Raw genomic sequence first — 243,793 nt, forward strand, 5'->3', positions numbered from 1 at the left:
ACACATTTAGTTTATGGTATTTACCACTCCATGCAGTCTCCTGTACACTGGGGGGAGGCTGGCAGCAATTCTCACCTTGTGCACGCACTCCTGCCCTTGTACTGTTGCAGTGTTCCCGATAGTTTAATTAAGCAAGCTCAAGGAACAACAACTTCTGATTAGGCCTCAGGGCTCCACATGAGTTCAATTTCAGACCTTTATTGGTTTTTGACATGTGGTTTCTGCTTTTGGGCAGAGCTGATCACAAGTGCCTTTCTTCACCTGTTATCCATGGCATCTTTATCATTTAAATGCTGCTGCCTGCCCAGATCTTGCTTTTGTTCTGCCTCCTCATTTGAACCCGCATAACCCATTTGTGTTTTTTTGACCAAAGGTTTCTCCATGGATGTGGGTGTTGCCAGACTGCATATTTCCAGCATTGTTTATGGTTTTACATATTTTTGGGGCCACTGAAGTACCTTTTTTTTTTAAAAAAGGGAGACTATCATGAAATGATGTGTAAATTTACAACTTTTACAGGGGAAAACTACAGTCGTCCCAAAGGTGGAACCAGTGGAGAAGCTCAACAAACCAATTGTTCCACAAACCGAAAAATATGAAGATGTACCAAAGGTAAGTTATAGGCTAAAAAGGGTGATGCATGAGGCACCATATTTGTACAGTAACTAAGACTCTCCTTATTAGCATTCTCTAAGTAAGGGAAAACCTCTACCACTGAATAGCTTACGCTGGTCTGTCCTGTGAATAGCTTAACCTGGTCTGTCCTCTGAGCCTATATTCAGCAGGGTCTGAGGAAAAAAATAAAATATATGCGCATCCCAAGATTGGATTAAGTCCGTTCCCAGAGCTATTAGCAGATTTTCGCAGAAAAGGCTCTTCGGCCCATTGCGTCTGCACTGCTGCATGAAAGGCAACTGATCTTCCAATCCCATTTGCCAGCACTTGGCCCATAGCCTGGAATGTTAATACTTGGCAGGTGCTTTTTGAGGCAACCTGCTTCTAGCACCCTCCCAGGCAGTGTTTCAGACTGTCACCACCCTCTGATAAATGCTTTCCCTTGCATCCCCAACCTCCCATCCCTTGCGTTGAACTTGTGTCCCCATGTAACTGACCCATCAACTGAGGAAAGCAGCTGTTCCCTGTCCATCCCCCTATAATCTTGTACACCTTGATCAGGTTGCCCCACAGTCTTTTCTCCAATGAAAACAACCCAAGCCTATCCAACCCCTCTTCATAACTAAAATGTTCCACCCCAGGCAACATCTGGTGAAATGCCTCTGCACCCACTCCAGTGCAATCACATTCTTTCTATAATGTGATGACCAGAACTGCACGCAATACTCCAGCTATGGCCTCACCAATGCTCTATATAACTCCAGCATGACTACCTTGCTTTTGTAATCTACCACGATTAATAAGACTAGTTTACCATATGCCTTTTTTCACCTCCGTATTAACCTATCCCCCCTCCCTTCAGATCTATTTACAAACCACTGTCTTTTTCCTCCGGACATCCCAGTGTGGTGCCATTCACTGAATATTTCCTTGTCAAACTGCTCCTTCCAAAGTGTAACATCTCACTTTTCAGGATTAAATTCCATCTGCCCATTTGACCATCCCATCTGTAACGTCCTAAACCCAAGACTCTTCAACCTCTGTTAACCACCTAGCTTATCTTTGTGTCATCTGCAAACTTGTCGAACCAACCCCAATGTAGTCATCCAAGTCATTTTATATAAATGACAAATAGCCCAGCACATATATATATATATATATATATGCCTTCCATGTGGGACCTTGTCGAACATCAACTGCACATAGGGCAGCACGGTGGTTAGCCCTGCTGCCTCAAGGCGCCAAGGTCCCAGGTTTGATCCCGGCTCTGGGTCACTGTCCGTGTGGAGTTTACACATTCTCCCCATGTTTGCATGGGTTTTGCCCCCACAACCGAATGTGCAGGGTAGGTGGATTGGCCACGCTAAATTGCCCCTTAGTTGGAAAAAATGAATTGGTTACTCTAAATTTATAAAGAAACATCAACTGCACTGCCCTCGGCTACACGTGTCAAAATTCAATTTGTTAGACATTACCTTCCTCTGACAACCAAGCTGACTATTCCTAATCAAACATTGCCTTTCCAAGTGGAGATAGATTCTTTCCTTCAGAATTTTCTCCATTGGTTTCCCCACCACTGACCTGAGACTCACTAGCCTGTAGTTCCTATAGCCTTTTCTTGAATAGTGGGACCACATTCAGTTCTCCAGTCCACTGGCTCCTCTCTTGTGGCCAGAGAAGAATTAAAACTTTTGAATCGGGCCCCCCTGCAATCTCCTCCCTCCTCCCAAAACAACTTGGGATGCAATTTGTCTGGACCTGGAGATTTCTCCACTTTTAAGCCTGCCAACACCTCCAATACCTTGTCCCTTTGTATGACAACTTTCTTAATAACCTCCGTCTCTCTCATCGAGTTCCATATCTGCCCCCTCATTCTCTTGAGTGAAGACCGATGTGAAATATTCATTTAACACCCTACCAATGTTTTCTGGCTCCATCCACCGATTTCCCCCTTTGGTTCATAATGGACTTCTTCTCATTGTATCCTGAATATGTCTGGTCATCCATGGTTCTCTGAACTTATTACTCCTTCCTATTACCTGAGAGGGAACATATTAGGCCTGCACCCTCACTATTTCCTCTTTGAACCCCCCCACTGATCTTCTGTAGATCTCCCTACCAATAACTTGTTCCAATCTACCTTGGCCAGATCCTGCCTTATTTTACAAGTTTGCTCTCCCTAATCCAAGACCTTTTTCTGCAAATCTGTTTATTTCTTTGTCCATAGCTAACTGACAATGCACCATGTTGTGGTCACTATCACTAAAATGCTCCCCACCAACTCATCAACCAGCTGTCTGGCTTCACTTCCCAGAATTGGGTGCAGCACTGAACCATCCCTTGTTGGACTCCCATGTTGAGCTTCAAGTTTTTGTGAACTCTGCTTCCACCTAAGCCCTTAACACAATGGCTATCCCAGTTAATGTTGGAAAAGTTGAAATCACACACTATAATTACCCTATTATTTTTTTACACTGCAAATTGCGCACATTTGCGCCTCCCACTGACACTCTGGGGGTCTATAATAAACACAACACCTAGCAATGTGACTGTTCCTTTTTTATTCCTAAACTCTACCCACAACTTCATTTAACACCACTCCAAAGATATTATCACTCCTTATTGCAGTATTTTACTCCTTAGCTAATAGTGCAATGCCTCCCCCCCTCTTTTGCCCCCTGTCCCTCCTGAAGATTCTGTATCCCAGGATATTACACTGCCAATCCTGCCCCTCCCTCAGCCACGTCTCATGGCCACTACATTGTCATTCCACATGTCAACCCGCTCCCTTAACTCATCCGTTTTACCTGTAATACTGGCATTGGAGGCCATTCAGCCTTCTCTTACTCTTGAAACTTACTATCGCCAAACTCTGACTTGATTAATTTTCTGTGATACTGTCCCTATTCTGTAACCGTCTGCGTCCTCCCCCTGTCTTGCATTTGATTTTCATGTGTAACACTTACAATTGATCTTGGAGCATAATATTGTGTAGATGGCTCTTCTGGTAACATGAAATACCAGTTCAGCCTTGTATGTAAACCATCTTGCTTAATTGGCATAGCTTCAAACACCATATATTGTAAATATTGTGTGCTTATGTTAAACTGTCATACTGTTAAAATTGGGAAAATGGCAATAAGAATATATTGGCATGGCTTCATGGCAAACTTTGCAGCTTGGCTAAATTTGAATTGCTGGCCCAAGGCCTATGGGGGTAGGCTATATGGCCTGTCAAGCCTGCCCTGCCATTCAATGCTATCATGGATGATCTTTGGCTACAACTCCAGTCATGTCGCTCTCTGTACCCTTATTCCCGGAGACCAAAACAGTCTACCAATCATCAATTGAGCATCCATAATCCTTTGGGGTAGAGATTCTCAACCCAGAGGCCCCCAGACTAATGCTCTTGAGACAGGGGTTCAGATCTCACCACAGCAGCTGATGGAGTTTAAATTTGATGAAGTCTAGCCTACAATGTGGTTGACTCTTAACTGTCTGCTGAAATGGCCTAGCAAGCCACTCTCTTTTAGAGGCAACTGGGGGTGGACAGCAAGGCCCACATCCCATTAAATAAACACTTTTTATTAAGAAGAATTTCTCTTTTTCTCTCTCTCTCTCTCTCTCTCTCTCTCTCTCCTCAAAATTCATAGACAGGATGTGGGTGTTGTCAGTTAGGCCAGTGTTTATTGCCATCCCTTATTGCTCCTTGAGGAGGTGGTGGTGAGCTGCTGCCTTCAACCATTGGGGTCCCTGAGGTGTAGGTATGCTGCAGTTAGGGAGGGAATTACAGCACGTTGATCCAGTGACCGTGCAGGATATATTTCCCAAGTCTGGATGGTAAGTGACTTGGAGAACTTCAGTTGCTGGTGGGTGTTCAATATCCTGAGACTGCGCATCCCTGGTTCTCTGTATCCTAACCACCAGAAACAACCCATTACCCTGTTGATCCCCTCGATCTTCAATTTATACCTATTTTGATTGTGGTAACAAATCTAGCAGTAAGCAGCATTTAGTCTTGGCAAAACTTTAAACAAATGAGTTGAGCTAAAGATGCTGGGCTGCCTCTGCTTCAACATGGTGCAATACAAGACCCCCATTGAGCAATTGTGGGTGTAACAACTTGTATTGGTTTATTGCTAGTGGCATTTAAATCTTGATATGGGCACAAAATCTGAAATCGTTGCTAATTGCCAATGGCTCCCAATTGAAATTTAATGGCGTGAATGGCAGCCTTTGCTATAATTCTGTATTTGGAAAGGAGACCTGTTCAAGTTTTGTACTCTTCAGTTACAGGTCCCAGCATCACCATCCCTGATGGAAACATCGGGCTGTATTGCTGAAGACCTGTGCCAAGCCTTCTCTGATGTGTTGCTGCCTGTTAAAGATGTTGACGCAGATGATGGTGACAACCCAATGCTATGCAGTGAATATGTTAAAGATATCTACAAATATTTGAGGCAACTAGAGGTCAGCTTTTGTTTTAAAATAGCTTATTGTCACAAGTAGGCTTCAATTAAGTTACTGTGAAAAAAGCCCCTCGTCTCCACATTCCAGCGCCTGTTCGTGGAGGCTGGAACGGGAATTGAACCCACGCTGCTGGTCTTGTTCTGCATTACAAGTCAGCTGTCTTAGCCCATTGCTAAACCAGCCCCTTATAATAATTTAGTTGAATAATCTGGTTAATCCTATTCTAGTCCCCCTTCACCCTCATCCAAACCTCTGCTACTTGCACCAAACCCAGCACCTCAGCTGACCTATACTAGCTCTTTGGTCTGGTATGGTCATCCTTGTTTTAAAACACTCAATGGCTTCACCCCCTCCCTCATATTTGATTCCTTCAAGATCTCTGCACATTAATTTCCAATCTCCTGCATGTTCCTGATTTTAATCGGTCTTCAACTACCTAAATTTTGAATAAGCTGGGTTAAGGATATTTTTATTCCAAAGTTCTGCTGTGATACATCTATTGTGACCGTGCTTGAAAGGTCGTGTCCCCTAAATGATGACCATTTAGCATGTTGCCAGGGCCTTGTGTGGAGCTATACCCCAGTGAGGAGTCGGGAGGCTTGCAAGTGAACATTAAGATACAAACTTTCCCTCTTATTTGATGGTTGAATGTCACAAATAAAATGTATTTTTGAGCAATACCTAAACCAAAATTTATTTTCTGAGGAGGTGGAACAATCGGTGAGGCCAAAGTACTTGGAAGGAAGGGAGGTAACTGGGAATATGCGTGCTATCCTAATAGACTGGCTTGTACAGGTTCAGAGAAAATTTCAGCTGCTCCAAGAAACATTGTACATGACTGTGTCCATCATTGATCGATTCCTGCAGGTAAAAAGTTTTCATTAAACAAATGATAGTCGAAGTTACTGCTTTTCTGTAAACAGGACATGAGTCAGTGAAATATAGGAGGAAAGCTAGTGGGATGGACCAATAGCTGATCAAACCAAGCAGACTAGGCAATATTTTCCAAATAAACCGGTTCAATAGTTGAATTGTTTAAGAGCACCCATTCCATTGAAAGTTGGTCTTTGTACAAAGACCTGACATTTCAGTTTTGAGCTTCATTTTGAGCTGAGAAATGAGGCTGCATTTGGGGGCTAATGTTTGAATATGATGCTGACACTGAGGAAGCCATTTTCCTTCAAAATAGTTCTGTGGTGCGAGGCTTTATAGTATCTAGTTTGAATAATTAAATTCTGGCATTGGAGCAACCATTATTTCTATGCAGCAGATGCCTTGGGGGTTACTTTATTTTTGATTAGTGGGCAAGTGGTGTCTGAAAGGAAAGTGGAGGGAATTGAAGTGCATGGGGCCTAGGCAGCTGGGGACTACTGGCTGCTAATGTTTTCCATTGCTCATCCCCAGAATCAAATTGAGGGTGAGGTCATGAAGGAAGGATGAGTTTAACATCACCATTTTAAAAATAAGTTATCCTTTTTGGATAGATGAGGAGAAATCTTGAGGGTTGAGTCTTCAACAGGCATGGAAGTAGATTTTAGGTGAGCAGGGAATGATGGTTATTGGGGTTCGGCAGGAATGTGGAGCAGGAAGTTAAAATCCATGCATGATCGTATTGAATGTCGCAGGGTCCAAAGGGGCTGAGTAGCCTATTTCTGCTCTTAATGTTTGTATGAAGGTCAGCACTGTGTAGGTAATGAGTGAACTAGATGGTTTTTGCTTGTTGGGGTACAGGCAGGAGATTGTAGACATTCGGCATTCCTTGTTTGGTTTGGGATGGCCATGCAACATTCCTTAAAATGATTTGTGTTTTCAGGATAATCCAGTAACCAAGAGCCGTCTACAACTTGTTGGTGTGACAGCAATGCTAGTGGCATCCAAATATGAAGAAATGTATCCCCCTGAAATTGGAGACTTTGTCTATGTTACAGACAACACTTACACTACAGCTACAATACGTGAGATGGAAAGGCAGATTCTTCAGAAACTTAACTTTTCCCTAGGCAGGCCTCTTCCCCTGCACTTTCTGAGGCGGTCTTCAAAAATTGCAGAAGTAAGTCTAGCTTTAAATCTGGCTTTGACAATCATCCAGACTCAACATTAGTTGCCTTCTCTCCTCAGACCCATCAGACCTGCTGAGATTGTTCAGTATTTTGTTTCAATTGTGTTCAGCAAAGATTCTACTGAAATATAGTTCTTTGCAATTTAACAAGTTGTACAAAAGAACCATGTGTAACTCCTTGTGTCCTTATCCAGTATGTTGAAACTAATGGCTTTTACCTAGACCATGGCACCAGAGGCAGCCTCTCATGTCATCTGAAAGATGGTGCCTCTTGTGGCTCAATGATCTGGCACATTTTGCCTGAGTGGGTTATTGGTTCAAATCTCAACCTGTCCTGGTCTATATTTCATCTCCATCTTTATCTCCTCACTGGGGATCTTGCTGTCCAAAATTAGTTGCCATATTTCCTAAACTTCAGTGGCTTTAAAAATGCTTTATTGGACTATAATCACTTGAAGTATTTAAGCTAGATGATGATCTTGCACATTGCAATGTTTTCCTTTTTTGCTTATTTGAACCCCTCTTGAGCAAGTATGCAATTTTAATGTCCAGTGTGAATTGTAACTGAGTCAGACGAGATTTAATTTCTGAACACATGACTGAGCACTCAGTAATAAATCCTGTTTAAGCAATTTAAGAATCGGCTTCAATGGATCTGGCCACATGTGCCAAAAAAACAAATCACTTGCTTTTAAAAGGTGACTAATAACGTGCGTTTTCTCTTTGCTAGGTAAGTTCTGAACACCACACTCTAGCTAAATATCTGATGGAACTGACTATTGTTGACTACGAGATGATTCATTATCTTCCATCCCAGATAGCTGCAGCTGCTTTTTGTCTTGCTCAGAAAGTCTTGAATAATGGTGAATGGGTAAGTATTGACTTCAGTTAAAAGATGAGCACCATTTAGCTGACGGCGGCTTCCATTATAAGCACTAACTATTTCAACCCAATTATTTCAGACGCCACTTCTACAGCACTACATGACCTATAAAGAAGATGATCTTATTCCAGTGATAGAGCACATTGCCAAGAATGTTGTGAAAGTCAATCAAAGTCTCACAAAGCATGTGGTAAGCTTTTATCCTGTCACTGAATGAATGTAGGCTCCAGACTGAAATGATGCCATGGGCAGGATTCTCAGTTAGCCAAAATCAGGAAATACGATTTGATGGAGAATAGCTGGAGGTGCTGATTTGACATCCAATCGTGATTCTGTCCCCTCAAATGCCATCCATGTGTTTCACTCCGCCTGATCCAGGGCCTCCTGCAATTCTCTGCCTTCGATGGACCAAGTTCCTGATGGCGCAGTTCCCTTGTGCGTTTAAAAATCGTGGAACTGGCATGGCTTCTCGAGGGGGAGAGCGGTTATGGAAATGGCCATAGTGTGCTGACAGTTGTGCTGCTGGTGGGGGCTTCTGTCAGGGCTTGGGTAGTGGGAGGTGGGGTCAGGGTGTGAGCACCATTGCTGCAGCTGTGCACACCAGTAACAGCCCACTTTGAAGCTGGTGCCACTGGTCATTATGGGTGTAATGTGCAGCAGCAGCTGGTCAGTGTCGATCACAGATCCGGCGTATCCCGCACCATTTTTCAGTGGAATAATCTGTTCCACGAAGCACCAGTGCTAACCCCTCCATGGTAGCAGCATTGTCACAGCACTGCTTTTTCTGTTGTAAATGTCCATTAATTCTCCGTTGGCACTTGATCTCGACCATTCTAGCTTCTGTTAACTTATTTCCTCCTTCATTCCAGACTGTTAAGAACAAGTATGCCAGCAGCAAGCAAATGAAGATCAGCACCATTCCACAACTAAAATCTGATGTGATTCTCAACTTTTCAAAGCATTTAGTCTCTCTGAAATAATTTCATAAACTTTCACTAAAAGCAGCATGTTCTTGTATAGTCTGATGTCTTGATGCTTTTCAGCACCATGTGCTACTGTAAATAAGAAATGTAATTTCCATTTTTATCTACCTGACTTTCAATTCACTAATAAACTTGATTTTAAACTTTTTATGATTTTGTTGCTGTCCAGTGGTTTAACCAGCTCTGATGGGATTTGACTTTTAAATTGGAATCGTCCCAAAAGTACACTTCACTTCTATACGTGTAGGTGTTTTCATTTTTGGAACTTGTGAATCCATACTTCACCTTTGGATTTGAACCAGTAGTCTCAGGATGGCATGTGAAGTTGGTAACCAAACCCACCTGCAAGTGCCCTTTGTTCCTGTTGCTCCAGATGGGAGAAGTTATTTCATAGAATTTCCAGTGCAGAAGGAGGCCATTTGGCCCATCGAGTCTGCACCAGCCCTTGGAAAGAGCGCCTTACCCACAACCCAGTAACCTACACCTTTGGACTGAGGAAACCGGAGCGCCCAGAGGAAACCCACGCAGACATGGGGAAAACGTGCAGACTCCTCCGCACAGACTGTGACCCAAGCTGGGAATCAAACCTGGGGTCCTGGAGCTGTGAATTAACTGTGCTAACCACTATGGTACTATGCTGCCCACTTGTGGGTTTGGGTGCTATTGGAACCAGTGAATTGCTTCACTAGCCACAGTGCACTCTTAGTGGAGGAAGGAAATCAAGATGGGTTTTAGAAGTGGGCAGTATGGTGGCAGTGGTTAGCACTGCTGCCTCTGCTGAGGACCCAGGTTCAGTCCTGGCCTTGGGTCACTGTCTATGTGGAGTTTCCACATTCTCCCCATGTCAGTGTGGGTCTCACCCCCCCCCCCCCCCCCCCCCCCCCGCCCCCCCTTCCCACAGCCCAAAAAGATGTGCAAGGGTAAGTGAATTGGCCATGTTAAATTGCCCCTTAATTAGATAAAAATAATTGGGTACTCTAATGGGTTTCCGTGTTTAGAAAGCCTAACTTAAGTAAGAATTTGGTTTCTGTTTTTCCCATATTACTGTGCCATTGATCCCTTATATTTATAACACTGAGGAGCTCTGCCTTGGTCTATTTCTAGTATAGCCTGGGGCATATGGGGTTTAAATCCACTTTAAAGACAATTGATTGGCAAATAAATTTGACTACAATAGCTGCAGTCTTTCCATTACTACAAGGATACATGTTCAATGATACAATTCCTATGAATTTTATAGTCGTACAGCACAGAAACGGGGCCCTTTGGCTCACCATGTTGAAACTAATCCCAGCACTAAGTCCATACCCACAGCCTACTATGGCGAGGTCAGTCCATTATACTTGCTGCTTGTGCCCCCACCCCCCCTTGGTCACATTGCCTTTGTTCTTCCTAGTCAGCCCTAGCTCGTCTTGCTCAGCGTGTTGTTGCTCCCTCTGCCTTTTCCTCCTTGCCTTCGGGCTCATGTCCTGCACCATGTCACTTGTGTCCTGCAATGGGCTCTTGTCTCTTTCTTCCACCACCCCCCTTTCCTTTTGTAAGCCATGGCTTGTCTGCCTTCCTTTCTCTCTCCTCCCCTTCTGCTCTAATGATTGCTGGCTATGAACAGGTCTTGGCAAATGGCTTCCATGTCTTGAGGAAGCCCTCTTGCTAACCACAGGTGGCAAATTCTGACAGGTTGGCCAACTAGTCCTGCAGCTTGGGTGGTGTTGGCAAGTGTCAGCATCTGCCTTTGACAGCAGTGGCGCAGTGGTTCACACAGTGCCTTGCAGCACCAGGGACGCAATTCTGGCCTCATGACTGGGAGTTGCACGTTCTCCCTCTGTGTAGGTTTCTTTTGGGTGCTCTGGTTTCCTCTCACTCCAAAGATGTACAGGTCAGGTGGATTGGCCATGCTAAATTGCCCCTTGGTATCCAAAAGTTGGGTTACGAGAATCAGGTGGGCCTGGGTAGGGTGCTTTTTCAGAGGGTTGGTGCAGGCTCGATGGGCTGAATGGCATCCTGTGCTGTAGGGATTCTATAAAGACACTGATTTCGCCTCCAGTGCCTTCTATGAGTTTGATAGATTCTCCACCCTTGGCTGAAGAAATTACTCCTCTCCGTTTTAAACAATTGTCCCTTCAGTCTGAGGTTGTGCCCTTGGGTTCTAGTTTTTCCAACTAGTGGAAACCTCTTCCACATCCACTCTACATTGGCATCTTGGTATTCTAAGTGTACAGACCAGAGTCCTCTGCTGCTCTTCGTATGACAAGCCTCTCATTCCCAGGGCTAGTCTTGAGAACCTCCTCTAGACACCCTCCAGGGCCAACATATAATCTTTATTGTCACAAGTAGGCTTACATTAAAACTGCAATGAAGTTACTGTGAAAAGCCCCTAATTGCCACATTCCAACACCTGTTTGGTACACAGAGGGAGAATTCAGCATGTCCAAATTACCTAACAGCATGTCATTCTGGACTTGTGGGAGGAAACCGGAGCACCCGGAAGAAACCCATGCAGAGTGACAAAGATTATTAACTCTTGACAGCTTGTGCTTCTCCAGCCACTCCTCAAAACGAGTGAACGTACCACATACAAACAAGTCACCAAACTGCTCTAACCCCTCCGAGCCCCAAAGGACAAATCCAAAACCGCAGGCACAAAACGATGGTTTCCACAAATTGGAGCAGGCACTGAGATAGCACCCAGTTTAAAGTGCCGTCTAAACTGACCACATATTTTCAAGATAGCTACCATCACTGGACTGGCACTTCATCAGGGAAAACGGAAGGAAGCGCTATGACTGGTGCCTTTAGACTTGTTCCTCTCCGTTCACCCCCACATGAACTCTGTCCCTCTATACCACCCTTGCACCTTTTCAATGTTTGCTGCCCAATATTCTAGGTTGGGCAATGGGCCTCTGACTGCCTATCCCTTTGTAAAATACCCCTACAGAACCATGGGGTCCTGCCCGCCCAAATGAAAGTCGAGACTATCTTGTTGACTCCTGCAAAGGAAGATTTTGAAAGGAAATCTGGAAGGCACTGAAACAAAAATTGAAATCTTGGGAGGATATTCATTTTGACCGATTGAACCCTCCCATCCAAAGTTGGCGGGAGCTTATCCCGTCTCTTTGTCATTTCTCGCCGCTTTAACTAGGTCCCCAAAATGTAACTTCTGTAGCGAGCCCCAGTCAGGGGCCATCTGGACTCTCAGATAATGAAAACTGGACCTGGCCAAGTGAAAAGACAACTTCTCCAGATTGGCCCCCCTTCCCTGGGAGATTCACCGGAAACCATTCGCTTTTACCCACGTTCAATACTCTGGAAATGTGCCACACCTTTCAAGCAGCTTCATTATCTTCCCTGCACTGGAGACAGCAACGGATCATCCACACATACAGATACCCTATGCTCCCCCCTCCTCTCTCTATCCCCCTCCATTTCATGGATGACCCCAATGCTATGGGCAGTGACTCAATTTCCAGTGCAAACAATAGCGGGGACAGTAGACACTCCAACCTTGTGCCTCTCCTCCGTTGGAAGTATTTAGATTTTTTTTAAATTTAGAGTACTCAATTTCTTTTTCTAATTAGGGGCAATTTAGCATGTCCAATCCACCTACCCTGCACATCTGTGGGTTGTGGAGATGAGACCCACACAAACACGGAGAATGTGCAAACTCCACACAAGCAGTGACCCAGGGCCAAGATCGAACCCGGATCCTCCGCCGTGAGGCTGCAGTGTGAACCAGTACGCCATCATGCTGCCGAGTATTTTGAATTTAAAGCGTTCGTATGGATGCTCGCGGTGGGAGCCCTATACAGAGCCAAATCCAAAATATAAATCTAAGCCCAAAGCCAAACCACCCCAAGGCCTCAAACAAATTGCCCCACTCCACCCTATCAAACGGCTTCTCCGCATCTCATGAGTTACTCACTTCCATTTCAAGGGATGGAGAGAGGGATAAAACCACACTAAGCAACCTCCGAACATTGACTGATGACTGTCTTCCCTTAACAAACCTGTGGTGAAATTATCGCCTTTAAAGTGCGAAGGGATAGAAAGGAGAGAGCGGCTAGGCAGCAGCTGGTCAACTCCGTACTGGAGGTAGGCCGTAAATACTCCAAGGCCCCAACTGTAGAGCTCTTGGCGGAGAGGAAAAAGCTACAAATGAACTTTGACCTGCTCTCCACAAGGAAAGCAATGCACCAACTCCGCCAGGCACGGGGGACCCTATACGAACACAGCCAAAGCCAGCCGCCTGCTGGCACACCAGCTGAGAAAGCAGGCAGCCACCAGAGAGATTACACAAATTAGGGACAACAGAGGCATGCTAGAAACGGTCCCAGACAAGGTTAACAAGACCTTGGAAGACTTTTACCGGGGACTGTATACCTCCAAGCCCCCACCAGAGGACTCGGGAAGGAAACAGTTCCTCATAGTCTGGACATGCCAGCCGCGGGGGAAGGCAGGAAACGGGGCCTGGAAGAACTGCTAGAGCTGGGAGAGATCATGGAGAGTATTAGCTCCATGCAGGCGGGGAAGGTGCCGGGACCAGACGGGTTCCTAGTGGACTTCTACAAAACATTCGCGACAGCACCTGCGGGAGATGTTCACAGACTCGCTGGTGAGGGACACACTGCCACCCACGCTAGCACAAGCCTCAATCTCATTAATACCTAAGAAAGACAAAGACCCGTCTGAATGTGGTTCATACAGACTCATCTCACTACTGAATGTAGACGACAAAATATTGGCCAGGATCCTAGCCAAAAGGCTGGAAGACTGCGTACCAGAGGTGGTCGCAGAGGATCAAACGGGCTAACATCGAACATCAGGCACCTGCTGAACGTGATCATGACCCCATCCGGGGACAGAGCACCTGAGGCGATCGTCTCCCTGGACGCAGAAAAGGCCTTCGACCGAGTTGAGTGGAAGTACCTTTATTGAGGTGCTGGAGCGGTTCAGGCTTGGAAAAGGATGAAGCTCCAGTACAATGCTCCCATGGCTAGCGTACGGACAAACACCACCAGCTCCCGGTACTTCCAGCTGCACAGAGGCACCAGGCAGGGATGCCCGCTGTCCTTGCTGCTGTTCACCCTAGTGATCGAACCATTAGCGATCGCTCTCAGAACAGCAAAGAACTGGAGGGGGATCCAAAGAGGAGGCAGAGAGAATAAAGTCTCGTTCTATGGGGCTGACCTGCTCCCCATCTCGGACCCACAAAGCAGCATGGAAGGAATAATCACGCTCCTGAAAGAGTTTGGTGCCTTCTCGGGCTACAAACATGGAGATCTACCAGAATGTTGCCTGGTATTGAGGGAAGATCTTATGAGGAAAGGCTGAGGGACTTGAGGTTGTTTTCATTGGAGAGAAGAAGGTTAAGAGGTGACTTAATTGAGGCATACAAGATGACCAGAGGATTGGATAGGGTGGACAGTGAGAGCCTTTTTCCTCGGATGGTGATATCTAGCACAAGGGGACATAGCTTTAAATTGAGGGGAGATATAGGACAGATGTCAGAGGTAGGTTCTTTACTCAGAGAGTAGTAAGGGTGTGGAATGCCCTGCCTGCAACAGTAGTGGACTCGCCAACACTAAGGGCATTCAAATGGTCATTGGATAGACATATGGATGGTAAGGGAATAGTGTAGATGGGCTTTAGAGTGGTTTCACAGGTCGGCGCAACATCAAGGGCCGAAGGGCCTGTACTGCGCAGTAGTGTTCTATGTTCTAAACTCAACATGAGAAAAAGTGAGATTTTCCCGGTGAACCCGCAAGGGAGAGAGGCAGTACTGGTGGGACTGCCGTTTAAACAAATCCAACACAAATTCCACTATCTGGGGATCCAAATCGCTCATGACTGGACTGGGATCCACAAATGGAATCTGACCAGTCTGACAGAGGAAGTCAAAAAGGACCAGCAGAGGTGGAACACACTCCCACTCTCCCTGGCAGGGAGTATATAGACAATCAAAATTAACGTACTGCCTAGATACCTCTTCCTACTAAGATCTATCCCGATCCATATCTCCAAGGCCTTTTTCAATGCTCTGGACAAATTAATCATGGTGTTTGTATGGGGGGAAAGAATGCAAGGATACCAAAGAAGGCCCTGCAGAAAACAAAATCCAGGGGAGGGCTAGCCACGACGGCACTCCCATCCCCGCCCAAGAAACGCTCCAGTAGCCCAGTGGTGATAGCCACACTCCAGATGTGGAACCAACTACGGCAGCAATTCGGACTGACCGAAATGTCCAACAAAATCCCCATCTGCAATAACCACAGATTCGCACCAGCACTCACTGATGCCACCTTCAAAAGGTGGGGACAGGACAGGGAAACATTGACAGTCAAGGACGGTAGGGTCACAACACTGGAAGAACTGACGCAGAGATTCCATCTAACTAAAGGCAACAAACTCAGATACCTGCAGCTTAAAAACTTCCTACGGAAGGAGACAAGGACATACCCACGACGACCACAACAGACACTACTAGAGGAGTTACTAGACCCAGACATCCTAGGCAGAGGGAACATGTACGAACCACTGCTAGAGAGGCCCGACACCGAACTGGACACGACAAGGAGGAAATGGGAGGAAGACTTGGGGTTCAAAATAGGGTGGGGACTCTGAAGCGAAGCACTGCACAGGGTCAACTCTACCTCCACATGTGCGAGGCTCAACCTAACACAGCTAAAAGTGGTACACAGAGCCCATTTGATCAGAACCCGAATGAGCAGGTTCTTCCCGGAGGTGGAGGATAGATGCGAATGGTGCCAAGGAGGCCCGGTCAACCACGCCCACATGTTCTGGCCTTGCCCCAAACATGCTGGGTACTGGACAGCTTTCTTCGAGGCAATGTCCAAAGGGGTGGGGATGAGGGTGGAGCCATGCCCGAAAGTGGCGGTCTTCGGGGTATCAGACCAGCCAGATCTCTTCATGGGGAGGAAGGTGGATGCCTTTGCCTTTGCCTCCCTGATCGCCCGCCGTAGACTCCTGCTCGGCTGGCGGTCAGCAGCACCACCCAACGCTGCAGACTGGCTGTCCGACATGTCAGAATTCCTTGGAGAAAATTAAATTCACCATCCGTGGGTCGGAAGAGGGCTTCCACAAAACATGTGAGCCATTCACCCGACTGTTTTGAGACCAGTTTGTGGCCAATACATAAATAAATAAATAGCCAGGACCAGATAGCAAGAGGAAAGCAAGGGAGGACCGGGGCTTGGCGGCGGGGGAGCAAGGCGAGGTGGCAAAACACAGCAAGAAAAAATGGGAAACAGAAGTGAAAAAGAGGGTAAGGGAGGGGCGGTCAAGGAGAGAGGAGCTGGAGGGGGGTGGGGTGGGGGGAGGGAGGTTAGGGAGGATTGTAGGCTGAGCCAGCCAGACGGCAACAGACTGTAAATAGAGAAACCTAAGAAGGAACCTTTGTGACTGTCCAATAAATGAAAACAAACAGCAATGTGTATAATTTTGAAAATGCCAATAAAAAGATTTTTTTTAAAACAAACAAACTTGTGGTGATATGCCTATGGGACATATCATAGTAGGATAGTGTGAGATCTCCAACCAGTAGGTGGCAGTACAGAAACACCATGCGGTCTCAAGACCAAGGTCATGTGACCAGAAACCTGTATATAAAGAGCGGCTCATCCAGCCATCTCCAGAAAAACACTAGGTAGAGGGTAATAAGATGTGCATGTAACAGGTCAGCAGAAATTGTAAGTTCCAGAGGAGTAGCCAGACTCCATGATAACATGCTCTGTATCAGATTGCCATCCTACTGCACAAGACATAATAAAAGGATCTTGGTTGGACAGATCAAAGTGTTTGGTGAGTTCACCTTAAAGGTACAAGGGACTAAACACAACAAAACCCTGTCTACTCTTCCAATATGACCTCTGGGAAGCAGGGACCCTTGCGCCTAGACAAGACCTTAGCCAACAGCTTTGAATCCGCATTCAGTAATGAAATGGGGCGGTATGACCCAAACTCCATCAGATCCTTATCCCTCTTTAATATTGAGGAGATCGCCACCTGTGCCAATGAAGCTGGCAAAATCCCCCAAGTCATGGAATCCTCAATCATCTCAGGCAGCACTGGGGTAATCAACACGGCAAAATTTTATAAAATTCAATTGGGAACATTCCAACCCCGGTGCCTTCCCCAGCTGCATCAACTCCATTCCAACCTCCAAAGTCAGAGGAGCCTCCAATTCTTCCCTCTTCTCCTGCTCCACCACCTGAATAGCCGGACCATCCAAAAACGCTAACATTGAGGATCCATCCTCCGGGGACTCCGACTCGTAAAGGTTCCAATAAAATGCCTCAAACACCTCATTAACCTTGGCCGAGGCAGAGACCAGTCCACCCCCCATGATCCTAACCTGTACAATTTCCCAAGAGGACACCTGCCGCCTCACAAGTAACTAGCCTTTCCTCCATGCTAAAAAGCCCCACCCCATCCGTTGACAGCAGCCAAACTCCAACTGTAGCTCCTTCCTACTAGCCAACAATTCCGGTCTGATTGATCGAGTATTGATGGTCCACCTCCAAGGTGACATCCGCTAACCTCTGCCTCTCTGCACTTTCACTCTTCTCCTTAAAAGAAATAATCTGTCCTCTAACAACCACCTTCAACGTCTCCCACAACGTGGAAGGGGTAATCTCCTCACTCCTATTAAATCTCAAATACTCCTCAATGGCAGAAGAGACCCTTTTCCAAAAGCTCTTATCAGCCAACAGCGATGCATCAAACCTCCAGGGGGGGCCGACCCAGCCATCATGTTCACATAATGTGGAGTATGATCAGAAATCACTATCATCGGGTATCCTGATTCCACCACCCTTAGCAGCAGGAACCTATCAACTACAAAAAAGTAAATCCTGGAATACACCTGGTGGACCTGCGAGAAGAACGAAAAGTCCCTCTCCCCTGGTTGTAGAAATCTCCAAAGGGCAGCTCCCCCATCGGCTCCATGAAGGTCAACAGTGCCTCCGCCATCCCAGAAGGCCTCAACTCCTGAGGCCGCGACTTATCCAATCGAAGATCTGATATGCAATTAAAGTTCCCACCCATAATTAGCTGGTGTGAATCCAAATCCGGGATCAAAGACAACAACTTATTAATAAAAGCTGCGGGGTCCCAATTTGGGACATACATTAACCAGCAACACTGGTGCACCCACTAACCATAACCCCTAAGCTCATATTTAATAAACCCCCATCATACAAGCCACAGTTAACCCATCCCTTCACTTCCATTGACTAACTACTCTAGCTATTGTGTAGCACCACAGAGGAAACCCATTATAAACACAAAATTCCAAAACACCAAACCTACCTCCTGCCCAAAACCAACTTTATTAGTTCCAAAAAGAACAACATTAACCGTAAACAATACCCATCCCACCAATCTCCACAATACAATTAATAATAATAATCTTTATTGTCACAAGTAGGCTTACATCAACACTGCAATGAAGCTACTGTGAATATCCCCTAGTCACCACATTCCGGCGCCTGTTCCGGTACAGAGAGGAAGAATTCAGAATGTCACCTAACGAGCACGTCTTTTGGCACTTGTGGGAGGAAACCGAAGCAGCCGGAGGAAACCCATGCAGACACAGGGAGAACGTGCAGACTCCACATAGAGAGTGACCCAAGCCGGGAATCGAACCTGGGACCCTATGAAGCAACAGTGCTAACCACTGTGCTCCCATGCCACCCCCATCCTACATGTAAAGTTACAAACCGCCCCATCTACACCTCTTGAACCATTGATAAGAAAAGACAGATAAGCACATTCTCCCCGTGTCTGCATGGGTCTCACCCCTACAACCCAAAGAAGTGCAGGTTAGGTGGATTGGCCATACTAAATTGCCCCTTAATTGGAAAAAAAGAAAGAATTGGGTACTCTAAAACCCTAGAAAACCCAAACAACCCCACCCACCTCCAAACAAACATCTCTCAACCCGGAAAAAATACAATAAGGGGCGTTTCACAGTAACTTCATTTGAAGCCTACTTGTGAGAATAAGCGATTTTCATTTCATTTCATTTCACAATTTCAACCCCAGTCCATTTCTTTGGATGGACGTCTCAGCTTCCACTGGAGTCTCGAAGTAGTGGTCCTTATTGTAAAAGGTCACCCAAAGACACATGGGATAAACCATGCCAAACTGAACTTTATTAATTGAGGCATACAAGGTGATCAGAGGATTAGATAGGGTGGACAGTGAGAGCCTTTTTCCTCGGATGGTGATGTCTAGCACAAGGGGACATAGCTTTAAATTGAGGGGAGATAGATATAGGACAGATGTCAGAGGTAGGTTCTTTACTCAGAGAGTAGTAAGGGCGTGGAACGCCCTGCCTGCAACAGTAGTGGACTCGCCAACACTAAGGGTATTCAAATGGTCATTGGATAGACATATGGATGATAAGGGAATAGTGTAGATGGGCTTCAGAGTGGTTTCACAGGTCGGTGCAACATCGAGGGCCGAAGAGCCTGTACTGCGCTGTAATGTTTTATGGTCTATGTTCTATTATTCTGAAATAGTGCTGCTTTGACCTTGTTAAAAGCTGCATCTCATACAACTGAAGGTGATGCATCCGGCACACTTAACGAGGGCAAGGATGAATCGGGTGTTTGAGGGGGTAGAAGATAAGTGAGAGAGGTGTGGGAGGGTCCCAGCAAATCATGTACTTATGTCCTGCTGACTTCTGCCCATAATCCCTGACCCCCTTATTAATCAAGGACACCAAAGTTGTGCTTGAGGTGCTGTTACCTACAGGGCTAGAGGCCAAGAGCTGGAAGTTGGAATTAGGCAGAATAGTTATTTCTCAGAACACATGAACTAAGATCAGGACCGGGATTCTCCGCCGGTGGGATTCTCCGTTATGCCGGTGCCCGGGGGTTTCCCGACGGCTTGGGGCTGCCCCACAATGGGAAACCCCATTGACCGGCTGGCAAAACGGAGAACCCCGCTGGCCGGTCGGGGCAGAAATGTGGCGCGGCGGGGCGGAGAATCCCGGCCCAGGAGTCGGCAATTTAGCCTCTTGAGCCTGCTCCACTGTTCAATACAATCATGGCTGATCTCATCATGGCCTCAGCTTCACCGTCCTGCCCGTTCTCTGTAATCCTTCAACCCATTACTGATTAAAAATCGTGATGTGGAGATGCCGGCGCTGAACTGGGATGAGCACAGTAAGAAGTGTTACAACACCAGGTTGACGTCCAACAGGTTTGTTTCAAATCACTAGCTTTCGGAGCGCTGCTCCTTCCTCAGGTGAATGAAGAGGTAGGTTCCAGAAGCATATATATAGAGTCAAAGATGCAAGACGATACTTTGAATGCGAGCATTTGTAGGTAATTAAGTCTTTAGAGGTCCAGAGAGAGGGGTAACCCCAGGTTAAAGAGGTGTGAATTGTCTCAAACCAGGACAGTTGGTAGGATTTTGCAAGCCCAGGCCAGATGGTGGGGGATGAATGTAATGCGACATGAATCCAAGGTCCCGGTTGAGGCCGCACTCATGTGTGCGGAACTTGGCTATAAGTTTCTGCTCGGCGAGTCTGCGTTGTCGCGCGTCCTGAAGGCCGCCTTGGAGAACGTTTACCCGAAGATCAGAGGCTGAATGCCCTTGATTGCTGAAGTGTTCCCCGACTGGAAGGGAACATTCCTGCCTGGCGATTGTTGCGCGATGTCCGTTCATCCGTTGTCACAGCGTCTGCATGGTCTCGCCAATGTATCACGCTTTCCTGCAGCGTATGAGGTAGACAACGTTGGCCAAGTCGCACGAGTATGTACCGCGTACCTGGTGGGTGGTGTTCTCACGTGTAATGGTGGTCCTATGTCGATGTTCTGGCACGTCTTGCAGAGATTGCCACGGCAGGGTTGTGTGGTGTTGTGGTCGCTGTTCTGAAGGCTGGGTAGTTTGCTGCAAACAATGGTCAAACAACTGCGCAACCTCAAACAAACCAATCTTTGACTTTGTCTATATATATGCTTCTGGAACCTACCTCTTCATTCACCTGAGGAAGGAGCAGCGCTCCAAAAGCTAGTGATTTGAAAGAAACCAGTTGGACTTTAACCTGGTGTTGTAAGACTTCTTACTAATTAAAAATCTGCCTTGGACATGCTGATCCATGGCCAAAACCTTTGCCCCCAAGGACCCCACCATGGACACCACCCGTGCGGTGTTGGCCTAGGTGGCACACAATCCCGGCACCACCTCCTGCTCCTGCATGTGGTTGGACTCTTCACCTGCGCCTGCAGGTGTTAGATGCTCGCCGACATCCCCTTATGTAGTCCCTGGCCCTGTGACTGCATCTCCATGATCGATGGGACTGTCCATTCCAGAAGCCCGAAAATCATCTTGACAGCAGCTAATCCCTGGGATCGGTCCGCCCTCCTACCGTCCGCCCCCTCAGGAGTTCCTACTTCCACCTTATATACCGATAAATTTGTGTGGTGAGCATCAGATAGTGACCCAGGAGCCTCTTCACTAAAGTGTTCAAGCGAGGTGGGTGTCTCTGGGATGGTGGATGGTGTTGGAGACAGCTGTGACGGGAAATCTGTGTCATCATCGGACGCGAGCTCTGGGGTGTCCTGGGTCTCGGATACCTGGGTCCCCTCCATGTCAATACCCTCGTCGCTGCTCAGCACCCAGGGCTCTGGCTGTGGTTGTGGCTGGGGGCGGGGGACACCAGAAGGGCCCGCTCCATCACCAGCAGGTCCTGCAAGACACAAGACAGGACGCATGATTAGGCTACGGGCTGGGGGGTAGTGTGTGTGTGTGGGCGTGGTGTGAGGGGGTGGTATAGGTGTGGGGGCACCACCATCTGGACCCTACCAACCAACAACAAAGGCAACACATCCCACCTCCTAAAGTCCTCCTTCATTCCCTCCACCAGTTTTGACTAGTTTTGCCAGATTCAACTTGTGCAGCTGGTCCCATCTCTGTGCCACATAGATCCCAAGATACCGAAAGCCCACCCCTACCAACTGAAACGGCATCCTCCTTAAGCTCTTTCTCTTCTTCCCCCAATCCCCCCTCCCCTCCCCCCAACCCCGGTCCCAGAGCATTGATCGTGAATACCTCACTTTTCACAATGTTGAGCTTATACCCTGAATAAAAACCCAAGATCCCCATAATCCTGGGAAAACTTTCAACTGGGTTTGCAACATATAATAAGAGGTCAATTTTCTATAAAGAGACTCGGTGCTCCTCCGCATCCCCTCCCCACCCACCCCCACCCCAATGCCCCACCACCTGCTTGAAGCCCTAAGTGCCATTGCCAATGGTTCAATTGCTAGGGTAAAGAGCAAAGGGGAGAGAGGCACCCCTGCCTCGTCCCCCAATACAACCCAAAATACTCCGAATTGACACTATTGGTCCGCACACTCGCCTGGGGAGCCCTATATAACAATCTTACCCAGTCGACAAACCTCACCCAAACCCAAGCCGCCCCAACACTTCGAATAGGTATGGCCTCTCCACACAGTCAAATGACTTCTCCACGTCCCGAGACAAAACCATCTCCACCTCCTGGCCCGTCGAGGGCATCATTATCATATCCAATAACCTCCAAATATTGGCTGATAGCGTCCGCTCCTTCACTTACCCCGTCTGGTCCTCTCCTATCACCCCCGGCACACAATTCTCCATCCGCACCGCCAGCACCTTTGCCAATAGCTTTGCATTCACATTTAACAACGATATTGGGCGATACGACCCACACTGCTCCGGGTCTTTCTTTAAAATGAGCCAGATAAACAAAACATGGGGGGGACGCTCACCCCTCCCCACCAACTCATTGTACATCTCCACTACAGGGGCCCCAGCACTGACCCAAACCTCTTATAAACCTCTGCAGGGAATCCATCAGGGCCCGGGGCCTACCCCGACTGAATGGCCCCCACACGATCCATCGACCAATCGGGGCACCCTCAAAAACTATCTCATTTCTTCATCCCCCCGCTGGGTGCTCCGAACTGTACAACTTCCGATAAAATTCCTCAAACACCCCATTTACCTCCTCCGGCCCTGATACTTTCCCCCCTGTTGTGTTGGGTGTTCTGATGCACAAATGATCCAACACGGCTGTAGATGGTACAACTCTGTTTTATTGTCTAAACAATGGTAACAACTAACTGCTGGCTTGGGTACGTGCTTCACCAGCTAACCTGTGGACCCAGCCCTATCACTATCTTAGTGAGGCTCTCAGCACATGGTCTATGTCTGAGTGGCGCGCTGTGAGCTCTGTGCTCTGAGCTATCTCCTGGTAGAATGAGCGGGAACTGTGGTGTTCCCTGTTTTATAGTGCGTGTACTCTCACTGGTGATTGGCTGCGATGTTATGTGTGTGCTGGTTGGTCCAACTGCCTGTCCATCAGTGTGTGTGTGATTGCACCATGATATGCTGATGTGGATATCATGACATCCCCTCCTTTCACAAGGATATGTGCCTACATGATAATAAATAGAAATGTGTACTGAGTGCATCTGAGTATGTGTGTGCAATATTTACAACATGTACATGAGGCTAAACTATATACAGAGGAAGGTGTCAGGTGCAACAGAGCAACGACGTTGTACCAATAACAGAACAAATACAATCAACAAAGGACGAGAGAAAACTTCTGGAACAATGAACGACAAGAAAAGAAACTCGTTAACAGTACTGTAAAACAATTCAGTGAGTCCAATGAGCTAACAGGCTCATAAGTCAAGTCTCTCAGGTGGGCGACGAATTCGGGTTGACTGTTAGGGTGGCACACCACTCATCGCCCGGATCAATGCTGTGCACTGGCAGCGGCTGGTGGTTCCGACTTGGGAACATCCGGTTCTTGTGGATTACCGCAACGCGGAGGGCTCCCTGTCTTCGGTGTCGCTGGTCTGCATACTATCTGGATATTGTCAGTGTAGGGGGGCTGTAGTTGGCAGGTTGAGCTGCTCGACAGCAGGCAGCATAGTGGCCCATCCTGCCACAGCGGAGGCATTGTCTCGCTTTGGCCGGACATTGCTGCTTTAAGTGGGTGGAGCCACAGTTGCCACACGTCATGACGTCATGGCGTTCATTGTGCCACTGCGCATTCGTGGTTCTGCGCAGAGCGCACCTGCGCATCACGTCCCTCTGCGTCAACGTCCCCTCTTTTGGCGCGTACAAGCGCGGGAGGCCTCGGAAAGTGAGCGAAATGGCCGCCCTCGTCTGGGCCGCAGGCCGGGAGGAACTCGATCGACTGGACCCGCTCCGCCTCGTAGGACCCATGCTGTGCCATTTCAGCCGCCTGGATTTGGGAGTACCGGCTGGTCGCGTTCTCATGGAGGACACAGGTCTCGATGGCTGTCGCTAGGGTGAGGCGCTTTATTTTAAGGAGCTGCTGGCGTAGGGTGTCCGAGATGACCCCAAAAACTATCTGATCCCGTATCATGGAGTCGGAGGTGGCCTCATAGCCGCAGGACTGCGTGAGGATACGGAGATGTGTCAAGTAAGATTGGAAAGGCTCATCCTTACCCTGCAGGCGCTGCTGGAATAGGTACCTCTCAAAGTTCTCATTGACTTCCACGCTGAAGTGTTCCTCGAACTTCTGAAGCACCGTCTTATATTTTGTTTTGTCCTCGCCTTCCGCGAATGCCAGGGAGTTATAGGTGTGGATGGTGTGTTGCCCCGCGTGGAGAGGAGGAGGGCGATCTTCCTGGTGTCCGATGCATTCTCCCTGTCTGTGGCTTCTAGGAAGAGCTGGAAGCGCTGTTTAAACAGCTTCCAGTTTAAGCCAAGATTACCAGCGATTCGGAGTGGCTGCGTCGGGCTGATGTTTTCCATGGAGCAGGATGGTGGCTTTGTGAAAGGATGCAGGTAGGTCTCACAGTCGCTGGTTAGCGTCCACTACTGGTATCATGTTGTGTTGGGTGTTCTGATGCACAAATGATCCAACACGGCTGTAGATGGTACAACTTTGTTTTATAGTCTAAACAACTATAACAACTAACTGCTGGCTTGGGTACGTGCTTCACCAGCTAACCAATGGACCCAGCCCTATCACTATCTTAGTGAGGCACTCCACACATGGTCTATGTCTGAGTGGCGCGCTGTGAGCTCTGTGCTCTGAGCTATCTCCTGGTAGAATGAGCGGGAACTGTGGTGTTCCCTGTTTTATAGTGCGTGTGCTCTCACTGGTGATTGGCTGCGATGTTATGTGTGTGCTGGTTGGTCCAACTGCCTGTCCATCAGTGTGTGTGTGATTGCACCATGATATGCTGATGTGGATATCATGACACCCCCCCCCCCCCCCCCCCCCCCCCGTCTGTCATCCGCTCAATCTCCCTCGCCACCTCAGCTGATACACAAGCATCCTGCTTGCCTTCTCCCCATAGTCGTACTGCCCCCCCAGGCCCTGCGCAGTTTTCTCACCAACTCCCTCATCAACACTATCTGATAGAATCTACCTTTTTAGTATATAACAAGTTTAAAGGAATAAATGATGCAAGATTTAAAATGGCTTCTTAAAAACCCACATTTCAAGTATGACAGTAAAAAACTGCTGAATCCCATGAGAAACATCAAGATAATGAAGCCAGGCAGACCAAGGACACATTTTGCTAATTTAAAGTTTATGGGCTATATTCCCAGAACTGTTTTCATGACAACGGATAAGGCTCAGGAGAAAGACATATTTCAATCACCCCATATTAAAATTTGGTGGACAGACATCTCAATCGAATTGAATGAACTGTAATAATTTCAACCCAATCACAGCCAGAAAGGGGAAAGGCATTGGTGATGACAATAATCTTTAAAAGTATGTGCCGGTTTTAAACAATTCATTCCAGAATCATCTTACTTAATTTCTGAAGATATTTCTGCACTTTCGCTTTGAACCGCCATTTTGTTTATTTTCAATTTTTCTGTATCGTGTATTCAATTAGAAGAAATTATCAAGAGCTGTAATTTGCATTGAATTTAACTCAGTCATCTGTACTTGCTTGGACAAAACAAACTTTTACAAACTCTGCATTTGCAAGAAAACTGACTTGATAAGAAACACCTGCAAAACTAACTGAAGAAAAAATAATTTACTTCACGCATGAAGCTCAGTTCCAAGATCTGTTGAGTGATATATGAGTGCGGTGACACATAAGATATATTAACAAAAGTACAGACCTATCGCTATCCCAAACTCCATTTGGAGGTGGTGGTGTAGCGATATTGTCACTGGACTAGTAATCCAGAGACCCAGGTTAATGAAAAAAAGGGGTGGCACAGTGGCATAGTGGTTAGCACTGCTGCCTCACAGCTCCAGGGACCTGGGTTCAATTCCAGCCCCGGATGACTGTCTATGTGGAGTTTGCACTTTCTCCCTGTGTCTGCGTGGGTTTCCTCTGGGTTCTCTGGTTTCCTCCCACAGTCCAAAGATGTGCAGGTTAGTTGGATTGGCCACGATCAATTGCCCCTTAGTATCCAAAAGGTTAGAGATTAGGTGGGGCTACTGGGTTAAGGGGATAGGATGGGGACCTGACCCTAGGTAGGGTACCCTTTCAGAGGGTCGGTGTAGACTCAATGGGCCAAATGGCCTCTTTCTGCACTGTAGGGATTCTCTATGATTCTAAATATGAGATTGAGTTTTTGATGCAAATCCTTTAAATCTACATCTTAATTCTTATTCAGCTTGCACGATGCCAGCTGCATGATTTAATTACCAAAAAAAAGCATTCAAATCCCATCTGCACCGAAGGAAGATTTTACACAGCGGCCCACAGAAGAGGGTAGTACACAGACCCCCCCATGGGATGTGATCAGGGCCGTACACAGACCCCCCATGGGATATGATCAGGGCTGTACACAGACCCCCCATGGGATGTGATCAGGGCCGTGCACAGACCCCCCATGGGATGTGATCAGGGCCGTACACAGACCCCCCATGGGATGTGATCAGGGCAGTACACAGACCCCCCCCCCCCCCCCATGGGATGTGATCAGGGCCGTGCACAGACCCCCCATGGGATGTGATCAGGGCCGTGCACAGACCCCCCATGGGATGTGATCAGGGCCGTACACAGACCCCCCATGGGATGTGATCAGGGCCGTACACAGACCCCCCATGGGATGTGATCAGGGCCGTACACAGACCCCCCATGGGATGTGATCAGGGCAGTACACAGACCCCCCATGGGATGTGATCAGGGTTGTACACAGACCCCCCCATGGGATGTGATCAGGGCCGTACACAGACCCCCCATGGGATGTGATCAGGGCCGTACACAGGCCCCCCATGGGATGTGATCAGGGCAGTACACAGACCCCCCATGGGATGTGATCAGGGTTGTACACAGACCCCCCCATGGGATGTGATCAGGGCCGTACACAGGCCCCCCATGGGATGTGATCAGGGCCGTACACAGGCCCCCCATGGGATGTGATCAGGGCCGTACACAGGCCCCCCATGGGATGTGATCAGGGCCGTACACAGGCCCCCCATGGGATGTGATCAGGGTTGTACACAGACCCCCCCATGGGATGTGATCAAGGCTGTACACAGACCCCCCATGGGATGTGATCAGGGCCGTACACAGACCCCCCATGGGATGTGATCAGGGCCGTACACAGACCCCCCCCATGGGATGTGATCAAGGCTGTACACAGACCCCCCATGGGATGTGATCAGGGCCGTACACAGGCCCCCCATGGGATGTGATCAGGGCCGTACACAGACCCCCCATGGGATGTGATCAAGGCTGTACACAGACCCCCCCCCCCCCCCCCATGGGATGTGATCAAGGCTGTACACAGACCTCCATGGGATGTTATCAAGGCTGTACACAGGACCGTCCCCGCCCCCCCCCCCCCCCCCACCACGGGATGTGGATGTGATCAGGGTTGCACACATTCCCCCTGATCTGCATCATGATAAAATAAGATGGCCATCGAAAACATCATGAGATCGTCATGTTTTAATGTAACTTAAATATTGGTGGGATTCCTTTATTCGTGCCATTTTGCTCTTTCCAATCTTAATTCTTACTGATGGCTGGAAAGTGGTCTGACTGCAAAGTGTTTGTGATTCTTGGGTCGAATGTGTTCTCAACCAATAAGGGCTTGTATTAGTGTTTCCTGGTCTGTTCCAATGGGAATTTGTGCCGACAGATTTAAAGGGCTGGGGAGGAGCGGGGGGATTCGAGTGGGGAAGGCAGTGAGTGGTTTGATAGCAAATCAAGAGGGCGGGGAAAAAAAAAAAAAAAAAAAACCCCACAATGGCTGTCCGCATACGAAAGGTAAGGTTGCTGGAATTTTAGTGCGACTTTTATAAAACGAAGCTCATTTTCTAATTTTAAGGGTTTTTTTTTTGTCAATTGCATGTGGGACCTGATCGAAACCGCTCTGCTTTCTGGACGCAACGCATTGTTTGAAACTGCACTGTTTTCAGCTTTGCCAATTGGTGTTTTATTTTTATCCAGGCTTAACAATTATTGATTTGCATCAGATATAATGTAGAGGGTAAATGTCACTTACGAATGAGACACTGGGTGTCACACACCTTTCAGACTAATGCTTGTTTTTGTGTTTCTAGTGTGGCTTCCTGCTATCCTATCTGCATTCTTCCCTGTGGGTTTGTATGTTGTTCACACTCTTGGCCCTGAAATTAATTAGTTATGTTAATTACAATAGCTTTTACTCCGCCTACCTTAAATTGCCATGGGTTCAGCACTTGCATTGTTGAAAGCAGGCTGTCCCCGACCTAACACCAGGGCAATGGGCCAATCCACCGAACTGCACATCTTTGGACTGTGGGAGGAAGCCGGAGCACCCGAGGAAACCCACGCGGACACTCGGGGATACATGGTGCTCATTAATGTACATGATGGCACCATAATAACCGTTCCCCTTGTTATTAAGAGGCTTATTTTTCTATGAGCAAGTAGGCTCTTTTTTTTTTTTTTCTTGCTTTATAAATGTTTCCAATTTTGGAACAATATTCTTATCAAGAATTCGGTACTCTGCTGGACTACCTGTGAATTGGTGGCATTGCATGGTACTAGACTCTAGGGACTTTCTCAGGGTTAAACATGACTTCCTCCAGGAAGCAAGTTCTTTTTAATAGCAACTTCACCACTATACTGCAATATAATGTGTGGGGACTATCTGACTGGTGTAACCATTTTTTAACTAATTGACTTCCCCCCCCCCCCTAGTCCACACTAAACTGTTCAAGTAACTGCAGTATTCTCCTTCTAGGCTACTCGAGCTGCTGCTACTGAAACAGAAGTCCAATCAAAAAATTGTCCAACAATGACTGTCTTGGAGCATAGAGTTGCTTTGGTGAATATCATCAATAAGCCATGTGCAACTCTGGGTCTGAAAAAGGTGCTGGCTCTGAAAAAGGTAATGGATTGTGAATTCCTAATTGGGAACTCTCATTTGTTCTCTTATTGTCCTGTGCAATGGCTGTTTTGAGATTTGATATGTTAAAACCATTTGTATGACATCAGTGGTGGTATGTAGAGATCCTGCCAGTGTACTGTATTTTTTTTGCCCAGTTTCTGGGGGTATGCTGGCTTACAAAGTCTCTCTGATCAATGGTATAAGGTGCCCAGAAATAAAGTTTTTGACTGAATTAGAGGCTTTGCTGTGATTCCATCCACTACTAAATGGCTGAGATGCATACCTGCATCTTGGTGGCAGAGTTAAGGGCAATTTAGCACAGTCAATTTTCCTACCTTGCACATCTTTTGGGTTGTGGGGGTGAAACTTGTGCAAACTCCATACAGACAGTGACCCAAGGCTGGGATTGAACCTGGGACCTTAGTGATGCAGCAGTGCTAACCACTGCACAATCGTGCTGCCCACTTGGTGGCAGAATTCAAGAAGCAAAGGCAGGTGGTGTCAGTGGGACCTTCAGGTTGGTGTAAGCCCTGGCTCCCAATTCAGTTGGTGTTGGAGAAGACCAATCCGTTAGTAAAAGCACATAGTGCTGCAATAAAGGGTGTGGGGGTGGCTCTCGAGGCTTAGTGACCAGATAGCCCTACTGGCAGTGTTGCAGATGGCTGGTGTGCCAGAAATGGATGATCTGGAGGATCATTCCAGGAGGCAGAATCATGTGATTTTAAAAAATTTTTTTTGGGGTGGGGGGGAAAGGAGGAGGAGAGAGAAAGGAAGAAAATGAGGGTGGAGCAGTAGAGACTGGTGGACTCTCTCCCAAGGTGAATCATCAATAATCACTAACCCCCCCCCAGAGTTACTTGCAAGTAGTGGAGCAGTAGAGACTGGTGGACTCTCTTCCAAGGTGAACCATCAATAATCACTAACCCCCCCCCCCCCCCCACCCCAGAGTTACTTGCAAGTAAAATGAGCCAACTGTGACCAAGGGTTTATGAAGATTGGGGGAAAGGCCAGTAAAATATTGTTCCGTGTGCAGCTTAAAAGAAAATACAAAAGGCAAACTTAAAATATATGGACATAGACACTAGGTGAAGCATACGGAGTATAGTGCTAATCTGCAGAGAAGATGTGTGGAGGGATTGGTTCAGTCCATAAGAGGGTCATTTAGGAGTCTGGTAATAGCGGGGGAAGAAGCTGGTTTTGAATCGGTGTGCGTGTTCTCAGACGTTGCATCTCCTGTTGGGTGGGAGGGATCTCTGATTATGCTGCCTGTTTTCCCAAGGCAGTGGGAGGTGTAGATAGCCAATGTATGGGAGGGGGGTTTGTGTGATGGGCTGGCTGTGTTCACGACTCTGTAGTTTCTTGCTGTCTTGGGCCGAGTCAGTCGGTGGCATGACGAATTTCCTGCTGACCATCTCCACCTCGACCCTGTTGATGCAGACAGCGGTGTGGACAGTACGAAGTCAATGCCCAGCTCTTTAGTCTTGCTTCCATTGAGGTAGCGATTGTTGATGTTACACCACTCGGTTCTCTATCTCCCTCCTGTATTCTGACTCATCGTTCATGATCCAACCCACTCAGTCACGTTGTCAGCAAACTTGTAGATGGAGTTGGGGCCAATTCTGCCATGCAGTCGTGTGTGTGTATATGGAATATAGTAGCGGACTAGTACGCAGCCTTGCGGGGCCCCGGTATTGAGGCCTATCATGGAGGAGGTGCTGCTTATCCTTACTGATTTGTGATCTATGGGTCAGGCAGTTGAGCAACCAGTTGCAGAGGGAGGAGCAGAGTCCTAGGTTTTGGAGGTTTGATATGAGCGTGGCTGAGATTGGTGTTGAAGGTGTCAATAAATAGGAGTTTGATGTAGGAGTCCTTGTTGTTGAGATGCTCCAGGGACTGGTTGCAATGGTATGTGAATTGCAGTGGATCAAGCATTCTGGGAATATGGAGTTGATATGTCTATGACCAACCTCTTGCAGCACTTGATTACAGCAATCGGTGTCAAGGCCACTGGACAGTAGTCGTTGAGGCACATTGCCTGGTTCTTCTTTGGCACTGGTATGACGGTGGTCTTCTTGGCCTCTGAATAGAGTAGGGAGAGGTTGCAGATGTCCATGAACACATCTGCCAGCTGGTCTGTGCAGAATCTGAGTGTATGACCAGGGACCCTGTCTCCTTCTGCGGGTTCACTTTCCAGAACTCCAATCTGACTTTGGAAGCTATGACTGTGGGTATGGGTGTGTCCTGAGCTGCTGGGGCAGTTGACAGTGTGATTTCCTGCCGAACCAAGCATGGGATGCATTGAGTTCATCGGGAAAGGATGCGCTGCTGCTGTCGGCTTTGATGTTTAAGCCTTGCCACAATGCGACAAAAGTCTGATTCTCTCTTGGCATCCCTGATGATTTTGTGGAGGTCGTACTTGGTTTTCTTGCATAGGTCAGGGTCGCCTGACTTGAACGCCTCAAACCTGGCCTCCAGTGGGGAGTAATCCTCAAGCCTGGCCTTCCGTGGGGAGTAATCTCCCGAAAGCCATTCTTTGACCTTGTAGTAACTGGATTCTCCCGCTTGAAGTTCTGCTTGTATGCCGGGAGAAGGAACACTGTCTTATGGTCTTATTTGGGTGTGGTTGGGGGATGGATGGCTAGGCACCCGTTGTTGTTGCCCTGGCGGGACAGATGTGCTGGTGGAATTTTGGTAGTGCACTGCAGAGGGAAGGGCAGGAGGAGTTGGAATCCCCATTGGGCCCAGAGGAAATGAACTGGGCTAATGCAGACAGTGGCACTGATGGTTTCCCCATTACAAAGGTTTGAGGGTCAGTTGATCCTGCAATGACTCCTTGTCTCGGGATTCATTGTTCATTCTACTTGTGCAGGCCTCCCATTTCCCTAATCCTGAAGGTCAAGGACCCTATGGAATGTGGGTCATTGCAACCCAATTTGCTTCTGAATGCAGATGCTAAATTGTTCACGATGTCGGTGAGGTGATCGTGGAGGCACAGACAGGATTTGGCAATTGTCTGCGAATATACATCTGCTTTTCTTCCCTTCCTCCACCTCCTGTGCCCAAACTGTGATCTACAGATATTGGAAAAGCATTTGATAGGATGAAGTGGGGATCTTTATCTTGGGAGGTTAGTTTTGGGAAGTTTCATGTCCTGGATTCTGTTTTTGTACAGGGCCCTAGTGTTCACATAAATGCCTTAACCCAGTTATTTTCCATTTCTGGGTATAAGGTGGGGATGTCCATTGTCTCAGCTTCTATTTGGCAGCAATTGAACCACTGGCTATTGTGTTAGGTTTTCTAGTAGTGGAAGGGGATTAAATCCTTGAGGGAGCATAGGGTGTCCTTGTATGCAGATGATATTTACATTATGGATCAAGTTTCCACTATGGGTGAGGGCCTCACTTTAAATTATGCCAGTCTGGTGAATGGGGCCAAATGGGCAGGGTTCACCCCAAACAGGTGCCGGAATGTGGCGACTAGGGGCTTTTCACAGTAACTTCATTGAAGCCTACTTGTGACAATAAGCGATTTTCTTTCATTTCATCCATGGTTTTTTCTTTTTCCATGTCCCCATTTTTCTTTATTTGGGTGGGTAAAACCAAGGATCTGTAGGGCATTTGTCCAGCGGGACCAATCCAAATTCCATATGGGGACAAATGGAGGTAAGATCTTGCTCTAGATTAAAGCAATAATCGCCTTGCATCTGTTGTCTCCTACAAGATATTTTTCAAATCTGGTGGTGTCCAACCTTTGGAAGCAATTCAAACAGCACTTTTGACCACTTGACGTTTAGGTCATGAGTAGAAGGTTTGGAGAAATGGCAGATGGTGTTTAATCTGGATAAATGAGGTAATGCATTTTGGAAGGTCTAATACAGGAAATGGCAGAACCCTTGGGAGTATTGACAGGAAGAGAGATTTGGGCATACAGGTGAACAGTAGTCTGGCATACAGCATGCGTGCCTTCATTAGTCAGGGCATGAGTATAAAAATTGGCAAGTCATTGATAGCTGTGCAGATCTTGTTGGGGCCACATTTGGAATATTATGTACAATTCTGGTTGCTGAACACAGATGGATGCTTTGGAGAGAGTACAAAAGAGGTTTACTAGGATGTTATTAGCTATGAGATTTGAGATTTTTCACTAGAATGATGGTGGTGAGCGCCTGGAATGCACTGCTGGAGGATGTGGTGAAAGCAGACACAATAGTGGCATCTTGGACTAACATGGGAATAGAGGGATACGGATGCTAAGGAGGAAGGTTTTAAGTTAGACTGGTATGATCAGCACCGGCTTGGAGTGTCTGTTGAATGTGGTTAATGAAATGGGAGGGTGAATTGGGTCCTATTTTTGTGTGGGGTGAGCCTAACCATTGGTCTTGTCCCAAGTTGCTGAGCTTTTGGGTCTTTTCTTTGACACTAAAAATCTCTGACATGGTGTTAAACAGGAGCCTTTCCCATTGGTGGCAATATGGTTTGCCTTTGCAGTAGACCTGGGTGAAGGTAGATGTCCTTTTTGCCACCAATGAGGGAAATGATGCTTGGGTGGTGGGGAGGTCTTCTACTCTGTCCAATACTTCGGAGCTCCTATATTTGTTTTTTTATTTAGAGTACCCAATTCATATTTTTCCAATTAAGGGGCAATTTAGCATGGCCAATCCACCAACTTGCACATTTTTGGGTTGTGGGGGCGAAACCCACGCAAGCACTGGAAGAATGTGCAAACTTCACACGGACGGTGACCCAGAGCCGGGATCAAACCTGGGACCTCAGCACCATGAGGCCGCAGTGCTAACCCACTGTGCCACGTGCTGCCCCAGGGAGCTCCTATATTGAAAAGGTCAAGTACACCATTCTGGGTTTTGTAGAGGGATTCTACTAAAGATGGTAGCCATTAATTTCCTTTTGGTTAAGAGTTAGTTACTGTCAGCTGTTGAGGGAGTTCAGTTTCTTGTTTGGAGGGGGTGGGGTAGGATTGAATGTCATCTTGATTTGTTTGTGCTTTTTATTATTGTAACTTCAAGAACCTATTTGTTGCTCCAAATGGTTTTCAACAAAATATAATTTTCAAATTGACTTTATTGCTTTTGTATAGTAGCTACTTCTTGCAAATCTTTGCCTCAATCCTTTGTGCATTGTTTCAGGAACCATTGCATTTGAATGGCTCATCGAGCAAGTCAATACAAGAAAGCGGGTTTATAAGATGTGCTATTGTCAAGGGTTAAGTGAATGTGGCTATTTCATTCCCTGGGAATTGGGAAGGATGCTCAGAAATGTCTCTAACAAGTCCTAAGGTTTGAACAAGTTGCAGCTGGTGTTCTCTTGATTTTTGCTGGGTGGTTTGGTTAGATATAAATTACATTATATTTGACTATTTTATCTTTTTTTGGAATACCCAATCCTTTAAGGGGCAATTTAGCATGGCCAATCCACCTCTGCACATCTCTTTGGGTTGTGGGGATGAGACCCATGCAGACATGGAATGTGCAGACTCGGACAGTGGCCCAGGATCAAACCCAGGTCCTTGGTGATGTGAGGCAGCAGTGTTGACTAGTTATCTTGACCATAAGTTTCTCGCTGGGCAGTTTGGTTGGTGCAGATATGAATGACTCGTTATATTTGAACTTGCAGGAATATTTGAACTTGCAAGAACAAACTGTGATTGCTTCAAAAATGGAAAAGACTGTGGCCCCAAAAATGGAACCAGTGGAGAGGTGCAAACAGCCAGAAACTCCTCCACCAAAAGAATACTGCACTGAAGAAGTGGTAAAACCAGAGGTTTGGGTGCTAATGAATATATTTATCCTGGCTTGGTAATGTGTGAATTCCTGTCACGATACTTTATATAAAAAAAAAAAAATCATTTCAACTTTGACAAAATAAACTAGTTGTTAATGCAATGTTCCAATTGATATTTTAATGAACTAGTTTCTACATAGGAGTTCTTGAGGTTTTGACATTTTATAATGTAAAGGCAAGTAAAGAGACAATACATTATCCACAAAGGAATCAAAATATTTGTTTCTCTTTTCACTTTACAAAGAGCTTAAGGGAATATGATGAAGTGCCCTCATATTTTCTATAAGATGGCTAACTGTGCAATAAGTAGTCAGTTGACTTTGCATGCAATTATCTAGGCTGTCCATTCATCTGGTTAACTTGTGTATCCATTGTAGCAGGTGCCACCATGCCCATCCCCAATGGACATTTCAGCATGCCCATCTGAAGAGCCAAGTGAAGCCTTTTCTAATGAAATCTTGCCTGTTGAAGATGTTGATCTAAAGGATGGCAACAATCCAATGCTGTGCAGTGAATATGTTAAAGATGTCTACAAATATTTAAGAGAACTTGAGGTCCGTTTTCCTATTTAAGAGTGGTTGGAACTTCAGATCAGAGTAACTGGATAAATTAACTGGGATGTGTGTGATTAATGCCATGGAAGGGATGGACCTGATTTTTATTTTTTTTATTTTTAAAATTTTTTTTTTTTGCTCACTGAATCTTGGTGTATAGAGCACTTTCTCAAAAGCAAAAATCACTGCTCCTGGATTTTACCAGAATTTCTTTATGTGGAACTTATTAGTGTGCCCGACATATAGGTAATACTGCTGTTGTGTGGCAGCTCGGGTACTTAAAACTGTCCTGTCTTCTCTTGATCTAAATATTGAAATTCTGTTAAAACGTGTATGTTGCAGCAATTATTTACTATCTGAAATTAGATCAAACAGGCAGTGAGACCGAACTACTTGAGGGAACGAAAGATAACTGGAAGCATGCGTGCTATCCTAATTGACTGGCTTGTGCAGGTTCAGATGCAATTTAGGTTACTTCAAGAAACTATGTACTTGACAGTGTTTATCTTGGATAGATTTATTCAGGTAAGATCCTTTTTTTTTTAAATGGGAGGAACACTACCTGTTTAGTCCCCTGTGCAAACTGGGCCACCCAACTATTCTGTTCCTGTTGCAAGACCTTCAAAAAGAAATGTTGACTCTATTAACCTGATCCAATACTAATTTAATCACCAAAATGAGACTGTTCCTTCTATACTACTTTGCAGTTGACATGATGTAAAGTTTTGTTTTTTTTGTGCAGTCCCATAAGGTTGTAACCCTAATTAATTGTGCCTGATGATTCTAAACTGGTAAAGCTTGGTGTTAAATTCTAACAACTGACTGTTTTCTAGGATAACCCAGTAACCAAGCAGAATCTACAACTTGTTGGTGTAACAGCAATGCTTGTCGCTTCCAAATATGAAGAGATTTATCCTCCGGCAGTAAGGGACTTTGTTGTCATCACTGATGATGCTTACTCTTGTGCTCAAATACAACAAATGGAGAGATTGATCTTAAAGAAACTTGACTTTTCTCTGGGCAAACCGCTTCCACTGCACTTCCTCAGAAGAGCATCAAAAATTGCAGAAGTAAGCTTTGTCTTATGAGACGAACTTTGTTAACCTGTTGCTTTTTTATCCAAATACCCAATGGAGAAATCCCCAACACGTGTTCAAAATTCCCCCCCCCACCAACTCTGATCTTCAGCAATTTTGTTATATTGCTTCTTCAATAGTTGGTCACTTGCGCATCTGGAAAATATTCACAAAATTCCTACAGTGCAGAAGGAGGCCAGTCAGCCCATCAAGTCTGGCTGACCCTCTGAGCACTGTACACTAGCTCACTCCTATCCCAATAACCCCTTAACCTAATCTACACTTCTTGGACGCTAAGACAACGTAGCATGACCAATCCACCTAACCTGCATGTTTGGACATGCACACTGGGCAGAACGTGCAAACTTAATGATCATTAAAGACTTGAATTGAAACCAAGTCCATGATTCTGTGTAGCAGCAGTGCTGACCACTGCCACTGTGCTGCTGTTTTTTGAATAAATGTTCTCTTTTGGTCAGATTGACACTGTACAACACACTCTCTGCAAATACCTGATGGAATTAACAATGGGGGATTATGAGATGGTGCATTATCCTCCATCCCTAATTGCTGCATCTGCCTTTCACCTTTCTCAGAAGGTCTTTCATTGTGGCGAATGGGTAAGTGCATTTTTTTATCTTAAAAATGAATGGCAATTTTTTTTTTCTTTGGGATGATGACACATCGCTTTTTTTTTTTTTTTTGCTGCATACATTGAATCCTGACTTATTACTTTACCCCAGACTCCCCTCTTGCAGTACTACTTGGGCTATAGAGAAGATGAACTACTTCCTGTTATGCAACACCTAGCTAAGAATGTTGTGCAGGTCAATAACTCCCTCACAAAGCACATGGTAAGTTTGTGAGGACGGGATCTATTCCACGGGCTGCATTTAGTTTCTCCATTTTTGGAAGTACCTTAATGAGCTCTCTAGGGGCATTGTCACTAGATTGTGCAAGTGAAATACTACTTCTGCAGACAGTAATGTTGACCTACTGTGAAATTTTACTAGCATCTATATATAACTATTCCACAGGCCCTAGACTTTAATGCTAACATGAGGGCCTGCTAGATAAATTTTCATGACATATGACTCCTTTTTTTTTTTTTTCTTTTTGCAGACTATTAAGAACAAGTATGCTAGAAACAGCCAAATGAGGATCAGCACCATCTTGCAGCTGAGATCTGTGTTTATTTTAGATTTGTCAAAACCACTAATGCCATCCTGAAGCTGAACCATTGCTGGCACTTTTTTTAAATTATGATTCTGTCTTTTATCTTTCCCTTCCCTTTTTTATTCTCAAAGTCAATAAAGTAGTATTTAAAACAATTCTAAGTCTATGCTTGTTGTAATTGTAATTCCACCAGAAGTAAGGTCTATCTGCACTTGATCTTGCAGGGCCTAGCCAGACGGGGGTTCAACAGCCCGACCCCCATCTCTAGAAGCTAGATGGATGCCCAGATTCCATGGAATGTGATGCTCTAATTTGCACCAGTCCCTAAAGGTATTTGTTGTTGGTTGCAGTTCAATAGGTCTCTCATATACATGGGTTAACCTGTCTTTTGACTCCGTATTTACAAAGTTGTCTTCATGCTTGCTGGTAAACTGCTCTGGTCAACACTGACCTGGGTGTGGGCAATATACTTTATTAAATCACTGGGTTGTACTGTACTCAGTCCCACATTTTAAGAGGGCCCCTTATACATCACATCCCAAGTAATTATAGTTTTCCTTGTGTTGCATATTATCACTGCTCATCCCCCTGAAGTCTTTGCTGAACTGATTCATTGTCTGAAGAGTGGTGGGTTCTGTTGCTTCTGGTATCTGGATGGGATGTTTTCATACTATTACACTTCACCAGCACAGTAGCTGAACTGATCAGTGGTTCCTACCTAACAGTCACCATGTGGCTATTGACAATTCAAAAAAAATGGAATATGAATTCCCACTTTATTTTGAGTACTATCGGAGTGATCTTTCGGCTCTGCAATTACTGTAGCTTGTTTCCACAATCTGTGGAACTGAAGTTTGACAACTTCACCTGGGCATTTGGTTCTACCATGGTCACTGCTCCTTGGACTCTTCACTTCATCTTTTCAGATAGTAGAATTTAACTTTCAACATAGTTCATTAGTCAATTCTGCTTTCCAACAGTAGTTGTTTTTTTTTTCCTTTAGCAGAGCATATTTTTTCCCAAGCTGGTTGAGGATTCATTAATGTCTTGCATTAGAATTGAGTAGAATCACCAAGCCTGCCTTTAGAAGTTACTTTGGCACATTTCCCAAAACAGTGAGCTCTTGATTCCAGTGCAAATTGGGAACCTGGCCGTCTGTGACCCATCGCAAATTGGCTGAAGACTGGAAACTTCTGGCCAGGAATCTGGCTCAGTGGGGTGGTGCAGTGGTTAGCACTGGGACTACAGCACTGAGGACCCAGGTTTGAATCCTGGCCCTGAGTCACTCTGGAGTTTGCACATTCTCCCAGTGTCTGTGGGTTTCACCCCCACAACCCAAAGATGTGCAGGTTAGCTGGATTGGCCACACTAAATTGGCCCTTAATTGTACTTAAATTTATATCTGGCTAAGCCCCTGCAAGGTCCTAAAGAGTACCCAATTCATTTTGGATAATTTAGTGTGGTCAATCCACCTACCCTGCACATTGTGTTATGGGGACGAAAACACTGGAGGGACCTCAGTGGCATGAGGCAGCAGTGCTTGCCACTGTGCTGCCCAAACCCTGCTAGGTCCTTTGCCTTCATTGGTATGACTCTGCAATCCATGGGTACTCTGCCCTCTTCCAATTCTGCTATGGAGCTTCTCTTGGGTGATCACCCTTGATGAAGCACTTGGTTAGGTCAGAATACTGCTCTACTTTCTGTAATGTGTTATGGGCCAGGGTTTCGAGAATCCCAAAGTGTATCATGGAGTTCACCTGACCCACAACTTTTCATAGATTGTGGTATGGGGAGGACTCGGCCCATTCAACAGGTGTGGTACAGTAGAAATGGAAAAATGTTTCTTAAGCAAAAATGTTTATGAATTCAAGTTAACCTTTTTTAAAACAAACAGTGAACATCTTAGCAAGCATTAATTCAATACAACCCCCAAAGAATACAACACGTTCTTTTTAACATCCAGAAGACCTTTAACCGTTTTTTTTTTTTTAATTATATAAAGTCACTACTGCGAGCAGTTATTAGTTTTAAATTGCCAAAGGATCGATTTACATTCTTTAGATTACAGAGCGAGACTCTAATACACCTCCTGGCTGTGACTGCAGCTATCCAGCTCTGAAAACTAAACTAAAACACACATTGCAGCAAACAGCCTAAAATGAAGTAAAAAGCTGACACAGCCCAGCTCCACCCCCTCACTGCAGTAATAAACACCCACTTCTTAAAGGTACACTCACTACAGATATTTATATACACACCCATTTTTAAACATTCCTTAAAGGTACACTCACATGACAAAGGTCCTTGGTTTTTCTACAGCTGCCACCATGGTGTAGGATGTTGAGTAGGTCTGACATTGTAGTAGTGAGCCCTCTTCGTTCTTGTAGTGCCCTCTTAGTTCTTGTAGTACCCAATCTTTTTCCCAAATACGGGGCAATTTAGTGTGGCCGATCCATCTACCCTGCACATCTTTGGGTTGTGGGGGTGTGACCCACACAGACACTGCGAACTCCACATGGATAGGGGCCAGGATCAAACCTGGATCCTCAGCACTGATTCTGCAGTGCATACCATTGTGCCTCCACGCCTGCCCTTTATGCCTCCACTCCTGCCCTTAAGTCCTCTTCGTTCTAAGACCTCCCCTTTCCTTGTGGCTTTAAACAAATAGCCATGAGGCTATAGATACCCAATGAGACTGGACCTTCTAACGGTTGGAACTATGCTTGTCTGTGACCCTGGAGCTACCATGGCAGTAGCAATTTAAGATTTTTTTTTTTTCTCTTTTTCTTTTCTATACACAGGAGGCCAGTTTGTGTCCTTATCTGGCAGCAAAGGTTTACCAGGCTGATTCCTGGGATGACTGGACTAAGTTATTGGGATTATACTCCTTTGGAGTTTAGGGTGAGGGGAGTTTCTAAAAGGGTACGTTCAAAAAGCATGTTCCGAATTGGGGGGGGTGGGGGAAGCCAAAATATTGTGTATGACTGAATTAGATATAGCTCTTGGGGCTAAAGAAGTCGAGGGATAAGAGTTTTTAGGGTGGAAGAGGAATAGGATATTGAACTTTATGATCAGCCATGGTATTAATCAATGGCACAGCAGGCTCAAATACCCAAATTGCCTCTTTCTGCTTCCATGTTCTATATATCTGCTTCCATGATCTATATATAAGGGATGAGCAGAGGTAGGTCATTGGGCGTGTCCAGTCTGCTCTGGCATTCAATGAGAATGTGATCAACTCCCACTTTCCCATTGTATTCCCATAACCCTTGATTCCTTTGCTGAAGGCATGGTGACCATGGTTTGTATGCAAATAAACAAACCCATTTGAGTTCTTCATCGCTCAGGTTTGCTATGGCGCTAGTCATAGAAAATTGCACTATACCAAAACTGAGGGGTTTGGGGAACTACACCACTGGCTTGGGAAATACTGGAGGAGAAATCCATAACCCCAACATACAATAAGGGTGCACCCTCCCTCATGATGTGGGAATGTTGACCCTCAATGTGGCCATAAATCAAGATCCTCCCTTGTGCACCCACTGCGCACTTGACATGATTCAATGAATCAAGCAGCAGTTTATTTAGTAAATTATGCAATAGGAGAGAGCACCCTTAATTACTGTCGGGCAATAAAATTACACCGTGTTTTTGTCATTTTGCAACGACCTTCGATTTTCTCCTAAAATGGCCAACTTTCTGAATTAGTTCTGGACTGATTGTTGCTCATAAATTTGAGACATATTTGTGGATAATGAGGCCCATACAGATCATGATTCAGTGACACAATGCATTTATTAAGCATTGAACTATGCAGTACTTAATGTGCAGCACTGTACAGGCGTTTTTTGCCTCCTGGACAGCTGAGCACTGTCTTGTCAAGTGTTCTGTTGACTGGGATTTAATGATGTGGCAGAATTGTCAGGCTGCCTAAATCCCAAGGTAAACATGGGACAAATCTCAACAATTTACCTTCTCATTACAATCATTACACCATTACAAAATACAAAGTGCCTGGAGCAATTTCAAATCACTTATGGAGGGATTTTAACATTTATTTAAAAACAAGATTATGCTTCTGTTCAACATTTCCCAAAGTTAAATGTACAGGAATGAGGTTAATTTTCCCAACTATCCACTGCTGCGACAGGCAGGCTTTTCATTCGATACTGACAGCCACAGCTTGTATCAAAACCTTGCAGACACAACACTCTGGGATAGCTTCAAGCTGCTGACTTCACAGGCCTGTTTGAACACGCATGCTCTCATGACCACCTCCACCTATACAGCATTCAATCTCTTTTAAATATATTCTCCTTTGTCTTTAAATCTGTCTGCCTCAGTGGTGCAGAGGTGGAGATGGTTGACGTGTTCATATTCCTAGATGTGCACCTCATCAACAATCTGTCCTGGTCCACCCATGTCAACTCTTATAACCAAGTAAGCACAACCGTGTCTATACTTCCTCAGGAAACTAAGGAAATTCAGCATGTCCACTTGACTTACAATTTGTTTACAGATGCACCATAGAAAGCATCCTATCTGGCTGCACCACAGCCTGGTATGGCAACTGCTCAGCCGAAGACCATAAACTATAGAGTCATGAACACAGCCCAGTCCATCACATGAACCGCCTCCCATCCACTGACTCTGTCTGCATCTCCCACTGCCTTGGAAGACGGGCAGCACAATCAAAGACCTCTCCCACCTGGGTTATTCTCTCTCCCAACAACTTCTCTAGGGCAAGAGATACAAAATTATGAGAACACGCATGAACAGATTCAAAAACGGCTTCTTCCCCGCTGTTACCAGACTCCTGAATGGCCCTCATGGATTGAGTATACTTCAACGCAAGAAGCATCAGGAATAAGGTGGGTGAACTTAAGGTATGGATCGGTACTTGGGACTACGATGTGGTGGCCATCACGGAAACTTGGATAGAAGAGGGGCAGAAATGGTTGTTGGAGGTCCCTGGTTATAGATGTTTCAATAAGATTAGGGAGGGTGGTAAAAGAGGTGGGGGGTGGCATCGTTAATTAGAGATAGTATAACAGCTGCAGAAAGGCAGTTCGAGGAGTATCTCCCTAATGAGGTAGTATGGGTTGAAGTCAGAAATAGGAAAGGAGCAGTCACCTTGTTAGGAGTTTTCTATAGGCCCCCCAATAGTAGCAGAGATGTGGGGAAACAGATTTTGGAAAGGTGCAGAAGTCACAGGGTAGTAGTCATGGGTGACTTTAACTTCCCAAATATTGAGTGGAAACTCTTTAGATCAAATAGTTTGGATGGGGTGGTGTTTGTGCAGTGTGTCCAGGAAGCTTTTCTAACACCGTATGTAGATTGTCCGACCAGAGGAGGGGCAATATTGGATTTAGTCTTGGTAATGAACCAGGGCAAGTGATAGTTTTGTTAGTGGGGGAGCATTTTGGAGATAGTGACCACAATTCTGTGACTTTCACTTTAGTAATGGAGAGAGATAGGTGCGTGCAACAGGGCAAGGTTTACAATTGGGGGAAGGGTAAATACGATGTTGCCAGACAAGAATTGAAGTGCATAAGTTGGGAACATAGGCTGTCAGGGAAGGACACAAGTGAAATGTGGAACTTGTTCAAGGAACAGGTACTACGTGTCCTTGATATGTATGTCCCTGTCAGGCAGGGAAGAGATGGTCGAGTGAGGGAACCATGGTTGACAAGGGAGGTTGAATGTCTTAAGAGGAAAAAGGAGACTTGTGTAAGGCTGAGGAAACAAGGTTCAGACAGGGCGTTGGAGGGATACAAGATAGCCAGGAGGGAACTGAAGAAAGGGATTAGGAGAGCTAAGAGAGGGCATGAACAATCTTTGGCGGGTAGGATCAAGGAAAACCCCAAGGCCTTTTACACATATGTGAGAAATACGAGAATGACTAGAGCGAGGGTAGGTCCGATCAAGGACAGTAGCGGGAGATTGTTTATTGAGTCTGAAGAGATAGGAGAGGTCTTGAACGAGTACTTTTCTTCTGTATTTACAAATGAGAGGGGCGATATTGTTGGAGAGGACAGTGTGAAACAGACTGGTAAGCTCGAGGAAATACTTGTTCGGAAGGAAGATGTGTTGGGCATTTTGAAAAACTTGAGGATAGACAAGTCCCCCGGGCCTGACTGGATATATCCAAGGATTCTATGGGAAGCAAGAGATGAAATTGCAGAGCCGTTGGCAATGATCTTTTCGTCCTCGCTGGTGGTACCAGGGGATTGGAGAGTGGCGAAGGTCGTGCCCCTTTTCAAAAAAGGGACTAGGGATAACCCTGGGAATTACAGGCCAGTTAGTCTTACTTAGGTGGTAGGCAAAGTAATGGAAAGGGTACTGAAGGATAGGATTTCTGAGCATCTGGAAAGACACTGCTTGATCAGGGATAGTCAGCACGGATTTGTGAGGGGTAGGTCTTGCCTTACAAATCTTATTGAATTCTTTGAGGAGGTGACCAACCATGTGGATGAAGGTAAAGCAGTGGATGTAGTGTACATGGATTTTAGTAAGGCATTTGATAAGATTCCCCATGGTAGGCTTCTGCAGAAAGTAAGGAGGCATGGGATAGTGGGAAATTTGGCCAGTTGGATAACGAACTGGCTAACCGATAGAAGTCAGAGAGTGGTGGTGGTTGGCAAATATTCAGCCTGGATCCCAGTTACCAGTGGCAGGGATCAGTTCTGGGTCCTCTGCTGTTTGTGATTTTCATTAATGACTTGGATGAGGGAGTTGAAGGGTGGGTCAGTAAATTTGCAGACGATATGAAGATTGGTGGAGTTGTGGATAGTAAGGAGGGCTGTTGTCGGCTGCAAAGAGACATAGATAGGATGCAGAGCTGGGCTGAGAAGTGGCAGATGGAGTTTAACCCTGAAAAGTGTGAGGTTGTCCATTTTTGAAGTACAAATATGAATGCGGAATACAGGGTTAACGGTAGAGTTCTTGGCAATGTGGAGGAGCAGAGAGATCTTGGGGTCTATGTTCATACATCTTTGAAAGTTGCCACTCGAGTGGATAGAGCTGTGAAGAAGGCCTATGGTGTGCTCGCGTTCATTAACAGAGGGATTGAATTTAAGAGCCGTGAGGTGATGATGCAGCTGTACAAAACTTTGGTAAGGCCACATTTGGAGTACTGTGTACAGTTCTGGTCGCCTCATTTTAGGAAGGATGTGGAAGCTTTGGAAAAGGTGCAAAGAAGATTTACCAGGATGTTACCTGGAATGGAGAGTAGGTCTTACGAGGAAAGGTTGAGGGTGCTGGGCCTTTTCTCATTAGAACGGAGAAGGATGAGGGGCGACTTGATGAGGTTTATAAGATGATCAGGGGAATAGATAGAGTAGACAGTCAGACTTTTTCCCCGGGTGGAACAAACCATTACAAGGGGACATAAATTTAAGGTGGAAGATATAGGAGGGATATCAGAGGTAGGTTCTTTACCCAGAGAGTAGTGGGGGCATGGAATGCACTGCCTGTGGAAGTAGTTGAGTCGGAAACATTAGGGACCTTCAAGCAGCTATTGGATAGGTACATGGATTACGGTAAAATGATATAGTGTAGATTTATTTGTTTTTAAGGGCAGCACGGTAGCATTGTGGCTAGCACAATTGCTTCACAGCTCCAGGGTCCCAGGTTCGATTCCGGCTTGGGTCACTGTCTGTGCGGAGTCTGCATGTCCTCCCCATGTCTGCGTGGGTTTCCTCCGGGTGCTCCGGTTTCCTCCCACAGTCCAAAGATGTGCAGGGTAGGTGGACTGGCCATGATAAATTGCCCTTAGTGTCCAAAATTGCCCTTGGTGTTGGGTGGGGGTGTTGAGTTTGGGTAGGGTGCTCTTTCCAAGAGCCGGTGCAGACTCGGGGCCGAATGGCCTCCCTCTGCATTGTAAATTCAATGATAATCTATGATTAATCTAGGACAAAGGTTCGGCACAACACCGTGGGCCGAAGGGCCTGTTCTGTGCTGTATTTTCTATGTTATATGTTCTATGAACTGATCTCTCCGCGCATCATCTGTACTGAATAGCACTATACTCCGCAAGCTTCACCTGATGTCTATGTATTTACATTATGTATTTATCGCATGTCCTATGTTTCATGTATGGAACGATCTGCCTGGACTATACACAGTACAATACTTTTCACTGTACCTCGGTACATGTGACAAATCCACATCTATTGTTTTTACATAGATCTTTGGCTACTACTTTTGGCTAAAAAAAAAACTAATTTTGCTTTTATGCATTTACAATTTTGCCAACAGTACATTTTCCTTTTGAAATACAACAATTAAATCTCACATCATCCTATTTACCAGGGCACCATGGTGGTGCAGTGGTTAGCACTGCTGCATCACAGTGCCAAGGACATGTTTGATCCTGGCCCTGGGTCACTGTCTGTATGGAGTTTGCACATTCTCCCTGTGTCTGCGTGGGTCTCACCCCTGCAATGTACAGGGTATGTAAATTGGCCCTTAATTGGAGAAAAATAATTGGGTACTCTAAATCTTTATTTAAAATCATCCTCCTTACCTTCCTAATGCAAATTTCTGCTCATTGTTCCCATCTTAGACCTGCTGAACTTTGCTTCAAAACACTTGCTTTCACACACGACCTCTTTTGATGTTTTGTTAACCTTGCATTCTAACTTTTGAGTCTAATTAAATTAGCCGCCCTTGCACACAAGTCTGTTTCGCAGTATACCAGTCTTTTGAAAAATATATTCTTCACACTTTGATCCTTCTATTGGGATGCACACTGTCTCAAAGCACCTCACCTCTTTCTGTCTTCCCTCCCCACCAAGCTGGTGAAGTTAAACTTCTGAAGCCCTGCCCAATCCTGGGCCACTTGCACTCCCAAATACCTAAAATGAGTCGCTATCAGGCAAAAAGGCAGCCATCCCATTCCCGAAGGGGAGATCACAAAATACTCACTATTCCTTAAATTCAATTTGTACCCTGAAAATATCCCAAATCTTTGGAGCAACTCCATTATGTCCACTGAAGAGCTCGGATCCAAAATATACAGCAACATCTGCATGCAAGGAAATGACATGAAATAAAAATCGCTCATTGTTACGAGTAGGCTTCAATGAAGTTACTGTAAAGAGCCCCTAGTCGCCACATTCCGGCGCCTGTTCGGGAATTGAACCGTGCTGCTGGTCTGCTTGGTCTGCTTTAAAAGCCAGCGATTTAGCCCAGTGTGCTAAACCAGCCCCTACTATGTTCCACCCCCACCCCATTATCACCTTTCACAACCCCGAGCTCCTCCGCACAATACCAATAGCTCTATGGCCAGTGCAAACAGAAGGGGGGACATGGTACCACCCTGCCTTGTACCCCAATGTAAGGGGCTGGTTTAGCACAGTGGGCTAAACAGCTGGCTTGTAATGCAGAACAATGCCAGCAGCGTGGGTTCAATTCCCGTTCCGGCTTCCCCGAACAGGTGCCGGAATGTGGCGACTAGGGGCTTTTCACAGTAACTTCAGTGAAGCCTACTTGTGACATGCGATTATTATTATTAATGCACAGTACCCCGAGTTCATACTGTTCATATGCACGCTCGCCATCGGCTCCTTGTACAGCAAATGCGCCAATGCCTCAAACTTCGGTCCAATCCCAAATTTCTCCACTACCACCATCAAATAATTCCACTCCACCCGATAGATGCCATCTAACGCCACCACCACTTCTGTCTCCCTCTACTCTGCCAGAGAAAGCACCACATTCAGCAGCCTCCTCACATTCGAGGAAAACTATTTCCTTTACGAACTTCGTCTGGTCCTCCCCAATCATCTTTGGGAGACACCCTTCAAACCTTAACGCCAGCACCTTTGCCAATATTTTGGCATCTACATTCAGTCGAGCTATGGGCCTATACGACCCACACTCCACCGGATCCTTGCCCTTCTTTAAATACAGTGAGATGGAAGCCTGTCCCATTGTTTGCGGCAGGGCACCCCTACCTATCGTGTCCTCCAACATTCCCACCATCAACAGTGCCAGCCAATTCTTAAATCCTTTATAAATTTTGACCTGAAACCCATCAGGCCCCGCCACCTTCCCTGCCTCCATCCTCCCAATCACCACCTTCACCTCCTCCTCCCCCACTGGCTCCTCCAACCCTGCCCTCTCCGTCTCCCCCAACCTCGGACACTTCAGCCCACCCAGAAACTCCCTCATCTCCCGCTCCTCCTCTGGTGGCTCCGACTTATACAAGTCGCTACAAAACTCCTCAAACACCTTGTTAATCTGTTTGGGAGCTACCACCAACTTCCCCCGCATTATCCCGCACCTGAACTATCTTCCTCGCCGTAGCCTCCCTCCGGAGCTGACCTGCCAACGTCCGCTCTGCCTTCTTCCCATACTCAGACGCTCCCCTCGCCCTTCTCAACTGACGCACCGCTTTCCCCATGGACCATAGGTCAAACATCGCCTGCAACTCCTTCCTCTTTGCCAGAAGACCCGGGTCCAGGTCCCCCCCATACCTTCCTTCCACCTCCAAAATCTCTTCTATCAGTCATTGGTGTTCCTCCCTCTCTACCTTGGCCTTAAATAAGATCACCTCCCCCCTCACCACTGCATTCAGCAGCCTCCAAGACCACTGACTGTGAGTCCTCCCCGATGCAATTAAACCTCACATACTCCTCAATCACCTTCCCTATCCTGTCACCGAAGCTCTAGTCCGCCAGTAATCCCACATCCATTCACCACCCCGTTCTCTGGGCTTCCCCCTTCTCCAAAACAACATCTGTCCAATGCGAAGCATGATCCAATATCGCAATTACCGAATACTCCAACCTCTTAACCCCAGCCAACAGCGCCTTTCCCACACCAAAACAGTCAATCCTCGAATACACCTTATACACCGTGGAGAAAAACAAAGACTTCTGATCCCTTGGGTGTAAAAACCTCCAAGGGACCCCCCCCCCCATCTCCCTCATGAGCCCAGCCAACGCCTTTGCCCCGCCATGTGGCACTGCCATTCCTGGAGGCCCTTTGCTGTCTTGGGTAGGGTCTGCATGCTCTTGGCATGGAGCACAGGCAATGGACCACCTCTATCTGGGATTGCACCACATCACCCATTGACCGTGCCACCACCGCCTGGGTCTGTGCTACATCAGCCAGTGACTGTGCCATCTCCCTCTGGGAGTGGGCCACCTCCCTCTGAGTCAGTGCCATGTCGGCCAGTACCTGGGCAATGCCGCCAGTGCTCTCAGCCATATCCCGCTATGACTTGGCCATGATCGGGAGAGCCGCTGCAATGTCCAGTTGCCTCTGGCCCATGGCTGCCTGTGAGAGGGCAATCCTGTCCTGTGCCTCGGCCACTGCCTGCACAGATTGCCCCAGGCCTTGGACATGCTGATCCACAGCTGCAACCCTCACCCCCAAGGCCTGCACTGCTGGTGCCACCCATGCGGTGTTGGCCTGGGTGGCATGCATGGTCGGTACGACCTCCTGCTCCTGCATGCAGTTGGACCCCTCCACCTGCAGGTGCTGGATGTTCGCAGACAACCCCTCGTGTCATCCCTTCCTCTGACTGCATCTCCACAATCGATGGGACCATCTGTTCCACAAGCTCCAAACCCGTCTGGATGGCACCTAGTCCCTGGGGTTGGCCTGCCCTCCGACTGACTCCACGCCCTCAGGAGTTCCGACCTCCACCTGTTGTCCCGGGTCAACTATGTGGTGAGCACCAGAGTGTGTCCCAGGAGCCTCTTCAATAAAGTGTCCAACCGAGGTGAGTGCCTCTGTCTCTGGGATGGTGGGGGGTGTTGGACACAGCTGTGTCGAGAATTCGATGTCAACTTCGGACTCGGGCTCCGGGGTGTCCTGGGTTTCGGGCATATGTTTCACTTCCGTCCCGGTGTCGTCATCACTGTTCGGCTCCCAGGATTCTAGCTGGGGCTGTGGCAGAGGGTTGGGGACATCAGAAGGGCCCGCCCCATCACCAGTGGGTCCTGCAAGACACAAGACGCATGATTAGACCGTGGATGTGGGGTTGAGGGTGGGTGTGGGGTTGAGGGGGGTGTGAGGGGGTGAGGTTGCTGTGGGGTGAGGGAGGTGTGAGGGGGTGAGGTTGCTGTGGGGTGAGGGAGGTGTGAGGGGGTGAGGTTGCTGTGGGGTGAGGGAGGTGTGAGGGGGTGAGGTTGCTGTGGGGTGAGGGAGGTGTGAGGGGGTGAGGTTGCTGTGGGGTGAGGAAGGTGTGAGGGGGTGAGATTGCTGTGGGGTGAGGGAGGTGTGAGGGGGTGAGGTTGCTGTGGGGTGAGGGGGGTGAGGTTGCTGTGGGGTGAGGGAGGTGTGAGGGGGTGAGGTTGCTGTGGGGTGAGGTTGCTGTGGGGTGAGGGAGGTGTGAGGGGGTGAGGGAGGTGTGAGGGGGTGAGGTTGCTGTGGGGTGAGGGAGGTGTGAGGGGGTGAGGTTGCTGTGGGGTGAGGGAGGTGTGAGGGGGTGAGGTTGCTGTGGGGTGAGGGAGGTGTGAGGGGGTGAGGTTGCTGTGGGGTGAGGGAGGTGTGAGGGGGTGAGGTTGCTGTGTGTGTGAGGTGGGGGAGGGAGGTGTGAGGTTGCTGTGTGTGTGAGGGTGATATAGATGTGGGGTGATTTTGATGGTGGTGTGAGGGTATGGGGCAAGGGTGGTGTTGGGAGCCTTGACACACGAGAAAGCGTAACTTGGTGGGGTCTCACTTCCTCGCCCTAGGCCGATCTCCACCCCGGTGACCTTTCCTCAGGCCTGCCGACCACGGCCGGAGCCCACTGCTCCACCGCGGCGAGCGGCCACAGGTCCGTTTGTGTCCTTCCAGTCTTCACCTGCTCCCAGCGGTTATGGGCGGCCTTCTCCTGGGGGTGAGGGGAGTGAGGGGGGAAACAGAAAATGCACAGTGTTAGACAGTCTGATGCATGCAGCCCAGGGGTTGGGTAGCTGGTGGCTTCAGTGGCCAGGGCACCCAGCCATGGCGGTGCAGTTTGGGGGTTCGGCCACCCTCCACTGGTGGTGGTCGTTACGGGGGTTGGTGCCAGGGGAACAGTGCTGCCTACTTACCCTGGCCGACAGGAGGTTGTGCAGTATTTTTACGGCACTGGCTGGTGGTGCTTACTGCCTGTGCCCAGGCACGGTGAACCATATGGCTGGCAGCTTCCTTCCCGGGCTGCGGTACAGGGTGGCCCGCCTCTCCTCCACGGTGTCCAGGAGGTCTCAAGCCTGGCATCGATGAATCATGGGGCCGCTCTCCTTGCTGCCACCTTGTTGGCTGGGGTGGTATGTGTGGGGAGTGAGGTGTGTTTATGTGACTGCAGCTTGTTAGTCTCCTGAGTGTCAATTGCGAATCCAGCATAGTTTCTCATTGGAATCGATTGAGTTCCATGTTGTGCCTGATGCACGATCAATTGCACAAAGACTAAAGTTGGGTACAACTGTGGCTTTATTGCAGTCAGATGTGTGGCCTCCTGCTGCAGCTGGCGAAATGGCAGGTGTTGCTCTTTTTTTAACTTTAGTCTATTTGCTCTGTTTACGTCACCTTTGCTCATGAGTCGTTAGGTATCTTTATGATACCGCCACGGGGTTCAAGTTCATGTTATAATTAATAATACAGCACACCGCTTAGTAAGGATTAAAACAACGGTCATTTATTATATACAACAAGCAATATTAATACACTAATACTACTTTCTATATAATAAAACCTATCACTACTGGCCAATACTTAACTTAGGAAGAGCCCACCAGGTCAGGGAAACGAATGGCTTGTCCAATCAAATCTGGCCCGCGGGATTCAATAGGCTGCTACAGGTCGGTGGCTAGGTGTCTCTACCAGATAGCAATCATTGGATTCAAACTTACAGTTGCCGGTGGCTGGTCTTGCGACGGTCTCGAACAGGCGAAGAGGAGAGAGAGAGATCTGAACTTGGACCTTCACTTTTATAGGGCCCAGGGGCTTCCCGCCTCCCGGGGCGGCCCTTGACCCTGAGTCCCAAGTGATTGGATTCTGTCCCCAATCTCTGGGGTCGATGTGTCCAATGGTGAGGCGATTCCTCGATCGGGGGTGGTCGCTCACCTGTCTTTGTTTCGGCCACTGCAGGCGCCGACAGGTCTGGCCCGGTATTCAATTGCTAATATGTTGCAATTGTTCCCGGGGATAGCCGATTTAACTGTGGATGTCTGACTAGATTGGCTGCAAACAGTTCTGAATGAAACTGCGAATACCTGGGTTGATGGGCTGTTGATAGCCCTGAGTATCGATCTGGGCTACCTTCCCAGAGCCGAATATGCAAAACTGTCTGCAGCTGCCTGCTTGTGGCTTCTTGGCTGCTTTTCCCAGCAGTCTTTCGGGTTAGCCGTTTTAAACTGGGTTTTGGCCAGATTAATCGGACGCAGCCATTTTACATGGCTACATTCCCGCCTTGTGATCCTAACGCGAAGCGTGAAGGATCACATAAATTTTGTCCTCTTCGTTTCCCGACTGGGGGGGGGGGGGCACCTCCCACATGGCCACTACTCTGACCCTAGCTATGCACAAAAATTTACCTAAACAATTCTTGAGGGCGCTATGTCAGGCAGGGGCATGTATCTATAAAAAAATAAACTGGGAACCTCTAATTTTACCTAAACACTCTATATACTCCTAAACATTGCATTATCCTATCTTCCTAAAACATACAACAACAATCACAACATTTAATATACTCTTTCCTGGCTTGGCAGTCAAGCTCAGGATCATACATTTTGATGAAACGTTCCGTATATCTCTTTATTTACAGGAATAATGCACGTGAATACTCTTTATTCTTTATAGGTCGCTGGGGTCTGGGGTCTGGTCATAGCCGAATATCGGGGATCGGATCCGATATACCGGGGTTCGAGTGCGGTACGCCCTCCTTTTCCACTTGCGGAGGCGCATGGTCTGTACTGCACAACTGAGTATAGCCAATGCCAACAGTGCCTCAATGATGTACGATAGAGAGTACCAAGTTATGAACTTGGCACACCAGGATAATGCATCGTGGTTGGTGACTGGGCCCTCGATACTATGGGGCAGTGAAGCGTTAACACAGGGGGGTTTGGAGTAATGGGGTCCGCATTCCCGCGCAACCAAATGTCCACAAAGATGTTGAGCACGATGAAAGGAATCCTCATGGCTGTCCTCTTTCTTTTCTTTTCCTGTTTTTGCTGGTTTTCTCCGGACTTGGAGCTTCTGGAGTTCTGTAAGACAAGCGTAGTGTGTGTAAATACTTCGGTTTAATATCTGGTGTGTTGGTGTGTCTGACCTTCTTGGGGCCAATTAAACCCTTATAATTGGTTACAGTATGTGACACTCCCCCCATTTTTTTTTTCTCAAAACAAATGTTTGGACACTGCACACTTCCCAATGGTGGACCAGTGCTAACTTTATCATCCAGATGCTCTAGGATGTAAATAGCATGTGGCAGCAACCCAAAGGTTGCTTAAATAAAATAAAACGTTTTTTGAAAGTAAAGTTCGAATGAGGTGTGTGTGGGCTGCGACGGGTAAGATTTGGGTGGAGTCCCCGGGTAGGACGGCTACCAATACCGTATCTTCCCTATCCGAGCGTTTTTGACCAACTGGGGGGTCCCCAGGCAGGGCGGGTCTCACGCCGTTTCTCCACTGCCTGAGCGACCAAAGAACGGACAAAAATGTAGTCATCATGGTGGGGTTACTGTTCTGATTCTACCCTTCAAATCAGAAGAGTAGCTACGATCGGGCGTCTGGTCTGGTGACCACGTATCAGCTGAAAAGCTAGTTCCTCTGAATGGGCGTCTGGTCTGGTGACCAGGTATCTGTGGACAAGTTGGTACCGCTGAACAAGCGTCTGGCTTGTCCAATTGGAAAAGAGCTAAAAAATTCAGGTGAATGGGTGTGGGGCGGTGAGAACATTCTCCTGTAGGACGAACAACATTTAACAAATAGACAGACAACATAAAACATTCTGCAGGTTCCATCAGAAAGGACAACACTTTTCACCAAGTGTCTCGTTTAAATCATCATGTGGACACCTCCGTTCTCGGTCGCTACGGGCTCTGCCTTTTTCTTATCGAGAGCGCCGGTCTGTTGGGCACTCTGTGGTTTTTTAGGGCCATTGCATTCTCCAGCAAAATGTCCCAATTGTCCGCAATTGTAGCACTCTTGCGGTTTTGCTGGGGGGCTGCTCTTTCCCTCGTTTACCCAGGCGGGGTTGTGGAGAGTGGTTCTTACTGCCTGCACGTCTGCGGCGGCTTGGTTTTCCTCGGGGGTTCTTTTTTTTTTTTTTTTGAAATATATTTTATTGAAATTTTTTGATCACAATTTTTTCCCTTTACAAATCAAACCTAAAAACAAAAAGAAAAATTTAACAGTACATGTAACATGTTAACCACAGTCTAATAAAAGGTAACTAACCAACATGATAAACTAATCAATTAACATAAAATTAAACTTTCCCCTCTCCGCCCCCCCCCCCGGGTTGCTGCTGCTGGTCATCTATCTTCCCTCTAACGTTCCGCTAGGTAGTCGAGGAATGGCTGCCACCGCCTGGTGAACCTTTGAGCCGATCCTCTCAGCGCAAACCTCATCTGCTCCAGTTTTATGAACCCCGCCATATCATTTATCCAGGCCTCCAGTCCGGGGGGTTTCGCTTCCTTCCACATGAGTAAAATCCTACACCGGGCTACTAGGGACGCAAAGGCCATGACATCGGCCTCTTTCGCCTCCTGCACTCCCAGCTCATCCGCAACTCCAAATGAAGCTAACCCCCAGGCTGGTTTGACCTGGACCTTCACCACCTTCAAAATCACTCCCGTCACTCCCCTCCAATACCTCTCCAGTGCCGGGCACAACCAAAACATGTGTGTGGTTTGCCGGGCTTCCGCCGCACCTCCCACATTTGTCCTCCACTCCGAAGAACCTGCTCAACCTCGCTCCCGTTATGTGTGCTCTATGTAGCACCTTAAATTGAATCAGGCTAAGCCTGGCGCACGAGGAAGAGGAATTTACCCTGCTTAGGGCATCCGCCCACAGATCCTCCTCTATCTCCTCCCCGAGCTCTTCTTCCCACTTTCCTTTTAGTTCGCCCGCCAGCTCCTCCCCCTCTTCTCTCATCTCTCGGTATATCTCTGACACCTTGCCCTCCCCGACCCACACCCCCGAGAGCATTCTATCCTGGATCCCCTGTGTCGGGAGCAATGGAAATTCCCTCACCTGTTGTCTTGTGAACGCCCTCACCTGCATATACCTAAAGAAATTTCCCCGGGGCAGCTTATACTTTTCCTCCAACGCTCCCAAGCTCGCAAACGTCCCATCTATAAATAAATCTCCCACCCTCCTAATTCCCAACTGGTGCCAGCTCTGGAATCCTCCATCTATCCTCCCTGGGGCAAACCTATGGTTGTTCCTGATTGGGGACCCCACCAGGGCTCCCAGCACACCTCTCTGTCGCCTCCATTGTCCCCAGATATTTAATGTTGCCGCCACCACTGGGTTCGTGGTAAATCTTTTTGGTGAGAACGGTAGTGGCGCCGTCACCAGCGCCTCTAGACTCGTCCCATTACAGGACTTTCTCTCTAGTCTTTTCCACACCGCTCCCTCTCCCTCTATCATCCATTTACGGATCATCGCCACATTGGCGGCCCAATAGTAGCCGCCCAAATTCAGCAGCGCCAGTCCCCCTCTGTCTCTGCTACGTTGTAAGAACCCCCTCCTTACCCTCGGGACTTTCCCTGCCCACACAAAGCTCGTGATGCTCCTGTCTATTTTTTTAAAGAAGTCCTTAGTGATCAGTATAGGGAGACATTGGAATACAAATAGGAACCTCGGGAGCACCATCATCTTAATTGCCTGCAGTCTGCCCGCCAGTGACAGCGGCTGCATGTCCCACCTCTTGAAGTCCTCTTCCATTTGTTCTACCAGTCGTGTCAGATTAAGTCTGTGCAAGGTTCCCCAGCTCCTGGCTATCTGAATCCCCAGGTATCGGAAGTTTCTTTCCACTTTCCTTCGAGGCAGGCCATCTATCCCTCTACTCTGGTGCCCAGGGTGTATCACGAAAAGTTCACTCTTCCCCATGTTAAGCCTATATCCCGAGAAATCTCCGAACTCCCTCAATATCTGCATGACCTCTTGTCATCCCCCCACTGGGTCCGTCACATACAACAGTAGGTCATCCGCGTAGAGTGACACTCGGTGTTCTTCTCCCCCTCTAATCACCCCCCTCCATTTCCTGGAGTCTCTCAGCGCCATGGCCAGTGGTTCAATTGCCAACGCGAACAGTAATGGAGATAGCGGGCATCCCTGTCTTGTTCCCCTGTATAGTCGGAAATACTCCGATCTTTGCTGACCCGTGACCACACTTGCCGTTGGGGCCCCATAAAGGAGTTTGACCCAGCTAATAAACCCGTTTCCGAACCCGAACCTCCTTAGCACCTCCCATAGGTACTCCCACTCCACCCTGTCAAATGCCTTCTCTGCATCCATTGCCGCCACTATCTCTGCCTCCCCCTCTACTGGGGGCATCATTATCACCCCTAATAGCCGTCGCACGTTGACATTTAGTTGTCTCCCCTTTATGAATCCTGTCTGGTCTTCGTGCACCACCCCCGGGACACAGTCCTCTATCCTCGATGCCAGCACCTTTGCCAGCAACTTGGCGTCCACATTCAATAGTGAGATAGGCCTATAGGACCCGCACTGCAGCGGATCTATGTCTCTCTTCAAAATTAGCGATATCGTCGCCTCCGACATTGTCGGGGGTAGAGTCCCTCCTTCCCTGGCCTCCTTAAAAGTCCTCACCAACAGCGGGGCCAGCGGTCCACATATTTTCTATAAAATTCCACCGGGAACCCATCTGGTCCCGGAGCCTTCCCTGCCTGCATATTCCCCAGCCCCTTGTTTACCTCGTCCACCCCAATTGGTGCCCCCAGGCCTTCCGCCTCCTGCTCCTCCACCCTCGGGAACCTTAATTGGTCCAGGAACTGCCGCATCTCCTCTTTTCCCTCCAGGGGTTGGGACCTATAAAGTCTTTCGTAAAAGGTCTTAAACACCCCGTTTATCTTCCCTGCTCTCCGCACCGTAGCTCCCTTTTCGTCTCTAATTCCCCCTATCTCCCTCGCCGCTGTCCTCTTTCGCAGCTGATGGGCCAACAGGCGACTAGCCTTTTCCCCATACTCATACCTCACCCCCTGTGCCTTCCTCCACAGCACCTCCGCCCTCCTGGTGGTCAGAAGGTCGAACTCCGTCTGGAGTCGTCGTCTCTCCCTGTACAGTCCCTCCTCCGGGGTCTCCGCAAATTCCCTGTCCACCCTTAAGATCTCCCCCAGTAGTCTTTCCCTTTCCTTGGCCTCTGTTTTCCCTTTGTGGGCCCTGATGGAGATCAGCTCTCCTCTGACCACCGCCTTTAGTGCTTCCCATACCACTCCCACTCGGACCTCCCCGTCGTCATTGGCCTCCAGGTACCTCTCGATACATCCCCGCACTCTTCCACAGACTCCCTCATCCGCCAACAATCCCACATCTAATCGCCAGAGTGCTTGCTGCTCCCTCTCCTCTCCTAGTTCCAGGTCCACCCAATGTGGGACATGATCCGAGATAGCTATGGCTGAATACTCAGTTTCTTCCACCCTCGAGATCAACGACCTTCCCAAAACAAAAAAATCTATCCGGGAGTACACCTTATGAACATGGGAGAAGAAGGAGAACTCCCTGGCCCTTGGTCTAAGAAATCGCCATGGATCCACTCCCCCCATTTGGTCCATAAACCCCTTAAGCACCTTGGCCGCTGCCGGCCTTCTTCCGGTCTTAGATCTGGATCTATCTAACCCTGGGTCCAGCACGGTGTTGAAGTCTCCCCCCATTATCAAATTTCCTACCTCCAGGTCCGGTATACGTCCCAGCATCCGCCTCATAAATCCCGCATCGTCCCAATTCGGGGCATATACGTTAACCAACACAACCTCCATTCCCTCCAGCCTGCCACTCACCATTACATATCTGCCTCCGCTATCTGCTACAGTGCTCCTTGCTTCGAATGATACCCGTTTCCCCACCAGTATGGCCACCCCTCTATTCTTTGCATCCAGCCCCGAATGGAACACCTGTCCCACCCAACCTTTCCTTAACCTAACTTGGTCCGCCACCTTCAGGTGCGTCTCCTGGAGCATAGCCACGTCTGCCCTCAGTCCTTTCAAGTGCGTGAGCACTCGGGCCCTTTTAATCGGTCCATTTAGGCCTCTCACGTTCCACGTGATCAGCCTCACTAGGGGGCTACCTGCCCCCTTCCCGCGTCGACTAGCCATCACCCTCTCTAGGCCAGTCCCACGTCCCGATTCCGCGCTCCCACTCGTTCCTCAGGTGCCGCATTCCAGCCCCGACCACCCTTTCTTTAGCCAGTTCTTCTTTGATTTCTGCAGCAGCAACCCAGTTATCCTCCCCCCCCGCTAGATCCCCCTCTAGCGTGATTGCTCCCCCCATATTACTTCCGCAAGTCAGCTGACTTCAACTGACCCCGGCTTCTCCTGCTCACTCCTTGACCACCCCCGTGTGGGAAACTCCCATCTACCTTGCGCCTATCTTCCCGCCATTATCTTTCTGGCGCGGGAACATCTCTGTAGCTGACCCGCCTCTTGTGGCGCAGCTCCCTCTCCCACCCCACTCCCATTCCTCATCCTCCGCCTATGTCTCTTTCCCCCCCTCCACCGGCGCCCACATTTCTTAGTGTCTCCCCCCTTCCCAATTTACATCTCTATATACATCAACAGTGACATTTCCCTGTAATATCAGTCCCTCAGTTCCGATCCAATTTCTCATCTTTAATAAAGGTCCATGCTTCTTCCGCCGTTTCGAAGTAGTGATGTCTCTCCTGGTACGTGACCCATAGTCGCGCCGGCTGCAGCATCCCGAACTTCACCTTGTGTAACACCTCCTTGGCTCGATTAAAACTCGCCCTCCTTCTCGCCACCTCCGCACTCCAATCCTGGTACACCAGTACCACTGCATTCTCCCATCTACTACTCCGTACCTTTTTGGCCCATCTCAGAACCACTTCTCTATCATTTAAAGCGGTGGAATCGCACGATTGTCGCCCTAGGTGGTTCTCCCGCCTTTGGTCTCTTCGCCGGGACCCGATGAGCCCCCTCCACTTCTATGGGGCCCGCAGGGGCCTCAGCTCCCATCAGCGAGCTTAGCATCGTGCTCACGTAAGCCCCGCAGTCCGCTCCTTCCACTCCCTCAGGGAGACCCAGGATCCGAAGGTTCTTCCTTCGTGCTCTGTTTTCTAGGGCCTCAATCCTTTCAATGCACTTTTTGTGGAGCGCCTCGTGCGTCTGTGTTTTGACCGCCAGGCCCAGGATCTCGTCCTCATTATCCGTCACCTTCTGCTCCACCACGCGGAGTTCTGTCTCCTGGGTCCTTTGTGCCTCCTTAAGCCCCTCAATTGCCTGTAGCATCGGGATCAGCACCTCCTTCTTTAGTAGCTCCACACACCGTCTTAAAAATTCGTCTTGATCGGGCCCCCATGTCGCCTGGGCTTTCTCCGCCGCCATCTTCTTTTTCCTTTCTGTCCCTATCGTCGAGGATTCCTCGCGATGTAGCCGCCGCCGCCGATATTTTCCTCTTTCGTTGGGGGGGACTCCCTATTAACTCACCACACACCGGGTTTCGTCGTGCGAATATTTCCCGTTGGGGCTCTTAAAAGAGCCCGAAGGTCCGTTGGAGCTGGAGCCGCCGAAACGTGCGGCTTAGTTGGTCATCGCCGCAACCGGAAGTCCTCTTCCTCGGGGGTTCTAGCTGCTGATTTGCCGTGAGCCGCTTGTTCCCAAACGCGGGACAATCTTTTGACCACCCACTTCTCATTATGAGCCTCCTCCGAGGGGTCATAATTGCTACAGGCATTCAGTCCTGCTTCCGTGGCATGGGAGATAAGGGTGCGGGTCCATTTGGCCATATTGTCTGGGGACAAATGGGCACGGTCTACGTTGCCGAAAACGGCTTCAAAATGAATCCACAAGCGTCCTGCGAACGCTGTGGGGTGTTCAGACTTTTTCTGTCTGCATTTATTCAGACCGTCTACGGGGTCGCCCCGGTTGTACCCAATCACATCCAGGATCGCGGTATGCATTTCTGCAAGGGTGCCTCCTCCTACATTCTGTGGGTCGGGAAGGGCTGCTGCGACCGATGGGTCTAAGCTGAGGACCGTGAGCTTTACCTGCTCTTTCTCATCCAGGCCGTACATGGTCGCCTGGTGTTTGACGGTGGCAAAGAAATGGTGTGGGTCTGAAGCGGGGAGGAACGGTGTGATTTTGGCACTCGCGTCCTGTAATTGGGTCACTGTGAGGGGGGTGGAATATAAGACCTCTGCCTCGTCTGCTGTGGCGGTGCGGTGGGTTGTTACAGGGTTCATGGGAGCCTGTATTATCTGTTGTGTGGGGGGTGGGGGTGCTTTCCTCCTTCGGGGTTTTCCCTGCGCACATGCTCGCTGAACATATCTCTGCGCTGTCTCTTGCAATTCTTCCCAATCAGGGCCGTCTTCCTGTTCTAAACTTTCCCCAAAGGTTTCTTGAAATCCCTTTTGGACAGAAAGCAGTGCTTTCAAGTCTGCAATCTGCTTTCGGCACTTTGCATGGTCCAAAGTACTCTGCCTTTGTTCCGTGGTTGTGGCGTGGAGAGCTCTCAAGGCTGCCTTGAGATCACTGCATTGTTTCTGGAGCTTCTCTAACTGGTTTTCTGTTTCTTTCTTTACCAGGACTGCACGCAGCAGGTCCTGATAAGCCTTTTCATATTGTGACTGGAAACTACTCCAGTGCGCCAGACAAGATTGGTGATCCCATTTGGCGTCAGCCCCCTCTTGGTCCTTTGCTGCTAATTTCCCTTTTAACTCCAGGTTCTCTTTCTCAATTTCGCATACATCGATTTTACTCATCCGATGTATGCCTTCGATTTCCTTGCGGAGCGTCCTGACAGCCTCCTCTGTGCCTCGCAATTGTGCCAGACAGGACACAATTGCCATCGGCTTGCGCGCTTTTGCTAAACTCTTCTGTGGATCTCACTCAGGTTCTCCCACCAAGTATGCCCTATGCTTCCGGGACCTGAATCATCATTATTGCAGAAATCCTTCCACATGGGCCATCCTTTGCCCTGCAGAAATTTGCGGATTTCCACTTCCCAAACGGAACACTATCCCGCTCCCACGCTGCTGACTGGTGCGACAGCAAAATCTTCGGGGTTCATGAGGCGCTGCATCGCTTGCATTGCCTGCATGGCTCTCTCTTATCTGCTCGTTACGTTCGAATTTGGAACAGGGGGCTAAGGTGGTGTGGTAGATGCGGGTACGGCTTGCGCTAATTTTCGAAATACCAACTGCCGATAGTTTTGACGCAACAAAAAATCTACCAGTTTTGCCTTATAACCCTGTTAGTTACGCATGCATACACACACTTCCGAATTGTGAATTATTAACCAGAACCGCTTGAACACTTGTGGGGTTTTTTTTGTTTCCAATTGGATTCTAATTCAAAATGTTGGGGTTCTCCCAGAGTGGTTTTCCAGTCGGGTCCCACCAGAGTCGCCAATTATGTTGCTCTTTTTTAACCTTGGTCTATTTGCTCTGTTTACATCAGCTTTGCTCATGAGTCGCCAGGTATCTTTATGATACCGTCACGTGGTTCAAGTTCAGGTTATAATTAATAATACAGCACACCGCTTAGTAAGGATTAAAACAACGGTCATTTATTATATACAACAAGCAATATTAATACACTAATACTACTTTCTATATAATAAAACCTATCACTACTGGCCAATACTTAACTTAGGAAGAGCCGCGAACTTCCGGGTGCGGCGATGACCAGCTGAGTCGCACGTTTCGGCAGCTCCCAGTGGAACGGACTTTTGGGCTCTTAATAGGAGCCCCATCGGCAATTTTAACGGCAAATAACACTGTGCGGTAATCCAGAAGGGAATCCCCCTGGACACGGATGGAAAAAGGAGAGGAAAGTAGCCGGATTGCGGTGGATCCTCTAGAGCAGCGGCCAGGAAGGCAGGCACAAAGCAAGATGGCGTCGGAAGAAGGCAGTTTAATATGGGGCCCTGACCAACAAGAGTTCCTGCGGCGTTGCGTAGATGAACTCAAAAAGGAGATGAAGAAGGAGCTGTTGGCCCCGATATTACAAGTGATTGAGGGGCTAAAGGAGGAGCAAAAGACCCAGGAACAGGAGCTTCGGGTCGTGAAGGCAAAGGCTGCTGAGAATGAGGACGACATACAGGGCCTGGTGGTGAAAACGGAGATCCACGAGGCACAACGCAAAAGATGTGTGGAAAGGCTGGAGGTGCTGGAGAATAATGCGAGGAGGAAGAACCTAAGGATTCTTGGTCTTCCCGAAGGTGCAGAAGGGGCGGACGTCGGGGCATATGTGAGCACGATGCTGCACTCGTTAATGGGATCGGAGGCCCCGACAGGTCCGCTGGAGGTGGAGGGAGCCTATCGGGTTATGGCGCGAAGACCGAGGGCTGGAGAAATTCCTCGAGCAATAGTGGTGAGATTTCTCCGATATAAGGACAGAGAGATGGTCCTCAGATGGGCAAAGAAAACTCGGAGCAGTAGGTGGGAGAATGCGGTGATCCGCGTATATCAAGATTGGAGTGCGGAGGTGGCGAGAAGGAGGGCGAGCTTTAATCGGGCCAAGGCGGTGTTGCATAAAAGGAACGTCAAATTTGGAATACTGCAACCGGCAAGACTGTGGGTCACACATCTAGGGAAACACCACTACTTCGAAACGGCAGATGAGGCGTGGACATTTATTGTCGAGGAGAAGCTGGAGTGAGCGGGCCAGAAAAAGAACGTTTGGGACAAAAGTGGGGGGGGTGAATTTGTGGGATGAAGGGGGGAAAAGGGGGAAGAGAGGACTTCCCAAGTTGTTAAACCTGCGACCCTGTAACTTCTCTCTCTTCCCCATGTCGTGGGGGAGCGGGGGAGGGAGGATGAGGAGCTGGGGGCGCCGGCCATTGGGGGCGGGGCCAAATGGTAAGCACGGGCTTTGTTCCCGCGCTATGGTAATCATGGCGGGAACAGGGAAGCAGGAAGGAGGGGGCCTCGCACAGTGTGAGCCGAGGTCACGGGGGGAAGCCGAGGTCGGCCAGAGTTTGCTGACCTCTGGGAGCAACATGGGGAGTGCAATTACGCTAGCTTGGGATCTAGCGGGGGGGGGGGTTAACTGGGTTGCTGCTGCTGGGGAGAAGGGGGAGCTGGTATGGGGGGGGGGGGGTCGGGGCGGGGGTGCGCCGTCTGGGGGGGGATACAGCTACGTGGGAACCGGGTGAGGAGCTGGATTGAAAAAGGAAATGGCTAGTCGTCAAGGTGGGGGGGTAAAGAGCCCCCCAACCCGGTTGATCACGTGGAATGTGAGAGGGCTGAACGGGCCGATTAAGAGGGCACGGGTACTCGCACACCTAAAGAAACTTAAGGCAGATGTGGTTATGCTTCAGGAGACGCATCTGAAGCTGATAGACCAGGTTAGACTTCGCAAAGGATGGGTGGGGCAGGTGTTTCATTCAGGGCTAGATGCAAAAAACAGGGGGGTGGCCATACTAGTGGGGAAGCGGGTAATGTTTGAGGCAAAGACTATAGTGGCAGATAGTGGGGGCAGATACGTGATGGTGAGTGGCAAACTGCAAGGGGAGGCGGTGGTATTAGTGAACGTGTATGCCCCGAACTGGGATGATGCCAATTTTATGAGGCGTATGTTAGGACGAATCCCGGACCTAGAAGTGGGGAAGTTGGTAATGGGGGGAGACTTTAATACGGTGCTGGACCCAGGGCTGGACAGATCGAGGTCCAGGACCGGAAGGAGGCCGGCTGCAGCTAGGGTGCTTAAGGATTTTATGGAGCAGATGGGAGGAGTAGATCCCTGGAGATTTTGTAGACCTAAGAGTAAGGAGTTTTTGTTTTTCTCCTATGTACACAAAGTATTTTCACGAATAAATTTTTTTGTTTTGGGAAGGGCACTGATCCCAAAGGTGACGGGGATGGAGTACACAGCTATAGCCATCTCGGATCATGCTCCACACTGGGTGGACCTGGAGATAGGGGAAGAAAAACAACAGCTTCCACCCTGGAGAATGGACATGGGATTATTGGCAGATGAGGGTGTGTGTTTGAGGGTGAGGGGATGTATTGAAAGGTACTTGGAACTTAATGATAATGGGGAGGTGCAGGTGGGAGTGGTCTGGGAGGCACTGAAGGCAGTGGTTAGAGGGGAGCTGATATCTATTAGGGCACACAAAGGAAAGCAGGAGGGTAGGGAAAGGGAGCGGTTGTTGAAAGAACTTCTGAGAGTGGACAGACAATACGTGGAGGCACCGGAGGAGGAACTGTACAGGGAAAGGCAAAGGCTACATGTAGAATTTGACTTGTTGACTACGGGTAATGCAGAGGCACAATGGAGGAAGGCACGGTGTACAGTACGAATATGGGGAGAAGGCGAGTAGGTTGTTGGCCCACCAACTGAGGAAAAGGGGAGCAGCGAGGGAGATAGGGGGGTGAGAGATGAGGAGGGAGAGATGGAGCGGGGAGCGGAGAGAGTGAATGGAGTGTTCAAGGCATTTTATGAAAGATTATATGAAGCGCAGCCCCCGGACGGGACGGAGAGAATGATGTGCTTTCTGGATCAGCTGGAATTTCCTAAGGTGGAGGAGCAGGAGAGAGTGGGGCTGCGAGCACAGATTGAGACAGAGGAAGTAGTGAAAGGGATTGGGAGCATGCAGGCGGGGAAGGCCCCGGGACCAGACGGATTCCCAGTTGAATTCTATAAGAAATATTTGGACTTGCTGACCCCACTACTGATGAGAACCTTTAATGAGGCGAGGGAAAGGGGGCAGCTGCCCCCGACTATGTCAGAGGCAACGATATCGCTCCTCCTAAAGAAGGAAAAAGACCCGCTGCAATGCGGGTCATACAGGCCCATTTCCCTCCTGAATGTGGATGCTAAGATTCTGGCCAAGGTAATGGCAATGAGGATAGAGGATTGTGTCCCGGGGGTGGTCCATGAGGACCAAACTGGGTTTGTGAAGGGGAGACAGCTAAATACAAATATACGGAGGCTGCTAGGGGTAATGATGATGCCCCCACCAGAGGGGGAAGCGGAGATAGTGGTGGCGATGGATGCCGAGAAAGCATTTGATAGAGTGGAGTGGGATTATTTGTGGGAGGTGTTGAGGGGATTTGGCTTTGGGGACGGGTATATCAAGTGGGTACAGTTGCTGTATAGGGCCCCGATGGCGAGCGTGGTCACGAATGGACGGGGGTCTGACTATTTTCGGCTCCATAGAGGGACGCGGCAGGGATGTCCTCTGTCCCCGTTATTGTTTGCATTGGCGATTGAACCCCTGGCCATAGCACTGAGAGGTTCCAGGAAGTGGAGGGGAGTACTTGGGGGGGAGAAGAACACCGGGTATCTCTGTATGCGGATGATTTGTTGCTATATGTGGTGGACCCGGCGGAGGGGATGCCAGAGATAATGCGGATACTTGGGGAGTTTGGGGATTTTTGAGGGTATAAACTGAACATGGGGAAAAGTGAGTTATTTGTGGTGCATCCGGGGGAGCAGAGCAGAGAGATAGAGGATTTACCGTTGAGGAAGGTAACAAGGGACTTCCGGTACCTGGGGATCCAGATAGCCAAGAATTGGGGTACATTACATAGGCTTAATTTAACACGGTTGGTGGAACAGATGGAGGAGGATTTCAAGAGATGGGACATGGTGTCCCTGTCATTGGCAGGTAGGGTGCAGGCGGTTAAAATGGTGGTCCTCCCAAGATTTCTTTTTGTGTTCCAGTGCCTCCCGGTGGTGATCACGAAGGCTTTTTAAAAAAGAATTGAGACGAGCATTATGAGTTTTGTGTGGGCTGGGAAGACCCCGAGAGTGAGGCGGGGATTCTTGCAGCGTAGTAGGGACAGGGGGGGGCTGGCACTACCGAGCCTAAGTGAGTACTACTGGGCCACCAATGTTTCAATGGTGTGTAAGTGGATGGGAGAAGGGGAGGGAGCGGCATGGAAGAGATTGGAGAGGGCGTCCTGCAGGGGGACTAGCCTGCAAGCAATGGTGACGGCGCCGTTGCCGTTCTCACCAAAGAAATACACCACAAGCCCGGTGGTGGTGGCTACATTGAAAATTTGGGGGCAGTGGAGACGGCATAGGGGAGGGACGGGAGCTTCGGTGCGGTCCCCGATAAGAAACAATCATAGGTTCGTTCCGGGGAGAATGGATGGGGGATTTGGAGCATGGCAAAGAGCTGGGGTAGTACAACTAAGAGATCTATTTGTAGATGGGACGTTTGCGAGTCTGGGAGCGCTGACGGAGAAATATGGGTTGCCCCAAGGGAATGCATTTCGGTATATGCAATTGAGGGCTTTTGCGAGGCAACAGGTGAGGGAATTCCCGCAGCTCCCGACGCAGGAAGTGCAGGATAGAGTGATCTCAGAGACATGGGTGGGGGACGGTAAGGTGGCGGACATATACAGGGAGATGAGGGACGAGGGGGAGATCATGGTAGATGAGCTGAAAGGGAAATGGGAAGAAGAACTGGGGGAGGAGATTGAGGAGGGGCTGTGGGCGGATGCCCTACGTAGGGTAAACTCATCGTCCTCGTGTGCCAGGCTAAGCCTGATACAATTTAAGGTGCTACACAGGGCGCATATGACTGGAGCACGGCTTAGTAAATTTTTTTGGGTAGAGGATAGGTGTGCGAGATGCTCGAGAGGCCCAGCGAATCACACCCACATGTTCTGGTCATGCCCGGCACTACAGGGGTTTTGGATGGGGGTGACAAAGGTGCTTTCAAAAGTAGTAGGAGTCCGGGTCGAACCAAGCTGGGGGTTAGCTATATTTGGGGTTGCACAAGAGCCGGGAGTGCAGGAGGCGAGAGCGGCTGACGTGTTGGCCTTTGCGTCCCTTGTAGCCCGGCGCAGGATATTGTTAATGTGGAAGGAAGCCAAACCCCCGGGTGTGGAGACCTGGATAAACGATATGGCAGGGTTTATAAAGTTAGAACGGATTAAGTTCGTGTTAAGGGGTTCGGCTCAGGGGTTCACCAGGCGGTGGCAACAGTTCGTCGACTTCCTCACATAAAGATAGAGGGAATGGAAAAGAAGTAGACAACAGCAGCAACCCAAGGGGGAGGAGGGGGGAAGGGCGGGGGGGAGGAATCGGACGGACTCTCAGGGATGTTATTGTATATGTATAGGTATTTGGTATATGTAACTGTATATTGGATTGTTGGATTGTATTTTTGGAGAGTATTTATTTTGGACAAGGCAGTTGCCATTTAGTTTTGTTGTTTTTTGTTTTTGTTTATATATTACTTATTTATTTGTTTAAAACTGGCCACGGTTATTTATATTGCTTTATTGTTGTGTAAAAGAAACACTACGTATTGTTATGTTTGGCCAAAAAACTTGAATAATATATATATTTTTTTAAAAACTTAGGAAGAGCCCACAGGTCAGGGAAACGAATGGCTTGTCCAATCAAATCTGGCCCGCGGGATTCAATAGGCTGCTACAGGTCGGTGGCTAGGTGTCTCTACCGGCTGGCGATCGTTGGATTCAAACTTACAGTTGCCAGTGGCTGGTCTTGCGAAGGTCTCGAGCAGGCGAAGAGGAGAGAGAGAGAGATCTGAACTTGGACCTTCACTTTTATAGGGCCCAGGGGCTTCCCGCCTCCCGGGGCGGCCCTTGACCCTGAGTCCCAAGTGATTGGATTCTGTCCCCAATCTCTGGGGTCGATGTGTCCAATGGTGAGGCGATTCCTCGATCGGGGGGTGGTCGCTCACCTGTCTTTGTTTCAGCCACTGCAGGCGCCAACAGGTCTGGCCCGGTATTCAATTGCTAATATGTTGCAATTGTTCCCGGGGATAGCCGATTTAACTGTGGATGTCTGAATAGATTGGCTGCAAACAGTCCTGAATGCAACTGCGAATACCTGGGTTGATGGGCTGTTGATAGCCCTGAGTATCGATCTGGGCTACCTTCCCAGAGCCGAATATGCAAAACTGTCTGCAGCTGCCTGCTTGTGTCTTCTTGGCTGCTTTTCCCAGCAGTCTTTTGGGTTAGCCGTTTTAAACTGGGTTTTGGCCAGATTAATCGGAACGCAGCCATTTTACATGGCTACACCGGGCACTGGAGCTCATGCATATTTATATAATTCTCCCTGGGTGGAACCAGCCGGCAGGAGCTACCAGCGAACCTGTAGTGCAGGCCCTACCTTACATCTCCTAATACAGTGGATCACCACATTCACCCCCTGTTAAAAATGAGTCCGGCGGGGGTGACGTGAAACTATATACAATGAGTGCAATTATGTACAGTGGTAGGGAAAGAAAAGTCCATGTTGACGGTCCGGAGTCCGTCAAAGGTTCAGCCGGTCCGGTGCTTTGGTGCTTCGTTGGGAGTGGCGTAACGGTGGCGGCGAAGTCGGTGTTGGTGGAGGTGGGAGCGATGGCTGTGCTGATGCTGGCCAGTCATCGGGGAACTCTGGGAGCGTGCAGAAGCCCTCTTCGTCCTCTTGTATGGAAAAGGGGAGGGGGTGGTGGCCTGGTGGGGTCAATATTGGTGGCGGGTTGGGGGGGGGGCGTGCATTGGTGGGGGGGTGTTGGGGTGGAACCTGATGGTGCCAGGTCCCTGAGTGAGACAGTATCTTGGTGGCCGTCGGGGAACTCGACGTAGGCATATTGAGGGTTGGCGTGGAGCAGGTGAACCCTGTCCACCAAGGGGTCCACCTTGTGGAATCGGACGTGCCTACGGAGAAGGACCGGTCCTGGAGCAGCGAGCCAAGTCGGAAGCGACACCCCGGATGTGGACTTCCTGGAGAAGGTAAAAACACGTTCATGGGGTGTGTTATTAGTGGCGGTGCACAATAGTGATGGAGTGTAGAGCGTCAGGGCGGACTTCCTGCCAGCGAGAGGCTGGGAGGTTCCTGGGCCGTAGGGCCAGCTGGACGGCCCACCAAACCGTCCCATTCTCCCGTTCTACTTGACCGTTTCTCCGGGGTTTGTAGCTGGTCGTCCTGCTGGAGGCTGTACCCCTGCTGAGCAGGAACATAACTGATCATGAATGAAGATCCCCTGTCACTGTGGATGTAGGCGGGGAAACCGAACAGGGCGAGGGCCTTGATGACGGTGGCAGACGTCATAAGCATGGGATGGCGAAGGGAAATCTGGAGTACTCGTCGACCACACTGAGAATGTACGTGTTATGGTCAGTGGAGGGGAGGGGCCCTTTGAAATCCACACTGAGGCATTCAAAGGGGTGGGAAGCCTTCACCAGGCGCGCACGGTCCGGCTGGTAGAAGTGCGGCTTGCACTCCGCACAGACCTGGCAGTCCCTGGTGACTGTCCTTACTTCCTCGACGGAGTAGGGCAGATTGCAAGCTTTGACCAGATGGTACAATCGAGTGACCCCTGGGTGACAAAGGCTGTCGTGTCGGGCCCGGAGTTGGTCCACTTGTGCGCTGGCACATGTACCTTGGGAGAGGCCGTCTGGGGGCTCGTTGAGTTTACCAGGGCGATACAAGATCTCGTAATTATAGGTGGAGAGCTCGATTCTCCACCGCAAGATTTTATAATTTTTGATCTTGCCCCACTGTGTGTTATTGAACATTAAGGCTACCGACCGTTGGTCCGTAAGAAGAGTGAATCTCTTACCGGCCAGGTAATGCCTCCAATGCCGCACCGCTTCAACGATAGCCTGGGCCTCCTTTTCGACGACGAGTGTTGAATTTCAGAGGCATGAAGGGTGCGGGAAAAGAATGCCACGGGTCTGCCTGCCTGGTTTAGAGTGGCGGCAAGGGCGACGTCTGAAGCGTCGCTTTCTACTTGGAAAGCTTGGATTATATTCATTGGAGTTTAGGAGGTTGAGGGGAGATCTAATAGAAACTTACAAGATAATGAATGGCTTAGATAGGGTAGACGTAGGGAAGTCGTTTCCATTAGCAGGGGAGACTAGGACCCGGGGGCACAGCCTTAGAATAAAAGGGAGTCACTTTAGAACAGAGATGAGGAGAAATTTCTTCAGCCAGAGAGTGGTGGGTCTGTGGAATTCATTGCCACAGAGGGCGGTGGAGGCCGGGACGTTGAGTGTCTTTAAGACAGAAGTTGATAAATTCTTGCTTTCTCGAGGAATTAAGGGCTATGGAGAGAGAGCGGGTAAATGGAGTTGAAATCAGCCATGATTGAATGGTGGAGTGGACTCGATGGGCCGAATGGCCTTACTTCCACTCCTATATCTTATGGTCTTATGGAAAGGCAGTGACTCATCCACTGCGTGCATCCCGGCCTTGGCAATGTCTTCTCTGATGCAGGCGAAAGCGTGTTGTGCCTCGGCCGCGAGGGGGAATTGGGTGGACTGAAAGACTGGGCGGGCCTTGTCCGCATAGTTTGGGACCCACTGAGCGTAGTAGGAAAAGAGCCCCAGGCAGCGTTTGAGGGCCTTGGGGCAATGGGGGAGGGGAAGTTCCATGAGGGGGCGCATGCAGTCGGGGTCGGGCCCGAGACGTCCGTTTTGGACTATATAGCCGAGAATGGCTAACCGGGTCGTGCTGAACACTTACTTCTCTTTGTTGTAGGTCAGGTTGAGAAGAGTGGCAATGACTTCCGGGTGCGGCGATGACCAGCTGAGTCGCACGTTTCGGCAGCTCCCGGTGGAACGGACTTTTGGGCTCTTGATAGGAGCCCCAACGGCAATTTTAACGGCTGAAAACACCGTGCGGTAAACCAGAAGGGTGTTCCCCCTGGACACGGATGGAAAAAGGAGAGGAAAGTGGCCGGATTGCAGCGGATCCTCTGGAACAACGGCAAGGAAGGCAAGCAGAAACCAAGATGGCGTCGGAAGGTGGCAGTTTCATATGGGGCCCTGAACAACAAGAGTTCTTGAAACGCTGCGTGGAGGAGATAAAAAAGGAAATGAAGAAAGAGTTGTTGGCCCCGATATTACAGGCGATTGAAGGGCTGAAAGAGGAACAAAAGACCCAGGAGCAGGAGCTTCGGGTCGTGAAGGCGAAAGCAGCAGAGAATGAGAACGATATACAGGGCCTGGTGGTGAAGTCGGAGATACAGGAGGCACACCAGAAACGATCTGTGGAGAGGTTGGAGGCACTGGAAAACAACGCAAGGAGGAACAACTTGAGGATTCTTGGCCTTCCTGAAGGTGTGGAGGGGGCGGACGTCGGGGCATTTGTGAGCACGATGCTGCACTCGTTAATGGGAGCGGAGGCCCCGACGGGTCCGTTGGAGGTGGAGGGAGCATACCGAGTTATGGTGCGAGGATCGAGAGCAGGAGAAACTCCCAGAGCCATAGTGGTTTTAAGGATAGAGAAATGGTCCTTAGATGGGCGAAGAAAACTCGGTGTAGTAAATGTGAGAACGCGGTGATCCGCGTTTATCAAGATTGGAGTGCGGAGGTGGCGAGAAGGAGGGCGAGCTTTAATCGGGCCAAAGCGGTACTTCACAAAAAGAAGAGAAGAGTGGCAATGCGGAGGAATTTATCGAGGTTGGCATCGTGGTCCTGCTGGTCATGGCCGCAGATGGTGACATTATCTAAGTACGGAAAGGTGGCCCGCAAACCGTACTGGTCGACCATTCGGTCCATCTCTCTTTGGAAGACCGAGACCCCGTTTGTGACACTGAAAGGGACCCTAAGGAAGTGGTAGAGGCGACCGTCCGCCTCGAAGGCTGTGTATGGCCGGTCCGACTTCCGGATGGGGAGCTGGTGGTAGGCAGATTTCAGGTCAATTGTTGAGAAGACCCGGTACTGCGCAATCTGATTGACCATATCAGATATGCATGGGAGGGGTTACGCGTCGAGCTGCGTGTACCGATTGATGGTCCGGCTGTAGTCCACGACCATCCTGTGTTTCTTCCCAGTTTTAACCACTACCACTTGGGCTCTCCAGGGACTGTTGCTGGCCTCGATTATACCCTCCTTAAGCAGCCGCTGGACTTCGGACCTGATGAAGGTCTTGTCCTGGGTGCTTGCCCGTCTGCTCCTAGCGGCAACGGGCTTAGATTGCAGTTAGATTGGCAAAAAGGGTGGGGGGATCGACCTTGAGGGTCGCGAGGCGCAAACGGTAAGGGGGGGGGGTAAGGGCCTGCCGAATTTGAGGGTGAGGCTCTGGAGGTTGCACTGGAAGTCCAGGCCCAACAGGAGTGCAGCGCAGAGATTAGGAAGAACATAGAGGCGGAAGTTACTAAATTCTACGCCCTGGACCGTGAGGGTGACTGTACAAAAGCCTTGGGTCGGGACGGAGTGGGCTCGGGAGATGCTTTGATTGGCAGGGTGGACCGCGAGGGAGCAGCGCCTTACTGTATCTGGGTGAACGAAGCTTTCGGTGCTCCCGGAGTCCAGCAGGCACTAGGTCGCGTGGCCGTTGATTTTAACCGTCGTTGACGCGGTGGCCAGGTTGTGCAGGCGAGATTGGTCCAGGGTAATCGAAGTGAGCTGCGGGTAGCCATCGGATGCTTCGGGTGGCGAGCGTGTGCGGTTCCGATGTCGGGATGTCCGGGGACCCTCTAGGGAACAAGGTGGCGGCGCCCATGGTGCGCACATGGCGTGGTCGGGACAAGATGGCAACGCCCATGGTGCGCACATTGCGGGGTTGGGACAAGATGGCGGTGCACGTGGCCGAAGGGGGACAAGATGGCGGCGCCCATTGGTCGCACATGGACCCGGGAGAAGATGGCGGCTCCCATTGTGCGTCTGGCGTGGGGAGGGGGCGATAGCGGGCACGATCGCAGCCACTGCGTAGGCCTGGCACACAGCCATGAAGTGGCCCTTTTTACTGCAGGCTTTACAAACTGCAGTGCGGGCCGGGCTGTGTTGGCGGGGATGCTTCTGCTGACCGCAGAAGTAGCAGCGGGGACCCCCGGGGTGCGCGGATCGGCGTGCGGCGCAGGCGTATTGCGAAGGCAGGGCCCTGGCTGAGGAGGTCGTCAACGGGGTCCAGGAGGGGTAGGAATGGGTAGAAGGGTGGGCAGCGTGGAGGGAGAGGTACGATTGTACGTTACGGGATGCGACCGTCATGGAGAGCGCCAAGGTTTTTGTCTCCGCCAGTTCGAGTGTGGCCCCTTCCAGCAATCGTTCTCGGATGCAGTCCGACGCAATCCCCATCACGAAGGCATCGCGCATGAGATTCGCGTGTTCGGCGGCCGTGACGGCCTGACAGTCACAGTCCTGGACGACTGGAATTAGGGCCCGCCAGAAGTCTTCGATGGACTCACCTGGTAGTTGCGAGCGGGTGAGTACATGCCTGGCGAAGAGCGTGTTCGCCTTCTGCGCATAGTGTTCTTTGAGGAGTTCCATTGCTTTTGTGTAAGTCGTGGCGTCTTGGGTCAACGGGAACACGCTGGAGCTCAGTCTGGAGTACAGGACGTTGATCTTCTGAGCCTTCGTTGGCGCGGGGTTCGCTGCGTTGATGTAAGCCTCGAAACATGATAGCCAGTGAGCAAAGTCTTTCCTGGCGTCGGGCGAGTGCAGATCCAGCTGCAGGCGATCGGGCTTAATTCGGATATCCATTCTGTGGAAAATCTGACTAATAAATTGATGCACGATCAATTGTGCAAAGACTAAAGTTGGGTACAACTGTGGCTTTGTTACAGTCAGATGTGTGGCCTCCTGCTGCAGCTGGCGAAATGGCAGGGCACTGGAGGTCATGCATATTTATACAGTTCTCCCTGGGCGGAGCCAGCTGGCAGCTGCTACCAGCGAACCTGTAGTGCAGGTCCTACCTTACGTCTCCTACTACAGTGGTTCACCACAGTGCCCCTTAACGGTCGCTAAATCAGTCCAGGTGCGGTGGCAGTTTTGCTATCGTGGAGATCCATGAATCCTGCCCCAGCATCAACGCAGTCTCAGGAAAGGAGAATTCCGCTGCTTATCTGTTTTCTATTTATGCTTGTGTATTGTTATTGTATTTTCTCAATTTTTATGAGTTTCTTGGGAGTATTTTAAAAACCAACGAACGACCAACTACCAACTGAGTGTTGCGATCCAGTGAGAAGGGATCAAATGGCTCCACTCTATTCCCTTTCCTTCTTTGACTGCAACAGTATTTTTAAGACTATATTTGCCAATTTCATGAGTGTTTATCTGTTTGCAGACTGCCAACTGTTTCTGACAACACTGAAAACCTTGTTTAACCTAATACAGTCTTCAACCTCTCTAGTTTTGCTCTGTTTTGCCAGTTTTCAATAAATAATTCATAAATCTCAACAAAATGTTTGCTTTTGCTTATCTGCTGTCATATCATTGATTCCCATTTCCCAATCTACCTCAACCAAATCATTCCTCTATTTCTGCAATTGCCTTTGTTTAAATGTAAGACCTTAGTCTCAGATTCAACCGCATCACTGTGAAACCTAATCTGAAATGATTATATTATGATCATTGTTCCCCAGATGATCTCTTACTATAAGATTACTAATTAACCCAGTCTCATTACATCAGATGTAAGAGTTGCTTCCTTGAAAAATTGTCCTGGACAATGCACTCTATAAACTTGCCCTCCAAGCTACTTACAGAAATTAGATTTGTCCAGTCTATATGAAGATTAAAGTTCCCCAGCTTTATTGCATTACCCCTGTTACATACTCATCTAATGTTGCGATTTATGTTTTGTCTGACATAATGATTACTGTTAGGCCTATTGTAGGCCCTTCCTGTTGATTCCCTTTGTTCCCATTCCTTTTATTTTGCCTTAATCATTTTTGTTCCATGGATGGTTAATGGAGACATACCTAGTCCAGGTAGTACACTGTGCTATAAAGTTTTGTATTTTGGGCAGAAGAACCCAGACTTTATGGCAGCCAAGAGATTGGAGGGGTTTGTTTTGATTGGTTAACGTGGGACAGTATTCCGCCCAGCAACCGACAGCGATCGGTTCCTGTCAGGTGGTTTTTTTTTGGAGGGAACCACTGAGCCCTCAGGATGGAAACATCTCTCTCTGTTCTGCTGCCTCCTGTCTGAAGGCAGAAGCTTCTAGACCCTGAAAGAAGAAGCTGTCTCTCTCCCTCTCGCTCTTGCTAGTTCTGTGAGTCTACAGTGAAAACCATCACAAGCTGAAAGAAAAGCTGAAAAAGAAACTAACTGGAAAACAACCATCTGAAACAAAGACTCTCATCCCTTTACTTTCATCATTATTTTACATCCCTTTCCCCTCTGTGTTAATGTGTCTGTATGTCTGTGAATAGAGGGTGGGGGGAGTTAAAAAGGGGGGGTTTAGAGATTAGATGGTAGTTAATCTGTTGTATTTGTTGTCTATTTAATTATAGTCACTGCTAATAATCAGTTTTGTATTTTTATAATTTGTTTTTTATTTAGAGCACCCAATTATTTTTTTTCCAATTAAGGGACAATGGGCGGTACGGTAATAGTGGTTAGCACTGTTGCTACACAGCGCCAGGGTCCCAGGTTCAAGTATCGGCTTGGATCACTATCTATACGGAGTCTGCATGTTCTCCCTGTGTCTGCGTGGGTTTCCTCCGGATGCTCTGGTTTCGTCCCACAGGTCCAGAAAGTGTTGTTAGGTGAATTGGACATTCTGAATTCTCCTTCTGTGTACCCGAACAGGCGCCGGAATGTGGCGACTAGGGGCTTTCACAGTAACTTCATTGCAGTGTTAATGTAAGCCTACTTGTGACACAAAGATTATTATTAATTTAGTGTGGCCAATCCACCTACCCTGACTGCTAATAATAAAAGGTATTTGTGCTTAAATTTACGAACCTGGGGCTGGATTCTCTGCCGGTGGGTGCTCCGTTTTGCCAGCAGCCCGGGGGTTTCCCGATGGCGTGGGGCTGCCCCACAATGGGAAACCCCATTGACCAGCCGGCGAAACGGAGCATCCCACCAGTATGCTGAACCAGAAATCTGGCACGGCGGGGCGGAGAAACCAGCCCAAGGTTTCTGTAGTTATTGGACAGCTGAAGACCTCAGTTATTTTAAAAATATAAGCTAATTTTAACTGTGTTGCAACTCCAGGTCAACTGGGGCTGTAATTAACCATGCACTGGTCAACTATAACACTAACATTAGAGATTACTCCTACCAATGGTTTCTCTCCTTGCTATTTCTTGGCTCCACCCTATCAGTCCCTTCCTGACACAATCTGCTCCAATTTCCTCTGATTTCTACTCTGCTTTTCCTTTTCCCTTTGGACTTCTCTTCCTCCACATTACTAGTCCATAATGCCATAGTTATTTAATTCACCAGAACGTTGGTCCCAGCCTTGTTTTAAGTGGAACCTGTCCCAGGAGAGCAGCTTTCTGTTTGCCCCTGTGCTGGTGTCAATGTCCTGTGAAATGAAAGTCCTGGCTCCCATGCCATTCTCTCAGCCAAGTATTTAAACCTTTGTTCCTTTTGGCAATTTATATGTGGGCTCAGGTAGTAATCCATAGATAATTACTTTTGAAGTTCTGCGTTTTAAATTGTACCCAGCTCCTCAGACGTAAGGTTCTGCTGAATGAGTCTCAAGAACAGGATTCCCCCCCACCGCTCTGTCCAAATAGACATATTTTGAACAAGACCCACATTACAAGGGCTCGGTCTGCTCCCTCTTCACACTCTCCCTCGGACAATCCCTCCTTTCTGGGTTCCACCAAACAATATGTTGTTCTCTCAATTTCCATCCAACTGTGCATAAGATTAAACTCCAGCTCCCCCCACTCCATTTCTTAGCCCCAATCCACCACAATGCTCTGGGAGCTCCAGTTGCTCCTTATTTATTGTGAGGTTATCCCTCCACAGTTCTGCTAAGCAACTCTCACTTAAATCCTAATGCTACCTAGCAACTACATACAACAAACATAGAAGACATGCTTCACACTTTGTCTGGTTCCTGTGCTGGGTTCTGCGTGCAATGTTGATAAGTAACGACACTCGCCTGATTGAAACACCTATGAATGACCTTCCCTGAGATGGGGTTGCCAAGACTCTGGGACTTGAGACGGGAGCAAGCCCCTGGAGTTCTGGCTGCTGCAAAGGGTCTGCACTGCGGGATGATGCCAGCGTAGCTCCCTCACTTTTGTAACCTCACAAATGGAAGGCAATCTTGCAGCGATGTCCAGATCGGTCAGCAATCGAAAAAAGAAAGTAACGTTTAGAGAGCAGCTAAATCATTGTGAGTTACTGCACCGAATCCTTAATCCCTGGCACAGTTGCTGCTGAAGGAGTCATTTCAGTTCTGGTTGTTATGTCGTAATGCATATCCCACTTTGCACTTGGCTGTTTCCCGAATTGTGTGTTTAGTGGTGGGAAAATAGAATTGAAGTAAAATATCTGAATTTACAGCAGGACTTTCATAATCATTCTTGTATCTCTTTCAAATTAGGTGAAAAGACTGGCAGAAGAGGTAACTTCCATTCCAACGTAATTCGATCCTACTTCTCTTTCCTAGTCAAACAACTCAAGTTGTCTCCTCCTTTATATCGGAGTTTGAAGGAGAAAGGAGTCTTAACCACTGACCAAATAGGACAGATTGAGGTAGGATTCTTTTTTTTCCTCTATTGGAAATTTGAGCACCCATTCCCTCTATAATATGTCGGCATATTAAGGGTGGCACGATAGCACAGTGGCTAGCATTGTCGCTTCACAGCGCCAGGGTCCCAGGTTCGATTCCCGGCTTGGGTCACTGTCTGTGCGAGTCTGCACGTTCTCCTCGTGTCTGCGTGGATTTCCTCCGGGAGCTCCGGTTTCCTCCCACAGTCCAAAGACGTGCAGGTTAGGTGGATTGGCCATTCTAAATTGCCCTTAAGTGTCCAAAGGGGTTGCGTGGGGTTACTGGGGTTCGGGTAGGGGACGGAGTTGTGGGCTTAAGTGGGGTGCTCTTTCCAAGGGCAGGTGCAGACTCGATGGGCCGAATGGCCTCCTGCACTGTAAATTCTATATTCTATGTCTCTGAAATGGCTAGGAGATGCATGAGACTGGACACTGGGGAGGCTTCTGATGGGAGAAGTGCCTGGGCTGTCTTCGCTCGCCCTGAGGTCAGGTGTAATGTCTGTTCGCGTCAGTTTGAATTTAGTATGCCTTTTTTGTGGGGACCATGTATGGAGTTTGATTTGGATTTTGGAGCAGTCAAGGAGATGGATTAGGGATTGCCCTGTCCACCCTGCGCATTGGCTTTGTAACTCTGAGAAAGGAATAAAATTTAAAAGCCAAGCCTACCCCATGGTAAAAGCAAGTAACTGCGGATGCTGGAATCTGAAACAAAAACACAAAATACTGGACAATCTCAGCAGGTCTGACAGCATCTGTGGAGAGAGAAGGGAGCGAGCGTTTCGAGTCTGGATGACTCCTTGTCAAAGCCCGTGGTAATGTGGGCGGCATGGTAGCACAGTTGCTTCACAGCTCCAGGGTCCCAGGTTCGATTCCTGGCTGGGGTCACTCTCTGTGTGGCGTCTGCACGTTCTCCCCGTGTCTGCGTGGGTTTCCTCCCGGGTGCTCCGGTTTCCTCCCACAAGTCCTGAAAGATGTGTTGTTGGGTGAATTAGATATTCTGAATTCTCCCTCTGTGTACCCGAACAGGTGCCGGAATGTGGCGACTGGGGGCTTTTCACAATAACTTCATTGCAGTGTTAATGTAAGCCTACTTGTGACAATAAAGGTTATGATTATTATTATCATTATAACTTTGTGAGGAAGCAGAAGTTACTGGGACAATGTGGGGGGTGGGGGCCTACCTCGCTCCCAGAGTCTTCGAATGTTGAACCTGTTAAACTGTAAACTCTAATTGCTTTTCATACCTCTGCTAGCCACTTTTGACTAGAGATGTTTTGTTCCATTTATATTAAATCATAGAATGTTTACTGCACATGAGACCATTCAACCTGTCATATCTGTGCTGGCTCTCTACAAGACCAACTTTGCTAGTGCCACTACCCTGCTTTTTCCCTGTAACTCAGCAAAACTTGTCTTTTCAGAAGTAATCCAATCACCTTTTGAAAGGCAGCAGTGCATTGGCCTCCGCCACACTCTCAGACAATGCACTGAACATCCTATCCACTTCCTGCATTTAAAAAAAAGTTTACCTCTCCCTGTGTCTGCGTGGGTTTCACCCCCATAACCCAAAGATGTGCAGGTTAGATGGATTGGCTACTCTAAATTGCCCCTTAATTAGAAAAAATAATAATTGGGTACTGTAAATTTATTTTAAAAAAGTTTTTCCTTGTGTCATCATTGCTTCTTTCACCAGCTACTTAAATCTGTGCTCTCTGGTTGCCAATCAGTCCATCAGTGGGAACAATCTATCTCTATATACTCTATCCAGACCCCTCCTAGTTTTCACTGTAGCGTTGCTTCTATTTTTGTCATAAATTAGGATTCTATCTAAAAAAGCAAGCTAGAAATATTGTTACTGAAGTTAAATTAGGATTTTCTGAAGCTGATTCTTTTCCAGCAAGGATTAATGGAGCTGACAGCAGATTAAGATTCTGAGGTGCCCGCCATCTCTATAATTACCAATAATTGTTAGTCATTCTAGAGGCAGTCAGCAGTAATACCTGTGTTTTTGACTGGGGCCTTTGCTGAATCTCTGCCACAGTCTAATCCAATGGTTAATGCAGCTACTTCACAAGGTCTTTTTCACCTGGTTCTTAGTGCAGAATCTGTGAAAATCCAAGCGTTCAAAGTTTGAAGCACGAACAGAAAATGCTACAATTACACCGTGGGCCAGTCAGCATCTTTAAATAGAAAGAAAGGTTAATATTTGGGGTGTAACTGAACGGATGTTACCAAGGATGGACTTACTTTACTCTTATGGCTTTAAAAGTGCCAAGTTGGTCAGGATATAATCATAGAGCTTTGACAACACGGAAAGAGGCCCAGTCACAAAAACAACCTTCGAACATCACACTTGCCTCCTGCCACTGAGACAACTTTGGATCCAAGTTGCAAAATTGCCCTGGATCCTGTGGGACCTTCCCTTTTAGGCTAGTCTCCCATGCAATACTTTGTCAAAGGTCTTACTGAAGTCCATGTGGACCTCATTAACTGCACTGCCCTCAACTACGTACCTAATCAGCTCCCCCAAAAAATCAATCAAATTTGTAAGACATGATCACACTTTGACAAAGACATGCTGACTAGCCTTGACTAATTCTTGCCACCACAAGTGGAGATTCATTCTGACCCTCAGATATTTTTCCAATAGTCCACCCCCTGATTTCTAGACCAACATCATCCTTCTCCATAGTGAACACGGGAGGTTTTCCATCTCCATACACACGATTATCACATTGGTCCCTAATGTGTCCCACTCTTTCCCTGGTCATCCTCTTGCCCTTAATACCCTTCAAATTTTCTTTTATTTTACCTGCCAGTGATTTTTCATGCCCTCTTTCGCTCTCCTCGTTTCTTTTGCCCTGCACTCTCTGTACTCCTCTGGGGCTTTCGCTGTTTTGAGCCCGCGTGTATCTGCCATTAGCTTCCTGCTCTGATGTAGGTTTTCCTAAAATTTCAGTCAATTTTTGCCATATTTTTTTCTTTGTGGGCGTCGCTTGCTGAGTCAGCATTTATTGCCCATCCCTGAGGGCATTTAAGAGTCAACCACATTGCTGGGGTCTGGAGTCACCAGGTAAGGATGACGGACTTCCTTCCTGAAAGGACATTAGTGAACCACATGGGTTTTTGCGACAATCGACAATGGTTTCATAATTCCAGATTTTTATTGAATTAAAATTTCACTATCTGCCCTGGTGGGATTCGAACCCGGGTCCCCTGGGTCTCTGGATTATTAGTCCAGTGACAATACCACTACGCCACTGCCTCCCTCTAGATCCTGTCTATTCCTATTAAAATGGGCCTTCCCCCAATTCAGAACCTTTATTTCCGGTCCACCGTTGTCCCTTTCCATAACTACCTTAAATCCTACCGAGTTATGGTCACTGTCACCAAAATGCTCCCCATTGAAACTTCTACCGCTTGCCTGGCTTCATTCCCTAAAACTAGGTCCAGCACCGATCTTTGTAGGACTTTCTATGTACTGGTATAAAAAGCTCTCCTGGTTGCATTTTAAGAATTCCACCCCTCTAAGCCTTTTACATGTTGACTATCCCAGTTAATATTGGGGAAGTTGAAATCCCCTACTATTATTACCCTACATTCTTACATTTCTGAGAGATTTGCCTACATTCTGCCCTTCTATCTTTCCTTGACTGTTTGGGGGCCTATAAGTACGCTCCCAGCAATGTGATTGCCCGCTTTTTGTTTCTAAGTTCTATCCATATAGGCTCATTTGCGGAACCTTCTAAGGTATCATCCCTCCTTATTGCAGTAATTGACTCCTTGATCAATATTGTGATGCTATCTCCTCTTTTACGCACACCCCACCCATCTCGCCTGAAGATTCTATACCCCGGAATATTGAACTGCCCATTCTGCCCCTCCCTCAACCATGTCTCTGCAATAGCAATAATATCATATTCCCATGTGCTAACCAACACCCTAAACTCATCTGCCTTACTCAAGACTCCTTGCATCAAAATAAATGCCAAACAGGCTTGCCATACTACTCCCTTGTGCCACAACTTGTCTATAATCTCTCTGCCTTCCAGACTGACTTGTTTTTTCTTCTATATTTGGCTGTGCATCACCCCCTACTCTACTTCAACTCCATATCCCATCCCCATATCCTAGGTCCTACCCCCTCTTCTCCAAATTCCCAATTAATCCACTCTGTTCAAATGCCGCTCCATTTCAGAACCTCTTTGTTCAGGTATATTTCCAACATTTTCTGTGAAAATAATATTGCAATTTTAAATGATCTACTCTCAGTGGTTATCAGAACGCAAATATTACTGGCTGAATGAATCTCAAACTGTATATAGTTTCCTTTTACTTAACTAAAGCCTAATTTTATTTTGAAATATCCATGTTTTAAAAATAAAATTTTGAGTACTCAATTCTTCCAATTAAGGGGCACTTTAGCATGGCCAATTCACCTAACCTGCACATCTTTTTCTGGGTTGTGGGGGTAAGGCCCATGCAGGTACGGGGAGAATGTGCAAACTCCATGAATAGGAGGAAATAGAGGGATATGGACCCCGCAAATGTAGAAGATTTTAGTTTAGGCGGGCAGCATGATTGGCGCAGGCTTGGAGGGCCGAAGGGCCTGTTCCTGTGCTGTACATTTCTTTGTTCTTTGTCCACACGGACAGTGACCCAGGGCCAGAATTGAACCCAGGTCCTCAGTGCCGTGAGGCAGCAGTGCTACCCACTGCACCACCGTGCTGCCCCATGAAATATCCAATTTAGCGTCACTTCTGTAGTCTTTCATTGAAATCACATTATGGCCTATACTTTGTTAATTTAGTTGTCAATGTTTGAATGGTAACAGAACAGGATCTAGCCTAGAGGTTAGAGCAGGTTGATGTTCTACGTTCTTAATGGTATGGCTACTGAACAGTTTCATGCAACTGGGTGCACACCCTCACTGGGGTTACTACTGGTGGATACCAGCTGTGGCAATTCCACCATAAGTTTCAAGATTTGTGTCCCTTGAGGGGCTAGATTACAATGGGGAGAAAGTTATGCTTCAACTAAATAGAGCCAGATCGAGGTGTTTATAATGTTAAAAGGAGTTGATTAAAAAACAACTTCCTCTGGTGGGGAAATCAAAAGCAAAGGGACATAATATTAAAATTAGAGTTCGATTATCCAGGGACGAAATCAAGAAGCACTTTTTTCTTAGTAGAAATCCAGAACTCTTTTGTCCCCTGAATATTCTGGGTTCAGGGACAATTGAGACTTGCAAGACTGAAATTGATTGATTTTTGTTAGACACGGGCATCGATGGTTATGGAGAAAAGGGAGTTCTGGCTGCCGATTACCCACAATATATTTAAATGGTGGAGAAGGCTTGATCTTTGTCCTTTGCACCACATGTAAATTCAGGGCTAAATGTTTGATTCAATTTAAGCATGATGCCTAAAATTTCCACCGAGGTTCTCTGGCTGAAATTTGGTGGAACTCCTAGAGAAATGGTGTAAACAAATAAAACACATTTAAAATACCAAGGTTTCCCTCAATGTCACTGAAATTACAGCAGAAATTCTGATTCAGCGAATTTATGGATGTTCCCTCAATGTTCCTGTTAAATACAACTAATTACAACCATATTTGCCCAGATGGAATTTGTAAGTTTGCTGAATGTTGTCTGAAGATAATCACAATAAATTTAATTGTTGTTTTGTTATCTAATGCTGTATCATAGGAACCACATTGATTTAACATAAGAACACAAGAGTATTCATTGGCAAATGTGAAAATAGAAAAGTATTTGGATGTGATAACTGATGCAGTTTTCAGAAGTTCATTTCACGTAAATTGTGATTGTAAAACTAGAGAATAGGAAAAGTACATCACCAGGAACCCAAGGAAGGTTAGAAATGAGAATTTCTTTTTTAGAATAGCAATTGTGGAACAGGCTCCAAGTGCAGAAATGTTGGTCTCCAATGACTGGCGACCAATAAATAATAATTTTTATTGTCACAAGTAGGCTTACATTAACACTGCAATGAAGTTACTGTGAAAAGCCCCTAGTCGCCACATTCCGACATCTGTTCAGGTACACGGAGGGAGAATTCAGAATTCTTAGCTGGTACGGGAATTGAACCCACGCTGCTGGCTTTGTTCTGCATCACAAACCAGCTGTCTAGCCCACTGAGCTAAACTAGCCCCAAAAGAACTTTGAACAATAAGTTCATTGGCTACTCTGAGCAGTTCTTACATGCTGTGTCTGCCCACGCTCTGGGGAGAACTCGCTCACGACTGACATGTGACCCTCTTAATGTCCCCGTGTTACCACAGTGTCCATGTGACCACCTGGTCTACACCCAAGGAAATGTGTATCAATCACCTCTTCACCTCTTTCAGAACATCTGGTTCAGAGACTGGATTGAATGTTATGAAGATCAGCACAGGTGTTAAATTATTCGAAGGAACACCTACAATAGAATACAGCTGTCCAGGGGTTTAGTGGTGAGGATATACAATTTTAAAAACACCTTTTTAAAGAGAACAAACAAAACTAACACAGATAATTGGTAATCCATACAGTTAGAGGACTTGGCAGAGACTAAGGTGGCCAAACTTCTTGAGATTGTTCGAAATGCTGATGGCCACGTATTCAAGTCATTTTGCAGTGTTCTGCGTGAGATGGGATTTTGGTATCTTGCTCACACTCTTCAAACTGCTACAGAAGAAAAGGATTACACATCTTGTACAGGTAAAGAGAGAATTGAATGACAGTTTCTTCAATCATTGATAACTATTTTGTTCATTTTGGAAATATTAGGTCTCAGTAAAACCTTTTATATATTTCCAACCGCTTTTTCGAAAGTTAATTGAAATAACATATCAGGATCCAGATTCAAATTTATTTTGCATATGATTTGTTCTGTTTATCCAAGTACAAATCTCTGTTTTCTAATGAATGGATCAGACTGGCTAAAGGAGATATAGAGATTGTTAATTTTAAGTATGGAAAGCGGGCTTCAACCAGATTAGGTCGATCCTTTTTAAGAAAAATGTGAAGTTCAGACTGTTGTACCTGGCCCGTCGGGGGAAATGTTCTGCTGATGAGGGAGGGACTTGGGCCAAGGGACAGAGAGGAGGTTGGGGGCGGAGGCTGCCTGGCGGCGGGCCGGTGGAGGTGCGGTGCATGGGTTGGAGGCGGCCCAAAAAAAGGGAATGGCTGATCGGCGAAGGGGGAGGGCAATGAGCCCCCCAACTAGGCTGATCACCTGGAATGTTCAAGGGTTAAATGGGCCGATCAAGAGGGCACGTGTGTTCGCGTATCTTGGGGGACTGAAGGCGGATGTGGCAATGTTGCAGGAGGCGCATCTTAGAGTAACTGACCAGATTAGATTGAGGAAAGGCTGGGTCAGTCAGGTCTTTCACTCTGGACTGGATTCAAAGACTAGAGGGGTTGTGATCCTGATCAATAAGCGGGTGGAGTTTGAGGCGGGCAGAATAGTTTTGGATGTGGGAGGTCGGTACATAATAGTCAGTGGGAAACTGGAGGGGGTGCAGGTGGTATTAGTAAATGTGTATGCGCCAAATTGGGATGATGTGGAGTTTATAAAGAGGATGCTGGGAAAGATACCGGACCTGGACTTGCACAGGTTGGTCATGGGAGTGGACTTCAACACAGTTTTGACCCTGTCTTGGACTGGTCAAGCTCGAAAAAGGGCAGGGTGCCAGCAATGGCAAAGGAACTAAAAGGGTTCATGGAGCAGATGGGGGGGGGGGTTATATGGAGATGTGGGCATCTGAGGGTGAAGGAGTTCTCCTGGGGGGGGGGGGGGGGGGAGGGTGAACAGCCAGCTGTCGTGGTGCACATAGGCACCAACGATATAGGTAAAAAACGGGACGAGGTCCTACAAGCTGAATTTAGGGAGCTAGGAGTTAAACTAAAAAGTAGGACCTCAAAGATAGTAATCTCAGGATTGCTACCAGTGCCACGAGCTAGTCAGAGTAGGAATGTCAGGATAGAGAGGATGAATACGTGGCTCAAGAGATGGTGCAAGAGGGAGGGATTCAAATTCCTGGGACATTGGAACCGATTCTGGGGGAGGTGGGATCAGTACAAACCGGACGGTCTGCACCTGGGCAGGACTGGAACCGATGTCCTAGGGGGGGGTGTTTGCTAGAGCTGTTGGGGAGAGTTTAAACTAATGTGGCAGGGGGATGGGAACCGATGCAGGAAGTTGGAAGGTAGTAAAACAGGGACAGAAATAAAAGGCAGTAAGGGGGAAAGTGTAAGGCAGAGAAGCCATAGTCACAAATCAAAAAGGGCGACAGTACAAGGTACAGTGACTGAGGGGAGCTCAGTGAATAGGACCAGGAATACTAAAAGAAATAAAACGGGAAGTGAAAACATTAATGGTAAGCGATGCGGCAGGTTGTTACAGGAAGATGTGGGTTCGACGACAAGGAAAATTAGGAGAAAGGTTAAGAGGAAATATAACTTAGGAGAGGTTACTGATCGAGGTGTTAAGATTCAGAACAGAGGTAAAAAAGCCAACATAAGTGTACTTTACCTGAATGCTCGTAGTATTCGGAATAAGGTAAATGAGTTGATGGCGCAAATCATCGTGAATGACTATGATTTAGTGGCCATTACTGAAACGTGGTTAAAGGATGGTCACGACTGGGAGTTAAATATCCGAGGGTATCAAACTTTTCGGAGGGACAGAGTGGATGGTAAGGGAGGTGGTGTAGCTCTGTTATTTAAGGATGACATCCGGGCAACAGTAAGGGATGACATCGGTGCTATGGAGGATAAGGTTGAATCCATTTGGGTGGAAATCAGGAATAGTAAGGCGAAAAAGTCACTGATAGGAGTAATCTATAGGCCACCAAATAGTAACATTATGGTGGGGCAGGCAATAAACAAAGAAATAACAGATGCATGTAGAAATGGTACAGCAGTTATCATGGGGGATTTTAATCTACATGTTGATTGGTTTAACCAGGTCGGTCAAGGCAGCCTTGAGGAGGAGTTTATAGAATGTATCCGCGATAGTTTCCTCGAACAGTATGTAATGGAACCTACGAGGGAACAAGCGGTCCTAGATCTGGTCCTGTGTAATGAGACAGGATTGATTCAGGATCTCATAGTTAGGGATCCTCTCGGAAGGAGCGATCACAATATGGTGGAATTTAAAATACAGATGGAGGGTGAGAAGGTAAAATCAAGCACTAGTGTTTTGTGCTTAAACAAAGGAGATTACAATGGGATGAGAGAAGAACTAGCTAAGGTAGACTGGGAGCAAAGACTTTATGGTGGAACAGTGGAGAACCTTCCAAGTGATTTTTCACAGTGCCCAGCAAAGGTTTATACCAACAAAAAGGAAGGACGGTAAAAAGAGGGAAAATCGACCGTGGATATCTAAGGAAATAAGGGAGAGTATCAAATTGAAGGAAAAAACATACAAAGTAGCAAAGATCAGTGGGAGACTAGAGGACTGGGAAATCTTTAGGGGGCAACAGAAAGCTACTAAAAAAGCTATAAAGAAGAGTAAGATAGATTATGAGAGTAAACTTGCTCAGAATATAAAAACAGATAGTAAAAGTTTCTACAAATACATAAAACAAAAAAGAGTGGTTAAGGTAAATATTGGTCCTTTAGAGGATGAGAAGGGAGATTTAATAATGGGAGATGAGGAAATGGCTGAGGAACTGAACAGGTTTTTTGGGTCGGTTTTCACAGTGGAAGACACAAATAACATGCCAGTGACTGATGGAAATGAGGCTATGACAGGTGAGGACCTTGAGAGGATTGATATCACCAAGGAGGTAGTGATGGGCAAGCTAATGGGGCTAAAGGTAGACAAGTCTCTTGGCCCTGATGGAATGCATCCCAGAGTGCTAAAAGAGATGGCTAGGGAAATTGCAAATGCACTAGTGATAATTTACCAAAATTCACTAGACTCTGGGGTGGTCCCGGCGGATTGGAAATTAGCAAACGTGACACCACTGTTTAAAAAAGGAGGTAGGCAGAAAGTGGGTAATTATAGGCCTGTGAGCTTAACTTCGGTAGTAGGGAAGATGCTGGAATCTATCATCAAGGAAGAAATAGCGAGGCATCTGGATGGAAATTGTCCCATTGGACAGACGCAGCATGGGTTCATAAAGGGCAGGTCGTGCCTAACTAATTTAGTGGAATTTTTTGAGGACATTAACAGTGCGGTAGATAACGGGGAGCCAATGGATGTGGTATATCTGGATTTCCAGAAAGCCTTTGACAAGGTGCCACACAAAAGGTTGTTGCATAAGATAAAGATGCATGGCATTAAGGGGAAAGTAGGAGCATGGATAGAGGATTGGTTTGTTAATAGAAAGCAAAGAGTGGGGATTAATGGGTGTTTCTCTGGTTGGCAATCAGTAGCTAGTGGTGTCCCTCAGGGATCAGTGTTGGGCCCACAACTGTTCACAATTTACATAGATGATTTGGCGTTGGGGACCAAGGGCAATGTGTCCAAGTTTGCAGACGACACTAAGATAAGTGGTAAAGCAAAAAGTGCAGAGGATACTGGAAGTCTGCAGAGGGATTTGGACAGGCTAAGTGAATGGGCTAGGGTCTGGCAGATGGAATACAATGTTGACAAATGTGAGGTTATCCATTTTGGTAAGAATAACGGCAAAAGGGATTATTATTTAAATGATAAAAAATTAAAACATGCTGCTGTGCAGAGAGATCTGGGTGTGCTGGTGCATGAGTCGCAGAAAGTTGGTTTTCAGGTGCAACAGGTGATTAAGAAGGCAAATGGAATTTTGTCCTTCATTGCTAGAGGGATGGAGTTTAAGACGAGGGAGGTTATGCTGCAATTGTATAAGGTGTTAGTGAGGCCACACCTGGAGTATTGTGTTCAGTTTTGGTCTCCTTACTTGAGAAAGGACGTACTGGCACTGGAGGGTGTGCAGAGGAGATTCACTAGGTTAATCCCAGAGCTGAAGGGGTTGGATTACGAGGAGAGGTTGAGTAGACTGGGACTGTACTCGTTGGAATTTAGAAGGATGAGGGGGGATCTTATAGAAACATATAAGATTATGAAGGGAATAGATAGGATAGATGCGGGCAGGTTGTTTCCACTGGCAGGTGAAAGCAGAACTAGGGGGCATAGCCTCAAAATAAGGGGAAGTAGATTTAGGACTGAGTTTAGGAGGAACTTCTTCACCCAAAGGGTTGTGAATCTATGAAATTTCTTGCCCAGTGAAGCATTAGAGGCTCCTTCATTAAATGTTTTTAAGATAAAGATAGATAGTTTTTTGAAGAATAAAGGGATTAAGGGTTATGGTGTTCGGGCCGGAAAGTGGAGCTGAGTCCACAAAAGATCAGCCATGATCTCATTGAATGGCGGAGCAGGCTTGAGGGACCAGATGGCCTACTCCTGCTCCTAGTTCTTATGTTCTTATGTTCTACTCACACGTGCAAAAAGTGTACTCCCGGATCGATTTCTTAATTTTGAGCAGGGCCTTACTGGCAGGGGTGGTGGACACTGGGTACTTGGCGATCACAATCTCAGACCATGCTCCGCACTGGGTTGACTTGCAGGTTCGTAAAGACAGTAACCAGCGCTCGCACGGGAGGTTAGATGTGGGACTTTTGGCTGACGAAGGGGTGTGCGAGCGGCTGAGGAAATGTATTCAGAACTACCTGCAGGTCAACAACACGGGGGAAATTTCAGCAGCGATGGTCTGGGAAGCACTGAAGGCGGTGGTCAGAGGGGAGCTGATCTCAATACGGACCCGTAGGTAGAAGGTGGACAGGGCAGAGACGGACCGACTGGTTATGGAGATACTGCAGATCGATAGGAGGTATGCGGAGACCCCAGAGGCAGGGCTTTTAAGGGAATGGCGGAGGTTACAGGCGGAGTTTGGCTTGTTAACCACAGGGAGGGTAGTGGAGCAGCTGAGAAAGGCGAGGGGGGCGATCTATGAGCATGGAGAGAAGGCCAGCAGAATGCTTGCACAGCAGCTTAGAAAGAGGGAGGCAGCCAGGGAGATGGGGAAAGTAAATGACGGAGATGGGAACCTGATTGGAGATTCAGCAGGGGTGAATAAGGCGTTTAGAGATTTCTACAGTAGGCTGTATAGGTCGGAACCCCCTACGGGGCCGGAGGGGATGAGGCACTTCTTTTGGGGGGGGGGGTGAATTTCCCAAAGGTGGATGGGGAGCTGGTAGAAGGGGTGGGGGCTCCGATCGGGTTGGAAGAGATAGTGGAGGATCTGAGGGCCATGCAGGCGGGTAAAGCCCCGGGGCTGGATGGGTACCCAGTGGAGTTTGATTAAAAAGTTCTCTAGGATATTAGGGTCGGTGTTGATGAGGATGTTCAGTGAGACAAGGGAAAGAGGGGTGCTGCCCCCGACGTCACAGGCCACAATTTCACTGATTCTGAAGCGGGACAAGAACCCGGAGCTGTGTGGGTCGTACAGGCCGATATCCCTGTTGAATGTGGACGCCAAACTGCTGGCCAAAATTTTGTCAATGAGGATTGTGTTCCGGGAGGACCAGACGGGGTTTGTTAAGGGCAGGCAGTTGGTGGCCAATGTAAGAAGGTTGTTAAATGTCATGATGCCCCTGGAAGGTAGGGAGGTGGAGGTAGTGATCGCAATGGATGCAGAAAAGGCTTTTGATTGGGTAGAATGGGATTATCTGTGGGAGGTACTGGGACGGTAGAGCTTTATTGACTGGGTCTGGTTGCTGTGCAGACGACCTGCGTCTGTATGTATCAAACCCATTAGAGGGGATGGAAGAAATCATGAGGATTCATGGGGAATTTGACTAGTTTTCGGGGTATAAGCTAAATATGGGGAAAAGTGAGATGTTTGCGGTCCAGGAGAGGAGATTGGGGGAGCTGCCGTTTAGATTAGTAGGGGGAAGCTTTAGGTACCTAGGCATTCAAGTGGCGCGGGAATGGGACCGGCTGCATAAATTAAATCTGGCCCAGCTAGGAGACCAAATGAAGGACGATTTTCGGAGATGGGACGCGCTCCCGCTGTCTTTAGCTGGGAGGGTGCAGACGGTGAAGATGACGGTCCTCCCGAGATTCCTGTTCTTGTTTCAATGTCTCCCCATCTTTATTCCGCGGTCCTTTTTTAAACGGGTCAACAAAGTGATCTCTGGCTTTGTTTGGGCAGGCAAGACCCCGCGAGTAAGGAAGGTAATGCTTGAGCGGAGTCGGGGAGAGGGTGGGCTGGCGCTGCCAAATTTTAGTAACTATTATTGGGCGGCGAATATAGCCATGATCAGGAAGTGGGTGGTGGGGTAGGGGTTGGCATGGGAGCGTATGGAGGCGGCTTCATGCAAGGACACCAGTTTGGGGGCATTGGTAACTGCACCTCTGCCGTTCCCGCCGACACGGTATTCCACCAGTCCAGTGATGGTGGTGGCCCGGAGAGTCTGGGGGCAATGGAGGAGACGTGGGAGTAGAGGGAGCATTGGTCTGGTCCCCAATCTGTAATAATCACCGGTTTGCCCCGGGAAGGATGGACGGGGGTTTCCGGATATGGCGGAGAGCAGGGATTGAGAGGATGGGGGATATGTTTGTAGAGGGGAGCTTTCCGCGTATGAGGGTGCTGGAGGAGAGGTTTGGGTTGGCGAGGGGAAACAAATTCAGGTATCTGCAGGTGCGGGACTTCCTACATAAACAGGTGTCAACCTTCCCGCTCCTACCGCTAAGGGGGATTCAGGACAGGGTAGTTTCCAGAGGGTGGGTAGGAGAAGGGAGCGTCTCGGACATTTACAAGGAACTTATAGGGTCAGGGGAAACACAGACCGAGGAGCTGAAGCGCAAGTGGGAGGAGGAGCTGGGAGGAGAGATAGAGGATGGTCTATGGGCGGATGCGTTGAGTAGAGTCAACGCGTCTGCAACAGGTGCCAGGCTCAGCCTGATACAATTTAAGGTCGTTCACTGGGCTCACATGACAGTGGCCCGGATGAGCAGATTCTTTGGGGTGGAAGACAGGTGTGCAAAATGTGCGGGAGGATCAGCAAACCATTTCCACATGTTTCGGACATGTCCAAAGCTTAGGGGATTCTGGCAGGGGTTTGCAGATGTCATGTCCACGGTGTTAAAAACAAGAGTGGCACTGAGCCCAGAGGTGGCGATTTTTGGGATGTCGGAAGACCCAGGAATCCAGGAGGAGAAAGTGGCAGACGTTCTGGCCTTTGCTTCCCTGGTAGCCCGGAGACGGATACTATTAGCTTGGAGGGACTCAAAGCCCCCGAAGTCGGAGACCTGGCTATCGGACATGGCTAGCTTTCTCTGTTTGGAGAAAATCAAGTTCGCCTTCAGAGGGTCACTGTTAGGGTTCACCCGGAGGTGGCAACCATTCGTCGACTTCTTCGCGGAAAATTAATTGTCAGCAGAAGGGGGGGGGGGGGGTTAGTTTAGCTTAGAGGCGAGGGTTAATAAAGGTGGTACCTGTAAGGGAGGGAGACAGCTTTTGCACTATGTTTATAGTTTCATGTACATTGTTTATTGTGTTGTTGTTATACCAAAAAATACCTCCATAAAATGTTTATTTAAAAATATTTAAGTATGGAAGTTAAACCTCACATTCCATTGTGCCTTTTATCTTTTCCTAATCTATTGACTCATATTTCACAGTTTATTGGACAAGAATCATTTCCAGTGAAAAGATGGTTACATTATGCTGTTGGGATATATTTTACTGAAGATAAATTATTTTGTTTAGCTATCATTATAAACCAATCACAGTTCAATAAAGCATTTTCTCTACCCAACAAAAATATGCCCTTTTAGTGTATTTATGGCAAAACTCAATGTTACAATCCCCGTGGAGACAGTGAACATTTAAAAAAGAAATTTGAACATCCAGTAGTTATTCACGAAAATAATCAAGCCACAACATTCCAAGGTTTAATGCAAATAATTTTACTATATAAGAATCAGGTAAACAAACAGTACTAAATAAACATGGTCTGAAGTAGTTACTTATACTTTACATTTGAAATCACAATTAAACACAATCACAGATACTTTAGATTAAAACTCCAACCAAACCTCCCCATTTACACTTTGACTTGTTCCTAGAAAATCTTTGGCTACTTATCAGGTTCTTGAAGTTTATCCAATTTCTTGGGACTAATTCCAGACTATTCCATAACTGCCTTGTAAGGTCTGGGACATTTCGGCTCGTGGTGGAAAATCACTCGCAGTTCCTGCTCCGTGACTGCAACAGAAAATTAGAAACAATCCTGGTTTCTATCTTGGCTACAGCTCTTCTCACCCGACATCCTGCAAGGATTCCATCCCATTCTCCCAGTCCCTTGGCGTCTGCAGCCTGTTTCAATGCTGCCACTTTCCAAAATGGTGCTGCTGACATGTCTTCATTCTTTGTTAATTGTGGTTTCCCACCCACTGTGGGTGATAGAGTTCTCAACCGTGTCCGACCCATCTCCCGCACCTTTGCTCTCACCCCTTCCCCTCCCTCCCAGAACAGGGTCCCTCTTGACCTCACTTTTCACCCCACCAGCCTCCGCATTCAAAGAATCATCCTCTGCCAGTTCTGCCAACTCCAGCATGATGCCACCACCAAACACATCTTCCCCTCCGCCCCCTGTCAGTATTTCACCGGGACCATTTCCTCTGGGATACCTTGATCTACTCCTCCACCTCCCCCCCCCCCCCCCCTCCCCCCAATACCTCATCCTCTTCCTACATCACTTTCCCATGCAATCGCAGAAGGTATAACAACTGCCCTTTACCTCCTCCCTGCTCACCATCTCAGGGCCTAAATACTCAAGTGAGGCAGCGTTTCATGTGCACCTCCTTCAATCTGGTCTATTGATTTGCTGCTCCCAATGCCGTCTACTCTACATTGGAGACTAAACACAGACTGGGTGGCCGCTTTGCAGAACACCTTCGATCTGTCCGCAAGCAGGACCCAGACCTTCCTGTCATTTGCCATTTCAACTCACCATCCTGCTCTCACGTCCACATGTCTGTCCTTGGCCTGCTGCAATGTTCCAGTGAAGCCCAGCGCAAACTGGAGGAACAGCTTTTGATTCGGCCTTCTAGACTTAACATTGAATTCAACAACTTCAGACTGTGAGCTCTCTCATCGACCTTCACCCCATTTTTATTTCTATCAATCTATCTGCATTTCTTCCATAGATCTGTTTTTCCCTCACCATTGTCACCTCAGCCCCCCCCTCCCACCCCACTTGGGCCATGTTCCCTGTTCCCAGATGCCCTTTGACACACTGTTCACCATTATTTGCCATTCACACATTCTGATCTCTTTGTGCCACTGTCAGCACCCTTTTTAGTCTTAATCGCCCCATCTACTTTCCCTTTGTCTTTTTGTCCACAACATCTTTGTCAATCTCCACCTATCGCTGGCCCCATATCCAGCCCCACCGCTTCATGCTCTCCACAACAGTATAAATCTGACCCTATTTCCAGTTCTCTCCACCTTTGACAAAGAGTCATCCAGACTCAAAACCTTAGCTCCCTTCTCTCTCCATAGATGCTTTCAGACCTGCTGCAGTATTTTCTGTTTCTCGTTTCTAATAGCTCCATTCTCGTGGGCCACAGTTCCATAGCTCTGGGCAGATTTCCCCCTTACTGATTCAAAGCTGAATTGCTTGTTTTCATTGAGGGTTACTGTAGATTTCTTCCTCAAGCTAGGCAAATCTTTCAACCACTTTTTCCCCTCCGCATTCTGTCTCCACGATGACTGTGAGCTCCCACCCTCATTCCACACGGTGAATGATAAAATTAGTATTTTCTTTGCTTAAAGTGGCTAACATTTGGATTTCCTCTGGGTACTCAGGTTTCCTCCCAGAGTCCAAATTTATGCAGGTTGGGTGGATTGGCCATGCTAAATTGCCTCGTAGTGCCCAAAGATGTGTAGGTTAAGTAGGGTTACAGGGATGGGGCACTTAAGTGGGCATAGGTGGAGTGCTCTTTTGATGGGTCAGTGCAGACTTAATGGGCTGAATGACCTTCTTCTGCATAGTCGGGATTCCCTGGATCTATTCTATCTTTCTTTTGCTCCGTTTGATGCACAGTGAGCTGCAAACTACAGGAAACCAAAGCTGAACTGCTTCTGTGAGCACAAACACACACATAAATTAAAAACAAAGGAACCTCCTGAACCCACAGCTCATCTCCACGGCAATGTCACATACCTGGGATGTTCCAAACACAAATGTAAACTAATTATCTTTTACCTTCAAAACAACTCTTTCATTCTGGGACCTGTAAGAATAATTTCTCTCTAATGGACTTAATTGTGCTCTTTCCAGACTGTCTGGTTCTACCAAGAAATTCCTTGGTTTAGAAAGATGCTTTTAGTTTATTTGATCTGGGAACTACATGAATAATCCAAATCACTTATTGAAATAATTGTAGATCTCCTGTCCCTACTGAAAGCTCAAAGATGGGTCACCCATTGTTTACGTTTTCTCCAATCCAGTCCTTTAAACTGTAATTACTCTAGGTCTGTTTGAATAGCACTTACTTCAGACTTATCAGTTTCTCAATCAGATGTTTCTCTACATAAATGCAAGTTGCTTTTCTTGTACCTTTCAAGCTGTGCAGTTTTAGCTGGTTCAGCTTGAACAATACTCCTAAACTACATCTCTTCACAACCTTGACTTAAATATTCTGGGCTTAAGTAAGTTGTATTTTATGTTTGTATAATTGTAAACTAAACACTAAGAAATATCCAACTAAAGATTACAAAAATAAAAGCAACTTGATTTATGTTGGAGACTACTAAAGAAGAGTGAGCGAGGAGCAGAACTCACGGATTACTGAAAAAAGGAGTCATTCTGTCAAAAGTTTTCATATTCATTGGGACAATTTTCAAGAATACAAACGGAAAGGAAAACATTCCACCCAATTTGACTTTTATTCTCGGGTGCATTGCAGCAAGATGATCTATCCAATCTCAATGCGTCAAAATATATCTCAGATAAGGCAGCACGGTGGTGCAATTGCTAGCATTGCTGCCTCACGGCGCTGAGGTCCCAGGTTCGATCCCGGCCCTGGGTCACTGCCCGTGTGGAGTTTGCACATTCTCCGTGTCTGCGTGGGTTTCACCCCCACAACCCAAAGATGTGCAGGTTAGGTGGATTGGCCACGCTAAATTGCCCCTTAATTGGATAAAAATGAATTGGGTACTCTAAATTTAAATATATATATATATATATATATCTCAGATGCAGCTGACATAGCTCTCTCCCTCTGAGCTTAGTCAGAGCAAAGCTTTGTAAAAGACTAACATAAAAGGAAAAAAACAAACAAACTGGAAATCTGAAATGAAACCAAATACTGGAAACATGTAGCAAGTCAGTAAGAACATGTAAAGAAAGTTTCAGGTGTATACCTTCATCACACTCGTCTCTGTGATAAATAGTTGCACATCCAAATTACCATAGCCCTGCCTTGCTGCTTAAAGGCTGACTGAATTTCCAACATCTTCTACCTTTATCTTTGAAATTGGTATTGGTTTAAATGTTAAGAGCCGCCAGATGCTTCCATGAATAAAGTGGCATACTGTACAAACTGGTTACAGTGTACTCGTCGAGATAGTTGCACCTCTACAAGCCAAAGACTTTAATTTAAGGAGTTTCATTCTGTGCTTCATTCTTCCAAGCTGTTTGTGCTGCTTTTTATTATTTTTTTTAATAAGTTATGCCACCTACCCAACATTCTCTGATACGTTTTTATTTGGTGGGGTTGGGGAATCCAGGTAGTTCCAAGAAGGCACACATGGAGATGGACGATTGGAACTCAGTAAAACTCAGTAATCCAATGCCTGAGCCAGGTAGGTTATACAGTTCTTCTTTTTAAAAAAATATTTTAATTCAAGGCTTTTTACATATACACACGAAAATATCAGAAGATCAGAACAATTTGAACAAACAGCCACAAATCCCTGACCTCCCCGATAGCAACACCCCACCGCATCCTGCCTTCCCAACCCCGCCCGCCGACCCCTCAATCCTCCTTGAAGAAATCAATGAATGGTTTCCACCTTCAGGTGAACCCCTTTAATAATAATAATCTTTATTAGTGTCACAAGTAAACATTAACACTGCAAATGAAGTTACTGTGAAAATTCCCTAGTCGCCACATTCCGGCACCTGTTCGGGTACACTGAGAGAGAATTCAGAATGTCCAATTCACATAACAAGCACGTCTTTTGGGACTGGATCACCCAGAGGAAACCCACGCAGACATGGGGCGAACATGCAGGCTTTGCACCGCCAACTCCCGCAAAGCGAACTTGACCTTCAACCACAGGAATTCTGCCAGATCCCTCACCCATATCCCGGCCTTTGGCAGCTCCGAATCCCGGCAACACAACAAATTCCATCTCCGGGCTGTCAGGGAGGCAAATTCATCGGCCAAAACATGTGGACATGATTCGCGGGCACCCCCCCCCCCCCCCCCCCCCCCCCGCACCTGTCTTCCACTCCTGCAAAGAACCTGCTCATCCTCGCCACCGTCATGTGGGCCCTATGCACCACATTAAACTGGATGAGGCTCAGCCGTGCACACGACGAGGATGCGTTAATCCTGTGCAAAGCCTCTACCCACATCCCCTCCCAGCTCCTCCTCCCATTTGAGGGTTATACAGCACTGATGCTGCTTGGCGAGCCGTTGAACTCACTCATGGAATCTGGGTGAGTAGATCCTTGAGCGTTCGGTCAGCCTGAAGGTGAGGATAGGTCTGGTTCTTCCAAATGCAGTGTTAGGATAGGTTGGTTGAGGTAAAATGAGTTTGTGGTCTGACCGAGAATGGTCTGACCGAGAACAGAGTCAGGTCTGACTGAGAGGGTGGTCGGGTTATATCTGCCCAAGGGTAGTTTTGGGTCAACTTGCTTCCAGCTGAGCAGAGGCTCGTGTCAACTTTGTTTGAAAGTGAAGTAAGGTGTTACTGTTTACATTGAAAAGCTGTAAAAGCAATTGGTCAACTATGTATAAAAAGTAAATTCTACCTAAAGAGTTAATTGTAAGTAAACTAGGAAACACTATGATATTTAGCATATTGAATTTCATCTTTCTCACAGAATATCACAAAATAGCAAATAAGACAAGTTAGTGCAGCAATGATATTGGTAAACTTTGCAAACTATACATGTAAGTGTAAAGTACAATTACATTTGTAGAGGGAGAATTTAAAATATTGAGATTGAGGAGTAAACCATGGGTGGGATTCTCCGTCGGCTGATGCTGGAATCATGAAACGAGATTGGGCGGATAATTGTTTTTGATGTCGAAATCGGGCAGGCACCTGTTACACGTCAAATCACAATTCTCCGTCGCCTCGACAGCGGGGTCAATGCCTTCCAGAATGCACATACAGTAAACACCGTTGGTATAACATAGTGGGACCCACCTGGTATTCTCCGGGGCCTCCGCCATTCTCTGCCTCCAATGGGCTGAATTCCGGACGGCGAGGTTCACTTATGCTTTTAAAAATCATGAAATAGGCACCGTCGCTGCTGAGGGAGAGAGGGGGGGGGGGTGTGGAAAGCGTCCAACATCGCCATAGTTTGCTGGCAGTTGTGCCACTCGCTGGGGGGGTTCTGCCAGGACCGGGGGGGGGGGGTTGGCCAGGTGGTGGGCTGTGGGATCGGGTTGGACGGGCATGGAGCACCATTGCCGCATCCTGCAAGGTAGTCATGCAGCTGCGCATGCCGCTGACTGCCCACTGTGAACTTAAGGCCATGGGACATATAAGTGTCCTCACAGGCCACCCTCCTAGGTGCCCACTGACCCCAGCCAACCCTTCAGTGGTATGGGTGTGCTCCAGTGCAACTAGTGCCATCTTGTTGGCTGGGATGGTGTGTGTGGGGAGTGAAGCGTTTATATGCAGTTGTAGCTTGTCGGCCTCCTGAGTGTCAATCGGAATCCGGCACCGTTTCTCATTGGAATTGATTGTGTTCTACGTGGCGCCGGTGCTAGCCCCTTAACAGTCACTGAATTGGTCCAGGTGCAACACCAGTTTTGATGTCGTGGAAATCCACGAATCCTGCCCTGGCGTCACCCTTAGTCTCCAGAATGGAGAATCCCGCATCAAATATTTACATCTAATATATTTATGTAATTTGATAGGTTTATGTATTAGACCATAAGACAAAGGAGCGGAAGTAAGGCCATTCGGCCCATCGAGTCCACTCCACCATTCAATCATGGCTGATTTCAACTCCATTTACCCGCTCTCGCTCCATAGCCCTTAATTCCTCGAGAAATCAAGAATTTATTCTTGGATATGTTTGTGTAATTTTCTTCTTTTTTTTTTTTTTTAATATTTTAATTCAAATTTTTACATATTTTCTACAAACTTCCCCCCCCCTTACAGAAAAAAGAAAAACAAAGAACACATAAATAGACATCTTACAACTACACCGTGAATTCCCCCAATAAGCAATAATAAACACAGTAGTAAACACAAAGTACCCCCCCCCCTCTCTCCTGGGTTGCTGCTGCTGACCACCTCCTAACGTTCCGCTAGAAAGTCTAGGAACGGTTGCCACCGCCTGAAGAACCCTTGCACAGACCCCCTCAAGGCAAATTTTACCCTCTCCAATTTAATGAACCCTGCCATGTCGCTGACCCAGATTTCCACCCTTGGGGGGCCTCACATCTTTCCATCCTCCGCCGGGCTACCAAGGACGTAAAGGCCAGAATACCGGCCTCTTTCGCCTCCTGCACTCCCGGCTCGTCCGATACCCCAAATAGTGCTAACCCCCAGCTCGGCTTAACCCGGGTGTTCACCACCTTGGACACCGACCTCGTAACACCCCTCCAGAACCCATCCAGCGCCGGGCACGCCCAGAACATATGGGCGTGATTTGCTGGGCTCCCCGAGCAACTCACACACCTGTCTCCCACCCCAAAGAACCTGCTCAGCCTCACCCCTGTCATATGCGCTCTGTGAAGAACCTTAAATAGTATCAGGCTTCCTGGCGCAAGCGGAGGAAGAATTAACCCTACCCAGGGAATCCGCCCACGTACCCTCATCTTTCTCCTCCCCAAGCTGCTCCTCCCATTTACCCTTTAGCTCTTCCTCCTCCTGCATCTCCTGATAGATCCCCGAGACCTTGCCTTCTCCAACCACACCCTCCATCCATTCTCCCCGGGCCGAACCGATGGTTCTCTCGGATCGGGGACCAAACCGAAGACTCTACCTCACCACTGTGGCGTCTCCACTGCTCCCAAATTTTCAAAGTCGCCACCACCACCGGACTCGTGGTGTACCTTGTCGGCGGGAGTGGCAGCGGTGCTGTCACCAGCGCTTTCAGACTCATGCCCACACAGGCCGCGCCCTCCCCCTCCATTACCCACTTGCGTATCATCGCCACATTGGCAGCCCAGTAGAACCCACACAGATTAGGCAACGCTAACCCTCCTCTGTCCCTACTCCGTTCCAGAAACACCCTTCTCGCCCTCGGGGTCTGTTTCGCCCACACGAATCCCATGATGTTTGTGTCATTTTCTAATATTGTATTAGATAATTTTTATTTGTGCTCTATTTGTGGGGCAGATGAGATACAAATTTGTCAATATTCATAATTGCAATGTTAAGAGGCTTTATTGTTTTTTTACTTATGCGAATTTGGTTGGTAAGGGGATTTATAAAATGTACATTGTTCCAGTTTATTTTATTTTTGAGCTGATAGTCATGCAATCGTTTCACTTTATTTCTGTAGGACCTGCATCAAATGAAAAACAAACCTTGAAAGAAATATTGCTCTTTTCTCATGTAGCTTACAGAAATTTGAAAGAAGATAATATAGAATTAAGTCAAAAGGTGGAGCATACGAGGAAAGAATATTTGCAGAGGTAACATCAAAAGCATCAATTGTTTTCAAAAAGTGAACCGAAAAGTTAGCACAACAGTGCTGAATTGCCATGTTAACATTCCCATGAAGCTCTGGTCTTGAATTCATAAATATTATGAATTTACAATTTCTGTCAAAACGTAGCAGTAAGGTTTTTAAAAATTAAAGGACAATTTACCGCGGCCAATCCACCTACCCTGCACATCTTTGGGTTGTGGGGCGTGAAATCCATGCAATCACGGAAAGAATGTGCAAACTCCACACGACAGTGACCCAGGGCCAGGATCAAACCCGGGTCCTTGGCACCATGAGGCAGCAGTGCTAACCACTGCACCACACTGGACTGGCCCTAAACAGGAGGGTAGGCCATTTAGATTTTTTTTTTTAAATCCAGAGAGGAGGAAATGATTCATAAAATGAATGTGATCTAATATTCAGCACCATAAATGTTCTTTCTGAATCACAATTGGAATGTCTACGGTTGTATCTGTACAATAACGTGAAGACTTTATTATAACATTAATTAATTTCAACTTCAGAATTAAAGAGCTTGAAGAGGAATTGGCTTCTGTGAGTCGGGAAAGGGATACGATTGTGAGGGAACGTAATATCACAGTCATAGAAAATCAAGACCTACAAAATCTTAACCATGAACTCCAGGAACTTGTAATAAAGCTGGAAAATTCTAGACTTAATATGACACCGAGGTATCCTGGACACAGTGTGAATGTGCTTCCTGTGAAGCAGTTGGTCGATGGACGGACAAGCCTGTTGTTCACCTTTAATCAACATAGGCAAATGTTTGATTGATGAATTGATGATTAATGAATTGAACACCTGCCGAATGATTGGTGACAATCAACATGTAAGCTGGTATTTTAGAAATATTCAAGGTCAAAAAGATCAGGATGTAAATAGAACTACAGTGGCTGAGAATGTCCGATCTCCACTTGGTGGGGGGAGCGCAGCTGTTGTACTGGGAGGTACATGAAAAGTCCCCACGCAAGAACTGCACGCCCACTGCCCAATGGGCAACCTGCACTGGGAACCGATACTTAGATACAAATGGGAGACTTTGGATGTTTATGACTCACTTAGCAGAATAGTTATCCAGGGAAAGTAAAAGAATCAAAACCATTTCTACCTGGGTAACTATACTACTGACCAACATCTCTCTCTCTCTCTCCTCCCCCACCCCCCTTCCCCCCCCCTTCCCCCCCCCCCCCCCAAATGGGCTGCCCCACTCCCCACACACCTACCTCCCCTCCAGAACTCCAATTACTTGTGACCCAATCACACCCTACCCCCAACTATCCTCAAACCCCAAATGACCACCTGCCCCCTCCAATCCATCGTATTCACCCTCTTAACTACACCCTCACCTGACTTACTGCATATCCCACCAAGCCTGCCTAAGTTGGAAGGTCGGGTGAGAAATGTGCAGCTCCTGACTAAGTTAAGTGAAAAGGAGCAAAGTGGCAATCCATCGATGATTGCCGCTCTTTGGAAGTTCTGGTCCAATACGGTTTTCCCACTGTTTTTGTTGAATTCCTTGCAAGTACAGACATTTAGCATTCGTACATCCTGAGTCTTGTGTTTTAAAAAAAATCTTTCATCACACTCCTGACTTCTGCCTTGTTGATGGTGGACAGGTTTTGAGAGTTAGGAGGGGAGTTACTTGCCTCAACATTCCCAGCTCCTGACCTGTTCTAATAGCTACAGTATTTATATGGCTGGTTGAGTTCCAGGTCAATGATAATTCCCCAAATGGTTTTAGTGGGGGATTCAGTGATGGTAATGCCATTGAATGTCAAGGGGAGATGGTTAGAGCCTCTCTTGTTGGACATGGTCAGAGCCTGGTACTTATTTGACACAAATATTATGTGCAACTTCTCAGCCAAGCCTTAACTGAGTCCAGGTCTTGCTGCATATTGGCATGGACGGTTCCAGTATCTGAGGAGTTGTAAATGGTTTCATTTCAGGTCAAAAGCACAGCTCCCAATCATAAATATGTTAGAGGCATTTCAGAGGAGGTTTACTCGATTGATTGGGCAGCACGGTAGCATTGTGGATAGCACAATTGCTTCACAGCTCCAGAGTCCCAGGTTCGATTCCGGCTTGGGTCACTGTCTGTGCGGAGTCTACACATCCTCCCCGTGTGTGCGTGGGTTTCCGCCGGGTGCTCCGGTTTCCTCCCACAGTCCAAAGATGTGCAGGTTAGATGGATTGGCTATGCTAAATTGCCCTTAGTGTCCAAAATTGCCCTTAGTGTTGGGTGGGGTTACTGGGTTATGGAGATAAGGTGGAGGTGTTGACCTTGGGTAGGGTGCTCTTTCCAAGAGCCAGTGCAGACTCGATGGGCCGAATGGCCTCCTTCTGCACTGTAAATTCTATGAATTCTATGAACATTGAACAATCAACAGCAAACATCACCTTGGCTGACCTCATGATAGAAGGAAGGTCATTGATGAAGCAGCTGAAGAATGTTGGGCCTAAGACACTACCCTGTGGCACTCCTGCAGCGATGTCCTGAAACTGAGATTATCGGCCTTCAGCAAACACAACCATCTTCCTTTGTGCAACGCATCACTCCAACCAGGGAGAGTTAACAATGGGAAGGGAAGTGTTACAAGAGTATGCGCTCCACAAGGCCACTCACTGTAAGACCAGCCTGTAACCCAGTATTCTGGCCAGCTGGTTGCTTGCTTCTTCCAAGTAAGAAGTTGTCATTTCAAATGCATATCAATCTTTATTTTTAGTAGAACCTACTTCTACAAAGTGCAATAGCTGAGCTATCCAGATTATACTGGAAGCCTAAAGGACTGTCACCAGGGAGAAATTTTATTTTCAAAAAGCAAATGGGGTTGGGAAGCAGGCTGGGTGGTTAAAAGCACAGAAAATGACCGTGCCCAGAAACTGCCAGCAATCTGCTAATTTCCACATTTTGTCCCGCTCGGTGCAAGAAATCCAAAGGTTGCAAATTCAATGTGTCAAATGCCACCCATAATTCAATCTCCTAAGGTCAACATCAAAATCCTGCAAACAATAAAACATCCCTCTCCCTGACATCCATTGCTTAGCTTCAAGTCTGAGCTTACAATTTATCACAAGTGAGAAAGTCACTTGCCAGTCTTGGTACAGCTGCAAATCTTCACACTTCCTTTTTGTGTCGTTCAGTGCTGCTGTGAGTCTGGCAGGAGGGAAGATGGCAGGTGCTGGTTCATCAGGTGGAGCTAATCCCATTACGCTTGAAACGCTGACCGAGGTGGTATCAGGGGAGTTTGAAAGGCTGTTCACCAAACATTTAGAGGTGCAACGGAGTGGGTAGAGGAGACGCTTACCCTGATAAAAGCAGCTTTGACGAAGATGTCAATGGAGGTGCAGAGCAAGGAGAGAAGATGAAGGAGGTATTGTCACACCAGAGCGGCAGTTCACCTCGATGGATGAGGAGCTACGGAGGGTGGTGGAGGTCAGTAAAGGGCTCAGAGCCAAATTGGAGGACCTGGAGAACAAATTGCAGAGACAGAATTTAAGGATCGTGGGCTTGCCCGAGGGGGTGGAGGGCTGGAGGCTGACTGAGTACTTTATGGACATGTTCGCAAATTGATCGAGGAGGGGGAAGAGCCTCCCTCTATAAGTTGGACAGGTTCCATCGGTTGCTCCGGCCGAAGCCTAAAATATATGAGCCACCAAGAGCGGTTGTATTCTGCTTCCAGTTACCAGGTGAAGGAGAAGGTTTTGAGTTCGGAGAAGGTTTTGTGTTGGGCGAAGCAGAAGCGAGAGGTTAAGTGGGAAGGTGTTGGTATACCAAGATCTTATGGCTGAGTTGGCGAGAAGTTGGGCCTTTGGTCAGGTGACGGCAGCACGGTACAGCAGCAGTGTGAGGTTTGCAGTCCGATGAAGCTGAGAGTGACTCACAATTCGAAGGACTTCTATTTTGAGACGACGGAAACGTTGGAGAAGGCTGAAGGACTGGGATTGAGATGAGTTTGGATTTATTTCTGTGATTTTTTTCACTGGTTTTTGTTCATTTTGTCTTTTTTGTATTTTCTGTTGTAGTCTCCTCACTCTGGGTGTATGGTTTGGGGAGGGTCGATGTTCACTTTTGTTGGGAGTGTGGGTTGGGGGAGTTAGAGGGTTTTGGCCATGGGAGGTCGGGGTTGCTGAGTGTGTTTCTGAGAGGAGGAGAGAGCTCTGGCAGGGGTCATCTCGCTAGCAAATGAAGGTTGGCTAGTGAATGGGAGTGTGGCGGGGAGAGGGCTTGCGGTCGTTGGAACCTTTCTGGGCAGGTTTTGATGGCCCTGGGAGGTGAGAATGGTGGTGGGAAAGGATTGATACTCAGAATCACGGAAAAATACAGTGCAGAAAAGGCCCTTTGGCCCATCGAGTCTGCACCCCCGCATGAAAGGCAGCTGATCTGCCAATCCTAATCCCATTTGGCAGCACTTGGCCCATAGCCTCGAATGTTAAGACGTGCCAAGTGCTCATCCAGGTACTCGTTAAAGGATGTGAGGCGACCCACCCCTACCACCCTCCCAAGTAGAACATAGAACATTACAGCGCAGTACAGGCCCTTCGGCCCTCAATGTTGCGCCGACCTGTGAAACCACTCTAAAGCCCATCTACACTATTCCCTTATCGTCCATATGTTGATCCAATGACCATTTGAATGCCCTTAGTGTTGGCGAGTCCACTACTGTTGCAGGCAGTACAGCTGCAACATGACCTCATGGCTCCGAAACTCAATCCCACTACCAATAAAAGCTAACACACCGTACGCCTTCTTAACAACCCCCTCAACCTGGGTGGCAACTTTCAGGGATCTATGTACATGGACACCGAGATCTCTCTGCTCATCCACACTGCCAAGAATCTTACCATTAGCCCAGTATTCTGTCTTCCTGTTATTCCTTCCAAAATGAATCACCTCACATTTTTCTGCATTAAACTCCATTTGCCACCTCTCAGCCCAGCACTGCAGCTTATCCATGTCCCTCTGTAACTTGTAACATCCTTCCGCACTGTCCACAACTCCACCGACTTTAGTGTCATCTGCAAATTTACTCACCCATCCTTCTACGCCCTCCTCCAGGTCATTTATAAAAATGTCAAACAGCAGTGGCCCCAAAACAGATCCTTGTGGTACACCATTAGTAACTGGACTCCAGTCTGAATATTTCCCATCAACCACTACCCTTTGTCTTCTTCCAGCTAGCCAATTTCTGATCCAAACTGCTAAATCACCCTGAATCCCATGTCTCCGTATTTTCTGCAGTAGCCTACTGTGGGGAACCTTATCAAATGCTTTACTGAAATCCATATATACCACATCAACTGCTTTACCCTCATCCACCTGTTTGGTCACCTTCTCAAAGAACTCAATAAGGTTTGTGAGGCACGACCTACCCTTCACAAAACAGTGTGGACTATCTCTAATCAAATTATTCCTTTCCAGATGATTATGCATCCTATCTCTTATAAACCTTTCCAAGATTTTGCCCACAACAGAAGTAAGGCTCACTGGTCTATAGTTACCAGGGTTGTCTCTACTCCCCTTCTTGAACAAGGGGACAACATTTGCTATCCTCCAGTCTTCTGGCACTATTCCTGTAGACAAAGATGTCTTAAAGATCAAAGCCAAAGGCTCAACAATCTCCTCCCTAGCTTCCCAGAGAATCCTAGGATAAATTCCATCCGGCCCTGGGGACTTATCTATTTTCACACTTTCCAGAATTGCTAACACCTCCTCCTTATGAACCTCAAGCCCTTCTAGTCTTGTAGCCTGAATCTCAGTATTCTCCTCGACAACATTGTCTTTTTCCTGTGTGAATACTGACTAAAAATATTCATTTAGCACCTCTCCTATCTCCTCGGACTCCAAGCACAACTTCCCACTACTGTCCTTGACTGGCCCTACTCTTACCCTAGTCATTTGTTTATTCCTGACATATCTATAAAAAGCTTTAGGGTTATCCTTGATCCTACTTGCCAAAGACTTCTCATGTCCCCTCCTGGCTGCTCTTAGCTCTCTCTTTAGGTTCTTCCTAGCTAACTTGTAACTCTCGAGCGCCCTAACTGAACCTTCATGTCTCATCTTTACATAAGCCTCCTTCTTCCTCTTGACAAGTGTTTCGACTGCTTTAGTAAACCACGGTTCCCTTGCTCGACCACTTCTTCCCTGCCCGACAGGTACATACTTATCAAGGACACGCAGTAGCTGTTCCTTGAACAAACTCCACATTTCCATTGTGCCCATCCCCTGCAGTTTTCCTCTCCATCCGATGCATCCTAAGTCTTGCCTCATCGCATCATAATTGCCTTTTCCCCCAGATATAACTCTTGCCCTGCGGTATATACCTATCCCTTTCCATCACTAAAGTAAACTTAATCAAATTGTGGTCACTATCACCAAAGCGCTCACCTACCTCCAAATCTAACACCTGTCCTGGTTCATTACCCAGTACCAAATCCAATATGGCCTCGCCTCTCTTTGGCCTATCTACATACTGTATCAGGAAACCCTCCTGCACACATTGGACAAAAACAGACCCATCTAAAGTACTTGAACTATAGCGTTTCCAGTCAATATTTGGAAAATTAAAGTCCCCCATAACAACTACCCTGTTGCTTTCACTCCTATCCAGAATCATCTTTGCAATCCTTTCCTCTACATCTCTGGAACTTTTTGGAGGCCTATAGAAAACCCCTAACAGGGTGACCTCTCCTTTCCCGTTTCTAACCTCAGCCCATACTACTGCGTTCCAGACTGTCACCACCATCTGGGCAAACATACTTGACCTCAAATCCCCCCCCGAACCTCCCACTCTTCAACTTCAACCCCCTCATAACCGACCCTTTAACTACGGGGCACAGCTGTTCCCTATCCACCCTGTCCATACCCCTCATAATCTTGCATACCTCTATCAGGTCCCCACTCAGTCTTCTCTACTCCAAAGAAAACAACCCAAGCCTACTCAACCTCTCTTAATAACTAAAATGTTCCATCCCAGGCAACATCCTGGTGAAATGCCTCTGCACCCCCTCCAGTGCAATCACATGCTTCCTATAATGTGGCGACCAGAACTGCACAGAATTGGCTTCACCAATGTTCTATATAGCTCCAACATTACTTCCTTGCTTTTGTAATCTAGGCCTTGATTAATAAAGGCAAGTGTACCATATGCCTTTTTCACCACCCTATTAACCTGTCCTTCTGCCTTCAGAGATTGGAAGCTGTGAAACTTCACGATTACTGCTTGGGATGGTTTGCTGGGACAAGGCTCCAGTTGAAGAGTCCAGTGAGCACAGTCCAGCTCGGGAGGGGACGCGAGTCTAGCCTCTTCCGCCATCTTCCCAAAATACTCTATGGGAGTTGGGTCTTCCATCCCCTCTGGCAGCCCCACAATTTGGATATTTTGCCTCCTGGAATGATTCACATCGGCCATCAGAGACGTGTGCGTGTATATATATATATATATATATATATCTGAATTGCTACTAGCAAAGGACAGCACGAGTGATTATGTGTGCCGTGAATTGCTGGCGCGTTTGGATGAATTCTTTACCTGGGAGGCAGTGGCATAACGGTGTTTGGGGGGGGGTTGTTGGGAGGTGATGTGGAGAGGACCCCGGTCAAAGTGGTGATGAGGAACGGTGGAGGGAGAGAGTTTTCTCGCATTTGAAGAGTTTGAATGCTTAGACCCACTTGAGGGTGAAGGACCAGATGAGGCTTAATAAGGGATGGGTGAGCCAGGTGTTCCATTTGGGTTTTGATAGGGCCCAGAAGGTGGCGATTTTGGTGGTCAAGCAGGTGAGGTTCCAGATGGAGGTGGTGGTGGTGGATCAGGGGGGTAGATAGGTGTGTACAACGGGTGCGTTGGAGGGGAGATTGGTGGTGTTGGTTAGCGTATATGCCTCTAAATGAGATGATCATGGGATTCATCAAGAAAACATTGGGTGCCTTTCCAAAGGTGCATACCCAGAATTTGATTTGGGGGGGGGGGGGGGGGGGGCGGGGTAGTGGAAAGAGGCCTTGGCTGGATCTACTGGAGATGGTGGGGTGCTGACCGTGGAGGATTTTGCACCTGAGGGATCGAGAGTAATTCATTTTTCTGCTGGTGCATAAGGTCTTCTCTAGGTTTGATTTTTTTTGTGGTGGGAAAGACAGCTGGAGTTCAGAGTATTCGGCAATTGTGATTTCAGACCACGCTCCACATTGGATGGGCATGGGCCTGGGCCTGGCTCCAGGCTGGAGACTGGATGTGGGATTGTTGGCAGACCAGAGTTTCTGTATTAGAATGGGGAAGGTGATCGAGGAGTACGTGTGGTTTAACTGTACTGGGGAGGTCTCGCTGTTGGTGGCTCTGAAGGCAGTAGTGAGGGGGGAGGGGTTATTTTGTTTAAGGCTACGGTGGATAAGGTGGTGAGGGAGGAGCGCCAACGAGTGATAAAGAGATTCTGGAAGTGGACGGTAGGTATGGGGAGGACCCGGACCAAAAGCGTTTGGTGAAGAGGAAGGAGTTGCAGGCGAGGTTTGATCTGTTGTGGAGAAAGTGGTGTGTCAGCTGAGAAAGGCGAAGGGGGCCATCTGTGAGTCTGGCGAGAAGGTCGGCCGTATGTTGGCAGGTCAGCTCCGTAGACAAGCTGTGGTGAGGGAGATATTATTTTGGGTTAAGGAAAGGGTGTGTGAGCTGGTGGTGGCTCTGGAGCAGATTAACAAGGTGTTTGAGCAGCTTTATATTGACTTATATAAGTCGGAACCATCAGAGGATAAGCGGGAGATGAGCGAGTTTTTGGGGAGGTTAGAGTGATCAAAGGTGGGGAAGTGGAGAGAGTGGGGCTGAATAGGTGAAGGTGGCGATTGGGAAGATGCAGACGGGAAGGCGAAGAGGTTGTATGGTTTCATGGTAGAATTATATAAGAAATTTAAGGATAAACTGGCACCGTTTTGGTAGAAACATTCGAGGACGCGATGGTCAGGATTGCCGAAAATGATGGGACAGGCCTCCATCTCATTGCTGATAAAGAAGGATAAGCACCTGGTGGAGTATAGGTCATACAGACCCATATATCTACTGAATGTAGATGCTAAAATATTGGCAAAGGTGCTGCCGTTAAGGTTGGAGGTGTCTACTATGGGTGATTGGGGAAGATTAGACAGGGTTCATTAACGGCAGAAATCTGTCATTGAAATGTAGGGCGGCTGCTGAATGTGGGGCTTTCTCCGGCAGAGGGAAGGGAATTGGAGATGGTGGTGGTATTAGATTGGAGAAGATGCTCGATAGGGTGGAGTGGAGCTATCTGATTGCGGTGTTGGAGAAGTTTGGGATTGGGCCTAAGTTTGTGGGTTATGTTGTATAAGGATCCGATGGCATGTGCGTGCACGCATGATATGAACTCAGGGTATTTTATTGTTGCATTGGGGAACTAAGCAGTGATGCCCCACGCCCAGGTTTCTGTTTACGTTAGCGACAGAGCCCTTGGCCATTACGCTGAGGAGTTCAGAATTGTGGAAGGAGATAGTGAGGGGGGCGTGGAACATAGGTTGCCCTTGTGTGCAGATGATTTGTTATCAATGGGTTTGCTTAAACGATTTGGGTCGTTTTTGGGTACAAGTTGAACTTGCGGAAAAGTGAGTATTTTGTGGTATCCGCTCCAGGGAATGGTGTTGGAGTAGGGAAGGGGTGGTTGTCATTCCATGTGGCAGCTTCTCATTTTAGGTATCTGGGGATGAAGGTTGCTCAGGATTAGGGAGGTCTTCGGAAATTGAATTTGAATTCTTTGAGCTTGGTGGGGAGGGTGAAAGCGGATTTGAGGTGGGATAGTCTTCCTGTCGTTGGCAAGCTGGATGCAGGCGGTGAAGGTGAAAATTTTGCCGTAGTTTATGTTTTTATTTCAGTGCCTGGCAGTCTTCTTGCCCAAGGCGTTTTTCAAGGGGGGGGGAGATAGGCGGATTTCTGCGTTCAGTAGGTGGCCCGGATAAGGAAGTGGTACTGCAGATGGGGTTGTTGGGTCTCCCAAATCTGATGTATTATTACTGGGTGGCGAGTGCGGAGAAGGTACGGGGTTGGAATAGGAAGGCGGAAGCTTTGTAGGTAAGGATGGAGGTGGGTGTGTGTAGGGGGCTGGCGTTGCAGGCGCTGGCGGCATTCTCGTTGGCTCCAGGGAAGTATTCAGGTAATCCGGTGGTGGTGGCCTCGCTGAAGATTTGGAGGCAATTCCAGCAGCACGTTAGGTTGGGAGCGGGGTTGAGGGTGATGCCAATCACGGGGAATCACCAATTTGAGCCGGGAAGAATGGGTGTGAGGTTCCGGGGATGGGAGGAGAGGGGATCAGTCAGATGAAGGATGGGGATTTGCAAGCTTGGAGGAGTTTAATGAAAAGTTTGGACTGGCGCAGGAGGAGAGTTTTCGGGACATGCAGATGCGGGACTTTGCGCCAAAGGATTTTCCGACTTTTCCGCTAGCATCTGCCTCCTTGTTGTTGGAGGTGCTGCTGTCAATGGGGGGGCTAGAAAGGGGGGTCGTTTTGGTAATTTATAGGAGGATTCTGGAGGATAAGGTGTCCATGGAGGGGATTAACGCCAAATGGGAAGAGGAGTTAGGGTGGCATTAAAGGGGGGGGAATGTAGTGCACGGTGCTACGGAGGCTGTGGCTGGTACAGCTGGAGGTGGTGCACAGGACACAGCTGACGAAGTCAAGGATGAGCCAGCTGTTTCGGGAGGGGGGGGAAGAGAACAACATCTGTGAGCGGTGTGGGAGGAACCCTGCTAACAATATACATATGTTCTGCTCTTGCCTGAAGCTGGAAAGATTTTGGAGGTGTGAGTGATGGGTTCCATAAGATTTGGGGTTTGTTCATTTTGGAGAGCTGGTTACCGCCGACCGTTAGGGGAGGGGGGTGGCTTTTCGTGTCGGGGGTTTGATATGTTGGGTATTTTTTGCTGTTGTAAAATGTTGAAAATTGGAATAAAAATACTTTTTTAAAAAAATGCAATATCATGTGTCATAGATATAAAGTAGGTCATGCTTTTCATATTGTGCCTTGATTTAATCATTTGAGGACAGTTGTGTGAAGTTTTTCATCTGATCGATGTGCTTTCAGTTACAATTGAAAGCTTGAAGTTGAGAGTAATTGTGTATTAAAATCAATTATCTAATGCAGAATTTTTCATGATAAAATAGTTGGACAAAAGATTGATGATGAGTTAAATTGGCTTTATGTAATGCGTTGTTTTACATTCACCACAATTTCACACACGTGCATTACAGAAACAAGATAATTAGGGTTATCACTGTCTTATAACTGCTACAACATTTCCCAGTCTTATTTCTGCTCCTGAACTGTACAGTCTAGCTTCCTAATTTGCAGTGTGCATTAGCAGACTATTCAACTGCAGGGAATGTTACAAATGAACCAATCTTTCCTGCACCGGATATCTACTTATACATGACCAGCAAGGATCAATGAACAGCAATCGCGACTGGAAACCATGGCTGATGTGTCCACTCCTCAAGAGGCTGTAGTGAAGATCAGCTAACTTGGTACAGTCCAGGGATTGAAACTTTGGACCTCCCTGGTGTGCGTGGCTCAGGTGCGCATGCATAATATAAAATGGTGCAATTAGTGCACGTTTTCTGACCATCATACTTCAAGTATCACCTTTAAATTTCTGTGTTGCAAGTGTAACAAACAAAAGGAACTAAGATGAGCACATCCTCTAACTTATCAGCATACCGGCACCATGAAGGTTTGCCATTATCAGTTTTTTAAATAAAAGTGCACACACTTCCTGTCCATCACACCTCACAGGACAGTAAAGTGAAAATCTCTGTCACAGTTGAAACCCCCCCCACACACATTTGGAATGTGCAAAGATCATGATGGGAAGTGCAAATTAATTTGTCCTGAGCAACTGAAGCATGGCCTTACTGAATTTAAGAACAAGGACTTCTAGCCATGGTATTATCACTTCTAGCCATGTGTTTTACTTATTATGTTGGAACCACACTATTGTAAATGGGGCGAAATGGGTGTGTGAAGTTGGGGTTCAGATCAGCCATCACCTAATTGAATGGAGGAGCAGAAGGGGCTGAATGTCTCTTAGCCTATTTGGTTCTTATGTAAAGCACGATACATGATTATATCCAGTTGTAGCTAAAATCATTCCAAAGGCACAAATGCACAAGTCTATTGTAAAACACAATTCAAAGTTGTTTGGTAATAGAGAACTTGAATATTGCTGAAGAGAGAGGCATATTGTTGAGGCCTTCTGTCCTCTACTTATCAGTGACAAGTGCAGGATGAAAAGCTTCAGAAACATGTCTCTCTTTTCAGCACTATACAAAATGCTGGTCCAGAATAGAAGATTTAAAAGTAATGTAACAAGCAGTTATACAGACCAGCTTGCATAACAAGTTTGTGAGACCTGTCTATTCTAGAATTAGTTCAATTTTGCCCATATTATCATAGCCAATTTGCTGGCAAAACAAGTACCCAATAAATCAGAATACAAAAAATCATTAAGCAGTTACATATTTTGTTAAAAAGTGACTTGGCACAGACCTCGCATCTCTGAATCTGATTTGAAAGAAAGGTAAAATTGCCACATTCGGTTTAGTAAACGTGTGGCCTGCTGTAGATAGTCTTCAAAGCAAGTAACAGTTTAATAACTGGTGTGCACAATGCAGTAATCACTGGCAAGCTATAGTAATGAAAATAAAAGGAAATATCGCGGACTTTAATTAATCCAAAGATGTTCAATATTCCGTGGGTTGTTGGTGGAAGGCACCGGAATTGCCAATAGGTAACAATGTCATGGTAGCAGCGAAGATCATGACCAGTTACTGCTAGGTCAGCCTGGAATTGTAAAGCACATGTTGATTAATGACCATCATTACAACTTAAAATGACCCAAGTTTTGCAGAGGAATGCGCTCTTCCGTGGGTTAATTTAGTGGCTTTGGCTCTGTACAATTTAGATCCGTACAAGTAGATTTGCAAAAACCAAAGTCACTGAATCTGGCTCAACTATAGTATATTCCAAGGAATACACTGTTGATAGAAGAACAGGCAAATTCCAAAATATCAGCTAAATATGAAATACATAAGAATCCAAATCATGAAATCACTAAAGCTACACTGCACTACATATTGAATTGAAAAGCACATATCTGATATTACAAGTCAATAGCGTATGTGTTACTGGGTTCTGCTGGTCACAAGGACCAGGCAGTCTTGGTCACATCAGATGAATCATTAAGAAACTTGTCATAATATCCACTCATGTATATAATGAGATGCAGACAGGCAGTGATTGACACACAGGATAACCAATGAACACACACAACACAGAACAACCAATCACCAGACAGGACACCACCACTATAAAGCCCACAGGGCATTAAGACTCTCTCTCACAGGACACAGCTACTGAGATAGTTAGAGTGCACAAGCCAGTGAGCACCATCTCCATGTGGTAGAGAGCTAGTCTCGTCAAGCCAGTAGGAGGTTATCAGTTAGATTAATAGAGTGTCAACCCACAGCAGATTATGTACAGCAATCAGCAAGTTCAATAAAACAGTGTTGGGCCATCTCCTGTGTCGGAAGCCTGTTTCTAGTTTCACTGCATCCTTCCATGCTCCCAAAATCACCCAACATCTTGACTAGGATGTATGACTGCTCCTTCATTATCAATGTGTCAAAATCCTGAAATTCCTAATCTAACACTATTGTGGGAGAACCATGACTATATACAATACTGTGGATGCTGGAGACTTGAAATAAAAACAGAAAGTGCTGGAAAAGCTCTGGTTTGCAGTCGGGGGGAGAAACAGAGTTAATGTTCAGTCCAATACAAAATCACTTTCAAAGATGAGTAAGAGGTAGAAACATAATGGGTTATATATTGTTGAAAAAAGGGGGGAGGATCAGGTGGAACAAAAGGAAAGGTCAGGGATGGGTTAGAGGAAGGGAGATATTAAATATCAAAGATGTCATGGAACAAAACGCAAAGGAAGTGGTAATATAGTAAAGAAACAAAGCATGGGTGCAGAGTAGGTGTTTATAGCAGGATAAAGGTCAGTTCAGTCCGAAAGCAAAACAAGATACAAACTGACAACTTGGCTAAAAAATTAATTCAAAATGGAGGACAGAGTTCATGGTCTGAAGTTGATAGTGTTTAATCGGAAGATGAAGTACTGTTCCCCCAGCATGCAGGGACTTCACTGGAATACTAGCAGGCTGAGGACAGAAACGTGAACAATGTGAATTGAAATGGCAAAAGACCAGAAGGTCAGGATCATACTTGCTGCTGGTGGAGAGGAGGTATCCTGCAAACCAGTTCCCCAGTCTGATCATAGAGGAGAGGAGACAACATTACGAACAGCAAATAGTGTGCTAGAAAATCATTGCTTCACCTGGAAGGTATTTTTGGGGCATTGGACAGTGAGGAGGGGCAGACGTCCTGCGATTACAATTGGGCCAGTGGGCCGATGAATGGCAGATGAAGTTTAATTTAGATAAATGTGAGGTGATGCATTTTGGTAGATCAAATCAGGGCAGGACCTATTCAGTTAATGGTAGGGAGTTGGGGACAGTTACAAAACAAAGAGATCTAGGAATACAGGGGCATAGCTACTTGAAGCTGGAGTCGCAAGTGTGAAGAAGGCAATCAGCATGCTAGGTTTTATTGGTCAGAATATTGAATACAGGAATTGGGGCGTCTTGTTGAAGTTGTACAAGACATTGGTATGACCATACATGGACTACTGTGTTCAGTTCTGGTCACCCTATTATAGAAAAGATATTGTTAAACTAGAAGAGTGCAGAAGAGATCTACAAAGATGCTACCAGGACTTAATGGTCTGAGTTATAAGGAAAGGCTGGATAGGCTGAGACTTTTTTCCCTGGAACATAGGGAGCGATCTTATAGAGGTCTATAAAATAATGAGAAGCATCGATAAAGAAGATAGCCGACACCTTTTCCCAAAGATAGAGGAGTCTAGAACTAGAGGGCATAGGTTGAAGGTAAGAGGGGAGAGATACAAAAGAGACCAGAGGGGAAATTTCAGAGATGGTGGTGAGCATCTGGAATGGGCTGCCAGAGGCAGTGGTAGAGGCGGGTACAATTTTGTTCTTTAAAAAGCAGTTAGACAGTTACATGGGCAGGATGGATATAGCGGGATATGGGCCAAATGCAGGCAAGTGGGACTAGCTTAGTGATAGAAACTGGGCGGCATGGACAAGCTGGGCCGAAGGGCCTGTTTCCATGCTGTAAACATCTATGACTCTATGACATGGGAAGTGGATTTAGAGGACATATACTCCAATGTTTCAGAAGGTGGTATACCCCCAGCTAAACCAGGGGCTGGTTTAGCACAGGGATAAAGAGCTGGCTTTTAAAGCAGACCAAGGCAGGCCAGCAGCATGGTTCAATTCCCGTACCAGCCTCCCCGAACAGGCGCCGGAATGCGGCGTCTAGGGGCTATTCACCGTAACTTCATTTGAAGCCTACTTGTGACAATAAGCGATTTTCATTTCATTCAGGCAAAACTGGGATGGGCAGCCTTATAAGCATTGCACAGATCTTGAGAAAAGAAGGAGGAATGGACGTCCGCATGGCTGGGGCTTGGGTTTAAAAGTAATTAAAGGATGGGGGTGAAGAAACCGGTGAGGAGTAGATCTGAAAAATAAATTATTTTGTAGTCAAGATGTAGGTAAGGGTTACAGCAAGGTTGGAAATGAAATGGAATCAATATAGGCCAGTGAGATTGGACACTCGGTTTTAAATTCTACTCAAGATCAAATGGCATTCAGAGAGGTTACACATCGCATGGTTCACCCATGGAGATTGAAGAAATCAATGACATATCTTTCATTTGCACCTATGTCAGAAGTAGCCAGACCATCAATTGGAGTCGCATTGTTTCATCCAAGAAAAAGCAAATTAAGTATAATTAACTAAGTCTCTCAACCCTGCTCAGATTAGAAGGCAATAACTGAAGATGGAAGAAGTGTAATGCTATCAGAATATTTTATTCACCCGAATAAAACAAATATTTCACATTCTTGACAGAAAATTCACTGTGAACTTACAAAACACACACCATAATCATTTTGTCTATTTTTGGGAAAAAGGCCATGGGGATGAAGTTCAGTATGGGTCTAAACAGGAAGAGGAGCCGTGGCAGTACATTCATCTTGATCGTCTGCACCCTTCCCGCCAGGGAAAGCAGGAGTGCAACCCACCTCTGTAGGTCCTTTATAACTTCCTCTGCCAGACTGGTCAGATTCCACTTGTGGATTCGTGTCCAATCATGGGCTATCTGGATCCCCAGGTAGCAGAAACTTTTGGGGGTTATTTTAAATGGGAGACCGTCCAGCTCTGCCGCTCTCCCGTTCGGTTTAACTGGGAAAACATCACTTTTGCCCATGTTGAGTTTGTAGCCCGAGAAGGCCCAAAACTCTTCCAGAAGTTTCATGATTTCTTTCATGCCGTTTTGCGGATCTGAGATGTAGAGGGGCAGATCATCTGCATAGAGTGAAACTCTCGTGCTTCATCTTCGGATACCTTTCCAACCTCCACGTCTCATAGGGCGATCGCCAGGGGTTCACTTGCCAGGGCGAACAGGAGCCCCTGTGCAACTGGAAGTATTAGAGCTGGTGGTGTTGGTCTGAATGGTCGCCTGGAGGGCGTTATACACGAGTTTCACCCATGAGGTGAACCTTGTCCCTATCCCAAACCCCTTTAGTACCTTTTGTTGAAGGCCTTTTCTGCGTCCAGGGAGACGATCACCTCTGGTGTTCTCTCTCCGGATGGGGTTAGTATCACATTCAGCAGCATCTGATGTCCGCAGGTAGCTGTCTACCCTTGACAAAGCCTGTTTGGTCCTCTGCGACCACTTCTGGTACGCAGTTCGCCAGTCTCCTGGCCAGGACTTTTGCGAGTATTTTCACGTCCACATTGAGCAGTGAAATGGGTCTGTATGATCCACATTCTGTCGGGTCTTTGTCTTTTTTTGGGTATCAGCGATATAGAGGCCTGTGTTAGTGTTGGAGGCAAGGTGCCCCTCGCTAGTGAGTCTGTGAACATGTCTCGTCGGTGCAGGGCGAGAGCAGGTGCAAATGTTTTGTAAAAGTCTGCTGGGAACCTGATTTGTAGATTAATTTCATCCTATTGAAATCACGAGGCAAGTCAGAATTAGAACAAAGGGGACAGGAATGAACGCATGCAATATAAACCATTCTGCAATGCTCCTCTCCTTTGCCAAGGCACTCCTCTGTACCAAGCTCCAAAATTATAATAATAATCTTTATTGTCGCAAGTAGGCTTACATTAACACCGCAATGATGTTACTGTGAAAAGTCCCTAGTTGCCACAGTCCGGCACCTGTTCGGATACACAGAGGGAGAATTCAGAATGTCCAAATTACCTAACAGCACGTCTTTCGGGACTTGTGGGAGGAAACCGGAGCACCCGGAGGAAACCCACGCAGACAGAGGGAGAACATGCAGACTCCACACAGACAGTGACCCAAGCTGGGAATCGAACCTGGAACCCTGGAGCTGTGAAGCAACGGTGCTAGCCACTGTGCTCCGTGCCACCCAGGCTAAGATTGTAGGTGCTTTTGTGCAAAATTGAGCTTTTGATTAATTTTAAAATCATAGCAGTAGTCTAAAAATAGCTTTTTTTCACCAGACTTGGTTCTTCTATTTTACACTACAGTGTGGGCCTATATGCAGCTTTAATATGTCACCAGCTTTAGCTTCCTCCCTGGTGATCTTTTTCAAACTCATGTTTTCTCATTATCAACTGTTTCAATTTTCTGGTGTCAACACCAACCTTTCTTCCTTGGCATTTGTCTCTTAAAAAACGATAGCTGCATTCTCTAAATTTCAATTTTTTTGGGGGGTAGATTCAAGGGGAGAAACAGGGAGAGGGTTCTCAAATGTATTATTAAACTTGCACAAAATCCATTCTGGAAAGCCAGAAAAGAATGTGGATTTTGTGCAAATACAATTACTCACGAGAGATATTTTCTGGAGCACATCTGTATCCATTACACACACACACACACAAACACTAGGGGCTGGTTTAGCACATTGGGCTAAACAGCTGGCTTGTAATGCAGAACAAGACCAGCAGCGCGGGTTCAATTCCCGTACTGGCCTCCCTGAACAGGCGCCGGAATGTGGCGACGAGGGGCTTTCCACAGTAACTTCATTTGAAGCTTACTCGTGACAATAAGCGATTATTATTATTATTAGAGAAGGTAATTGATTCAAGATTAATTAAAACTTCTACAAAAGGAGCAGCATCAATATTTATTATGATGTAGAATGCAGATTTCTAGAAATATTAAGTAGCAGTGTTTGTTTTTTCCTTGCAGGGGAGGGAACTGGTATGCCATAAAAAAGGAATGCAACAAGTCAGGAGTTCCTGATCTAATAACTATCCATGCATTCAGGGTAGAGTAGGTTAATGATGCTTTTCTTGCTCTGGATTTTGTTATGTTCCTATGTTTATTGCTTCAAATATTGTATTCATTAAAACAAGTGTAGAATCTGTTGCACTAGGATCTAATTTGTATTTTGTTGTTATAGATCAAAGGTTATGATGTGATAAACCAAGTCCCTTACCAATTCTTCTATCAAGCTGTACACTGTTCCTTCAATTGCACGTTCCAGGTGGTGTGCAGCAACCAGCAGCTTTATCATAAGGAAGGTCCACGTTGCAGTAACCACCAACAACGTCAGCCTATTTAAAAGAACAAACACATTTCTTATAATTACAGTACCTCAAATGGTTTTGTCAACAGAACAGACAGTATTATAATGTGAAGGCATTAGAAAGGCCGAGAAAAGATTCACACGAATGGTTCCAGAGAAGAGGAACTTCAGTGAGGTAGAAAGATTGGACAGGTGGGGATTGTTCTTCTTGGAGAAGTTAAGAGGAGTACTGATGGATGTATTCAAAATAATGAGGGGTCTAGACTGATATGTGAGGGAGAAATGGTTCCAGATTAAAGGTAATTTGCAAAAGAAGCAGTGAGGAAAACATGTTGCATGCAACAAGTATTTAGGATCAGGAATGTACTACCTTAGATTGTGGAGGAGACAGGATAAACTGAGACTTTCAAAAGGGAAGGAGATCATTATCTGAAAAGGAAAACTTTGCAGAGCTAGAGGGAAAGGCAAGAAAGTGACATGGGGTGAACTGCTCCTTCAGAGGGCCAGCACAAACATTATGCGTGTGATGAATGTAGGTATTTCAGATATATATTGTACATGTATCTGTTGTAGTAATGGTTAAAAGCCTGGGTTAATGTGTATGTATCTACTGCAGTAAGGTTTTTTTTTTTAAACTGGTTTAAAAGGCAGGCAGACACTGGGGCTACAGAACAGGTAATTAAAGCAGCGCAAAAATGAGATCATAGATCATTCCATTTTAAAATTTAAAAAAATGTAGAGTACCCAATTCTTTTTTTTTCCAATTAAGGGGCAATTTAGCATGGTCAATTCACCTACCCTGTACATCTTTCTGGGTTGTGGGGCTGAGACATGGGGAGAATGCGCAAACTCCGCACGGACAGTGACAGGGCTGGGATCGAACCAGGGTCAGGATCGAACCAGGGTCCTCGGCGCCACCGAGCCATCCTATAAATCATTCCAGCCATGTCGAGTGTTCACCTAAATAGGGCTAATGGAATTTGGTTTATAGAAAGAAAGTTCCCTGGGGTTTAGATAATTAAGGGATGTGATTTGCCTTAGTAAGATGGTCATAACCCAGATAGTGGATAGAGATAATGTAGTTAATGGGAGTGGCCAGGGGCTGAAGCTGTGAGGTATTGAACTTCAGTTTAGATTTAGATGCAAACAGAACAGGAGCATTTTGCCAAATGCTGGGAGGCTAAACAGTAGTTTGACACAGGCAAGAATCTGCAGGCTGTTTCCTGAATGATCTTTCTCTCTCACTCAAAGCAGTTTGTCCAATACATCTCTGTACAGCAAGTATATGTGTTTGCTAATTGTATTTAAGGTGATCAGGTGTTATGGGGAGAAGGCAGGAGAATGGGGATGAGAAAATATCAGCCATGATTGAATGGCGGAGCAGACTCGATGGGCCGAGTGGCCTAATTCTGCTCCTATGTCTTCTGGTCTTATTTAAAGTGGATTTCGACCAGAGATGGGTTTTGCTGGATTGAAGATAAAAATATAGCAGTTAGAAGTTAGTGTTTTCTTTTATTGTTAAGCATTGCTTAACTGGCATTTGTAAGCTATTTCTTGTATGTTAGTTTAATATTGGGTCAATAATAAAGTTTGTTTTAATATACCATAGCCCTATTTGTGCGTGGAGACATGTGGGAAGTATCCTTTCCCCAGTCTTACAAATAAAATAAAATATTGGGGTTTCGGTTTGGTATCCGAGCAAATGTTGGGGTCTGGTCTGGAATTGTAATACGGGCCAAATGGCTTCCTTCTTAACTTAAACAGCTCTATGATAATAGTGATGTTCGACAGTCCGCTTTATTAAAGTGTCCTCGCGCATCAATATTAATTGCAATTGTGTCACATAACACGCATAACATGCAGGTATCTTTCAGCAATACATAACACAAAATGGACAAGTTGTGGATTCCTTTAGGCTGATTAGTGCAAGCTGCATCAGTTTCTCATACATTTATGTTATATCTGGTACTTAATCCATGGCATTCAACCAGATCAAAAACGCTTTTCAGTGAGATTCACCCAGAATAAATCAGCTAACACGAGATTAGTGTAATGATTCACACTGGTTAACCAATTTACTGGATTCAAAGTTCACCATGCTCATACTCATTACACTCACTCCATCTTCCCAGCCGCAGATTCACACATGTAGAAGTCACGTGGCAGTTGAAATAGCCCTTACACACAGGCTTCTCGTTTCCATACATAGGCATCACCCTGGAAAAGTATAATTCACTTACACCAATATCTTAGATTAGAGGACCAAGGAGACCTAGCTTGTGTCAAAATTCCACAAGCAATGGATGCTCTAAAATATATTGCAAGAAGAAAATATTTTTAAAAAGTCAAATAGTTTCCAAAATGTGAGCCTTGAGCTATATTCCACACAGCATGCATTATGAATTGAGCAATGGAACTTGGCTCTCCATGTGCAAACGGACTGGATTGGAAACAGCATTTGACAAACAGGTGTAAAATCTGTTAATAATCCAATCACTAGTTCAGCCTCACCAGCATATGGAGTGTTATGTGTTCCACTGATAACTGCATGTGATATCATAGAAAGTTGCAAGTCCACCACCATCTGGTAGATTGGCTAAAATTGCCTGGTACCACATTTCAGCAATAAGTCTACAATTGCAGAAAATGCATTTAATTTCCTCCAGATTCCATGACTGATCAGCTCAACTAACCATAAGGCTGTGAGATCAATAGGGAAATAAATTGGATAGGTTCTGCAAAGATGGACAATCCATTTACACAATCCACTTACAAAGTTACTGTCCAGCCAAAGATGAAAATTGCCCCCACTAAGTGAATTAAGAAATTGATGGTATTGCACTAATAAAATTATCCAAATCTATTTGGTTTACTTAAATCAAATGAAGCAGAATCTAAGTAGGCCTGATCTAAAATGTTTAAAACAATTGTATTGGCATTGGGAGAACAATGGAGATCAAATAACAATGGATTAAAATACCTCGTACAGTATAACTCTCTAAATCATCCTTTAAATAGAATGCGCCATACATCACAGAGTGCACGCCTCTTTCCTGCACTAAAGACAATTGTTACAGTAGAAGGTATGAAGAAAGTTTGTAAGTCTTGTCCAGAGGGATGTTGTGATTTAACCCTCCGTCTTGACCCCGTTTGTCTTGTCCCAATGCAACCCCTCCCTTTCCCTCCATCACAGGGCCATCTGTTACTTGTTCTTCAGCTTTGCTTTCACTGAGCACTGACTTCTGTTCTATTAACACATTCTGCTATCTTACCTTTATGCCACTATTAGCACTTCTTTAGTCCTTAATGCTACTATCATCACCCCCTTTTGTCTTGAGTCCATGACATCTTTGTCAATTTGTCATCAACTCCAACCTATCCCTGAGCTCCCTCCTCCTTCACCCCCTTCCCACTGTATAATCCATTACATTTCTACCCCTCTTCAGTTCTGAAGAGTCATGCGGGCTAGAAATGTTAATTCTGTTCCTCTCTCCACCGATGCTGCCAGATTTTATCCCGCATTTTCTGTTTTTATTTCTGATTTAAGCCATTGATTACAGGGTGAAAGAGTCATAAACATAAAAAACAATACTTTCAAAAAATATCTGAAGTTAAATTATAATAACTTCAGCAATGAGTAGAAAGATATCCAAATTGTGGTTGATTGTTTTAACTGTCATTCAATGGCATCTATAATTTACAATGAAGCAACACACTGATGGATTTCAAACACCTTTTGTAACACAATTCAGAACAAATGTGTGCATTTTGACCCCAATTTCAAAACCAAATCCAAAATTGTTTCGAGATAAGACATTTACAAGTAGATTCAAAATACCAGTGATGAAATCTTGGTTAAATTAGATTGTGCATTGTTTCGGCCACTATTCCCCAATAAGTTACCACTTGCCTATGTGCCGGTTTGGGGATCCAGATATGGCAAACAGCAAGTAAAAATGAGTAATCATTGGATTAATGGAATCTCATCTCAAAAATCATATTTCCATGGTGCACACATATGTATTTTGATGTCAACTTGTTTTGTGAATCTGTTGATTAAATGGCAAAATGAAAAGCCATGTGTGTTTATTTATTTTTTGGAAATGTTTTTATTAAAGTTTAATATTTTATACAAAATTACAAAACAATACAAACAACAACCCTTAAATCAATCGCAAACCCCACAAATGACCCTTCAATCCAAGAAATGCCTTTACTCACCACCAACGTCCCTCTCCTCCCCACCCTCGAATAGCCAACGGTGACCAATTCTCTGAATTACAATATAAATGGATGGCATCTCCGGTAGAACCCTTCAAATCGACCCCCTCAGTCTTTTGACCTTCAAAGTGCAAAAACCCCTTTAACTCCCTTCCAAGCAGTGGGCAGCATGGTGGCGCAGTGGTTAGCACTGCTGCCTCACGGTGCCGAGATCCCAGGTTCGGTCCCGGCTCTGGGTCACTCTCAGTGTGGAGTTTGCACATTCTCTCAGTGTTTGCGTGTGTTTTGCCCCCACAACCCTAAAGATGTGCAGGGTAGGTGGATTGGCCACGTTAAATTGCCCCTTAATTGGAAAATTTAATTGGGTACTCCAAATTTTAAAAAACTCCCTCCCACGCCGAAGCACTCAGCGGTGTTACTGGCCTCTAGCCCAACAGGATCCACCTCTGCGCCACCGAGGTGAAGGCAAGAACATCTGTCCCCGCACCCGTCCGCAGATTTGGCACTTCTGAAACACCAAGGATAGAGCTCCAGCTCAATATTTAGGATCACCAGCATGGAGCTAAAAAAGACCTCCAAATATCCACCAACTTGTAACAGGATCAGTGTGGTGTGCAGGCTTTTTCGAACAGCACTCACATCTATCCTCGATCCTCAAAAAACAGACTCACCCTCGCCTTCATGAGGTGCGCACAAAATACTACCTTTAGCTGGATCAGGCTCAATCTCGCACACAAAGACCTGGTGTTCGCCCTCCGCAGCGCCTCACTCCATACCTCCTCCAGTATCGGCCCCAATTCTTTAGCCTTTACCCCTTACACTGAACTCAAAGCTTCCCCCACAAACCGTTCATACGCCGGATGTACTGCTATCCTCTCACCCTGAACAGGACAGAATCCTCTCCAATAAGGATGATGGCAGCACCACTGGAAAATCAGAGAACAATCTCTTAACAAAGCTCCCTACCTGGAGATATCTAAACATGTCCAAGCCTGACAACCCAGATTTCTCCTTCAATTCCACCAGGCTGATATTTCGCCCTTCCAAAATCACTCATTTGCTCCAACCATTTTCTCTTTTCATGCCCTAAATGTGGCATCCAACCGTGCCAGCTCAAACAGGTGGTTAGGACAAATGGAAGGTGGCCTTGAAGCTGTCCCTAACTTAAAATGCTTGCAGAGCTGCCTCCATATTTTCAACGTGGTCCCCACCAGTGGGTTCGCCGAGTACCTTGCCCGCCCCGTTACCAAGCTTGCCCCTCTATATGACCCAGAATCCATCTGAACCTAGAGAGCCCCCGGATCCCCACACCACCCCAACACCTTCTCTACATTGGCCGCCCAGTAATAAAATACTAAGTTTGGCAGCGCTAGGCCCCTGGCCTGCCTCTTCCTCTGAAGGACCCCACTCCTAGGCCTCAGGACCGTACCTGGCAAATGATAGGATTTACAGTGCAGAAGGAGGCCATTCGGCCCATCGAGACTGCACCAGCTCTTGGAAAGAGCACCCTACCCAAGGTCAACACCTCCACCCTATCCCCATAACCCAGTAACCCCACCCAACATTAAGGGCAATTTTGGACACTAAGGGCAATTTATCATGGCTAATCTACCTAACCTGCACATCTTTGGGCTGTGGGAGGAAACCGGAGCACCAGGAGGAAACCCACGCACACACGGGGAGGATGTGCAGACTCCGCACAGACAGTGACCCAAGCCGGAATCAAACCTGGGACCCTGGAACTGTGAAGCAATTGTGCTATCCACAATGCTACCGTGCTGCCCCTAAATCAAGCCGGAAGTAAGCTGCTCGATCCTTTGGAAAAAAAAGATTTGGGCAGGAACACGGGGAGACATTGAAATGAAAACAAAAATTTTGGCAAGATATTCATCTTAACCGATTGAACCTGGCCCACCAAAGATAATGAGATTATCTCACCTCTGCAAGTCTGCCTTAACTCGATTCAGCAGGCTTCTATAGTTCAAACTCCAGAGCCTCGCTTAATTTCTGGCCACCGGGAGTCCTAAGAATTGAAAACTAGTCCCCGCTAACTGAAAGGCCCCCCCCTCCCCACACAAATCTGTCTCACTCCCCCCATGCACCGGCCATAAAATAATTGTTCTTCCCTATGTTCAACTTGTAGGCAGAGAAGGCACCGAAGCCCATAATATTCCCAGTACGAAGTCTTACAACACCAGGTTAAAGTCCAACAGGTTTGTTTCGATGTCACTAGCTTTCGGAGCGCTGCTCCTTCCTCAGGAGAATGAAGAGGTATGTTCCAGAAACATATATATAGACAAATTCAAAGATGCCAAACAATGCTAGGAATGCGAGCATTAGCAGGTGATTAAATCTTTACAGATCCAGAGATTCCCTATAGTATTCCCTATAATATTCCCTATAGATGACCTCGGCTCCCTCACGTATAGCAGCAAACCATCTGCATATAATGATACCCTATGTTCCACAACTCCTCTAACAATCCCACTCACGCATTAGAGGATCTCAAAGCAATGGCCACCGGCTCAATTGCCGACACAAACAAGGGAGACATCGGACACCCCTGCCCAGTACCCTGATGTAACCGGAAAGACGACGAGCTTCTGACCAACCTTGGCGTGTCATGCCTTTGCCATCAATTCTTGGGCCCCAGGTCCACTTAAGATGGCCACCTGCCCCACCCAAAAAGTAAGACAAAGAAAATGCCCTGGTCACTGTTAACGTCCTACCACACCCCCAAAACAAGGTCCCACCCAAAAATAACGACCCCCCCCCCTCCCAAACTAGGTTCCACCCAAAGCAAACATACAAGGCCAACACCACCCACCCTAGGCAATCATCCCAATCCCTTGTCCAAATCCCAGCATCCTTACCATGCTCCTCCATCTCTCTGATCACCATATCAATCTCCTGCTTTACCATCCCCAATGACCCTGGCTTCAAGAAAAAAAAACACTGACTCCATGAAAGGGAAGAACAAAGATATAACAGAACATATTACAATATTTACAACCAACCCGGCCCAACTTTCACATATACAATCCCACCAGCTCTCCTCAAACCAATCCCAGTCCTTTGTCCTTGATGAAAGCCTCAGCCTGCTCCAGCACATCCTTTGACTCTCAGTGAATTAGTCTCACTGGATACATCATCACCCCGAACCGCACACCATTATCATACAGCACTGCCTTCGCCTTATTAAAGGCCGCCCGCTGCTTCACCAGCTTGGTGCCAACATCCTGACAGATGCGCACTGTGTGCCCATCCCAGTAAATGTGCCCATTCTTCTTGGTCGGTCACACACACGCGCACACACCTGGTTGATCTCAGGCCCTCCACTCCCTTGGGCAAACCACCACTCAGATTCAGCTGGTTCACCAGATCCTCAACTTCGACGGGCCTCTCCGCCATCATTTTAGCTTCCAACGAGGCAAGCTGACCATCAAGTCTCAATAAGGCCTCCTCCATGCCCTTCGGCATCTCCCCTTGCTCCTTCACAGCTTTGGGCAGTCATGCCCAGCTGCTCTCGTATCGGGCCCAAAGCCTCCTCAATGGTGGTTTTAAACGACTCTTTAATCTCCTTTCCTTGCCACTCAAATTACCCATCCATCTACCTTCCAAACCTCTCCAACTCCTGTGCATCACCCCCGCCAGCGTCTCTAATGTGATGGGTGTGGCAGCTTTTGCCCCCAGATTTCTTTGTTGGGCTACCAGCCAGAGGCTTCTTTCCCGTGGCCTTTTTCGCCTATAGCCCTCTGTTGATGAGCTGTTCTCCACACCAACCTGCTAGTTTGGAACCCAAAATCCAGGCAAAAGGGATCAAAATACAAGGACCATGGCAGGAGCCACCTTTTGTGCGACTTGCTCTCCATGTAGTCATCGGAAGTCTGGTTACTGCTTATTGCTTATCTGCCAAAACGGTGTGCAATATGGGAGAAACTGACGACTTTTAAGTAATACTGTTTAGAGAAAGGAGCTCTCATGGCAACCAGCTCAATCAATCATTGAAATAGTAACTACAGTTAAAAAGTACTATACGTTGGCTGGCTGGATTGTGAAAGCCATAGTGCAAGTTTGTTTTTTATGGGAAGCTGTCCAACCAGTAACAGTGTCAACATGGTAGTGTTGGGTGGAGGTGTTGACTTTGGGTAGGGTGCTCTTTCCAAGAGCCGGTGCAGACTCAATGGGCCGAATGGCCTCCTTCTGCACTGTAAATTCAATGATAATCTATGATTAATCTAGGACAAAGGTTCGGCACAACATCGTGGGCCGAAGGGCCTGTTCTGTGCTGTATTTTTCTATGTTCTATGGCAAAGGGAAAGCAAGTCATCTACATTCTAGGTAGGGAATGGGGGCAGGTTTGAAGTGACAAGCTAAAAGTCAACATTCTCAGGAATCACTCCAATTAAGTGGTTTTGTTTTTTTTAAATTTAGGGCAACCAATTCTCTTCTTTTCCAAATTAAGGAGCAATTTAGTATGGCCAATTCACCTACATTGCACATCTTTGGGTTGTGGGGGTGAGACCCACGCAGACACGGGGAGAATGTGCAAACTCCACATGGACAGTGACCCAGGGCCGGGATCGAACCCGGGTCCTCGGCGCCGTGAGGCAGCAGTACTCTGATGAAGTCAATGTACTGTTTGCAACTGGTGGGAAAACATCTAGAAACTGCACTAAGATGTGAGTGTCTGAAAGTCATGTCAGAATTCCAATCTTGAAGGAGAAAAACTGCAAATGCTTGCAAAGAATGATGATGGATATGTTTTAAATTATATACTCATGAAGTACATTTACCTGCATTGTAAGGTGTTATCTACTGAGTATGTTGCTAAAATAGTGCTGCCACAGCCACACCTGTAGCTAGTCAGCAATATTTATTTTAAAAAAAAATATTGTTATTAAGGCATTTGAAAATTTTAATAAAAATAACAGACAATGACATCAACATGGTATAATAAACATTTCCCCCCCCCCCATCTCAATCTTCACGCACCCCAACCATACAACAATCTGCCCTCCCCCCTCCACTGCATCTGCTGACATTTTAATTTTCCCCGAGAGTCGATGAACGGCTGCCACCTCCGGGTGAACCTGGCCATTGACCCTCTTAAGGCAAACTTTATTTTCTCGAGACTGAGAAATCCAGCCATGTCATTAACCCAGGTCTCCAGACTTGGGGGCTTCGAGTCCCTCCACATTAAGAAGATCCGTCTCTGGGCTACCAGGAGGCAAAGGCCAAGACGTCAGCCTCTTTCGCCCACTGAACTCCCGGCTCTTCTGACACTCCAAAGATCGCTACCTCCGGACTCGGCACCACCCATGTCTTTAGCACCGTGGACATTACCTTGGCAAAATCCTGCCAAAACCTTCTAAGCTTCGGGCATGCCCAAAACATGTGGACATGATTTTCTGGGCTTCCCGCGCACCTCGCACACCTGTCCTCTACCCCGAAAAACATGCTCATCCTAGCCACTGTCATGTGTACCCGGTGGACTACCTTAAATTGCAACAGGCTGAGCCTGGCACATGTGAGGAGGTATTAACCCTGTTTGGGAGATCCGCCCATAAACCCGCCTGTATCTCTCCTCCCAGCTCGTCTTCCCACTTGCCCTTAAGCTCCTCCACCAGAGTTTCCTCCGTCTCCGAAAGCTCCTGGTAAATATCGGAAACCTTCCCCTCTCCCACCCAGGTACTGCAGACTACTCGGTCCTGTATCCCCCGTGGCGGCAGCAGCGGAAAGGATGGCATCTGTTTTCTCAGGAAGTCTCGCACCTGCAAATACCTAAACCCGTTCCCTGCTGGCAATTCAAATTTATCCTCCAAGGCTTTCAAGCTGGGAAATCTCCCATCTATAAGTAGATCCCCCATCCTTCTAATTCCTGCCCTTTGCCAACTCCGGAACCCACCATCTAGCCTACCCGGTACAAACTGATGATTATTATAAATTGGGGTCCAAACCGATGCTCCCTCCACTCTCTTATATCTCCTCCATTGCCCCCAGATTCTCAGAGCCGCCACCACACCGGACTTGTGGAGCATCGGGCCGGCGAGAACGGAAGAGGTACCGTTATCAGTGCTCCCAAACTGGTGTCTTTGCATGAGGCCACCTCCATCCGCTCCCATGCCGACCCCTCCCCCACCACCCACTTCCTAATCATGGCTGTATTAGCCACCCAGTAGTAATTGCAGAAGTTCGGCAGCGCCAACCCACCCACCCCCCGACTGCGCTACTTTCTTCACTCGCGGGGTTTTACCCGCCCACACAAAGCCCAAAGTAACCTTAATCACCCGTTTGAAAAAGGCCTTTGGGATGAAGATGGGGAGGCACTGAAAGACGAACAGAAATCTGGGGAGGACTGCCATTTTCATGGTCTGTGTCCTCCCCGCCAGTGATAGCGGGAGCATGTTTCATCTTTTAAAGTCCCCATCCATTGGTTCTACCAAAAGGGATAGGTTTAATTTGTGTAGTGCCTCCCATTCCCGGGCCATCTGGATTCCCAAATACGAAAGCTCTTCCCTACCATTCTAAGCGGCAGCTCTCCCAGTCTCTTCGTCTGTCCTCTTGTCAGCAATATTTATTGAACAACGTTGGTTTGGACTGGAGAGTTAAAACTTATGATTAGAAAGTTGAGAGTATGATGTACTGAACAATGTCCATAGGCTTCAATGTCCTTACCTAGGACTTAAACTTATGGGGCGTCATTCTCCGACCCCCCAGAGGGTCGGAGAATGGCCGTTGGCCGCCGTGAATCCCGCCCCCGCCGGTTGCCGAAGTCTCCGAAGGGAGAAAAGAGAGGAGAGGTGTGTCTCGGGTTGTGTGTGTGCGGCGGGGGGGGGGGGGGTTAGAGTAAGCTGGGCTCCGGGGGAGTGCCGGGAGGGGGTCCGTGCCAGGGAGGGGGATGGGGGGGGGGGTCCGTGCCGGGGTGAAGGTTGGGGGGGGGGGTCCGTGCCGGGGAGGGGGGTGGGGGTGTCCGTGCCGGGGTGGAGGTTGGGGGGGGGGGGGGGTCCGTGCCGGGGAGGGGGATGTCCGTGCCGGGGTGGAGGTTTGGGGGGGGGGGGGGTCCGTGCCGGGGATGGGGGTGTCCGTGCCGGGGTGGAGGTTGGGGGGGGTCCGTGCCGGGGTGGAGGTTGGGGGGGGGGGGGGTCCGTGCCGGTGAGGGGGATGGGGGTGTCCGTGCCGGGGTGGAGGTTGGGGGGGGGTGGGGGGGGGTCTGTGCCGGGGTGGAGGTTGGGGGGGGGGGGTCCGTGCCGGGGTGGAGGTTGGGGGGGGTCCGTGCCGGGGAGGGGGATGGGGTCCGTGCCGGGGTGGAGGTTGGGGGGGGGAGGGTCCGTGCCGGGGAGGAGGATGGGGGTGTCCATGCCGGGGTGGAGGTTGGGGGGGTCCGTGCCGGGGAGGGGGATGGGGGTGTCCGTGCCGGGGTGGAGGTTGGGGGGGGTCAGTGCCGGGGAGGGGGGTGGGGGTGTCCGTGCCGGGGTGGAGGTTTGGGGGGGGGGGGGGTCCGTGCCGGGGGATGGGGGTGGGGGGGGAGTCCGTGCCGGGGTGGAGGTTTGGGGGGGGGGGGGGGTCCGTGCCGGGGTGGAGGTTGGGAGGGGAGGGTCCGTGCCGGGGTGGAGGTTGGGGGAGTCCGTGCCGGGGAGGGGGATGGGTCCGTGCCGGGGTGGAGGTTGGGGGGGGGGGTCCGTGCCGGGGTGGAGGTTGGGGGGGGGGGGGGGGTCCGTGCCGGGGTGGAGGTTGGGGGTCCGTGCCGGGGTGGAGGTTGGGGGGGGGTCCGTGCCGGGGTGGAGGTTGGGGGGGGGTCCGTGCCGGGGAGGAGGATGGGGGTGTCCGTGCCGGGGAGAGGGATGGGGGTGTCCGTGCTGGGGTGGAGGTTGTGGGGGGGGGGGGGGGGGGGGGGGGGGGGGTCCGTGCCGGGGTGGAGGTTGGGGGGGGGGTCCCTGCTGGGGAGGGGGATGGGAGGGCAAGTGAGTTGGTCCACCTGGCCAGGTGCCAGCCTCCAACAGTTGGACCCATGTGGTCCATGCCACCTGGCTGGGGGGAGGAGGGGATATGGGCAATGATGACATGTCGTCGTTCCCCTCCCCCCACCAGGCCGTCATATTTTCAGATCACCCAGCGATGCTGGCCGCCGTGGCGGCAGCCGCTCATGTCTATGTTGCCCTGGATGAGGAGGAGGAGGAGCGTGCCAGAGAGGCGGCGCAGGCTGCTGCAGAGGGGCAGGCGGCAGCCGCCCAGGCTGGAGGGACACCCGACCGACAGGACGAGGAGGGGGAGGAGGACGTCGCGGCCCCACGGCAACGGAGGCACCCGAGGGCGCCCCGTGTGTACCGGCCCAGGCAGTCATACCAGGACCTCACGGACCGGGAATGCAGGAGGAGACTCCGGATGAGCCGGGAAACCGTGGCACACATCTGCCACCTGCTGGCACACCTGTCACCGCGTGGCACTGGCGGGGGACACCCTCTCCCCATGTCCGTCAAGGTTACGGTGGCCCTGAACCTTTATGCAACGGGGTCATTCCAGGCACCGAGTGGGGACCTGTCAGGCATATCGCAGACATCGGTGCACCGGTGCATCCGGGCAGTGACAGATGCCCTATATGCCATGGCGCACCGCTACATCCGCTTCCCCGTGGACCGGGCCAGCCAAGATGCCCAGGCCGTGGGCTTCTCTGCCGTGGCCGGGTTCCCCATGGTGCAGGGCGCGATCGATGGGATGCACGTCGCCGTGCGGCCACCTGCAGATAACAGGGCCGTGTTCACTAATAGGAAGGGGACCTATTCGATGAACGTACAGGTGGTCTGCGACCACCGCATGATGATCCTGCACGTCTGCGCCCGTCACCCAGGCAGTGTACACGACTCATTCGTGTTGTCGCGGTCATCCATCCCCGGCATGTACGAGGGACGCCATCCCCGGCTGAGGGGCTGGTTGCTGGGCGACAGGGGCTACCCATTGCGATCGTGGCTGATGACGCCTGTACGGAGGCCACGCAATGAGGCGGAGAACCGCTACAATGATGCCCATGTAGCGACAAGGGGAGTGATAGAGAGGTGCTTTGGCGTGCTGAAGATGCGTTTCAGGTGCCTGGACCTCTCTGGGCCCTCCAGTATCGGTCAGATAGGGTCGGCCGCATCATTGTGGTGTGCTGCGTCCTGCACAACATAGCCCAACAGAGGGGCGATGTGCCGCAGGCAGAGGAGGGCGGAGTGGAGGAGCAGCAGGAAGAGGTGCAGTCCTCCCCAGATGAGGGGGATGGGGGTAATGGTCAGGGCAGACGTGGTAGACACAGGCGGGTGGCTGTCCACCATTACCGGCTGGCCCAGCGGGCACGGGACAGACTGATAGACGCCCGCTTCACTGACTAGATGGGCGTGGGAATCGGGTAGTATGGCCACAGACCGCACACCATGGCAACAGCCGACCCCCCACACCCCCCACCCATCCACCCACCCAGCACCCTCACCCCCCTCCCCAACCCCACCCGCATGCAACCCCCCCCCCCCCCATTGCCGATCCACCTGCGGCACAACGGGCCGGGCTCACACAGTTGCGGGTGGACGCGTGTCTATCGCAGGCCATGGAGGATGATGACAACTCGCCCTGCGGTGAGCTCCTGGCTCTACATCGTTGGACTATGTCTGACCCATGGCCACAGTACCACCATCCACCCGGACCATCCCTGCATGTGGCTGCGACACTGCAGCGCACGGTCCCGTCCTCTGCCCGGGGGATGTTGATGGCGGCCCAGGGGGAAGGGGGCAGACTCACCTGGGGCTGAAGTAAGACCACCCCTCACACACACACTTGCGCTCAACGTACATGACACCCCCGCACACTTTGGACAGAGCACAAAGGCAGCTTCTGTAGGTGTAACATTGACTTTAATAACCAAAGGAGTTCATGCACGTGCCCTAGCCCCTAAAACTCATCTGTGCCCTGCAACCGTGCCAACTTACTCAGTGTCTAATTGTTTGGCCTTACGGGCCCTTTAACTACGTCTACGTGGTTCCCCAGACGGTACAGCAGAACTGGAGGTGGACTCCTGTGATTCCTGCCCTCTGACACTGGATCCCTTTGGCGACCGTTTCCTGGGGCGTCCTGGCCTAGATGGGCCAGGCTGCGGCCCGGGCGACTGGGATGGCGAGCTGCCAGCCTGTCCTGCCCGTTGCCCACCCGATGCACCTGGGACAGAAGGGGGGGGGGGGGGGGGGGGGAGTCCGAGGTGTCGCGGTGTACCGGGGCCTCCCCTACGGAGGGAGCCGGGACGGACCACACCACCTCCTCCTCCCTCGGGGTGCCCGATGGCCCCCAGGCCTCTACATGGGTGGGGGATGCGAACGGACTGGCCATCCGACGCCCCCCCCGACATCTGGTGCTGCCAGTCCTGGAGGCCCGTGCTGGTATCGACAGGGGTCTGCAGGTTTGCAGCCATGGAGCCCAGGGGGTTGTCAAACCCTGTCTGTGACAGTGCGACGCCGGCTCGAACATGGCCACTGGCGCCGATTGCCCTCAGCGATGGCCTGCAGAGACTGGGCCATGGCCTGCAGAGACTGGGCCATGGCCTGCAGAGACTGGGCTATGGCGTTGAGCGCCTCTGCCATCTGGCGCTGGCACTGGCTCATGGCCTCCTGTGAGAGGGCAGCCATGTCCTGGGCCACAGACGCCGCCTGCACGGAAAGCCCCAGGCCTCGCAAACCGTTCCCCATGTCTGACACCGTCGCACCCATTGCCTCCACCGCGGACGCCACCCGTGCGGTGTCGGCCTGGGTGGCACGCATGACCGGCACCACTTCCAGCTCCTGGACGCGGGTGGACTCCTCCACCTGCGACCGCAGCTGCCGCAAGCCGCCCGTCACCCTCTTCGCTTGTCTCCGGGTCGGTGGTTGCATCGGATCTATGTGTGGGTGTGGTAACTCCAGGAACCCGGGATCCATCTGGGCGGCAGATGTTCGCTTGGGCTGGGCTGCCCTCCGACCACCCGGCCCCTCTGCTGCTCCTACCTCCACCTGCTGTACCGGGACGGCTGTGTTGTGCGCACCAGTGAGTGTACCAGACGCCTCATCACTAAAGTGCCCAACCGAGGTGAGTGTTTCTGCGATGGTGGAGGGTGTTGGTGACAGCAGTGGCGTTGTGTCGTGCTCTTCGTCCCACTCTGAGTCCATGGCACTTTGGGGTGGGGGTTCGTCTCCACCCATCCACTCTGAGTCACTGTCCGGTATTTCTTCTTCCTGGGTAGTGGTGTCCCGGGTAGTGGTGTCCCGGGTAGTGGTGTCCTGGCTCGGATGTGACGGGGGCCTGTGGCTGCCCCCCTCATCGCTGGGTGGTCGCTCCCGCACGTGACGGGGGTGTCGTCTCCCTGTTGCTCCAGGTCTCTCCGTCTCCCGTGGTGTGCGAGGGGCATCCTGCGGGCGTCGCATGCTGGAGGGTGCGGGTCTCTCCGTCTCCCGTGGTCTCCGAGGGGCATCCTGCGGGCGTCGCATGCCGGAGGGTGCGGGTCTCTCCGTCTCCTGTGGCCTCCGAGGGGCATCCTGCGGGCGGTCTGCATCTGCGGGGATGGGTGCCTGGACGTTTGGTCCTGCGATACACAATGAAGCATGCATGGTTAGACATCAGGCAGTGATCAGGTGATACGGGGGAGGGGGTTATAGGGGAGGGGGGATATGGGGACGGGCTGTCGGTGGCTCACTTGCTACTACGCCCCCGACCTCTGCATCAGCAATCTCCCGGTCCACCAGCAAGTTCCAGGGCCCTTTCCTCATGTACGGTCAGTGGCCTCTCATCAGCGGGGCCTCCTCCAGTCCTCACATGCTCCCTATTGTTGTGTGCGCGCTTCTCCTGTGGGGGGGGGGGGGGGGTGGCAGGGGTAAAAGGCAACACTGTTAGGCAGGTATATGAATGCACGCCATCGGTTGCGCGTGCATTGCAGAGGTTTAAGGTTAGGGCTGGATTCACTTGGGGATATGGGGGAGGGGGGGATATGGGGGAGGGGGGGATATGGGGGAGGGGGGATATGGGGGAGGGGGGATATGGGGGAGGGGGGATATGTGGGAGGGGGGATATGGGGGAGGGGGGATATGGGGAGGGGGATATGGGGGAGGGGGGGATATGGGGGAAGGGGGGATATGGGGGAGGGGGGATATGGGGGAGGGGGGATATGGGGGAGGGGGGGATATGGGGGAGGCTCACCCTGCCTGCTCTGACGAGGTCGTTCACCTTCTTGTGGCACTGGGTGCCTGTCCGTGGTGTCAGGGCCACAGCGGTGACAGCCTCTGCCACTTCCCTCCACAGACGCCGGCTGTGGCGTGGGGCAACTCTGCGGCCGTGCCCGGGATACAGGGCGTCCCTCCTCTGCTCCACCGTGTCCAGGAGCGCCTCCACATCGCGTGACTCGAACCTTGGGGCTGAGCGGCGGCCAGCCATCCAGTCGGGTGTTGCGGTCGGGTGTTCCGGTCGGGTGGGGGGGGAGCAGCGCGGCCTTATGAGCCGTCACGCCGTGCGGCGCGTATGACGCTGCACGGCGTGAACCACTGCGCAAGCGCGGATCCCGTTACCTCGCTGCTAGCCCATTTCGGGCCGGAGACTATCGACCCATTTTTCCGAAGTGACGCAAGTCGGATTTGCTCCGTTTTTTGCGCCGATCGGCGGACTTTCCGCCGATAACGGAGAATTTCGCCCATGATAACAAAAGGTGTGATTGTAGTGACTGCACTAGAGAATGTTTTGTTTGGAAAAGTAGTTGAATCGTGTTGATAGCCACATAAAGAAATACTGTGTTTCAGTAGTATGAACATACTAAGGAGTCTGGTTTAGCTCACTTGGCTGGTTTGCGATGCAGAACAAGGCCAGCAGTGTGGGTTCAATTCCTGTACCAGCTGAGGTTATTCATGAACCTTGCCCCTTGTCTGATCATCAGGTTAAACCACCACCAGTTTGTAACCTATGGTCACCTGGGATTATGACAACTAAGTGGCAAATGGTTATTGGATACTTTACAATGGAGTGAAAATCCATAATATTTATGCAGATTTCAATTTTAAAATAAATTCTGCATTTCCGATGTTAAGAGGCAAGACAAAACAACCATAAAGTTATATGGGGACCTGCAATGCTTTTTATATATGGTACTGATTGTGAGGTCACAAAAATGACCTCTTTACAAAACACATTTTAAAGGAATACAGTAAATATAATTTTGCATTTTAAACTTTGTTCAAAATATAGCTCCTAATTTGACAGGTTAATGTTGTTTTAGTGAAACTGGTCTAGTAAGCTTAATAATAATGCAAAAAAATGCAGTTCAAAATCATTCGTAGAATTTATTCAAATGAGAAAAAAAGTCTGGAAATAAGAAATGATGTCTGTAAAACTGACTATGAAACAGCGAGATTGTTACAAAAGCTTGACTGGTTTGATAATATTATTTAGGAAACGAAAACTATATCAGATCGGCAGGATATCTTTGAATAGAAGCAAAATATTGGAGATTATCATAGAATTTACAGTGAAGGAGGCCATTCGGCCCATCGAGTCTACACCGGCACTTGGAAAGAGCACCCTACCCAAGGTCAACACCTCCAACCTATCCCCATAACCCAGTAACCCCACCCAACACTAAGGGCAATTTTGGACACTGAGGGCAATTTATCATGGCCAATCCACCTAAACTGCACATCTTTGGACTGTGGGAGGAAACCGGAGCACCCTGAGGAAACCCACGCTCACACTGGGAGGATGGGAACATACAAAGTAGCAAAGATCAGTGGGAGACTAGAGGACTGGGAAATCTTTGGGGGGCAACAGAAAGCTACTAAAAAAGCTATAAAGAGTAAAATAGATTGAGAGTAAACTTGCTCAGAATATAAAAACAGATAGTAAAAGTTTCTACAAATACATAAAACAAAAAAAAGAGTGGCGAAGGTAAATATTGGTCCTTTAGAGAATGAGAAGGGAGATTTAATAATGGGAGATGAGGAAATGCTGAGGAACTGAACAGGTTTTTTGGGTCGGTCTTCACAATGGCAGACACAAATAACATGCCAGTGACTGATGGAAATGAGGCTATGACAGGTGAGGATCTTGAGAGGATTGTTATCACCAAGGAGGTAGTGATGGGCAAGCTAATGGGGCTAAAGGTAGACAAGTCTCCTGGACCTGATGGAATGCATCCCAGAGTGCTAAAAGAGATGGCTAGGGAAATTGCAAATGTACTAGTGATAATTTACCAAAATTCACAAGACTCTGGGGTGGTCCCGGCGGATTGGAAATTAGCAAACGTGACACCACTGTTTAAAAAAGGAGGTAGGCAGAAAGCGGGTAATTATAGGCCAGTGAGCTTAACTTCGGTAGTAGGGAAGATGCTGGAATCTATCATCAAGGGCAGCACGGTAGCATTGTGGATAGCACAATTGCTTCACAGCTCCAGTGTCCCAGGTTCAATTCCGGCTTGGGTCACTGTCTGTGCGGAGTCTGCACATCCTCCCCGTGTGTGTGTGGGTTTCCTCCGGGTGCTCCGGTTTCCTCCCACAGTCCAAAGATGTGCAGGTTAGGTGGATTGGCCATGACAAATTGCCCTTAGTGTCCAAAATTGTCCTGAGTGTTGGGTGGGGTTACTGGGTTGTGGGGATAGGGTGGAGGCGTTGACCTGGGTAGGGTGCTCTTTGCAAGAGCCGGTGCAGACTCGATGGGCTGAATGGCCTCCTTCTGCACTGTAAATTCTATGATCTATGAAATAGCGAGGCATCTGGATGGAAATTGTCCCATTGGGCAGACGCAGCATGGGTTCATAAAGGGCAGGTCGTGCCTAACTAATTTAGTGGAATTTTTTGAGGACATTAACAGTGCGGTAGATAACGGGGAGCCAATGGATGTGGTATATCTGGATTTCCAGAAAGCCTTTGACAAGGTGCCACACAAAAGGTTGTTGCATAAGATAAAGATGCATGGCATTAAGGGGAAAGTAGTAGCATGGATAGAGGATTGGTTAATTAATAGAAAGCAAAGAGTGGGGATTAATGGGTGTTTCTCTGGTTGGCAATCAGAAGCTAGTGGTGTCCCTCAGGGATCAGTGTTGGGCCCACAACTGTTCACAATTTACATAGATGATTTGGAGTTGGGGACCAAGGGCAATGTGTCCAAGTTTGCAGACGACACTAAGATAAGTGGTAAAGCAAAAAGTGCAGAGGATATTGGAAGTCTGCAGAGGGATTTGGATAGGCTAAGTGAATGGGCTAGGGTCTGGCAGATGGAATACAATGTTGACAAATGTGAGGTTATCCATTTTGGCAGGAATAACAGCAAAAGGGATTATTATTTAAATGATAAAATATTAAAACATGCTGCTGTGCAGAGAGACCTGGGTGTGCTAGTGCATGAGTCGCAAAAAGTTGGTTTTCAGGTGCAACAGGTGATTAAGAAGGCAAATGGAATTTTGTCCTTCATTGCTAGAGGGATGGAGTTTAAGACTAGGGAGGTTCTGCTGCATTTATTGCCCACCCCAATTCTCCTTGAGGAGGCAGTGGTGAGCTGCAGTTATTGCCACTCCCCAATTGTCCTTGAGGAGGCAGTGGTGAGCTGCAGTCCACGTGGTGTTGGTATGGCAGAGTTCCAGGATCTTGATCCAGTGACAGTGAAGGAATGGTGATATATTTCCACGTCAGGATGATAAGTGACTTGAAGAGTGCCTTCCAGGTGATGGCACTCTCGTGTATCTGTTGCCCTTGTCCTTTTAGATGGTAGTGGTCATGGCTTTGGAAGTTGCTGTCTAAGGAGTCTTGGCGAGTTCCTGCAATGCATCTTGTAGACAGTACTCGCTGCTGCTAATATGCATCGGTGGTGGAAGGAGTAATGTTTGTGGCAATCAGTTGAGTTGCATTGCCCTGGATGGTGTCAATCTTCTAGTGTTGTTGGGGCTGCACTCATTCAGGCAAGCAAAGAGCATTCCACACTCGTGACTTGTGCCTTGTACATGGTGGACAGGTTTTGGAGAGTCAGGTGGTGAATTACTCGCTGCAGAATTCCTAGCCTCTGACCTGCTCTTGTAGCCACAGTATTTATATGACTAATCCAGTTCAGTTTCAGGTCAATGGTAAAGATAGAAACGGAATAATTCCAATATGGAGGACCGGAAGGTGGCTAATGTAACATCACTGTTTAAGAAGGGAAATTATAGGCCGGTCTGACTTTGGTCATTGGTAAGATTTTAGAGTCTGTTATTAAAGATGAGATCGCGAAGCACTTGGAAGTACATGGTAAAATAGGACTGAGTCAGCAAGGCTTTGTCAAAGGGAGGTCGTGTTAATGTTCTTTGAGGAGGTAACAAGGAGGTTAGACAAAGGAGAACCAGTGGACGTGATTTATTTAGATTTCCAGAAGGCCTTTGACAAGGTGCCGCATAGGAGGCTGTTAAATAAGTTAAGAGCTCATGGTGTTCAGGATAAGATCCTGGCATGGATAGAGGATTGGCTGGCTGGCAGAAGGCAGAGAGTGGGGATAAAGGGGTCTTTTTCAGGATGGCAGCCGGTGACTAGTGGTGTGCCTCAGGGGTCTGTGCTGGGACCACAACTTTTTACAATATACATTAATGATCTGGAAGTAGGTACTGAAGGCACTGTTGCTAAGTTTGCAGATGATACAAAGATCTGTAGAGGACAGGTAGTATTGAGGAAGCAAGGGGGCTGCAGAAGGACTTGGACAAGCTAGGAGAGTGGGCAAATGAAATACAATGTGGAAAAGTGTGAGGTTATGCACTTTGGAAGGAGGACTTTAGGCATATACTATTTTCTAAATGGGGAAATGCTTTGGAAAGCAGAAACACAAAGGGACTTGGAAGTCCTTGTTCACGATTCTCTTAAGGTTAATGTGCAGGTTCAGTCGGCAGTTAAGAAGGCAAATGCAATGTTAGTATTCAAGTCAAGAGGGCGAGAATACAAGACCAGGGATGTACTTCTGACGCTGTATAAGGCTCTGGTCAGACCCCATTTGGAGTACTGATAGCAGTTCTGGGCCCCGTATCTAAGAAAGGATGTGCTGATCTTGTAAAGGGTCCAGAGGAGGTTCACAAGAATGATCCCTGGAATGAAGAACTTGTCGTATGAGGAACGTTTGAGGACTCTGGGTCTGTACTCGGAGTTTAGAAGGATGAGAGGGAATCTTATTGAAACTTACAAGATACTGCGTGGCCTGGGTAGAGAGGACGTGGAGAGGATATTTCCACTTGTAGGAAAAACCAGAACCAGAGGACACCATCTCAGACTAAAAGGACGATCCTTTAGAACAGAGATGAGGAGGGATTTCTTCAGCCAGAGGGTGGTGTATCTGTGGAACTCTTTACCGCAGAGGGCTATGGAGGCCAATTCACTGAGTGTCTTTAAGACAGAGATAGATAGGTTCTTGATTAATAAGGGGATCAGGGCTTATGGGGAGAAGGCAGGAGAATGGGGATGAGAAAATGTCAGCCATGATTGAATGGCAGAGCAGACTCGATGGGCCAAGTGGCCTAATTCTGCTCCCATATCGTATATGACTTATTCAGAATGGAAGAGAGGTAGAATTGTGATGCCTTTTATGCTGTTGAAAAAGCAGGGAGGGGGACTTCGGGTGGGGGCCATGTGCTGATTGGGCACACAGGGTGGCTTCTGCTTGAAAGCTTTGGTAGAACAAAGAAAATGACAGCATAGGAACAGGCCCTTCGGCACTCCAAGCCTGCACCGACCACGCTGCCCGTTTGAACTAAAACCTGCTACTCTTCTGGGGACCATCTCTCTCTATTCCCATCCTATTCATGCATTTGTCAAGACACCCCTTAAAAGTCACTATTGTATCTGCTTCCACTACCTCCCCTGGCAGCGAGTTCCAGGCTCCCACCACTCTGTGTAAAAAAAAAACTTGCCTTGTACATCTCCTTTAAACCTTGCCCCTCGCACCTTAAACCCATGCCCATGGTAATTGACTCTTCCACACTGTAAAAAAGCTTCCGACTATCCACTCTGTCCATGCCCCTCATAATTTTGTCGACCTCTATCAGGTCTTCCCTAAACCTCCGTCGTTCCAATGAGAACAAACCAAGTTTCCCCAACATCTCCTCATAGCTCCCCACCAACCCAGGCAACATCCTGGTAAATCTTTTCTGTACCCTTACAAAGCCTCCACATCCTTCTGGTAGTGTGGCGACCAGAATTGAACACTATATACAGTGAGTGCACCTATACCTCAAGGACTACAGCAGTTCAAGAAGGCAATTCATCACCACCTTCTGAAGGGCAACTAAGGATGGGCAATAAATGCTGACCAAACTAGCGACGCCCACATCCTGTAAATTAATTTTTAAAAACACAGGGACAGCCAGGTGGTGCAAAAGAGAAGATAAGGGATAGGTTTGAGGGTGGGGAGATTAAATGACAAAGGTGTCAACAAAGAACAAAGAAATGTACAGCACAGGAACAGGCCCTTCGGCCCTCCAAGCCCGTGCCGACCATGCTGCCCGACTAAACTACAATCTTCTACACTTTCTGGGTCCGTATCCTTCTATTCCCATCCTATTCATATATTTGTCAAGATGCCCCTTCAATGTCCCTATCGTCCCTGCTTCCACTACCTCCTCCGGTAGCGAGTTCCAGGCACCCACTACCCTCTGCGTAAAAGACTTGCCTCGTACATCTACTCTAAACCTTGCCCCTCTCACCTTAAACCTATGCCCCCTAGTAATTGACCCCTCTACCCTGGGGAAAAGCCTCTGACTATCCACTCTGTCTATGCCCCTCATAATTTTATATACCTCTATCAGGTCTCCCCTCAACCTCCTTCGTTCCAGTGAGAACAAACCGAGTTTATTCAATCGCTCCTCATAGCTAATGCCCTCCATACCAGGCAACATTCTGGTAAATCTCTTCTGCACCCTCTCTAAAGCCTCCACATCCTTCTGGTAGTGTGGCGACCAGAATTGAACACTATACTCCAAGTGTGGCCTAACTAAGGTTCTATACAGCTGCAACATGACTTGCCAATTCTTATACTCAATGCCCCGGCCAATGAAGGCAAGCATGCCGTATGCCTTCTTGACTACCTTCTCCACCTGTGTTGCCCCTTTCAATGACCTGTGGACCTGTACTCCTAGATCTCGTTGACTTTCAATACTCTTGAGGGTTCTACCATTCACTGTATATTCCCTACCTGCATTAGACCTTCCAAAATGCATTACCTCACATTTGTCCGGATTAAACTCCATCTGCCATCTCTCCGCCCAAGTCTCCAGACAATCTAAATCCTGCTGTATCCTCCGACAGTCCTCATCGCTATCCGCAATTCCACCAACCTTTGTGTCGTCTGCAAACTTACTAATCAGACCAGTTACATTTTCCTCCAAATCATTTATATATACTACAAAGAGCAAAGGTCCCAGCACTGATCCCTGTGGAACACCACTGGTCACAGCCCTCCAATGAGAAAAGCATCCCTCCATTGCTACTCTCTGCCTTCTATGGCCTAGCCAGTTCTGTATCCACCTTGCCAGCTCACCCCTGATCCCGTGTGACTTCACCTTTTGTACTAGTCTACCATGAGGGACCTTGTCAAAGACCTTACTGAAGTCCATATAGACAACATCTACTGCCCTACCTGCATCAATCATCTTAGTGACCTCCTCGAAAAACTCTATCAAGTTAGTGAGACACAACCTCCCCTTCACAAAACCGTGCTGACTCTCACTAATACATCCATTTGCTTCCAAATGGGAGTAGATCCTGTCTCGAAGAATTCTCTCCAGTAATTTCCCTACCACTGAAGTAAGGCTCACCGGCCTGTAGTTCCCGGGATTATCCTTGCTACCCTTCTTAAACAGAGGAACAACATTGGCTATTCTCCAGTCCTCCGGGACATCCCCTGAAGACAGCGAGGATCCAAAGATTTCTGTCAAGGCCTCAGCAATTTCCTCTCCAGCCTCCTTCAGTATTCTGGGGTAGATCCCATCAGGCCCTGGGAACTTATCTACCTTAATATTTTTTAAGACACCCAACACCTCGTCTTTTTGGATCACAATGTGACCCAGGCTATCTACACCCCCTTCTCCAGACTCAACATCTACCAATTCCTTCTCTTTGGTGAATACTGATGCAAAGTATTCATTTAGTACCTCGCCCATTTCCTCTGGCTCCACACATAGATTCCCTTGCCTATCCTTCAGTGGGCCAACCCTTTCCCTGGCTACCCTCTTGCTTTTTATGTATGTGTAAAAAGCCTTGGGATTTTTCTTAACCCTATTTGCCAATGACTTTTCGTGACCCCTTCTAGCCCTCCTGACTCCTTGCTTAAGTTCCTTCCTACTTTCCTTATATTCCACGCAGGCTTCGTCTGTTCCCAGCCTTTTAGCCCTGACAAATGCCTCCTTTTTCTTTTTGACGAGGCCTACAATATCACTCGTCATCCAAGGTTCCCGAAAATTGCCGTATTTATCTTTCTTCCTCACAGGAACATGCCGGTCCTGTATTCCTTTCAACTGCCACTTGAAAGCCTCCCACATGTCAGATGTTGATTTGCCCTCAAACATCCGCCCCCAATCTATGTTCTTCAGTTCCCGCTTGTCATGGAACACAAGGCAAAGGGAGTGGTATTGCTACTATTAAAAGGTAAAACATTGGTCCAGTTAATAGCAGAATAAAGGCTCGCACTGTCCGAATGCAAAAAACATGAAAACATGCAGAATGGCACATGGGAAATTAAAAAAATTATATGCATCACCAATCCCACATTAACGGTTTCCTCCCACAAGTCCCGAAAGACGGCTGTTAGGTGAATTGGACATTCTGAATTCTCCCTCCGTGTACCCGAACAGGTGCCGGAATGTGGCGACTAGGGGCTTTTCACAGTAACTTCATTGCAGTGTTAATGTAAGCCTACTTGTGACAATAAAGATTATTATTTTAATGTGACTGCTCCCAGCTGCATTCTAAGTAACTGAGCAAGCCATTGGGATGTACCAAAAGATCCGCAACATGTGTTCAAGATAGTTAGTGACAGGCAATGTCAACCATTCAAATGATGCCCATATCCCAAGGATTAATTAAATATATACAAGGCCGCCTAAAGTAGGGATCTAACCAGCGCAGAGCCGCATACATCCACCAATTAAAGCACACTCCATTTAGGACAATGTAAATACACCTTTATTTATTTTTGGGGTAGAGTAATGCTTACAAGACAGCATTCTGTGCTCATCCCTAGTTGCCCTAATGGTTATGCATCAATGGTTATCTGCATACTGTGGGACTCAAGTCACATGTAGGAGTGTGAACAGAAATTTCTACAAACAGTAATGTGATAATAAATGAACAACACTATTTCTCAGATGGGTTAAGAATGGAAAGTAACCAACTCCCCTGGCAACTGTTTCATGTTCCACAACTTTTGACAGATTAGATGCAACATTGAAAGTCTTAGTATCCAAACAGCACAGATATGATGGGCCAAATTATTATCTTCTTGCATGGTTCTATCGTTTAGGCATTCCACTTGAGGGGACAGAAGGGAAACAAAAGTTGTGGCTGTGCATGGATGTATATTAGTCAATGGGAAACTTACCAGATCTTTATTCTCTTTGGAGTGAGTCTACTTTTCTGAATCATGTTATCCACTAGGTAGTAGAGTAGCATTGTTATTCCGACAATGTACAACATTATATACAGGATGAAGGTCACATGGACACAATGAAAGGGTGCTTCAAATTGCCGTTGAATGTTCTCCTGTTTTTTTAAAAGTACAAAGAAACAACATAATTTAATATTGATGGAAGTAATTTATTCATTATCTGAGGCTTCTTCCAAATAACCTTAAAAACATGATTTCAGAGAGCGGCACGGTGGCTCAGTGGTTATCACTGCTGCCTCACGGTGCTGAGGACCCGGGTTCAATCCTGGCCCCGGTTCACTGTTTGTGTGGAGTTTGCACATTCTCCCCGTGTCTGCGTGGGTTTCATCCCCACATCCCAAAGAAATGTGCAGGGTAGGTGGATTGGCCATGCTAAATTGCCCCTTAATTGGAAAAAAAGAATTGGGTACTCTAAAAATTTATTTTTAAAAAACAACTTAATTTCAAAGAACAGCTGTAATGTAACTCCAAGAGTCCAAATGGAAAAGCAGATTTTGAAACACACGTCATAGAATCACTGTGGTGCAGAAGGAGGCCATTTGGCCCGTTAAGTCTGCACTGACTCTGAAAGAGCCCCGCCCCTATCCCCATAACCCAGTAACCGCACCTAACCTTTTGGATGTTAGGGGAAATTTTAGCATGGCCAATCCACATAACCTGTGGGAGGAAACTGGAGCACCTGGAGGAAACCCACGCAGACACAGGGAGAATGCACAAACTCCACACAGACAGTGACCCAAGGCTGGAATTGAACCCGGGTCCCTGGCGCTATGAGGCAGCAGTGTCAACCACTGTGCCACCGTGCTGCCCTAATCTTCACATATTCCCACACATTTCCACTCAGTTTTCGCACTGGTCTGAAATATTGGCAGCCTATAAATGCCCAGCGACACCCATGAACAACAAAAAAAAAAACACATCATACTTTCACAGTCTCATTGTGAATACTGTATTGGGTCTGCTTTATTTTAAAGTTTTCCAATTAAGGGGCAATTTAGCATGGCCAATTCATCTTCCCTGCACATCTTTGGGTTGTGGGGATGAGATCCAAGCATACATGGGGAGAATGTACATGCGCTGTCTTTAAGAAACGAAAGTGATATGGAATGAATTGTGGGGAATAATTAACTTAAGCCAAATCAAAAAATTTCACATCATGGATGTGCTCACACTACACAATATACAATCAAGGTGGAGATTCACTGAAGAAAATCAAACAAGGTAGTGAGCAGTTACACAGATTATTACATTAAAGGCTCTATATAAATAAGTCCCAAGATACTTCACAGGACCGTCATAAAACAAAGTTTGACATGGGTGCCACTTAGGTGATATTAGGGCATGTGGTCAAAAGCTTGGTCCAAGATATAGGTTTTAAGCAACATCTTAAAAGGAGGAACGTGACGTAGCGCAGCAGAGAGGTTTAAGGGGGGAATTCCAGAGTACAGGGATGAGGCAGCTGAAGGCACGCTGGAACAATTAATTCTGGGTTGCTCAAGGAGCCAGAATTAGATAAGCACAGATATCAGGGACGGCATCAGATCCAAGGTCTGCAGTCCTACCACACCCAGATATGAATGGTGGTGGACAATTAAACAACTCATTGGAGGAGGCGGCTCCATAAATATTCCCATTCTTAATGTTGGAGGAGCCTAGAACATCAGTGCAAAAGATTAGGCTGTAGCATTCGCAACAATCTTCAACCAGAAGTGTTGAGTGGATGATCCATCTCAGTCTCTTCCAGAGGACTCCAACATCACAGATGTCATCTTCAGCCAATGCCAATCACCCCACATAATATCAAGAAATCGTTGAAGGAACTGGATACTTCAAAGGCTATGGGCTCTGACAATATTCCAGCGATAGTACGGAGGATTTGTGCTCCAGGTCTTGGCTGTACCCCTAGCCAAGCTGTTCCAATACAGCTCCAACACTTGCATGTGCCAGGCAATGTGGAAAATTGCCCATGTATGGCCTGTATACAAGAGACAGGACAAATCCAATCCAGCCAATTACTGCCCTTTCAGTCTGCTCTCGGTCATCAGCAAAGTGATGGAAGGGGGTCATCATCAGAACTAACAAGCTTCACTTTCTCAGCAATAACCTGTGCATGGATGCTAAGTTTGGGTTCCGCCAGGGTCGCTCAGCTCATAACCTTGGTTCAAATATGGACAAAAAGAGCTAAATTCCAGCAGTGAGGGGGGAGTGACTGCCCGGGACATCAAGGCAGCATTTTACAGAGTATGGGCATCAAGGAGCCAAGCAAAACTGGAGTCAATGAGAATCAGGGGAAAGCCCTCCGCTGGTTGGAGTCATACCTGGCACAAAGGAAGGTATTCATGATGGTTGGAGGTCAATCATCTCAGCTCTAGGACATGACATTGGGAGTTCCTCAGGGTAGCATCCCAAGCCCAAGCATCTTCAGCTGCTACATCAATGACCATCCTTCCATCATAAAATCAGAAGTGGGGATGTTCGCTGATGATCACACAATGTTAACACCATTTGTGACTCCTCAGATATTGAAGCAGTCCATGTCTAATTGCAGCAAGACCTGGACAATATCCAGCTTGGGCTGACAAGTGACAAGTAACATCCATGTCAAAGAGGATCCAACCATCGCCCCATGACATTCAATGACGTTACCATTGATGAATCCCGCAACCCCCCCCCCCCCCCCCCCAATCACTATCAACACCCTAGGGGTTGACCAGAAACTGAACTAGACTAGCCATATAAATACTCTGCCTACAAGAGCAGGTCAATGACTAGGAATCCTACAATGAGTAACTCACCTCCTGACTCCCCAGTGCCTGTCCATCATCTACAAGGCACTAGCCAGGAGTGTGATGGAGTACCCTCCACTTGTCTGGATGAGTGCAGCTCTAACAACACTCAAAAAGCTTGACACCATAAAGGACAAAGCAACCCACTTGATTGCTACCCATTCCACAAATATTTGCTCCCTCCACCACCAATGCACGGCGGCAGAAGTGTGTACCATCTAGAAGATGCGCTGTAGGAACTCACCAAGATTCCTTCAGCAGCACCTTCCAAATCCATGACGGCTACCACCTAGAAGAACAAGGGCAGCAGATACTTGGGAACACCATCATCTGGAAGAGCCCCCCCCCCCCATTAGCCGCTCACCATCGTGAATTGGAATAATAACGCCATTCCTTCACTGTCCCTGGGCAATTTCTTCCCTAACAGCACTGCAACGGTTCAAGAAGCCAGACCACCACCACCACCTTGGGGATGAACGACCAAAGTATGCTAGAATTTTTTGATCAAGGTGGAGTGCAAAGTAGTTGATTCTGAGACTCGGGTCCTGAATCTTAACAAAGGAAACTAAGATGATGAAGCCCAAGTTGGCTATGATCGATTGGGAAACATTACTTAAAGGGATGACAGTGGATAGGCAATGGCAAGCATTCAAGTAGCGCATGGGGGAACTGCAACAAGGGCAGCAAATACCTGGGAACACCATCACCTGGAAGACCCCCCCCTCCAAGCCGCTCATTATCCTGAATTGGAATAATAATGCCGTTCCTTCACTGTCCCAAACATCAAGCAATGGCCATCCCCTAACAAGAGAGAATCTAATCACCAACAATCAACCGATCACCCCTCTCCCTTCCCCTTTGACATTCAATGGCATTAGAACAGTCAAATCTCCCACCAGCGACATCCTGGAGCTTAGTATTGACCAGAAACCTAACTGGAACAGCCATATAAAAACTGTGGCTACAAGAAGATTCAGCAGCAAATGACAAGTCAAGAGTGTGTCAGAATACTCTCCACTTGCCTGGTCGAGTGCAGTTTCAACAAAATTCAAGAAGGTCGACACCATCCAGGAAAAATTAGTGTACTTGATTGGTACCACCGTTAACATTCACTCCCACCATCTCCAGTGCATCCTGCTGCAGGGTATACCATATACAACATGCACTGCAGCAACTCACACTGGTTTTTTTCATCCGTACATCCCAAACCAGTGAATTCTTATTGCCTAGAAACCAAGGACAGCAGGCACATAGGACCAGCACCACCTGAAAGTTCCCCCAAGTCACACACCATACTGATTTGGAACAATATTGCCATTCTTTCATTTTTGAACTCCCTAGCTAACAGCACTGTTGGACTGCAGCAATTCAAGACAGTTCACTACCACCATCTCAAGGGAATTAGGAATTGGCAGTAAATGTTGTGCTTGCCAGTTGTGCTCACATCCTATAAACAAATGAAAAAAGCCTGACAAATAAAACCACTTCAAATTTTACTTAATCCACTTTTTTATTTTCACTTTTTAAGCAGCTATGACTGAAGCAGTTTTAAACCTTTTTCAACCCATTTGTGCCATCGGCTTTTTGATAAATATGCTTGACTGTACCGTTTCCTTTTTCGGCTGCATTTTCTGGCACTTTGCCATTTAGCTGTAATTCTGATCTACTATCAGTAGATGGCATGAGAAGCTTATTCAAGTTTAGTTACTTAAATTCTTGGATAACATTCAGTTTCAAATGGAATGTGTCCTTTGTTTTATCCCCAATTATGTCTGGAATATGCATATTTCTGCCAGCTAACCAACTCAGGATAAGCTTGCTGCACAGCTAAGGGATTTACTGTTGTAGTGGGCGGAAGTGTGACAGCCAAATTGTGCACAGCAATGTCCCATAGTTATGAGATATAATAATAATCTTTATTGTCACAAGTAGGCTTACATTAACAATGCAATGAAGTTACTGTGTTAAGGTGGTGCATCAGGCGCATATAACGGCGGCAAGAATGAATAGGTTTTTTGGGGTGGAGGACAGGTGCCCGAGGTGTGCGGCAAGTCTGGCGAATCATGCCCAAATGTTTTGGGCGTGCCCGGCGCTTAAAGGATTCTGGCAGTGGTTTGCAAGGGTGATGTCTAGGGATTTGGACGCTCGGGTGAAGGCGAGCCCAGCGGTAGCGATATTTGGGGTGGCGGAGGATCCGGGAGTGCAGGAAGCGAAAGAGGCCGAGGTACTGGCCTTTGCCTCCCTGGTAGCCCGGAGACAGATTCTGTTAATGTGGAGGGACTCAAAACCCCCGAGTGTGGAGACCTGGGTTAGCGACATGGCGGGGTTCCTCAGCCTGGAGAGCAGTAAGTGCCAGCAGCAGCAGCATTCTGGGGGGGGGGGGGGCACTGTTGATATAATGTGAGCTGGGCACGGAGACAAAACCCACCTTGTTCTGTTTAAAAAAAATTTTTTTTTCTGTTTTGTAAGTAGTTTCATTGTAAGCTTTGGGCTATGTTTATTGTTATTTTTTATTACCATCTGTATTTCTATTTTTGTTATGTAAAAACCCTCATTGGAAAAACTTGAATAAAACATTTATTTTTTAAAAAATAAATTATTGTGATAAATGGTCAGATGATCGGTTTTGAAAGTTGTTGGTTTGGTATAAATACAGGCTAAGGCAGTAGGTAGGAGAACATCCCTGCTGTTTTTTTTTAGATATAGTGCTATGTGATCTTTTTTATAAAAATCGCATTTAATTCAAACTTGTATCAAAGTAGGTTGCAGCAAATAAACACTCCGGGAAACATTCTTCCCAACAATCAACTATACAGTTTGTACAGATTTTCCTCCTTTTTCACCCCCCCCTTTATGATGAATACTTCCTCAAACACGGTCACAAACATCCCCCACCTTTTCTCAAACTCCTCTGCCGAGCCCCTTAACTCATACTTTATCTTCTCTAACCGCAGGAAGTCATACAGGTCACCCAACCATGCTGTTACCCCCGGTGGCGATGCCGACCGCCACGCCTGCAAAATTTGTTGCTGTGCAATTAGAGGCGAATGCCATGACACGGCCTTCCTCCTCTCCATGAGCTCCGGCTTCTCTGAAACCCCAAATATTGCCACCAAAGGATCTGGGTCCACTCCCTCCTCCACTATCCTGGCTAAGACCGCTCCCGCGAACACTCCCGCCCAGAATCTTCCCAATTTTTCACAACCCCAAAACATGTGCGCATGATTCGCTGGCCCCCACCTACACCTCTCACATTCATCTGCCACCCCCTGAAAGAACCCACTCATTCTTGCCCGGGTCATATGCACCCTGTGCACCACCTTAAACTGTATCAGGCTCATCCTTGCACAAGGAGGTCCCGTTTACCCTTCGCAGTGCCTCACTCCATACTCTCCAATTGATCTCCATTCCCAACTCCGCTTCCTATTTCTCCTTGATCTTCATTACCCGCTTGCCTCCCTGCTCCCCCAGCCACTTATATATATCCCCAATTCTTCCCTCCCCTTCCACATCCGGAAGCAGCAGTCGCTCCAGCAGGGTGTATCCCGGCAATCTAGGGAACCCCTTCCAGACCTTTGTGCTATGCAATCTTTTATACCCACTTGAGAGAGCAGGTAGAACCTCGGCTTAGTGCCTCACCCAAAAGAGGATACATCCAACAGTTCTCTACTAAAGTCTCATCTAGATTAGGAGTTTAAGTCTCTGGAGTGGGGCTTAAACCCATAACCTACTGACTGAGAAGCAAGAGAGCCACCACTGGGATACCCTATTCCATAGATAATTAGGTGAGCAGAATATTGTTTATGATAATAGCTAAACAATGGAGTTTTGGTCTAGTTATAGTTTATGTAGGGCTGCTGGTAAGGAAAGCAACATAGAACTCAAACTTTGATTTTTTTTAAAAACCAATAGTTTCTCAAGCTGTTCATTACTCACCAATAGTTTCCTGAAATCCTTGTGCCACCTTATAAGCGATTGGTTGAGTGCTACTTCTGAGTTACATGTAATAGGGTGGTACCCATGGAATGTCCTCACTCTCCCACTATAGTAATTCAAATGCAACAGTAATGGGCCTAAACAAAAATAAGTTTTATCATTAACACTGTCATGGTGACTTGGTATGCCATATTAAAGTTAAAGAATAGAGATTTAAGAGCAAGCTTCTTAGATTGTACAAAACCTCATGTAAAAGCAAGATTCTCCTAGGATCAGAGAGTTAAATATGATTAAATGGAGCACTGTCTCAGTGGAGACAGTGTCAATGGACTAGTAATCTAGAGTCCCAGGTTAATACTCTCAGGATGAGTTCAAATCTCACCATGACATCTGGTGGAATTTAAATGCAATTAATAAAATCAGGATTTGAAAGCTAGTCTATAATCAATCATGGTGATCATGAACTATCGTTAACAGTAAAAGCAAAATACTGCGACTGCTGGAAATCGGAAATAAAACAGAACATGCTGGGAAGTCTCGGGAGGTCTGGCAGAATCTGTGGAGAGAGAAATAAAGTTAACATTTTGAGTCTGTGTGACTCTTCTTCAGGGCTGAAACTATTGTTGATTGTCATAAAAAAACATCTGATTTACAAATGTCTTTTTGGGAAGGAAATCTGTCGCCCTTATCTGGTCTGGCCCCACATGGGCCTCCAGGCTCACAATAATGTGATGGACTCTTAACTGTTCTCGGAGATGGCCCAGGAAGCCACTCAGTCCAAGGACAATTAGGGATGGGCAATGAATGGTGTCTTTGCCAGTAATGGCCACAACCCATGAAGAAATTAATTTTAAAAATAAATAGATGAAATGAAAAATCCCATCCAGCCTGCCCCTGCCAGATCAAAAATCAGACTACAAAAATTCCACAATTTCAAATAAAATAATTTAACCTCAAGAAAAAATGCAAATGATACATATTAAGATAAAAATAAAACATTGGGACCAGTGTATTTCGATCAACATTTGAAAAACGAAAAACAGTGTGCCGGTGGCGATCATGGAGTGAGTGGTTGTACACAGGGCAGCTCCGGCTCGAAGGCGTTGGTTTGTGCACTTTATACCTGTTAGTGGGGTAGCTCCGACAGGAAAGTGGTGCAAAAGGCATGTTTACTAGCTACCAGACCTGGCAAAAAACAGTTAAGGACCTAACTAAGGAATTGGAGGGGACCTTTTGCACAGCAACAATTGCGAAAATGGCGAAGGGGAAAGGGTCATTTCCAGTGGGAAAGGCCTAGATGGAGCAGTTGATGGCCTTCATCAAAGACGAATTTCGCCAGCAAAGGAAGGAGATGCATGGTGACTGGTCGAAGGCTATTGAGGGAGCAGATGCACCTCTGCGAGGATCGATGGACCATGTAGAGAAGTGCCTTGAGGCACAAGAGGCGAAGATACGAGAGGTGGAGATGGTGGTGTCCGACCAGAGCGATCGGATTGTGTCCTTGCAGGCAAAGGTGGAGGTCCTGCGGGACCAATGCAAATCGCTGAGGGCGATGGTGTAGGAGCAAGAAAACAGGTCAAGGTGAACCTGTGGATTTTGGGGCTGCCAGACGGCGTGGAAGGAACGAGCGCCACAAAATGTGTGTCAAGGATGTTGGTCGGACTGGTGGAGAAGGGAGTGCTGGGCAAGGCCCAGAGGTGGACAGGGCCCACAGGCCTTTAATGCAGAGGCCAAGAGCGGGGGAGCTGCCACGGGTGGCGATTGTGTGCTTGCACAAATTGGTCGAAAGGAAAGGATTTTACGATGGGCCAGGGAGAATCGAGACTGAGAATGGGAGGGGATTCGTGTCTGAATATATCAAGATATTGGTGCGGAGCTGGCGATGAAACATGCAGGATTCAACAGGACTAAAGCAGTGTTGTACAGAAGGTAGATTAGGTTTGAGGTGCTGCGTCTGGCGCAACTGTGGGTCACATTTGAAGGCTGGAAATATTATTCTGAAACGCCAGAAGAGGCGAATGACTTCACAAGGGACCATAAACGGGGGTAGAACGGAGAGTTGTTGTAAGATGGAGGAGCTGCATCTGTAAAGGCTGGAGGTTATGGCAATTGTATTTTGCCAGATGGTTGGGAGTGGGGGGAGGGATCGGTGGTGGTGGGGGAGGGATGTGCAGGCAGGGCTGTCAAGTGGGAGCTGCCACGCTGGCAGGTAATGCTGGTGAACGGAAGTGAGGAGGAGGAGGCAGAGAGAAGTGGCCAGGTTTTTTTTTTGGGGGGGGGGGGGGGGGAAGAGATTACGACGCGGTAGAGTTGGAGACTGAGCGTGGTCATGGATGAAGAGGGGGGCTATCTTGGATGGGCCTGATTTAGGGTGGTATTAGAAGAGGCAAAGCCCGAGGGGGATGATGGCAGACAGTTGAGGGGAGTGGAGGCGTAAGCATTTGATTTCTTTGCGGTGAGCCAGGCAGTGTCGTTGGGGGGCGGAGTATGTGCCACATTGGTTGGAGAGGATTAGTGCGGGGCAGGTGCAGAGGCTGGAATGGGGGCTAGATTCGGGTTTGTTGGTGGATAAGGTGTTCTACAAACAGGTGAAGGCGGCGATCTTGTTCAAAGCACACAGGGACAGGAGGAGGAGGGAGGAGCATAGACGGTTGTTGGATGAGATAGTTGAGGTAGACAGGAGATACTCTGGGGGGCCCCACTTGAGTTGTTGGCGGAGAGGGAGAGGTTGCAGGGGCAGTTTGATTGGTTGACGACGGGAAGGGCAGTGGACAGCTACGGAAGGCGAGGGGGGGGTGCAATATGATATGGAGAGAAGGGGAGTTGTCTGTTGGCCCACCTGCTGAGGAGGCAGACTGAGTCCTGGGAAATTTTAAGGGTGCGAACAGAGTCGGGGGAGGTAGTGTCAGAGCCGGGGAGGATAAATGAGGTGTTCAGGGGGTGCGACGAGAATTTGTATGGGGCGGAGCGGAAGGGGATATGGGACAGTTTCTGGATGGATTGGAGTTTCCAAGATTGGAGGAAGAGAAGGGGCAGTCATTGGAGGGGCTGTTGGGGCTAAGGGAGGTGATTGACAGCATTAGGGGGATGAAGTCGGGGAAGGCTCCAGGGCTGGATGGCTTTCCGGTGGGGTTTTATAAGACGATCACGGCAGAGTTTGCACCGCATCTGTTGGAGGATCGAATTGGTTTCGTAAAGGGCAGGCAGCTCTAGTGACATCAGAAGGCTGTTAAATGTGGTCATGACTCCCTGTTTGGAATAAAATATATTTAAAAAAAGAAAAGCATTTTGGAGAAACGCCCTTCATCAGAACATCCTCTTGTTTCACATACGCTACCTTTTGGAAGCAAAACTGTGGTGAAATAATGGATAATTTAAATAAGACTTTGATCCTTCCAATACGAAACTGAACACATACCATGCAAGTATTCAAACAGGGTGACGACAGCAAAAATTAGGAGCAAAGATGATATAATGAGAACAAGTACTTCTCTTTTAGTAAGTCTCATATCATCCATTTCTGGCCATAGGCTTATCTGCAAATATAGAAATTGGTTCATTAAATACCTGGGTTAAATGCAAGATTTTTTTTCAATTTATCAGTCAGCTTGATTCTTATTGCCAATCAACATGATGATCTTCCCTGTTTGGGAACGGAACACTTTGAACATCCAAGTTAGGTAGAGTAGAGTTCGATATGGAGTAAAATTCCCCCTACTCTCACCATTATATCTTAGTTCAACACTATGGTGCTATTCTTGCCACTCCAATGTTTTGCAATCTTCTAAACTAAGTGTAATTGTTCATTTTTATTACTTATTCGTTTCAGATTTGGGGGATTTTGTTGCTCTAAGAGCATGCATTTCTTTGGCTTGTTGTGACAGAGATTTTACATAACATCTTTATAGATTTATCACATTGAATTAGGCCATAGAGATCAGTGCTGGATCCACAGTTTTTTTACAATATATATTAATAACTTAGGACGAGTGAAGTGAATGAAATATCAAAACGTTTATGGATGACAGGAAATCGGTGGGATGGCAAATGACGATGAAGGATATAGACAGGGTGGGTAAAAACTTGGTAAATGGAATATAAAGTTAGGAAAATTTGGTAGGAAGAATACAGGAGTTGAATATTGTCTAAATGGAGAAAGGCTGCAGAAAGCTGCAGTACAGAGGGATTTGGGGGTCCACATGCATAAGTCACAAAATGATGATAATAATAATAATAATAATAATAATAATAATAATAATAATAATCGCTTATTGTCACAAAGAGGCTTCAATGAAGTTACTGTGAAAAGCCCCTAGTCGCCACATTCCTGTTCGGGGAGGCCAGTACGGGATTGGATCCCGTGCTGCTGGCATTGTCCTGCATTACAAGCCAGCTGTTTAGTCGACTGTGCTAAACCAGCCCCAATTGGGAATGCTAATGAATGTTGGCTTTTATTTCAAAGGGAATAAGTATAAAAGTAAGGAAGTCCTGCGAAATCCATACAAGGCACTAGTTATGCCCGCATCTGGAATACCTTGAACAGTTTTGGTCCAGTTATCTAAGGGAAGCTACACTGGCATTGGAGACAGGTTCACTAGGTTGATCCCAGTTATGGAGGGATGAGGAGAGGTTGTGCAGATTGGGCATGTACTTATTGGAATTTCGAAGAATGAGCGGCAACTCTATTGAGACATATAGGAATCTCAGAGGCTTGACAGGTCAGATGCTGAGGTGTTGTTTTCCCTTGTGGGAGAGACTGGGATCAGAGGGCATAATCTTACAGTAAGACATCACCCATTTGAGACAAGGAGGAATTTCTTCCAAGGGCAGTGAATCTGTGGAATTCTTTACTGCAGAGGGCAGTAGAGGCTGGGTCGTTAAGTATATTCAAGGCTGAGATAGATTGATTTTTAATCATTAAGGGTTATGGGGATGTGGTATTATAGGTATTACGGTACCTGAGAGGCTGAAGTACCATTGGTAGAACCTATATGCTTGCTATTGGCTAGAGTGTATAATAGCTCCGCCCTGATAGGCAGGGTATAAGAACCCGTGCCATCCCAGCAGCCCTCATTCTGCATCTGAGCTGCTGGGGGAAACATCTAGCTTATTAAAGCCTTCAGTTGTACAACAACCTCATTTTAGTGGTCATTGATCGTGCATCAGGGGATAAGGCAGGAAAGTGGAGTTGAGAATTATCATATACCAGCCATTATCTCACTGAATGGCGAAGCAGACTTGATGGATCGAATGTCCTACTTCTGCTCCTACGTCTTATGGTCTATTCCATACGGATCCCACAGGCGATTTTGTGCTCCATCTCCAATGTGTTCCTCTCTCTCTTTCCCTCATCATTCACAAACTTATAATTGAAAAGCAATTAGCTGAGGTTAAATACGTTAAGTTATTTAGTCCGGATGGACTCGCTTAGATAACTGCTTATCAGAGAGGGCAGTAAGAAGTTTTACACCAGGTTAAAGTCCAACAGGTGTTGTAAGACTTCTTACAGTGCTCACCCCAGTCCAACACCGGCATCTCCACATCATATCAGAGAGGGGAGGGAGAGAGAATGACAAAGGCTTTGTATAATGTAGACTGCCACATTGATTTGTGGCACTATGGACTTGAAGAATTGGAGCTTACAGTTCCCAAACAAAGTAACACGATTACGAATACAAGGCGTCTCCTCCAGGAAACAGCAGGAGATGTCACTTCATAACAGGAAATAAGAAAGAAACATGAATGGAGATTCGGATACAGAAATAATTTGTTTCTGTCAAAATCACATTTAAAAAAAAAAGATACAACAACAATAATCACTACCTTAACTACTTTGACCACTGATTGTGTTACAAAGTTCATGAGAATGTCTCAGTTACAATAATGTTGTGACATTTGCTTATGTTCAGGATGGTGTGACCTGAAGAACTGTGATAATAATGGCAAGTACCAGACGTGCAATGTTAGTTTTCAGTCTGGTTACATCCACACATTCTCCCTTCCCAACACAGGAAAAGGTATACCGATTTAAAAAACTACATTCTACATGGATTGAAAAATGTCATCAACAACTTTTTCCATGCCCAATTGTACCTTTCAATTCACTCTTACTTGCCACATTAATGTAACTTCACACTGTATAATTGTACACTCAAAATTCTTAACCATCCCCTTTACTCAGGTAAGTAAATTCAGCTGTGACATTTTATCTATTTCCCCAAACCATAGGGCGGCAAGGTAGCATAGTGGTTAGCACTGTTGCTTCACATCACCGGGGTCCCAGGTTCGATTCCGGCTTGGGTCACTATCTGTGCGGAGTCTGCATGTTCTCCGTGGGTTTCCTCCGTGTGCTCCAGTTTCTTCCCACAAGTCCCGAAAGACGTGTTGTTAGGTAATTTGGACATTCTGAATTCTCCCTCAGTGTATCCGAACAGGCGCCGGAGTGTGGCGACTAGGGGTTTTACACAGTAACTTCATTGCAGCATTAATGTAAGCCTTCTTGTGACAATAATAAAGATGATTATTATTGTATTGGTGCTCATGTATAAAGGTATTTCAAATCATTTTAAAATCACTGCACTTATCCAATGAATAACTGATGTTGAAAGTATGACACAAAACAATGAAAATTCATTGCAGAATTTTCCACGGCAAAATAATAACAAACTACGATGACAGCTTACTAAAGGTTAAATTAGTTTGTCGCACGACTGTGGGCTTTTTGAATCTCATTTTAATTGATTTTGCCTGGTAAGAAAGTTGCACACTTCTTATGACTATCGACATAATTAAAAATACGCAGTGCATATCGACACACACCATACAGGTCAAGCAGCCTGGTTGATTGACAGCCATCCGAAAGCTTAAACAGTAAATCCCTCCATCGCTGAAACAGTGGCAGCATGTGTACCATCTACAAGACGCAGGGCTGCAACTCACCATGATTCCTTAGACAGCATCTTGCAAACCCACAACCGTTACCATCTAGAAAGGTTAGGTCAGCAGACCCATGGGAATATACCCACCTGCAAGTTCCCCTCCAAGCCACACACGATCCTGATTTGGAACTATATAAGTTTCCTCACTATCTCTGGATCAAACTCCTGTGACTCTCTTCCTCAGTGATGCAAGTGCAAAATGACATGGACTGCAATGGTTCAAAATCAGCTTCTCAAGGGCAATCAGGGATAGGCAAAATCGGCTGGCCTAGCCAGAGACACTCACATCCCTTGAAAGAATAAAACAGAACCCAGCCTGCTGCTCACAGACCTGCAACTCCAAAGGAAAAAGGGTATCAGTAGGGATGTGCAGCTCGTTGAAAGTCATATAGGCGGTGGATAAGCTTCCTCAACAAGAGAGTCTCAGGAGACCCAGGGTCACCTGTCAAGTGGTGGAAGACATCTATAGCCTGCTGGCCTCACTGCCCTCAGCATCTTTGCCTGAGGGTTCTTCCAGGGCCCTGTCAGAGATAATTGCAGTTAACAGTACTGAATTGGAGTGTCAACCTTCTTATTAAGGGATCAGAGTTCTACCAAATGAGTCATTGTTTAATCACAATTTTTAAAAAACTCTGTACTGCTATTCATTGTTTGTGGTGCCTTTTATTTATGACCAGAGTATAAAGCAGTTATGGAAGCTAAGACCTCAACAAGCCTCATCAGATTTTTATTACTGTAGTTAAAAAGACAGTAAACTTTATTTGAACATTTTACTATTAAGTAAAATATATTAGCTCACAAGGAAATGGTTATGGAACTGGACAGCTAACCGAGAGGGCGAGAGTTCAAATCTTACCATAACAAATTGTGAATTTAAAATTTATTTAAGCAACTAATGTGGGCTCGTCCTAGAAAATAAATGACTGTGAAATTAGCTCTATCCTCCTAAAATGCCAACTGCCTCCTTAATATTCTTTAGGAATGGGAAATTGCCATTACTTCCTGATCTGGCCGACACATGCCTCACGTCTCATCCTAGCCCTTCAATCTCAACCAGCCCTAGAGATATCTGTGCTCATCCAACTTGTGCCCTTTTTCCATCCTGGATTTTAGTCTCCACCATTAGCAGCCATGCCTTCAGCTGCCTAGGCCCCAAGCTCTACAATTTCCTCTCTGCACCTCTTTGCTATTCTCCATTAAGACCCTCCTTAAACCTACCTCTTGAGGTAGGCGCAGGTGAGGTGGTTGATGTTTTGTTGAAGAGTGGGGGGGGGGAGAGAGAGAGAGAGAAAGAGACAAGTTGAAAAAGGTTCGATGACAGTGGGCATCCGAGGGTGGGCCTGGAGGGTCGCATGACACGGCCCAAAAAGGGGTATGACTGATTGGCAGGGGAGAGGGGGCGGAGAGCTCCCATCCCAGGCTGGTAACGTGGAACATGAGGAGGTTGAATGACCGGTCAAATAGTCACGTGTGTTCACACACTTGAGTAGTCTGAATGCGGCCTTTTTTTAAAATTTAGAACATAGAACATAGAACAATACAGCGCAGTACAGGCCCTTCGGCCCACGATGTTGCACCGAAACAAAAGCCATCTAACCTACCTAACCTTCTAACCATCTAACCTTAGAGTATCCAATTATTTTTTTCCCAATAAAGGGGCAATTTAGCGTGGCCAATCGGCCTAACCAGCACATCTTTGGGTTGTGGGGGTGAAACCCACGCAGACACAGGGAGAATGTGCAAACTCCACACGGACAGTGACCCAGGGCGGGGATTTAACGTTTATGCCCCAAACTGGGATGTTGTACTTTGTAAGGCGGATGCTGGGGAAGATTTATGTGTGTGTGTGTGTGTGTGTGTTGGGGGGGGGGGGGGGGGGATTTTAATACGGTTATTGAGCAGAGTTTGGACCGACCGAGTCCGAGGTTGGTGAAGGTGTCGACAGTGGTGGAGGAGCTAAAGGGGCTTATGGAGCAGATGGGTTGGGGGGTGGGGGTGGGGTGGTCCCGTGAAGGTTTGAGAGGCTGAAGAAATTTTCATACTTCTCCCATGTTAGACAAGGCGTTGCTGGCGGGGGTGGTCGACTTGGAGTATTTGGTAATCGTGCTCTCTGGCCACGCGCCGCATTGTTTGGATTTGGAGGTGGACCGAGGTGGGGGAAGGGTTGTTGAAAGATAGGCAGAAGCTCCAGATGGAGTTCGGATTAGTGTCTACGGGAAAGGCGGTGGGGCAGCGATGGAGGGCCAGAGGGGCAGTATGTGAATACGGTGAGAAGGCGAGGAGGGTGCTTGCCCGGGTTGGGCAGGGATTTGTAGACTGGGTCTGGTTGCTGTACAAGGCACAGGTTGTAAGCGTGCGGAGAAACCGAGTGAGTTTGGGATATTTTGGGCTGCAGTGGGGGAACGAGGCAGGGTTGCCCGCTCTCCCCGTTGCTCTTTGTTTTGGCGATAGAGCCGCCGGCAATGGCTCTTAGAGCGTCGTTAGGGGATTGGAGGGATTGTGCGGGGCGGGGGGTGGGTGGGGGTGCGCGCTCAGCATTGGGTCTCACTATACGCGGACGACCTGCTGTTATACATTTCAGACCCATTGGGCCGAATCGGGGGCATTATGGGGATTTTGGCCGGTTCTCTGGGTACAAGTTGAACATGGGAAATGTGTTCCCGATCGAGATTAGAGGGCAGGAATGGAGATTAGGGGAGCAGCCGTTCAAGGTACTGGGACGAGTTTTAAATACCTGGGCATCCAGGTGACGTGAGATTGGGCGCAGCTGCAGAAGCTGAACTTGACTTGTTGGTTGAGCAGATGAAGAGGGACTTTAAGAGGTGGGATGTGCTGCCATTGCCACTGGCAGGACGGGTGCAGACAGTAAAAATCACGGTACTACCAGGGTTTCTGTTCATGTTTCAGAACCTCCCATTCTTTGGCCCAAAAACGTTCTTCAAAAAGGTTAATGCGCTAATTTCTGGGTTTGTGTGGGCAGTGTAGACCGCACGGGTCAGGAGGACATTTTGTGGAGCGGGGGCGAGGTGGGGGGACTGGCGTTGCCAAACATGATGAACTATTAGTGGCTGGCGAATATTGCAATGATCAGGAAATGGGTAGTGGGGGAGGGGTCGGAGTGGGAGCGGATGGAGGCAGTTTTATGTAGGGGAACGAGCTTAAGGGCATTGTTGACAGCGCTTCTGTCCTTCTCGCCAGCCAGGTACTCCAGCAGTGGTAGTGTAGGCCCTTAAGAGTGTGGGGGCAGTGAAGGCAGCATTTGGGATTGGAGGGTGCCTCGGTGTGGGCACCGATCTGTGACAACAATTGGTTTGCGCTGGGGGGGACTGGATGTGAGGTTTCGGGGGTGATAGCAGGCAGGGATTGAGCGATTTGGTGATCTGTTTATAGGGGGCAAATTCGCAAAGTTGGAGGACCTGGAGGAAGAATATGAGCTGCCTAGGGGGAACGGTGTTACGTTACCTGCAGGAACGGGATCTTGTGAGGAGAGTGGTGCTATCTTTGCCTGGACTATCGCCCCTGTGGTTACAGGAGGAGGTAGGGGAGGGGAAGGTGTCCGAGGTCTACAAGGAGTTTATGGACTGGGAGGGGGCTCTGCTGGAGGATATAAAGCATAAGTGGGAGGAGGAGCTGGGAGGGGAGGTGAAGGCCGGGACATGGGCAGAGGCCCTACGAAGGGTGAATGCATCCTTATCGTGTGCAAGGCTAAGCCTCATTCAGTTTAAATTAATTTATAGAGCACATAAGACGGTAACACGTACAAGCAGGTTTTTCGAGGGAGTAGAGGATAAGTGCGGGCAGTGCGCGGGGAGGTCTGCAAATCACATCCACATGTTTTGGGCATGTACGAAGCTGAAGGAGTTCTGGCAGGGGTTTGCGGATGTAATGTCCAAGGTGCTGGGTGTGAAGGTGGGCCCAGAGGCAGCGATATTTTGGATGTCGGAAGACTCAGGGGCGAAAGAGGCCACTGTCTTGGCCTTTGCCTCCCTGATAGCCCAGAGACAGATCTTATTTGGATGGAATGACTCGGAGCCGCCGAAGGCCGGGGTGTGGCTGAGCGACCTCGCGGAATTCCTGAGGCTGGAGAAGGTCAAGTTCGCCCTGAGGGGGTCGATTGATGGGTCCGATTGGAGTTGGAAGCCGTTCATTGACTTCTTTAAGGAGGATTGAAGGGTCAGCAGCAAAGGGATGGGCTAAAATGGGGAAGGTTATAATGGGGAAGGCAGGATGGGAGAAGGGGGTGATAATAATCATTATTAGTGTCACAAGTAAGCTTAAATTAATACCACAATGAAGTTATGTTGAAAATCTTCTTGTCGCCACACTCCGGCGCTTGTTCGGGTACACGCAGGAAGAATTCAGAATGTCCAATTAACCTAACAAGCACGTCTTTCGGGCCTTGTGGGAGGAAACCAGAGCACCCTGAGGAAACCCACACAGACACGGGGAGAACGTGCAGATTCCACACAGACAGTGACCCAAGATAGGAATCGAACTCGGGTCCCTGGCATTATAATGTTGTATGATTTTTCTTCTGCTTTTGTTTGTTTTTATGAAAATGCCTGAAGAAAACTTTTAAAGGAGAAGAAAAGCTGTTGACCATTTGTCTTAACATGTTCATTTGTTTCAGTGTCAAAGTCCCATTTAATAGTGCTCCTGTGAAATTATTTTGGACCATTTTATTATGTTAAAGGTGTAATATAAATCAAAGTTGTTGCAGTCCACACTATGTGGTTATAACAATATTAGGCGGGAACTGAAGAACATAGATTGGGGGCGGATGTTTGAGGGCAAATCAACATCTGACATGTGGGAGGCTTTCAAGTGTCAGTTGAAAGGAATACAGGACAGGCATGTTCCTGTGAGGAAGAAAGATAAATACGGCAATTTTCGGGAACCTTGGATGACGAGTGATATTGTAGGCCTCGTCAAAAAGAAAAAGGAGGCATTTGTCAGGGCTAAAAGGCTGGGAACAGACGAAGCCTGTGTGGCATATAAGGAAAGTAGGAAGGAACTTAAGCAAGGAGTCAGGAGGGCTAGAAGGGGTCATGAAAAGTCGTTGGCAAATAGGGTTAAGGAAAATCCCAAGGCTTTTTACACGTACATAAAAAGCAAGAGGGTAGCCAGGGAAAGGGTTGGCCCACTGAAGGATAGGCAAGGGAATCTATGTGTGGAGCCAGAGGAAATGGGTGAGGTACTAAATGAATACTTTGCATCAGTATTCACCAAAGAGAAGGAATTGGTAGATGTTGAGTCTGGAGAAGGGGGTGTAGATAGCCTGGGTCACATTGTGATCCAAAAAGACGAGGTGTTGGGTGTCTTAAAAAATATTAAGGTAGATAAGTCCCCAGGGCCGGATGGGATCTACCCCAGAATACTGAAGGAGGCTGGAGAGGAAATTGCTGAGGCCTTGACAGAAATCTTTGGATCCTCGCTGTCTTCAGGGGATGTCCCGGAGGACTGGAGAATAGCCAATGTTGTTCCTCTGTTTAAGAAGGGTAGCAAGGATAATCCCGGGAACTACAGGCCGGTGAGCCTTACTTCAGTGGTAGGGAAATTACTGGAGAGAATTCTTCGAGACAGGATCTACTCCCATTTGGAAGCAAATGGACGTATTAGTGAGAGGCAGCACGGTTTTGTGAAGGGAAGGTCGTGTCTCACTAACTTGATAGAGTTTTTCGAGGAGGTCACTAAGATGATTGATGCAGGTAGGGCAGTAGATGTTGTCCATATGGACTTCAGTAAGGCCTTTGACAAGGTCCCTCATGGTAGACTAGTACAAAAGGTGAAGTCACACGGGATCAGGGGTGAACTGGCAAGGTGGATACAGAACTGGCTAGGCCATAGAAGGCAGAGGGTAGCAATGGAGGGATGCTTTTCTCATTGGAGGGCTGTGACCAGTGGTGTTCCACAGGGATCAGTGCTGGGACCTTTGCTCTTTGTAATATATATAAATGATTTGGAGTAAAATGTAACTGGTCTGATTAGTAAGTTTGCAGACGACACAAAGGTTGGTGGAATTGCGGATAGCGATGAGGACTGTCTGAGGATACAGCAGGATTTAGATTGTCTGGAGACTTGGGCGGAGAGATGGCAGATGGAGTTTAATCCGGACAAATGTGAGGTAATGCATTTTGGAAGGGCTAATGCAGGTAGGGAATATACAGTGAATGGTAGAACCCTCAAGAGTATTGAAAGTCAAAGAGATCTAGGAGTACAGGTCCACAGGTCATTGAAAGGGGCAACACAGGTGGAGAAGGTAGTCAAGAAGGCATACGGCATGCTTGCCTTCATTGGCCGGGGCATTGAGTATAAGAATTGGCAAGTCATGTTGCAGCTGTATAGAACCTTAGTTAGGCCACACTTGGAGTATAGTGTTCAATTCTGGTCGCCACACTACCAGAAGGATGTGGAGGCTTTAGAGAGGGTGCAGAAGAGATTTACCAGAATGTTGCCTGGTATGGAGGGCATAAGCTATGAGGAGCGATTGAATAAACTCGGTTTGTTCTCACTGGAACGAAGGAGGTTGAGGGGCGACCTGATAGAGGTATACAAAATTATGAGGGGCATAGACAGAGTGGATAGTCAGAGGCTTTTCCCCAGGGTAGAGGGGTCAATTACTAGGGGGCATAGGTTTAAGGTGAGAGGGGCAAAGTTTAGAGTAGATGTACGAGGCAAGTTTTTTACGCAGAGGGTAGTGGGTGCCTGGAACTCACTACCGGAGGTGGTAGTGGAAGCAGGGACGATAGGGACATTTAAGGGGCATCTTGACAAATATATGAATAGGATGGGAATAGAAGGATACGGACCCAGGAAGTGTAGAAGATTGTAGTTTAGTCGGGCAGTATGGTCGGCACGGGCTTGGAGGGCCGAAGGGCCTGTTCCTGTGCTGTACATTTCTTTGTTCTTTGTTTGTGGTTGTCTTAATGTCTCTTTGCAGTGGTCTAATAAGCCACTTCTGGTGGAAAAGGCACATTGCCACCATCTGAAGGCAAGTGGCACAAGCATTAATCATGGCCTTGCCAATCATACACCTTCCAAGAATAAAAAGTTGAAAATAACCTCTCATCATTAGGGACATCACTGTATGATACAAAACAATTTTCTCAGATTCTTCCACATCATCTACAAATGAGGCATGACGAGTGCTCGGCTCCCTAGCTCACCAACACTTGCCTTAAATCATTAGTTAGAAGGCAGACAAGCGGACTTCCGGGTGCGGCTATGCTGAGCTAAGTCGCACTTCCGGCAGCTTCCCGCCAGAAACAGACTTTTGGGCTTCTTTGAGGGGCCCCAACAGCAATTGTTAGACGGTTCCCAGTGTGGGAAGGTGACAGTACGGCTCCCCCGGCACTGTATGGATTGGACTAGGAGTGGAGCGGTCAAGAAAGTGATTTTAGTGCAGCAAAGAGTGCGAGGGAGGAGAAGCAAGATGGCGGCGGGTGGAGACCAAGCAGCGTGGGTGCTATGGTCGCAGCAGCAGCAGGAGTTCCTCAAACGCTGCTTTGCGGAGCTGAAGGTAGAACTGCTAGAGCCGATAAAGGCATCGATCGACAAGCTGGTAGAGACCCAGAAGGCTAAAGGGGCGGCGATCCGGCAAGAAGCCTCGGAGAACGAGGATGAGATCTTGGCCTGGCGGTGAAGGTGGAAGCACATGAGGTGCTGCACAAGAAGTGGCAAGAAAAATTTGAGGACATGGAGAATCGGTCAAGGAGGAAGAATCTCCGGATTCTGGGTCTCCCGGAGGGAGTGGAGGGCTCTGATGCCGGGGCATATGTGATCACGATGCTCGACGCGCTGATGGGCGCGGGAGGTTTCACGAGGTCCCTGGAACTGGACGGGGCTCAACGAGTCCTGGCGAGGAGACCCAAGGCCAACGAGCCGCCAAGGGTGGTACTGGTGCGGTTCCACCGCTTTGTGGACAGGGAGTGTGTCCTGAGATGGGTCAAAAAAGAACGGAGCAGCAGGTGGGACATCACCGAGATCCGAACATACCAGGACTAGGGCGCGGAGGTGGCCAAGAAGAGGGCCGGCTTCAACCGGGTTAAGGCGGTTCAACATCGGAAGGGGGTGAAGTTCGGATTGCTGCAGCCAGCGCGATTGTGGGTCACATTTCAGGATCGGCACCACTACTTCGAGACGCCGGAGGAGGCGTGGACCTTTATCCAAACTGAAAAGTTGGACTCGAACCGAGGGTTTGATAGGAGGGGGTGCCTAGGGGGGTTACTGTGTTTTCTTTGGTGCTGGGTGGGGTGGGGCGAAATGGTTCAAAATGGAGGCCTGGGGATGGGGAGTTGAGACAAGGCAGCAAAAAGGGAGCTGCGCCAGAGGGGGCGGGGGCGGCTTGGATGGAAAGCGCGGGCTTTTTCCTGTGCTAGGGAAGGAAGGGGGTGGGGCGGTGCTTGAGAGGAGCACACACTGATTGCCAAGGGGATGTGGAGGGATTCTCACATTGCGGGGTCGATGGAGTGGCGGGAGAGGCCGGGGTCAGCTGACTTACGGGAGTGCCATGGGGGGAGCAAACTGATCCGGCTGATAACTTGGAATGTAAGGGGCTTGAACGGGCCGGTCAAGAGGGCCCGGGTGTTCGCGCATCTAAAGAGACTGAAGGCAGATGTGGTTATGCTCCAGGAGATGCATTTGAAGGTGGCAGATCAGGTTACGCTGAGAAAGGGGTGGGTAGGGCAGGTCTTTCACTCGGGGTTGGACGCGAAGAATAGTGGGGTGGCGATTCTGGTGGGGAAGCGGGTGTCGTTTGAGGCGCTGAACATTGTGGCAGATAATGGAGGTCGGTACGTGATGGTGAGTGGTAGGTTGCAGGGGTGCGGGTGGTTCTGGTGAACGTATATGCCCCGAATTGGGATGATGCCGGATTTATGAAGCACATGTTGGGCTGGATTACGGATTTGGAGGCAGGGAGCCTGATAATGGGGGGGACGTCAACACGGTGCTGGACCCAGCACTGGACCGTTCTAGGTCCAGGACAGACAAGAGGCCGGCTGCGGCCAAGGTGCTTAGGGGGTTTATGGACCAGATGGGGGGAGTGGATCCATGGAGGTTTGCCAGGACGGTGGCCAGGGAATTTTCCTTTTTTCCCCACGTCCTTAAGGGTGATCTCGGGGGTATGGGTTGGAGAAGGCAAGGTCTCGGCGATTTACCAGCAGCTGCAAGAAGAGGAGGAGACCTCGGTGGAGGAGCTAAAGGGCAAATGGGAGGAGGAGCTCGGGGAGGAGATAGATGAGGGTCTGTGGGCTGATGCCCTGAGTAGGGTTAATTCTTCCTCCTCTTGTGCCAGGCTCAGCCTGATACAGTTTAAAATTGTTCACAGAGCGCATATGACAGAGGTGAGGTTGAGTAGGTTCTTTGGGGTGGAGGACAGATGTGTGAGGTAGATGTGTGAGGTGCTCGGGGAGCAAATCACGCCCATATGTTCTGGACGTGCCCGGAGCTGGATGGGTTTTGTAGAGGGGCTTTGCGAGGACTATGTCCAAGGTGGTGAACACCCGGGTCAAGCCGAGCTGGGGGGTAGCATTATTTGGGGTATCGGACGAGTCGGGAGTGCAGGAGGCGAAAGAGGCTGGTATTTTGGCCTTTGCGTCCCTGGTAGCCCGGCGGAGGATTTTGTTACTGTGGAAGGATGCGAAGCCCCCTAGTGTGGAAGTCTGGATTAATGACTTGGCAGGGTTCATCAAGCTGGAGAGGATAAAGTTTGCCTTGCGAGGGTCTGTGCAAGGGTTCTTCAGGCGGTGGCAACCGTTCCAAGATTTTCTCGGGGAGCGTTAGGAGGAGGTCAGCAGCAGCAGCAACCCCCCGGGGACGGGGGTTCTTTTGGGGTGGCGTTTGTGTTAAGGTGGGGTGTTTCCCTATTTGTGTTTTTATTGTTATATGGGGGGTTATTGTAGTTTGGGGAAATTCTATGTATAATTCTTGCCGGTTGTGTTCTTATGTTCTTTTTTCTGTAGGGGGGGGGGGTTGTTGAAAATCTGAATAAAGATATATATATATATTTTTTTTTAAAAAGGCAGACAAGCACTCACCAGAGAAATTCTGGATTTCTCCTCCATGTTATGAAGAGTATTGTAGCTGCTCAGCATCTCCTGCGACAACATCGCTAAGATGGATTGCTCACAAAAGTGAGGAATTAAGTACTGAGCCAAGAAGAGATCCCACCTCAGAGCGCTGCCAGCAAATTTGATTAGCCAGCAGCACTCTAGTCCCTGCTGCCCAAGCCCAGAGTATCCAGGACCCAATAAGCTGGGATGGGGGGGGGGGGGGGGAAAAGAGAGAGAAGAGGAAGAACTGTAGTGTCAGTGATAATAGGAAGCTGTCGATGGAGGAGCTCTGACCTCCCAAACCCCCACCTTCCCACAAGATGCCTATTTACTTTTTGAGATTCGCCACGTCAATTTGAAATTTTAGACTTGGCAGGAAACAGCCCTTAAGTGGTCGATAATTGCCCATTTAAAGGCCTCAATTTGGACAAGGATGAGAAAGCTGGCCTAGGCATCACCTGCCTTCGCGTAGAATTGCAGAGATGTCAGGGCAGGCAGGAATCCACTGGGAAAGCTATCCAAGACATTTTATAGCCACCTCTGTCTACAAACCCACCTGTGGTGGACCGTAACATTCTGCCCATGAGCTCATCATTCTAAAGTGCACCATATTAACCCTGGTGTCTATGGTTTATTAAGTAATGGATATCTTAGAACATAATTAAGACTATAAATTTAATTTTTCTTCCCGAATTGATTATCTGGTGCTAGAATTTTAACCAACTGAAGGAAAATAAATGATTACTTTAGTTTGCATCTGTTCATTTAGGTTTTTGAATTTTATTTTAAAAAATGTAACTCATAACGAAAACATAAATACACCTTTTACCCACATATGGAACACCACAGATGTACAAAGGAAATGTAACTATGCTTGCGTAGAAGCCCCATTAACCAGTACATTGTATTCTCAGCAAAGGTCAGGATGTAACCTAATACAAGAAAAAACATTCAGAACACAGAGATAAATACTTACCCCACCTCCTACAGGAATCTTGTCCACCAAAGATTTTGCCTTCAGATGCTTTTCCTGTAAAAGCCTTTGTTTCTGTTGAAGACCTGGTTGATCAAATATGTAAAATAAAAGACTTCCAATTTTACTTTGTATGCTACAATTCTGCAAGTGCAATTTAGCTTTTAGAAGAACAGTTTTAACATATTATATAATAATTTTTGCTGAAATCTAGAAAAGGTCAGGTTTAATAAGCAAATATGCCTCAGACAATTCAGTTTAAGAGAATGTGCATTGGTAATTAACAGGGGCTTTCATTAATTTAGCATGAATAAAACAGCAGAGGCCATAATTGCTCGTTTCTTGCTGGAAGGTCATCAGCAGATAAAATGTAGGCCAAATAAGAAAGAGTTAAACATTTGAGAAGTTTATAAAAAATGCTCAATTGTAACATGTTACAACTGCAGCCAATGCCAAATGTGTCCTTCTCTCACTGTCAGTTGCAGATAGCAACATAAATGTCAAATTCCCTTGTTCTACCAACAAAGGAGATCCAACTTTATAAATGAGACTTAGGAGTTGCTGCTGGATTCACCAGTTTTGCTTCTGCTCAACGTATAATGAAGAACACCAGAAAATGGAAGTAAAGAGGCAGCCTGAAAAAGCACTGCCATCACAAAACCAGCCTTAAAGCATAAAGGCAAAGAGACTTTTCAACGTATAGCTAAAGATACCGCCAGATTTTTAAATAATTGCTTGGATGCCCTGCCAATCGCCATTCATAAACCATGGAATTCCTACAGTGCAGAAGGAGGCCATTCGGCCCATCAAGTCTGCTTTGACTCTCCAAATGAGCACCCTACCTGAGCCCACTCCCCCACCCTATCCCTGTAACCCCACCTAACCGTTGGGCACTACGGGACAATGTAGCATGGCCAATCAATCTGTCCTACACATCTTTGGACTGTGGGAGGAAACCCACGCAAACATGGGTTGAATGTGCAAACTCCACACATTCACCCAAGGTTGGAATTCAACCCGGGTCCCTGGCGTTGTGAGGGAGCAGTGCTAACCACTGTGCCACCGGGCCTACCTCATAACTGCATTGTTATCTTAATAATCCAAGTCTGATTGAAATATTTCTTCCAATTTGCATCTGCAGTGAGCTTTCATGGTAGGACATCGAATCCTTCAGTGTTTGTGGGTTATATAGATGCATACCATAGTGAGGGCATACATAAATCTTGCACCCATTGTTTACTATTTTGCATGCATATCAAGTTATATCAACTGAGCTAACCACTTAATATTTTTATTTAGATTTTTCCAATACTAACTTAGGAAGTTCATGCTTGCAATGTGTAACTCTGCAACTAAATGCTTATAGTGTGAAAAGATTGGGGACAGTTCTATCCTTCACCAATAAATTTTCTGGATTAGAATGGTCATTGTCCAATGGCGAGGAGAGGCAATGCTGCTGATTCTGGTAATTCCAGTGTAAACTGGAGCCCAAAGCCCACACCAGGTTAGCTCCTGCTGCCCTGGGTGATGACATCTTCCACTGCAACACCAGCAAGATCACTATCAGAGACTAGTAAATGCACCCTGCAGCACCTACCTATGCCTAGTTTTGAGTGATGACACTGCTTTTGTAAAATTTTCACCGTCTCATCATTTGCTCACTCTCGATCTTGGATAGGCAAGCGACACAATCTTTGGACTTCTCACTAAGTATTGTCTATGTTTTAGAACTGCACAGAAGTGAGTAAATCAATCTCCCATCGTTGTTTAATGGAGAGATTTTTAAAACATTTTTTAAACTGCTCTTCTATGGAGATGAAGGCTATCATCAAAATCATCAGGCCTGAGACTGAGACAAGTGCAACTTGCAAAACTATAACCATCATTCTGTGACGGGGTGTGCAGGGTCCTAAATAGGAATGCTGCCTCCTCTTAACATAATTATTTAAAAGCATGGAGGTAAAGAGCTACATTCACCCCAGTGTGACATTAGAGGCATGTATCCAGATCATGGCTGGGGTTGTCAAGCCTTCAGCATTCCAGCTGCCTTAAAGATGTATGGTGAGGCTTCCGGTTGCGGCTATGCGGAGCTAAGCCGCACGATTCGGCAGCTCCCGCTACCACGGACTTTCGGGCTCGCTAGAGGAGCCCCAACGGAACTTTTTTTTGACGCAACCAGTGGGGAAGGGAAGAGAGAGGTCCCCCTCCAACTTCTATGAAACGGACCAGAAGTGCAACGGCCAAAGGAGCGGCACTGGAGCAACGGGAGAAGCGAGGGAAAGAAAACAAAATGGCGGCGGCCAGGGACAAAGGGGAGCTGCAGGAGTTCATCACTGCTTCCAGGAGCAGCACGAGGAGATGCGCCAGGAGATGTTGGCGCCTATGCTTTCGGCAATTGAAGGACTCGGGATCACCCAGAAGGCCCACGAAGTTAAGATCCAGGAGGTACAGAAAAGAGTCAGTCAGAACGAGGACGAGCTCATGGGCCTGGCAATGAGAGTGGAGCAGAACGAGGCGCTACACAAGAGGTGGGCGGGAAGACTTGAAGACCTGGAGAACAGGTCGAGGAGAAAGAATCTGCGGATTCTGGGTCTCCCTGAGGGAGTGGAGGGGGCCGATGCAGGGGCATACGTGAGCACGATGCTCGAGGCGATGATGGGCACGAAAGCCCCTTCGAGGCCGCTGGAGTTGGACGGGGCACATCGGGTGCTGGCGAGGAAGCCCCAGGCAAATGAGCCGCCAAGGGCGATGGTGGTGAGGTTTCACCGGTTCACGGACAGAGAGTGGGTCCTGAGATGGGCCAAGAAGGAGCGGAGCAGTAAGTGGGACAATGCAGAGATCCGAATATACCCGGACTGGAGCACGGAGGTTGCAAAGCGGAGAGCGGGTTTCAACCGGGCCAAAGCGGCGTTGTACTGGAAAGAAGTGAAATTCGGAATGCTGCAGCCAGCGCGACTGTGGGTCACATACAAGGACCAACATTATTACTTCGAAACGACTAAAGAGGCGTGGACCTTTGTACAAGCCGAAAAGTTGGACTCTAACTGAGGGTTTGTGAGGGTGGGGGGGATGTTTGAGGTTTGATGTGTGATGGTTGTTGTATATAGGGGGTCAATCACGCGCAGGAAATGTTACATGGGCTGGGGGAGAGAGACAAGGCCGCGACAGGAGCTGCGCCAGAGGGGGCGGAGCGGGCTTTGGAAAGCGGGTTTTTTTTTCCCGCACGCGGGAAGAAAGGCAGGAAGGGGAACGAAGGAATGTATACGGGGAGGTCAATGGGACGGCGGGGGAAGCCGGGGTCAGCAAGCGTCAGCTGACTTACGGGAGTGACATGGGGGGAGCAAAAAAGCTAGACAGGGGTCTAGCTGGGGAGGGGGGGGGGGGGGGTTGCTGCTGCACTGGCCGAAAGAGAATGGGACACAGAAGAGGTGGTCGGGACGGGGGTCCCCCGTCTGGGGGACTGGAGGGTGAGGAAGGCGTGGACATGGGACGGGCCCAGAAAAGGAGATGGCTAGTCGGAGGGTGGGGGGAGCCCCTCCAATCCGGCTGATAACGTGGAATGTGAGGGGCCTGAATGGGCCGGTGAAGAGGGCTCGAGTGTTCGAGCACTTAAAGGGACTGAAGGCAGACGTGGTCATGCTCCAAGAGACACACCTGAAGGTGGTGGACCAGGTCAGGTTAAGAAAGGGATGGGTAGGACAGGTATTCCACTCGGGACTGGACGCGAAGAATAGAGGGGTGGCAATATTGGTGGGAAAGCGGGTGTCATTTGAGGCCAAGACTATTGTAGTGGACAATGGAGGGTGATATGTAATAAGACCATATCACATAGGAGCGGAAGTAAGGCCATTCGGCCCATCGAGTCCACTCCACCATTCAATCATGGCTGATTTCAACTCCATTTACCCGCTCTCTCTCCATAGCCCTTAATTCCTCGAGAAATCAAGAATTTATCAACATCTGTCTTAAAGACACTCAACGTTCCGGCCTCCACCGCCCTCTGTGGCAATGAATTCCACAGACCCACCACTCTCTGGCTGAAGAAATTTCTCCTCATCTCTGTTCTAAAGTGACTCCCTTTTATTCTAAGGCTGTGCCCCCGGGTCCTAGTCTCCCCTGCTAATGGAAACGACTTCCCTACGTCTACCCTATCTAAGCCATTCATTATCTTGTAAGTTTCTATTAGATCTCCACTCAACCTCTTAAACTCCAATGAATATAATCCCAGGATCCTCAGACGTTCATCGTATGTTAGGCCTACCATTCCTGGGATCATCCGTGTGAATCTCCGCTGGACCCGCTCCAGTGCCAGTATGTCCTTCCTGAGGTGTGGGGCCCAAAATTGCTCACAGTATTCTAAATGGGGCCTAACTAATGCTTTATAAACCTTCAGAAGTACATCCCTGCTTTTATATTCCAAGCCTCTTTAGACGAATGACAACATTGCATTTGCTTTCTTAATTACGGACTCAACCTGCAAGTTTACCTTTAGAGAATCCTGGACTAGGACTCCCAAGTCCCTTTGCACTTCAGCATTATGAATTTTGTCACCGTTTAGAAAATAGTCCATGCCTCTATTCTTTTTTCCAAAGTGCAAGACCTCGCACTTGCCCACGTTGAATTTCATCAGCCATTTCTTGGACCACTCTCCTAAACTGTCTAAATCTTTCTGCAGCCTCCCCACCTCCTCCATACTACCTGCCCTCCACCTATCTTTGTATCATCGGCAAACTTAGCCAGAATGCCCCCAGTCCCGTCATCTAGATCGTTAATATATAAAGAGAACAGCTGTGGCCCCAACACTGAACCCTGCGGGACACCACTCGTCACTGGTTGCCATTCCGAAAAAGAACCTTTTATCCCAACTCTCTGCCTTCTGCCTGACAGCCAATCATCAATCCATGTTAGTACCTTGCCTCGAATACCATGGGCCCTTATTTTACTCAGCAGGCTCCCGTGAGGCACCTTATCAAAGGCCTTTTGGAAGTCAAGATAGATAACATCCATTGGCTCTCCTTGGTCTAACCTATTTGTTATCTCCTCAAAGAACTCTAACAGGTTTGTCAGGCACGACCTCCCCTTACTAAATCCATGCTGACTTGTCCTAATACGACCCTGCACTTCCAAGAATTTAGAAATCTCATCCTTAACAATGGATTCTAGAATCTTGCCAACAACTGAGGTTAGGCTAATTGGCCTATAATTTTCCATCTTTTTCCTTGTTCCCTTCTTGAACAGGGGGGGTTACAACAGCGATTTTCCAATCCTCTGAGACGTTCCCTGACTCCAGTGACTTTTGAAAGATCATAACTAACGCCTCCACTATTTCTTCAGCTATTTCCTTTAGAACTCTAGGATGTAGCCCATCTGGGCCCGAAGATTTATCAATTTTTAGACCTCTTAGTTTCTCTAGCATTTTCTCCTTTTTGATGGCTATCATATTCAACTCTGCCCCAACTCTCTGGAATTGTTGGGATATTACTCATGTCTTCTACTGTGAAGACTGACGCAAAGTACTTATTTAGTTCCTCAGCTATTTCCTTGTCTCCCATCACTAGATTACCAGTGTCATTTTGGAGCAGCCCAATGTCAACCTTTGCCTCCCGTTTGTTTTTAATGTATTTAAAGAAACTTTTACTATCATTCCTAATGTTACTGGCTAGCCTACCTTCATATTTGATCCTCTCTTTCCTTATTTCTCTCTTTGTTATCCTCTGTTTGTTTTTGTAGCCTTCCCAATCTTCTGACTTCCCACTACTCTTTGCCACATTATAGGCTTTCTATTTTGCTTTGATGCATTCCCTAACTTCCTTTGTCAGCCATGGCTGCCTAATCCCCCCTCTGATAACCTTTCTTTTCTTTGGGATGAACCTCTGTACTGTGTCCTCAATTACTCCCAGAAACTCCTGCCATTGCTGTTCTGCTGTCTTTCCCACTAGGCTCTGCTCCCAGTCGATTTTCGTCAGTTCCTCCCTCATGCCCCTGTAGTTACCTTTATTTAACTGTAACACCTTTACATCTGATTCTACCTTCTTTCTTTCAAATTGGAGATTGAATTCTACCATATTATGATCACTGCCTCCTAAGTGCTCCCTTACTTTAAGATCTTTAATCAAGTCTGGCTCATTACATAACACTAAGTCCAGAATGGCCTGTTCCCTCGTGGGCTTCATCACAAGCTGTTCCAAAAAGCCCTCCTGTAAACATTCAATGAATTCCCTTTCCTTGGGTCCACTGGCAGCATTATTTACCCAGTCCACCTGCATATTGAAGTCCCTCATGATCACTGTGACCTTGCCTTTCTGACATGCACTTTCTATTTTGTGGTGCATTTTGTGCCCCCGGTCCTGACCACTGTTAGGAGGCCTGTACATAACTCCCATTATGGTTTTTATGCCTTTGTGGTTCCTCAACTCTACCCACACAGACTCCACATCATCTGACCCTATGCCGTTTCGTGCTATTGATTTAATTTCATTCCTAATTAACAAGGCAACCCCGCCCCCTCTGCCCACCTCTCTGTCTTTTCGATAGGTTGTGAATCCCTGGATGTTTAAATGCCAGTCCTGAACCCCCTGCAACCATGTCTCTGTGATGCCTACCACATCATACCTGCCAGTCACAATCTGGGCCACAAGCTCATCTACCTTGTTCCGTACACTGCGCGCATTTAAATATAGCACCTTTAATTCTCTATTGACCGTCCCTTTTTGTTTTCTTAGTGTGGTGGACCTTGGTTTACTGAGCCTTTCTATACACTGTGCCATATTTTGTGGGATGGGGACTATCGTAACCTATCCTGAGTTTTGTCTTTTCGTGCTTTTTTGTATTCCTAAGCAGCTACGCTTCCCACTGATTACTTCACCTCTTGGTTCCCTGACTTTCCCTTCCCCCCCCCCAATCTTTAGTTTAAAGTCCTATTGACCACCCTATTTACTCTTTTCGCCAGAACACTGGTCCCAGCTCGGTTCAGGTGGAGACCGTCCCAACAGTATACGTCTCCCCTGTCCCAAAACTGATGCCAGTGTCCCATGAAAGGGAACCCCTCTTTCCCACACCACTCTTTCAGCCACGTGTTAACTTCCCTTATTCTTGCCTCCCTATGCCAATTTGCACGTGGCTCGGGAAGTAATCCGGAGATTATGACCCTTGAGGACCTGTTTTTTAATTTGAATCCTAGCTCTTTATAATCTCTAAACAGGTCCTCTTTCCTAGACTTGCCTATGTTGTTGGTACCGACATGGACCACAACAACTGGATCCTCCCCCTCCCAATGGTGAGCGGTAGGCTGCAAGGGACGTGGGTGGTGTTGGTAAATGTATACGCCCCGAACTGAGATGATGCAGGATTCATGAAGCGCATGTTAGGGCGCATTCCGGACCTGGAGATAGGAGGCCTGATAATGGGAGGGGACTTCAATACAGTGTTGGACCCAGCACTGGACCGCTCCAAATCAAGGACTGGACTCAATGAGAAAGACCATAGGCACGATCAAGATATGAGCCAACTTGACCTGTGCAGAAGAAAGCATTTCTCACTGGGCTGAAGGTGGGGAGGATCACTCGTGACTCTGCTACCTCCCCATTATAGGGTGTAGATGTTAGGTCCACTAGACTCTCATAATGAAGGCAACCATATCCAGCCTCAACATCATTTACAGTAGAGATTTCTCAACTTTTCATCTCTTAAGGGGTGGTGAGGAGGATGCTGTACATTTCCTGCAGGAAACACATTGATTCAGCAGACAATCCTTAGTTTCTCTGACCCACTTGTCTCATCTCACTTACTGGCTGGGTGACATATTGCTTCACCCAGTTAGTGCTTATTCTCGCCAGCCCAGCACACAGTGGGCTCACTTCTTTGAAGCTACAGCTAATCTAAACTCCAACTCCAATGACAACGCCACGGGCTATGATTCCAACTGTATGCTGAGGCAAGGGATTCCTCAGATACCCCATGCAGCCAGGAGGCAATGAAAAAAGTTGAGGGACTTTGTCAGTCCTGTGTGCTGTTGGCAAAATAGGAATATCGGAGCAGGAGTAGACAGTTCAGTCCATTGAGCCTTCTTCACCATTCAATGCAAACATGGCTGATCATCCACTTCAATGCTTCCTTCCCCCCCCCCCCCCCACCACTATCCTTATATCCCTTCATGTTGTTGGTATTTCAAAATTTGTCAATCTCTGCTTTAAACATATTCAATGACTGAACTTCCATAGCCCTCTGCGGTTGAGAATTCCAAAGATACACAAGGTTCTGAGTAAAAATTGCTCCTCATCTCGATCCTACTTTAATTTGACTCGTTAACCAAAAGTTTTTATATTTTTGTTGTTGGTGTCAGTGGGCACTTCGCTCTTCTTTATTAGCAACTTTCTGGTTGGATCAAAAAAATAAATAAAAAGCAGACTAAAACTGGAAGTTGCTTAAGGGGTGTATGCTTGGGTGTGGATACCTTTAAATAAATGCTTATAAGTGCGTAAAAACTGACTCCAGTGCCATATCCTTCATCAGCTGGCTTTCTGGAAAAGGACACGGTCATTCCACCTTTATGACATTTCATTTGAAGTAGTCAGATTTTATCAAACCACCAACTCACCTGGTGTCATTCTAAGCATCTCAAGATTTGGGCTGACTGGTTTTTCTGACTTTCTTTGGTTGTTTTCAACACTAGATCTGTACAACATAAAACATTTTTTTTTTTTAAAATTACATGGGGAACTAAAACATTTTATTTCCTGTTCTGAAGATACCAGGATTATCATCTTCATTGACGGCAGAAAGAAGGCAGTAGTGGGTAGGCTGCTTACTTTACATCACCTCCTTTCCATGAGTGACTGATCCATTTTGTCCAATTTCCACCATCCAAAGTTGGTGGTGGTGATTTAACTCTTGCTGAATCTTATGGGTCATTTAAAAGGTATATGCTACCTTAAGTGGCTATTCTTTACTGTGAGCCAAGTCAGTGGCAGGTAGTATCACAGCCAAATCCAAACCTGCTGTCACCCCATTCACTTTCAAGCGGGTGTTTTGTGTGTATATGTGCCAATCCAGAGTGGGAGCCCTTAATGATTTTCCCACCTTTCTCTACGAAACCAATAACAATCCAGCCATTGGCCAAACTGAAATGATCCAACTGAGATGAATCAACTGTGCAAAATTCAGGAATTGAACTCCATACTTCCTGTTCACTATGACTTAGCTCTACATCATACAGCGCATTTAGTCATTGAACTATCAGGGAGCACAACAAAATATTTGAAGCCATTTCTACCATCCAGTCCAACGTATTAACAGGTAAATATTTTCATTGTGAAGAATTATAGTGAATATGGAACAACGGTAAAATACATTTTTTTTAAATTCTCAAAATCAAATGGATGACATGATTTCCTTGGTATGGAAAGCAGACAATGCTGGAGTGAGATTTCCCAAGTGGTGGGACATCACAGTGACATCGGAGCAACACCAGGAAAAACAGTGAAGGTCATGGGAAAAGTCAGAATGTCTGCCAACTGTTCAAGAAATAATGGGTCTCAGGAGACAAAGAATGCATTTTCCCACACTCAATGGGAATGCTGACAACACAAGTAGAATTTTACATTTTAAGTACAATGTGGCATTAGCTCAAAATGTTGGCTTTCCCATTGCTAGAACACTAACTCCGGTGGAAGACCTTCCCTCTATTCTTTTATGGGGAATTGTTGGCAAAGCCAGCATTTGGTGCTCATCCCCAATTCCCTTCAACTGAATGGCTTGCTAGACTATTTCAGAGGGCAGTTCAGAGTCAACTACATTGCTGTGGGTCGGGAATCACAGATGGATCGTACCAGGTAAGGAGGGTAGATTTTCTTCCCCAAAGGACATTAATGAATAAGATGGGTTTTAACAATCTATGACGGTCACCATTATGGAAATTAGCTTTTAAATTCAATTAATAAATCTGGAAAAAAATTTCACCAATAGTGATGGTGAGATTTCAACCCGTGTTCCAAAAGCATTAACCTGGGCCTCTGGATTACTAATCAAAGGACATTACCCTGACTCCCTCCCAATTAGTCCATTCCCCTCAACCGGAGGTCTATGCAAAGCTGACTTTAATCATCTTCTTTTCCGTATAAAATAAAGGAATAATTATCTGCAGCAGTAAACATTAGATTTGCATTTGCACAAGTAACTGAATAGCCAAAGAACAAAGAACAAAGAAATGTACAGCACAGGAACAGGCCCTTCGGCCCTCCAAGCCCGTGCCGACCATGCTGCCCGACTAAACTACAATCTTCTACACTTCCTGGGTCCGTATCCCTCTATTCCCATCCTATTCATGTATTTGTCAAGATGCCCCTTAAATGTCACTATCGTCCCTGCTTCCACCACCTCCTCCGGTAGCGAGTTCCAGGCACCCACTACCCTCTGCGTAAAAAACTTGCCTCGTACATCTACTCTAAACCTTGCCCCTCTCACCTTAAACCTATGCCCCCTAGTAATTGACCCCTCTACCCTGGGGAAAAGCCTCTGACTATCCACTCTGTCTATGCCCCTCATAATTTTGTAGACCTCTATCAGGTCTCCCCTCAACCTCCTTCGTTCCAGTGAGAACAAACCGAGTTTATTCAACCGCTCCTCATAGCTAATGCCCTCCATACCAGGCAACATTCTGGTAAATCGCTTCTGCACCCTCTCTAAAGCCTCCACATCCTTCTGGTAGTGTGGCGACCAGAATTGAACACTATACTCCAAGTGTGGCCTAACTAAGGTTCTATACAGCTGCAACATGACTTGCCAATTCTTATACTCAATGCCCCGGCCAATGAAGGCAAGCATGCCGTATGCCTTCTTGACTACCTTCTCCGCCTGTGTTGCCCCAACATGAAGTCAGAAGGGTGAGATCTACATGCCACTGTGAAATTCCTGATGATTTGATGTATCCCGCTTCTTAAAGAGTATTTGAGGAAGAGCCAAATGGAAACTCAAAACAGAGATTCAGGAAAATTGTTCTGAACCGTTAATAGGCCGACGGGTAGAAAGGAATGAGCACTGGTTGGGAGTGTACTGAAAGGGCATCTCCGTGCCTATTGTTGGGTCTGCCAAGCTTACTAGTTAGACCTCCATGCAAATGCTCAAATTTGCAGATGGCACCAAATTAGGGGTAGTAGATTCAGAGAGGCAGTTCATAAATCAGATTGAGCTGGAGAAAATAAGAACATAGACATAAAACTGACCTGTGAATTTTCATGCAAACAAATGAAAAATGTACATGGAAGAAAAAGAATTGCAAGGATAGTAGCTACAGGTGAAATTAAAAGAGGTGTCTCTCAAGATCCAAAGCTAAATATGCCCAATCAATGCAAAGCAACAATCAGCAAATCTACTACTGAATTCATGAATGAAATGGAGTACAAGTGGAGTAACTTTTGATGAAACTGCACAAAGAGTGCTCTAGTTAGTGCATCATGAGAACTGCGTCTTGTCCTGATTGCCAAAACATTCAGGCATTGGAGGAAAAGGTTGGACTTACAAGGGAAGATTAGATAAACTTGGACTGTGTATGAAGCCTGAAAAGAAATACCAGATGGGGTGATCTTACTCTGAGATGAGCAAGATGCTTAAGGGAACGGAATACTGTAGGCAAATCTAGAATGACACTTCCCTGCAGCACTAAAGGAGCATTGTCAAAGTCTGATTTCTGGGGTGGCAGGATGGTCATAAAAGGGCGATTGGGTTGACTGGGCTTGTGTTCAGTGGAGTTAGAAGAATGAGACGGAATCTCATTGAAATGTATAAAATTCTGACAGGGCTGGTCAGACTGGATGATATTTCCTCTATCTTTGGGGGGTGGCAGGTGTGCTCTAGAACATGGCATTACTGTAGCCACCCAAAATGGCTGATTCCCGAGTATTTGGTCAAACCCCGATCTAAAATGGCGAACGAAAGAGGCTGATGGGAAAATCAGCCAACAGGACTCAAACGGACAGCTGCAGGCAAAACAGTGTATTCGGCTCTGGGGAAGTCGGCCCAGACCGATACCTGCAACCATTAACAGCACATCAACCCAGCCATCTGCATAGTAAGCAGCCATCCCCGGGAACAATTGCTACACATTAGCAACATAAAGCCGATCCAGACTTTTCGGCGCCAGCAGTGGCTGAGACAAAGAAAGGTGGACGACCACCCCCCGATCAAGAAATCGGCCCATTATTGGAGCATATCGAAACCAGTGATTGGGACCAAGTACAATCACTTGGAACCAGGGTCAAGGTCCGCCCCGAGAGGCGGGAAGCCCCTAGGGACTATAAAAATAGGGGCCAAGTTCAGATCGACCCTTCTTCTCCTACTCGCAACCTTCGAGACCCTTCGACGAAAGAACAAGTAAGTCTTACTCCAGCGATCGCTACCAGATAGGTGTTCCAGACTATCGACCCGTACCAGCCTTTTTGAATCCCACAGGCCAGACCCAATTCGATAGACCATTCGTTTCCCTGACCTGGTGGGCCATCACCAAAGTTAAGTATTGGCCTTTAGTGGTAGGTAATAGTCTAGAAGTAGGATTATTGTTTAAGTGTTTATTGCTGTATATAATAAATGATCGTTGATTTAACATTTACTAAGCGGTGTGCTGCATTATTAATCATTACTTGAGCTTGAACCACGTGGCGGTATCAGAAAGATACCTGGCGACTTGTGAGCAAAGGTGACAGAATTAGAGCTAATAAAACTAAGGCTAATAAGAGCAATATTTCAGACTCAGGGACTCAGGTTAGGGGCTAGGCAATTTAGAACTTCAGCCAGTATGGTGATCCTGTGGAATTTTTTACCACAGAAGGTTGTTGAAGCCAAGTCACTGAATACATTTAAGAAGGAAATAAGATTGATTTCTAGGCTATAAAGGCATCAAGAAGTATGGTTGAGCGTGGGAGAAGGGCATTAAGACAGAGAATTAGCTCACGGCACCGAGGGTCCGGGTTCAATCCCGGCCCCGGGTCATTGCCCATGTGAAGTTTGCACATTCTCCGCATGTCTGCGTGCTTCTCACCCCCAGAGATGTGCAGGTTAGATGGATAGGCGACGCTAAATTGCCCCTTAACTGGAAAACGTTTGAAAACAACAGAAAAGACATAGAGAATTAGATATGATCGTATTGAATGGCAGAGCAGGCTCGAAAGGCCAAATGACCTACTCATCTCTTTTCTATATTTCTAAAGGTATCATCCTTTAGACGAGACATTAGACAGGTCATGTAGTCATTCAGGATCCAACAGCATATTCAAAAAATAATGTATACTCAAAAAAATAAACAGAAGTCCCAGTGACTTGGGGCTAACATTGCAGGTCAACCAATAATGCCAAGATTCACATTAACTGGTCACTCATGTCATGGACATGCTTATGGACAATGGCTTTTCCTTTTGTTTACATGACAGTAACTGTACTTCAGAAGGTAATTTATTCTGTGAACTTCTGCGATGTTTTAATATGATAAAACTTTATAAATGCAATAATTACAATTTAGAGGTCAGTAAGACCGTATGCAGCAAAACATGTGCTTTTTGCCTGCTTTTCTATAGTTAAACCCCAATACTCACATCAAATGATTCAGTGCGTTTGAAATTAGTGGTGTCACCAATCGCTGTCGTGGAATAAAAGCTGTTCTGCTTTTCTCACCAGGGGTCTCGATGTTTACCCTTCTGAAGAGATTCTGAGATTGCATTTTGACTCCATGGCATGGTGTGCCATCTACTTCTTGAAATTTGTTTGATCTAGGAGTAGGAGCCATCATTGGTACCATGCACAGCTAATCTAGAAAAAGGAAAGATATTAGATTGATACAAACTCCTTATTAAATGCTGAGATTTATGTATTCTGGCTGAGTATACTGGCAGCGGTAAACCAGGCACTAAAAATTTACAGCTGTCTGTACTGTTAATTCATAGTTGGCAAGATACTGAAACATTTTCAAATGTCATTCATGGGATGCAGGCGTTGCTGGCTCGGCCAGCATTTATTACAGAACCTACAATGCAGAAGGAGGCCATTTGCCCCATCGAGTCTGCATCGGCCCTTGGAAAGAGCACCCTACCCAAGCCCACACCTCCACCCTATCCCCATAACCCAGTAACCCCATCCAACATTTTTGGACGCTAAAGGCAATTTAGCTTGGCCAATCCACCTAACCTGCACATCCTTGGACTGTGGGAGGAAACCGGAGCACCCAGGGGAAACACACGCAGACACGGGGAAAAGATGCAGACTCCGCACAGACAGTGACCCAAGCTGGTAATCGAACCTGGGACCCTGGAGCTGTGAAACAACTGTGCTACTGTGCTGCCCTAAATCCCACATCCCTAATTGCCCATGAGAAGGTGGTAGTGAGTAGTCTTCTCCAACTGCTGCAGTCCCTGTAGTGTAAGTACACCCAGAGTGCTTGAGAGTTTCCAGGATTTGACCCAGTGAAATTGGAGGAACGGCGATATATTTCCAAGTCAGGATGTGGAGTGACCTGAAGGGAAACATCCAGGTGGTGGTGATTCCCATGTGTTTGCTATCCATGTCCTTCTAGGTGGTACTGGTCCTGAGTTTGGAAGGTGCTGCCGAAGGAGCCTCGGTGAATTCCAGCATACAATGCTGCCACTGTTCATTGGTGGTGGAGGGTGTTTGTGAAGCGTCGCCAATCAAGCGAGTGACTTTGCCTTGGATATTGTCAACTTTCTTGAGTGTTGTTGGAGCTGCAAATATCCAGGCAAGGGTAAAGTATTCCATCACACTCCTGACTTGTGCCTTGTAAATGGTGGCCAGGCTTTGGGGAGTCAGGAGGCGAATTACTCGTGACAGGATTCTCAGCCTCTGACCAGTTCTTGTAGCCACAGTATTTATATGGCTACTCCAGTTCAGTTTCTTGTCAATGATGTTGACAGAAAGGGATTCAGCAATGGCAATGCCATTGAATGTCAAGGGGCAATGGTCATATTCTCTCTTGTCAGAGATAGTAGTTGCCTGGCACTTGTGTGGCACAAGTGTTACTTGCAACTTGCCAGCCCAAGCCTGGATGTCATACAGGCCTTGCTGCATTTGGACACTGACTGCTTCAGTTTCTAAGGACTCCCGAATAGTGCTGAATATTTGACTGTATAATGGAAGGAAGGTCATTGATGAAGCAGCTGAAGATGGTTGGGCCTCGGACACAGCCCTGAGGAACTCCTGCAGTGATGTACTGGAATGGAGATGATTGATCAGCACAACCATCTTCCTTTGTGCCAGGCATGACTCCACCAGCAGAGGGCTTTCCCCCTGATTCCACATTTGCTCGGACTCCTTGATGCCACACTTGGGTCAAATGCTGCCTTTATCTCAAGAACAGTCACTCTTACCTCTGGAATTCAACTCTTTGTTCATGTTTGAACTGAGGCTGCAATGAGGTTAGGTGCTGAGTGAACCTGGTGGAACCCAAACGGAGCTTCAGTGAGCAGGTTATTGTTGATGGCACTGTTGATGATGCCTTCCATCACTTTACTGAATACAGAGAGCAGACTGATGGAGCAGTAATTGCCCATGTTGGATTTGTACTGCTTTGTGAGGATAGGATATACCCGAACAATTTCCCACATTGCTAGCTTAGTTTTGCACCAAATAAGTTGGCCACTGTTGATGTGTTGATGCATATGCATATACTTGCTACACTACTCACATTGAAGAATAAGCAGTAGACGTACAGTATAGAATGTGGTCATTTGACACACGCTGTACTCTTGGAAAGAGATATCCAATTTGTTGCACCCCTGCTTCAAACACTGCAAATGTGTCCTTTTCAAGTATATATGAAATTCCTGTTTGAAAGATTCTATTGAATCTGCTTCAACAACCCTTGGGCAGTACATTTCAGATATAACTCAGTGCATTAAACAATTCCCCCTTTCCCCTCTGGAAATAGTTTCTTACATCCATGGGATGGCCCTTCATAACACAAAATAAAAACTTTTCATAACTTTGAACTGTCTCTGTTAAATCTTCCCTTGATCTTCTCTGCCCTGTGCAAACAATCGCAACCTCTTGGAACATGTAAAAAGCGAAAAAATAATTAAAGGCACTGTTTTCTGAAAATGAGGTTGGGTCCTTGCAAAAGATGTATACCTAATCCATAATGCCCACAACAGTGACACATGCCAGTACAAAGCCTTACAAAACTCATTATCACATGAAACAAACTCATCTTTATTTCCAAATTGCGACAATGTCGTAAGTGCAGATATAGGAATGCCCGGGGGGGGTAACTATTCTCCTTAAAAATTGCAATTATTCTTCAATAAAAATACAACATTTGTAACAGAACAGTCAGGCATCTCAGCAAGAATTTCCTTCAAGAAAAATGAAGTATTTTTTAAGGATTGCCCTTTAGCAACTTAGTTCTTTGACGACCTACACAAAACAACTGCAACTCCCAAGCCATGGTCTCATCTAGAAAAAAAAATCTTTCGTGAATTCCTACACAGGCAATAAGAGGAGAAAGCAACACAACAGTAGGTGACAAAATCTCTCCTCAAAAGGACAACCCCCTCATCCCAGGAATCAATCTAGTGAAGCTTTGTTGCACCTCGTTTAAGAATAAAACGATCCATATGTAGTAAGATTACCGTACACATATAATCCATCAGCCTTGCAATAAAGGCCAACATACCATTTGCCCTTCCAATGCTTGCTGTATCTATATGTTAACTTTGTGTGATTTGGGCACGAGATCAACCAAATTCTTCTGAATACCTACATTTCACCCCCATAAATTTAGAGTACCCAATTCATTTTTTCCAATTAAGGGACAATTTAGCATGGCCAATCCACCTACCCCGCACATCTTTTGGTTGTGGGGGTGAAACCTACGCAGACACGGGGAGAATGTGCAAACTCCACACAGACATTGACCCAGAGCCGGGATCGAACCTGGGATCTCGGTGCCGTGAGGCAGCCGTGCTAACCACAGCACCACCGTGCTGCCCTCTGAATACCTACATTTTATTGGTTTCGTCACTCTGAAAAAAAACTGTTGCTTCTTCCCCCATTATACTCCATCTACTACTTGATGTCCAATCACAACCATCTATCCCTTTGCAACCTCTTTACAGGATTCTCTCAGCTTATCATCCCACTTTAAGCTTTGGTTCCTCATGGGTTTATGGCCTGTTTCTAATGTGCTATCACAGGTCAGGTACTTTTCATTTGGAGTAAGTTAATAACGGACTTTGGGATCTCAACCTCAAAAATAACTTTTTCACCTGCTTCTCTTTCAAAATCTGAAACTTCTCTTATATGGGAATACTTCCCTGCATACAACAGCACAAAGGATTTGCATCCTTATTTGCATTGGACAACTGACAAAACCATGCTTTTGCCACCAAAGTGGATAACCTCACATTTATCCACATTATGTTGCATTTACCAAGTATTTGCCCATTCAGCCAGCTTGTCCAAGTCACCCTGCAGCCGCTTTGCATCCTCCTCACAGCACACACTGCCACCCAGCTCAGTGTCATCTGCACATTTGGTGATAAAGCATGCAATACATTCGTCCAAATCATTAATGTATATTGGGAAGGGCAGCATGCGGTGCAGTGGTTAGCACTAGGACTACAGCGCTGAGGACCCAGGTTCGAATCCCGGACCTGGGTCACTGTCAGTATGGAGTTTGCTCATTCTCCCCGTGTCTGCATGGGTTTCACAACGCAAAGATGTGCAGGTTAAGTGGATTGGCTAAATTGCCCCTTAATTGGAAAAAAAAATAGTTGGGTACTCTAAATTTATAAACAAAAAAAGAATTAATGTATATTGGGAACAGCTGGGGTCCCAGCACTGAACCCTGCGGTACCCCACGAGTCACTGCCTGCCATTCTGAAAAGGACCCGTATAATCCCACTCTCCCCTTCCTGTCTGCCAACCAGTTCTCTATCCACATCAATACATTACCCCCAATACCATGAGCTTTAATTTTGCTCACTAGTCTCTTTTGTGGGAAATTGTCAAAAGCCTTTTCAAAGTCCAGATACACAACATCCACTGGTTTACCCTTGTCCACTCTATTGGTTACATCCTCAAAAAAGTCCAGAAGATTTGTCAAGCATGATTTCCCTTTAGTGAATCCATGCTGACTTGGACTGATCCTGTGCCCGCTTTCCAAATGCTCATTGTTTTTCTTTTGTTGGCTGTTAACCAGAGGCCCTGAAGATCTGTACAGAGCTAACACTATCACTGTTCTATCCGGCCCTGGACTCTCCTCAGCAGCTCTCTCCAGCAGATTCAGTTGTGAGATCCTGGCCAATAGATACACCGCCTACTTGTGTCTCTGGTCATCTTTTACTTGTAATAAAATAATCCATCTTCCCTGTCCTCCTGCCTTGCTTGCCAGCAGCTAGAACATGGAAGAAGCTCACCGTTGTGATTTGGCATCAAAAGCACACAGATACAGGGCACTTGATGTCAAGTGCACATGCAGGGTGCATTGACCTGCTCACAGCTGCTGCTTCTGGCTGAAAGACTGCACACAGCCTCATTTACTTCTTTTTTAAATGTTTTTTTCCAATTAAGGGGCAATTTAGCATGGTCAGACCACTCACCCTGCACATCTTGGGGTTGTGGGGTGAGGACCACACAGACACAGGAAGAATGTGTAAACTCCACATGGACAGTGACCCAGGGCTGGGATTGAACCTGGGTCCTCGGCACTGTGAGGCAACAGTGCTAGCCACTGCACAACTGTGGCACCTAGCACCATTTCCTTCTTATTTAAAAGGTGGCAGCGTCCGCCATTATCAATAAAAATGTTGGTAGCAGCCAGTGGCACTTCACCCACGATCGGGACCACCACGACAGATCACTCCACCACCTTCTCAACATCCACCTGCAACCCACACTTTTAAAATCCCTGGTCCAGAAGGACAACAGGTACCTGGGAACTTTATTCCTTCAGTGTGGACTAAAATACTGGAACTCCCTCCCAGCATGGTGGGTATACCAGCTAACCACAACTTTCTCAAGGGCAAATCAGGATGGGCAGTAAATGCTGGCCTACCGAGCAACACCCCCATCCAATAAATTATTTTGTTTTAATTTGAATATCGATATGGTTTCTACTCTGACCACTGGAACAGGTATTGAAAAGGAAGATGGTCTTTCTGGTGAGGTTCCAAGATGACATTGTTTACAACTATCAGCTGGCACGCATGCTGCCACTGCCTTTCAGAAACTAAGAAACACAAGGTGAAAAGAGGGATGCACATTTCATTAAAACTGAAGACTGACAAATAAGCAAACGTTTTGTAATTTGTTGGGCATAGTTATGTTATATTAGTCCTGTTTATGCAACCGTTTTAATGCAGTTTTCAATTCTTCTCCACTCTTTCCATTTACCGATGCGAGCGCCTATTTCTAGTATTCTGTGTTTTCATTCCCGATGGCCGGTTATAAAGTCTCCTCCGCCAGTGGCTCCTGTCTGCAAACCTGCTTCTAAATTCAGAGAGGCCCCTGCCCGAACCGGCCATACCTCGCTTTCCGCGCTTCTGGATGGGTCGCCTTCCTGTCATTAACTCATGTTGCAGTCAGTATGAAGGGCGGACGGGGCTTTATCCGACCCCCAGAGCCGAGGCTCAGTCACTCGGCCTGTGCACCCGGAGCAGCCAACCGCTCCCGCTTCAAATTGAATTTGAGCCGGCCACTCAGACACAACTAGTCGAGCGAGTAACGACCACCTCGATGTCAGCTGCAGTCGATTGGTTAGAGGGGCGGGGACGATTGTGAATGACGCGTCTGGAACCCAATCGGAGGCCGGAACCGCCTTATGCCCCGCCCCTTTTCTGCCCTTTCGCGCTGAATAGACCAATCGGCGCAGTGAATGGGTGGGGCCAGGGCCAATGGCGGGCAACGTTTGAACTGTGCGTGTGTGTGGTTGAGGACGGAGACGGCAGCGCGAGCGGGGCAGAGTATGGAGTAAGCGAGTAGTCCGTCTCATTAACGCGCGCGAGAATTGTCCGTTAGGGCCATATCGTAGTCGCCGGGAAAATCCTGCGCCAATGTTTCAGCTGGACTTTCGCTGTTGCGGGTTAGATGTGGTCCTCTAAGACCAGGCCCTGTGAGCTGGGACATTGTGTGGGGATGGGGCGACTCTTCCACAGCACTCGGGTTCTGGTGGGCACAGAAATTATTGGAGTGGTGCTTCACTCACTGTGAGCCGGCGAGCGAGTCACCCTTCACATTTCACTGCACTCTTCAAATTATTTGTTCTGTATATGTGAATTGACGATGGTGTGGTCTGTACTTTGTCAATGTTGTATGCAACTTCCATAACCAATGAAAAAACATAGTAAATATAGCACGGTAGCACAGTGGTTAGCACTGTTCCTTCACAGCTCCAGTGTCCCAGGTTCAATTCCCGGCTTGGGTCACTGCCTGTGCAGAGTCTGCACTTTCTCTCCCCATGTCTGCGTGGGTTTCCTCCGGGTGCTCTGGTTTCCTCCCCCAAGTCCCGAAAGACATTTTGTTAGGTAATTTGTACATTCTGAATTCTCCCTCTGTACCTGAACAGGCGCTGGAATGTGGCGACTAGGGGCATTTCACAGTAACTTCATTGCGGTATTAGTATTATAATTTTTATTAATTGCTACAGTACAGAGGGAGACCATTTGGCCCATCTAGTCTGCATTGACCCTCTGAAAGATCATCCTACCTAGGTCCATTCCCCTGCTGGAACAATTAGACTAAGATAAATAGAGAGGAAGCTAAAAATAATTATTCAAAGAGCAATGAGATTAAAATGAAAGAGTAAGCAGTTGTGTTTGGGATTTTTTAATGGTCCTCTTTGTTTTGATTGACTGGAAGGTTACTTGTGTGAGATGTACAAATATTCTGGACCCCTCAAATACTGAACGAGCATGATTATTCTGGTCAGAAACATCACAAGGGATTTGCTAGATGGAAAAAGACCAAGATCAGTGTATTTTGTCAACCTGGTCATTGCATGATGCAAATAACAACCATTGGATGGCAAGATTTGGACAAAAATACTAACAGGATAACGATGGCACAGTGGTTAGCACTGCTGCTTCACAGCGCCAGGGACCCAGGTTCAATTCTGACCTGGATGACTGTGTGGAGTTCGCACTTTTCTCCCCGTGTCTGAGTGAGTTTCCTCTGGGTGCTTGGGTTTCTTCCCACAGTCGAAAGATATGCAGGTTAGATGGGGTTATGGGGATAGGTAGGATGCTCTTTCAGAGGGTTGGTGCAGACTCGATGGGCCAAATAGCCTCCTGCATTGTAGCAATTTAATTCAATTTAGTTCTAAAACTTTAGGAAATATTTACTAGCTGTGGGACTGAGACTGCACAATTTCAGTTCCATTTCTGTGTCTCCAGTGGTGAGTGGTATGACTGGACTATAAACCATGTTAATGGAGTTCAGTAAGAAGTCTCACAGCTTCAAGTTAAGTCCAACAGGTTTATTTGAAACCACAAGCTTTCGGAGTGCTGCTCCTTCATCAGGTGAAGTCAATGGCGTTAATGGAGTTGCTATACAATAAATACCCAGCCCTAAATGCCTGTGAAGAGATGGTTTCATATAACATGTAAATCCAGTAATATCTTGTCATACAAATTATTTTTTATTTTTTGTCAACGCTTAAGCACACTTAAGAGTCTTGTGTATAGTCCTGGCCGCCACATTACAGAAGAATATAAAGACACTGGACAGGGTGTTGAAAAAATTTAATGGTTCTTGAACTGCTAAGTTATGACCGCACAGGCTGGTGTTATTTTCTCTAGAAAGTGAAGGGTGACTGAATAGATATCTTTAAAATTATGAAGGAGGATAGGCGAATAGTAAAATGCTTCATTTGTGGGGTGTCCAAAACTCGGGTCCAGAAATAAAGGATGTAATTAATAAATCCAGTAAGGAATTCAGAATAACGTCAATAACCATACAGTGGTTAAAATGTGGAACTTGCCACAGCATGGAGCTGTTAAGGTGAGTAGCATTGATGCACTTAAAAGGGAGCTTGATAAGTATATGAGGAGAAAGATTGAAGGATATGCTAAGAAGGTTAGATGCAACTGTGTGGATAATAACCATGTGGATCCACCAGTTGAGCCGAGTGGTCTGTTTCTGTGCTGCAAATGCAATGTAATTAACAGCAGTGGTGCAAATCTCCCAGCAATTTGTGGAAAAATTGAACTGGAATATTTCTTCACAAATTGCTGGATATTTAATGAACTAATGGTGGCTGCTGTGAACTCGTTATTTTTCAAGCAAATGTTTATGTATTAATCCCTTGTCCGCACAGATGCTGACATTTCTATGAAATCTATGACTTCCAGAGCGTACCCAGTATTTTTTATTCTTTTTTCAAATTTCCATCTTCTGTTCAAGATTGGCTAAACTTGGGTGATGGAATTAGGACCTGTGTAGTCCAATAATGTATGCAATGGTATGATTGCACACTGAACAATTGAAGAAACTCTCTGCTATATATTTTTCTTTAAATACATTTCACATTTTGTAAAGCAACCCGATTTTGTAATTTGAAAATAGAATGTTGGCAGGAGAAAACTTCTAAACTTGAATGCGGTTGCATAACTTTTAATTCCAACTTGATGTTAATTGTCAACCAGGGAAATACAACAGCTAATTTACAAACATCAAGTCACCTCAATCAGCAATGAGAAGAATGACTAAATAATCTGTGGTGGTTGTTAATTAAAGAATAAATTTCCTTCTTTCAATGTCAACCATGGCCTCTGCAATGGAAATTTTCTTTAAGTTTGTCCAAGGGATGTGGATGTCATTGGCAATGTTAGCATTTGTTGCCCATTTCTAACTGCTCTTAAGAAGATGATGGTCAGCTAGCTGCCTTCTTCAACTACGACTGTTGCAGTAAATATGTTGTAGGTACATCCACAATGCTATTAGGATGAAAGTTGCAGGTTCTGTCAGGCATCAGTGAAGGAATGATGATGTGTATCTGAGTCCGAATGGTGCCTGGCTTGGAGGGAAACTTGCAGATGGGGGGGTTCCCATGTATTAGATGCCTTGTCCTTCTTGATTGTTAGAGGTCGCGAGCTTGGAAGGCACAATGAGAGGAGGCTTGGTGAATTGTATCAGTGCATCTTATCAATGGTACACCCTGCTGACACTGCCAAAGGTGGAAGGGTTGAATGTGTAAGGTATTAGATATGGTGCCGATCAACAGGCTACTTTTTCCTTATGATGAGCTACTAGTGTTGTTGCAGCTGCACTCATCCAGGCATGTGGAAAGTACTCCATCACGTTCCTGACTTGTGCCATGTGGATGGTGAATAGGCTTTGGGGAGTTTGGAGGCGAGATACTCACTGATAATTCCTAGCGTCTAACCTGGTCTTTTAACCACAGTATTTAGATCACTGGTCCAATTAAGTGTCTGGTCAATTGTACCCCCAGCATGTGGTAGGGGATTCAGTGATAGTTATGCAGTTGAGTGTCAAGGGGAAATCATTGCATTCTTTCTTGCATTCTGCATGCCAAGGAACCCCTGCAGTATTGTGGAATTGAGATGATTTTCTCCAGCAAACACAACCATCTTCCTTTTGATAGAAGGATTGAATGTGTAACCTGGGTAGGGATTTCGGGCCATGAGGTTACAGATTGTGATTAACACAATTTGGCCCAGTGTGTCACGGATGTCCAGTTGTGAGTTGCTTGATCTGTTCTGAATTCATCCCATTTAGCATTGTGGTAGTGGTATCCTCAATTTGAAGACATTTCTCCACAAGGACTGTGCAGTAGGCCCTCCTACCAGTTCTGTCATTGACAGATGCAACAGGTATTGGTGAGGACAATCAACGAAACAAAAGAAAAAGTAAGATCTTCACTCCTGTTGGCTCCCCCTTCACCCATGCAGGCCTGGTCTGGCAGAATCAAAATACTGAAGATGCTGGAAATCAATAAAAATAAAAATGCCAGACATACTCCGGTCAAGCAGCAACTGTGGAGAGTAAAACAGAGTTAATATTTTAAAGTCTGACCTGCTGAGTACTTCCAATATTTTCCAGTCTTACAGATATGTCTTTTAGGACTTGGTCAGTAGTTTTCTTTTTATAAACCTAGAGTACCTGATTATGTTTTTTCAATTAAGGGACAATTAATTTCCAATTAATGGGCAATCCACCAATCCTGCACATCTTTTTGGGTTGTGGAGGTGAGACCCACGCAGACATGGGGAGAATATGCAAACTCCACACTGGCAGTGACCCAGGGCCAGGATCGAACCCGGGTCCTCAGCGCTGTGAGACAGCAGTGCTAATTACTGCACCTCTGTGCCACCCCTTGGACTTGGTCAATAATAGTGTATTGAATCACTCTTGATGGACATTGAGGTCCCCAACCAGAGGACATTCTGTGCCTTTGCAACTATCAATGCTTCTTCCAAGTGGTGTTTAACATGGTGAATTACTGATTCATCAGGTGAGAAAGGGTATTAGCTGGTATTTAGGAGGAGATTTTCTTGCCCTCATTTGACCAGAGTCCATGAGATTTCATGGGGACCAAAGTCAATGTTGAGGACTCCCAGGGTTACTTCCACCTGACCGTACACCACTGTGCCACATCCTCTGGTGGGCCTGTCCTGCTGGTGAGAAGTGATGGAGGACTTTGGGACATGGGCTGTAAATTTTCCCAGCTTCCATTGTCTCTGATGCATCAGTCCAGACCTCTCGATCATGAGCTTCGCGATATTTTCTTCCTTTGATTGTTCCCATTGTGGGTTCAGTCCCACTTCAGAAGCCTGAGCTGACTTAGTTTTGATAGTGCAGCATTGTAGGAGGTGTTGTCTTTCAAATGAGGCCTGGACACGTGTTTGTTAAATATTCCATGACACTGCCTTAAAGATGAACAGGAGTTCTCTTCAGTGTCCTGACCAATATGTATCCTTCAATAAACATCACAAGCAGATTATCTGATCATAATCTCTGATGTCTGTCAGACTTTGCTACATGCAAATTACATACAGCAGTGACTATAGCTTCCAAAAATAGTCAACTTTGGTGCATTACTCTTCATTGAGACATTTTACTGCACACAAAATGGATATAAAAGCATTTGCTGTTCATTGACTGTGAACCTCCCAATAGGACATCCTAAAGTCATGAAAGGCACTATTTGAATGGAGGTTCTTTCTTGCTCTTTGAATAGTATCATGGAATTCTTTACCAAGCCCTATAGAACTAATCTTAACATTTTGCTTTTAAATTTAGAATGCCCAATTAATTCTTTCCAATTAAGGGGCAATTTAGAATGGCCAATCCACCTAATCTGCACATCTTTGGGATGTGGGAGTGCAGCCCACGCAAACACGAGGAGAATGTGTAAACTCCACATGGACAGTGACCCAGACCTCGAATCTGGGACCTCGGTGCCGTGAGACAGCAGAGCTAACCACTAGGCCACCGTGCTGCCCTTAACCGTAACATCTTATCTGGAAGGTGGCAGCCCTGACGGTGTCATATTTAACAAGACACTGAAATGGTAGCCTACATTCAGCGCTAACGTCCTGGATTATGGGTCGAACCTACGTCTGAGTGTGCTATCATTGAGTACACAGACAAAGATATCAGAGATACCAGAGCATGAATCAATGTCTTCAAATACAAAGCCTCCTTCCTTTTTCTGTTTTTTCCATTGGGGAGTATCTGATCCCCGCTGGCATCTATCGAATCTGATAGCCAGCCTACACTTCTAAGCATACATGTTCTATTTCCTGTATCCAGTGTTGGCATCAACTCCCATTGGGAAATATTCAGCTTCTACTGAGGCTATGGCTGTGATCTACTCTGCAATTCTTAAAACCTGTATTTTCAGTTGTTGCATATTCTCTGTTTTCCATCTTGTGACACTTGTTCTCTATATTAGTTATGAAGCAAATATACACATTCTTCAGGAGCTTGGTAATTCCTGCATGAAGCTTGGACAGCTGGCACTTGATAACTTCCACATAACACCAGCAGTTGGCCAAGAAAATCCAGTGGTAATGGATTCCATTCTGCACCTCATGTGGTGAGTAATGGGTTGTACATTGATTTAAATATGGTAGATTTCTAAGACACATTATCACAATAAAAATGTTAGAGAAAATGTTTATGAAGTATTTGGAATGGTAATAATGAAGGTGTTAAATCAGGAAGAGGTTTACATTTGAAAATGTTTCAGTTTGAAGTTAAATTTTGGGACTTCCTTTTCCCTGGTGGATTCCAAATTAAGTGCTTCATCTGAATTTTCATTGGCTCGTATTTGTAGAATCATATTGCATAGAAGATCATTAGGTTATTATCTTGTGCTTGCTCTGGAAATGCTGTAGCTATCCGATTCATCCCACTCCCCTGCTCTTTCCCCAGAGCACTACAAATTCTACTCCTTAAATTACATATCCAGTTCCATTTTGAAAATTTGTATTGAATCTGCTACTACTATCCCTCACTTAGATCATCATAACTTGCTCAGTTTTTAAAGAAAGCATTTCATCTCCCTTTTGAATCGTTTGCTAATTACGTTAAACCAGTTGAAACACTTGTTCTGGCTGTTGACACTCCTGCCAGTGGAAATAGTATTCATTTTTGTAGACTGGTGGCTTATTTTATTGTATCAAGATGCATTTTCCAGACACTTCTATCTAAATATCATTTGGCTATTTTTATCGGGGATTGTGTATAGTCGCAGGATACCATAATTATAGCATGCCAAATTTACACTGGTGGTTTCCATTATAAATTTGGCCATACAAATCCTGTCAGCTTTAAATTAAACTAATATAATGATTTATGTCTGGCCTTGTCACACCAAGTGTTCACGAGCTGTCTTCAACATTGAAGAGCATCTGTGCGAAAGGGCATAAATATCTAGTTCTGATAACAAGAGGATACTATTACATAAGTAGATATAGCACGGTGAGAGTCAACTCTCACAAAGGGAAGAATCCTGCGCAGCAAATCTTTTCATTGGTCCCTGAAAATATTTAGTTTTAAAATATTTCCACAAGTTCTACTTTGTGTCTAATGTCAAAAAATTAAAGAATTGTGTATATATACAAATGCTTTAATAAAAACATTTTTTTTTAAATTAAGGAATCTTATTTGTCAAAATATATTTAACACTTCTCAAGAACTCTTATTCAGATAACCTGCACACAGAAGTAGGATAATAACATCATTTCTCGGGTGGGGTGGGGAAATCCTGAAGACATTTCATATTCCATGAAATATATTAGCCCAGATCGTAGATACTGGATGTTCCCCAAAGATGTGCTTCAGGACCCAGATGCAATGATTCTATGGGAATTGCCGAAGAAGTTTGAACTTCCAACAGGCATTTCCCTTTGCCCTCAGGACCCTCTGATAAAATCTGAGTTAGAGTTGGAGACTTTGGACAATTCTGATGTACTATCTGAATAGTTATTCAGGAAGTGTCAGACTGGAAATTTCTAGTCTTAACTCTTGGATAACCATACAACTGACACACCCAACTTGTCCTTTGAATGAAAAATTAAAATGAAAATCGCTTATTGTCACAAGTAGGCTTCAAATGAAGTTACTGTGAAAAGCCCCTAGTCGCCATATTCCGGCGCCTGTTCGGGGAGGCTGGTATGGGAATTGAACCGTGCTGCTGGCCTGCCTTGGTCTGCTTTCAAAGCCAGCGATTTAGCCCTGTGCTAAACCAGCCCCATCGCATATGTTCCCCCTCATTCCACATCCTGACCCGACCTGGCCAGCCCCACCACCCAATTTTTCTTTCCCCCAACACAATCAGCGCTTCCTAACCCAACCGTTCCCAATTCATCCGCTCACCTCACCCACCCTACCCACTTACACACCTACACACACATTCATTCACTCATACATACACCCATTCAAGAACATGCTGAAAAGCTGTTTAAATGTCCCAAAACCTTTCAGGGTGTGACTGAACACTTAGAATACGCAACAAGTGCTGTAAATTGGGGATGGGCTTCTGTTCCCCTGATAATCCGATGCCATGAGCAAGCAGTTTGAGGGAAGACCACTCTGCATTTCTGAAGAAGCCAGAATCAGAAGACATGGCCAGAAATGCGGATTTCCGTCGTGACATTGTCTGCATCTATTTCCCCTTTGTTTCATGCAGTTTTGCTTTACCATGGCATACTTCTTGAGATTAGAGGTTGAAAAATACAGATTTACCTGCCTTCAGGTGGATCTTAATTCTAATTGTGATTCAGCCTTCGCATATGATCCTCCTTACTTTGACATTGCTTTTTTGTTCAAGGGTGGCTTGTATTTTATATGCAACACCTCCATTTTATTTTTAATTATTTTTTAATAAATTAATTTATTTATTATCAATGTAGAGTACCCAATTACTTACCAATTAAGGGCAATTTTGCATGGCTAATCCACCTACCCTGCACATCTTTGGGTTGTGGGGGTGAGACCCACACGGATGCGGGGAGAATGTGCAAGCTCCACATGGACAGGGGGCCAGGATCGAACCCGGATCCTCAACGCCGTGAGGCAGCAGTACTAACCACTGCGCCACCGTGCTGCCCCAACACCACCATTTTAAACTTCTCTTCCTGGTTTTCAAATCCCTCCGTGGCCTAACCCTTCTCTATCTCTGAAAACTCCTCTAGCCCTACTGGTCTCCATTATATCTGCATTTCTCCAATTTTGGCCTCCTGAATGTCCCTGATCTTAATCGCTCCACTATTGTTGTAGAGTCAAAGTCTCACACCACAGAAAGATGCCCTTCAGGCCATTGAGTCTGTGTTGGTCATCAAGCACTTATCTACTCTAATCCAATTTTCCACACTTAATCTTGTGGCTTTGTATGCTCTGGGGTTTAGCAAAGTTCTGCCAGGCTCTCTTTAGTGAGGTTCCGCCTCTCTTTAAAGTACCTTAAATTTACTTTCTTCTATGCCCCTCCCCAACCACATGAGATTACAATATTCAAGTAAGAAATTTCCAAAATTCTTCACAAGCAATGTGAATTAAGGAGGACTTCAGAGAAAAACTTTGTTGAAGAAATCGGCTTTGACAAATTAGTTAAGATGAAAGATTTTACAAAGTGGGAGGGTTTGTAAAGTGAATTCTGTAGATTAGAGCATTCTGGCTATACGCTCTGTCTCCGATGTTGGAGTGAATTGTGGAAAGAAGGTATGGTATACCCGAATCGAAAGACTTAAATATTCAGGTTGGAAGTGTTGAAGATGTGAAGGAATTGAGCCATGGAGGAATTTGTAAATAAGGAAAGGATTTTTGAAATTAATGCACTGCTGGAAGATGAAGAACTTTGGAAGCCATTGGGAACTACAGGTAGGTGAACAAAACTTAGCACAGGATAGAATGTAGGTCATGACGTGAATGGCTGGCATTTGTGTCCAGTTGAAATTAAGCAGTCAACGGGAAAAGCAATGAAGAAGCAAATAAGTTGAATATTGAAGCTTGGCTCAGCTGGGCAGTACATCAAAATTGCGCGCTGCACAAGTTTCTACTATGTGGGGGGTCAACGCTATTCAGTGTTAAGTAAGTAATATTTTTTTCAAATGGAATACTACAATAGTAAGACTAGCACAATGCTGGTGTTTCCCCATCATGATATTTCTCAACTGCCCAGGTATGTGCAACAAAAAGCTCTTGTTATTCTTACTGCTTCTGCAATTTTATTTTTCTAGGTTAAAGGATCAAGTAATCCAACAAACAGTAGAACTGGAGACCAGTGTGAAAGCTTGTAAGTTCTTATGAATTATATAAGTCACTTAGGTACACCTTTAGGGTGCTTTGAGTACTGAAATGTTGTAGCTTTTATTTCCCTTTGTTAAAGCCAACCTTAATTTAAAAATGTAATAAAGTAACCCTTGCAACAAGTAAATGTATTTATTTGTATGGGACATGTTTGATATTATAATATGGAAAAATAATGCTGATACAGAAACCATTGATACAATTTAAGTTTATTTTGTATGATTCCCCAGTAGTTCCAGTAACAAAAGCCTGCTTTGTGTAAAACTGAACCATTAAGAAAACTGGAAAATTCATTGCTTAATTTAGGTTAATTTACTTGGTATTCGCCTTGGCAACACTGAGCCCGATATTTGGTCTCAGTCATAGAATCGTAGAATAGTTACAGAACAGGAGGAGACCATTTGGCCAGTTGTATCTTACTGGCTGTCTGCAAGAACAAATCACTTAGTCCCACTCCTCCCGTCTTTTCCCAGGAGCCTTGTAAATTTATTTCTCTTCAGATAATTATCCAATCTTTTTTGAGGGTCTCCAACGTGCTCTTAGGTAGTGCATTCCAGATCCTAACCACTCATTGCATAAGGTTTTCCTCTTGGTGTAATTGCCTCTTTTGCCAATCGGAGGCATCCTCTGGTTCTGGTCCTTCCTCCAAAGGGGAGCCAAAAGACAAAACAGGATTCTATTAGAAAAACAGAGGTAGTTTTAAGGGATTTATATTTGTATTGGTAAACATTAGAAATAAGGTATCATTTTAAGTGTGTTTAATTTAATGTTTTTGTGCCTGGAAGGTTAAAACCTAAAATTAGATTCGTGCTGGACGAAGATATGTGTGGGGGTTGGTTAAGTCCCAACTATGATTCTATTGTGCTTAGAGAGGGCTGTGTGAAGAGTAAATATAAGTAAGTTTATTATAATAATCTTTATTAGTGTCACAAGTAGGCTTACATTAACACTGCAATGAAGTTACTGTGAAAATCCCCTAGTCGCCACACTCTGGTGCCTGCTCGGGTACACAGAATTCAGATATCCAATTCACCTAACAAGCACGTCTTTCAGGACTTAGCAACAGGTGGCCACTTTTCAGTGAGAAGCGCTTTCCTTTGTTCCTAGTTTTAACTGAAAGATGGGTAGTGAGAGAAGGCAGCTCTCACAGCTATGCTTGAAGTAGTTGGTTCAGAAGGCTAGAGAAGGAATATCCCCTTCAGCATTTCTAACATAAATGCGGGAAGTTAAAGCAGAGAGACTAGAGCTGATTGAGGAAGGAAGTAGTTCTAGACATGAATCTAGTGGAGAAATGAATTTATACAAGCTCTTCCATACTTTGAGGGAAAGGATGTGAAAACATTCTTTATTTCTTTTGAAAAGGTAACCAAACAGATGAAATGGTCAAAGAAATTTGAACATTACTTTTACAAAGTAGATTTGTAGGTAGAGCTAGTGAGGTATATGTGTTTTTGTCGGAAGAGGTATCTAGATTATGATGTGGTAAAGAAAGCTATCCTTCGTGTGTATGAGTTGGTTCCTGAGGCACACGGGCAGAAATTTCAGAACACAAGAAAATAGCTTGTACAAGCGAGGGTGAAGCAAAATAATTTTGACCGTTGAATACGGGTGTTAAACACATGAAGCCCTTAAAGAGGTGATTCTTTTATAAGAAAGAATCTGGGGCCGGGATTGATCCGGGTCCTCGACGCCATGAGGCAGCAGTGCTAACCACTGCACCACTGTGCTGCTCATTCATGTTCCGCACTTGGTAGATGTGGCTTTGGAGATGGGACTGGTTCAACGGCCAGTGTGGAGTTTGGATGTGGGGCTGTTGGCAGATTTGGGATTTTTTGTGAAGATTGATGAGTATGTGGGCTTTAACAAAGGGGTAGTCCTCAGAACTGTGGGAGGCCCTGACTCACCCAACCCTTACGGAGCCTAATCTGGTTCTTCATTCGCAAGTGGGTCTCCTGCAAAAGCGCCGTGTCAGCCTTCATGCTCTTCAAATGAAAGAAAACTCTTGCACTCTTCACTGGGCACTCTCAAACCCTGCACATTCCATGTACCCAACTGCATTGGAGGTCTCTCACTCTCTTTCCTTCCCCCCCCCCCTTTCTACTCTGAGGGATTATGCCCTCCATCTCCCATATTCATGAATTGGAGCCCACCCAAGATGGCACCCAGAACCACCCAACGGGTGGGACAAAGAATAACCTCCAGTCACCGCCAGCAATCTACCCCTCCTCCTCCCCATCCTAGAAATCCCACAGCAACTTGCCCCCTGGTTATTGACCCTTCCTCTAAGGGGAAATGTACCTTCCTGTCCGCCCTATGTGTCCTTCATAATTTTATATACCTCAATAAGGTACCTCACTATACCTCAATCAGCCTACTCTGCTCCAGAGAAAACAACCCCAGCCTATCCAGTCTCTCTCGATTACTGGGAGTGGAGTTTGGAAACTTTCGTGACAATCATATGAGGGAATTCTGAGCAGAAATCCACCGATACTAACTTGGGTTCAGAGCCGAATGTATATTTGACCACACCCAATCTGAGTTCTTAAAGGGACTTGGTGCTAATGAGATTACTTTGTAATCCATGTTAAGCTTAAAATATGTGTGCATTTATTAAACTAAAGGGTGGATAATGGTGTATTGTGTAATAATTCAACCGTTCATATTAACACTTTTTAAAAAATGTTTCTTGAAACTAATTAGTGGTCCTGTGACACTGTTCCTTCACGTTTTATTTAAAAAAATAAAGTTACGGTCTTTTGAGCCAGGGATTCATTCTGGTATCTTCCAGTCCAGTTCTAACATCAATTGGGATCATAACAATTCCCATTCCCAATTACCTTCCAGTAACTTCTGTTGGAAAGTTTTTATGGACATCAGGACTAGAGATAGGTTCTTGAATACCAAAAATCAATGCTTGTTAAGAGTTAGTACTTGCAGATGTTTAACGCAGCATGAATAATGACTATTGTGAATTGTGCCTTCATCACATACATGTGCACTCACTCACTCATTTTTAAATTCTAACTTTATCTGGTATCTATTTTATTACCAGGTGCTGAAACCAATTCTGAGGCAATATCCGAAGACAACCTGAAAGAAGTGTATGTTTGAGCAATTTACCAAGCTTCATTGAGCTAAAGGATGAATTATACTACACTTCTATCATTCCAAAATAATTTTCAATACAGAGAAACATTGGTAGAACAAGATGATCTGTCAGTTATTTGTGAAATGATTACTTTCTTTTACAGGATTCAAGGACTTGAAAAGGATTTGGAAGATGTTTCAGTATCTTTCCAGCACAAAACCATGGCTCTTCACAGGTATAGAAAACTCCCGATCCTATTTTTGTCTAGGAACTTTTACCCTAATTTGTGACTCCGTTCCAAATATAAAATATTCCAACTCATGCCCTTGAGAAGGTGGGGTAGGCCACCTCCTTGAACCACTGCAGTCTATGTGGTGAAAGTAGTGTCTCAGTGCTATTACATAGAGAATTCCAAGATGTTGGCCTCATGATGGTGACAATGCTTAAGTCAGATGGTATGTTGCTTTGAAGGCAAGTTAAATATTTAAAATTAAAATCTTCACTGGACTGCAACATACTTGTGTTTCTATTTGCTTCCAAAAAATAATTATTCGGAGTTTTGATGGCCTAAATTTTCGATCCTTGCCCTGTCAATATTTTTCTTTTAATATATATGCGATGGGTATTGGTGAAAACCAACTCAAGATTATGCTGCATTACATCCCCACATCTTCTAACCTACCATGAACTCCAATCACTTTGCGCAAGTGATTTCTGGGAGGTAAGTTTATCCTTTTAAAAAAACACTTTTCTGTTTTATTTTTTTCGACCCGCGGACTTCTGGGAAGACCCCCCCCCCCAACCAATAAATTCTGGTGGAGAGGAAACCCGAGACACTACACGTGTAGTGTCTCCCACCCGCCCTCCTCCTCTAACCTAATAATAAGACCCATTGGTGTGAGGTAAGTGCCATATTATATTATTATTATATTATATTATTAGCATTGTGCAGGTCAAGGTTCGGAGGTGGAGGAGCAGTCTCTGTCAGGGAGAGAACCTGAGAACATCTAAGACACTCAGAAGGTAAGTAAGTGATTTTTACTTTTAAACCTTTTTCAAATTGTGTGTGTCGGGGGAAACTGAAGTGACATCACAGAAAAGCTGTGACCTGAGTGGCTGGTTGGGAATCTACACTAAATTAAAAAAAATTAAGCATTGGTAACTAATTAAACATAATTACTTAATTATAATTTAGAGGGGTATCTAAGCCAGAGATCGGAGAGTACTATATTTAGCTTTCGCATTTCTATTAGAAATCTAGTGCTAGGAAACAGATAGTTAACAGTGACTTTGAAAATTTTTAAAAAATATATTAAAAAATTTTTTTTTTTGAATTTTAATTAATTGACGCAATGTCAGTTAGAGGGGTGCAGTGCTCTGACTGTGAGATGTGGCAGGTCCGGGAGGCTTCCAGCGTCCCGGATGGCTTCATCTGCAGAAAGTGCACCCAACTGGAGCTCCTCACAGACCGCATGGTTCGGTTGGAGCAGCAATTGGATGCACTTAGGAGCATGCAGGTGGCGGAAAGCGTCATAGATCGCAGTTATGTAAATGTGGTCACACCCAAGGTGCAGGCAGAGAAATGGGTGACCACCAGAAAGGGCAGGCAGTCAGTGCAGGAATCCCCTGTGGTTGTCCCCCTCTCGAACAGGTATACCCCTTTGGATACTGTCGGGGGGGATAGCCTATCAGGGGAAAACAGCAGCAGCCAGAGCAGTGGCACCACGGCTGGCTCTGATGTTCAGAAGGGAGGGTCAAAGCGCAGAAGAGCAATAGTAATAGGGGACCCGATAGTCAGGGGCACAGATAGGCGCTTCTGTGGACGTGAAAGAGACTCCAGGATGGTATGTTGCCTCCCTGGTGCCAGGGTCCAGGATGTCTCCGAACGGGTAGAGGGCATCCTGAAGGGGGAGGGCAAACAGGCAGAGGTCGTTGTACATATTGGTACTAACGACATAGGCAGGAAGGGGCATGAGGTCCTGCAGCAGGAGTTCAGGGAGCTAGGCAGAAAGTTAAAAGACAGGACCTCTAGGGTTGTAATCTCGGGATTACTCCCTGTGCCACGTGCCAGTGAGGCTAGAAATAGGAAGATAGAGCAGCTAAACACGTGGCTAAACAGCTGGTGTAGGAGGGAGGGTTTCCGTTATCTGGACCACTGGGAGCTCTTCCGGGGCAGGTGTGACCTATATAAGAAGGACGGGTTGCATCTAAACCGGAGAGGCATAAATATCCTGGCTGCGAGGTTTGCTAGTGTCACACGGGAGGGTTTAAACTAGTATGGCAGGGGGAGCAATAGGTCAGAAGGTGAGAGCATTGAGGGAGAACTAGGGAATAGGGACAGTGGGGCTCTGAGGCAGAGCAGACAGGGAGAAGTTGCTGAACACAGCGGGTCTGGTGGCCTGAAGTGCATATGTTTTAATGCAAGAAGTATTACGGGTAAGGCAGATGAACTTAGAGCTTGGATCAGTACTTGGAACTATGATGTTGCCATTACAGAGACCTGGTTGAGGGAAGGGCAGGATTGGCAGCTAAACGTTCCAGGATTTAGATGTTTCAGGCGGGATAGAGGGGGATGTAAAAGGGGAGGCGGAGTTGCGCTACTGGTTCGGGAGAATATCACAGCTGTACTGCGGGAGGACACCTCAGAGGGCAGTGAGGCTATATGGGTAGAGATCAGGAATAAGAAGGGTGCAATCACAATGTTGGGGGTTTACTACAGGCCTCCCAACAGCCAGCGGGAGATAGAGGAGCAGATAGGTAGACAGATTTTGGAAAAGAGTAAAAACAACAGGGTTGTGGTGATGGGAGACTTCAACTTCCCCAATATTGACTGGGACTCACTTAGTGCCAGGGGCTTAGACGGGGCGGCGTTTGTAAGGAGCATCCAGGAGGGCTTCTTAAAACAATATGTAGACAGTCCAAGTAGGGAAGGGGCGGTACTGGACCTGGTATTGGGGAATGAGCCCGGCCAGGTGGTAGATGTTTCAGTAGGGGACCATTTTGGTAACAGTGACCACAATTCAGTAAGTTTTAAAGTACTGGTGGACGAGGATAAGCGTGATCCTAGGATGAATGTGCTAAATTGGGGGAAGGCTAATTATAACAATATTAGGCGGGAACTGAAGAACATAGATTGAGGGCGGATGTTTGAGGGCAAATCAACATCTGACATGTGGGAGGCTTTCAAGTGTCAGTTGAAAGGAATTCAGGACCGGCATGTTCCTGCGAGGAAGAAGGATAAATACGGCAATTTTCGGGAACTTTGGATAACGAGAGATATTGTAGGCCTCGTCAAAAAGAAAAAGGAGGCATTTGTCAGGGCTAAAAGGCTGGGAACAGACGAAGCCTGCGTGGAATATAAGGAAAGTAGGAAGGAACATAAGCAAGGAGTCAGGAGGGCTAGAAGGGGTCACGAAAAGTCATTGGCAAATAGGGTTAAGGAAAATCCCAAGGCTTTTTACACGTACATAAAAAGCAAGAGGGTAGCCAGGGAAAGGGTTGGCCCACTGAAGGATAGGCAAGGGAATCTATGTGTGGAGCCAGAGGAAATGGGCGAGGTACTAAATGAATACTTTGCATCAGTATTCACCAAAGAGAAGAAATTGGTAGATGTTGAGTCTGGAGAAGGGTGTGTAGATAGCCTGGGTCACATTGAGATCCAAAAAGACGAGGTGTTGGGTGTCTTAAAAAATATTACGGTAGATAAGACCCCAGGGCCTGATGGGATCTACCCCAGAATACTGAAGGAGGCTGGAGAGGAAATTTCTGAGGCCTTGACAGAAATCTTTGGATCCTCACTGACTTCAGGGGATGTCCCGGAGGACTGGAGAATAGCCAATGTTGTTCCTCTGTTTAAGAAGGGTAGCAAGGATAATCCAGGGAACTACAGGCCGTTGAGCCTTACTTCAGTGGTAGGGAAATTACTGGAGAGAATTCTTCGGGACAGGATCTACTCCCATTTGGAAGCAAATGGACGTATTAGTGAGAGGCAGCATGGTTTTGTGAAGGGGGGGTTGTGTCTCACTAACTTGATAGAGTTTTTCGAGGAGGTCACTAAGATGATTGATGCAGGTAGGGCAGTGGATGTTGTCTATATGGACTTCAGTAAGACCTTTGACAAGGCCCCTCATGGTAGACTAGTACAAAAGGTGAAATCACACGGAATCAGGGGTGAGCTGGCAAGGTGGATACAGAACTGGCTAGGTCATAGAAGGCAGAGAGTAGCAATGGAAGGATGCTTTTCTAATTGGAGGGCTGTGACCAGTGGTGTTCCACAGGGATCAGTGCTGGGACCTTTGCTCTTTGTAGTATATATAAATGATTTGGAGGAAAATGTAACGACTGATTAGTAAGTTTGCAGACGACACTGGGAGGTGAGTAGTTAGTTTAAAAGCTCTTACCTTTACAGGAGCAGCCCTTTGGATTTCGGCGGCAGCGGTGCGCAGGGGCCTTCTGGGAGGTGAGTAGTTAGTTTAAAAGCTCTTACCTTTACAGGAGCAGCCCTTTGGATTTCGGCGGCAGCGGTGCGCAGGGGCCTTCTGGGAGGTGAGTAGTTAGTTTAAAAGCTCTTACCTTTACAGGAGCAGCCCTTTGGATTTCGGCGGCAGCGGTGCGCAGGGGCCTTCTGGGAGGTGAGTAGTTAGTTTAAAAGCTCTTACCTTTACAGGAGCAGCCCTTTGGATTTCGGCGGCAGCGGTGCGCAGGGGCCTTCTGGGAGGTGAGTAGTTAGTTTAAAAGCTCTTACCTTTACAGGAGCAGCCCTTTGGATTTCGGCGGCAGCGGTGCGCAGGGGCCTTCTGGGAGGTGAGTAGTTAGTTTAAAAGCTCTTACCTTTACAGGAGCAGCCCTTTGGATTTCGGCGGCAGCGGTGCGCAGGGGCCTTCTGGGAGGTGAGTAGTTAGTTTAAAAGCTCTTACCTTTACAGGAGCAGCCCTTTGGATTTCGGCGGCAGCGGTGCGCAGGGGCCTTCTGGGAGGTGAGTAGTTAGTTTAAAAGCTCTTACCTTTACAGGAGCAGCCCTTTGGATTTCGGCGGCAGCGGTGCGCAGGGGCCTTCTGGGAGGTGAGTAGTTCGTTTAAAAGCTCTTACCTTTACAGGAGCAGCCCTTTGGATTTCGGCGGCAGCGGTGCGCAGGGGCCTTCTGGGAGGTGAGTAGTTAGTTTAAAAGCTCTTACCTTTACAGGAGCAGCCCTTTGGATTTCGGCGGCAGCGGTGCGCAGGGGCCTTCTGGGAGGTGAGTAGTTAGTTTAAAAGCTCTTACCTTTACAGGAGCAGCCCTTTGGATTTCGGCGGCAGCGGTGCGCAGGGGCCTTCTGGGAGGTGAGTAGTTAGTTTAAAAGCTCTTACCTTTACAGGAGCAGCCCTTTGGATTTCGGCGGCAGCGGTGCGCAGGGGCCTTCTGGGAGGTGAGTAGTTAGTTTAAAAGCTCTTACCTTTACAGGAGCAGCCCTTTGGATTTCGGCGGCAGCGGTGCGCAGGGGCCTTCTGGGAGGTGAGTAGTTAGTTTAAAAGCTCTTACCTTTACAGGAGCAGCCCTTTGGATTTCGGCGGGAACCGGAAGTTCGACCTCTGGCAAGTTTCCCCCCCCCCCCCAACCAATAAATTCTGGTGGAGAGGAAACCCGAGACACTACACGTGTAGTGTCCCCCACCCGCCCTCCTCCTCTAACCTAATAATAAGACCCGTGGTGTAAGGTAAGTGCCATATTATATTATTATATTATTAGCATTGTGCAGGTCAAGGATTGGAGGTGGAGGAGCAGTCTCTGCCAGCGAGAGAACCTGAGAACATCTCAGAAGGTAAGCAAGTGATTTTTACTTTTATACCTTTTTTTCAAATTGTGTGTGTCGGGGGGAAACTGAAGTGACATCACAGAAAAGCTGTGACCTGAGTGGCTGGTTGGGATTCTAACCTAAATTTTTTTGAGTATTTGGGAACTAATTAAACATAATAACTTAATTATAATTTAGAGGATATCTAAGCCAGAGATCGGAGAATATTATAGTTAGCTATCGCATTTCTATTAGAAATCTAGTGCTAGGAAACAGATAGTTGACAGTAACTTTGTAATTAAAAAAAAAAAAAGTATTTATAAAAAAAAAAAAGACAAATTTTAATTTTAATTAATTGACGCAATGTCAGTTAGAGGGGTGCTGTGCTCTGACTGTGAGATGTGGCAGGTCCGGGAGGCTTCCAGCGTCCCGGATGGCTTCATCTGCAGAAAGTGCACCCAACTGCAGCTCCTCACAGACCGCATGGTTCGGTTGGAGCAGCAATTGGATGCACTTAGGAGCATGCAGGTGGCGGAAAGCGTCATAGATCGCAGTTATGTAAGTGTGGTCACACCCAAGGTGCAGGCAGAGAAATGGGTGACCACCAGAAAGGGCAGGCAGTCAGTGCAGGAATCCCCTGTGGTTTTCCCCCTCTCGAACAGATATACCCCTTTGGATACTGTCGGGGGGGATAGCCTATCAGGGGAAAACAGCAGCAGCCAGAGCAGTGGCACCACGGCTGGCTCTGATGTTCAGAAGGGAGGGTCAAAGCGCAGAAGAGTAATAGTTATAGGGGACTCTATAGTCAGGGGCACAGATAGGCGCTTCTGTGGACGTGAAAGAGACTCCAGGATGGTATGTTGCCTCCCTGGTGCCAGGGTCCAGGATGTCTCCGAACGGGTAGAGGGAATCCTGAAGGGGGAGGGCAAACAGGCAGAGGTCGTTGTACATATTGGTACTAACGACATAGGCAGGAAGGGGTATGGGGTCCTGCAGCAGGAGTTCAGGGAGCTAGGCAGAAAGTTAAAAGACAGGACCTCGAGGGTTGTAATCTCGGGATTACTCCCTGTGCCACGTGCCAGTGAGGCTAGAAATAGGAAGATAGAGCAGACAAACACGTGGCTAAACAGCTGGTGTAGGAGGGAGGGTTTCTGTTATCTGGACCACTGGGAGCTCTTCCGGGGCAGGTGTGACCTGTATAAGATGGACGGGTTGCATCTAAACCGGAGAGGCATAAATATCCTGGCCGCGAGATTTGCTAGTGTCACACGGGAGGGTTTAAACTAGTATGGCAGGGGGGTGGGCATGGGAGCAATAGGTCAGAAGGTGAGAGCGTTGAGGGAGAACTAGGGAATAGGGACAGTGTGGCTCTGAGGCAGAGCAGACGGGGAGAAGTTGCTGAACACAGCGGGGCTGGTGGCCTGAAGTGCATATGTTTTAATGCAAGGAGCATTACGGGTAAGGCAGATGAACTTAGAGCTTGGATTACTACTTGGAACTATGATGTTGTTGCCATTACAGACACCTGGTTGAGGGAAGGGCAGGATTGGCAGCTAAACGTTCCAGGATTTAGATGTTTCAGGCGGGATAGAGGGGGATGTAAAAGGGGAGGCGGAGTTGCGTTACTTGTTCAGGAGAGTATCACAGCTATACAGCGAGAGGACACCTCAGAGGGCAGTGAGGCTATATGGGTAGAGATCAGGAACAAGAAGGGTGCAGTCACAATGTTGGGGGTATACTACAGGCCTCCCAACAGCCAGCGGGAGATAGAGGAGCAGATAGGTAGACAGATTTTGGAAAAGAGTAAAAACAACAGGGTTGTGGTGATGGGAGACTTCAACTTCCCCAATATTGACTGGGACTCACTTAGTGCCAGGGGCTTAGACGGGGCAGAGTTTGTAAGGAGCATCCAGGAGGGCTTCTTAAAACAATATGTAAACAGTCCAACTAGGGAAGGGGCGGTACTGGACCTGGTATTGGGGAATGAGCCCGGCCAGGTGGTAGATGTTTCAGTAGGGGAGCATTTCGGTAACAGTGACCACAATTCAGTAAGTTTTGAAGTACTGGTGGACAAGGATAAGAGTGGTCCGAGGATGAATGTGCTAAATTGGGGGAAGGCTAATTATAACAATATTAGGCGGGACCTGAAGAACATAGATTGGGGGCGGATGTTTGAGGGCAAATCAACATCTGACATGTGGGAGGCTTTCAAGTGTCAGTTGAAAGGAATACAGGACAGGCATGTTCCTGTGAGGAAGAAAGATAAATACGGCAATTTTCGGGAACCTTGGATGACGAATGATATTGTAGGCCTCGTCAAAAAGAAAAAGGAGGCATTTGTCAGGGCTAAAAGGCTGGGAACAGACGAAGCCTGTGTGGCATATAAGGAAAGTAGGAAGGAACTTAAGCAAGGAGTCAGGAGGGCTAGAAGGGGTCATGAAAAGTCATTGGCAAATAGGGTTAAGGAAAATCCCAAGGCTTTTTACACTTACATAAAAAGCAAGAGGGTAGCCAGGGAAAGGGTTGGCCCACTGAAGGATAGGCAAGGGAATCTATGTGTGGAGCCAGAGGAAATGGGCGAGGTACTAAATGAATACTTTGCATCAGTATTCACCAAAGAGAAGGAATTGGTAGATGTTGAGTCTGGAGAAGGGGGTGTAGATAGCCTGGGTCACATTGTGATCCAAAAAGACGAGGTGTTGGGTGTCTTAAAAAATATTAAGGTAGATAAGTCCCCAGGGCCGGATGGGATCTACCCCAGAATACTGAAGGAGGCTGGAGAGGAAATTGCTGAGGCCTTGACAGAAATCTTTGGATCCTCGCTGTCTTCAGGGGATGTCCCGGAGGACTGGAGAATAGCCAATGTTGTTCCTCTGTTTAAGAAGGGTGGCAGGGATAATCCCGGGAACTACAGGCCGGTGAGCCTTACTTCAGTGGTAGGGAAATTACTGGAGAGAATTCTTCGAGACAGGATCTACTCCCATTTGGAAGCAAATGGACGTATTAGTGAGAGGCAGCACGGTTTTGTGAAGGGGAGGTCGTGTCTCACTAACTTGATAGAGTTTTTCGAGGAGGTCACTAAGATGATTGATGCAGGTAGGGCAGTAGATGTTGTCTATATGGACTTCAGTAAGGCCTTTGACAAGGTCCCTCATGGTAGACTAGTACAAAAGGTGAAGTCACACGGGATCAGGGGTGAACTGGCAAGGTGGATACAGAACTGGCTAGGCCATAGAAGGCAGAGGGTAGCAATGGAGGGATGCTTTTCTAATTGGAGGGCTGTGACCAGTGGTGTTCCACAGGGATCAGTGCTGGGACCTTTGCTCTTTGTAGTATATATAAATGATTTGGAGGAAAATGTAACTGGTCTGATTAGTAAGTTTGCAGACGACACAAAGGTTGGTGGAATTGCGGATAGCGATGAGGACTGTCTGAGGATACAGCAGGATTTAGATTGTCTGGAGACTTGGGCGGAGAGATGGCAGATGGAGTTTAACCTGGACAAATGTGAGCTAATGCATTTTGGAAGGGCTAATGCAGGTAGGGAATATACGGTGAATGGTAGAACCCTCAAGAGTATTGAAAGTCAAAGAGATCTAGGAGTACAGGTCCACAGATCACTGAAAGGGGCTACACAGGTGGAGAAGGTAGTCAAGAAGGCATACGGCATGCTTGCCTTCATTGGCCGGGGCATTGAGTATAAGAATTGGCAAGTCATGTTGCAGCTGTATAGAACCTTAGTTAGGCCACACTTGGAGTATGGTGTTCAATTCTGGTCGCCACACTACCAGAAGGATGTGGAGGCTTTAGAGAGGGTGCAGAAGAGATTTACCAGAATGTTGCCTGGTATGGAGGGCATAAGCTATGAGGAGCGATTGAATAAACTCGGTTTGTTCTCACTGGAACGAAGGAGGTTGAGGGGCGACCTGATAGAGGTATACAAAATTATGAGGGGCATAGACAGAGTGGATAGTCAGAGGCTTTTCCCCAGGGTAGAGGGGTCAATTACTAGGGGGCATAGGTTTAAGGTGAGAGGGGCAAAGTTTAGAGTAGATGTACGAGGCAAGTTTTTTACGCAGAGGGTAGTGGGTGCCTGGAACTCACTACCGGAGGAGGTAGTGGAGGCAGGGACGATGGGGACATTTAAGGGGCATCTTGACAAATATATGAATAGGATGGGAATAGAAGGATACGGACCCAGGAAGTGTAGAAGATTGTAGTTTAGTCGGGCAGTATGGTCGGCACGGGCTTGGAGGGCCGAAGGGCCTGTTCCTGTGCTGTACATTTCTTTGTTCTTTGTTCTTTGACACAAAGGTGGTGGAATTGCGGATAGCGATGAGTACTGTCAGAGGATACAGCAGGATTTATATTGTTTGGAGACTTGGGCGGAGAGATGGCAGATGGAGTTTAATCCAGACAATTGTGAGGTAATGCATTTTGGAAGGTCTAATGCAGGTAGGGAATATACAGTGAATGGTAGAACCCTCAAGAGTATTGAAAGTCAAAGAGATCTAGGAGTACAGGTCCACAGGTCATTGAAAGGGGCAACACAGGTGGAGAAGATAGTCAAGAAGGCATACGGCATGCTTGCCTTCATTGGCCGGGGCATTGAGTATAAGAATTGGCAAGTCATGTTGCAGCTGTATAGAACCTTAGTTATGCCACACTTGGAGTATAGTGTTCAATTCTGGTCGCCACACTACCAGAAGGATGTGGATGCTTTAGAGAGGGTGCAGAAGCGATTTACCAGAATGTTGCCTGGTATGGAGGGCATTAGCTATGAGGAGCGGTTGAATAAACTCGGTTTGTTCTCACTGGAACGAAGGAGGTTGAGGGGAGACCTGATAGAGGTCTACAAAATTATGAGGGGCATAGACAGAGTGGATAGTCAGAGGCTTTTCCCCAGGGTAGAGGGGTCAATTACTAGGGGGCATAGGTTTAAGGTGAGAGGGGCAAGGTTTAGAGTAGATGTACGAGGCAAGTTTTTTACGCAGAGGGTAGTGGGTGCCTGGAACTCGCTACCGGAGGAGGTGGTGGAAGCAGGGACGATAGTGACATTTAAGGGGCATCTTGACAAATACGTGAATAGGATGGGAATAGAGGGATACGGACCCAGGAAGTGTAGAAGATTGTAGTTTAGTCGGGCAGCATGGTCGGCACGGGCTTGGAGGGCCGAAGGGCCTGTTCCTGTGCTGTACATTTCTTTGTTCTTTGTTAAATCTAAAATCACTGCCATGCCATTCTCATGTGGCACCAAAATCTGTGACTTCATTAGCTTCCGAAGACTTGTTCCACCATAAATTCATATCAAATGTTGGAAATAATCTCGGAACTATTGAAGGAACCATTTTGCTGCTTGACAACTGCCTTGCACCCTCACCCCCAGAAAATCTAATAACTGAGGTATGAACATCAATTGTTTACCTACTGAAAAACACAAGGTCAAGGGGTTGAACTTTTGACAAAAGGCATCATGGTGACCTTCAAATGTAAATACAGAAGTAAACTAATCAAGTGAAAGGTAGATTTTACGATGTGACAGTTTGCCTGTGAAAGAAGAAATCTACATATGTGGCTGCGCCTTGCAAGAAGTTAAATCAACAGTATCAAAAATTCTTGGAGAGAACACCCTTTTAATTTATTTTTTAAAAGTTAATACTTGAAAGAGAGAGGAAAATTGTGACTATGATGGATTCAAAGTACACAATCTGGACAGCAGCAGGTCTGTACTTGAAGCTGAATTGGATACTAATGACTTTAATGTGTGGCTGAATATCGACGCCCAAGAAGGTATCAACAAAATTATGGAAGATGCTATAATATTGACCCAAACCCTAAAGCTATCCTGCAAGCCGAAGAGCTGATGATAAGGAGGAGGATGCTGCAAAGACTGAGCCAATGCCTTTATCTCAAACAGTCACTCACTACCTAGAAGAAGCACTAAGATGGTTGGAAACCAATTAAAATTAACTGCTAGAGGTATTATACAACTTCAGAACATCCTTCACCTAGCACAAGCAGAGACATGGAGTAAATGTGAGCAGTTAAAAATGACCGATTTCTTCAACTTGCACCCAACCATTCATTAATGACCAGTTGTCCATGTATATTCACATTATTAGAAGTAATGTCTTCATTTTGTTTGTTTTAATATTGTGGTTACTGCCGTGGTATATAACCTTGTTATAATTTGATCTCACCTATAATAGGGCAGCACAGTAGCACAGGGTAGCACAAGTGGATAGCACTGTGGCTTCACAGCACCAGGCTCCCAGGTTTGATTCCCCGCTGGGTTACTGTGCGGATTCTGCACGTTCTCCCTGTGTTTGCGTGGGTTTCCTCCGGGTGCTCTGGTTTCCTCCCACAGTCCAAAGACGTGCAGGTTAGGTGGATTGGCCATGGTAAATTGCCCTTAGTGACCAAAAAAGGTTAGGAGGGGTTATTAGGTTACGGGGATGGGGTGGAAGTGAGGGCTTAAGGGGTTTGGTGCAGACTCGATGGGCTGAATGGCCTCCTTCTGCACTATATGTTCTATGTAATGTGGCCATGTGAAGTGGACCATAACATAGCCATGCAAAATGGACCACATTTAAAAAAATAAATTTAGAGTACACAATTATTATTTTTTCCAATTAAGGGGCAATTTAGCATGGCCAATCAACCTGCACAACTTTTGGATTTATGGGGGTGAGACGCGCGCAGACACGGAGAGAATGTGCAAACTCCACATGGACAATGACCCGGGCCAGAATCAAACCCGGGTCCTCAGCGCTGTGAGGCAGCAGTGCTAACCACTGTGCCACCGTGCTGCCCAATGGACCACATTATAGCAGAGCTCTAGTGGACAGTTTTTCAACTTTCAATGAGAAACTTTCTTGGGAATCACAAAGAAGAAAAATACAAAGTAACTAGCTGTTCTATTTCTTTGGTTTACAGGCTTCAATTCACGCACGCACTCCGAGAAGCAGCTCAGATGAACGGTGGAGAAGGGAAGTAAGTATTTCCAATGCATGGATTTTAGTGAATGTTTTGTTTCACAGGAACAATATAAAATAAAATATGCCACCGAGCCACATAGAGGGATATGGACATGTGGAGTTGGAGTAATATATTAACATAGATAGAGAAATCGTTAACGGTGAAGATGCAGAGGATAGGGATATTTGGGGCATTTTCAAGTTGTCACGTGTAAGTCGTTCGAGTGCTGCAAGGATCCGTGGTGGAACTCGGTTATTATCAATCTTGTATACATTAATAACTTGGATTATGAAGGTGGCATGGTGGCGCAGTGGTTAGCACTGCTGCATCATGGCACTGAGGACCCGGGTTCGATCCTGGCCCCGGTCATTGTCCGTGTGGAGTTTGCACAGTCTCCCGGTGTCTGCATGGGCCTCAGCCCACAACCCAAAGATATGTATGGTAGATGAATTGGCCGTGCTAAATTGCTCCTTAATTGGGAAAAAAATTATTAGGTACTCTTTTTATTTTAAAAAAAAAAAAATGTTTTAATGACTTGGATTATTCTCAGGCTTTTTGTCTATCTAGATTAGCTGACAATACAAAGCTAGTTGAGAGGGAGGGGGGGTGACACAGACAGTAAAAAGATGAAGACACGTTAAATGAACGTGGCAACCTCTCCTCCCTGAGCCCGGCTGTCTCTTTCCCTAAGTCTCTCCCTCGCTGGCATTTTAAGCAATGGCTCCGGGAGCCCCATAGACTGGCGTCAGAGGGCCACAATCCGGTTCCCAGGCCATGTGTTGGACAAGCCTGGCCTATCTCATAATTAATCGGAGGAAATTTCTGCTTGCCAAGTACTGATTGTTGGATAAACGGAGTGATAATTTAATAACAGTGGAGTCGTCGTGAGAGATGCTAGTGATGTAAAGCTGGATGTCATCAGCATATATGTGAAAACAAAAGCTTTGCTTTTGTATAATGTGAAAAAGAGAGCGCAATTGCAGGTGGTACACTGGCTATAATTAATTAGTTAAGAAAGGAACCAGTTAAGAGCTGTCCCACCAGCTTGACGGGATTAGAGTCAATCGCATTGGAGGAGGATGGTTTGGTCAACTGTATTAAAGGCTACAGACAGGTTGAGAAGGACAAGGAGAGATCATTTACCTTTTTCAGTGACTTGGAATGATTTGTGTCTTTGATAAGACTCACTCTTGTACTGGAACGGGACTGATTGGAGGGGTTGAAGCGTGGGGTTACGGAAAAGGTGGAGATGGATTTGAAAGGTGGCAGCATATCTAAGGAAAGGGAAGTTTTTGATGGGGTATTAGCGCTGGGCATTTATATTAGCGAGAGGCAGCATGGTTTTGTGAAGGGGAGGTTGTGTCTCACTAACTTGATAGAGTTTTTTGAAGAGGTCACAAAGATGATTGATGCAGGTAGGGCAGTGGATGTTGTCTATATGGACTTCAGTAAGGCCTTTGACAAGGTCCCTCATGGTAGACTGGTACAAAAGGTGAAGTCACACAGGATCAGGGGTGAGCTGGCAAGATGGATACAGAACTGGCTAGGTCATAGAAGGCAGAGAGTAGCAATGGAAGGGTGCTTTTCTAATTGGAGGGCTGTGACTAGTGGTGTTCCGCAGGGATCAGTGCTGGGACCTTTGCTGTTTGTAGTATATATAAATGATTTGGAGGAAAATGTAACGACTGAGTAGTAAGTTTGCAGACGACACAAAGGTTGGTGGAATTGCGAATAGCAATGAGGACTGCCAGATGATACAGCAGGATTTAGATTGTTTGGAGACTTGGGCGGAGAGATGGCAGATGGAGTTTAATCCGGACAAATGTGAGGTAATGCATTTTGGAAGGTCTAATGCAGGTAGGGAATATACAGTGAATGGTAGAACCCTCGAGTATTGAAAGTCAGAGAGATCTAGGTGTACAGGTCCACAGGTCACTGAAAGGGGCAACACAGGTGGAGAAGGTAGTCAAGAAGGAATACAGCATGCTTGCCTTCATTGGCTGGGGCATTGAGTATAAGAATTGGCAAGTCATGTTGCAGCTGTATAGAACCTTAGTTAGGCCACACTTCGAATATAATGTTCAATTCTGGTCGCCACACTACCAGAAGAATGTGGAGGCTTTAGAGAGAGTGCAGAAGAAATTTGCAGTAGAGAAAATAAGATGGGTTTATTGTTGCATTCCAGTATGATCCAGGAATAACGAGGTGATTGAGCAAATAGAAACATAGAAAATAGGAGCACGAGAGGGCCATCCTGCTCCACCATTCATTATTATCATGGCTGATCATCCAACTCAGTAGCCTACTCCCACCTTTCCCCCATATCCTTTGATCCCTTTCATCCTAAGAGCTATATCTCATTCTTTGAAAACATACAATGTTTTGCCCTCAAGTACTTTCCATGGTAGCAAACTCCAGAGGCTTACCACTCTGGGTGAAGAAATATCTCCTAATTTCTGTCCTAAATGGTCCACTCTGTATCCTCAGACTGTGACCCCTGGTTCTTGACTCCCCCACCATCGAGAACTTTCTTTCTGCATCTATCCTGTCTGATCCTGTTACAATTTTATAGGTTTCAATTAAATTCCCTATCATTCTTCTGAGCTCCAGTGAATGTAATGCTAACTAACTCAATATCTCCTCATATGTCAGTCCTGCCATCCCATGAATCAGTCTGGTAAACCTTTGCTACATTCCATCTATCGCACAAACATCCTTCCTCAGATGAGGAGACAATATTCCAGGTGTGGTCTCACCAATACCCTGTGTAATTGCAGTAAGACATACCTGCTCCTGTATTCAAATCGTCTCGCTATGAAGACCAATATACCAAATGTCTTCTTTACCCTCTGCTGCACTTCCATGCTTTAAGGTGTCGCATTCCAAGCATTGTTTGGCATCTTTGAATTTGTCTATATATGTGTTTCTGGAACATACCTCTTCATTCACCTGAGGAAGGAGCAGCGCTCCGAAAGCTAGTGACATCGAAACAAACCTGTTGGACTTTAACCTGGTGTTGTAAGACTTCGTACTATGCTTTAAGGTGCCAGCAGTGCTCTATGGTCCAGCCAGATTATGTGGTGGATGGTTCAACCAGCTGTTCGCCATATCCTTTTAAGACTTCATTGTGTGGACTTGAGGGGACAGAGATGAGGCCTTACAAGAGGGCAGGGTAAGATAGTAACAGTTTAATTGAGGGCTAAGGCATCTGTTATGGAGATGAGAAAATCAGTAGCTGTGCAAAAGTTGCAGCGAGCAGCTAGATAACTGATTTTAAAAGGGCAGTATTAAGTGAATTTAATTTTAATATTTTTTTCCCCCAGGGACAGATATAAAAGGAGGTAAGGATGGTGATGTGATTGGAGAGTGAAGGTGCTGTACTGCTCCACCATATATGAGTCACCAGGAGAACGGAGTGCTTGGTTATCAGCATCTTGCTCGGGGCCTCTTTGATCTGACCAAAAAAATGGGAGAAGGACATGAGGTCAGGCAGAGCAATACCAGCTGCAGCAGAGGAGGGAGGGACAGCACCATGCATGCAGGACATCAACCTCCTCTGGACCTTCTCCGTCAGGACTCCCAGTGCTGCATCAGATAGCCTATACATTAGTCCCTCTGCCATCCTGCAACATGCTTCTGCGTTCCAGTCAGCATACTCCACACTTTTGGTGGAAGTGGGTGCGAAGAGCCAGAATTATGAAGTGCACAGATAGGATAGATGCGAGCAGGTTGTTTCCACTGGCGGGTGAAAGCAGAACTAGGGGGCATAGCCTCAAAATAAGGGGAAGTAGATTTAGAACTGAGTTTAGGAGGAACTTCTTCACCCAAAGGGTCGTGAATCTATGGAATTCCTTGCCCAATGAAGCAGTTGAGGCTCCTTCATTAAATGTTTTTAAGATAAAGATAGATAGTTTTTTGAAGAATTAAGGGTTATGGTGTTTGGGCCGGAAAGTGGAGCTGAGTCCACAAAAGATCAGCCATGATCACATTGAATGGCGGAGCAGGCTCGAGAGGCCAGATGGCCTACTCCTGCTCCTAGTTCTTATGTAAGGGCTGACATATTCTCTTCCACTAAAATTGGGCCCAATTGAGTGCTAAACCTGTCAGTTTCTGTTTACTGCCTGCGGGAAAGTTTGAATCTTAATAATCATACTAGCCTGAAATTGCCTGCGAAATCGGACTATCAAATAGATGTTTCTTATTAATGCAGCACCACTTTAATGCTTGTTTTCACCAGTTGGCTAAAGTAATGAAAATCAATGTTTATTGTAGTGTACAACTCAAGTCAACAGCTTTTTCATAAATCATTGCTTGTTTTTAGGTTGATAATGAAAACAATCGAGCACTCTTTAGGTCTTTGTTCTGAGATTCTAGCTACCCAGAAAGTAAGTCTAATATGATTAATAATAATGCTTGTATTTTGGGGTTGAAAATTGTTGCCAACATTGTAATGTCTTCTTTCTGCAGGTACTTTTATACTGCAGAACTTTCAGTTATAAGCTACTGCAGTTGACTTTCTTTTTGTATACCAACCGGAATATGCTATTTAGCCACTCAAGCCCCTTCTGCCATTCAGTGAAATTTTGGTTGATCTGTGACCCAGTTCCATATACCTGTATTTGTTCCATATCCCTTAATATCTTAGTTAAGATTTAAAAGTAATCAAATATTTGGCATCAACTGCTGTTTGTGGAAGAGCGTACCATACCTCAACCATCCTTTGTGTAGAAATGTTTAACTTCACTCCAGAAAGGCTTCCTCCAGGTTTGAGGCCATCGCTCCTAGCCCTTGACTCCCCAACCAGTGGAAGTCATTTCTCTCTAAGTACCCTATTTGTTCCCCTTCATATCTTGAAAGCTTATCCTTTTAAATTCCAGGGAATGCAACCCTAGTTTGTGTAATCCTTTCTGGTTACGTAACCCTTGGAATCCCAGTATTATGCTGGTAAATCTGCTCCTTCTCTAAGTCTAATATACTTTCTACGGTATAACTCCCAGAATTGCTTGTGGTATTCCAGGTAGGGTCTAATCAAGACTGCTGTGGCGTAGCATTGTAGTCCTCAAAAAAAGGCCAGGGGTGCCTTTTCTTGTGTCATCCCTGCTTATTCAGAGGTTTTCCAGTGTTCAAGCCAACATTTATTCTTCACCTGCCAAAAAGACAGATTATTGATTATTTGTCTCAGGGCTGTCTGTTAGATCTTGTCTTACTGTGTAACGATTGGCTGCTGTGTTTATCTACAGAACAAGTGACCACAATTGTAAAGTAATTAATGGGCTGTAAAGCACTTTTGGAATAATTGGAGGATGGGAAACACCATGTTTGTTTGTACCTCCCTTCACTCTTTTCATGTAGAGGTGCCAATCATTTGCTGTATAGTTTTGTACTTAATCATCTTGTCAATACAGGCTAATGCTTTTTTTTAAATTGAAAACATACAAAATATTCCTTATGGGTCACCAAGGATTCATACAGAATTAAAATACCAGCTCAGTTTCTTACTTAGCAATGAAACCTTGAGCAGTCAGCCCTGGGCCAGCACCAAGCAAAACATCTTCCAGATACAGATCCTGTTTCCCCCACCTCCCCAAACTAGATCCTCTGGAGATCTATTTTTCTCAACTACGGTTTTAATACGCGTACATTTCTTTGTATCATCCACAAATTTGTGAATGATTGACACCTTTGTCCAGATTATTGGTAAAGATGGTGTAAAGCAGCGGTTCTAACAGCAATTCTTATGCACCTTATAACTGGTCTTTGTGCAGAATCTCTATTATTAATAACTGCTTTCTGTCCTACAAAGGTTCAGCCAGTTCTTTATCCAATCCCAAATCGCCTCGCTATTTCATCAAGATTAGTATCTTATTTTGTGGCCTATAATGTGGCACCTTATCAAAGGCTCTTTGAAAATCAGGATACACTCTGACTGAGCTGCCTGTGTGCACCAACTTGGTGACTTCCTCAGAATGTTTAGCCAGGTTGATGAGATTAAATCATTTCCAGAAGCCATGTTGAGATTGAATAGTGCTGTTCTGGAGTTGGGTGGGGCTGAGGCACATCGTTGAGGCAGAATGCAGGAGACTTTACTTTATAATAAGCAGTGTTCTAACTGACCTGATAGTGCTTAATGCTAACACTGCCTGAAATGGGGAGCATTCCATTCCTCATCACTAATAAAAGCACAAAATGTGCTGAGAGAGATTTTGATGAAAACCAATTACTAATTTTATTTTCTATTGCAGGAAATTCACACTTTGGAGAATTCAGTGCTTGACGTTCAAAAGCAGAGGCTAAGTAATTACAGTAGAGATACAATTGTTTCATTACTGTATAGATGTACATTGGTAAAATTATTTTACGGCACTACTTTGTTATATCAATAGTTATCTGTTGACTAGCTAGAGTATATCATTCCATCCATTTATTTTTTTAAAAATAAAGTTAAAGTACCCAATTCGTTTTTTCCAATTAAGGGGCAATTTAGTGTGGCCAATTCACCTACCCTGCACATCTTTGGGTTGTGGGGGCGAAACCCACGCAAACACGGGGAGAATGTGCAAAATACACACAGACAGTGACCCAGAGCCGGGATCGAACCTGGGACCTCAGCGCCGTGAGGCAGCAGTGCTAACCACCGCCACCATGTTGCCTCCATTTCTAATTTTAACAAGATTTTTTTTGATAGGACGCCAAGTCACCAATAACTCAGTGACTGCACCCAGACCTACCAATGCCTCTTTTAGCCAAATGCTAGGTGGCACAAATTTCTAATATTTACAACAGATACAACAAGTATGTTAACATAGTTAATAGGTAATTAACAAGTTTGAAATTAGTACAGATCTGCTCTGAAAATAAATACAAAGTTAGATCTGAATTCTTAATCCACACACTCAAACAGCAATGTACGTTTTTAATCACTTAGTGTTGAAACGAAAGATGCAAGGTGTATTGCAGGACATGAGAGCTGAAAAAAGGAAACAGCAACAGTTGCTTAAACAACTGGAGAGTGAACTTCCAAAACGTGGAGAAAAAAACTTGCGAGAGCACGTGAAGATGGTGATATTAATTCAGAAGGTTTTGCAGGTAGAGTTTGCCAACATTTAATAACTAAAACTACAATTAAATGCTGTACATTTGCTTTATTTTATGTATTTAAATATTGACAATGGTGTTTTCTTAATTGCATTTTGAGATTTTCTCTCTTCCTTTCCTGAATGCTTTGACTTCCTCACACATACAATTTGGGCTTACTCTAGAATTTTGCCCAGACACTCATTCTCCATATGTGATCCTGGTCAGTAGGACCATGGTTTTCAGGATTTTGCCGTGGCCTTATAGCCAGTAATTTTATTCCCAATAAAATAATGAGGGGAAATTATAGGCTGGTAACGGTACAAGTATAAAACTCCACCCAGGTGTTGGAAGGCTAATCAACTGCTAGCAGCATTGCCAATGAATCCAATGCTAGCCTCTTCCAACATCCACATGTGCACAGACACACATTTCAATCAGGATCATTGAAACTTGCTATTACATAGTCATGTATCATCTCACAAAATACTTCAACGCATTTGACAAACAATAATTTCAGTTTAAAGTGTATTGACAGTTATGCAGAAAAATGCAGCACTCCTTTTGCACGCAAACAGCTACTACAATGATTAATGAGGTGAGTGGTCAACAAATCTGTAGGTGTCAGCAGTATTGGTTTCAGGAAGAAGGTTACCTGAGACACTGGGAGAAGTCTGTGCGCCTATTGAATAGTGCTGCAGGAATAAGCAGATAGGAGAAACAATTCTGCAGATACTGGAAATCTGAATTTAAAAATTCAGTTACAATTACCCAATTTATTTTTTCCAATTAAGGGGCAATTGAGCGCGGCCAATCCACCTACCTTGCACATCTTTGGGTTGTGGGGGCGAAATCCACACAAACACGGGGAGAATGTACAAACTCCACACGGACAGTGACCCAGAGCCGGGATCGAACCTGAGACCTCGGCACCGTGAGGCAGCGTGCTAACCACTGCACCACCGTACTGCCCTGGAAATCTGAAATTTAAGCAGAAAATGCTGGAAACGCTCAGCACATTAAACACCAGTGTGAAGTGAAGAAGATTGGGTTAATGCTTTGAGTTGATATCCTTTTGTTCGAACCAGTTGATGTTCTAGCAGAACAGCAATGGAGAAGGGAAACATGGAAAATCTAAAAAGACAGAGGCTCCAGTGGCCCAGGAATAAGGTGGAGGTGAAAGGGTTTGTTCTCTTCTGTTTTGCTGTTGTATTGTCAACACTCACATCTTCCGCAAATCGTGGCTACATTTTTTATATCGCTATTTTCCACATTCTACAAATGACAAGGTAACATGCCATTTGGCCCAACCAGACTCTCATCTTTCGTCATCAAAATCTACCACTGTAACCATCTGAATCTACCATTGTAACTCTTGATTGCCTTTTCCCTCATATGCTTGGAACATAGTACCTCTACAGTGCAGAAGGAGGTCTTTCGGCCCATCAGGTCTGCACTGACCATCTGATAGAGCACCCAACCTTGGTCTGCTTCCCCGCCTTATTCCCGTAACCCCATCTAGCCTGCACACTAAGGGACAATTTAGCATGGCAAATCCACCTAACCTGCACTTCTTTGGACAGTGGGAGGAAACCGGAGCACCCGGAGGAAACCCACTCAGACACGGGGAGAAAGACACCACTTCCCACCTTCTCCACTCAGTCACCCAAGGCCGGAATTGAACTCTGGAGCTGAGAGGCAGCAATGCTAACCACTGCCACCATGCTGCCCCAGCTTCCTCTTAAATGATCTATACTATTCGTTTCCTGAGGTAGCAAGTTCTATGTTCTCACCACTCTTTGGGTAAAGAAATTTCTTCTGAATAATCTATTAGATTTCTTGGTGACTATCTGTATTAATGGCCTCTCAGAAACCTGCTCTCTGTATCCACTCTATCGTAACCTATAACCTATTGTAGCCAGTTAAAATGGCTAACTCCTGATTTAGAATGGCTAACCCCGATTTAAAATGGCGAACGGAAAAGGCTGATGGGAAAATCAGCCAACAGGACTAAAACAAGCAGCTGCAGGTAAAACTGGGGAGGCCAGACAGGCTCGATACCTGCAGCCATCAGCATAACAAAACACCAGCCATCTGAATATTAATTAGCAATCCCCGGGAACAATGTGCAATAAATTAGACACACAAAGCCAACCCAGACTTTTCGGTGCCAATAGGAGCCTACACAAAGAGAGGTGAACGTCCACCCCAAAACCGCCCATCGATCAAGGAATCACTCCAGCCTTGGAGAATATCGAACCAAGTGATTGGGATGAAGTCCAATCACTTGGAACCAGGTACAGGATCTGCCCTGAAAGGCGGCAAGCCCCTGGGGACTATAAGAATAGAGTCCAAGTTCAAATCGACCCTTCTCCTCTCTGCCACCCTTTGACACCCTTCTGCAACAACCGCTCAAATCGTAAGTCTTACATCAACGCTCGCTACGAGATAGGCGCTCCTAGCTATCGATCTGTACCAGTTTCGAATCCCACAGGCTCAGAACCCATACGAAAGGCCATTTGTTTCCCTGACCTGGTGGGCCATTTCCAAAGTTAAGTATTGGCTTGTTAGTTGTAGGAAGTAGCTTAGAAGTAGAATTTAATTACAAGTATTGATTACTGTATATAATAAATGTGCGTTGATTTACGTTCCCGTAACAGCCTCCTTGAACAGGCGCCGGAATGTGGCGACTAGGGGCTTTTCACAGTAACTTCATTGACGCCTACTTGTGACAATAAGCGATTTTCATTTCATTTCATTTTCATTTCATTTAACTCTTACTAAGTGGTGTGTTGGATTATTGATCATTACTCGGACTTGAACCACGTGGCAGTATCAGAAAGATACGTGGCGACTCAAGAGCAAAGGTGATAGAACAAGAGCAATTAAACAAAGGCTAAAATTAAGAGCAACATTTGGCGACATCCTGATGGGACCCGATCTAGAAGTGGAAAACCACTCCGGGAGAACCCAAGAATTTGAATTAGAAATCCAATTGGATACAGAAAACCAGAAGTGTTCAAGCAGTTCTGATCAATAACCATAATTCAGAAGTGTGTGTATGCATGCGTAACTAACAGGGCTATAAGGTAAAACTGATAGATTTTTGTTGCATCAAAACTGTCGGATGTTTGTATTTCGGAAAGTAGCGAAAGCCGTACCCGCATTTACAACACCGCCTTAGCCCCCTGTTCCAAATTTAGAAGAAGCAGTCGGATAGGCAAGATGGCAATGCAGCGCCTCATGAACCCTGAGGAATTTGCGGTCGCAGCGACCAGCAGCAGTAGAGTCGGACCTCCCATTTGGGAGGAAGAAATCAGGAAATATCTCAAAGGGAAAGGCTGGCCCCTTTGGAATGATTTCTGTGATAATGAGGAATCAGGTCCCGGGAGTATAGGACATACTTGGTGGGAGAACCTGAGCGAGATCCACAAAAAGAGCTTGGGAAAAGCTCGCAAGCCGATGGCAATCGTGTCCTGCTTGGCACAATTGCGAGGCACAGAGGAGGTCGTTAAGACGCTCCGCAAAGAAGTTGAGGGCATACATCGGATGAGTAAGGTCGATGTAAGCGAAGTAGAAAAGGAGAATATGGAATTGAGGAGGGAATTGGCAGCAAAAGATGGAGAGGTGGGTGACGCCAAACGGGCTCACCAGTCTTGTCTGGCGCATTTAAGCAGCTTCCAGTCTCAATACGAAAAGGCCTATCGGGACACGCAACGTGCAGTCCTGGTACGAGAGGAGACAGAAAAACAGGTAGAGACATTACAGAAACAGTGTAGTGATCTCAAGGCAGCATTAAGAGCACTCCATGCTGCCACCACAGAACAAAGACAAAGCACCTTGGATCACGCAAAGTGCCGGAAGCAGATTGCAGAGCTGCAATCACTGCTTTCTGTTCAGAAAGGTTTTCAGGAAACCTTTGGGGAAAAGTTAGATCAGGAAGACAGCCCTGATTGGGAAGAGTTACACGAAACAGAGCAGAGAGATGTTCAGGGAACATGTGTGCAGGGAAAGCCCCAAAAGAGAAAAGCACCCCAACCCCCCACACAGCAGATAGTTCAAGCTCCAATGAACCCTGTAACCATCCACCGCACAGCCATAGTAGACGAAACGGAATTTCTATATTCCACCCCCATAACAGTGTCCCAATTACGGGACGCGTGCGAGAAGATCACACCGTTCCTCCTCGCCTCAGACCCCCACCAGTTCTTTGCCACAGTTAGACGTCAGGCGAACATGTACGGCCTGGATGAGAGAGAGCATGTAAAGCTCATGGTTTTAAGTTTAGATCCGTCGGTAGCAGCAGCCCTTCCCGACCCACAGAATGTAGGAGGAGGCACCCGTGCAGAAATGCATACCGCGATCCTGGATGCGATCGGGTATAACCGGGGTGACCCCATAGATGGCCTCAATAAATGTAGGCAGAAGAAATCTGAGCACCCCACAGCGTTCGCTGGATGCCTGTGGATTCACTTCGCAGCAGTCTTTGGAGACGTAGACCGTGCCCATTTGTCCCCAGACAACATGGCCAAATGGGCCCGCACCCTTAACCCCCATGCCACAGAAACAGGACAGAAAGCCTGTATGAGTTATGATCCCTCAGAGGAGGCCCATAACGAGAAGTGGGTGGTGAAAAGATTGTCCCGCGTTTGGGAGCAATCTGTTCAAAGTAAACCCACCGTTAATAATAGTGAGGAAAGCAGGCGGCCGCAGACATGCAGGCAGTAAAAACAACACACCAGACCCCGCATGGGTGAATGAGGGAAAGAACAGCCCCCCCCACCCAAGTCACAAGAGTGTTACAACTGCGGACAGTTGGGACACTTCGCAAAAGAGTGCAATGCCCCTAAAAAGCCACAGAGAACCCAGCAGATGGGCACTCTGATTAAGAAAAAGACAGAGCCCATTCATAGCGTTAGCGCCCGTTCGGATCAGATGGACTTGACCGGAACGGACTGACTGTGTACGGGCTCCCCAGTTGGGTCTGCGACACCCTTTGGGATAGGTCAGGACAACCGGTAGTTGCAGCAAAAATTCGGGGACAGCCTATCGAATTTCTCTGGGACACAGGAGGGTCCCGCACCACAATAAATTCCTCCACCATGTTCCAAAACGACACGTGGCCCACTACAGCCACTATCACCCTCAGCGGCTTTAGAGGCCACTCACAGCAGGGACCCATCACAGCCCATGTACCCATTCAAATTGGTAACATCACCACCAAGCACCCCGAGGATTTAGTTGACCTGCCCCACACAGCAGAACACATCCTGGGAATTGATCTCATGAATTCCCACAACTTATCATTCGATCCAGTCAACCAGTGTGTCTGAAAGATGGCGAAATCCGCAAGAGCCCCGGCAAAGCTCAACATAGGAGAGTATATGAACAAAATTAGCGCAGTAGGCGAATTTTGGTTCCACCCGACCACGCTTAGTACGGACAAGCAGGTTAGAGCAGTTCTGCAAAAGAACAGGGCAGCATTCGCGACCCACAAGCACGACTGTGAACGGATGACTGGCTCCGTACAAATAACAGGACCTGACCCTAGACCCCCAAAAACAGTACTGATTTCCCCAAGAGGCAGAGGGAGAAATCTCAAAAGTAATAGAGAGCTTATTAGAGCAGGGCGTACTTCGATCAGTAGCCTCCACTAATAATGCCCCGATTTGGCCAGTGAGAAAGCCCGATGGATCATGGCGACTGACCATCGATTATCGGGAACGCAACAAAGTCACTCCTGCAGCAGACCCCACCGTAGCAACAAGTCCCGAGACCATGCTCAAGCAGGGACTCAATTCCCGCTACTTCACGGTTTTGGACATCAGTAATGGATTCTGGTCCATTCCATTGGCAAAGGTGTGCCAGTACAAATTTGCCTTCACCTTTAAAGCACAGCAGTACACGTGGACATGCCTGCCACAAGGATTCCACAACTCCCCCCTCCATTTTCCACCGACAGCTGGCAAATGGTTTAGCAAACTTCTCTCGCCCCGAATGTCTGGTACAGTATGTAGACGACCTACTACTGCAGACAGACACCAAGGAAGAGCACATTGAGCTTCTGTCCGAACTCCTGGAACTATTACATTCAATTGGTTGTAAAGTCAACCCCAAAAAGGCCCAGATTTTGGAAGAAAAAGTGATATATTTGGGAACAATTATCGCGCACGGTAAACGCGAGATCGAGCATAAAAGAATTGACTCTATTGCTAAATTGCCCCTTCCCCAGAACGTTTCAGCCCTCCGGTCGTTTTTAGGACTGGTTGGCTACTGCCGAAACCAGATTGACTGTTTCACCAGCAAGGCAGCACCCCTCTCAGACCTCCTAAAGAAAGGAGCCCCCTGGGAATGGCTTCCGCAGCATACGGATGCTGTGGACTCTTTAAAACAGACACTCATAGCAGCCCCTGCACTACAAGTTCCAGACCCGCTTCCCCCTTACGCCATAGAGGTAGCGACCACAGACCGCACCCTTTCAGCCGTGCTCCTCCAGGAACGGCACGACCAGTTAAGACCCGTAGCCTATGCCTCCCGACTTTTAGATGCTGTGGAGCAGGGATTTTCAGCCTGTGAGAGGCACCTGCTCGCAGTTTTCTGGGCAGTCCAGTACTTTTCCTATATTACCGGACTGAACCCCATCACAATTCTGACCGAACATACCCCCACCCAACTTTTACTGGACGGACGACTCAAGGACGGTACAGTAAGCCAAATAAGAGCAGCCAGATGGACCCTTCTCTTGCAGGGACGGGACATCACTGTGAAAAGGACAAAGACACACACCTACTTAGCTGACAATTTACAGTACCCCAGAACCCCCCATGAATGTGAGAGTATGTCTCCACACCACAACACAGGCCCCTTTATCGCTACAACACCCCCCAGAAAGATAGGTAATTCAACTCCGAGCCCCCCGCACACGGACACTTGTGAGCCCATTAAGATCTATGTGGATGGATCTTCCACAGTCTTGGATGGGCAGCGCATAACAGGTTGCTGTATATATGTCGAGGACGCACAGGGACGCGCCCTCGAGTAAATATCGTTAAAACTACCCGGACACTTAGGCACGCAGGCAGCAGAGCTCGCGGCCATCGCATATATAGTTGAACACCCAGATTCCTTCCCCAGCCCAGCAGACATGTACTCGGACAGCCTCTATGTCTGTAACAGCCGTACGGAATTTCTGCCCCTGTGGGAAGCAAGAGGATTTGTTTCCGCAGATGGAAAACCCCTCCCCTCAGCCCCATTGCTCCGTCATATTTTAGAAAAAGCCCAGAACAGGACTTTTGGGATCATCAAAGTCCGCAGCCACCATCGTTCCTCCCCCCCTGGAAATGTAAAAGCCGACGCACTGGCTAAAGCAGGTGCCAGACATGGGTATTTTTGGAAACCCCCCAAAAGAGCGCCAGTGAGTGCAGTTCAGGTCTCACAAAGATCGAGGATCTAGTGGAGGCCCAGAAGCAGGACAGCAATCTCACGGAGATTGTAAAAGGGAAGTATCCAGCATCCTACGAGAGGTTTAGAAATACACTGACCACACATGACGGTGTGGTGTTAAAGGACACCCTTTATGTGGTTCCTGAACAGGACAGGAACCAATTGATTTGCTTGTTCCATGACGGTCATGGACATCAGGGAATCGATCCCACTACAGCCCATCTCAAGCAGCTTTGTTGGTGGCCGAATATGAAGGAAGATGTAAACCATTACATAGAAAACTGTCTTATCTGTGCGCAGAATAATGCGGACAGATATGCCAAAAAGGCTCAACTCAGCCACACCCGACCCGTTAATGGCCCCTGGACTAACCTCCAGATTGATTTTATAGGTCCATTGCCCTCTTGCAGGAATGGCTATAAATATGTACTTGTGGTCATTGACACATTTACAAAATGTGTGGAAGCATTCCCAGCCCGCATAAACACTGCAAAAACCACAGCCAAGATTCTGACCCACCACATCTTTACAAAATGGGGACTGCCCCGCAGCATTGAATTCGACCAAGGCTCCCATTTTACGGGACGTGTCATGCAGAACGTCCTCACGATATTTGGCATCACCCAAAAATTCCACATAGCATACCACCCACAGTCGAGTGGTATCGTGGAGCGCATGAATCGGACCCTAAAAACCACCCTCAGAAAAATGGTCCATCAGAACAACACCACTTGGGACTCAGTCCTCCCTTTTGCGCTGATGTTTTTGCATAACACTATTTCTACCTCCACAGGTTACACCCCACACACCCTCATGACCGGACGCCCCATGCAAGGCACAGAATATTTGTTAGATTTGGACCTGACCAGCCCCGAAGTGACGGCCCTCACACACGAGATAGCCGTGGAGCAATTAGTTGCAAATGTTAAAACGGCTCAGCTAGCAGCCGCAGTGAAATTGGGCACAAGAAAGAAACAGAGCAAGGCTTGTTTCGACAAGACAGTGCATGCGACTGAGTATAGTATCGGATAACAAGTGATGCTTTCTGTATATAACCCCAGCACATTCCTGTCACCAAAATACTCGGGTCCGTATTCCATTGCGGATAAAGTAAGCCCTTCCGTTTATAAAATAAAGAACCCCAATGGTAAGACTGCGTGGTTTCATATAAACCAGCTGAAGGCATATGGAACACAGTCGAACCATGCACACCACGTCATGCTCGATGCAGCACACCACATCCCGCCCACAGCCAACGTAACCGTACCGACCCCCACCACGCCCAGCCACGGACTCGACCTTGACTCCACCCCCGAAATATACACTCCGCCCCGGAACGCCCACAGACTGCAGCAGCAGAGACAGCGACTGTGACTCGGACGATAGCCACAGCGCGCTCCCTACTATCCCCATGCAACAGGACCCACACACAGCGACTCTGACTACGATCCAAGTGATCCCTTCCTGATCACTTTCCTGAACAAACCTCACCACCGACTACCGAACCACACAGACGACCCCGATTTTGTCCCCACACAACTAGACACCAATTATTGGCACTGTGACAACTCATACAGACTCGTCCGCAACGGCGAGAGCGACCCCACCTCACACCATGCAGCCCTTTCAGCCCTAATTCACTCCAGAGTTTGGCACCTGGGAGAAGAGGACGACCTTGGGTCTGACTCCCAAACCGCCAACCCCTTTGCGACCCTGTTCGCAGCCGAGAACTGAGGTGTCCAGATGATGTTTTAAAGGAACCGCTTGGGAGAAGTGTTGTCCTTTCTGATGGAACCTGCAGAATGTTTTATGTTGTGTGTACGTTTGTTAAATGTTGTATGTCCGACAGGAGAATTTTTTCTCACTGCCCGCCTATTCGGCCGAAACCTCTGAGGACTTGCCTCCAGAGACTCACTGTGGCTAGTCACTAGTTCAGAGGAACTAGCTTGTCTGCAGACACTTGTTCGGGTACCAGACGCCCGCTTGTAACTGCCCTTCTGGTTCGAAGGATAGAACCACTACGGCAGCCCCACCACAATGAAAACATTTTTGCCTGTTCTTGTCGGTTGCTCAGGCAGTGGAGAAACGGCTTGAGACCTGCCCTGCCTGGGAACCTCCCCTCTGGTCAAGTACGCTCAGGTAGGGGAGATACGGCATTGGTAGCCGTCCTACCCGGGGACTCCATCCAAATCGTACCCGTCGCGGCCCATACGCACCTCATTTTGGCATTTTTCAGTTCAAAAAGTTTTGTTTGTTTAGGTGACCTTTAGGTTGCCGACCATCTGCTATTTACATCCTGGAACATTTGGATGCTAAATCAGCACTGGTTCATTATTGGGAAGTGTGCCATGTCCTAAAATTTGTTTTTGAAAAAAAAAGAGGGAGTCACACATAGTGACCAATTATAAAGGGAATAATTGGCACCAAAGGACAGACACACTAGCATACCAGATATTAAACAAAGATAGTTACAGACACTATGCTTATTTCTACAGAACTCCAGAAGCTCCAGGACCGGAGAAAACAAAGAAAGAAAAGGAAAGAGAACAGCCATGAGGACTTCCTTCATATGGATCAACATAATGTTATTGGACATTTGGTTGCGCATGACCGCGAACCCCATGACTTCAAGACCCCCAGCCATTAATGTTTCACTGCCCCGCAGTACCCAGAGCCCAGTCACCAGCGACACCATATCATCCTGGTGTGCCAGGTTCATAACCTGGTACTCCCTGTCCTATGTAATCGAAACATTGCTAGCATTGGCGATACTCTGCTGTGTAGTGCAGACTATGCGTCTACGAAAATGGAGAAGGAGAGCCTACCGCGCTCAAACCCCGGTATATAGGATCAGATCCCCTATGTTCGGTTAAGACCAGACCCCTGACCCTCGCGATCTATAATAAAGTAATAAAGTGCACTCACTTGCGTTTATTGTTATTGTAAATAACGAGATGTAAAGAACTCGTATGTCAGGTATAAGCGAATGACTAGGGAAAGAGTAGGACCAGTCAAGGACAGGGATGGGAAATTGTGTGTGGAGTTTGAAGAGATAGGCGAGATACTAAATGAATATTTTTCGTCAGTATTCACTCAGGAAAAAGATAATGTTGTGGAGGAGAATGCTGAGCCCCAGGCTAATAGAATAGATGGCATTGAGGTACGTAGGGAAGAGGTGTTGGCAATTCTGGACAGGCTGAAAATAGATAAGTCCCTGGGACCTGATGGGATTTATCCTAGGATTCTCTGGGAGGCCAGGGAAGAGATTGCTGGACCTTTGGCTTTGATTTTTATGTCATCATTGGCTACAGGAATAGTGCCAGAGGACTGGAGGACAGCAAATGTGGTCCCTTTGTTCAAAAAGGGGAGCAGAGACAACCCCGGCAACTATAGACCGGTGAGCCTCACGTCTGTAGTGGGTAAAGTCTTGGAGGGGATTATAAGAGACAAGATTTATAATCATCTAGATAGGAATAATATGATCAGGGATAGTCAGCATGGCTTTGTGAAGGGTAGGTCATGCCTCACAAACCTTATTGAGTTCTTTGAGAAGGTGACTGAACAGGTAGATGAGGGTAGAGCAGTTGATGTGTATATGGATTTCAGCAAAGCGTTTGATAAGGTTCCCCACGGTAGGCTATTGCAGAAAATACGGAGGCTGGGGATTGAGGGTGATTTAGAGATGTGGATCAGAAATTGGCTAGCTGAAAGAAGACAGAGGGTGGTGGTTGATGGGAAATGTTCAGAATGGAGTACAGTCACAAGTGGAGTACCACAAGGATCTGTTCTGGGGCCGTTGCTGTTTGTCATTTTTATCAATGACCTAGAGGAAGGCGCAGAAGGGTGGGTGAGTAAATTTGCAGACGATACTAAAGTCGGTGGTGTTGTCGATAGTGTGGAAGGATGTAGCAGGTTACAGAGGGATATAGATAAGCTGCAGAGCTGGGCTGAGAGGTGGCAAATGGAGTTTAATGTAGAGAAGTGTGAGGTGATTCACTTTGGAAGGAATAACAGGAATGCGGAATATTTGGCTAATGGTAAAGTTCTTGAAAGTGTGGATGAGCAGAGGGATCTAGGTGTCCATGTACATAGATCCCTGAAAGTTGCCACCCAGGTTGATAGGGTTGTGAAGAAGGCCTATGGAGTGTTGGCCTTTATTGGTAGAGGGATTGAGTTCCGGAGTCGGGAGGTCATGTTGCAGCTGTACAGAACTCTGGTACGGCCGCATTTGGAGTATTGCGTACAGTTCTGGTCACCGCATTATAGGAAGGACGTGGGGGCTTTGGAGCGGGTGCAGAGGAGATTTACCAAGATGTTGCCTGGTATGGAGGGAAAATCTTATGAGGAAAGGCTGATGGACTTGAGGTTGTTTTCGTTGGAGAGAAGAAGGTTAAGAGGAGACTTAATAGAGGCATACAAAATGATCAGGGGGTTGGATAGGGTGGACAGTGAGAGCCTTCTCCCGCGGATGGAAATGGCTGGCACGAGGGGACATAACTTTAAACTGAGGGGCAATAGATATAGGACAGAGGTCAGAGGTAGGTTCTTTACGCAAAGAGTAGTGAGGCCGTGGAATGCCCTACCTGCTACAGTAGTGAACTCGCCAAAATTGAGGGCATTTAAAAGTTTATTGGATAAACATATGGATGATAATGGCATAGTGTAGGTTAGATGGCTTTTGTTTCGGTGCAACATCGTGGGCCGAAGGGCCTGAACTGCGCTGTATTGTTCTATGTTCTATGTAACTTTTTCATGAGCAAAAAAATTGTATGATCCTGAGCTTGACTGCCAAGCCAGGAAAGACTGTATGAAATGCTATGATTTTGTTGTATGATTGAGGAAGGTAGGATAATGGAATGTTTAGGTGAGTGTAGTATATTAAGAATAAGTTAGAGGTTCCAAGTTTATTGTTTTGTAATGCATGCCCCTGTCTGACATAGCGCCCTTAGAATTGTTTGTTAAAAGATTTTGTGCATAGCTATGGTCAGTGCAGAGGCCATGAAGGAAGTGTCCCCCCCCCCCCCCCCCCCCCCAGGTCAGGGAATGGAAAGCAACGTAATGATGTGATCCTTCACACTTCACGTTAGGATCACAAGGAGGGAATGTCGCCAGTTAAAATGGCTAACTCCTGATTTAGAATGGCTAACCCCGATTTAAAATGGCGAACGGAAAAGGCTGATGGGAAAATCAGCCAACAGGACTAAAACTAGCAGCTGCAGGTAAAACTGTATTCGCCTCTGGGGAGGCCAGACAGCATCGATACCTGCAGCCATCAGCATAACAAAACACCAGCCATCTGAATATTAATTAGCAATCCCCGGGAACAATGTGTAACAAATTAGACACACAAAGCCAACCCAGACTTTTCGGCGCCAATAGGAGCCTACACAAAGAGAGGTGAACGTCCACCCCAAAACCGCCCATCGATCAAGGAATCGCTTCAGCCTTGGAGAATATCGAACCAAGTGATTGGGATGAAGTCCAATCACTTGGAACCAGGTACAGGGTCCGCCCCGAAAGGCGGGAAGCCCCTGGGGACTATAAGAATAGAGTCCAAGTTCAAATCGACTCCTCCTCTCTGCCACCCTTCTGCACCCTTCGACACGCTTCTGCTGACCTTCTGTAACAACCGCTCAAATCGTAAGTCTTACTTCAACGCTCGCTACGAGACAGGCGCTCCTAGCTATCGACCTGTACCAGCTTCGAATCCCACAGGCTCAGAACCCATACGAAAGGCCATTCGTTTCCCTGACCTGGTGGGCCATTTCCAAAATTAAGTATTGGCCTGTTAGTTGTAGGAAGTAGCTTAGAAGTAGAATTTAATTATAAGTATTGATTACTGTGTATAATAAATGTGCGTTGATTTAACTCTTACTAAGTGGTGTGTTGGATTATTGATCATTACTCGGACTTGAACCATGTGGCGGTATCAGAAAGATACCTGGCGCTCAAGAGCAAAGGTGATAGAACAAGAGCAATTAAACTAAGGCTAAAATTAAGAGCAACATTTGGCGACATCCTGATGGGACCCGATCTAGAAGTGGAAAACCACTCCGGGAGAATCCAAGAATTTGAATTAGAAATCCAATTGGAAACAGAAAACCAGAAGTGTTCAAGCAGTTCTGACCAATACTCATAATTCGGAAGTGTGTGTATGCATGCGTAACTAACAGGGCTACAAGGTAAAACTGATAGATTTTTGTTGCGTCAAAACTGTCGGAAGTTTGTATTTCGGAAAGTAGCGAAAGCCGTACCTGCATTTACAACACCGCCTTAACCCCCTATTCCAAATTTAGAAGAAGTAGTCGGATAGGCAAGATGGCAATGCAGCGCCTCATGAACCCTGAGGAATTTGCGGTCGCAGCGACCAGCAGCAGTAGAGTGGGACAGTGTCCCATTTGGGAGGAAGAAATCAGGAAATATCTCAAAGGGAAAGGATGGCCCCTTTGGAATGATTTCTGTGATAATGAGGAATCAGGTCCCGGGAGTATAGGACATACTTGGTGGGAGAACCTGAGCGAGATCCACAAAAAGAGCTTGGGAAAAGCTCGCAAGCCGATGGCAATCGTGTCCTGCTTGGCACAATTGCGAGGCACAGAGGAGGTCGCTAAGACGCTCCGCAAAGAAGTTGAGGGCATACATCGGATGAGTAAGGTCGATGTAAACGAAGTAGAAAAGGAGAATATGGAATTGAAGAGGGAATTGGCAGCAAAAGATGGAGAGGTGGGTGACGCCAAACGGGCTCACCAGTCTTGTCTGGTGCATTTAAGCAGCTTCCAGTCTCAATACGAAAAGGCCTATCGGACACGCAACGTGCAGTCCTGGTACGAGAGGAGACAGAAAAACAGGTAGAGACATTACAGAAACAGTGTAGTGATCTCAAGGCAGCATTAAGAGCACTCCATGCTGCCACCACAGAACAAAGACAAAGCACCTTGGATCACGCAAAGTGCCGGAAGCAGATTGCAGAGCTGCAATCACTGCTTTCTGTTCAGAAAGGTTTTCAGGAAACCTTTAGGGAAAAGTTAGATCAGGAAGACGGCCCTGATTGGGAAGAGTTACACAAAACAGAGCAGTGATATGTTCAGGGAACATGTGCGCAGGGAAAGCCCCTAAAGAGAAAAGCTCCCCAACCCCCCACACAGCAGATAGTTCAAGCTCCAATGAACCCTGTAACCACCCACCGCACAGCCATAGTAGACGACACGGAATTTCTATATTCCACCTCCTTAACAGTGACCCAATTACGGTACGCGTGCGAGAAGATCACACCGTTCCTCCCCGCCTCAGACCCCCACCAGTTCTTTGCCACAGTTAGACGTCAGGCGAACATGTACGGCCTGGATGAGAGAGAGCATGTAAAGCTCATGGTTTTAAGTTTAGATCCGTCGGTAGCAGCAGTCCTTCCCGACCCACAGAATGTAGGAGGAGGCACCCTTGCAGAAATGCATACCCCGATCCTGGATGCGATCGGGTATAACCGGGGTGACCCCGTAGATGGCAGACGAAATCTGAGCACCCCACAGTGTTCGCTGGACGCCTGTGGATTCACTTCGCATCAGTCTTTGGAGACGTAGACCGTGCCCATTTGTCCCCAGACAACATGGCCAAATGGGCCCGCACCCTTAACCCCCATGCCACAGAAACAGGACAGAAAGCCTGTACGAGTTATGATCCCTCAGAGGAGGCCCATAACTATTACCTTCTCAAAAAATTCAGTAGTGTTAGTCAAGCACTGATTTTCCCTTTTGAAATCCATGCTGACTATCCATTTCTCATTTCTAGATGTTCTTCTGTACTCAGAAGAGATTCATTCCATAATTCTTTCTACCACCAAGGTTAAGTAGATGGTTTATGATTTCTGGACAATTTATGTCCCCCTCGTTTCATTATTGCCATTTTTCTCAACCCATTAAAACTTGAACATTTCCTGTTCTCCACCTAATTACATGTTTTTCCCCTGGCTCTGTTCCTTCTTGCTGGCTCTTCTGCATTATCCCCTGGTTTTGACAGAAGGTCATAATCCAATACATTAACCCTACCTTCCCCTCTCCATGGATACTGCCTGCCATTCCTACTGTTTCCAGTATTTTTGTTTACAATTTGAGGAAGATAGATTCTGTTTGCTATGTCCCTAAAGGACAATGCCTCCGATAATGATCAGAAGCTGAGACTTGACAGGTCCAGAAGTTAGTTGCAGTGCCTCTACTGAAATCCAAGTTGAGGTTGGCTTTCTCGACACAAACTGGAAATTGAACCTGTTATGCTGTGGTTCATAAAGCTTTGTTACTTGTTACCTTTATTAATTGTTCACCTGGGGACTGTGAGATAACTTTCTATGAAAAGTGTTAAACAATTTTAGTACTAATCCGCAAATCTTGAACGTTTTTCTATAACTGTTTTTCGATATTGTTTGAAAAGTAATCACCGTAATTGATTATTTGAACAGGGTGTTGTTCTGTCCAGTGGAGTGAACTGGGCCAAGGATTCTGGATTGAAGAAAATTGTTTTGCAGCTTGAGAATAATCCACTTGATGAAGTAGATTGATGCAATTGATTTTTTTTTTCAATTGTAATCAGTGGTGAAAAGCCAATGAAGCTCAACATCTATACCATCCCATTGCAGCATGCTTTCAACCACATTGGGAAGAACTGCATTCTTAAACTCCTCTTGGTAAATAGATGTATTAAACATGAAAAGCGGACAGTCAGAATTTTGTTTTAATTTTCTTTTAAGTATATCTATCTTTTAAATTGAACTTTTTTTTAATATGCTAATTTCACATAGTAGTGAATTTAAGCTACAATTATGTCTTTAAGTCGTGCCATACAATATATAACTACAAAGCAAAGATTTTAAGTTAATTTTTGATGGTGATTTAAGTTGCCCTTGTAGAAATCTAAATTGCAACTATCAGACTGCTGATCAATACTGAATATGACTTTGGAGGCATTCAAAATGTACACACAATCTGCTGTGCGATATTTATGACATTTTGATGAGTTCATGGATGATATTGTACTTTGACTCTGATTCTTTCCTCTTCTCTTCCCACATTAGTATCTAGTTTTCTTGTAAATACAAATGCTAATATTTTAACCTATGTCCAGTGTGATGTGTTAAACCATTTTAAAATTTAATATATCCACACTGATATACATTCAATCTGTGGCAAGCATAAGTGCCTGCTGTTAATTTTGTATGTTTTATCTTTGTAGTATAAATAAAATGCTCAGTCCCATAAACAAAGTTTATTTTTGTGTATGAATATGAATAAATACAGTGGGTGTGGCTAAGTCTAAATAATTGCTGTTTTATTGAGGTGAATTCAGGTCAATCAATAGTTTGTGGCTCTCCAGCCTTCATTTGTTCAGTGTCAAATTTATTAAATTTGGTGCTGACACGATTCCCAAAGGTTAATTAAATTTACTCTAGGTATACTTTAATTAATTGTTTAAGCCAGAGCTGCTGGCTCTCACTTTTGCCCAAGTCAATGCATTTAAGCCCAAATCATTTATTTATTGAATTCCTTCCAGCTCTTTTCCTCCTAAGGCAGAATACATGGATTAATGAATTTACTTAATACCCAATGGCCTCTCTACTCCAAAAATACATTTAATTGATCTCATTTCCAACTGATGTCCTCTCCCTCTCCCTCCCCCTACATAAGCTTAACTGACTTTTAATTGACTTAATTTAGATGGATTTACTTAATTGATGGTTCAAGTAAATGACAGCACTATAACAGACTTTAATGTTTAAATGCATTGTATTCCATTGTAACTTTAGTGTTGTCAACATTGCTGTTGGTGCCATTGAGCTGAAATTGAATAAAATTCAAATTCACTTCAGTCCAATCAGTGGGTAATACCTCCAGTACTGTTGCATTCTAGCAAAAACCAAAAGACTGTGTGAACGCTGTAAGTCAAACAAAAACAGAAAATCTTGGAGATACTCCGCAGTCAGCTACAGCTAGCAAGAAAATGCAAGACAACTGAAGTTTCAGGTTAAAAAAAATAAAAAATATTTCGAACCAAAGACATTACAGATAAACTGCATTTAGAAGGAAGAGAACAGGAGAAAACACAAGACACAGACTTTGGAACAACATAAAATTAAAAACTATATATATTTTATTGAATTTTTCCCATTTTATAAGTAATACAAAATAATACAAAACAAAACAGAATAAAACACCAATACACGCATACATCTCACAAAACACAACCTACCCCTCACAAAACTTAATCCCCCCCTTAGCAACTAATGGTGACTAGCTCCTTGAAATACACAATAAGCGGCTGCCGTTTCTGGTAAAACTCCTCAATTGCTCTTCTCACAGTGTACTTGACTTTCTCGAGGTTTAGGAACTCCATCAGATCTCCCAGCCACACTGAAGTACTGAGTGGAGAAGCAGCCTTCCACTCCAGCAGTACTCTCCTCCGGGCAATTAGCAAGGCAAAGTCCAAAACATTGGCCACCACGCCCGTCTGCAGCTCCAGTGTCTGACATCCCAAATATGGCCAATAAAGAACAGGGATCCAGTTGATTTTCAGAATCACCTAGGTGGTGCTGAAGAAGGAGACCCGCAAGCTTGGTGCAAAACCAGAACATGTGCACATGGTTGGCCATACTCCCGAATAGCACTTGCACTTATCTTCCATCCCTGCAAAGAAACTACTCATTCTGACTATAATGTACCTACCTCCCTGGTGCGTCATGACCCTTCCTGCCAGAAAAATGTTATTAATCTTCTCATAAAATACTGTTAGATGGGTCGGGTTTGTCAACCAATTTGCCCTGGGAACCGGGCTAAAAGGACCAAAAAACAAGGACTCTGGTCGGCGCCACCTTATGTGTGACTTTCTCCTACATACTGCCACCGAAAGACATGAAAAGACCTATAATGTGAGGATCAGGAAATGGTTAAAGATCGGACGAGATGTGTGCAAAGCAGCATTATGAGAGAAATAAAAGATATATAAGGCAGAATGGGAGAAGAGTAGAATAGGAAGCATGTAAAACTGACAAAGTGAAGCAAAGTCCAGCAGTCCAGGGCTTTGATGGAAGGCAAAAGTACGTGACAACTAAGGGCTGGATTTTCATCCTTTGTCCATCATAAAATAGAGGCTGGGCCAATTCTGGGATTTCTGCCCCCGTTCCTGGTGTCTGGGATTTTTATGATCTCGGTCTAAGGGTGCGGGCAGCGAGCCAGTGAGCAGCAATCCTTGCCCACTCCATTGTGGGAGTGCACATTTTGGATCCCCTGCTATTTCCCAGGCGTTGAACCTGTTTTGTTCAGAGACATGGTCCGCTGCACCTTGAAAAGAGTTGTGAACATTGGAGCAAGCATGTTGTGGAGTTGGGAATCTTTTGACAAGTAAGTTCAAACGGTCTCGCCAAATTCATTGTCATAATTAGATGCCGCATGATAATTTGTGTTATGAATGGTGATTAATCATAGGGCTCTGGCCTGAAAAGAAGTTGCCATTAAATTGACCAGCATTATGTAAATAATATTAGACTACCTTCTCCAATGGAAAAAGGGCTCTTATGCATTCAACATTAATGAGACTCCGATATTAATGTGTGATCGGGAACCAGAGCTTTTAACTTTACATCAACTTTAAAATTTTGACATTTTGCGTTTTTAAAGCATTCTTTCAGTATCCACTATGAGCAGAACACGAGCCCTATAATAATATGGGGAAATATTTGAAATGCTCATATGCTGTCAAAATAAAGAAATATCCATTCAAACTCTTGAAAAAAGGCTCAATCCTAGTGAGTTCTTTTAAAACTTTCAAAATGAACAAACCCATTCAAAAACCACTTTAAAGAAATTATCCTCGAAGCAGCTCATAAATGTCCTAAAAAAGTTCACAGTCCCTTTAACAACAAAGAGATGGAATCCCATTAACGAATGCTTGGCTAAGCTCAAAACCCCACTCATGGATTCAGCTCTTTGTTTTTTTTTTTACACAGCTATTAATGGAACTAAGATTAGTTTGACAGTTGTATGAGCTTCTGAGAGGATTGTGTTCCTTTGAAATGTTTTTTGACTGCTTATTTTGAAATGTTACAGCTCTTAGGGTTACATCTTTTTCAAGAGGAATTTGGAGTGTTGTTTGTTTATCTTGACGATTTACACTGCTGCCTCACGGCGCTGGAAACTGGTTCGATACCTGCCCCGGGTAACTATCCGTGTGGAGTTTGCACAGTCTCCCCATGTTTGCGTGGGTCTCATCCCCACTGCCCAAAGATGTGCAGAGTAGGTGGATTGGCTATGCTAAATTGCCCATTAATTGCAAAAAGAAATAATTGGGTACTCTAAATATATTTTTTAAAAGTTTATCTTGACTGTTTTATTGGCATTTCAAAGACTTCCCTAAATTATGAGAAGGTTCATGAATTCTTTCAATCGTGGTTGTTGGGTGATGGGTACGGAGGATGCATGAGGGGTCATGGATGGGCATGGGAGACAGGTGAGTATGGGGACCATGGGAGTAATTATTGAGAGTAGAGGGGCATGGTAGATGGAGGGAGTATTGATTGGGGGTGTCTAAGCCATCCTCGGAACAGGACTGATGTCCTAGTAAACCTGTCAGCCATTCTGCCTGCCTCCATTCCCCCTGGGCCTGCTTCCAGAGGCATTGGTCCCAATTCCAGACCATGCCCACCTCTCACAATCATTATACCATTGGCAGACATTGCTGCAAAGAAGGAATGATCCAAGTTGCGATTCCCAGATCGAGGATGAAAGTGCAGGCCCTGGGGTCTAAACCACCTCACCAGCACCGTGTTTTGATCCTTAGAATATCGTCTTCCCAAAGATTTATGCCCACCTCCGGGGGTGGAAGTAATAAACAGGATTAGGCTCCCTCATGATGTTTTGCTATTTTTAAAATATATATATATTTTATTGAAATTTTTTTTCCCTGAGCAACATTTTTCCCGCTTACAAAACAAACGAAACGATAACAATAACAAAACAGAAATTTTTAAACTTTTTAACAATAATAATAATAATATACAAGTAACAAAACCTCGTACTCTATTGACCTATACTCAACTAAGCCTCCTCCCCCCCTCCCCCCTGGGTTGCTGCTGCTGGTCATCTGTCTTCCCTCTAACGTTCCCCTAGGTAGTCGAGAAATGGCTGCCACCGCCTGGTGAACCCTTGAGCCGATCCTCTCAGGGCAAACTTTATCTGCTCCAGTTTAATAAACCCCGCCATATCGTTTACCCAGGCCTCGGGTCCGGGGGGTTTCGCCTCCTTCCACATGAGTAGGATCCTGCGCCGGGCTACGAGGGACGCAAAGGCCACGACATCGGCCTCTTTCGCCTCCTGCACTCCCGGCTCTTCCGCAACTCCAAATAGAGCTAACCCCCAGCCTGGTTTGACCCGGGCCTTCACCACCTGCGAAATCACTCCCGTCACTCCCAATACCCTTCCAGTGCCGGGCACGCCCAAAACATATGTGCGTGGTTTGCCAGGCTCCCGCCACACCTCCCACATTTGTCCTCCACTCCAAAGAACCTGCTCAATCTTGCCCCCGTTATGTGTGCTCTATGTAGCACCTTAAATTGAATCAGGCTAAGCCTGGCGCATGAGGAAGAGGAATTTACCCTGCTTAGGGCATCAGCCCACATACCCTCCTCTATCTCCTCCCCTAATTCTTCTTCCCACTTTCTTTTTAGTTCAGGACGCGCAACAACGCAGAATCGCCGAGCAGAAACTTATAGCCAAGTTCCGCACACATGAGTGCGGCCTCAACCGGGACCTGGGATTCATGTCACATTACATTCATCCCCCACCATCTGGCCTGCGAAATCCTACCAACTGTCCTGGCTTGATGCAATTCACACCTCTTTAACCTGGGGTTACCCCATCTCTGGATCTGTAAAGATTTAATCACCTGCTAATGGTCGCATTCCAAGCATTGTTTGGCATCTTTGAATTTGTCTATATATGTGTTTCTGGAACATACCTCTTCATTCACCTGAGGAAGGAGCAGCGCTCCGAAAGCTAGTGACATCGAAACAAACCTGTTGGACTTTAACCTGGTGTAGTAAGACTTCGTACTGTGC

General features: G+C 46.7%; 5 protein-coding genes across 11 annotated transcripts in view; 4 read left to right on the forward strand and 1 right to left on the reverse strand.

Annotated features, from left to right (window-relative positions):
- Window positions 1–9,158, forward strand: part of LOC140429228 (G2/mitotic-specific cyclin-B1-like) — a 12,424-nt gene extending 3,266 nt beyond the window's left edge. Inside the window, exons 3-9 of one of the 2 annotated variants that reach the window (XM_072515978.1) lie at window positions 520–612; window positions 4,906–5,085; window positions 5,791–5,952; window positions 6,899–7,135; window positions 7,875–8,015; window positions 8,107–8,217; window positions 8,897–9,158. In XM_072515978.1, the coding sequence (XP_072372079.1) occupies window positions 520–612; window positions 4,906–5,085; window positions 5,791–5,952; window positions 6,899–7,135; window positions 7,875–8,015; window positions 8,107–8,217; window positions 8,897–9,007 (1,035 nt within the window). In that variant the 3' untranslated portion in view covers window positions 9,008–9,158. The remainder of the gene's footprint in view (window positions 1–519; window positions 613–4,905; window positions 5,086–5,790; window positions 5,953–6,898; window positions 7,136–7,874; window positions 8,016–8,106; window positions 8,218–8,896) is intronic. The other variant, XM_072515979.1, reaches the window with a different exon arrangement.
- Window positions 9,159–28,210: 19,052 nt separating this feature from the next.
- LOC140429220 (G2/mitotic-specific cyclin-B1-like) lies at window positions 28,211–38,127 on the forward strand. Of its 4 annotated transcripts, none has more exons than XM_072515960.1 (9): window positions 28,211–28,260; window positions 29,222–29,368; window positions 34,999–35,145; window positions 35,544–35,720; window positions 36,087–36,245; window positions 36,554–36,790; window positions 37,276–37,416; window positions 37,540–37,650; window positions 37,919–38,127. In XM_072515960.1, exons 1-9 carry the CDS (start codon window positions 28,240–28,242, stop codon window positions 38,024–38,026), a joined length of 1,248 nt encoding a protein of 415 aa, XP_072372061.1. In that variant the 5' UTR covers window positions 28,211–28,239; the 3' UTR covers window positions 38,027–38,127. The 4 variants fall into 4 exon arrangements, with proteins under 4 accessions (XP_072372061.1, XP_072372062.1, XP_072372063.1 ...); XM_072515961.1 differs by having other exon boundaries at window positions 35,547–35,720; XM_072515962.1 differs by lacking the exon at window positions 37,540–37,650.
- A 38,663-nt stretch (window positions 38,128–76,790) lies between these two features.
- On the forward strand, window positions 76,791–101,474 carry LOC140429223 (uncharacterized). Of its 2 annotated transcripts, none has more exons than XM_072515964.1 (6): window positions 76,791–77,099; window positions 77,310–77,461; window positions 84,032–84,200; window positions 96,209–96,283; window positions 100,179–100,311; window positions 100,850–101,474. In XM_072515964.1, the coding sequence occupies exons 1-6, from the start codon at window positions 77,018–77,020 to the stop codon at window positions 101,118–101,120; spliced, it is 882 nt and encodes a 293-aa protein (XP_072372065.1). In that variant the 5' UTR covers window positions 76,791–77,017; the 3' UTR covers window positions 101,121–101,474. The 2 variants fall into 2 exon arrangements, with proteins under 2 accessions (XP_072372065.1, XP_072372066.1); XM_072515965.1 differs by having other exon boundaries at window positions 100,236–100,311.
- A 10,038-nt stretch (window positions 101,475–111,512) lies between these two features.
- On the reverse strand, window positions 111,513–189,296 carry LOC140429224 (uncharacterized). Of its 2 annotated transcripts, none has more exons than XM_072515968.1 (9): window positions 189,104–189,293; window positions 183,165–183,378; window positions 178,181–178,257; window positions 169,588–169,670; window positions 155,040–155,157; window positions 151,622–151,758; window positions 144,834–144,994; window positions 118,950–119,067; window positions 111,513–113,169 (listed from the first exon to the last, which is right to left on the reverse strand). In XM_072515968.1, the coding sequence occupies exons 2-9, from the start codon at window positions 183,365–183,367 to the stop codon at window positions 112,927–112,929; spliced, it is 1,140 nt and encodes a 379-aa protein (XP_072372069.1). In that variant the 5' UTR covers window positions 183,368–183,378; window positions 189,104–189,293; the 3' UTR covers window positions 111,513–112,926. The 2 variants fall into 2 exon arrangements, with proteins under 2 accessions (XP_072372069.1, XP_072372068.1); XM_072515967.1 differs by lacking the exon at window positions 111,513–113,169 and adding an exon at window positions 116,320–117,483 and having other exon boundaries at window positions 189,104–189,296.
- Window positions 189,297–189,457: 161 nt separating this feature from the next.
- On the forward strand, window positions 189,458–238,951 carry cenph (centromere protein H). Its single transcript, XM_072515981.1, has 10 exons — window positions 189,458–189,546; window positions 195,491–195,634; window positions 199,278–199,333; window positions 202,400–202,448; window positions 202,599–202,670; window positions 215,143–215,199; window positions 219,506–219,569; window positions 221,427–221,478; window positions 222,110–222,270; window positions 238,151–238,951. Exons 1-10 carry the CDS (start codon window positions 189,542–189,544, stop codon window positions 238,247–238,249), a joined length of 759 nt encoding a protein of 252 aa, XP_072372082.1. The 5' UTR covers window positions 189,458–189,541; the 3' UTR covers window positions 238,250–238,951.
- The last annotated feature ends 4,842 nt before the right edge of the window (window positions 238,952–243,793 follow it).

This window comes from Scyliorhinus torazame, chromosome 9 (genome assembly GCF_047496885.1).
Source record: "Scyliorhinus torazame isolate Kashiwa2021f chromosome 9, sScyTor2.1, whole genome shotgun sequence".
Taxonomy (NCBI): domain Eukaryota; kingdom Metazoa; phylum Chordata; class Chondrichthyes; order Carcharhiniformes; family Scyliorhinidae; genus Scyliorhinus; species Scyliorhinus torazame.

What these genes read in the sequence shown, in the direction of transcription:
- LOC140429220 (XM_072515960.1), top strand. Translation starts at nt 28,240, where the DNA reads ATGGCTGTCCGCATACGAAAG. An exon ending in GAGCATCAAAAATTGCAGAA is followed by an intron (nt 36,791 to 37,275) that starts GTAAGCTTTGTC and finishes TCTTTTGGTCAG; the next exon opens with ATTGACACTGTACAACACAC. An exon ending in ACTCCCTCACAAAGCACATG is followed by an intron (nt 37,651 to 37,918) that starts GTAAGTTTGTGA and finishes TTCTTTTTGCAG; the next exon opens with ACTATTAAGAACAAGTATGC.
- LOC140429224 (XM_072515967.1), bottom strand. Translation starts at nt 183,367, where the DNA reads ATGGTACCAATGATGGCTCCTACTCCTAGATCAAACAAATTTCAAGAA. An exon ending in GATGCTTAGAATGACACCAG is followed by an intron (nt 169,671 to 178,180) that starts GTGAGTTGGTGG and finishes TTGATCAACCAG; the next exon opens with GTCTTCAACAGAAACAAAGG. An exon ending in ACAGCTTGATAGAAGAATTG is followed by an intron (nt 117,484 to 118,949) that starts GTAAGGGACTTG and finishes TGATTTCAATAG; the next exon opens with GATGAAATTAATCTACAAAT.
- cenph (XM_072515981.1), top strand. An exon ending in ATGAACGGTGGAGAAGGGAA is followed by an intron (nt 215,200 to 219,505) that starts GTAAGTATTTCC and finishes GCTTGTTTTTAG; the next exon opens with GTTGATAATGAAAACAATCG. An exon ending in TAATTCAGAAGGTTTTGCAG is followed by an intron (nt 222,271 to 238,150) that starts GTAGAGTTTGCC and finishes TTATTTGAACAG; the next exon opens with GGTGTTGTTCTGTCCAGTGG.
- LOC140429223 (XM_072515964.1), top strand. Translation starts at nt 77,018, where the DNA reads ATGGAAGGCAATCTTGCAGCGATGTCCAGATCGGTCAGCAATCGAAAA. An exon ending in GGATTACACATCTTGTACAG is followed by an intron (nt 84,201 to 96,208) that starts GTAAAGAGAGAA and finishes TGGGGAATCCAG; the next exon opens with GTAGTTCCAAGAAGGCACAC. An exon ending in TAATCCAATGCCTGAGCCAG is followed by an intron (nt 96,284 to 100,178) that starts GTAGGTTATACA and finishes TTATTTCTGTAG; the next exon opens with GACCTGCATCAAATGAAAAA.